This window comes from Pagrus major, chromosome 23 (assembly GCF_040436345.1).
Source record: "Pagrus major chromosome 23, Pma_NU_1.0".
Taxonomy (NCBI): domain Eukaryota; kingdom Metazoa; phylum Chordata; class Actinopteri; order Spariformes; family Sparidae; genus Pagrus; species Pagrus major.
The window spans coordinates 17,283,609-17,528,327 of NC_133237.1; the positions used below are offsets into that span (position 1 = coordinate 17,283,609).

Below are 244,719 nucleotides of genomic sequence, written 5' to 3' on the forward strand. Positions count from 1 at the left end.
AGAGTCATCCCATCTGTGACAGTAATAGACTGCAGAGTCTCCCTCCTCCATATTGTTGATGATCAAATGATAACCTGTTGTTGATTGAAAATTGCATCTGAATTTTGGAGAGGAGAAACCAGAACCATATGTTGGAGAGCTCCAGCTCTTATCAAACACCAGGACAAACTGAGGAACTCCTCCAGGAATCTGTTTATACCAGCGAGCTCCATCTAAAGTAGCAGCAGGCCCACAGTCCATGGTGGCTGTCTCTCCTCTCCTCAGCGTCACAACAGGAGGCTTCTGTGTCACCACCGTCGCACCACTCACACCTGGAAACAACAAGATGACATGGAGTCAAGAGAAACACACAGACTGATGAATCCAACATGAGGTCAAAGCTGCAGTCAGTCAGCCTCCTTACATGTTAGAGCAGTGATGAGAGTGCAGAGGGTCCCCAGCATGTTGTCAGTGTGTGCTGTAAACGTCCCTTACTGTCCAGCTGAGAGGTGAGCAGGTTGGAGTGTGAGGAGAAGAGAGACTGAAGCTTATAAAGACACTGAGGAGAGGAGAAGAGGAGGAGGAGGAGCTTCAACACTCAACACTGACTTCAGTCATTAATAAATGACATCATTTGATAATCCTTAATATAATTTTATCTCTTTGAAGGTTCATGTTTTCTTCCATGTGTATATCACAGCATTATAATAGTAAACAGTGTTATATATAATAAGCAGGGTGTTGAGATTATGTAACTGTTTATCTCCAACTCAGTTTCATCAGCTGTCCAATAATTTATTCTCACTGCTGTAGATCCTTATTAATACAGACTCCACTGTTTGATTTATTGTTATTATTATATTATATTATATTATATTATATTATATTATATTATATTATATCATATTATATTATATTATATTATATTATATTATATTATATTATATTATATTATATTATTATTATTATATTATACTATATATCACATCATGACTCACTCAATTTATTCGATATGTTTTCAGTTGGATAAAATATGTTCATCGGGTTGTGTTTTATCTGCAGATGACATAACTTTTCATTTTGTAACTTCTGGTTGTCAGATGATCTTTGAACTTGTTCATGAAGAAGGAAAAATGCAACTTACAACTTAATGCAGGAGTTTGTTCAACAATCATCACTATATGTGCAGGGTAAAGGTTTGCATTTACATTTTCCAGATAATTTGAATTTAGATCAGCAAATTAGAATCTGCTGCAAATACGATCACCTGATTCTTCAGTGATGAGTGAAGATAAACATCAGTATTTACAGTAAACAATCATTTTTACAACACTGTAATAGATCATAACTTGTGTTTGAATGGTTTACATCAACTGGTGAGCATGTTGTCTGTTTTTGTGTTAAAACATGACTACCAACAAGATCTGAGGATTTATTTAAGAATCCAGTTAATGGGTTAATAAGTTCGAATATATATTTTGAATATGTCAGTGCAGGGAAGTTGCAGACTAGATTGGCCGTCAAAATGTATCAGCAGGTCAAAAAGCAGAAGTATTCAGTGAGGAGGTTTTTGTCACAGTGTAAATCACTGTGATACGTACTCATTAACAGAGCTGTCCCATGTTTTACAGTAATAGACTGCTGAGTCTCCCTCCTCCACATTGTTGATGATCAAACGATAATCTGATTGTGACTGATGAGTAGATGTGAACTTTGGAGAGGAAAATCCAGAACCGTAGTTTGGCGAGCTACTGCTGTGAATAAAATACAACACAAACTGAGGAACTGCTGCTGGAATCTGTTTATACCAGCGAACACCACTATTAGTGACAGTCCCCAGGTTACAGTCCATGGTGGCTGTCTCTCCTCTCCTCAGCGTCACAACAGGAGGCTTCTGTGTCACCACCGTCGCACCACTCACACCTGGAAACAACAAGATGACATGGAGTCAAGAGAAACACACAGACTGATGAATCCAACATGAGGTCAAAGCTGCAGTCAGTCAGCCTCCTTACATGTTAGAGCAGTGATGAGAGTGCAGAGGGTCCCCAGCATGTTGTCAGTGTGTGCTGAGAATGGCCTTGTAACTTGGAAAGTGAGCTTACTGCTGACAGATTAGAGGCTTTGGAGGATGAGGAGAGGAGGTGCTGGAGGAGCAATTTAATACAACACTGAAACTGAGAGTGACTGACAGGAGGAGGAGCTCTGCTTCAGTCTGCATGCTTTGTCACATGTGTTGCTCTCTTATCTTCTGTAAAGGGAAAAGTCTTTTCTGTCTCCATTATTGTCTATGTAGGAAACGTCTCCCCCCTGAACCCAAAATATTACAACATCATGATGTGAAAAAGACGTCCTGCAGTTTTATTGTCATACATTTGTTTCTCTGCTCACTTCCTAATACATGTGATTTAATTCAGTTGCCTCTGATCTCACAGAGAGCTGACACTTGACCTCTTCATTTACATGGAGCTATTAATAAGGAGAGGAGGCCTGCAGGTGCATCCTGGGAAGGAAGAGAGGGAGGAGTAGAGAGGTGACGCTTCACTGACGGAGGATGAAAACTCAGTTTCATTTGCTCATTTTATCTGGTTTTTCTAACGTCTTCATTGTTGCAGGCAACTAAAACCAGACAAAGTAATATTAGTCTCTATGTTGTGATTTTATTTCAAATTAATATCTAATAACAAGGAAGTTTTCTGAATTTAAAGACACATATTCAAATGATAATTAATCAGAAATATGTCTGTTATCTAAGTGTCCTGAATTAATCTACTGTGGAATATTATAGTGTTTTAAATGATGTTTTCAATAATACAAATAAATACAAAGAGATTTCTGTTCACAGTTTTTTGTGTTTTTATTGAATGAGTCTTGAAAAGCAGTAAATAAATGAAAAGCAGCAGTGTCAATGCTGAAACAACACCTCCACCTAACTGTCACAACATTTATTACAAGCATGCAGACACATCTTTTCTAACATGTGAACCTTGTCATGAGCAAACAGCACAAACAGTAAAGAAGCAGATGTGAAATGGTCGTTCTGCTCCTCTACTCACATTACATTTGCCTGAAATGCAGTCGTGACATGACAGTCGGCTCATATTCATGTGATCTGAACATCGCGTAGAAATCTTGATGTGTTTTAAACAAATTTAACATATCCGTGGTTAATGCCAAGATTATATTCGGGCGACTGGGCTGCCCCCTGTTGGTCACAAATACCTTGGGTGTGTTTGATTTGTGTCACTTTGTGTGCTCGCTGGGTGGTGCATTAAAGAAGTGATAATGGAGTTAGATTAATTCTGCTACAAGTGTTTTTCCAATATTCAGGTCCGACTGCAGGGAGGGAGGGACAGCAAGTTATGGGCATTTTTATCTATATCAACAATGATATTTCATATTTCATTTCAGTTACAGAGTTGACTTTGGGCAGAAGAAATATTTGTTTTCATCACATTATTATTACCTTCTCAAATAACATATTCAGATGTGGGCACTTCTCTACTGTCCAGGAAGGTGAAGGGGAACCTTAAAGGTCAGATGTGTCTGTTACGTATGAAAGTATCTATAAATAATAAATGTAGAATGTTGGAAAACATAAAAACATTATTTACTTTTTCATTTAATTGTGCGAGAAAAAAGTGCAAGTTGAATCATAGCAATCAATAAAGCAGATCATACTGATTATACAGCATTCATTTTTCATATTTTTTTGCTCTGGACTACTTTTACATGAGAGTAATAGCAATACTTAGCATAGCATTTTTATTAACTTCATTATCAGGTTAAGTATGTAGGCTATCACTAAATTACACCTATAATACATTATGTTTTGAAACAGGCTTCACAAAATGATAAGTAAAAAAGTGACATCATAACTTGGTTTATATCATGAGAATTACAGTTAATTAAGAAATCCTCAAAGGTGCATTTTAATGAACCGCGATGCAGAAGAGTGTGCTTTAAGCAGAGTTGAATTTTCACACATTCGACCTCATACAGTATCTTATTGTAGTGTCATAGTTGGCATCCCGTAGCCTCTGCTCACTGAGCTCTACTGTATCACACAAGACTTTTTTTCTTCCACTTCATCAGATGGAACTTCTGTTTCCGTCCAACTTTGTTCCTTCTTCTTCATCATCTCCTTCTCTGGATAATACGGAGACTCCCTCTCTGGATAGTACGGAGTCTCCACGAGAGCTTGGTTTTTCTCCGATGTCAGCAGCCCTTCGCACAGGGAGTCATGAATCTTCTGCCACGAGTCTATCTCTGAGCGCCAAAGTGCAGCTCTGGCTCTGATGAACTGTGAGACTTCAGTCTCGCTGCCTTTGGCCAGACTGATGCTGTCTTTACAGATGAAGAAGATGTCCATGCCGACGAAAAGAGCATTGACTGCGATGAGACCGACCCTGGCTGACTTGGAGAGGGCAAGAGGCCCTTTGACGGCCGCCTGACCGATATCTGGGATATCTGCTGCCACCCTCGGCACGTTACGCATGGCTTTACCTTCCTGCACTGCCACTCTGCCAGCGCTTGCAATCAGCTCCTCACTTTTTAACATCTTAACAGCAGAAGCAGCATCAACAAGTGAATCAATACCTTTTCCAATAGCACCAGCTTTACAAAGCAACTTGCCTACTCCCAGAGCCACATCTATCTGGCTTGTTTCCCTTTTAGAGACCTCTTCCAGACAATCCTGGAGACTCTGCACATCCTCCATGAAGCTCTGGAAGACCTCGCTGGCTTTCTTTTGTTGTGTACGGTTTACTCCGATCTCTGTGGCGGTGGTGACGACACTGTTGACTCCGCTGGTTATTCCCAGGCCTACCCCCGTCATCGTCAGACCTAGAGACACTCCCGCTGTGAAAGGAATTAATGCCAAGCCAACAATGGAAAGCACACCTCCTATCGCCCCCACTGAGCTGCCTGCAACACTGGAGATCCTTGCCCCCTTATTCATCCTGTCTAGCTGAACAGCAATCTCCTCCATGTCCTGTAGAAACTGCAGCATCCTGGGCTGACGGCCGCTGAACTCCCTGATGAAGCCAGGACACGAGTCTTCTTGGAACAAGAACACCATACGGAAGTGCTGGTTCATCCTGATAAAGAGAAACGAGGAAATTAAGAAGGAATGAATATGATGACTCAGCTCAAAAAGTTTGCATCTTACTTCAAATTTGTTTTAAGTTGCAGATCAGTGTAACCCAGTTCCACTCATTCCTGTCCACTCAGGTGCAGCTGGTATTGTTGTCTATCTGTCTGTCTGTCTGAATGAAGGAATGAATGAAGGAATGGGTGTGGAGCCATGTAATTGTATAGTAATCAGTACTGAGTAGTCATGGGTCAGCTGGTGTGATCCCATCGCAATTTGGTCTCTGGTCGGTCTATGTCTCCATATTTTACAGTCTGAATTAAGCAGTCTTTTGAAGATCTGTCATGCTGATTACATCACTGTAACTAATAACATCATGCACAACTGTGCTGACATGATGTTTAGGGCCAGAAACAGGTGTAATGCTTACCTGATATCATCAAGCTGATTAATGTGGTAAAGCATCCTTTGTACATCATCTTCGGACAAATCCACGTCCAGGTCCACCACAGTTTTCACAGTCATCTTTGGGCCAAAGTCACTGAAAGAGCTGTAAAAGACACAGTTATATTAACATCCTAAAATAAATGTTATTGTGAAAAATGTGTATATTATTTTGAAGCAGAGTGATGTTACCTTTTCTCCATCTTGTCACAGATATTCTGGGTGGTCTGAATGTATCTGTCCAGCTGATTTGACAGCGCTTCCACATTCTGCAGTCTTGGAAGGAAGAAGACGCTTGCATCTCTCTTAAACTCGAGGAGGAGAGGGCAGATTAGCCGTGCAGCTGTGATGACGACCTGAACATATTCAAAGCTGATCCCTTCTGGTAGAAGTAACACCTGGTTCCCCTCCATGAACACATGAAGTGAGGTGACCGCCAGCTTCTCCACTGCATCCAGGAAGCAGTCGAGCTTCTCCAGGCCCTCCTGGGTGTCCTTCAACACAGCAGCCAGCTCCTTCTCCAGCTCTGCACGCCTGGTGTCTGCAGTCACCTGGGTCACCTTGCTCTTCATATATTCCAGAAAGGCTTTACCTTTGTTCTCTGACTGGGTAAAATGGCTCATGTTTAGATCGATGCTGTCAGCCCTGTCCTTGATGTCCATCATCATGTGCAACTCTGACTCCCTCCTGAGGATCCATTTAGAGATCCTCTCACAGAAGTCCCTCACTGTGTCAATGTAGGTGAGGGTATCTGCGGTGTAGCAGCACAAGGCCTCCTGTAGTTCCTTTCTGTAAGACCAAACAGAAGACAACATCATTTCTTTTAGGTTTCAGAACAATTGAAACAACAATCAATATGGAGTTGTCTGCAAGAAGAACAGAACAGCTCCACTTTAAGAAGATATAACCTGCATGTCAGGCTCTCTTTGATGATTTCCTGTTATATTTTGACAGTATGCTCGAGTATTTAGTATAATGTCTGTGCAGAGGAGTGTCAGTGGGGAGCTGCTGTGCCTGGAGTCAGACAGCCTGTCTTCATTAAGTAAGCTGCAGCTTTTAAACAGACAGCAACACCTGAAAGTTCTGCTTTACCTGCAAAATGTTACTGAAAGAAAAAAAACAACTACAAAGAGACACAAAACGACAACAAAGAAACGCAAAAAGTGACGCATAATGACAACAAAGATACAACAAGGCAGAAAAAAAGATCACAAAGAGACACAAAACTAGCACAAAGAGACACAAAAAGACACAAACTCGCTAAAAATGAGACACAAAATAGCTACAAAGAGACTGAAAATGACCTCAAGGATACACAAAAATACACAGACTGACTACAATGATACAAACTTGCTGCAAAGACACACAAAATGACCACAAAAAGACACACAATGGCTACAAAGAGAGCAGTGCATTTGAATTAATTAAAAATATTCCTCTTCTTCTATATTTTACAGGTGTTGCTCTAATCTTAGCTCTCTTATAGCTAAATTCTAGCTGGTATTTTGAACCAGTGACGTTGCTCCGAAATAATTCAGCATTTATCAGGTTTTGTTTTTTGTTGCGTTGCCAGAATTTGACCAGCAGATGTCGCCAGAGCACAAAAGGAGTGAAAGCACTTTACTGAGTTCAATGTTTCTGAAAACTTCATTTCCTGCCATGATTCGTCAATAATCTACACTTTCTTTGGCCATAACAGTTTGCAGTATACTACAAAAGGTGTTTACTTCTCTATTTGTTGCATTTGCTTTTAAGATACAACATCGATTTCTACTTTTATTTATTTAAAACACAAACTCACTCACAAACTGGCTTCCGGACATAACATCTGTCTCCTAATCGTTACATATTTTACCTTGTTTGACACTTTGCTGTTAATACACACTTTTCTCTCATATCCTTTGCTTTAGTAACTCAGGGATTACATTCCCTTACCTCGACGCAGACATGTTTCTCCTCTCAGTTTGCAGTTTTCACATCTTTATCCGGACCGCGTCGTATTACCTGCGTGGTAAAACAGGCTAGAAATAGATCAAGGCTGGAAATCAGGTGTGTTTTGTTCCCAGGGATCACCAACTAACTTGTTTTGCATGCTAAACTTCCTCAGGCGACGTTCAAAGTATGTTTGGTTTCGTTTCTCCACATCACCAGAGCTGCAACACGCCCATTTCTGCTCTTGACTTCCTCAATGCTCGGCAGTTACGCACGTTTTGTTTATCTAGCCTCCTAGGTAAATAAAACTGTGTGTGGTATCGATAATAAATTGATTAAAACGTCAGCAGCAGTAAACCTTTATCACCTTTACATGTTTAAAGCTCATTTCCTGAAGCTGCCTTCAAATGCTGTCGGAATGGCGCCACTTCTGTGAGACGTCCGTAAAATGCGTGTGGTGTTAAAGGTAAACTGTAAAAGAAAGTCTCACCCTAATACTTCAATTCCTCCTCTTTTTGTTTCGACTTTCCTCAAAGTTGTGCTGCATTGCTAAACTTCTGCCGTCCATGTTTAGGGCCAAAAACACGCGATAGTTGGCGTACTCGCGCGATTTGTGCTAGAACAAGTCTTCCATTGTGTAGCTGTTGTTGTTGTTTTGGTGAAGGCTTAGTTCATCCTCCCTTCTCGCCAGCACAGCGCCTGTAGCCACACCACACCACGCTTCACTGACACAACACTCACAAAGCTCACACACTGGAGCTGATAGCAACATGCTGACTGGACTCATGAGCTCAGCTGATAACCATGTGGACAACCAACATTCCTAAAAGTCACAATATGTGACTGTGGTAAGAAGAAATGAGCCATTCTCTGTCTTTAAAATGAAATGTTTAGTTCATAAAAGTTGGCTTGCATAGAAGGAAAAAAAAGGCATTTTTTCTACATTTTTGGTAATATTTTGTTGCACTTTGAGAGAAAAACTTCCATCACTATGTCTACGCTTATGTTTACTTTATGAGAGGGTCAAGGTAGAGCCCAGTGACATGGGCGAAGGACAGTGTGTGTGTGTGTGTGTGTGTGTGTGTGTGTGTGTCAAAACGCTCACTCAGCTGCACTCAGCTCAGTGCAGACACTCAGGGATCAGGGTGGAAACACTGCTGACATGGCAGTGTCCTCGCACACGCAAGACAGCAGAGAAACATCGGCAGAACACACAGTAACAGTGGATCACACAGCAGAACACACACAGGAACACACACAGTAACAGTAGATCACACAGCAGAACACACACAGTAACAGTGGATCACACAGCAGAACACACACAGTAACACACACACTAACAGTAGATCACACAGCAGAACACACAGTAATTGTTGATCACACAGCAGAACACATACAGTAACACACACAGTAACAGTGGATCACACAGCAGAACACACAGCAACAGTGGATCACACAGCAGAACACACAGCAACAGTGGATCACACAGCAGAACACACACAGTAACAGTAGATCACACAGCAGAACACACACAGGAACAGTGGATCACAGTAACAGTAGATCACACAGCAGAACACACAGTAACAGTGGAACACACAGCAGAACACACACAGTAACACACATGGGTCGAACACACAGTGATACAGCAGAACACACAAACACACCCCGCGGAGTCATATAGTAACACCCATTGACCACACAAGAACACACACTGCAGAGCACACATTAACTCACACAGGTAGAACACAGAAACGCAACAGAAAACACACAGTAACACACATATAGACCACACAGAAATACAGCAGAACACACAGTAGCACCAGAGGTGGCAAAAGTACACACATTCTTTACTGAAGTAGAAGTTAGAAAGTACAAGCTCTGAAATATTCTCAAAGTATAAAAGTATCCCTCTGAAGGACATTTCTGTGTTAAACTGGACCTCACGTCATATTCATATGATTCACAGACTATTAAACTTAAAGGTAGAATGAGTAGGATTTCTCCGAGCTGTTCGTAAACACTCCACAAAGATAGTTGATTGTTCAGTCTCATTTCCAGGATGTTAAATACCGACATTTTGGGTTCGTAAAGCGTCCCGAGCACAGCAACAAATTGAGAGAATCAGAAATTCCAAGCAGAGGGCTGCAGGGTCTCTTGACTCGGCTCCACTCAAAGACAGAGAAGGATTGACTAACTAATAACTCTTTCAACGTACATGCTGGCATGTGAGTAATGTTTGGTGATAGACATGAAACAATGTGAGCCTGTCCTGACATCCAGATATCAGAGCGACATCCACTGTGACTCTAATGTTCGATAGTAAGTTTGAAATATCATAACCAAAGACTTTTGGCTAAAAGATTAATTAGTTTTTTGTTAATTTTGTTTTGTCTTGTTTTGTTTTATCGGTATCTGCCTCATAAATTCCCACATCAGTTGGGCTGTTGTCCTTGTTTCATTGCCCTTCTACCATACTGAAACTGTGGAGAAATACAAAATCTGCTCGGTTTTCAGCTTAAGAATTGAAAACATTAATATTATGTACGTCCATCAAATCCAGCCCCTTCTAAATCCTCACTGTGCAATCCAATTTAAATGTTTTGTAACCCTGTGGACCAGAGGGCCCATGGGTGCATCCTCACCCAGAGACTCCCTCTGATCAGGTTCAATTACTGAGGATAGAAATCTTCAAAGTACGGCCACCTTTTAGAGAGCCAATTTTTCCCCCCTCCCTCTCTCTTCTTTTACTCCAGAGGAAAATTTACTGGAAGCGCTCCCCGAGCCAATGCCCGAGGGGCAGTCTAACAAGGCCCCGATTAGGGCTGGATTTGCAGCTTGCTGAGTTAATGTCAGATTGGCATAAAGAGTCCACGGGGGACCAGTATGGGTGCGAGCCTGGGACCTGATTTGCGCACCCTCCTCGCCTGTCAGGGCTAATTGTTCAATGAAAGCGAAGAGTGTCCCAAATCCTGGCAGAGAGGGAGAATCAGAGAGGTCTTTAGTCAGAGCTCAAGGTCTCAAGTGTTGGTGTCTGCGAGAGGGGTTCTGCTTCAAGGAGAGTTTACTGTAGGTTTCATGGAGTTGTTTAGGAGCTGACTTCATAAAAAGGAGCAAACCCAGATCTGGAAACCTCAGAAACACACTATACGGATCTTTGTCGATGACTAAAGTGCGGTGATCGACTCATTTTTCTCTTGTCAGAACGCTGTGCTTATGCTGTGTTTAGGTACACAAAAACCACTTGGTTAGGGTTAGAAAAAATGAAATATCCCTCTGTGTCTTACAAATATCCACTTTCTTGTCACCTGTAATAACGCCACCACCGTCCCCTCAACCTCATGACGTGAAAAGTCAGCTAATATGCATAAAATCTAAACATGATATGCCACGTTTGCAAAAAATGTCAACCTTGGACATATCTGTGGTTTGCAGAAACGTTAACTGCTAAACGTATCCTGGCGACTGGGCTGTCCTTTAACGGCATCCTCCTCAGCTGAGCTGCTGCAATTAGCTAGCTGAGATAGCTTAGTTAGCTGTCCTCTCGATTATTAGTAGATGCCTGCTTCCTTCTGCGCAGTGGGTGTAGTTTGATAGAAAGAAAATAAATCCGACACAAAACTGCTCACAGCAAGGTATTTTTTTGCCGTTTAAAGCACAAGTCGAGTGCCATCATCCATTATCTAATATCTCCGAAAACTCACAACCCACACCAAAACAATCTAGGTGGATAAATAACACTACAGGTAAGAGGAAAAATATGTATTTTTACTATTGAGTTGAACTGCCCCTTTAAGTGTCCCCTTCAAACACACTTACGACATGTATTCCCTGCTGTGCACTCGCATGAGGAATCTACCTGTTCACTTATTCTGTTGTAGGTTTTTCAGTTTAGTTTTTTAATTTACACTCTGTGCATCAAACATTTCCGTCCCATACGTGCTTCAACGTGCAGCTTCTCAGCGGCTCAGAGATGATAAGTGCTGAACTAAGAGCAGCAGAAATCAGCCTGTCCGAACGCGTCTCCGACCGGATCATCGGAGTATCTGACATGTGGCCCTGAGGCCTGAGAGAAACATGATGATGACTTTTTTCACAAGGAGACATCCAACCTGCACATGCACACACTCTCTCTCTTTCTCTCTCTCTCTCTCTCTCTCTCTCTGACGTTGTTGGTTACATGAGCAGCTGAACGGCATTTTGACCCAAAAAACAAAGTCGAGCTGACACAGGCGTAAATGTGGACGAAGGCAAACAAACAGATGTGAGGGCCTGTATGCATCTGAACATGGGAGCAGCCATTTGAGGTACATGAGGTATTTCTGTTTTAAGGTGCACTTGAACTTATACTACAGTCCATTCGAGGGAAGTATTGTAGGCTACTTTTTACCCCACTACATTGATGATCACAGAGAGACTTCTCTCAGCAGATGTCTTAAACTCTGCACAAACACTTTTTAATCAAATGGCATTAGGTATAAACACATGTAACTACTTGGTGCTGCTGTTTAAATGACAAAACCATATAGACTCCAAGTGCTGTTAGTAACTGCTCTGAGCAGAAACACCACAACCTGGCTGGTTCCTCCACTTTAATGGTGGAAAAAAATGGCAGAAACCTCAGGAAGTGCAACAGCGGAGGGATCCCTCTCCCAGGACAAACAGAAAAGCAATTGTTGTTGTGTATAAAGAATAGACCAGCATAGTAAATTTTCAATGTATATGAAGAATATGGATCAGGAGGCTGTCGAGCAACATCAAGGTGTCGTCACACAGACCTGAGATACACAACCTCTTCTCCACCGTGCGGACCTGAAAGAGGACAGACAACACAAACACAACAAACAATTGTTTTTGATCAATCCTCTGATTCATTTCACAATTAATCAATGCATTTGTTTAGTCTGTAAGATGTCAAAAAATCATCACCATTTTCTGAGCTTAAAAAACTTCATAATGCTTCTTCTGTCCAACCAAAAGTCCAAAACCCAGACTCTTCATTTACTCTCATACATAACCCAATAAAAAAGCATGAAATCCTTACATTTAAGAAACTGCCAGCAAGTGTTTGATATTTTTGCTTTCGATACGATACGATACGATATGATATGATACGATACGATACGATACGATACGATACGATACGATACGATACGATACGGTACGGTACGGTACAGTATGGTACGGTCGGCACAGTACGATGCATTGTGGTGGCATATGATACTATAAGCAAGTGCTACCAGCAAGAGTTTGATATTTTTGCTTTCGATACGATGCGGTACGATACGATACGATACGATATGGTACAATACGGTATGATATGGTACGGTACAGTATGTACGGTCGGTACGGTACGCTGCATTGTGGAGCAATATGATACTATACACCTAGTATGATACGAAATAATGCGATATAATGCAATGCAATGTGATATGATATGTTGCAATAAACACAATGCGCTGTGACACTGTGATAAATTTATATTGGACTCAAATGCTGTGCACATACAGCTGCCTCCACAATATAAAAGCAAAAAAAGTAATCAATTGATACACTAATCGTTGGAGCTTTGATCTCAAGCATACAGCACAGACAGATTGGAGGAAAGAAAGAAACACACAAGAGAAGAAGCTAAAGATCCAGATGAGGCTCCAACAGCCAGGGGAGAGAGTTCACAGCACAGCTGATGCTTACAGGACACAAACAAACAAACAAAGAGTTAGAGAGAATGATACAGTTAGGTGAATAAAACATCGCCAAGAGATCAAAGTCCCACTGAAAAGAGGTTGAAATATACTTACTGTGTATTTTCAATAGTTGTGATAAAGCAGTTTGAACAGCAGGGGGCGACAAACTCCGCAGAGGTGAAGCAGAGCTGGAGGGAGCTGTTCTTTCAGCACCACAGCTTCACACACACACATCATCATCATCATCATCATCACCATCTCTGAGCTAATGCTGCACACTAATTACACAGGAGTCGGTCATTTTTTAACCAAAGAAATGTGATGAATTAAAAAGGGTTGAGTTCATGAATTCAAACCCCTTCAGCACGACCGGCGCCAGACTCCGGGCTCATCCTCATCCTCGCTGCTGATTGTCATTCATGGAGAATCATAATCAGAGGATGACACGGTGTCTGCCTTTTTGCAAAGCAAAAAAAATAAACAAATACATCGCTGTTATTCATGACAAGAAATAAGTGGAGGACATGGGAGTGGGGATGACTTCGTGAGGGAGCGCTGCAACAATTGGATCGGACAATAATAAACGGCTGAATCTCAGCCTGTGCGCACAATTCAGCGATCCTCCATCTACCTTTGCAAAGAGAGAGAGAGAGAGAGAGAGAGTCCACCATCGCAACACCCCCTCCTTCCGCCCCCTCCACTCACAGAAACGGAATTAAAAAAAAAAAAAAAAAAAAAATCTTTAATATCTTTCCAGCAACGAGCCTCCATTGCTGCAGCGCTGAGCACACACACACACGCACGCACGCACGCACACACACACACATACACATGCATATATATACACGGTGGGCCTTTTAAAGCGTCACCGGAGAGAAAGACAAAAAGAAAGAAAGAAAGAAAGAAAGAAAGAAAGAAAGAAAGAAAGAAAGAAAGAAGAGGAAGCAGAATCGAGAGCAGCTTCTTTCACACTCATCATCCTGAGAGAAGAAGAAGAAGGAGGAGGAGGAGGAAGAGGAGGAGGAGGAGGAGGAGGAGGAGGAGGGAGAGCCTGAATGTACTGAATGTATACTGCCGCTGACACTGACATCGTGACAACACCAGCAGCTCTGTCTGTGGATCTGTGCGGGTCCCTGATTGTGTAATATATATATATTTTTTATCTTCCTCCTGCAAGCGGCCGAACCTGCATCCGAGCGCGCAAAGCAGAGACAGGAGAAGAAGAAGAAGAAGAAGAAGAGGAAGAAGAAGAAGAAGAAGAAGAAGAGGAGGAGGAGGAGGAGGGTGATTGCAACATTCATCAGAATTTATTTTCCTTCCTATTACATGGCGCAAGGGCTATACAAACGGGACCGTCCTGGGTGTGATACTGCCACGGTGAATTTGGATATTCAAGCAGCAGCAGCAGCAGCAGAGGCAGCGGCAGCATCCTCCTCCATCCCCGGGACAACACGCATCATCCTCGGCTGCGGCGGCGCCCACACCGACTCCTCGTCCTCCTCCTGCCGGCTCTATGTCGAGTGATGGTCGGCTTGCCTTGCTGGATGCTCCCCGCTCTCTCCGGATCGTCGACGACCGAACCTCCTCTGACCGCAGACCCCCATTTTCGGCGGAAACCTTCCCAGAGCTATAGGGCTACATATGGAAACTGGGGATCAGAATTTTAGGAAAAAGGAAAATCTACGCGGTTAATTTCATTTCGTTTTTTTTCCTTTCTTTTCTTTTTTTCTTTTTTTTTTTTAGGTTTTTATCGGTTTCTATCTGTTTGCGTGTGTTTTTTAAAAAGCCTGCGCGATTAATTAATTTATTTGTTGAGCCTTGATTTCCTCACCCCGCCGTGTAAAGGGTTGGTTTGTGGTATTTTTTTCTTTTAACCCGTTATATAATTGCTTTCAGGACTTGAATCCGTCTCTTTTGTTTCCACTAATATGATAGATTCCCCTGCTGTCCTTCGTTTTCCTCCCCACTTTATTATCTCCTTGCTTTTTTCCCAAAACACACTAGAACAATAATATTAATAGCCTAATAGTCTTTAGGGTATAGATATACTTCTGAATTCTTACTAGTAAACGCAATGTTATAACCTCTGACTAAAGTAACTGTAACTCACTGTAACAGACATATTGAACTGTTGTACTGTAAGCCTGCCATTACTCCAACCCCGCGCCCCCCCACACCACCACCACCACCACCTCCAACCATCTCTGTGCTCCATTTGAGCTCACGTTAATTCAGCTCTGTGCTCAGCTGTAACCTTTACAAATCAAGGAACAGGCTCTTTTTCGTTTCTTTTCGCAGGCCTGTAGAGAACAGTCCACGCCAGGCTCGTACTCTGCCGCTGTAGGCTTTAGGACATAAATACTCAGTGTTGTTACTCACTTTTGCTGCTATATCTGCAGCTGAAGGCCTTCTGAAGGGCTGTCGTCCTCTGCACACCTGATTTTTCAACAAAAAAAATCTTTCTGGGTGTTCAGAAAGTAAGAACAAACAGAGAGGAGAGACATCACTGCCTCTTCCTCTCTTCCCCCCCCTCTCTCCAAAAAGCCATCCTCAGTTTTTCTCTTGTTTTGGTCCTCACCCAAACGCAACCATAAGGTTCCTACCGCATCCTCCTCCTCCTTCTTCCCTCTCCTTCCGCTCGAGTATATCCCGTTTTTTCGGTTTGATTTGGTCCCGCAAATTTTCAAATATTTACTTCCTGTACATCAAGAGGAAAGGGGGTCCCCCTTTCATGGAATGCGGAAACATGGGTCTGTTCGACCGCGGAGTCCAGATGCTGCTGACCACGGTGGGAGCCTTCGCGGCCTTCAGCCTCATGACCATCGCGGTCGGCACGGACTACTGGCTGTACTCCCGCGGCGTCTGCAGGAGCAAGTCCATGAGCGAGAACGAGACCAGCAAGAAGAACGAGGAGGTGATGACCCACTCGGGCCTGTGGAGGACATGCTGCTTGGAAGGTAAGAGCAAACTCTCTGTGCTGCTCAACAAGCTCCCCAAACATGCTTTCATTTGTGGGCTTTACAGCTGCCAGTGTCCGGGTGTCAAGTTCTTCTTGGCTTTTTCCTTCCATGACACTTGGCAGTGTAAGGACGCATCTGTTTCTGTTGAAATCTCACTGCATTCATACACCTGAAATCCAAGAATGACAAGGTTTCTGTTTTGGGGCCCCCCTCAAGGGGTTGCAAGATAAATGTGAGGGGTTGCGAGGTTATTAAAAGGACACAAAAGAGGAAAAATCCTCTACCTCTTCGCGTTCCAACATTTCTCTAATGTCGAAACATACTGGATGGTTTTACTTCATCCTGACTCCAATTAAACAACAAAGAAAGTCTCCACTTAAGTCCATACATTTATCTCCTGCATGCAGAGTGACCCCCCAAGGGGTTGGGAGATAAATCTTGAGGGTTGCAAGGTTATTTAAAGGACAGACAAGAGGAAACATCCTAATTCTGACACTTCTACTCCTCACATTTCTGTAATTGCGGACAGTTTTACTTCTCCGTGTCTCTATTGAAATATTACTCTTTGGCTGAAGACGCATGCAGCCTGTGACTCCTTTTTAAAAGGTTGCGTGGTGAGATAAACTGAGACCATCAAGACTAAAACCCTCCACTTAAGTCCATACTAATACAATTCTTTCACCTCCCGCAGGCAGAGCGCGGCAGGTTTCCATTTTAAGACCCCCCTCAAGGGGTTTGCGAGATAAACATGAGGGGTCACGAGTTTATTTAACTAATATGAGAGGAGGAAAATCCTGTCTGTCCTTTAATTTTACTCTAATTTTATTTTTATTTGACAGTTTCACTTCAATCTCACCAAGAAAAATCATCTCTCTGTTGAAGAGATGCATTTCGGTCGACATCACTACTTTTTAAGGGGTCACAAGGCCTTAAAGGAACGTGGATATACACTTTAATCCAGACTGATATGCTGTAGTTCTTTAGGGTGTTCAGCTCCTGCAGGCAGGGTAAAGCAGTTTCTGGTTGCAGCCTGAAGCTGTTGCATAAAAGCCTCCCACACCACTCTGTAACTCTAGTCAGACATTAGAGTTTAAATAATGAAATAATAACATATTCAGGAGCTGTAGTTAGGAAGGAACCGTCATCATACATCAGCCTGATTTATTGGCAAACCAATACAATGGTCTAACCCTAATTAAGGGACACTGCATTGGTTCTGTCCAGGTGAAGAGGATGTGACACAGGGCCGGCACTTCAGACAGGGTGTTTATTTTTAAAAGTAAAGTCACGGCAGAAGAGATGAACCTCTGTCAACAACCTTGATGATGGCGGGGCTCGTCGTCTAACCTTTAACCTCGCCGCGTTCGGTGCTTTCCGAGATGTCAAGCAGCCTCTCGTCCTGAGCGCGCGCAGGTTTTCGAGACAACCTCCCGCGTCTGCCCTGTCAGACGGAGGCGGCGTGCTTCCTGTCATGTTCCAGTGGAGGCACCGACTCCGACACTGTGACCTTGTGAGGGCGCAGAGCATTACAAATCTGCTCATCGTCTTAGCTGTGAGACCCTGAAAGGCCGCGGTGTCTGACTTCATGCTCCTCTGTCTCCTGTGATAAGCAGCTAGACTCTGAGCACCTTCTGTTCAAAGATTAATGGCTGGTTTGAAGTAAGAAGTCCAATTTAAAGACACTAGCGATGTATAAAATGATTTGACTCTGTGAAAGGGTCACTCGTACTGATACAAGCTCACCTCAGCTTTCCAGAGCTGCAAAGTGAGTTTAAAGTCATTGTTCAAACTTCACTGTTTTGGTTCAATATCATTGCTCTCATAGCGTCATTTTTAGCCAGAACGGGCAGCTGTTTTAACTGAATAAGCTCCAATAAAACAACTGTAGCTGCTCAGCACTAGACGGAAACAGAAAGGCCCAGATCGAGCTGCGTGGTGCACATGTGGAGCCAGGCTGCATGCGCAACCGGCCGTCATATGTAATTAATGGATAGAGCAGTGTGACTTCCTGCACCATGCACTGAAAAGTTGAGATTATTTCAATCTAAATAGACAAATATTTCCCTCAATAGCTGATAGAGACCAAAAAAGAGCTAAAAGAGAGTGAGACTGAGATCAGTTGGACACAAAATCAACTCCAATAAGGTCATCAAATGAACCTAAAAGGTGATGATATGTCAGTTTTGTGTTCACGACATGCTTCAACTTCCCCCAAGTGCTAAAAAAAATACTGCAGGTGTAAGGTTTGATTAGGTTTAGGCACAAAAACAACGCGGTTAGAATGCAACAATGAAACGGGAAACCAAACAGTGGCCTCTTGTGTCAAAGTCTGACGTTTTCTTGGAAGGACAGTCTCTCCCTTTTGAGGAGGACTTCAAACCTCAATACTTCTTGATTATTGCACTGTGCCCTTGCCAATATCTGCCTGGCCAGCACCAAGAAGTTGGCTCTGACTGCTTGGTCAGATTCTGAGTCTTGTTTACAGATTTGTTTGATCAATTCTTCGATTTGTTCAGGGAAAGTTCTTGAACGGCTCTTTGTGTCTGGACGCAGAGTCAGCCGGTGGAGCGGGTCGCCCAGGTGTCGAAGTTACCTTGAGCAAGACTGAAGCCCCTGATTGTAATGTGCTCGAGAGGAAAAGTGTTCCTACCAAGCAGAGAAAGATATGGAAAGAAGTTATACCGAAATTAGAATATCCCACTGGTACAAATGTCGAAAAAGTTTTTGATCACAGCGTTTACACCTCAGCTGCTCAAGTGTAAGAAACAGAAAACTGTGGTTTCACTTTTACGACTCCCGATGTGAGTTTGTGAAGGTGTCACAAAGAGTTTCAGAGAAACTATCCGGGTAGATACAAGAGATCACACTGAATGCTGATACAGTGCTCCGGTGTATTAACTCTTCCTACAAGTATAACATTAATGTACATAGGATTAATCACAGCTGGGGTGTAATTGTGACAGTGACTGGCCTTTATCCCTGCCAGGCCATTATTTAATTGGCAAACAAAACGGCACCGAGTCAAGACGAGATCAGGACATCACACTCTTGGCCCGGCGTGTGTGTGTATGTTGCTTTTGTACGGGCACAATGAGAACGTCTCCCTCTGAATCCGAGATCAAAATGGCAGGAAATAAACCCAGATTTGTCATTTGTGATTCATGAATGATCCCCGGCCCAGAAGAGGCAAGGGAGTGAAAGAAAAGGGGGCCAGTGCATTTACTTACCGGGGTCAGATTCATTTAAATTCTAATTCAAATGACTTCCTGCTCAGGAAATTGGGTCTTAAAAAGCGAGTACATTTAATTATAGGTAGTTTGCACGTTTTAAACCAAAAATCGGGGGGAGTATTAAAAAATAGAAAAGTACAGAGCGGATGCAGCTGGAGAGAGGCAGAGATAAGCACGCTGCGAACCCAGCCTTGTTTCAGCACAGATAATCAGGAGGAGTGATATCAATTTTAACATTTCAGATGTTAATTAGGCTTCAGTTTGCAGCACAGCGCAATTAATTCAAAGTGCCAAGATGACTAGCATTCATCTTTCCCCCAGCTCCTCTTAAACGAAGTCTTACTGGTGATCAGGCAGCGACTGAGGCTGCAAATGGTTGAAGTAGTCGCTCCGTCCTTATCGCAGCAGAGAACACAGACTGTGTGTTTGGCAGCGCGGGCCCACACATCCTGCTCGCAGAGTGGACACAGGTGGGCGACGGTTTGTGTTTGTATAACCAGCTACAGGAGAGGAGAACCTGTGAAAAGGCAAAATGGGAATACCCACACTGGGTTGTTCAACACCCTGACCTCTGCTTCACTCACCGCTTGTCAGAGAAACACCAACAGAGAAAAATAATCTCACTCCCGGAAGAAGAAAGGGCTGTGTATCTGGCAGAGGAGCGTACGTAGGTTTGGTTTCAGACAAAATGAAGTCAAATACATACAGTACCTTGCATAATGTATCACAGATTTCCAAGCCAACTGGACGTATTTTAACGCATGTTCATCGGCTCTTCAGTGCAGCATTTTGCATCTATGAACATTTTATGTGTAAATCTGAAAAATTAGGTCGGCAAAATGTAAGCTACAATGCTAATTAACAAAGAGCAGAGTGCAAAACATTCAAGTTAACTGGTTTGGGGTCAGGTTAAAGGTGCACTATGTAGTTTTGGAAAAGAAATGCAAACGCAGGAAGGTAATATTCATAATAATGTAATGATAGAAACTTATTTGATCAATGTCCTTCCATAGCTGAATAAAAAAGCTGTCCTCAAAAATAAATTAGGACCCCGTAACTCCTTTGTGGCTCCTGCGATGTCACTCAGTGTTAAGTTGCATTCTGGGTAATGTAGGCCTCAGATTTAAAAAAGAAGTCCACTTGGTTTAGCATCGCACTCTGACAACACTGTTGGAGTCATGATGGACAGTTTATATTCCAGGCTTTCTTCTTCCTTTTCAAAACCTGGTGCCTACATTACCCACAATGCCGCTGAGTGACATCACTTATCAGATAACATGCAGCTTCCTCTGGAGCCACAAAAGGCTTTATACTACTATTTTCTTTCATAAAGTAGTACTCCCATAAGACCCATTAACACACTTTAATCTTTGAGCCAGGGCCCTCATATTTGGGTCTAGTAGCTCGTGATAACAAGGTATGTCAGATTAAGAATTCAGCCGCTGTTCAACAAATGATTCAGACACATATTTAATCAACAATTAGCCTGAGTAAATATGAGCATCGGATCAGACTCTGTATTGGCACATAGATATATTAAAGGACTCGGGCGAAAACATCTTCGTCGTAATATGCCTGATATATACATTGTGTCTCAGTATTATTGCTTTAATGATCACCAGCCAAGTGCAATAGTTATGAAGATGCATTAAAGGTCAAACGGTGCAGTTTGGGATGTATTACTCTCCGGGGGAGGGATCACTTGTCCTGAGATCTGATTGGTTTCAATACCTTCAGATGATTATTATTGGAGCTCACGCGGAGACCATTCGAACAGGAAGAATTTCATAACTATTCAACACATTAGGGTCCAGTTATGTCATTTCGACAATCACATTAGAGCTGCAACGATTGGTTAAATAATTGATGAGTCGATCAGCAGAACATTAGATAAGAACTATTTTTCTGGTTCCAGCTTCTCCAGTAGGAGGATTTTCAGCTTTCTTCTGTTTGATATCTTCGTAACATTTTTAGTTTTTTGGACTGTTGGTCAGAGAAAACAAGACACTTGAAGATGTCACCTTGGGCTCTGTAAAGTTGTGACATACAGTTTGTACTATTTTCTAATAAGACTATTAATTGAATAAGTGGCAGTTTTAGATTACTTGTTGCTGTTTTCATAGTCCTGAAGCTCGATCCCCATATAAATATCTGAAAATATAACATTAATATGTCTCAACATGTCAATTGGATTTCATTTTTTATTTGTTCTGCATTAGTATTGCTTCTTGGATCAGTTTTGTAAACTGGTTCAAGTGAAGACAGGATTTTGATCAAGATATCTGACAAAAGCCAGAAGGCAACTCAGGCTGTTTCAATCTTCAGAGGTAGAACCTGCACCTATGCTCCTCCATTGCAGATGTTAAGTATTTTGGATGTGTGCAATTCAGACTTGCACTCTTGAGGCGGTATTAAACTTCCAGTGATTGTGTTTCCACAAACACAGATGTGGCTGCAAACAGTGTGGGTGCAGAGAGAGATTCAGCTGCTGAGGCATGAGCCGTGCACACAGTAAACATGTGTGTTGCTGATGAATCGGGCCCCGGAGGCCGCCGCTCCTCCGTCCTATCTGGGACGACTTTAAGAGCAGTCGCTGTGCCCCCCTGTGCTCCCAGCCAGGTGTAGCGCTCTGCGTTTGCTGCTAATCTGAGGCATTCATCTTCATTACAGCGCCGCCCTCAGGCTCCACAGTGGCAAGGAGGAGAGAGAGAGAGAGAGAGAGAGAGTCAGGGAGGAGGCGTGGGAGAGAAATGGTGGACCCCGTGATGAAGGAGGGCGACCATGGTGTCTGATGTTTTGTCTTTTATTACCTGAAGACGTGTCTGTTAAGGCTCATAATTCAATGTGTTTGCTCTTTTCTCTTGAAAATCACAAACTGCAGGGAGTGCCATGTAATTTCCTTCATGTCCACTCCACAGAGCTTCATCCAGGACTGCAAGTTATATCTACTTTCGGCAATTAAGCTTAAACAAGTGTACAGCCATGCTAGCAGCTCTGCGAAGCTGTTCTGCACAGCGACGCGGTGCTAACATTAGCATGCTGACATGCTCACAGTGCTAATATGCGGATGTTTTGGAAGCAAGTTTACCATGTTCGTCATCTTATTTTAGCAGGTTAGGATGCTAACATATTTGCTAATTAGCGCAAAGCTGAGTTTGATGGGAATGTCATTAGTTTTGGTCATTAACCAAACTAAGATTTTTAACTCAACTTTAACTGATATTCTGGCAATAAGAAGACACATATGGGACATATTTTAGTGACACAGTATACCAAAGTCCAGTAGAAGTAATGACCCCGCAAATGTTTTCTTATTCTATGTCAGCAAGGTTTTGGCCTCTTTCTCCTTGTGATTGTAGATTTAAAGTTGAACATTTATAAGAATTTTAGTTGAAAACATTAAAAAATGAACAAAAATTATCCAGTAAATGTGAAAAAATACAAGTTTTGACATTATGACAAGAATGAATTATGTTGAAGAGATCTACTGAAGTTGGCATGCTATCAGGCTAGCCCAGCCGTCCTGGTCTTAAGCTCCTGTGCTAGCAATGGGAACACTCCCTCAGTGCTCCAAGCCCTCAGACCAGGCCGCTTACTCCGTGGCTAACTTGGCTAGCCAGCTAACGGCAGCTACAGTTAGTAGCAATTAGCAGTTTTCTGGTGATAGGCTAGCTGGTGCCCAATTCTTACATATTGCACCTTTAACTTTTGAGTTGTAGCCATGGAAATGTGTTCTTTTCACCTGCACCATCATGCACTTCAGTTTTCTTCACATGACAGATTATTTACCAAAAAGCTTTCCCTTTTTTTTTTCTTTTTTTAGCTGAAATGGCTTCAGTAAGGCATCCCACGGCTCCCACCGATCACTACAGATCACAGTTCACACACACTGCCTCATGATTTTATGTATGAGCATGTGGGAGTATCAATGAAGTGTACATACATGCATTTAAAACACATGTGGGAGTATGTTGTGTGTGCGCTTTAGTGTACTTAAACATGTTTGAATGACGATGTTTGTATGTGTGCGTGTGTACAGCAGAGAGGCAGGATGAGAGGCAGGCCTGAGATAAAAGCAGATAGCAGAGCGGAGCGGCAAAGAAGAGCGGGATTAGTCTCATAGTCCAATCAGATAAGGATTACCCAGCTGGAGTATGCCCACCCAGGCTAATGTCCTGGCCCTAAAGTGGCATTACACTGTATTATGACACCGATCCACTGTACACCCAGCTGCATGGGCCGGATTACAGTTAGTCACAAGTTGAGAGCAGCGTGGATGAAAAAAAATGTATTCAGGGCCTCGCAGCCACTTGTTGAAGCAGAAACCGAGTCTTGCCTCCTCCGTCTCCCCTCAGCTGCTGGTGTAAAGTGACTGAGCTCTACTGCACTGCACTGTCACTCTGCCCTGCAGCCGGCGATGGATGGGATTCATTTTGCCCTCGCCTGCCTTCCATTGAAGCTCCGCTGAGACTGCAGACAGTCGCTGCCGAACACGACTGTTTTATTGGTCTCCACCTTGCCCTCTCTATTGCCCACTAAGGCCAAATTACAGGCCAGACATTACCGGATTAGGCTGAGGCCGGAGACAGTCTTAAGAGCAGTGCAGGACTGTGTTGTGTTTTGCTGTCGAGGTCTCCGTTTGTTATAATTCTTCAGTTACAGCGATGTGCATCAACAGACTCTGGTACCCGGGTATCAGTGTAGAGTTCATTGATTGTGTTTGAGTGCAGCCTCAGGTCTGTTTAGGTTTGACACCAGTGCTGTTACGATGCAGCACAAAATAGTATAAACAATACAGTATTTGCGACATGAACTGTTTTTTTTTATTCTCCAACTGACCTCAGGGGCAGCCATTTTAAATCATCATAAAACTTCTGCCTAGAAGATGATAGACACTGGCAGAAAAATGGCACCAACTTGTAGAGCTTCAAACGGGCCTTGGGGGTCTCGGGGGTCAGACTGCGGCACTGACTGGCTTACTTACAGGTTGAGGGAGGTCACATTCACTGGGTTCATCTCAGCTGCCTGTCCTAGGAGCTCCAGGTTGGACTCCAGTAGGTTCAAACATTAAAGTTACAAATAACACTAACCGATCGAGGCAGCAGTAGACCAGCAACTGCCATGTTCTGCAAGGTAAAATACTGTTTTATCGAAGTAGTCTGGTGGATTTGAAGAGAGCGCAGATGTACATAAGAGCTTTGGTTCCCCATTCAACAGGTCCGCCATCGTCATGAGTTGTGGTATGATGTTCGTTTCGCACAACGTGATTGGTTGATGCTGTCCTTCGCGCTGCTAATGCTGTCCAGTAATGTTAAATACGCCATGAACCCAACTTGCAGTAGCCATCAGTGTTATTGACAGAACCCAACGCGACAAATGTCACATCGTCATGATCTGTTTGTCATTTTACTCTTCTGGAGCGCAGGGAAAAGGTTTGGCGAGCAGGCACATGGAGAACAGAGGTACGGGTCGTCAGATCCACGGAAAAGAGCCGGCAAACCGGTTTGTAATTAAGGATTTAAAATTCACTTGTCACTCATGGTGATTAACGGGGCACAGCGGGCGGGCATGCTGCTCCACCAGGAACATCTATAAATGGACAAAAGGGCGCAGATTCAAGAGGTTATTTTTATAACATTTTACTTCTGATAGTACTTCTGTTTAAACCATCGAAGGAAGAAACAACTCTGTTTATATTACATTACAATGTACAAAGGAAAATGGAGATTTAAAGAGAACACTTGTGTAAAGAAAGACTCCATTATGATTCCCCCTCTTGTCTATTAATAGTCACGTCTCGGTCGCTTCGTGTGGCAGCGTTCGTCCGTCCTGACCGAGTCTGTGAGATGAGATGGACAGTAGACGGGTGTGATGGTGTGGTAATTGGTTTAGTGTATGATTAATGGCTCAGATGGGTATGGTCGATGGGAGAGAGGTTGTAAACTTCAGTGGCACTCTCCCATAAATGTTGTCACCCGCTCAGCGCAAGGACCCCTCCACCCCCAGCCCCCCCACTCCCTCAGCATCGGCTATAAATTAAAAAATAAATAAATAAAAGCATTAAAGACGGGGCATGCGTCAAAGGAGGAGCAGCGTTTCAGTTACTACATAATAATTATCCCCTCTGACCCCCGACACAGCAGTATCACTGTGCGTCTGTGTGAGTGTGTGGCTCTAGCTTTGATTTACACGTGTTATTTTTAGCTGCAGTTGGTCCTGTTGGGTGGGGTCTATCTTTATCCCACATGACCAGAGAACAAATCAATACCAAACATACCCTGGGCCAGTCTCTGTGTAAGCACACTGTGTGGCACCAGACCATGATAGGTGAGCACTGCTGACTGCCTGGTAGCAGCACGAGCATTTCCATGTCAGCTTACAACTGTAACTCAACATGTTTCCATTTAAAACAGGATTTTGGGACCAAACCAAACCAAAAATCTGTCAAAATCAAAATGATGAAGCTGGACAGAGGAGACGAGAATATTGCAGCAGAGTGGTTTGAAAAGTTTCTCTGAATATTTAAGTAGCAAACTACAAATGTCCAAAACTGTTTTCTGTGCTAAAATGAAGCTAAAGCCAGCAGTTGGTTATCTTAGCCTATCTTAGCCTAAGAATGGCTAAGAAACAGCTAGCTTTTTTAGAAATCCACCAACCAGCATCTCCAAAACTCACTAGTAAACACACAAAATCATATTTATTAATTCTTTTCAAAAACTACAGTGTAAAAACAACAGGTGGTGGTTTTAAGAATGGTGATATACATGACTGCTCCCCAGCTGGGACCTGATGGCAACAACCTTAACCCTCAGACAGAGCCAAGCTAGGTGCTTCCCCCGGTTTCCAGTCTTTGTGCTAAGTTAACTTGCTTCTCAGCTACATGTGCACAGCATTTGAGTCCAAGAAAAATTTCCCAACGACGACAAAGTGTCTCATAATGTACCTCATCGTTTAGTATCGCATCGTTTAGTATCGCATCGCATCGTATCGTACCTCATCGTATCGTATCGTATCGTACCTCATCGTATCGTATCGTACCGTATCGTATAAACAAGATTAATTTATTTGTTATATACAGTACATATACATGCACATAAAATGGCAATATATAGAGAGCAGAAACAGTTAGTTGATTGTTAGATTAGAATATTAATTAGCAGCTTTTTGATTCTGATAATTTATGAAGTTATTTATCACACAAAAATGCCAAATGTTCTCTGATTTCAGCCTCTCAGATTTGAAGATTTGTTGCTTTTCGGCGTCATATATGATCATTAACTAATCAAGTTTAAGTTTAGTAAAAGTAAAACTCAGACAAAACATGGAATATGAAGACACCACCTTGCTTTCTTGGAATCATAGATTTCCATGATTTTTCACTGTTTTCTGAGATTTTATCGACAAAAATATCGATTGCTTTATCAAGTGAGGAAAATAATCTTGAGGATCAATCAATAAATAACGCACTACATTGGTTGATCACGCCTCTCAAACCACTGCAGCTTTCAAAGGTCAGAGGTCAAGAGCAGAAGTGTAATCCAGTGTTATCAGCCTCCACAAACATTGTCTTCTGTTTGCTCCCAGCCACTGTTTATTAAACAAATGTTGTTCCCTTGAAAATGTAAAGTTTCCACGTTAAAGTGGTTTGAATACCCACTCGATTTTCACTGAGATTGCACTCTGATTACATAGAATTGATCCTCTTACAATGAAAGTGTAATTACCAGCAGGCCAATCTCTGATTCCATCGCAGCAGAGCTCCTTTCTGTTCCACTTCAGCGGCCGTATCCTTAAGCTGTGGAAACATCCCAAAGAGACCCTGTAGTAAATGATAATTAACTGCAGATACAATCCATTCATTTTAAGGAGGTGCGATTCACTCGTTTTTTTTTCCTGCAATGGCACAGAGAAAGTACGACAATCTGCCTTTTGATTAATTGGTGGTGTCTGCGGTGCAGTTCATTTGCAATCTATTATGCCGTATTTGCTTTGTGTCAGAACGCAGCCCAAACACACTGCATCATCTCAGAGAGGGGGGGAGGAACGGGCGCAAAGTTAGGGTCTGTTTGGTGGCTTTACACCAACTGGATGTACGACTGCCAGCTGATAATGATGATAATAATAATAATGTCTGTGTGTCTTTTTAAAGGGTCACAAAAATATCATTTCACACATTCTGGTGCAGTTTTGTTTGGGAATAATTCTTCTCTAGAGGGACTTTAAATAAACTGTTGACGGTGAAGAACAGTATTTCTGTTAAGACATGCTGCTGTTGAGTTTATTAGTTTTTTGATGTGTGTAATATTATTATTAGATCACTTTCTGTGGAATCATAACAGAACTTCATTACAGCTTTGTTACAGCAAAGCTTGTCAAACATGGAGATCTGCTGCCGTTCTCTGATTTATATTTCTGTAAATTTAATATCTGAGGGTCTGTACCCGGCGACACTTTTCACTATTTTGTGACACTTTATGGACAAAAAAATGAATGAACTACTCATCAAAATAATCATTAGTTGCGGCCCTAAATAAAATGATTACATCTTGTCACTGTTTTACAAAATTCGGGGTGTTTCCAGGCGAACCAACTCATTTTTTGCCTTACAGATCTGAAGTTTATCTTTTGATTTAATTCACAATGGGACATAGTTCATAGGGTTTAGCATACTTGAGCTAAAATTGAAGCAGATTTATTGATTTTCTGAACAACATCAAATTTATCTGCAACTTTTTCTCTTTCAATGAATCGTTTAAACATTTTTTGTGCCAAAACTGCAACATTTCACTCTTTCCAGCTTCTGAAATATGAATATTTTCTTGTTTTCTTTGTCTTCCATGATACAACACTGAATATTTTGGGGTTTTAGACTTCTGGTAAGACAAAAGATGTCACCTTGAGCTATGAGATGGGCATTTTTTGCAATTAGACATCGTAGAGCTCAAAGCAGTAATCAATAGTGAAACTAAACATAAACTACAATGGCCAGAGAAATAGATAAAGATAGATAAAAAGTGATTTGGGTGAAGTGACCCTTTAACATGTGATTATTAGTATGAACTAAATACGAAGACTTCTTCTAATAAACAAACAAACAGCTGAGAAAAGACGACAGCGATGTTCCCACCTCTGCAAAGCCCTCTTAGCACCTAGTGGGAGAGCGAGAGTCTCAGGTCTGGATCTTGGAAGGGGGGCAGGGGGATGCTGAGGGTTTCTGTAGCTGAGCTGTGGGTCACCGCCCCGGGCCGGGTGGAGGACAGAGGAGGACGGCTGGAGGTAACGCCAGCAGGGCAGAGTCTGAGCATGACAGATGGAGAAGTGAACACAGGGCACATATAGAGGGCAAGGAGGATGGAGGCAGAGAGCATGAAGCACTTCTACAGTAACATTAAACAGCCGGTCTGTGAGGATGAAGGTGATCCGGTCCAGATGGCTCAGGATCAGTGCAGGTGTGTGTCTGTATTTAAAGTGTATATACAGGACAAGGCTTTGCTGTGTATTCAGATATCAGGTGTCTTTGGTATTTGACATCCAATATGATTGATTTGTTTTCTGTGCAACAATGCAAAGACACCAGACAGTGTTGTAAATTCAGACAGACAGTTGAGCTGAGGATTGATTTTTTCTGAACTGCAGACACTTTAACAGGTTGTGTTCTTCTTAACCTCACCTGTGGCCCTTTTATCACTATTGATTATTCTGTTGATTATTTTATCGATTATCCTTTAGTGAGCGAAGAGGCCGTGAACACACAGAGAGCATGATCCTCCTGTTTGCTGCTGTCTGGCGTTTACCGCTGCACGTTCATGGTGACGTAGAGAGGAGGGAGGGGGGATGCTAGCTGCAAAACGGACGGGAAGTTAGCTAAAACGCTTGCACCAGCTTTAATCAATAACCACCTTTTTCAGAAAACCAACAAGACAAAGATTCTGCAGCCATGCTAGCGGCTCTGTGAGGCTGAACATGTCATACAGTGGTGTTTTTTAGCTAAATGCTTACATGTATTCATCATTTGTCTGGACCAAAGTGCTGTACCAACAACGCCGTCCTTAACGATAACACTTTTATACAGTATTATTTTATTTCACTTTCCTCCTAGATTTTTAAATTGATTTCATTTTTCCAGACAGATTTTCATCAAATAAAAAAAAATAAAAAATTGAAGTAGGTTTGGTGTCATCAGAGGCATAGCACGTCCTTTGGCAGCCGTATTGATGGCGAAGCCCTCGAGGCACCGAACTGGCCTTTGTGGCTGCCCTGTCTGTCTCCGAGGACGTCAGATCTGCCTGTCAGTGTGACGCTGCTCAGATGGTCATGTTTACTGCACTCCAGAGTGACTATTTACTGCAGTCGACAGGGCTGGCAGACCCCACTGTCACAGCAAATGGTGCTGTTGGGAAAACAAACAGTTGTAATGAGATTGTATCTGTCAAATGAGACTACCGAAACCGCTTCGATCCAAAACGGTATAAGACGGCGAAGAGTTCACTGGCGGGGTTAATCTTTGGAAGTTTGACAGTTCAAACTGCACCACCGGTATGATTTTTATTTCAGTGACTGTTGAATGTGACCTAACTTTAATTGATTCAGACGCTGTTTGTTCTATCACTCACATGTCTAGCTGGAGCAGCTTGATAGAGTGAGTTGGGCGTTTAACCTGAAGGATGATGATTTAATAGGCCTCCTACAGGAAATGATGTAAACCTGGTGTCTGGGAAAGGCTGACACTCGATTATTCATGTCTGTGGAGGTACGTACTGCGACTCTAACGCTTAGACAAAGCGTCGGCCAAACTGCTGACGACGCTGCTGATTTTCGCCGGGATAAAAAGACAACGCCGCGCTAATCTGCGGATCAGAGCGAATCAGGGAATTTGTCAAAATGAAGTGGCCGCTGTTATCATCGCTACATCCTGATGTAGGCGAGGATAAGGTGTTGCTAAGTCCACTGAGGAGGATGATGTAATTTCCAGGAGAGCATGCTGCCTCTCTCCTCCCCCTCTCTTCTGTCCTGTGTGTGTGTGTGTGCAGGCATGTGTGTGAGCGCTCACCTTCATGTCTGTGTGTTTCTGTGAGCAGTAAGGAACAGGATGAATTTTTAATGAGGAGCAGCGTGGCTTCCCTTTGCTCCCTCAGATCACTTTCCAGGACAGGGAGTCTCTCATGATCATGGCAGCATGCACACAGGCAGCTCTGGGTGAGAAAGAGCCACGCACACACACACACACACACACACACACACACACACACACACACACACACACACACGTATTAAATTTTTTCACCTGGAAATGACTGCAGATGTCACACAGATGTGAAGCGCACGTGTATGTTTTTTTCCTTCCTCTCAGCAGTGAGTGTGTCGTTGCAGTTGTGTGTCTGTAATCGTCCCGTATTGTGTGTGTGTGTTTAATGTGTCATGCAGTGACATCACCACGGTGAGGGCCTACGCTGTGCCGGTCTTTAGGATGACTGCATGAACAAGTTGTGAAAATGAATCTTTTATTTACCCACAGTGTTCCTCATACCACTCGCTCCGGGGCAGCTCAGCCACAAAGTCAGAACACAACTAGTATTCAAGGCCGCGTGTCTGGGAATTGAGGGAAAATAAACTGAATATAAGAGCCTACAGCTCCTCTCTTCCCGATCCACATGTCTGCATTGATCACTGAACAAAATCTAATCGTCTATGCCCTCGCTGGCGCCATGCCAATTAAGTATTAGACAGCAGAAGGGTGAGAATTACCAGAGCAGTCTGATTAGATTATTCTGAAATGAGCTCAGACTGTGATATGCAGGTTATATGTTGTAGGCATGTGGACATTGTGTCCTTCACAATGATTGAGACGTTACTGCAGAAACAGGGATCGAACATACATATGTATAAGGTCGGGCGCTCTTTGAAATCTTTCATAATCTAATATAACGAATGCTAATATAACCCTTTCATTCATTATTCTGCTGACTGTTTTAGAAAACAGTGTTTAACAGTCAGTGTTTATTTAAACAGCCAAGATTATTTCCTGAAAAAAGTTCAGTATACATTTAGTCAAATTAGTAATTAAATCAGAGAATAAGAAAACAGGAATAAGAAACATAATCTGGAAACTGTAAAGCACATCTCATAACATTAATATTTGCTCTGTTCCAGTGACATAGTCCTAATATTGAACATGCTAGCGTACTAGCATATCTTACTTGTTAATGTCAATGTTAAGTTATACCTGTGCTGTGGCTGATGCGACAAGGCAAAGTGTCGAAAGAAGGCCAATTTAGTTTTTTTCTGTTGTTTGTAATGCAAAAAGGTGAGCAAACAATGTGTTGTTCTGAGAAATGTAACTGTCAACTATGCTAATAGAGTTGTCACAGCTAAAGTGTTAGCAAACAGCTGCCGACTTACACATTGAGCCGACACAGAGAAATATGTGAATCTGTCTATAGTCCTTTTTGCTCTGGTTTGGTCTCCACCAGCTGCTGAGAAGATTGCCTGGCCCTTCAGTCGCTTTCTATTGCCAGTCGTCTACTGTTTTAGGGACTACATTCAGTTTCATTTTGTCTTACTTCAACCGCAGTCACATCATATCTTTTCATAATGTAATTACAAGAAGTGGGAAATAACGTTCATGTCAGATTCTTAGTTCCGAGTCAAGGAAAACTGGTAAAAATCTGAAAGGGAGGAATGCTAATCACTTAAAAGGAGCTATATACAGTTTGTGGAGTTGATGAGTATTTATGTAATAATGATAGTGAATATGTGTGAGCTTTAAAAATCAAAACATGGAGCTAAAGCAGCCAAAAGCTACTGATTTGTGTTGATTCTCAGCGGTGTTCTCTGGCAGTACTAGCAACCCATTTGATTCCATGTTAACACCAACAGCTTGTTTTTTTTAACACTGTAGTGGTCATAGCACGAGCAACACAGGTACAACTAATACATTAATGATAAGCTGTTTTCCAGATAAGTGCCCATGTTAGTCATGCCGCCTTGCACAATAATACCAGGGTGGTGGAGGTGGCTCAGCTGAATGAAATGCAGTTTGTATTTGGGATCCAAAAACAAAAAAACTAAGTCATTATCTATTCAACCCTCATGCTGATGGAAAGTCGGGTAAAGTTTTGTTGTCCACTAAACACTGAAGTAGATGGGGACACAAAAACACACAAAAAAAGCTTGTGCACCCGCTCCAGACTGGATCCAAGCTAACACATTTTAGCTCAGCAGCTGAAGTGAAGATTTTGGTTTAAAAATGGGTATAAATGAACTATAAGTGGACTACGAATCTTCACCTGACTGTTCCATTGTCATGAGGATTTCACTTTTGGACAGCACACCTGTGGTTTCCACGCAGGGAGACTGACCTATTGTTCCCAAATCAGAGTATGAGGGGAACTTTTCCACACGCCCAACACATATCCACACTTTACATTCCACAATCCTATTTTCAGTGTCGTCTTTCAGAGCGCACTCTTCTCACACTAATGCATTTTTCTAATTTTAGCCGGAATTGATCAATTTGTGATTCTGCTCGGATAGACGTGCCGAGACGAGCACTCAGACTGTCTGTGCGTTTCGTGGATTTTCCAGCTTTCATCATACAGTGCAGGTTTGATGAAACACTGTAGCTGTCAGAACGCGCCGCTTTATGGATCCTTTCAATAGATTTTTCAGCACACATAGTCCGCGGTTGAAGAAGAACTGGTCATTATCTTGTACTTTTATTGTCGGCTCTAATGTGAGTGTTGGTACTCTGGCTTCGTCAAATTCAGCAAAAGCAAACAGTGACCTTGTTGATCGACGCTCTTCATCTGGAGGATTTTATTCATCTCCACTATATTTCCTCTGTTTACGCCCCTTTGATTCACCCGTCATGTTGCATATTTATTCATTTCACCGACTGCAGCCGCTCCCGCGTGCGTGCCCTTGAAAGGTCACTCGACAAAATGGACATTTGCTGATCGCCGTACACATTTCACTTCGCTCATTAACTATATGGAGTCAGACGAGCTCTCTCCGTGTGTGCGTGTGTGATTCTCAAACGGAAAGATGTAGGTCACACTCTTCTCCGAACGTCATCTCTCAAAAATGTGCTTGTAGTACGCAGAGAGACAGGCTCGTCGCCGCGAAACGCTAACCACATACAGGCTTAATTAAAACGATTACCCAGTAGAATTAAGTGCCGATCACATGGCTTCTCATCTCCTCTAACCAGGCCCCGCTTCCCTTTTCCAGAGGCCATAATATTAAATTTCTCCAGCAGCTACATGGGGATTTAACTGAAGAGAAAGACACAGGGAAGGATGGGAGGAGGAATCAAAAGAGGCAGTGAAGAATTGGCGGGGAGAAAACTGTGTTCAAGAGGACGTTTGTCTTATATCAGAGGAGGGGGAGTGTTGGGGGGGAGTGTGGGGGGGAGGTGTGTTGTGAGCACACGCTCTCTCGCATGGACACATACATCCCCAGCAGCAGCATTTACATAGATGTAATGAAACAGGGAAATGGATGAATACAAGCCTCCATCCATCTAGCCATCTTGCCTGCCCTCCCTTCGCCGCCGTCCCCTTAAACTCCCCCCTTTTTTTTTTCTCCTCCTCCTCCTCCTCCTCCTCCTCCCAGCATGCCGCGCTGCTCGCCGCTGCAGCAGGGCAAGAGATGACATGTGGACACTCAGTGAATTGCCAATCGCCACCGAGAGAGAGAGCGAGAGAGAGAGAGAGAGAGGGAGAGGGGAGGTGGTTTGACGCATCCAGACTGCAACCATTGGCTTTTTTTTTTTTTTTCCTACATTAAAGATTAGAAAAAAAGAACTGCAGAGAAGCACTACACTGAATACTGGATGTATCTCCCCCCCTTTCTCCTCTCTCCAAGTCTCTCCCTCCTCACCCCCTTTTGCTTCTCTGACCCTCTCTCACGCTACCTCACCCTCTCCCTCCCTCTCCCTCTCACATACTTTCAGCTCAGGAAGAGAAATCAATAGCCACAAATTAATCATTCTGCCTTGGGCAGTCCAAAGGAGGAGGAGGTGGTTGGAGGGGGCAGGAGGGGAGTGGGGGCGCCAGAGAGCGGGGCGTTTAGAGAGCTACAGGAAGGTATTAGGAGCGATTTCTGGAGACGTTAAGAATTTAGGGAGTTTGGGACCACACACACACACACACACACACACACACCTCGACTATAAGAGGAGAGTGTGAGCGAAACGCTGCAATAGGTGTGTTGAGGCTGAAGCAACAGAGCTGTGAGCTGGAGTTTGGAGGGCATTCAAGGGACAACTGGAGCTGCGGGAAAGTTGTGAAAGTTTACTCCGGGAAACACATTTAAGGTTGTGTGTTGACCAGCGTGCTCGTCAAGTAATAAAAGTGTGGCACTGCTGATTCGAACACTAAGGAGCAGAGAACACGAACACAGCGGAGCGCAGCATGACTTTCTGTCGGTCGTCAGAGCAGCGTCGCAGCGGTATACTGGTTTCAAGGTGCAACGTGGTAGGATCAGTTACTACGAAAGTAGTGTTAAGGGTAGTGTGAAGGTAATGGGGATGGAAATGTGCAAATAATGACCATCGTAACAGAATAGTTCCATCTAAAATTCATTTTACTGCCTCACATTCACTCTTAAACACCTATGTTTCAAGAGCAGAACGTAGCAGACTGTATTTCCAGCGGGATTAGAATATTTTAGATATAAGATCATAAAATACTCGTCTCATAATCATCTGTGAGGACGTCTCAATCAGGTTGTGGCTGTGGAGATCCATGCCAACGCTCTTGCTGCTCTCCTGTATGCTGACTCAAAGTCAGTCGCCCAAACCGTTACATTTCTTCAATACACTGTATGATACACGTCGCTGTGTGACGGTGTTGCTCTGGCATGTTGGTATGGAGGATGTGTCCGATGAAAGACACGTGAGGTGATTTGAGGAGCGAGGCTCGTCTTTTCTACGACAACCTGTAAAAATAATAAGAGTTTCTCTGGCACGGCGCAGATCCTCAGCAGTCGCTATTCATTTCTGTTTTTCCAAAGCACTTCCATTTTATGACACCGCATTTGGTATATTTTAAAATAAGGGTTGAGACTTCATAAAATAAAAGTGAATAACTCTGCATTTTAGTGTTCAGATATATTACGCTGCCTCAGACAATTCAATTTGTAATCCCGGGCATAAAGCAGCTGTCTCACAATGCCGGAGTTTGTCTCTCCTGCTGATGTGTGATGCCGGGCTGAGCTACTGTATTGCACCTCAGAGAACTTGCTGTAATTGGCAGAGATGGGAAAGGTGACTTTGACAGTGTGAGCACGCATTTTCTGATTCACAACTGTTATCTCTGCTTTTAAAATTGAGCTCGGCTTTGGTGGAAAAGCTCAAATACCCTTCAGATGAGTCCACAAAGTCAGGGCGCCGTTCGCTGTCGACGGAGCACGTTTTGATGACATCAGACTCTTTGGCTTGGAGAGAGAGAGAGAGAGAGAGGTTCACGATCACAAATATTGATCAGCCTGTCCGAAGCCCTAGGAATCATGGGAATTTGTAAACTGAGTAATGTTTGCACTTGAGAGACATCCAATAGTATCCAAGACGGCACAAGATTTGTAATGTGGCCGTGAGATATTGTGTTTACAGTAAAGCAGCATTACTCACTCTCGCAGGGTTATTCCCCCCCCCCCAGCTGCCCAAACCCCCGCCGTCATATTCATCACTACCCGAACATAACGGCGTTTACCTCACCTCACCTTTATTGGAAATTGCTGCTCTGAGTTTGGCTTTTCTGCCTCTGAGTGCGTTTGTCTTTGTGCTAAGACTTTGTTATCTCTCCCCAATAACCTTATCTATGAAGCTGCTCAAGTGTTGCTGAGGTCTGCAGTTTTCAGGAACAAGAGGACGTTGATGGAATTATTTAAATTGAGTGAAACCTCTGTTTAAATCGTTACTGGAGCATGAGCAGATACATGACTCACACACACACCGCTAACATCGTTGTTTGTGGTCAAAATTGCGTCAAGTATAGCATCTGGTTTATTGTCGCAGTGGTCGCTTTGGTGAAATTCTTATCATTTATCGACCCTTATTAGTTTAAAAAAAAGATGAATTATTTTTTAAAAATCATCGTGATGTTTGATGTCCCCAGCAACCTCTGTAGTCTCATTAAGCCACTTGTTAGCAACCACCTTTTTTGACACACGTAATCGCTTCATAATTCGAATGTGGGATGTTTGCTGATACATTACATGTTGTAGAACAAAATATAAAATCTTATGACCTTCTTTCAGGGCATTTAACCAAAAAAAACTTTCAAAAAATCCAACTTTCAGATGAGGGAACAAGAAATGCAAAAATGCTGCGCTAACTTACGTCTGGGTTTCAGACTCATTCCTGTGGTTACTTTTAGCTTACTAAAATAGTAGGCTAAAAGTAAAGTACTATAGAAACAGCTTGAATAGTTAGCTAAAAATATTCTTTAAAATATTTAACTGAAAGCAGCCCAGGCTATAGTGACACAGTTGAAAGGGTTAGCTCAACGAAGCGTCGTCAAAGCAGCTAAAACTAGTCTGAGTGGATAAGAAGTTGGCTAAAAGTAGCCTAGTATATAAACTAGCTAGAATAGAAACAAATACAATATAAACAGTGAAAATAGTTAGCTAAAAGTATTGGATAAATGGTTAAAATAACTAAAAGTAGCCTAGTGTAGGCCTATAAACAGTTAGCTAACTGCTAGCTAGCTAAGTAATGAGTAGGCCTAAACAGTCATTTGCAAGTTGGACAAATGGTTGAAATTGTAGACAGTGCATTTGTATGAGAACATTATCCTAACAACATCCAATTTTAAGGTAACTAAAATTGTTGAGATTTTTAACTTTCAGTGCTGGGACCTACATGCTTTGTTGCGTATTTGTTTGATATTCTGGGGTTATTTCAGTTAAGATGGATGCTGATGGTAATTTTACCAAGAAGAGGATAGGATAGGTATTTCGGTTTCAAATGCAAAAAGGAAAAAGAAAACGCCTCACAAGGTTTCGGTGCACAAAAAGCCGTCTAAAAATTCCCACAACTAGACGAAGAACTATACCTAGGCCTTTGTTAAAAAAGGAAGTATGTTCCCCATCTGCCAGTTCTCACTCCACTCAAAACAACAAGTACTTTGTTTGCCTGAGGAAAGGCCTCTCTCTCACACACACACACACACACACAGTAATACAGGCACAGTGGTGGTGGGAGTGATCTTTTATCAGACGCTTTTCAGGAGAGAAAAAAACAAAAAGAAGATGAGGGCATTGTACAAAAGAGAGGAGAGCGAGGGTGTTCAGATTAATATCATATGCTGGGAGGAGAGGGATGTCAGGGACCAGGCTAAAGCAAAGACGCAAGGAAAACCTTACGAGGCGATCTTTAGTGAGAAGAGCACGAAATTAATGTTCACTTTCTTGTCAAGTTAGCTTAGCTTAGCATAAAGACTGGAAACAGAGGGAAGCAACTAGCCTGGCTTTGTCCGAAGGTAACGCAATATGCTACCCATCACCTCTAAACCTCACTAATTAACATGTTACATCTCAGTCAGGTCAGTCAGTCAACTGAGGACCTTTGACGCTGCAGTAAATACTGATAAGGAAACACTCATTTTCGTTCGGTGTCTTTTTCCAGGCGCTGAAATCCTTCCTGAACTTGTTGTGACAAACAGATTTGTGTACTTCCACCCTTGAGCCCATAAAAGGACAGACAGAGATCTCATTCTTGATCTTTAAAAAATCTTGCATAAGACCGCTGCTCACACCGTCCTCATTGGTCTGTCCATCTCTCGAGGAGTTGGCAGCGAGCGACTGGCCCACACTTCGAGGATGCGGTGCAAGTGAGCCATTTCCGGATGACGATGACTTATCGCTCCATGTGTTATTAGCGAGAGATGGAACACAAAACATCCTGTTTTCAGTGCAAAGAAAGACTGACATATGAACATGGGAGTGAATCATAATCACTGTAAATGTAGCCAACTGTAAAAAGTATCTCTCACTCCCCCTCTGATATGATTCTGGCTCTAATATCCAGGCTGGATGGATGGATTGATGCTCGGATGAGCTCCAGAACATTTCTCTTCTCTTCTAAACACACAAGAGGACCTTCCTTGCTGCTTTTATTCTTTTAAATAGACGGAGAGCTGTGTTATCCAACTCTGACGTCAATGTTGGGACAATATCAACAGCAGCCACAAACCATCATAACTTGGAGTGGTGTATATCAGGTCTTGGCGCTGGATGTTCTGTAGCTATAACCTGATACTCCGCTGGTTCCGCTGTTGGCAGAGGCCGGGCTGAACATTATGTACCGTGGGAATGTTCCTGAGTACTACTCTACCATATCACCGCTGTGTTTGTTTACACTTAAAGTTCCCGTGAAGTCAAAATCGCTGTTGTAAATGTTTTTTTCATATCTCACAATGACACCAGAATCAGACCCAACGATGGCAAAAAAGGCTGTTTTGCAGGGATTTTTATGGTATTTTAGAGTTTTGTTACTCCATTAGAAATGTTGATGACTCATCCTGCACTCGGGGGCGTATGTTCATTTGTCGTTCAATAAACGCTTTCTTTATTTTATGACGTTTGCCATGGATGTGTAAAAAAGAGGAACGTCACCAGAAGAGCGTTTTGTGGATATACCTCACCGAAGTCACTATAGAGGGAGAATACTCACAACGGGTCTCTTGCTTAAATATTTATGTACTGTCTAAACTCTTGACCTACTAGTTGAGATTGTGCCAGAAATCTCCACTCTGCTTCTAAAGTAAGAACTGGAGATATTCTTTGTTACTTTAAGAAGGACAAATCCCCCCAACCAGCTGTCAGTATTACACCACCTGTGTTTTATAAACGTTCTTGTGCATGTAAATGATCTTGAAAGTTAAAAGGTCAAAGTCCACACCAACAGAAGCTCCTTTCTCCCACACAAAAACACTGCTCCAGAAACGCCTCACCAGTTGTCCCGCCTTTAATTCTGTGACTCACACTATGTTACCGAGTCACACATTTGCATAATGTATGCCTAGCGGCTACTTTGGCACATGAGAGTTTATTTAGCACAGCTGCTCTGTTGTTGTTAGCGGTGCCTGCTCAGGCATGTGTGAGCCGGCCAATCGGAGGAGATTTGGTATTGAGGAGGCGGGCCTTAAAGAGACAGGAGCTTCAACAACGTGTTTCAAACAGAGGGGGAATACAGAGCTGCAGCAGAGTGTAGGGCAGTGTTTTCTGGCGGTAAGCATGTTTAACCTTATCACAGTACAGGTCTGCAGTACTTTTGTGATCATGTAAAAACACTACAACACACAGAACAAAGCAGATTTTCTTCATAAATACGCTCCAGCTGAAGAGAAACCTGTGTGCATATGCTGGTTTTCATACCAGTGTGATGTGCCTGTGTGAGATGGTGAAGGGAAGAGTAGGCGGGTGGCTGAACACATCATATTTGGGTAGAGAGGGTGTGTGTGTGTGTGTGTTGCTGAGAGCAGTGCTGAAGTGCATTTAACAGGCTGGGAGGGCGATCAGGACCCCCAACACCCTGCGAAACAGGAGGGTGAGTCAGCCGCTCTGCAGACCTTCACTCAGAACACAGTTAACATAACGTCTTGTTGTCTGTACGGCAGAATATCCCAGATTTCATGAAAAATATCAACACATTTTGCACAGTACAAAAGAAAACAGCAATCAATTTCCTCCCCTCCCAAATCACACGTTTCACACAATCTGATTTCCTGCAGAATAGTTTTGAATCAAACAAAGTCAACAGCCAGAGGAAGAACAGCAGCTCTCACCGGTGAAGCTAAAGATCTGTGGCTCAAACCAGATGATTTAAGAGGATTTCGGTTTGAAATGTGGGTTTTTGACAAGATATTTTCAAACAGTTTTGTCTAGCAGCAATGTCAACATACTGATTGACCTGATTACCCAGCATGCTCTCTGCTCTTTGAGTGTTTTGACTTCTTTGACTCTTTTTCTCCCTCCATTTACATTTACATTAAACTTGAATTGACACCTTATTCAGAGTGATTACGTTGTGCGAACAAGCGGACGGTTCAGTGTCGTGCTCAAGGACACTTCATTTCACTCCTGATATTGTCAAGAACATAAAACGTTAAAACCATTACACTGTAGTACAATAATATCAGCAATAACAGATACATACCTCACAGTAAATAGTTAATCTCCCTCTCTCTCTTTTCTGCTGTATTCTTGTAGCTCTCTCTATCATTCCTGTCTCAGTGTGTGTTTCACTTCTCATACAGTAATCGTTATAATCCAGTGAAACAGCTGCATCGACTATCTTTGATTTGTGATCTTTTATAGTCGCCCCCCCCTCCCCCTCTCAGATCTGTCCTCAAGTGTTCCCACTGTTATTAATGGCGTTCAGGGAGCCAGTTGATTTAAATAAGAGTGCGGCACGTTCATGAGATCAATGTGCAGCTGTTTTAAGAGGGAATTTATGACACCCAGCCGCTGTCCCACTGTGCTCACTGTGCAGATTTTGCGCTGATACCGTGAGCTCGCTTCCAGGCCGTGCGATGTAAATCATAGGAAAAGGTCGGCGGCGGGGTCAAATCATTTAGGGTTTCATCACAGCGAATGAGCGTCAGCTACAACTTCATCATCACCGGCGCGGAGAGGTGAACAATCCTGCGTGCAGATACCTCAGTGCTGCTGCCAGTTTATTGAAGTGAGCTGAATTGAGTGTGATGTTTTCCAGGCTGTGGATATAAACCCGAGGTGAGAAAGTTTAAAGGACGCTGTGTTCTGCACTCAGATGCGAGGCTGTGAGCTGCGCTGCTAACACAGACAGCGGGAGCTGAACACACACAAGGAGCATTACATCACCCTTGTTTCTATGCAACGCTAAGTTTGACAACAAGCTGAAAGCTATCTGATTAGCTTTAGCTAACTCAAAGTGATAAAAGGGAAGAAGCAAACAGACAGATGGAGATATTGATCCGCATTTCATTTGCGAGGGGGATGAAGGGTTTGTTCAGAGGCCTGAACTTAAAACACACTTACAACAACCTTCTGAGGGTTTTTCCTTGCATGCAACTCCCTGAACCGAAGATGCATGTAAACATTTATTTATTTATAACATCTCCTGTAGTCGGTGTCCTCACGCGCTCTCACTGTTCCACCTCACATCTCCAGTTCGGGTTTGTTGGGGCTGAGGCTTTAAAATACAGTTTAAGTTGCCTGCACAACACTCGTGCACCAAGAAAGTGGAGGTTGAGGTTGCGTCCAGGAGCCACAACTCCCATGTTCGTGTCCCGCTGGAGACCTTTGTTGCAGATCGAGTTGAAACATGAGTTATTTAACTTGGATATTTAACTTAACTAACAAATGTAGAAAATTGGCACATTAATCGATATTAAAAATAGTTGCCATCTATCCACTGTCTACTATATAATAAAATACAGATGTTTAACAAATGATTTAAACTGCATAATGTAAAATATGTGCGTTCAACCACCTTCTTATTTAATTTGCTCTGTGTTCCCAGTGTAAACTGTGTTTCCGAGGCTGTTAGCATGTCGCTGTGGACTCCTCTGCTCCATGCCGGTCCATTAATTCAGGTCTGAGGGATTAGGTGGAGGTTTGTTGGAGTGTGGCGCTGTGCTGCAGGCAGGACTCGGCTCCGTCCTGCAGAGAGGACGCTTTAGGTCCAACAGCGGCGATGCGAGTACACCTGACGGTTAGTTCAGTGCGGTTTGCCTCCTGCCCAGTCAAATAGATACTTTACAAAGTTTTACTTCCGCCCTCTAACTCACCTTGGCCATGAGACCCCAAGTTAGGACTGAACTCTCTCACCCTGAAGGCCCCTTTACTGTAAATACATTTGGAAGATGTCCAAGATATCGAAGTATCGACCGATGTGTTGTTCTGGCACTCCTTGATTTGGAAGCATAAGACAAAATGTTGTCAAGACTCAGGTTTTGTGGCAAGTTTAATTTTGAGTTTAACTGGCTGAAAATCTTTTAAGATGAGACAAAAGACCGAGAGAACAGACCGAGCCTTTAAGATCAGCTGTTTTATTTGACATTTTCCTGTGGTCCCATTATAATTTGTGAATATGGTCGACGTCACCCCGCGGATGAGTCAGCGTGGGCTAGTTCAAACGCTGCCTTAGCATCCTAATTTTTATTCTGACGCTGAATTTTCATAATTTGTCACCAGGTTTGGCAGATAGGAAGCAGCGCTGAATATTGTTGATCGGTGTTCATGATAAACAAAGCAACATCTGAGCTCTATGTTTAGCTCTATTTTCCATTTCTCGGTGTTTACTCACCGACCTCTAGTTGATCATCTTCCTCTTGACCGACTCGGGCGACTCTTTCAGTCAACTGGAGACCATCTTGCTGCATTTTCATCTTTCTATTGACTGTGCGTGTGTTCATTCTCTCTATAAAGGTGGCTTCTCAGTGGATTTTGAAGCATGGGATCCAAACTTAGCACTAAGCCAAAGGTTGTTTTACTGGTGAGTTCCTGCTCTGGTTGAAGTTGAACTCTATTGTATAATTCTATTGTTTGTATCCGCTGTTTTTAACTAAAGTACTTAAGTTTCTAAAGTCTTAGAGTGCAGAACCACAAATAGATGCAAACTAGTTTCACCCCGTGGAGCTGATTACATGATTGTGATTGGCGTAGGTGAGGTGTTGCTTTTGCAGTTGCTGTTATTAGCGCGAGGTGTTTACTTGGCTTGCGTTCTGGGAATGCCTCTCTCCTTGGCTGCTGCCGCTGCTCAGGGACTCTTCTGAGAACTGGACAGCTCGCGCTCCGCCTGACCAGAAGGCTGTGACGCACTCCGCTGTGACACCGGTGACTCACTGGTTCCCTGTTCCTGGATCTGTGAAATCTCATCCTACCCTTCATCGCAGTTCTTGCCCCGCTCTGTGACCCCGCCTGTCCCGGCGTGTCCACACGTCTCGACTGAGACGCACAGATGGACCACAGGCAGGAGAAATCCCTCCCACTCCCTCTGACATCTCCTGAGCTGAGGGTGATGCTGCTCATCTTGTCTTTGTGTATAACGCGCTGACACCTCACAGAGAGACAGACAGAGGAGGCCTATTGTGAAGATTTAACTGAGACTGAAAAACTGTGCATATATCTACATACATCTACATACATATTTCTTTTCCACAACTTGTGAAAACCGATAAGGTCTTGGTTTGATGCTCAGACTACATTTCTCCTTTTTTTAGTTCCTTTCATCCATCAATGTAAGTAAGTAAGAGCTCCGTGCGCAGTCAGAGGTCGACTGACCCAAAAAAAAGTCAGTTTTAAGACGTGACAGTGCTCTGGTTAGATTTTGGTTAGGTTTAGGTTCAAATCACCAAGAGCTTCTTTGTCATAGTGACAATAACAAACACATGGTTATGGCTGCGGGACGATCGTGGTCGTGCTTTAAAGAAAAACATTGTCGACTGTTGGTAGATTGAAAAAGTGGTCTCCCGTGTGAAAGACTGATGTTTCGTGAACACGACAACATTGTCGCTTGATAATGACATCACCTAAACCGAGACCGAGTCATAACCCAGACCAGAGAGTATTGAGGCCGAGCGAGACCAAAACTTTGAGGTGAAGTCCGCTGATGCTGCTGTCAGTCTCTTAAATAAATAAAAAGGTAGTAAAACAGGCAGGTCCTTTATCTGGAATCAGAGTAATACCTGTATATTGAAACAAACATTGCAAACAAACTGTCGCATTTCTTTCCTCTGAGAGCACCTGGATCTTGGATTTAGTACCACGTCCTGAGCTACAAGGATATTGAAGTTCAGGAACTTGCCCTAATAGCAGGGCCAGTACACTGGAAACAAAAGCAGACACTGACAATGACTATAAAGTTCCTTAAGCAGAATACAGTATAAGAACATAAGACTATAAATAATGATTTGAGGAGAGGAGTCGAGAAAGCAGTGGGGCAAAGCGAACATGACGGAGAGGGTCTGGCCTCCCTGGAGGAGCTCGCTGCTCCTCTGGTAGCGGATCACAGGCGATCTCTTTCTCCCTTCTTATTCCTTTTCCATCAACACATCATCTCAGGAGTAAACAGACCCACACGATGCTGCCACAGGCCGCTGCAGCAGCTCTCAGCTCGCAGACGGACTGTGGCGAGCTCAGCGCTTCACGTCAGAAACGGCGGACATCCCCGTTCGTTCGGGGCAGAGAGGAGCGCCTTTGTTGGGAAAGCGCTCGGAGCCGAGCCGTGGGAGGTCAAATGACTGTCTAACATCTGTCAGTCATCCTCCAGCGAGCCGAAACCTGACGGCACCTCGCTGCCTCCATTAGTCTGCCTCCCACATCACCTACAGCTACAGCTGCTGCGCTACATACCTGCCAACCTCTCCACAGGCTGCAAGATGCATCTTTATTTGCAGAGCTGCTAATGTTGTATTCTTCTTGCTCCCCAGGTTTCTTTTAGTGAAGACACAGTGAAATAAAAACACTTTAATGTCCTGAAAACATATTTTAACAGCTTCTTACAGCTAGTTTGTTTTTACTTTCTCATTTATTTACCCATTTGCATTAAATGTTATAGAAAAAGGCAAGTTGTTACGTGCTTTAAACCATGTCCCTGCTCTAATTCTCCTGCTCTTATGGTACATGTCAAATGTATATTTTACACAAGCATTTTTGATTATTTATACATCTGAATCTGTCTCCCTTTCCCTTCCTCTGAAACGTTGAGTTATTTCTCGATGACTCATCCTGCACTCGGGGGCGTATACATAAATTATGTCCAATCAAATGTGATTCGGAGAAACCAGCTAATCTCTCTCATCATACGGAGATCTACAACCCAGAATGAAGTGAAAGCAGAACTTTTGGGTTCTGTTCCATAGCCAGGAAAACCTTGAAAGCGCATTCATGTTTGTATCAACGAGAACAAAATAGCTTGTTCATGACCTAATTGACATGACATAATTTGCAGTTTACAAAAATAATGACTACACCTGCTGTCTTTTGCTCTGTCGTACTGGAAGCTGATTTAATAACATGAATTTGAAAAAACAAAACAAAAGGGACCCAAGCACAAGACACAGAGGCAGGAATGTTAAAAAGCTTTATTAACAAAGCTGAAAAAGCCCCAAAAAATACAAAATACAGGCAAAAAAAGAGCAGGAAACAAAAAGGCAGGCAACAAAACCAGGCCAAAGAGAATCCAAGAAAAACTAAAGAATAATACAAAAAAACTAAGAACAAACCAGAAAGTGACGGGGAACATAAGCAGGAACACGGAGATCGTAAGAGGAAGACACAGGCAATGCAGATGAACCGACAAAAAGTCAGAGTAAGAGAGTAACACAGGCTTAAATACACAGGAACTCATTAACAAATACAATACAGGTAAAGAGGAAAAAGGTGGGAAAAAGACAAAGACAGGAAGTGCAAAGCAAAACATGACAAACAAAACAGGAAATGACCAAACCATGACATGTAATATGTGATAGATATTTTATCCTTTAAAAATAATGACCTTGTTACAAATAATATGCCAATGTCATGGAAAACTGGACTATAATACTGTAACTAATGATACTGTCTCATTAGACATCATGATTATTACCAGAAACATGATAAGCTGAACCCAGAGTGAATAATCCCTCACACAAGCACACGAGGCAACACATACCCACTTTCGGATGCAGGCAGGAAGTTAAGAGCAAAAATGACGGAGCACTTCCTTGTTGCTGTAACGTAGACGGTCGCTAAAATCCCAATTGACCTTGTTAGCTCGTGATATCGCGGGCTGGAGGTTTGTTTGGATGGACTTCAGAGGGGAATGGTTAAAGTCTAAATGCCTCCAGCTCCAGCTCCCGGTGTCCATTTTCAAATTCCCAGAACGTTTTGATCAGATGCCTCCTGAAATTATACCCTGTCTGGATATTCTGTTTATAATACGCCACATTACTTGAGCTAAATATGCTCTAACTGTCATTTTACTTTAAGTCTCCACACAACAGTTCTGCTTCGGCCGGGTGCTGACATGAAAACAGCATGTTTTCACAGCCTTGAGATGCCTCGCTACATCTGTGTTGTGTGAGTGTGTGTGTGAGTGTGTGTGTGTGTGTGTGTGATGGGAGAGAGACGGTGCGAATGGGCCTCCCTGCCTTAGCGGGGTCATTACCAAGATGAATATAGTGATTATAAGGATGAATAAGGTGTGATTATGAAGATGAATAAGGCGATTAGGGCTCTTGTCACCGCTGCTCGGGCGGCTGTTCATTAGAAGGCAGAAGGTGTCAGCGTGTAACATGCGTGAACCCATTAACTTTCCATCCACGGGGGATTTGTATGCACATACCTATACATGCATGCACATGAGAATGCTGCAATGCCCTAACACCAGACCAGAGGAGGCCATTTGTGTTCATTTGTGCGGTTAAATGACCCGTGTGTGCAATATATCTCCTTCCATTGGCCGCTCGGTGCTATAATCCAGCTTATGTGTTTGACCCTAAAGGACGCGGACACACCTGACTGCGTCTGCAGGTTGCTGTGTGGAGCTAAAGCTAGCTTGCAGGCTGCCGTGCTGGTACTGTAACAGCAGCTGACTAATGCTGCATGCTGTGTCACTGAAGCCGCTGTGTGTCCAGAGGTTAAAGACACCTCACCGGCTCCGTCCATGTGATTCTGAAGGTGGGAGGAGGAGGAGGAGGAGGAGGAGGAGGGTGTAGCGGAGGGGGGGGGCTTTCTGGATGGTGACGCACTTAATGGCTGCCTGGAAAGTTTTTTGAGAATGCCGCCCACTGACGAACCAGAAGTGGGCTTGAATCTCTCTCTAACTCTTTCTCTTTTAAACGGCACCTCCCACTCAGTCAACAGCCCTGCCGACCCCCTGCAACCCCCCCCCCTCCTCACTCCACCCTCCCCATCCCATCATGCACCTCCTCCGTGTTTGTGTCTCATCAAACCTTTGTCTCTGTCTGCAGCGCTGTGGCAGCTGTGATCATGTTTGATCACTGTTTGAGGTTTTCGTGTGTGTGTGTGGGCAGGATGTCTCTCTCCTCGGGCACGCAGGAAGGATTCGTCCGGTCTTTCTCTTTTCTTACCTGCAGATATGTACGATGTGATGGGAGCCAACGTGAATACAAAGGACTGTGATTCATGTGTCCTGCGTATGATTGTGTGCATGAAGAGCTTCACATGACAGTGGCAGCACCAGTGACCAGCTGCACTTTTCAAATGATCTGGAGGAGAAGCGATACTGTAGGAAAATCTGATCTTCTGTATGTGAAGTATAATGTAAACGAAAGACAAAGATCCGTCTGTGCACAGCAATCATCAGACAATCGCCTGAATAAGTGTTCGCTTAGCACGTTTCTGCAAAACCACAGCTAAGTCAAAACTGAACGTTTCTTTTTTTTGTCTGTTTAGGTTGAATTTTCTATTTCTCTCTCTCTTGTCACAACGTTGCGCTTATGCTCTGGTTAGGTAGGCACAAGGTAACCGCTTGGTTAGGGCAATCCTTCCAATTTTATTTCAAATAATTCGTCAATAATCTTGTGTCTTGTCAGTAATCAAAAATGTGTTACATAGTAAAAGCTGCTTCCTTGAATGATGAATTCCAGTGCAGTCTTGATTTATTTCATATGACTTATATAATATAAAGTTATATCAAGTCCAGTGTGCTTCAGGATGTCGAGGTGAGGTTGGTGGATGACGGATGTGTTCATTAGTCACCGTGTTTACAGTCTTTCATTCACTTGGTGATATAGAAAGGTTTGCCTTGTCTGAACAGGAGGATGTTGCTGTGAAATGTGAGCGTGATAAAGCGTTTTCAATGCAGATATGTGCCTCTGCCAGAAGTGTGTTACTGAGAGGGGAAAGATTAGCAAGCCTTTCTTCAACTTGCGTCATGCAGACCTCACAGTCAACCTTCTCCTGCAGAGAGCAGTTGACCATTCACAGTTCCTGTGGTTGCACATTGTTGCACACAACTATAAAGGCAGGGCTATGCTCATAAAGAACTATATTATGTTAATTGACCACAGAGTCCATTTGGTTATGTCAGAAGGAGACAGACATGTTAATAAATTTAGGTGAAGAAATTAGACAAAATTATTATTTGCAATTCACCTGTGGTTATGTTAAAGCACCATAACCACTTGGTTAAAAGGTCTGGCTTAAAATACCTGTTCTATAGAGATGTCGCTAGATCTCCTTAAATATATCCAGTGGCTTCACACTTGCAAATGTTGAAACACAACTTCTGCTCAAGTTAGTAGCCAGAGAGGAAATGAGGGTCTTCTTCTCCTGTTCCCGTCTAACAACCAGGAGCCAGAGGCCATGCTGTTGGTAGAAAAGCCCTCTCAGCTGCAGCATAGACCTCTCTTAACCAGTCAACACCTAAACCTTGGAACGCTTCCACATTAAGCAGAGCTCGGCTTTAGCTGGAGCCGATCCAAAACCCGGCACCTATATGTGAACCTCAGCCCGGGGAAAGCTCCTTTTTAAAAACATGAATACAGAGCAACACGGCGGCGTCACCGGCCCAAAAATAGCTTCTCCTCCTGGTTATGTGTTTGGGCCTGAATGTGGGCTGACCGGATAAACCTGGGGTCCCTCAGGAGCAGACCCAGAGCCTCGCTGTGGTGGGCGACAATAAATCTACATTCGCCCACCCCCCTCTTCTCTGTGCCACAACAACCCCCTTCTCTCCGCCACACTCCACTCTTGAGTGCTTCTCTGTCTCTCCAGGCTCTGTGGTAATGAAGTGCTTTATGGCTGCAGAGGACAGGAGGGGACGCAGGGGGGCACGGGGTTAGCCCATAGCTCATTCACACGATGGGGGGGCACGGTGGCTAGCGGTGACTGGACTGATTGAGTAACCACGCACCCTCGAACACACACTCATATACGTCACCTGACCCCAGTGGAGGGGTCCAAGGGGGTTTGGTGGTGGGAGATCTCAGATAACCTGCTCGCTCTTTTAATGACGGCACTACAAATTATTACCACTCGATTGATACTATGCGTCAGGCTGAGCGGGCTGAAGTTACAGTCTGGATTTCCGCACAATCCTACACCTTGTTCTCAACGAGGGTTTAAAGTTCGGCGGGTTTCATTGTTCATTTGTAGTGTTAAATTATCTGAAGCCCTTTGAGACTGTAACAGTGATTAAAGGCTGCGCAAATAAGCTTGACTCGCTGCCCTGAAATTCAGGAAAAACAGCGTTTCACCGTGTTGGTTAATTCCTCATGTCATAATGTTTGTCTTTAGAGAATTAAATACCAAAAAAATGCACGAAACCTTTGCCTTCTTTTATTTTAAAATGAAAACCAGACCTAATTTTCTTCCTACTGAGCTGAATTTGATTGTTTCTCTCTCAGTAGATTGCCTTTGAGGATAATCTCATGCACCGGGATACATAGGCAGACAGTAAAATAGGCAGATTTTATAATGTGCATCATGGGATGGTGATGTTTTTTGTCCAGACTAAAATATCTCAGCAACTATCTCATTCAATGCTATGACTCTGAGACATTCCTGGTTCTCAGAGGATGAATCCTACTGACTTTGGTGATCCTAGGAAACATAGGAAGTGTAAGTACGACAACACGTTAAACTAAGATGGCAAACTGCTAAACATCAGCATGTTCACATTGTCGTTGGATGTATCATGCGGCTGGAGTCTCGTGGCTGTAGTTTGATATTTAGCAAAACGTGCAAACTCTTCAAAATTCTTAAAATACATACATCTAAAATATGTAAGACCTCAGCGAATAGGTTATGGTATTCAATAAACTATTAAAAAATGATAAAAGTATTGAAATTGTGTCCTAAATTTTAAAAAATCAGCATTTTAGTTTTACTCATTAAACACCAAAACATCTTAATATATATCTGTTTTCATATGAAAGGCTTTTAAGTGTCCCTCTCCCGCCCCGTTCATCCAGTTTCAGTCAGTTTTCATGTGACTTTAAACTCAGAGTCCTTCAAGCGTAATCCAGCATACAGTGCTGAAAGTGCAAGTGTTGCTCTGTGAATACAGGTGTTCCTCTTTCGGTGCTAAGTGTTTTGACCCCTGCGCACCTGAGCCTCCGGTAACACCTCTCCTCTCAACAGTCGTCCCCCTGCCAAAGCTCTTCGTGGCCAAACGGCTCTCTCCGAGCCTCGGCCCCGCGCTCACACTCACGTGGGGAGGTCTCTGAAATGAAAATGCCATTATAAAACATTTACCAGCCTGCTGAGTTTACATGTCTTACAAGAAAAGGACCGTTTGGAGCGGTTAAGTGTCACATAAATCTTTCAGCACGCTAATTGAAGTGGTTCCCCCAATAGGCCACTCTCCACAGCTGCTATTACAAATCGCACAACTGCGGATGGGGCGGCCAGCTGCAAACCAAATCTTACACCCACTTGATAATGTTGTTAAGACACACACATGGTGCTCTGCGGATTGCTGCTGCTGCTAGTTTGCTCAGACAGCTCCACTGGGAGTGTGCAATGTAGTCGTATGTAAACACAAGTCATCTTTCAGTGAAATATGCTCTGAGAGGCGGCACAAGTGTGTTCTCCCCCTCCTGTCTCCTCTCCTGGAAATGCAACTTATTTAAAGCTTATTTAAGCAGGCAAGTTGAAGAGGAGCATATTGTTATTTCCAGCAGTGGCCTGGGGGAGTAGTTTGCAGGAGGCGGCGGGGTTTCACCTATCAAATGCACCAGCTCACATCTGAAACTGGCGTGCTACAGCTAGCTGCGAAGCTTCAGAGGATGACGTGCTTTTGAGCTCTATGCTAGCGCGAGTTAGCAGAGATCACCTTCCAGCTGATTGGAACGAGCCCAGTCTGCCACCGAAGAAGAAGCTTTGTGTCGTATATCAGAGCAGGAAGTTGGAAACTGTGCAGGTCCGTTAAACTCTGGAGGGCTTTTTCATGGCTCAGCAATTACCCAGGCCTAAACTGTGACACTGAAACTTGATGTATTCCACCTCCCACTCCATCTTCCCTCTCTGTCCTTCAAAACCTCTCTGTTCCCTGCCCTTCCTATATTTATCTCTCCTCCTCCTACCCATTTCATTGTCTTTCCCCCTGCTTTTCTGTTTCCTTATCTCTAATTGCCACAGAACTTGTTGATGAAAATCGATAAGTGTTTTTTGATTATGGGCCAGAGACGAGTGGACACACACATAAATAGTCGGTACATTGGATTGTGTCCACTGAGGATTAGTGGGTTTTTTTATGCAGAGGTTCCCACAGTCATCCAAAATGCTTCCTCCTTTGAAACGCATGCATTTCCGTCAACTTGTTTTTATGCACATTTTCAGTTTACACATAGAAAAACCTAAGTGGAAACACTGTAAATTGGACAAAAAAAGATGAAAAATTGTATAAATGTTTTTACATGTGGCTGAGATGGAAAAGTTGGGGCACCAATGACGGCAAAAAGCGATGGAAACCGACGGGAATCTTGTTTAAACTGGACAAAGAAACACTAACCAACATCTGGCTTTTGTCTTTAAATGAAAAGAGTACAATCGACACTCATTCCTGGGTCGAAAGACTCTGCAGTAGACACAAATATTTATCAGCATTGATGGAAATATGACACTGTGGTGGACGTGACTGAACCTAACCTGGACATCATTTCTAAGCTTCTGTCTGAGTATCCATGCTTTAGTTCATGAAGCCTGTGACTTAAACGTCCACTGAAGAGATAAAGACATGAGATCTACTGTATGTGGAGCGATGAGGAGGCTGCAACCCCCCTCACATCCATCATGTTTTCGACTCCTTTTGGTGTTGGAAACTTGACAAAGCAAACGTTTCCTCCATCTAAATACATCCGTCCTGAGCTGAGTCTCTAAACAGACGGTGGCCATTGCCAGCCTGCAGGTAGCCCCGGCACAAGTACTGTACGCAGGTGGGAGAGCAGATCGAGGACGCTTTGATGGCTCTTTTTTTTTCCAGGTGACACTCTCTCTAATGTCTGAGTGGTCATCACCGGGGGGTCCCTCTCTCTCCGCTGCATGTGGGCCATTCACAAAGTAATAACCGCACCCCGCTGTGCCCATCATGCCTCGCTGCCAAAACCTCCTCTGCAACACCTGGCACAATGGTAGCCAACACCTGTTCACCTAATTAGAGGGACACTGGAGGGAGAGGAGATGAAGAAGTTAATGAAACGCTAATCTGGTCCAATCAAACGCCCGGGCATCTGCCTGCTCGCCGCGGCAGCAGGTCGCCGTAATGGCCGCCTTATGCGCGCCTCCCCCGCCACGCCACCTTGAGTGACCTCATCAATGCCAAACCTCTGCTGAGAGGCGGCGAATATAGGAGAGCAGACAGGAGGAAGTGGGAGGGGGAGGAGAGGGAAGCCGGCGCGCTGCTTCCTGGACGGACAGAGTGGCTGGACGGCGAGCTGTCAGTCAAATGAACGAGCATTAAGAGATGAGGTTCCCTGTGCAGAGAAGTTGGAGCGGCTCCAGGTCGCACCAGCTGCGCTGCTCTTGTTTACAAGCTGGCACCTGCTGCAGGAGAGGCTCGGTGCTCAGGTCTGATTCTGAAGAGCGGGTTCTGGCCTAAGTGAGACCAGAGTACAGGGTCCACTGATGTGAACTGAATGATCGTCTTTGCCTACAACTAAACGACTATTTTGTTGAGCAGCACGTTCAATCTCCTGTCCTCAAAATGGTTTGCAGGTGGCTTGAGGTCTGTTTTTTTTTTTATGCCATATCAGCAGCGACATGTACAAAACATGCCAAATTTAAGAGGCAGTCTGATTGTCTAAGACAACAAGGTGTTGTGTCCGAGATGACACGTCAGAGAGTAAGGTAGAAAGTTGGCACAAACTTGAATACATTACCTCATCTGTGAACGCCACTAGTCGTGGTTACATGGACCATATTTCTTCAATCTGATTGAAATCATTCTGATTAGATTCCAACGTACAGGATGTGTGTAAAAATGACATTAAAAGTCATTAAGAATTGCATTTAAAACACATTAAAAACAAGTAGCAAGACATCAAGAAACAAAACATTAAAACAAGTTAAGAAATAGGAAAGTAAGCTAAAACAGAATAGGTTTAAGAGAGGGAAAGACACAGACCTACACAGGAGGATAGGACTGAACACACAGGAGACTAATCAGGGACAGGTGAAATCAATCAGGACAATCACAAGGGCGGGAAAACAAGAGAGAGACAGGAAGTAACGCAACATGACACATGAGGATAACTCTTACAAAATAAAACAGGAAACTAAGCCAAAAACCCAAACCATGACACCTAGAAATAACGTCACCTAACGTTATCCGGAATGTTATCAGGAGCTAACATTTTCTTGTTGAACAGATCATCACAGGTTAACTCCACCCCTCTCTCTGATGGACAATTCATTCAGATCAGGCTGGATCAGATCAGTCTCTTGTGATTGAGGTTTTTTATTGATTGTAAGTGGAACATTAGGGTCCATGTGAACACAACCACTCCCATGATCCCACACTGCTTCACCACATCATCAAACCGTGTCTTCTGTTTGGACTGAGAGAGCGGCAGATTTGTCAAAGAAGCTGAAGTGTTTCATGAAGTTTGCTGCCCGGCTGTTTGTCTCGTCGGTGCCTTCTCGTGTGAACTCTCCTGAACTCTGTTTTCTCTGTTTTTCCCCCAACAGGAAATTTAAAAGGGATGTGTAAACAGATAGACCACTTTCCCGAGGAAACGGATTACGAAGCGGACCCATCCGAGTACTTCTTACGTGAGTATCTCGTCTCCCTGTCCTCACACAGAGAAATGCTGCGTACACATTAGATTGATGCTCTTTTGCTGCTTGGTCGTTCGTCTTGGAAAAAAAGAAAATCACATCAGGCTTTTCTCTCTCTCTCTCTCCAGACATTTACTGTATTTTTAAAATTTGTCCCACTTTTTGCTCCGTCTCAGACTGGAGCGCCGTGCCAGTAACTGCTCTTGGCCCGCGTGTCACTGCTGTCTCTGCCTGCTTTTAGCACGACGCCGGCCAGGCTGAGTCCTGCCAAGCAGCTCGTCTGTTTTTACTGCTTGGCTGTGTGTAACATAACGTGCAGTGTTACAGTCGGCTGTGTACCCTGTAAACACAGCCCATTGATTTCTGCTCTCTTTTCCTTTGTGCAAGCAAGATGGAGATGCTTGTCGAACTCATTTGCCTGCTAATCCTAAAAATCACAACAATGACCCGGAGCTCATGATGTACTGTTAGTACCGTCAGCTCAATACTCTCTCCTGATTGGCCAATTAATGCGTCTGAGACGTTATTTGTGACTTACAGACCAGTCATGAAGTCACAGAGTTCAAATTTCACAGAGAAACATTGAGAATTTTTCTTCTTTTTTTCTACCACATCTTCAATTTGCTTCTTTTCTACACACCAACTCAGTAAATCTACTTTAGCTTTGGCAGATTTTGATTTAGTTTTCATTTCAGAGGGAGAATAACTTAAATGTCGCAGTTTTGCTGCTCTGGTCCAATGAGGAGGATTTGGATGTCTTCTCGTGAAGCAATCTGTTAAAACAGCTTTGATGAAAGAAACTTTTTGGAGAGCATCACTCCAAAGCTGCTGATAGTCTACAACATATGTGTATTTCATTATATCAGTGCTCTGGAGTAAATTGGTTATTTTGTAGTCCAAGTGATGTAGTCCAGTTTTGGCATCCTTGTTGCAGTGTTTGTGAGAGTTTTAATTGTGTGTTTAGTGAAGAAACTGCCGTCAAACGTGTTTGGGTGCCGCAGGGGCACGTTGTGTGTTCTTAGCTGGTTCGCTCATGTAAGCTGTCACTGGTAACTTACATTAAGGAAATCCTGGTTTTGTTGAGGGTTGGAGGGTTTCTGTGAAAGCTGCTGCGTCCTCGGTCACTGTGGCAAACATTAAGGCAGCTCATTGAGTATCTCTAAAACGTAGGCTGGCTGCTCGTTAAACCCATAATGTCTTGTTTTCTCTTTCTACATTAGTTAAATACACGGTATGTAACATGTGGGTGTGGAGGCTGCAGACTTGTTTAAAGGTTAAGTAATGCAGTTAAAAGACTACGCTACCAATTAACAATCACACAAACTATGATAAGATGAGATTCAGGAAGGAATTCAGGAAAAGCAGAACGAGAGATATCTGTCTAAACCTGCCTGCCAACTGCATTACCCACAATGCAACTCAACCTTGAACCTGGCAGTTCGCTTTATGTTATGTTAGGAGTGGCCAATGTAGCCTCTAGCTGATATCCTCAAGCAGAGATGAGGAGCGGGCGTCTTCCAACTCCACACCATGGATCTGGATACAGACAGTGATGGAATGTAACTGAGTACATTTACTCAAGTACTGTACTTACTGTACTGTTAGTACATTTTTGAGGGACTTTACTTTAGTATTTCCATTTTCTGATACTTCACACTTCCACTCCACTCCACTTCTTTCACAGTGTGAGCTTATGGATACAAGTCTTCTTGGGCCAGTGTGCATCACATGAAATCGATGAGGTTACCCATTAATGTAGCGAGAAATGCGAACACTTTTTACTTTTTTTTATAAAGATCTAAAAATATCATGCTCAACACTGATTATAAAATGTATTTCTATTTGATAAACAAACCGATGTCCCGAGTCCCTGTTGACCCCTGATGTGGTACAACTCATCCCCTCCTCCCCCGCCCTGCTGCAGCCCGCAGTGGTTCATAACTAGAAGTCAGAAAGTGTCCGTCTCCTCGTCTCCATCGGCGGGGGACAGTAATTGAGGCCTCTCGGAGAGCCGAGCCGAGCTGAGCCGTGCGTGCCAGTGCTGGAGATTAAGCCCAGCCAATTAGGCTGTGTTTGACTTAGTGCTCTGAGCGGTTGTTCCCGTCCATATGTGCCAGAGAGAACGGTTACGATAACAGCTCTGGTAATGATTGTAACAATGCTGGAGCAGCGGCGAAGGCAGATCAGTCTTATGAAGAGCCGTCTCCCGGGCTGGGGATGACAGGGTCGCTGGACAGAGGCCGCGCTCTGGCTCTCGGACCACCGCCGCTCTGCACTCACGTGTGTGTGTGTGTGTGTTAACCTCTTCCCAGGCTGTGATTGGAGGAGAAGGCCGCAGTGCTCCCAGTGGCTTGCCAATTAGGACACTCACATCCATAAATATTTCAGCCTCCTTCTTATATAGGTCAGGCCTCTCTCGATCGCTGTCTCCCACACTCTGCCGCTCTTCACCCTCACACCCGTAATATTTCATGTCAGACTCGTACAGCACCTATTGTCATCTCTCCGGCTTGAAAGAGAGCTCAAAGCGTTAAGCTGTTTCCTGGGTGCACGGAGAGGTCACAGAGGACGCAGCATCGCGGTGGGTGTCTCAGACGTATTTTCATATCTGCCCATTTTCCATTTCACGGACACACACCTGGTATTTCCATAATGAGGAGTTTCACGGCGCCTCTGGGTGGCCAAAGACGGGGAAAAGCTGCCTCTGCTCTCACATGCAGGAGAGAGAGAGGAGGGGGAGATAGTTATGCAACAGGAATGATGTCACTTCAGGTGAAGGCCCAGGCGGAAATGACATCACCGGGGAGCTCGCCGGTCCAAAATCGAGGGGACACACCGGTGATGTCATCAAACAGCGTAGCGAGGAGGAGGAGGGAGATGTTCGGTTGCTGAGACAAATCTGACTATATTCTCCTAAACATGCACCCCCGCTTCTTCTTCATCACACAAACACACACTCTGATCTGCTGTCCTTACGCTGACACACACACAAACATATCAGTGGCTTCTCTGTGTGTGTGTGTCTGTTCTGTGAGTCCTCAGCTCTCCCAATAGCAAGTCAGTTTGCACATCCACACGGGGTTATATAAGCCAGCTGAGGCACACTAAAGCGCCAGTGGGTTTTTAGATCATGCCGTGTCGGAGCTCCCATCATCCACTGCTCTACTGGGCGCTAAGCAGCTGAGAGAGAAGAAAGAGGGGAAGAAAACGCCCAGTTATGCAAGCTACTAATACTAAACTGAAAGGCATCAATTCAGTGTAATATAGAGAGGGAGACGTCAAGGGAGGAGGGGCGTGTGCGTCGGAAATTAACTGTTAGTCAGAGGTTTTTGTGTCACGAAATGTTGGATATCACTGTGCTTATAACACATCGACTATTTTGATGTTCTATTAAGCGTTAAAGACATTTCATCAAGTCGAGCAAACTGGTTCCAGCTGCTTTTCTCTGACTTATGTGAGAATAAATGAAATATTTTAAGGTTTTGAACAAAACAAGCAATTTGATAAATTCAAGTTGTTCTTTGGGAGATTGTGACGGGCATTTTTTTGTAAGATTTTGTAGACGATGAATGAAAATAGAAAATAATCCGCAATCCAAACAGACTAATTGATATAAAAAGTGATAGTTGCTATAAAATATAAAGGACTGTTTTTTTTTTTTAGTTAATTGATCAATTGTTAACTGTGTGAAATGTGTCACGGTTTGAGTTTTTGGTTAAGTTATTTCCTATTTTATTTTGTAGTTCTCTCATGTGTCATGTTTTGCTTTTCACTTCCTCCCTTCGTCCTTTTCCCATCTTTCTTCCTGTTCACCTGTGTTTCATTTGTTAATTAGTCTATTTAAGTCTGCGTTTTTCTCGTCTGTTTCCCTGTGTCAGTCCTGTGTTCCTTGTGTTCCTGCCTGTGTTCCTAGCACTTCTTTGGTTTTTTGTTTCTCAGATTTTCGCCTGCCTGCTTCTTCTGTTTTTGTTGCTTGGACTTTGTATTTTGTATTTCAATTTTTTGTTTTTGGACGATCAGCTCATTAAAGCTCGCTTTTTGTTTTCACCTGCCTGCGTTTACGTGTCTTGCGTTTGGCTCCCTTTTTGTTAACCCTGACAAAATCTCAAACAGCAGTGAACAAATGTCCGTCACAACCAAAGTGTCGTCTTCAAATATCCCAAACATATTCACTTTACAATTATATCAAACAGAGAAAGGCAGAAAGACCAGAGAGCATTTGGCTTTTTCCCACTATTATTGCTTGAAACATGACTACTAACGAATTATGAAAATCCTTAACTGTTATTTTTCTGTTGATCAACCAATCCTACTTTTGTTAGAGCTTCAGTTCTAAAACAAACCTGCAGCAGGTCTAACAGAAGATGAAGGAGCCATTATCCATTCTCTTACTCCGTCTGCCATCATTTCACAGCTGATTCATTCAGTGTTTTGTGTTTTTTATCAAGACATTTTCTCTTAGTCCTTGCCACAACATTCTCTCCTGCTCCAGGCTGTGTGTTTGCTTGTTTTTTCACATCAAAAACCCCCTTTGTTTTTCCCAGCAGCCCACTGGAAACAATCCCCAATCATGCAGTGTGTCCCAGTTCCTTAGTGTAGACTAGCGCTTTAAAGTGTGCACTGTGCTCTGATGTTGATACTGCTCTGTTTTGGAAACAATCAAGAGATTGATATTGGGTGTTATTTGAACAGGAAATGATGCAAGATTGCAAATTCGTCATTAATTTAAAGCAGCTCTAATCAATATTTTCATATTAACAAACTATCACATGACTACTCGGTGTGAAAGGGGGCGCTCGTAGTGACAAAACACTGAGAGAGTTATCACTCGACTGTGCAGCTCCCCTCAGTTTTCTTTCAGCTTGTTGTTTTTGTCTTTCTCTGCCACAGCTAGGCTCACTCTCACCGCTGTGACAGGGTTGTTTTCGGCCGCAGCAGGCAGCTGTTTTGAGCGAGAAGCTCTTAAAAGCCGACTGTACACGACCTGCTCAGCACCAAGCAGCAGACAGACACAGTTTAAGGCGAGCTGGTGAACTTTGTTGAGACCTGAGGCAAATCAGATCTTTAAAGGGGCTCTTTGTAACAATTTGAAGCAGTTTAAATGTATTAATCACTTTTTTATTGGCTTTATGTGAGAGGATTGTAAAGTGACGTGAAAAACGAGACCTTTAACATCTCTCCCGGTTGCCTATTTAAGCCTGTAGATGATTCGTTTGAGTTAAATCTTTCAGCCAGACTGTGGATTTCATTGTGAAGAACTCGGGTCGGATTTGTGACTTTGTGCAATGTAAATGGAGTCCGCCGAAACAAACTAGCGACTGGCTTCCAGCACAACACAGACGTTCCACAGAGCCTCTTTTAAGACAAGACATTGTAATTTGCAAGTGATCAGATCAGATTTTTGTGCGCAGACATTACCAATCTATCTGCATGGGTTGCTGTGTTAACCAACGTTGGCGGCAGCGGTGGCGTTCGCTGATGGTGCGGCTTTTCAATGCAGAATCATGAGCATCAGACAATTTATTTCGGCGTCTGTCCACGGACTGATGTTCTCTGCGTTGTTGTACTCCATACTCTGATGCACTTCGGTCACTGGATTTGATGTCATTGTTGTGACGCTTTGAAATCCAGAGTGTCTCGATTGAGAGACCTTCTCAATGTGGTCTGGATCCGATTGATCTGTATTCGATCTGGATATGCATTCTTAAAGAACAAGCGTTTTCCCGGTGATTGTACTGCATACCCAAACACTGTCAGACTAAGTATGTGGTCACCCTAAGGCATGAAGTTCCAGCATGTAAACAAGTCAAAAGTCAATGATAATAGAAAAGGTACAGGACTGTTCTCACACCCTTGATTAACTTCCTTATGAAACTCTCCCGGGTGTTTACGCCCCGAGACAGCGTTGATCTCTGCCTCTGGTGCTCGCATGCATTCGTCTGAGAGTATTCGCTGACATTGATGACAGAAGGGCAGGCCTGTCACAGCCAGTGTCACCCTGGGGCCTCGCAGCAGACTGGACGCTGGCCTGAACTGGCATCGCCCGATAAAATCAATGGGTCTGGGGCAGGACACGCAGGGGCTTGTAGGGCAGCGCAGGGGGTGGCGAACAACACCAGTGCAGAGTCTCTAGTAGCAGTTTGTGTTACAAGAGTGTGCGTGTGTGGCGAGAGGAGGGGGAGGGCCCTACCGGAGGGCTTTAATGTGATCACATGACCTGAGACGGGGTTGTCACAAGGGTAGATAATGTGTTAATACTAGTCGAAGAAGTTATCGTCTGTGCTCGCTTTAGCAGGTGACATTGAGCACCCTGTACTTCTAGCAACAAATAAGGAACCCATCGACTGATACATAAAACACACGGCACACAGACATGAGCCAATAAATTAAAAGCCAATCATTTTTGTCCTGGTTGACCGAGTGAGTGCTAGCGCTCTAACTTTATATCTTATTAACGGGGGAATATGGAGACGGCGCAGCTTGTAAAACACAGAGGTGAGAGAGTGTGTCCTCATATTAAAGCGAGATTAGAAAAGTACAGGACGAGTTGCGGCGTTAGGCTGTCACTGGGGCATCATCAAAAGGCGGCTGCACCTGCATCTCAGAGCAGTTTATTCAACGGCTGCGAGCTGAAACAGCCCCGAAAATTCCCACCGTTGTGACAGAGAACGGCATATTATGTACTTGAGTCCTTTTTATCTCCAGATGCAAAGCAGTGGAGCGTCGGGGTTTGACCACTTTTGGTGCAAAACATATCAAAATGAGAACGGTCTTAGTGTTGCAAGCTGGAGGAGAAGCTGATCCAAATGCAATCAAAAAGCTAAATGCCCTCCAGCTGCTCCAACATGAAGAAAAAACAACTGATGTACACAATATGTGGCTCGGGAAAATTGTAACAGACAGGCTATAATATACATTTTGTTCATATCAAACCTTCTTATATTATATATTTCTCATGTATTCTGATTGCTGCATGCTTTAAGATAACAAATGAGAAAAAAAAACATTTGAATTAATAATTGTAATCAGTTCTACACACTATTGATGTAACCAGAGATAAAAACCTGCGCTGCAGCAGCTCAGTGTGGCGTTTACTTGCCTGCTGATGATGTGTGGTGTTGGACACGCTCAGCTCCGGCGTGGCACTGTCACGCCGACGTTCAGCCGTGATCTGTTGGGACATCAGCGGTGGAGTGGAGGGTAATTACAGTAATTGAAATGTGTTCTGTGGAGGGAACTTTAATTGTCTGAGCGGGCCTGTCATGTGAAGTGATTTCAGTGTGAGCGAGCTCTGTGTTCCACTGACCCGCCTTTGTATGTGTGATGTGATGTTAATATGACAGAGCTATATTCAGCGGGAGCACCGCTGGGCTCTGATTGGTAGCTGTGTGTATGTGCCGGGATCATCCGTGTACAGCTTTACATTCAGACTGATGGAAGTGCTCGCAAAGCGATTAAACTAAACATCTTGATTATGAATGATCGTAAGCATTTAAAGTATTTAAGTCTAGACAAACAGACCTGTTTTATATTGTACAGTTGTGTTTGTGTACTTTTATGGGTTTGTGTCATTTTATCCTTGAAAAGTGGTGCTCAAATGTTGACTTACAATCAAGTGTCATTGTCCCAGCGTCAAATACAGCAGGCTGATCAGCGGCCCTGCACTTCTAAGTTTGACACTTTAGTTAGTTACCTGAATCTAGGATCACTTCCTGAAGCGACACTCGAGTGTATGTGGACCACCAGCAACATTTCCCTGCACGTCAGGAAGACGTCTCCTTGTCACTTGTTTTGTCAGCCCGACCACCAAAACCCAAAGATCCTCGAAGAAAACTTCGAAATGTTCACATTTAAGCTGTCGGACCAAGTTAATTTTTGGCGCGTTTGCCTTAAATCATTAACAAACTACCAAAAATAATTTTCTGTTGAATGACTAATTGATAAATCAACAATTTGTATCAGTTTATATGAAGCTAAATGGCTAAAAGAGTTCAAATCAATTATTCCTGTTTTACAATACTGCACTAAGTTTTACTACGTGGCTCTTGTTCTCTGTGAGTTGGAGTACAGCTGATTTTTATAAACATTTTATATAAATGAGTAGATATCTATTGGAAGTTATGAGAAGAGGAATGAGAAATGGATAAAGAAAACAGAGAAAAGCCAAAAAAATAAAAGAACAGGACGACATAAATGAGTGTAAATACAAACAAATCGACTTATTATTGAATTCCCAGAGGTGTCTTAAATGTCAAACCTGAACATCTCAGCTCTCACTCTTGTTCTGTTTTATAAACGCCAGCGAGAGAGACTCGCATTTATTTTCTAATCAATTTCAAGTCAAATTGCATTCTGCCTGCGAGGTGTGTTGTCAAGACACATAAGCTTTCAGATGCAGCAGGCCGAGAGCTGCGTAAGCATTCTTGCACATTTTGAATTTAGCCACCAAAGCTAATTTCCTTTGTTTATGCACATTTTTTCACACTGTGTATTTTAACGCAGTCGCAAGCCACTCCCACTGTTTTTGAGAGATGCATCGTGGATGTTTTAATGCCGGCGTTGATGGTAACGAGGGGGCTGTGCGGGGTGAGAGTCGGGGCCGTGGGGCAACACGCCTCCCGATCAGGACGAGGACGATGCAAGGGCTCGGTATTGAGGAACAGGAGCAGGAGGAGGTGTGGAGGGGATTAATAAGCGTTTGTAGTATTAAATCAATGTGCCTGGGAGCTGAGGCACCTGATTAGCATGACCCTGTCCTGCACATCAGCACATTCTGGGCTGGGGGAGGCTGATTAAGAGCCAATGCTAATTTCCTCTCAACCCTGTCAATGAAAGAGAGAGAGAAAGAAAGTAAGAAAGGCAGAGAGAAAGAGAGAGGGAAAGGATGGAGGATGCCTTTGTGAAGAGGACAGAGTGCACGTTTATTCACACGTACTGTACATGTGTGCACTGTTGGTGCGTACAGTCGTTATGTTTAATGCATTTCCATAACTTCAGCTAATTATAAAAGGAGAGGCAGAAGTTAAACTTTTCCAGAAATGGGAACAAATGTGACCTTGACTTTTTTGTTTGTATTCTAAAAGAGAGCAAAGATCTACAGAGCAAATGAGAAGATGATTGAATCATTTGTGCTCTTAAAATAATTTGTTCATCAAATTTGGCGGTACCCTTCGCACTCTCATCATGGATTAATTGGATTTAAATCAGTTTTATTTTGGTTTTAGACTGAGAGATGTCTGATTTATGACAGAAGCCCATTTCTGTCAAGTAAAGAAAAAAATAGGATGAAAACTAAGCTTGAATCAAACAATATTACCATGGTTAGTCATAAAGAGAAAAGAAATCGTATCTATGAGATAAAAAGTCAAAATTATTACATTTAATAATACCATATCACTTTTATTTATCACATTTCTTTTTATCTCATAAATTCGACTTTCTATCTCTTTTCTTAGGTCCCTTTGATGTATTTTACTGGACAGCCAACTGTCAAAAACTTTGATGATACTGTGGAAATCATTCACATTCGCTGTTTTAGCTCCTGTCTCTTTAAGCCTCGCTTCCTGAATACCCAATCTGCTCTGATTGGTCAGCTCACACACGTCTGAGCCAGCACCGTTCACCATGTCTTCGCTTGTGTTTTCAGCTTCCAGTTAGCTTCACTTCACTGAATATAGGCATAAATTATGCAAATGTGTGACATGCTGATGTAGTGTGATGTCAAGAAGTCACAGGATTTGAGGTGGGACCACTGACGAGGCGTTTAAGGAGCAGTGTTTTCTGTGGGAGAGAGGAGCTCCCATTAAAAAAAACGAAAAAGCATACAGCAATAGGTCTCCTTTAAACGTCAAAGTGCAAACAGATCCTTCAAAGTGATGTGATATAGGGTTAAAATTAGCATAAATATTCAACCTATTTATAATATTTATATATTTACATTAACATAATCATCACTGGTGCAACCTGTTGGTGTTTAAAGTCACATAATTAGCGCATCTTTAGTGACTTTTCCACAGCTAGAGCAAGCAGCTTTAGAGGTGAACCCTAACTTTGAATATAATATTTAGAGTCTAACTTAAGGTTTCTTAGATTGGCTCCCTTATGTGTTCGTTTCCTGCCGCTCCAGGAAATGAAAGCAACTGCCAGTCAGCGCCTGAATGCCTCTAAATATTCAGATTATTTAGCTTTTGGACTCAGGTTGCATGAGTGAAGCCACAGTGGCACTGAGGAAGACTAGCTGCTGTAGGAAACCCAGCCACGGGCCTGCATGGGTGTTGAGTCTCATTAAGTTGTTTGTCAGCCAGCGCTGAAGAGTGCCAGCGCTCGGACACCAGCCTGAGCTGCAGCCGTGCCAATCAATACAGTACACACAGTATCCGCTCTCACCCTGTGTCTCTGTGAGCAGGTTGGCACGCATGCTGGCAGGAGGACAGAGCAGGGCGGGGCTAAACCAGCATCCATCGCTCATTACTACAGCTCCTGCCCCGGTGCAGCCACCAACAGGCCGGGCAGAGCGAGACACTGCCTGTTTGAACGCTGCTGTACTCTGCAGACATGAAGGATACACTCTGTGAAGTTTGGGAAGTGTGTTTAAACACTTTCTCATGAATCATTAGATGAGCCGATTGAAAACCCTCTCATATAACGTATATCTGTTCAATATGAAGCTGCCACCACCAGCCGGTTGTGTAAACAACAGGTTGTGTTTTTACAGTGGGCTAGTCTAGCCAGCTTTCTCCAGTCTAAGCCAACCAGCTGCTGCCTGTAGCTTCATGTTTACATGACGATTTAAGTTCTCCAGTCATTTTAGCCCGCTGCTGATACCCGACTCTCTCGTGGTGTCATGTCTTTTTGTCTCGGGAGTCATAGTCTTGGTCAGAGCTGCTGCGGATCGCCTCCATACTGTTTCCCTTGTCTTCAAACTGGCATCTGCCGGTCTCAGAGGCTGTGTTCAGTCCCAATTTGGTGTCCAGCCATGTTTACTGGGAGGTTGGTTGACGGAGCCCCGTTTCCTGCTGTAACTCCCAACCTCATACCTTCAGGGGGGGAGCTGCCTTCGAATTCTGGCCATTTCCTAGAAATTACACATTTTAAATAGGCCTATCATTCATCGCCCATTCGTGTTTCGACATCCCTCATAAGTTTTCTCTTTCTGTCTGTCATCCTCATTGCTTTCCAAAAATCTGCGTAACTGAGTCGCCTCTTCCTGCCTGCATATATGTGAAGGATCAGAGAAACCAAATAGTATCGACATTCAGCGCTCTTGCGCAATAAAATCAAAGTAGATGAGATTTCCTCCATCTGTGGAAGTGTAAACTCGTGTGCCAATTCTCATTTCGGCTACTGACAGGAAAACAGCAAAGTGGTAGTGGTGGTAAATAGAAAAGTGCCAATCATCACGAGGCAAACAGTATAACAAGCGGTATAAATAGAAATCAGTTAGTGTTTGAGAAAAAGCTGTGATTTTGTTTTGTTTCTTCCAGATTCTGTCTCGTCTGAGTAGAACTTACAAAAGTTTGATGCAACTTCCTATTATTTATACTGAAAATGTATCTCACTGTATGCAAATGTAGATGAGCCCTCTTCGACAGGTAAAGAGCTGTGCAAATAAAGATGGATCTAACTGATCATAACAGTGGAAGATATATCATCAAATTCACATTCAATTTTGAAAGAATGGACTTAGATTTCTCACAGGTTTTTTTATTTGTAGCCGACAACCGTGAATTAATAACTGTTGCTTCCAGATTTTATAAGCGTTAGGTGGGCTAGCTAGCTTCAGCTAATGCTAACATTTAATCTCCGCAAATTGGCTCTGTCTCTGGCTGACTTTTTAATATTTCCAAATGAGATAAGGGTCTTCAAGTGCATTTGGTGGGTCGGCAGCATACCGAGGCTAAAGCTAGGCTACATCGCCCAGAAAAAACAAAATAGCATCTAGAGATAAAGGTGCATCAGCTATAGCTAGCCAAATTGTTTTAGTAGCTACTGTATCATAAATACTATCACTAATTAATCAAATGTAGGCTAATTATAAATAAAGTGCAGGACACAGAGCTGCTAATGTCTTTAGACTCTAATATAGTAGCCTAGCATCTTTAACTTCCATACAGTCAATGTTTCAGTCCTGAAAAGGTATTTTTCTAACCTGTAAGCCCACAACACAAGGTAGTTTTTTGGCTAATCCCCCTTGCGTTTGGAAGTAATGCCAGGTTACGAGGTGGCAAGATAGTTAGCTTAACATATTAGCATTTGCAACTTAAGTTGGAGCACATAATCACAATGTTTAACCCATTCCTTACACGTTGGCAGTTGTATTTTGAGGTTTTTGGAAAGGCCGTGCTGTCAGGCTATGATCGGGAGAGGTAGTGAATGGTCAGTTATAATAAAAATGATTTGCAAACACAGTGTACTATGTGACCAACCATTATTGCCAAAGACTGCCAAAGAGTCCAGAGCTCAGACTTAACTGGGTGTCACATGAATGTGGGTGTCTTTGGGGAAGAAACTGAAGATGCGCGACTCTCTGTGATCGTGACCTCGACCCAAATCAAAACGGCGACCTCGGTGCTAATCACAGGGCTCCCTAGAGCATCTTTTCATGTGGGCCGAGGCGAGGGCTTCAGAAACACAAGACGCTGCCGCTGTCATTAGCTATTAGCGTGGAGGTCAAAGCTTTCATTTGGACGGGGTCATTGTTTTTCAGCAGCCGGAGACTGACAGTGGTTTTACCACACGGGAGAGTCGCCACAGGACTTATGGTAGCCTTTTAATGTCCATTGTCTTTTGTCTTTTGTCTTTTTTGATTGAGATAATCGTTGGTCATCGAGTATCACAGTTGCTCTTTTTTTGGTAATTCAGTCTTTTACAAAATGTATACAAATTTCTACGTGCCAGTTTTTAAAGACTTTATTTTTTAGCTTTAAATTGCCATTATCTTTCATTTATTTCAGCGTGTATGTCGCCATGAGATGCTGAAATAAGTCAAATGAAATAATAATATTTTTTTGTACATGTCAGCTCAGTAAGAAACATTCAATAAGTCAGAGGTGGCTGACATTATTAGCCAGTAGCGTTGGTTTAATAGAAGGTCAACATCAGCTCAGTGTATCAACAAATCAATATATTCGTCTCACCCTGTGCAGGACTGTTAAACGTGGTGTATCATGGTCCCGTCCTTTTGTTTCTGCACTAACCCATGCACTGCAGAGACTAGTCCCTGTCTATCTGTCAGCCTGTCAGTCTCTCTGCCTGCCTCCCCCCGGGGTGCTGCTGTGCTTAAACATCCCTCCAGGCAGGATACAAAACTCTGACAGGGGCTCAGCCGATCCTTAAAAGATGGAAATGTGAAGATGTGAAATCTCCAGAATGTGGGGAGGAAATGTCTGAAATAGGTGGCAGCCTCACCGCCTTGGGGCATAGTTATTGTCCTGTTTCCTCCAACAATTCCCGTCATCGGCGCTCACTGCAGGCAACAAACTGCTCGGAGACACGGCTATCTGAGCACTGACACACTCAGTATTACGCAGGAGAACAGAGTGCATCCTGACATGAAAAATCTGCAGGGACTTTCAGCCTTTTCTTCCGAGGTAGAGCATGGTCAGCCAAACCCAGAGGCAGCGAACTGGAGCCCGATCCCAGGGAAGGCACAGTGCATGCTGGGAGGTCACTGTGAAGGTCACTGCACTTTTCAGTGTGCAGCTAAACATGGATGTTAATACTGAGAATGAACGGGGCTGGGAGGAGCACTGCAGGCCAGCCGATCCTCGAAGTCATGCAAATGAGCTGGATTTTCTTGCCCTGGAAAGCTCCAGCATCACAAACCCTATCAAGACTTGTCAGAGGCTCTCCAAACCTGAGGCGCTTGTTCTGTAGAGACCAGCTCTCACAGAGTTCTCATATCTGTGGATAAAATGTGGTTTGAAGAAGGCTTTGAATATAGGCTTTTCAAAGCAGATACTGGGATTGTGGGAGGAAAAGTTTAAACAACACATGCAGTAATGATAAGATTTTAATGCAGGTTTGACATTATATTTTTCATCCTGGGAAATAATTGTGGCTATTTTGACTCATTTATCATAATAACTCACAGCCCAGTCGCCAGAATACAAGTTAACGTATGCAAACCACTGATCACATTTGTACGTGCCACACTGACATTTCTACAAAATGTGTAATGTCGCATTCACTTTACATGTTTACGACCTGAATTTCGTATCAGGAGGTGGAGGGGATGGCGGTGGAGTGACAGGCGAGAAGGCTAGCAAGCCAGTGACAGCTGTTCAGGGCTGCGTTTCAGCATTTGTAAGTGTGACACCACCGAACATGTTTAAGATGACCTCTGGACAATTTCCAGCTGTGTTTGTTGGCGACCAAAATAGGTACTTCGGTCGGACTTGAAAGAACGAACATTGCCGAGCTGCAGAAATGCAAAAACATGTTTATCAAGGCGAGCAGCACAAGCATCTAAAGCTTTTCAAATAAACTTAAACATCAAGTCTGACAAAGAGTGAACATAGAAAGTAGCCCCCCAGGATTCGCTATTTTTTGGATCACTTCCTGGACAACCAGCTGGCTAACTAAGCCAACAAGCAAATATCTTCACTAATAACAAACATTCACTACTCATTGTTTTTATTATATCTGTCAACAAAGACAAGCTTTGATTCGTAGGGGTGTTTTTTTGTTTCTTTTTTGTTGTTGCTAACTGCAGGAAGAGACAAGCCTTGCCCCTTTCCTTTCGTTGAATTTGGGAATCGAATCCAGGGTGTCAAACGATGTCTGATTGACACCCCTTAGCCTCGAGTGCTTATCCTTGGTGTCCCAGAGGTTTGAATATATATCTTTTATTTTAGTGTTTTAGTTTGACTGAGATCATTTAAGTAACCGGGCTTGTCGACATGTCTAAATTAAGAAAGACTGACTCGACCTTAATGCATTCATTATATTTTGCAATTAGGCATTCAGTTTAAAGATTACATTAAAATCTTTATGTACGTGTCTTTAATTTGCATCTATATGAAACAGAGTGTCCAGCACAGCAGTGCTGATCAGAGTCACATAGGCGGTGTGAAACTGTAAAGGCTTAGCAACAGCTTTAGAAACTAAAACATACATCTGTTAGTTTGGACCGAAATGGACTATTTAACAAATTCCCAGTGATATTTTTTGGCTAAATGAGATCAGATTTTGTGAATAAAACAATATCCATGAAATGAAAAAAGGCAGAATCAACTTATTAAAGCTTAAAACGCAGAAAGCAGACACGCTTATATCTGTAAAATCCTTGTGATGTTTGACCTGTTTTTACCTTTTTCTCTCTGCAACGGAGCCTCTCTGAGGTTTCTTGAACTTTTCGTGTCACCTTGAGATCTCGCACTATTAAAAAGCCCCACAGTCAACAATCAATAAATTTGGCTGGCCCTCTATCCCTCTTTTGTCTCTGCAAATGAAGCTGATGGATGAAAAAGAGCCCTGGTGGCCTCTCCCAGGTAATGTGCTGTGAACGGCCGTGTCAATATCTTCAGGGTTAACAGGATAGAGGGATGGAGGCATGAGATGGAGGGGGAATTTAGGAAGAGCGATGCATTTAGAGCGGGACAGAGGAGCAGGGTCAACTCTCGGGACAACTTAATATTTAATCAACCCACCTCACCGGTAACCTTAAACCCCACAATCCCCTCTGGTTGCACAAGGAGACAAGTGGGAGAGTAGGGGGAGAAACGGAGAAAGACAGGGGGAGGGCGAGATGACACTTTATCTTTCAAATGGTCTTGTGCTTTGACTGAGTGGGAATTAAGTGAGAGAGAAAATGGAGGGAAAGAAAAGATGAGACGGGGGGACGTTTGCTGGGTGACAAAGACGACGAGATGACGGTGTGCGGCAGACAGAGACAGAAAGAAAAATGGCCGCAGGTGAATAACGGCATTAAAGTCTTCTTCTCCGGGCTCTTTCAGGCAAGGTTAAAGAAAGTGATAAGCACATCATGATGTTGAATGATGACTTGATGGATATAGGTGGGACAGGGAGCAGAGACATTACGGGGTTGGGTCAAAAACACATCCATAAAGGTCCTCGCTAGTGATGCAAAATGTTCTTAAGCTTCGGCTCAAGAGCTGCAGTCATTTCCATCCAATCAGTGCGACACGGAAAGCTACAGTGTTCAAGTTCAAAGGTTTTATACACAAAGAACAACCAAATGTGAAGAAAGCACAATATATTTTAAAAGCTGACTTTACTTCAGTCAGGAAACTGATTAACTCAGAATTACCAAGTAAAGCAGACTATTAAATTTAAGTTGTACAAACTAAAAACTTAAAATGAGTCTACTTTGCTTGGTAATTTTGAGGTTATCGGCTTCCTCACAGTTTTTTAAGTAAAGTCACTTTGTGAGATTTTACTGTGTAGCAATGCTAAAGGAAAAAAACAAAAGTACGGAGGTCATGGTAATTGTTATAAAGCATTCAATTTGATTAATATTTAAATGGGCAATAAAATGTGAATTAATAAAATGTTTTTTTTAATGTATTAATGAATCCATTTAATAATAAATAAACAGGTAAAATTTAAAACAGTTTATATTAAAAAAAAGAACAAAATCAAACCCCTAAGAAAAATCAATAAATACATCATTTAAAACTTGAATAATGATTTCAAAGCAATTCAAAATTAATTCAAAAATACAGGTTTAAAAGAAAAATACATTGCATTTAACTTACACACACCATGGAAGTTATTTAAACAAACCTGCATTTATGAGACCCTAACTCTAACCCCAGTGAAGATTGATTTGAACTGCAGGATGTGTACGTATAAATTATTTTCTCTTCCATACACAAGTGGCCCCTACAGCCTGCTTTAAAGTGTTAGACAGATAGTGTGAACATATTTATTTGTAATGACCCTCACCAGTGCTTTGGGATAAAAAATTAATGTTTGTATCCAATAAAGTGCTCACCAAATATCATGGCAACCTGCCAATTAAAAAAATAAATATCTTGTGTGCAATTCTCTATGAATCATGAAGCACTTGGTAGATTTCCTGCCAATCTGCCTGTAAGATTTTGATACAAGTGTACACGTGAAAGGCTTTGGCCTGATTGTGGCTGAGGCACAAAGGTCAGCGGGTCACTAAAATCATTAGTATTCTGCCTCTGGAGACCACAAATAACCGTATTAAATTTCAGGGCAATCTGGCAGGTATCTGGCAAACCAACAATGTCCTTGAGACTATTTCACATTATCCCCGAAAAGGCAAGATCTGTAATCAGCACATGAACCTTTCACACAGAATATAAAACCTGTGAACATACTGTGTCGCCTCCTGTGCTCTGTAAGTGGGAGGAGGGTTTCTGCAGCCTTCATGTATGTCTTATTTTCCTTCGCTGCTGCCTTAATGCTATAAATGCCTCTGAAACAGCACAGATTATAAGAAAACACTATAACTTCCAAAGGCGATACTTAGTGACTTTCCTTCAAGGACCAATAATCATATAATTTCAGAAAAATCTCATGTTGTCTTCTTATTTTTTACCTGCATCACTGTAAATCCCTCGCTCTTACTGTCGTTCTCATAATTTATATGTCAGCAAGGCGGCAGCGGCTTGTATTTAAAGGGGATATTATAGACTGGCATGAAGCTGCTGCTCTTCAAAGCTTGACCAGGCCACCGAGTTGTTTAACAATTTGTTGATGGCGATGAATGACAAATGCACTGCGCTTGTGTACCGCTTTTCTACCTTAACAGATGAAGCGCTTTACAATTTGCCACTCATTCATCACACACACACATACACACACACACCGGCAGTGGCGGAGCTATGATGCAATGTGTTCGGAAACAATTCAGGGTTCAGTGTCCTACTCAAGGACACTTTGACAAGTGGACAGAAGGATTAAACCACTAACCCTGTGATTAGTGGACGACCCGCTCTAGCTCCCCATGAAATTGCTATATTAAAGTGCTTTTTGGTCAAAACTTGAAAAAAATATAAATTATCAAACTTTTCTAATTTTCCAACAGCTTCGTACATTGCAAGACATTGTGTGTATAAAGAAATATATATATATATTTATATTTTTATATATGGTATGTCAAGGACAGTGGGATCAGCCAATCAGTGCATGCTTACCGGGCCACAACATTTTGAGTAGTTACTAGGGAACAATTGAGGAACGAATGAGGAACTAACTGCAAGTAAACCATTAGTTAATGAGTAGGTAATGATCAGTTAATGATGAGTTAATTAGGAAATAAGTGAATCAAGAACGACTTGATAATTGATAAATCATTAATAAGTAGATAATAGTGAATTACTATAGAACAGACCAGGAGATCCTATATTAATGAATCATTTGGTAATGATTAGATAATGAATATCGATCATACTGACCACTTCCTTCATGAGTGATTTCTGATTAACTCCTGTTTAGTGGTAACACATAATACTGAGTAGTTACTAATTAGTATCTCATTGCTTCAATGTTATCTCACGGCGTATCTGTCTATTAGTTAACAGGTCTCCTTTTCCCTTTCGTTCTTGATTATTTCCTCACTCATTCCTTAATTAACTAGTTATTGCCTACTCCATAAAGTTGGATTTGGAGTTAACTAACTAATATTTAACTGGCAGTTAGTTACTTATTTGTTCCCTAGTAAATAATTTTGTGTCCCTTATTGTAAAGTGTTACCGATTATGACTTGTGCTGTTGTTTACACAGCCTGTTTCAACAGATTTGGGTGTGGTGCTCTGGAGACCTGACAACTTTTGGAGGATTATTTTGTAAATAACCTGTATGTATGGTTGCATGCATAATAACAGCACAGTATCAGCACACACAGCCTGATCAGGCCCTGGTCTTGCTGTAGTTACTGTTGAGAGCCCAGTGGAGGATGAGCGATGAGCGTCCAGCCAGCCGTGGCCACCGCTTGGCACTTTCCTCCACTGCAGCTGTTGACTGCTGCCTATCAGCCTGTGGGTTAAGGTTGGCTTTCCCATCGAGCCCGCCGGGCGCCACAAAGCCTCAGGGTGTTGGGGGGTTAGCGGTTAAATGGATCCCTGGTAGAGAGGAGGGTGTATGGGGGGAGGGAAGCGATGAATGGCAGCAGGTATGCAGGCAGATGGGCCGCCGGGAGCCCCGGCGGGTCCCTGTGGAGGTGCAGGCGGCCGAGTTCAGCACAGAGCCACCCAGCCTGGCGTCAGCACTTTGGGGAGAAGCTGGGAAAGTGCTGAGGCGGCAGCCACGTGGGGAGATGAGGTGAAGTGGTGAAAATTTAAACCAGCCTGATGAAAGTTTAAGTGTGCATGTTAAACAGGAGAGAGAGGGAGGTAAAGTATGAAAGGCGAAAGGATGGCAGGAGGTGACTGGGGGGGGGAAGGACAGGTTTGGGAGCTTTTCTCATTGTTTCCCCTGCATGACTCAAACAACTGGCTGCTTCTCAAACACTAATATGACTCTAATATAACCTGACAAATTAGGGTGTTTTTTGACCCTGGTTCGACCTCAAAAGTAACATCATATCCCTCCTCTAGTTTTCCAGGTTTTGCTTCTTGATAATTAGCTGCAAGGACGCTGTTTCTTTTCAAGGACGCAGGCTACATCCCTCTGCACTGCGGCCTGGCTCATATACATGCCAGAGCCCCGTAGCACTTTTGTTGACTGCCATTCACATGATGCTACATAAAGCAGCCAGTTAGCTCTGTGGTCTGCGGAGAAGAGTGCAGAGAGAGAGAGAGGGAGAGGGAGAGTCAAGCGGTGTGATTACATAAGGTTGGGTAACAGGCTCACTGTGGGGATACACTCTCACTAGACGGTGTTGATGGAGTCTTTCACAGGCCTGATGGGGTGTTGATTAGGATGTGCTCACACACAAGGAGCAGATGCTGAAATGGATTCTAATGTGCTTTCCTCTCTTTGTTTCTCGCTCCCTCTACTTTACATGCTCATCACTTCTTTCATCCCCGCACTCGCCACTGCCATTTCCCCCTCTTTCTTTTGATTCCCCCTTTGGCTGTTCTCCTCTCTGCGTGAACACCAAATCACATCCCGTTCTTCCCATCGCCTCCTTCCCTCTGTCTTTTCTCTTTTCGCCGCTGTCCTCCGCTGATTTCCAGGTGCGGTACGAGCCTCCAGCATCTTCCCCATCCTCAGTGTCATCCTGCTTTTCATGGGAGGCCTGTGTATAGCTGCCAGTGAGTTCTACAAGTCACGCCACAACATCATTCTCAGCGCAGGGATCTTCTTTGTGTCTGCAGGTGAGTTTTTATTGAGCAGTGACACATCACAGTCGCTAAACTCCGTTACTGCTTCCTGCAGCTGCTTCACTGGTTCATGAATAAAAAGCTTACAAAATCACCACCAAAAAAATATATTAAGCTTATATTTTACATATTCATTCCTTGGCTTTTAAAGCTATTTTCCCAAGAGTCAAGGTCATGGATGCCTGTCTGGATGTCTATAGGATCCTAGTAATAACACTTGATATTTCTTTCATACATGTCGGGTACATACTTGCCCCAGTTGTGCCACTAATGTAATATCATCACATTCAAGTTACAGATAAGAATCTCATTTTGCAAAGAAAAAACATGATGTTTAACAACACTCACTGTTTTTTAACCCATTTCTCAAGCTGTAGATCACCTACCTCCTAGAAAATTAATGTGTAAACAATCTAAAGTAACTAAGGTTGAGCTAGTACTCGGCTGAAATGAGTATCCTGTACTTTTTATGAGTACCAGTATCATCCGGGTAATGTATCAATATCCATACTTGTGGTGAGGAAAATTCAGATTTTGGAGAGCTGACCGAAGTTTATAAATATCTTGTTTTTTCTCCTGTGATCAAAAAAGAAATTGTTCCAAAGCTCGACTCCAAGGCTCTTCTGTAAATAGTTTTCTAATAGATAATAAACACAGCAACTTCTGATCAACTTATATAATTTTCAGGCTTAAATGAACACATTCTGACTCCCCACACCCCACTCACTCACGGTCTAAACCGGATACGAATACAGATGATTTAGTAAAAATCAATTTTAACTATTCCTTTTTTCTTTACTTAAAAAGGCCACGTGGTCTGCACTGGTCTGTCCGGGGCTGTTTGTCTTCTCTTGCTCTGCAGCCACAAGTCTCTTCTTTTATTCTTCCGTCTTTTGTCCTCTTTTCTCTTGATCCTGTTGCTGGGCTAAAAGCCACCCATTGGGATTCGTCTCTAAAAATATGGTGTCCCTGACACACTTTCCCTATGATCCATCTTCCACGATACAGCATGTCAAACATTTCTCCGTGTGTGACTAAACTAACAATGTGGAGATATATGATGGGCTCTATCGTGTTATACTCTGTCTCGAATGATCTGCGTCAAGACCTGAAGCCGCCTTGTTTCTTGCTGCAAGGGCAGAGATTGGGAGTGTACGATCAGTCATGTTGGATGGAGAGTTGGCCAGGATTAGTACACTGTGTACAGTGCATGAATCAGCGCTCTAAACATATTGAGTATGATACTGCATGTTAAGTAAAGCATACCAAGAATAACTCGGTCTATGAGCTCATCCTGACTGATACTTTCTGTCTTCTTTTTTTCTTGTCTTCTTGTCTTTGTCCTTTTCCCCATGAACCCCACCCTTCTCCTGATGTGTGGCACCTGTCCTCCAGGCCTGAGCAACATCATCGGGATCATCGTGTACATATCAGCCAACGCGGGGGACCCTTCAAAAAGCGACTCGAAGAAGAACAGCTACTCATACGGCTGGTCCTTCTACTTCGGCGCCCTCTCCTTCATCATGGCTGAGATGGTGGGCGTCTTAGCAGTGCACATGTTCATCGACCGCCATCGACAGCTGCGAATAGGGGCGCGCGCGGCCGACTACCTCCAAGGCTCGGCCATAACGCGGATCCCCAGCTACCGCTACCGCTACAGACGTCGCTCGCGCTCCTCCTCCCGCTCCACAGACCCATCACATTCCCGCGACACCTCGCCGGTGGGCCTCAAGGGCTTCAGCGCGCTGCCATCCACGGAGATCTCCATGTACACGCTGCCCCGGGACACGCTCAAGTCCTCCGGCACGCCCACCGCCACCTACAACTCTGAGAGGGACCACAACTTCCTGCAAGTCCACAACTGCATCCAGAAGGACCTGAAAGACTCGAGCCACACCAACACAGCGAACCGCCGCACCACGCCGGTATGAGGGAGTCGACACAAGCCAGGCCAGCCCGGCGGAGACCAGGAGACACGGGAACCCCTGTGGGTGCAGTACGCCCCGGGAGACGATGGATTTCCATGTTTATAGACATTTGTTCTTTTTGTTCAGCTGCATGACTTTTCCATTACCATTGTTGAGAGAGTTTCAACAAGTCTGCTGTGTTCCTGGATTGAATGGCAGAGCAGCGAGAATGGGTCAGGTTGTACCGAGAAAGCGAGTTCTGTCATTTTTTTGGGCAGGAGTTTGTTTGTGAGGTCCGGGGCACTAAAAGGGAGGGTGGGAGGGCCGGGGCATTTATGAGACAAAGATTTCATGATTTCATAGCCCTTTGGTTTGACAGTTTCGCCCCACATGTTTGGTTGGAGCAACAGGTCAAGCTCCCCCTCAGCCAGCCCGCCGCTCAGACATACACCTCTTTTATTTATTGACTCATTTGTTCATTTTTTGCATTAAAACTGTGAATTGTTACAGTTTGGGATTCAGTAAGAATTAGCCCAATCTGTAATCTCTAACAAAGGTACTATATATATGTATTACTTTTATAAATAAATTATTACGTTAATAATCAAGAGTTACAGACTTTACCGAAGCAAAAAAGAAAAAAAAACAAGTTAACTAAAACCAAGTGCTGTTGGTAAGACGAGAAAAAGACTCTTTTAGTATCTGTTCAATTGAAGGTCGAGAACAAGAGAAGGTCTTTTAGGCAGACGCAGACAGACAACAGTAGAATAATATCTATTCTTTTAACAGAACCTTCTCGTCTTTTTCTCAGTCCCTGTTCGCTTTCTTTTTTTGGGAAGGGTCGTAACGGGAGAGTTTGAACCCCTGACCAGAAAGAGCCAACAACAAGGGGGTCAACAAAGTTCACAAAGCAAAGACTCCAAACACGACTTCTTACAAAATAACAAAGGAAGGAGCAGAGGGGAAGGAAAAGAAGAGGACGCCAAACACAAAAATAAAAAACAAAAAGTTAAATATGAAATAGTACAAGAGAAGCTAAGTGACTCACAATTTCAGGAATTAAATGCATGCTATAAAATTACAGCAAATCTGCTCTTGAGAAACTTAAGTTTTAAAGGTTAATAATTATAAGGGGAAAAAAAGCAAAGACGCTAAAGTTTAAAGTATTAATGTTTTCATGTGTATTTTTCTTATGTTTTTTTCTTTCTTTTTTTTTTATTTAGTTCATTTTATCTTATTGCTTTTGTGAGACAAACCAAACAATCTACATTGAACAAAAACTGCTTTTTTAAAATGGTTTGGTTGATTTCTTTATAAATATATAAATATATGTATGTATGTATTTTATTTTTAAAACTCACACAGCCTTAGTCATTTCTTTGTTTCTTTTTGATTTTTAATGTGTTGTTCGAATTGAAAATGAAATCTTTAAAGGTGCCAAAACCGAATGATCCTATACTTGGATGCATCAAGTCCTGATGAATAAAATACGAACCCTAGGGGGAACAAATCACCATGTTTCACTGCGTGTCTCTAACACACCTTCCCTTATAACACCTTGTTTGTGAGTTTTCAGCACTAACACTTGTCTGTCTGTCGCATCATCGTGTCTGTAGAGCTGTTTCCCTTTTATGGACGGCTGTCGAATAGAGGAGTCGCTCGCAGGCTTTTTGGCTTCTGGTCCTTTGAAATGAAGCATCGCGGGTTATTCAACCAAACTAGTTATTTAGTTTTAGTTTTTTAGTCTCAGGTTGTTTCATTTCAGCTTTCATTCATTTTTGTTTTGTTCTTCAAATGTTTTTTCTTTCAACTGTTTTCACCTCTTATCACATGACCGAAGTTTCTCGCTCTCATGATGACGTCCGCAACAACTCACTCTGTTTACTGATGGAGACCACGAGATGCGGCTAACAGCTCGGGAAAAACTAGTAAGTTGACGTCAACATAACTGTGTCCAATAAAAATGTTCATTCTTACTCTAATCATCTTGTGACCCTGGGAACAAAGGACGTATGGGACTGTATGTATACTTATATTAATCACATTGTGAACAAAAATCAGTTCATTAAGTCTCTCCTGGGCAAATTAATTAAAGGATAAGTTCGCCCAAAAAATAAGAATTCAGTCTTTATCTGCTCTCCACCATGCCGATGGAAAATCGGGTTCAGATAATGAATGAATTTTCATTTCTGGATTAATTTAACCTTTGAGATTGTGGAAATGTTTGCAAATCTCACTTCTTTGAAGGACTATTTGGGGATTAAGTTTGGAATTAGGCTTAAATTAAGGAAGGGTATGTGTTGTGAAGCTTAAGGTGCCACTCTACTCCACAGAGGTGCTCGTCAGATAGTTGAATAATGACTGAAGATCTTCCAGAGGGGTTCCTTTCAGACAGCAGACGCTGGTGGGGCTGTGAGTTATGATTTCTGCAACTTTCCAAAACCAACAATCCAACACTGTCACCCGCTTCACAAAGCGACTGGCTGGTTGTGTGGAGGTATTAAAGTCAGAAGGGTTCGGACGTCTTCCTCAAGCTCCTTTTTCAGCGTTTGCACAAATATTTCTGTCACTTTTTTACGCGTACATGAGTTCAACACTGAATGCCACCCAGGAGAGGTTGAAACTGCACTGGTATCCCCATTATTTAATGATTCAATGCATCTCAACCGTCTGTGTCACAGTTGGCTTTTAATCCCGTCAAAGCAGCTAAAAACAGGTTTTGCCTTTCAGAGTGGTTGGGCAACATGTCATACAAACTTCTTTTTGAGAATACAGGGTATGCATGGAAATAACTAGTGCGTACAAGGTGTGTGGTCATACAAACGTCTTCATATGTGTTACAAAGGTAGAGCCAAACACCAGGCAGGTATGCATGGTGTTGCACTCAGTTGTACACAGATGTAGTTGTGTGAAGAATGAGATACAATGAAGAAATACTTTCAGAAACAGGCTCGACGATGGCCGCTTTTTTCCCGACACTGAATAATATCACCACAAAATATTGGCACCAGCCTTCATACATCAGCCTTTATACAGCCATAAAAAATAAAAGCTGAGTTGTCAGACATAAAACCCTGTGTGCTCTGCTAAAACCACAGCCTCTGCCCGCTGTTGTAAAATGGTGATAACACGCTATAATCGACTACTGGGAATCACAATCCAAAAATATCAGACACTGGCCCTCAAATGTCCGACAAACTCCAATGTCGACATGAGTGTGTGTGTGCATGTGAAAGTGGATTAATGGAGTCAGAAAACACTCGCTGCAACTTCCTGCCAATTATACTAGTGTAAAAAAAAAGCTAACAACATGCCAACAGTCTAACATGCTAACGACAGGCTAACAGGCCTATGAGTGGTCCAACAGAGGAATACATGCTAACAACAGGCTAACATGCTCACATGCTAACAACAGGCTAACAGGCTGAAAGGCTAGCATGCTAACAAGCGATATGGTTGGGTTAACATAAAACCACAGTACTTTGCTGTAACATAACTACGGTAGATTTGTAGATTTAAAATACCTGCAGATTCTTATTACAGGATTATAATGTAATTTTACATCACAATACCATTTTTCGCAGTAAAAGAAACACAATATATTACTGTGCCTTTCATGACTGTAAAACATTTACAGTCATGGCATCTTTCTAGGACATTCCTGAGAAAGAAACACAGGTTCGCAATAACACCACCAGATTTATTCTACCGGCAGTTCCCGTGTAAAGAGAACAACACCTTTCTACACCACCGCCTTAAAAGCATTGCTTCCAGGGCCGAACATGCTGCTGTGAGCGTGTATCTGTGTGAGAAAGAGCTGCTCACATATTCTGTCAAAACAGATATACAAAGTAAATCTATTTGTGAGGCAAAACGGGGTTCGGTTTCAGGACCGTGCTGTGTTTTATGTATGAAAGTGTGCGCAGAGAGAGGGCCTTGCTAGAAAAAGGCTAAATAAATAAAATAAAATACAGTACGTGCATCCCCGAGTTCAGAGGCCAGCAGATTCATTAAATAAGGAAAAAAGTTTCTGTGAGAAAAAGTGCTGAGATCCTGATTTGCCATTATCTGTCAGCTCACTGACACACGCCGCTCTCCATAAATTTGAGGGGAAAATATGTCAACGTAGCAGTCTCAATGAATAGGGCTTTTTTTTATGTATATCCATCTTTATTCAGAATTCATAAGCAGAAGTCATTTTACAAGCCCGGATTACATTAAAGAGAAAGAGTGTGTGTGTGTTGGGGAGGAGGCTTAGAGATACCGGCTCTCTCATAAAGCAGCACCTGGCTTTCGTGTCTGTATGTCACATTTTTAATATGTGTAAGGAATGAATAAGTCAGTTTCTGTCTGTCTCTCCCCATTTGTCTCTGTCTCCTCAGATACCCATACAAGAGATTGAATCGCAGGTTATGGGGAGGCAGGTTTTAAATTCTTCGGCTTTTCCGATGGACGGTTTACAATTAAAACAGTGGCTGACTTTATCATTTTTCCAGTTGATTCATATTAGATACCTGTGAAATGATCTTAGATATGTGAAAGCAGGCTTTTCATTCCTAGACAATGACCCTGGGTTTTTTTTTTCAGCTGAAGTAACGGCTATCACTAGCAGAGTTTATCAGCTAGCTAGCGTAAGCAAAAGCTAACGTTAAAAACCTGTGAGTGGGATGAAATACATGTCCCAGGCTGACTTTATAATGTTTCCAGTTGATTGATTTGACTGTAGACAGGTCTTACAGTGACTACATACACATGCTAAAAGGTTGAAGCTAAAGCTACTGTGCCAATAAAAGGTAAGAGCTGCTAGCTTGACAGGGCTGCTATCGCTAGATTGGACTATAACTCTTGAAGGACGAGGTTAAGCAACCTTAGGTCATGTTAAAAATATTATTTTTGCTGGGTTTCTCCGTTGAAGAGCCACTGGCTGAGAGTGACAACTGTGAAATGGAGGAAAACAACAAAAAATACATCTGATAAGATGGAACGATCGCTCGACTAAAAAGGAACAAGGCGACATTAATCTGTGTTCTCTGCCGTCCAGCTCTCGACAGGTTGATTCACTGTGCAGGTGTGGGATGAAGAAGCCAACCCTCCTCCTCCTCCTCCTCTTCCTCTTCCTCTGGCTCCTCGCTGAGGGAGGTGGAATCCAGAGGAAGCGAGACATGCCCTTGAAGAGTCAAACCTGTTTTTTTGTTGTGTTTTTTTGGCAGGCTAACAGAGTTGGACACTGCACCGTGATGTCAGGGAGGGTCATGGCGAGAGCTCCAGTGCTAATACTAATGATATTAGCGCTGTAGGTCTCTGAACTGATGATAGCGCCACCCACAGCTGCACCACACAGCCAGAGCAGGGCCCCATAATGCTCAGAGGCCAGATTTACATGCTCTGTTTGCTGGAGGGCACAAAGTATCATTTATTGGATATAGGACAAGAGGAAAGACAGAGGACAGGGGGAAGTCTCTCTTCCTGCCTTCTATTGCGTGTTTTTGCATGTGTCCCTCACTGATTGTCCTTCCTTGAATTCCTGGCCTTGAAGATCCTTGGCATTTGAGAATATATATAAATAAGAAATATGTTCCCTTCAGGGATAAATCCATAGGTTTGGCAGGGATTTCTATCTTTTATGATGAAGCTGTACTCACCTACTGTTACATAATTGCTGCTGAGACCTGGGAACACAGTGACAAAGCAAAAAAGGAAAAAAAAAGTGTGATGGGTGTTGAAGATCGAATATGTTTTTAACCTACAATACCTGATTTTTTTGCCGTTTGGGGGCAGCAGAAACAGAGCCCCTTTAAATGTCTGCGCACATGACATTAAAAGTTACTGAGAAGTCATTAAATTTGATTTTCTCAAGAGTGGAGATCTGCAGCCTTCATCGCCAGGTCCTCTTTGGTATTTGCCCCCCTGTTTTCCTCCCCTGACTCAGTCTTTCTCCCCCTCCCTCTCCCCCTCTCTTACTCCTGCTGTGTTGCTCAGAGTGTCTCCGCAGTGCCGTGTGGTCAGAGAAGAGGTGGATGTTGGGGTGGGGTCTAGAGAATAGGCCTGAGGAGCACACAGACTCCTCCTGGCTGGGAGTACTGAGAGCTAACACCCTCTCTGCCCCGAGCCTGGCCTTGTGTCTCTGGCAGCCTGCGAGGTTACATAACCTCACATCAAACCGACTGATGACCTTTCTCTGACTTTACTGGACGACGTTCTGGGACAGAAGCAGGCAAACCCATGGGAGCTGCGTGGGCCTGTCACCTGAAGCCTCCGAGAGCTACCTGCCAACTTTAAGTCACTGAGAAGAAGAGTCTGCAGAGTTCGACAGTCACTCTCTGTGTGTTACTGCTCGGGCAACTCAATGCAACCTGAAATGTGTATGTGGATTTATTTATTTTTTTTGTCTGAGGAATGTTTATCTTTTTCCTGTGCGTGCAAACACGGAAAATGCATGTGCAAGCCTCCGTCTGTGTGTGTGTGTGTGTGTGAGATGCGGCCTGTTGTTTGTGCTGACCAGAGAACAGTTGCTGACTGCGCTCACCCCGGGTTATTTTTGGGTCATGCAGAGTTGAGTGGCAACAGAGAGCTATAAGCACGGTCAACCAAGTGAAAAAGAAAAAAAAACAAGAAAAAATCATTGGAGCAAACGAAATGACACATTCACATCACCCCCCCACTGCTGATACAAACAGTCTGAAGCTTCACCATTTCTGAATAAAAAAAATATATGGACCAAAGAGTCTGAGCTGTGTCACTGCTATTTCACAAATCATCTGAAGCTTTTTTAATCCAGCTCTGAATAGAGGGCAGTTTTTATTTCAAAAAGGGGAGAGAGAGAGATATAAAGAAGAGGAACCAAAGTAGGATCCAGCACACAAAGTGCTCTGGGATGCGTGAAGCAAAGGGGGAGCGCTGCGCTCTGCCCTCTGGTGGTGTGATGGGAGACAGAGTGCAGGGTTGCCTCTGTCGGCTCAGGGAACGCTGTGTCCACGAACGGGCCTGGAATACTGATGCCACAGTGCAGGGGTGCAGGAGCTGCAGTCTGGCAGGCCCAGGAGGAACAGCCAGGCCCTCAGATCCACTGTCCTTTAAACAGGCTACAGAGGACCACTGCTTTCACTGTGATCAAACATGGCTTTAGTCAGCATCACATATGACAGGGCTGGGATTCCTTTGCATTTGAATCTCGCTCAGAAACACACTTGAAGCTTTGGCATTTTTAGTGAGTGTGTGATTTCCACCTGTTTACATCATGATTTGTGACTTTACATCTCAATTAGTTCTGGTATAAAAAGCGTGGCGTGTAATTATGATCAGCAATAAAAGCTGTAAAATGTATCCTTACAAGAAAGGATTTCATCTGTGTGATATAAAAGAACATTTACAGGCCAGATGAAGCATCGTCTCCAGCTCCTCCACCCTGCAGCAACCTGTGGTGCGTTTGATTTCACCTTGTAAAAAGTAAGACTTCCACGTGTCTCCAAATAAGGAGAAATCCGAGGTGACTTCTTGAAATTGCTTGTTTGTGTATTCAGTTTACATTGATACAAGACAAAATAATTTTTTCAACGGTTTGGTATTTTTGCTTGGTAAATTAAAGGATGAGATAAAAACTGAAGAAGAAACAAAAATGGTTCCTTTCAGCTTGTCTGGTGTAATCCAAGTCTCCACATGCCCTGACATCCCAGATTGACTTGGACTGGGTACTGCTAGTTCCCAGTCCAGGCAGAACAACAGACCCTAACAGTAGTCAAGTAGTCAAATAGTCAGTGGCCAAGCCTTCCGCCTCCGTCCTGTGTAATAATGGTCCTGAGTGTGTGGTCGCCCCCTCCGACAGTCTGTCCTCCTGTCAGACGCCGCTCTGCACCAACACCCAGTCACTTCCCTCACTCTGCAGGATGGCCCGCCGCTGACTCCCTGCCAGCCGGCTGAGGCCGATGCCAGGACACACACCGACGCGCAGATGCACACGCCTACTTACATGTACAAGCAACTGCACACACTCTCACACACTCACATAAATCAAACGCTTGGCCCTCCTCTCTGCCGTCCCAGCATGCACTCTGGTTACCTGGCTGCTGTCCCGCTAGCAACAGCTGCTACCTCAGGACTGGACTGGAGGTTCCACTGCAGGATAGCACACACACACACACACACACACACACACAAATTCAGTCACATAAAGTAGAGGCACAATACTGGCTTCATTCATACCTGGCTCTGAGGAGAGCTCATTTGAGATGATGGAGGACTAAACTAATAAGGGCCGGGGCCAGAGGGGATGCCAGGGATGGCACCGCTCCCCCTGGAATCTGATTCACCACCTCCACCAGAGTCAGAGAGTGATAGTTGGCTTGTTAGTATCAAGGATGGATTACTGAGGCGGCCTACTGGGTGCAGGCCCAGTGGACTAAATCTCTGTATGAAGCGACTGTTAACATCTCTTGGTGGAAAGTTAATCAGGCAGCGGCAAAGAGAAGCAAAGCAAACAGAAATTAAGACAAAAGCAAAACAAAGTCAAGCAACATAAACATAAAATGACTCGTAATGACCTCAAAGAGACGCGAGTTGACCAATAAGTGACGCAAAACTAACACAAACTGTCTAAAAAAACCACAAATTGACTCAGGACTACCAAAAAAGTGAGGTGAAATAAACACAAAATGACTCAAAGCGACCATAAAATGATTCAAAACTACCAAATAATGACAACAGACACAAAACAAACACAAAATTAGTAGAAAATGGCTATAAAGTGACAAAATGACCACAAAGTAATGTAAAACAACCACAAACAGACCCAAAACAAACAGAAAATGAACAGTGTCACAAAATGACCACAAAGAGACAATATTACCAAAAACTGAAGCTATGTGACTACTATTTTAACACATTTTGACTCATTTCCCGAGTGTGCCCCTCTTTGAGTCTTCCTAAACTAACCCCTGCTCTCTCCTTCCTCCTTCCTCCTTCCTCCTCGCTCTGAGGAGAGCTCATTTGAGATGATGGAGGACTGAACTAATAGGGTGGAATGGTGCGGACAGGCCTTTATGAAAAGTGCACAGAGATGCTGTTTGAGCAGATGCGCGGGGTCATAAAGGGAGCACAGCTGGGACACGTAACTTCACCTGAGTGGGACGGAGGGAGCAATTAATGGCATCAGTGTGGACTGTTAACTGTCACATTTAGCAGAGAGGGCATTATGTAAAGCAGAGCTGTGTGGGAGCTTTGAACTGCAGCTCTGCTTGTGCTTGCAGCGGGGCAGAGGTCAGAGCCTCTGGAGGTTATTATGTAACAGCAGGGCCATCTCCATGACTGTCCTCTGGCCACAGTGACAGAGGGCTTCACCCCGGCTTCCTCCTCCCGCTGCTTCTACATGGACAGCAGGCTTTCTTTTTTTAGGGCTCAGTTTATCATAAGTGTCCTTTAGAGGATAGTTTCCTCTTCACTGTAGAACTGCTTTGGTAGAGAAAATGTCAGATTTCTTGAAATGCTGCTCAGCTGAGAACAATTGTCCTTCAACTGCCTCGACTGCAGGTTAGTGGGAAGGAGGTGGGACCTTGAAAATCCTTACAGGAAATCCACATTTCTGCTAAGAGTGCTGAATATTATGCAAAGATGTCTCTTGCAGGACATCTAAATGGCCTGTGGAGCCCTCTCAGGGTCTTCCTCATTACCTGCTGAAGTGGAGGTTTTAGTTTTGGCAGTGATGAGTCAGAATGGATGATGTTGGGGCTTAATTACCGTACTGTGACTGCTAGAGCTCTGATGTCAGCCGAATACAAGCCTTACAGCTCAAGGACACATATAGCCAGTTAAAACATGCAATGTTAGCTAAACGCAGAGTCTTGCTGTCCATCAGTTCTGCATAGGTGGCTGCTCTCATCACCGCTGATGCCGACCTTTTCAGCTGCAGTACACGGGAGTGGACTCAGAGGCTGACCGTGTTTAACAAGCTCAGAGAGGAGCGGTGAGATGAAACTAAGTACTTTTACTCAAGTACTGTACTTTTCATTTTATGCTATGTATGGGGAGGGAAATGTTTTTCTTTTTGCTTCACTTCATTTGCCCATCAGTCTACAAATCAAGATTTTATACACAAAGCATATAAAGAGCTTATAAAATAGGAGGCATTTTTATAGTAACTGCTCAACAAATTAAAGCAGAAATGAGTAGTTGATCAGCTGACTGTCAGGTAAAGTATTTTAATAACTGATCGGCTTGATTTGCTGCTTTTCATTTACCCCAGATGGGAAATTCAGGTGTTGCAGCAGCTTAAAGACATACACAAATGCAGATAAAGAGAGAAATGTAGAGAAAATAACTAAAAGTGGGAAAGCTAATTTTAAGCAATTTATTAATTTCATGGTCTGTTGCCTTAGCAATTAATTATCAGTTAATCCTTATAAATGTATGAAATGTTTTTTCATTAGAAAACTGTTTTAACCACTAACATAATCTTCAGTATAAAATCAGAAAAGGCTGTGTTACTAATTAAAAGCACAAAGTAAATAAAGTTACTTTGATTATAAACTAAATTCATTGTAATTGCAGAGCTCATGTCTGTCACTTGTCATTTATAAAAAGACAGCTTTTGATGTTTTTGTGCCCATCTCTGACTGCCGGTTGATCCATTTTTTTTAATAAGTTCAAATCTTAACGGCAATCATTTTCATCCCAAAGAGCAATCACACAAAACATTACAGGAGATAGCAGCACAGAAAGCAATTACTCCGTAGTGACCACCTTTGCTGTTGTACTGTTACCCGACATGGCAGCAGTGAAGTCAAGACAGCTTGACTGACATGGTCCCTTGAAGGGTTAATGACATTAAACTGAATTTAGGTTTCACAAATTTTAAAATATCACTGTGGCTCTTGTAATGGGTGTTCCTCACCATCACGTTTGCAGGCCACAATAAAATTAAGTGCACAATGATTTTTTGCAGCCCTAAATAAAACATTACACGTGGAGCCTTTTTCTTCCCTTTGCACTGGAGTGCTAAGATCAAGCCCCTCTTGCATCTTTTTGCTTGTGTATCAATTTCTAACAGGCCCCCTTTTTCAGCATTGACTGCTACATTCTTTAATATGCAACTTTTACTCAAGTCACCTTATTAGTACTTTTTCCACTGGAAGAAACTTCCATGCTGTTAGTTCTTAAAGCACTGGCACATTATAAGGATAAGAGTGCAGCACTTAACATATTTCTTGTTAACTTCATGTGGGCAAATTTTACTGAGCTTTTTGTGAACTACCAATGCCAAATAGTGACCAAGCTGCCATCTTACTACTAAACAGTCTTGAGCTACCAATTCCTTCCCATCACCACTTTAACAGCCAATATTTCCCTTGACTTCAGACTGACTCATCCAAATGACACCATAGCAGTTATAAAATAGACATGGACACATTCTTTGGGTTTTCTGTTTTATTAAACAACTCTGCAGAACGGTAACGATGGTCAACGCAGAGACATTGGTTCTGGACAGCGACTTTAAGCAGTCTCTTCCTTGGTGATACGGTCCTTCTTGAGTGGTCCCTGTAGAAAGGAAAAAAACAGGATAAGTTGTATGCCAATACTAATTGTCAGCTGTTGTGTCAGAGCAGCCAAGTGTTCCCAGAGAGTGAACAGGGAGCGAGCACAAAAGGGCACTGCTCCCCTGCCTCACTGGAGTTCACTCTGGCACTGGAATGGAACCCAGAGTTCATACTGAAGAGTGAACCAGGTTACGAACAGTGCAGAACAATAACTGAAGACATCTGGTGTGTGTAATTTTTAAAAAACTGTTTCATGATTAGACATTAGCTACAGCCCATTTAATGTACCTTTTCAAAAAAGGAGGGGCATACTTCACAAGTTTGTGACGTCTGACTTAAATCATTGTACATTATGTGACCTTTTGTTTATCCTGAACAATTCTTCATAAAAGACTAATGTTAGCAGATATCAGTAAAAGTGTGATGCAGAAAGGGCTTGAAGCATAAAGTCTTACCATGAACGCCTTCTTTTCCTCCACGGTCTGGAAGCGGCCGTGTCCGAACTTGGAGGTGGTGTCGATAAACTTGAGGTCAATCTTCTCCAATGCACGGCGACTGGTCTGCACCAGCAGAGACTGTAAGAGCAATGAGGAAACAAATAAGTTTGGGAACACACCTGCTTCAGGTTAACATTCCAAAATTAAAACTGATGAAACTGCACTACGAATTGTGCTGCACTTTGTCCTCACCTTGCGCAGAGTCAGCACCCTCTTCTTGACTCCCACAACACAGCCCTTCACCATGACGAAGTCATTGGTCACGTCTCCATAGTGGACGAATCCACCCTTTAATAGAAAAACGGTAAGATCAGTTACATTGTGCTTCCAGGTAGGGTGGTTTTAAAAAAAAAAAAAAAAAAAAAAAAAAAACAACCCACAGGTTTCATGAATGTCACTTACCAGGGGGTTGATGCTCTTGTTGGACAGATCGTACTCAGTGGAAGCGTTGTTCTTCACCAGCTTTCCATCCTTTGTGTGGTAGCCCTGGCCAATCTTGTAGATCTTCTTGTTGATCTCTGTACGGTGGTGGTAACCCTTCTGACCAGCACGGGCCACAGAGAAAGCCACACGGGCAGGATGCCAGGCACCAATACAGGCCACCTTACGCAGACCACGATGGGTTTTGCGGGGGAGCTTCTTTGTGTGCCAACGGCTGGTGACACCTGGAAGGAAGGAGATGTTTAGATTTAAGTTTAACCAAAAGGATAAAGACAGGCTGCCACAGCCAATGAAAACTCTTCAAAACCAGGAAACACATTTTATCAGATTTATACAATTATGATCTTACCCTTGTATCCGTGACCCTTTGTGACACCAATGACGTCGATCATCTCGTCCTGAGTGAAGACTGTGCCGACGGGCACGGCCTGCTCCAGCTTCTCGCGGGCCCAGTCGACCTTGTCGGAGATGGTGCCTCCGTTCAGCTGCACCTCCATCAGGTGAGACTTCTTCTGCCTCACGGGCAGCAGACGCATCTGCACAGATAACACTTAAGTCAGAACAGAATACACCCACAACATACAACTGTTTAGTTAAATTTTTTAGCTGTGTAGTCTCAGAAGGAAGGCAGCATGGAAGGTATCCTCATATGTATCGGGCGCCATGCCTGACGCAAGATCCGTGGTCTCATCACTGACTATCCAGAAACTAAACTTCTTAGAGATCTAAAACATACTAACCTGTGTGTGGGCAATGACGCGGATGACCTGGCAGTACTTCTTCATGGCAGCAAAGTCCTTCTCCAGCTGCTTCTTGCCCTCATCATCCTGCCATTTCTTGCAGTATTTAGTGAAGGCCTTCTTCTTGGACTTGTACCTGAAATCAGGCAGCGTGGCAGAAGACAGGTTGGCACAGGTCCTTCATAACCCCAAAGGGTCAGCGGAAGAACACAGTGCGTAGCTGTTCGCCCTCCCTCCATGTGGACGAGAGGGCTGTATCAGCTAGTCAGGATTTTGGCTCATGGCACAGTTTCTAAGAAGCACTTTCCACTGGCCAGAGGAGCCCGGAGCTCATCAGGGCACATGGCACCTGAGAGGAGCTGCCACACAGGCCACCGTAATGTTAGACTCACTCAGTGAAAAAAAAAGACTTTCAATTTCCACTGGGCAACTAACATCTGCTTCAAGCACTATTACTAGTCATGTAAATTGTACTGATGTAGTGTCTCACCAGTTCTTGTAGAAGCGACGCTTGCATTCATCACTGACGTGCTCGGCAAAGATGGTCTTGAAGGAACGCAGGCCGCGGGGAGTGTTGACGTAACCCACAACTCCGACCACCATCATGGGAGGAGTCTCCACAATGGTCACGGCCTCAACCACTTCTTTCTTGTTCACCTCTGCAGAGGAAGGACAAAATTCACTTAGAAAATGTTGAGATCCTCTTAATTTATTTGCACTTCTAAAATGCTACTTGATGGTATAGACTGCGCTCAGTACTCGACATTCAGCAAGGGGTGTAGACCCATTTATGTCCGCCCGTCGAGAGGCTCATCACAGGCAGAGAACCATACCTAATAATTATCACCACGTCTACTACATAATCTCAATCTTCCTTTGAAATCACAATCGTTAATGATCGGCTATTTCCTTCTACTTACTTGAGCCAGGTCTGTCGACCTCACGGACGATGTGGGTCATGCCGGCCTTGTAGCCCAGGAAGGCAGTCAGGTGCACGGGCTTGCTGGGGTCATCCTTAGGGAAGCTCTTGGCCTTACCACGGTGACGACGACTCCTCTTGCGGGGCAGGAAGCCCAGGGATCCGTGGCGCGGAGCCGAAAACTTACGGTGGGACTGTGGAGAGGAAGCTACTGTTAGCTGGTTGATCCATTAAGCTAACCACGATGTTCAAGGGCTGCCTACAATGTCAGCCAACCTCGTGGGTCAACGACAGCGTGACCATATACATAATTTGCATGTAAAACCTGTATCATTTATAACATTATCTCAATATTTAAGTTATTTATGTATAATTACAAGACGGTCCTGTTAACCATGCTGTTAGCCTTGCTAGCTAAAGTATGCTCAGTTGCCGGCTGTAAAACTGACGCTCCAAAAATCAGACGTCGCTTCATTGTTAAGATTTTCAGTAGCCAGAAAGCACATTAATATAATTAGTTAATAGACAATTGTTTTAACAATACAATTACTTTGTGAATTAAAAGTAGCGGCCTAGCTCAAGCTGCCATTTTGGACCTTCAGTCACCGGTATGAAGGAAGGTGTAGTGCGAAAGTTGACATATCACACTAAAATCTTACAAAATTCAGTGCAAGGCTGTGGTTAAATTATCTATTAAGGCTATCTGAGTGTGTGAAACAAGCAAAATTCAGAGGATGTCAAAGATAACCGACAGATGAATGTCGGCAGCAGGGAGAGAACACTCACCATCTTGTCTCCAACCCGATTCAAAGAGGCCTTCCGAAGGCCAGTGCTGGTGTTATATACAAACTAAATCTCGCGAGATTTAGCGCGACTGTCGTCAGAGAATATACTGGCGGATGCATTCAACAGCCACTAGATGCCGCTGTTTGACTTTACAACAAATTTCAACGCATTACTCAATTTATATATGATAACTTTTAGTTACACGACTAAATATTAACATTTTATTGTGTCATTATTGACTTAGACAATACAAAGGTATGTTTTGGAATATTTCTGTTCTCATTCAAGTACTGTTTATCTTAACCAAATGTAACTAAGTCTTAAAACTGTGGATTACATAATTTAGTTATATTTGGGACACAATGAAAGAATATACATTATAGTTGTTATATGGTGAAACAAATTGAATCAGTAATTAACTGACCTTTATTTATCTGAGGTGCAAAACTGTCTTTGAATCTAGAAAAAGTAGAATTTTCTCTTCTTATGTTGAGTTCATGTCCTATATTTAAAACCCTTCTCACTGACAATGATGGTCACTTGGAAACAAACACACAAATTAAGCCATCTTTACATTTATTACCATTTCATTATTAAAAAAAACAAATCACACACATATAAACCTCTCAGGTCAAGGCAACAATATTTTTGTTTTATGATCCAGTGATGTAACAAGTTTTGATGTCATGTTCATTGTAGGCAAGATATTCAATCCATTTTATTACCAGAAAACCACCAGGGGAAAGTTTGGAAAGCCTTTTGTTTTCTTTTATCCATGACCTAAAAAGTCTTGGCAGAATTTCAGAAAATCTGTGACTTTTGGGAAGCTGGCTGCATTGGTTTTTACAGGAAGTTTTGCTCATGTTCATGAGTTCACGTAGTACAATTTGGGCACAAAATGTTCACCAATGAACACTTGTCTTCCAGAAGGCTTGCTCTAATGTTTCCATAAAGTCTTGTGTTTTGCATGCTGTGACCTTCCTCCAGTTATGAGACCAGAAAAGAGGCATACATTCAACGAACATAAAAACCTGTACTCATGTCTTATGATTTCATTTCACAGCGCTTGTCTTGCAAATTTAAAGAGCTACAAATGATCAAATGTATCCAGCATAAAAAACAGATTTGTCATTCATCTATTCAGATGTCATGCTCTACTGCTACAGGAGAGCAGGGTAATGCAGTAAAGCGAATGCAGGATGGACCAGCTTTTTGAATAAAACTGTACACACCATGCAGTTGGTCTCAAGCTATGAAAACTGTTGAAATGAGAACATTTTCCGCTGAGTCATGCAATAAAACTGATGCAGATTCAGTCCATCACTACCCAAGAAAATGAGTACGGAGTTGTGATCCATGTCAGTGTCATTTGGTACAAGTCGCTTCCACTTAAGCATTGAAAAGAAAAAAAAAAACAGTCTCTTCTTAAGATACCTGGAAAAGGTTTAGTCAAATAATCAACACACATAAAGTCAGTGGCAAAGAGTGTCTCGCAGTATCCAGGCTTGTTGTTCAAGCTCATTATTAAGTTCAAGGATGTAAGTGTGTCTTATCACAGTCTGTGTTTATTTTTAAATAGAGTTGAAGGAAGAGGTATTCCTGACATGTAGGCGAATCCTCTTTTGTGTTCACAAATCAAATCCTGGACCAGTGTGAGGAGACTTTGTCCGAGCTGTCTGGATAACAAGGTACTTCTGCCAAGAACCACCTCGAAGACAGCCTTCAGGATTGTTGGTCACTCTCGATCAAGGTTCGCCTTTTGGAAAAAGGCCTTTCCAAACTCATATGTGCTTATCATAATAGCGCAGGCTGGGGCCACTTTGATCACCCTTGGCATGAAACCTGAGAAAAACACAAATACTTTCACTTCTGGACAAAGCAAACATTGTATTTTTACTGAACACAAGACAGAATGAGTGCGCACCTGCAAAAAGGCCCCTGTAGCCCAACTCAGCCCATATCTCCTTCATTATGTGCAATGTGGACCTTGTTCTTTTTGAGGAAACTAAAAGGAATGGGAATAAGTTACTCTTAAGAATATTCTACACTCGTGCGTAAATACATTTCACACATCACCATGTATAAGTACAGACCTCCCAGAGTATCCATCTCTCCCAGCTGGATCTGTCTGCGTGTCTTCACCACGTCAAAAGGCAGCGTCAAGATTGCAGCAATCTAGACACGATAGCGGAGGATACAAAGGTGCAATCTGTTAGATATTAACAGTGCATGAAAGAGAATCATTCATATCAGGAGGGCATTTGCTTAATTCTTGCACCAGAAACACAACAATGAATGTGCTGAGAGGGCACAAAGATGACAGCAAACTTTTTCTATTTGCTTCAAACTTGACACTTCAGAAGTACAATTACAATACAGTACAACTTACAGCTCCAGAGACGGCTCCTGCAGTAAAGCTGATGGAGAAGTTGGCCTGAGTCAATCTGGACTGTTCACATAACTGGGCCTTCACCAGTTCATAGTTAAACCAGTACAAAGCTGCAAATACACACAAACAGGGAATTGTTCATTTGTTGCTTTGCTTCACATTACAGTCATCTTACATTTTTCCAAATAACGAGTACTGTGAATAGTGACTGCTCATTTTTAGTTTATCATCTCAAGTTCTGTTTCAGTTGTTTCTACCATTTCGACCCCGTTAAACAGTTTTTTCTGGGAGATTTTCTGAATCACGGGTTTAGGGATAGAGGCTGTTCAGATTAGGTTAAATCAAAAATCAGAACATCCCCATAAACTTTAACAACCAAAAAAACTGTAACAACCAAAAGAATTAGATTTCAGATTTGTTCTTAGATACAGTGTTATAATATTATATTCTGTGGTGCTGCTCTCACCAGAGAAGGGTACATCCCTTAGGACGGTGGGTCCCCAGCCCCTCCACAGTGACAGCAGTCCGTCCTGGGCAACAGCAGAGCGGATACACACCCGCAGCTCGCTGTACGACAGCCGACGGGACTGCATCTTAGTCCTGACCAGCTCCAGAGGGCTAATCACTGTCACAGCCCCCACTACAACACACACGCACACACAGGAAGTCAAAAACCTATTAACTTGTTACAGTTAGGATATCTATGTGTGATTGTGTTTTAATGGACTTACATCTGGCCAGACCCCCAGCAACAAGAGGGATGTGGCTGCCCTGGAAACCCAGACCGTATCTCAAGAAGTCTCGCAGCTGGTCGTAGCAGGTGAAGTAAATGATGGTGGCAGGTACAGCCATAACCCTGCGCGCACCCACACAACATTGTAAATGACCTCAATAATCTGTTTTTTTACGTTTATTCGTTCATGGGTGTTTTTAAAGGGTCAATGAAGACTCAAGTGACCATTTTAAGCATTTTCTTATTGAGAGTTCAGACACTCACAGTGTTGGTGGTAGTCCGCTCCATAAAGACCTGAGTCCTTCGTGTCGAGAAATTTTCACAAAAGCATCCTACGCACAAAACAAACATTTTTGACACATTCTTGATTAATTTTGTGTCAAAAGCAAAGCTGCTCCTGCACTCATACTCACCAGTGTCCCACTGAAATGTGTTGGTGTTTTGTACCAGCTGGTGCAACTTGTTCCATTCTGACACACATAGATGTGATCCATCAGTCCGTTACAATAAAGGAAACATTTCCCTGTGAGAGACAGAACAGGCAGTGGTCACACAACAGATCATTTAATCTAAATCCAACATTTGAGTTAAACATGTATCTGAATATTGGTACGATTCATTCTGTAAAGTTTTCAGGAGTCATACAATCCCCGACAGAAGAGAGAAAGATGATTAATAATACATGTGATGGCAATGACCACAGAGTCACCCAGAAGATAACATCAGGGCTGTCCTTGTCATTGCTTACTTTGTCTGTTTATTCAGGGCTGGTTAAAGATAGACTACTAAGAAAAATGTCAAGGAAACTCTAAAAAAAGAATCATTTTAAACCCGTTCCTTTTACAGATTTTACCCCGTGGACAAACAAAAAGAAACAAAAACATTGACTACAAAATATTCTAGGAGAGGATGAATTTGAAATATTGAGATGTAGCTTGGCAACATTTTCAGTGTTGTTTTGTGTTTCTTCAAGCTTGAAGAATTTCTTCTTCTCCAACAGGAAATGGTAGTTTAAAGCCATCCTTTACATTAATGAACAAACAAGACTGAAGGTCAAACGTGAACATGCACATCTAAGCAGATAGAAAACACGTGACTGTATTTGCCCAAGAGTTTTATTTTGTGTCCATCTGAAAGAGCTGTTTGTTAGTAGAGCACGTGCCCAGACAGAGAAAGTTGTGCTGGATTTTTATTTGTTTGAGCATGCAGCGACAGTGGGTCAGGTACTCACACTTGGAAGGGCGGATGACGCCACCCCACGGAGCTGATTCACAGGCTAAAGCTGTGAAACAAAGCAAAAGGCAGGACAGATTGAGAGGACAGAAAAACAGAGCGTGAAGAAAATGCGACAGGCACAGATGTAGTGGGGTTAGAAAAGCATCATGATAACATGGCATCCATAAGCAGCTGTTAAAAACAGTGTTTCATTACCCAAGTGTGAGCTAAAACCACAGAGGAAGACCTTGTCCTACCTTGGTGGAATGGTGTTTGCTGAGCCTGCAGCCTGATCTTGACAACGTCCAGCGGTGTGACTGTAAATGAATAAAGTGGATGATTTGATTTTATTATCATGGCACACGCAATCTAGTACAACGATCCTGCAATAAATGCGGCCTCCATTAAGGTTACATTTAGTTTTTCTTGAAACTGTTCTAAAGACGTGTTAATGACTATATAGTTGTTTTGGAGGCTGCTGTTGCACTTTACTGCATAATACTGGCAGGTGTTTCTATCATTTAGTCCACCCAATTCACATCAATGAACTTTAATACACTACATGTCAACAGTACCACAAACTACATCTTCCAATACCATTCGGTTGAATCAATGCTTCCCTAAAACATTGTATTTCAAAAATACAATGTACATTTCATGCAGGACGATCAGAGTTTGGTGACAATAAATCAAGTCTGAGCACAAGACAGAACACTGTGGAAAACTCCATTGGGGGAAAAAAGCAATTATATTCATAAATGTACAGGAATTAGTTGCTTTTTCTAGTCTTTGTTTCCGTGATCTCACCAAAAATAGATGTGAGGAGGGCTCCAGTGCCAGAAGCCAGCATCTGCTGCACTGGAGAGATCGCAGCCATGGGGCTGTTGAGTGCCCGCTCCCCCATCCTGACCACCTGTCAGACCAGGAAGAAAAAAAACCAACATGTTACACCATGTCACACTGAGAACACAATGTACTGTAACTGAACTTGAGGTGTTTGCTGACCCTGTCTAACCCTTGTAGTCAGATGTCTTCTTGTTATGTAAAACAACTAAAGGACTGTTGGTGACCTGCAGGATCAGCTACCCAATACCTAGTTTGTGGTTAGGGTTGTGTCCTGTTACGTCACAGAGCTGTGCACCTGGGATGCTGTAAGTTAGTGTCATGGCAACAAACGAAATGTAAAAAAAATATAACTGCAATTTATATTGTTGACCTTCAGGGGGGAAAAAAGGCAAACTCATCACTGAAATGCACAGACCGATTGTTCTTGTGTAATAAAGTCAGAACAGACATCCTTTATTGACGTGAACTAGGCGGGGTTGTTAAAATAGGGTGGTTGAAACATTATGATAGCTTATCTACGATGTGCATGTCACTAGGCAGCCAGTGAGGGCCCACTCCTAACAGAGAGAGCGTGGGGAGATAATGCACAGTGAAATGGAACAAAAACAAGAAGAAAGAAGAAATTCTCAACAAATGTATCACTAGCAGCCAAGATGTTTCGCTAAGTATTCTACAGGAAAGGGTGCATTGTTGAGGATTTTCAAACTTTCCTGTTTCCATCCTATGTGGTTGCCTCATGCCTCTCCTGGCCTTGTCCTATTTCTGGACTTAATTAATTGAGTGTGACAGTTATAGTCACTTGTTCCTTAGGGTTTGTCTGACCAATAAGCTGCTTGGCCAAATAAGCGTTCTTCTACTGCATGAGTGCCCAAAACAGGGGTGAGAGGATGTAAGATTTTATCGCTGATTGGGATAAAAACACTCAGGATGAGCTGATCTTGTTGAATTTCTATTATCAGGATAATTGTGAATATCCTCAGATCAGTGGCTTGAAAAACTGACTAGCTTGTCATGTTGAGTCAACACGGCTGAAGGCTCAACTTGCCCATAATGAAAAAAAGGGTTAAATCATATGTGTAGAAGTATTATGGATCCAAAGCAAAGAACGACAAAGAGATGAGGTGCCCACCATTTATTTATCTTTCATGTATAAAAGAGGACGGTATGGTTTATGATTATCTTAATTAAGATTGTTTGTCAGAATGTTTTTCACTAAAACATTTGATTACCAAATTAGGAAGTGTGTCCTGTCTGTGATGCACCATGTTTGTTTCTTGACAAAATGTAAGGTCAAGTAATCCCAGTATGTTTAGGTGCCATTTTATAAACACATCGTGAAGACATGCATCATGTCTCATTATGAACACATGACACTTATGTTGATAGGACGAAAGTCCAAAGAAAGACACATTAACTACCTTCAGATTACATTAGATTAACGTTTCATTGAATTCTGCAATGATCTATGAAATTGGGCACACTCTGTACTTTTCCCTGCACCGTTAGCTAGCTAACTTAGGCTAACACACACACACAAAACATCACTTGAAAAGTGAAGAAGAAAGGCTCGTTCAAAGTCTGCAAATTAGTTTAACAGGCGTACTGAATAAAACGTGTCTGACACATGTTATAATGAAACTGTCAGCATTTATTTGACCTACATTTTGATGGGGAGCTAACGTTAGCTAACTTATCTTGTTTATTGAGATGACAAGCTTAACGGTTACTCACCTCTACTTTAGCTGCCAGCTTCGTTGTGAAATACGGGCGTCTTCGCCCATTTCAGTCAATTGACAGTCACGTTGCCACATTTAAGAGCTAACGTTAAGCCGCAGTTTATTCTCCTCTGCGGGTATCCTGTAAACATGTTTCAGGAGTCGAGCTAGCAACAGCACTGCGGTATATAAGCGGACGACGCCACGCCCCTTCCGGTTTGCTCCAAGGGGCCTTATTTTGGAAAAACTTTGTATGGCGGTGAATGGAGAGAGACGAATAATTTTTTGATCCCGCTTGAATTGTGACATGAATCACACGTATGACGTTTATCAATTTAAAAAATAATTTTTCACCTTGAGGAAGTCGCAGTTTGTCATAAAACTAATGAAATATAAGACCGTGAAAATACGTAATTATAAAGACTACACAGCCAACAGTCGCGTTAGTGACGTGGTCTCGTTGAACGGTCACCAAAACCCGTAATTTAAACATTGCAGAGCTGCTCCTGTACGTTAGCTTGCTCGCACAACTAACGAACTACCCTTTTACACAACTGTAGTTGTCAATATGAGCAGATTTATTATGATTTTCACCTTTTTAAATACCTTATCTGTGGCGAGGCGGCGGCCATGTTGTTGTGGTGACGTATATTGAGCGCGACGGTGTAGTTCACCGAGCGGTTTGACACAAAACTAGATTATAGTTTACTTACGACAAAACTGCGACTTTATTGACTTGAAAAACGATCGTTTATATAGACAAACATCATATGAGTGATTCATGGCACAACCCAAGCGGGATTTTAAAAAAATTATTTATCTCTCTCCATCCGAAATTAAGGTCCACCTGCCGCTGCTGCTGCTGCTGCTGCTGTGGCTCTGGCGCCGCCTGGTGGACACGACTCTGCGGTGCGCTGCAGCTGTCGCATGTATTGTAAACAGGTTTCAGTCGCCTGCGACCTGTTCAACACAGACTGAACAGGAGGAACTTCAGTGAACATTGTTAATCAAATGTTATCCAAACAATCGGATTTCATGGGAGAGACCGGAAGAGGCGCTGCAGGGTAGTCAGAGAAATTATATTAGGAGCCTCTCTCTCTCTCTCTCCCTGTGTGTGTGTGTCTCTCTCTCCTGGGGGCGTGTTCATTAAAGTGAAGGTCTATCATTTGTCTTACTCTGAGGAGACGCACTTGTCAAACACCTGACTGCTCACAACAGCCCTTCAAATCTTTCGCCAAGGTAAGAGCAAACTCATCTTTTAGCCTCGAGAATCTCCTCAGCAAATAAGTCCTGTGAGTGAAACGTGAAGACGCTTCACACTGATCTGATTTACACACATTTAGGCTACATCAGACGGACACTTTCAGTTTTTGATTGCTTAGATTATTTGTGTTGCAGGCTACATGATGCAAATATAAGCCTCCCGTGTTTAATTTACACACTTTATTTGGAAAAATCGAGATTTTTAGACAGCGCGTTTCCCATTTTTCATGTGCAAGCTGTAACGAAACTGAAAGTGACATGATTTATTTCATACAAACTCCCATCATGTTGGATTTGCTTATTCATTGCTAAATATATAATAAAAAAGAAAAACAGTAAACAGGAAATGATGCTGAAACTGATGCAAGAGCCGAGTCTCAAACAGTATTAAAATGTCAGTGTTTGACTTGTGTGACTTCCTAAAAATGTTTTCTGTTGAGAGTAGAGGGGGATCCCTCATGCATACCTTTCACTTTCCTTCCCATGATGATCTGTGTGTCCCCCTGGGTGCAGATGCAGAGGTGGGTTGTGATCGGTTGGGCTCTCCTGGCCCTGGTTGGTGCAGATCAGTGTCCAGATGGAGGGATATGTGAAGACGGTCAAACCTGCTGCAACGACCCGGCCAATGGCTATGAATGCTGCCCATTTGATCAGGTACATATGGTTGTACTGCAGCTGTAAACTCTGTATCATAATTTGCCCTCTATGAAATTAAAGGAAACTAAACACAGTTACTCCACAGCACTGTTAATGTTCTGTTCTGAGATATTTAAAAAAAAGACGCCTTTTAGTACATTTGCATTATATACACACTCTTAGTTTAGGTTATTTTTGGCATTTCTGATTTTCTTCTTTTATTATTGGTCTGATATTAAAGAAAACATAGACATTAAAGGATAAATATACACCAAAAAAAAAACAAAAAAAACTGTGACAATGAGATGTTTTTATGGTTTTCAAACAATACTTCAATGCACATTATGCATTTATAATGATAGACTTAGACACTGCCCTGCAATGTCAATGTTCAGTAACCATATATTTAGTTAAAATTAAGTTAGGGCTAGAGTCCAAAAGACATGTAACTAAAATGAAAAGAAACTTAGGCCTATCCAAACTTAGCCCTGACTAAAGCTAAATGAACTTAGGCTACATCTTTCCCCATTAACTGTTTCTTTTAATTGAAATGTATAATATCCATTTCAAGGTCATTGTTATTAATGGAAAGAACACTGAAAGAACACATTTTGTTTGATGATATCGTGTTTTAGTAGACTTTTTTTTTAATGCTCTCTGAATACTTAAGCAGAATACTTTGTCCTTTGTTCATCACTTAGTTAAATGTACATATGAGATAACCATTCTCTCCTACTCTACAGTAAAAATGAATTAAGGCTGCACAGTTGTACTATTCATGCTCAGTGGTGTTTTACTACTTTATGGGCCTGATAAAAGCTCAGGCGTCATTTAGCCAGTGTGATAGCAGCTTCAAGACTTTGGTAGTCAAAGTGTTTCTACTATCCTGGCAGGCTGAGTGCTGTGAGGACCACACGCATTGCTGTCCTGCGGAAACAATCTGCGATACGGCCACGTCGAGCTGTGTGAACGCTACTGGGTCCATCCCCTGGGCTGAAAGAACTTCTGCTGATCAGCCCAGTGTCTCCAAAGTAAGAGTAACAGACATCTGTTGCTTTTATGATAAAACACTGAGTAAGAATTTTAGGTATTAAAGGCGATTGCCTGTTGTAATATCTCCCCCTTTCCCATCCTGTCTCTGCAGTCCTTCAGGATGATCAAGAGCTACCAGGGGGAGGATGACGACAACATCTGTCCTGATCAGTCTCGGTGTCCTGCTGAGTTTTCCTGTCTGAAGGCCTCGACAAGGTTTGGCTGCTGTCCTCTAGCTCAGGTAATCAAACCTTTTCCAGCACAGAGGCATTTTTAAACATTAATATGTAATGTCTGACAAAAATAATGATAATAGTGCAATTATCAGGAAAGAATATAGGTAATACCTACACAGATTTTATTGATAGATGGATTTTTAGAGTTTCTTTCCAAAGAACTGGAGAAACACAAGGGAACAATAAGTAAACATAAAAGTATAGTTATAACAAAAACAGGAAATGAAGACTAAAACAATGGAACAAAGTTCATAGTGTTTATTGGTAAACCACTCATACATTTACACAATAATACTGGTGGTATTATACAGTAAGTGCAAAGATGCAAACTTAGAGTTTTTTTTCTTTTAGAAACTCAGATACTTCCTGTCACAAAGAGGATCTTTGCTTGTCTGGTTGCCAAACTGAGTTGTTTCAGTTCAGTTATGGCAGCAAACATGTTCAAAGTCTTCTACTGTGGGAAATTAAATACAGAAGCTGCAGCTCTGATCAGGCAACAACTTCCTGTGTTTGCTGCTATCTGCTGCATTGCTTGACAGCAACGATATACAGTGCAGTACAGAGACTGTGAAGCACCTCTATACTGTATGTCTAACTACTACACCTCTTTGGACTAATACAGTTAAGATTAAACCCTTGTTCTTTATAAAACAATATTAAGTATAGAGTAAAATTGATTACAAGAGGAAAAGCATTTATAAAGTTATTTCTTGATCCCTAACAGGGAGTGGCCTGCTCTGATGGGAAACACTGCTGTCCCGAGGGCCATGAGTGCAGCGCAGACTGCCGCTCCTGCGTGAAAAAAGGTGAAACTCTTTTACTAGCACAGCACTCCTAACACTAACCCCAGTACTAGACAGTCTGGAAAACTGTCTGTGACTTTGTGGCACTGCCTTAAACTGGTGTGAATGCAGGATAGGGACTATACATTGTGTCAGTATGTTATTAGATGTTACAGTAAATGAAAATAAAGTGTGGCGTTCCTCAAGGGTCCATTCTCGATCATCTCCTGTTTGACCTCCTTTTGCGCCTACTAGTTCAGATTATGGATTCATTTAGGGTAACTTTAACTTTTAGCTAGTGGTATAAACACCAACACTCCCCCAGTGCTTCAAGCTCCCAATCTGAATAGCTAACTGCTGGGCTAACTGGGCTAACCAGCTAACAACAGCTACAGATAGCAGCAGTTTGGGGTTACTCTCGTGATATGCTGCCCCCTATTTGTTTGGAGTATGAATAACAGGTGGCTGATTCTAACACATTGCACCTTTAAACGAAGCGAAAAATGAAGTAATTGTCTTTGGACCCGAACAAGAACAATTAGAAGTCAGTGTGTAGTTTCAGTCTATTGAGTTAAATATCAATTACAAATCAGTCTACTGTCACCGTAACAATATTTTAAGAATTTAAGGTCTTGTCCGTGCGTTATTCTCCAGTAGTGATGCTAACAGGTCTCTCTGAAAAGTCAAACAGACAGCTACAGCTGATTGAAAGAATTGACTTCATAGCTATAGTTATAGTTGAAGCCAAGATACATTTCTGTATCTCTATCAGCTGACTGTCCTGAGAGTCAAAATGAAACGAGCATGCAGTTTCTATGCACCACGTATGTGGAACAAACTCCCAGAAAAATTGCAGTCCGCTTCAACTCTCACTTCTTTTAAATCTGGGGTTAAAGTCTTTCTGGCTGCCACTGACCTTTATTGAATCAGTTTCAATCAACTGAGTTTTGTTTTTTTTTAAATTTATGTTATTGTTGTGTTGTTGCAGAGCTTGTGACCACAATTCTGTGCAAGGACGGAGTGTCAGAGTGTCCAGATGAAACCACGTGCTGTGAAAACCCAGATGGCACGTGGGGATGCTGTCCCATGCCAAAGGTACATGATGGCTGATCTTTTCTTTATAGACACACACAAGGTGACAGCTTTGAAACGCTAATGCTACTCCATACCTAAAGTGAGATTATGAATGAAGAAAAAGTCAAATGATGGATTTGCATCTCTTGCCTCGATGTCCAGTTATCGTGGCTTTATGGTATGTAATCGAGTGGCTCTACGGTGACACTCCATCCGTTTTTATTGTCTAAACAGGCCGTGTGCTGCGATGATAAGATACACTGCTGCCCTGAAGGCACCACATGTGATGTCGAACATGACAAATGTGCTTCCTTGTTGACCAAAAAAGAGACACCAATGTGGTCTAAACTCCCTGCTAGGATACGGGCTGACTGGGAGAACCAGAAAGGTCAGATTTTATTTTTGTTTCGCTGTACTTCCTCGTTCTGATTAATTATTGACTAAATCTGTTTGAACATGCGCCTGATCTGGTCTATTTGCATCTTTCAGATGGTGAAAAAGTGACTGCAGAGCAAGTTGATGATGGCGGCTCAGAAAAATCCCCTAAAGTCACCACAGTGAAAACAGTTCCTCTTTCAGAAAAGGCTGTATCGGTGTCATCTGGCACGAAGGCAGCTGCAGGTAAAATGCCTATCACGAATCAAATTATGTAGAACAAGCATACACCTAAAAATGGAGCAGAAGAGCAGAACAGATGTAGATGGTTTGATTCACCACAAAGGTTTAAAGAAAAAATCTTTCTTTTAGCAAACATTTTGATTGAATAGCATTAAAATGGCAGCATTCCATTAAATGTGGGTGTGTCAGTGAGTGTGACCAACTGGCATCTGCCAATGTGATAAGTTGCAACATTTCCTGCTCTGACAAGACACAATGTATGAAAGGCCCATCAAGGCTCAAATAAAGCACCACAGTATTCCTCCTGCATGCATCAGTAGTATGGCAGTAGTAGGTTACTATTAGCAATGACTGTCAGCATTAATAGTAACAGTCATGTATCATATTTTGGTAATCTGATGCCAGAAGTTGAAAAGGTTTTTTTCAAAAGCACCAGTATGGCTGGTGTGTATTAACTGAAAAAATGTTACATTGCTGGTCAGTTTAACAGTTAACACAAGTTAAAGATGATCTGTAAGCAGGGTTGGGAGGGTTACTTTAAAAATGTATTCCAAAATAGTTGGTAATTACCTGTTAAGATAGTCAGCAACGTTATCCAAGTTTCACAGTATTAAAGTAATGTAACTTGATTACTTTCTGTTACTTTTGGATTACCTCAATACCAAACATAAACAAATTTAAAAAAAACAAAAAAATATCAATAAAATGACTGTAATCCTGTAAGTAATCCCCTTTTTCGCTAAATGTATCTGTAATCTAATTACAACTTTTTTATTGTAACTGTACTTGAATCCAAATTCCCTCAGTAAAAACCTTTGAGTCTACTAAATCCTTAATATGAAACAATTTTTTTTCAGGCGATGTCCCATGCGATGATACAGTAGGCTGTCCAGATAACACCACATGCTGTAAAACAGAAGAGGGCACCTGGTCTTGTTGTCCTCTTCCAGAGGTAAAATATTGCCTGCCATTTTTTTTAACAGTCCTAACTTTGATGTTAAAGATATTGCCAATGCATTCATGGTTTCTTTTGTCATTTGCAGGCTGTTTGTTGCTCAGATTTCATTCACTGCTGCCCACACGGTAAGAAATGCAATCTGGCCGCCCAGACCTGCGATGACGACACCTGCTCTGTGCCGCTGGTTAAGAAGATACCCACAATCCCCAGGCAGGGCGCACAGGCGGGGGATGTTCCATGCGACTCCACTTTCAGTTGTCCTGATGAAACGACCTGTTGCAAGAACAAAACAGGAGGCTGGGCCTGCTGTCCTCTCCCTCAGGTAAACAAACAACCTTAAAACCAGTTTTTAGACTGCCCTTCCCAAAAGCACTTGCCAATCCCCATGCGATGGTAGTCAACATCGTTCATGCTGCCAGTCATGTAAAACTCACCATTTCTGGAGGATTTTCTCCTAGATAAGACCTTTTACACTGTCTAGTGAGTAAAATATGCTGCATCACATGCAAATAGTTTGAACAATTACATTCATGTTGAAATAGTGGGTATTACAGTGTCTTAAAATGAGAACTTATTCACTTGACAGTATCACTCATTTGTGGAAATAACCTCATTAACTTGTGTATTTCCCAAAATGTCAAACTACTCGATCCGTAACCATACCGCTAGATACCTTAACAACGTTTGTGACCGAGCGTGTTCCTGTCGTTTGCTTTAAAAGGCGGTCTGTTGTGACGACCATGAACACTGCTGCCCCTCTGGCTCCACCTGTGACCTGGCCACCCTTACCTGTGACACCAGCTCAGGCTCAGCGCCCATGCAGAAGAAGATCCCTGCAACAGAGGCACCGACTACAGCGGCGACTACAATCAAAAGTACAGTAGCAACGAGCCCAGAGGAGGAGAAGGATCCTGAGGAGGGCGTGGAGGAGAATGAGGAAGACGACGAGGAAGATGATGAGGAAGATGACGAGGAAGACAATGAGGAGGAGAATAAAGATGAAGAGGCCAGGGTCCCATGTGATGATCACACCAGCTGCCCTCACTCATCCACCTGCTGCTACATGAAATCGTATGAAAAGTGGGGCTGTTGCCCGCTGCCAAAGGTGAGCGCTACTTCTTCACCGCATCACTGACCTCCAGTTACATCCATCCTTAAATGACCATCATACTGTGTATGTGACTACAACTGGAAGTTGTTTTTATTATGAATTATATTGATTATGGTAACACTTCCCTTGTCGAAAGAAGAACAAGGATCATTTTGCTGAGTTTGATGTATTTATGACCGAACATTAGTGTTTCTGCAAATAGACTCTGGAGGTTTTGGCAAGAGCAATAGTGGCTGTTTCTTGATAAACAAAAAGGATCTTATTCTTTGACAGAAAGGTCTATCTCTGAAGGGATCCTTTCCATAATGATGTCAAACAGATACTAACAATCTGACACTGGCAAAAAAAACGTACAGCTACATTACAGTGTGCGATCAAATATTTAATCAAGTTTATATACTGCCCTTTATGCTTAATTGTTAATTAATCATTTTTTGGCTGAAACTAGTTTCCAGATTTTGCTCTTTTATGGGTAAAAAACCCCACCTACACACTCTCTAGGACAGTTCTGCAAACCACAAATTTGCATCACATACCCCAACAGAGAAATGACAGTACTATCATTAGGTTTCATGGTGATATACTTCCTCTTCTGCATTGACATCTCTACTCTTTCATGTGTTAACTCCTGACTTTAATATTTCAATCAGCTACAATTAAGCCACAATCACCAGTGAATTCCTTCATGCTGTCACTCTCCACTTATATAATTTGCAGATTGATTAATGTACTTATACGTGTAGAGGATCACTGCACCACTCGTGTTTTTCACGTTACAAAGTTTGATTTTGAAAGGAGAACTTGAAAACAGGATCGATGAAGTGAAAGCTGCACTTCCTCTCTCACTTCTCCCCAGGCCGTGTGCTGCGAGGATGGGAACCACTGCTGCCCCACCGAGTACAAGTGCCAGAACGATCAGACGTGCGTAAAAGGAGAAGTGGTGATCCCGTGGTACACCAAGCTTCCAGCCAGCAGCAGCTTCCAGGATGATCCCAGCTCCGTGCAGTGCGGCGGTTCGACTCAATGCCCCGATCACACCACCTGCTGTCAGCTAGCCACGGGCGAGTGGGGCTGCTGCCCGATGGAAAATGTAAGCACTATGTGTGTGTGTGGAGAGAGATCGCTGTGAGGAGTGCAGCTACTTTGACATGAAAAAACACTATCAGCAATTGTTAGCTTTGTCAGGGTTTGCTTATGTAAAATGCATGCTGTGTCTGCAGGCTGTGTGCTGCCCAGATAAGGAGCACTGCTGCCCACAAGGCTACACCTGTAACGTCGCCTCGAACTCCTGTCAGAAGCTCCTCACTCTGCAGCTGGACTCTATCCCAATGACGCCGGTGTATCTGCTTGAGCATCGACCTCAGCTCAGAGACGTCAAGTGTGATGACACAACCAGCTGCCCAGATGGACAGACCTGCTGCAAGATGTCCGCCACTACATGGGGCTGCTGTCCATATCCTAATGTATGATTTACAGTAATGACTTCAACCATTAATTACTTGTAATAGAGTATGTTTATACTGTAGTATTGCCATTTTAACTTAACTAAAGCCCTTGATTGTTTCTTCCACCACCAGTTAATAATGTTACATATCTTCCTCCCTCCGTCCTCTCCGCAGGCGGTGTGCTGCAGCGACATGCAACACTGCTGTCCCGCCGGCTACACCTGTACCGAAGCTGGAGACTGCACCCAGAACACCAGGCTTCAATGGTTCAAGTGGCAAATGTTCCTCAACAACAACAAGAGAGCTCTACTAGTGTGAAAACATCTCTGCTGCACTGTCATTTGTTTCTGCAAGCAATGCACTAAAGGGATTTTTAATTGTTAAATGCTTCTTGGGATGCTGTGAAATTGGATTACACTTGTTGGGGGTTTGATGTTCTGTGATGTTTGAGTCGTAACAACTACATGCTACAAGTTCAGTTCTGACATTCTGTCATCGTAATGTTGACGGCTCATTTTAAAAGTCAGATAGATATTTTTTAGCACAGTTTTCTACTTGAAACTCAACTCCATCTTTAAAAGAGTCAACTGAAACACTCCACACTTTTTCTCTGTGTTCTGCTTCAGCTAGCTTTTGATACAAATTGCACTTTTCTATCAATAAACAGTCATAATTTTTGGTCATAATTTTACATGCTGACTTTAATCATATTGAATGTGATAAACACGTACTGCTGCCTAATTACACTTCATGATGAATGATTCTGTTGTGTTACAGTTTACTTGGTTTATCCGAGTGGTTTGATATATTCGTAGCATCATCTGTAACAAGTTATTAATTTGTCATCTTCCTGGAATTATGATTTAAAATCAAAACTGTTTTAATTTTGTGCATTTTTTATCGTCACTTGTGGTCATTTAACAAACAACATAAGGCAAACGTGGATGAGATACATGCATGGTGCAGCTTAATGTCCTGAGGAGACATGAAACTAATAAACACGACTCGCTATTACAACATTAAAACTTGTCGTATCATTCTGTTCTAGGAGAACTATTGTAGAGTATAAAAGAAGGCAAAACAAAGATTTAATTAAACCATTTAATTTAAATTTTGTGTGTGTGTGTGTGTAAAGAAAACACCTGTTACATAGAGCAAGTGCACCAAAACTCTATGTTAATCCTAACAAAATGATGTCTGCCTGTGTGGTGTTTCCTTATCCTCACTTCCGGGATGGAATTCCAGTTTTTAGGCTGACGTCGAACTACTTGAGCCTTTATGACGTCAGGCCTTTTTTAGTGACTTTGGATTAATTTGGCTTTATCGGGCCTCCCCTTTGTGTAAAGCTGTAGACGTAGAAATATAAACGTCCGGTTATGCAATTCAAAATAAAAGCCTGATTAGGGAGCAGATTTATAATATTTATAATTACACACAGTACAACAAATCATCAGTGAAATGTATGTAGCTTCATAAAGTTTTTATAAACTTTGAACATTCGTTGAAATATATTACTTCATGTAGTAAAAATGTTACACAGGGGAGTTCATTTATGACTAATTAAAAATTCCCTAAAATCATTTCCCCTAGTTATGATGTCATTATACAAACATTCTGGTGGTTTCACCGCCATAATTTAAATGCAAATCTAAACATAACAACATAACAACATAACAACGTAACATTTTTAATGCAGGATTTTCACTTGTAATTTAGTAGTTTTTAATTGGGGATATTGACACTTTTACTCAAGTAAGAATTTCACAAATCTCACAAAGGAAATTTCAAATAAATAAATGGCTAAATAAATGAATTTATAAGCCATTGAATGCACCAACGATAATAATTATATAAATGTAGGCATTTGAGAACATAAATCAATTTTATTTTTGCTTTAATTTCCCTCTGTATTCCCTAGCATTAGTTCAGCTAATATATCAATACCCATTCGATTTATGAATTTATGCTTTTTTAAATGTATTTATTTGTTTATGTTTTTATTTCTTTATTGTGTTTCCCCTTGCATCTGTATTTTCTTTTTACATTGCTTCATGCATTTCTGCTTCATTATGCTTTTCTTTTTATTGAGCCATTGATTTTTTTCTTATTTATTTCAGATTTTGGCAGTTTCAGCCCTCCTACAATAGGCTGCTGAAGAGTTTAAATTACTAGTTTGAAGTTTGACTTTTTTTTGTAGCAGAGACGCTTTTATTCTGAAGCACCAACGTGCCACACTTCCGGTATGCTTCTCGTTGCTTTGACGTATGAATCATCCTTCCCAAGATGGCGATACACCTGTGTCTTCGGTGGTGATCCCTGTTGTTGTCTGCGCAACAGACGAAATCAAAGCTGACAGAAACAGACTCTTAAAAAAAACTGGCGACGTAGAAAAACATCTGGAGTGAACTCCTTCATCTAAAATGTCGACAGAGGAGCTGTCAGCCTCGGACAGCGAGGCCGTCGTCGCCGGCGCAGGGGAGCGATGGGCACCGGTCGGCGCTGTGGCCAGTCCCGAGGATGAGAGCGGCAGCGGGAGCGCTCGCCAGCCGACGCAGAGACGCTCTTCCTCGGCTACAGAGGAGGAAATGGCCGTCAGGCTGGAGAAGCTGCAAGAGGAGCAGGCCTTGCTGAACTCCTCTCTCCTCGCCCTCACCTCACACTTTGCTCAGGTCCAGTTTCGACTGAAGCAGATAGTTCACGCCCAGACCGAGGAGAAGGAGAGGATGCTGGCGGAGCTGGAGGAGTTCGCCTTCAGGGGCTGCCCGCATGTGGTGGGCTGCAGGGCGCAGGATGCTAAACAGCTGGAGAACTCGGTGAGGTTAACGCAAAAATACTACCGCCATGATAACACACACTCCCGGTGCATGACAGGAAAACACACCAGGTGTCACCGATCGTTTCCTTGTGTTGTAGACACCTGTCATCAAGTAATGGAAGGTCCTTTATTTATACGTATTTAAAGGGGCACTCTGTGGTTTTGGAGAAGAAACTCAAACTCAGGATTTTGATATTTACAATATCATTGAGTGATATAATACAAACAAAGTATTTACTTTTGTCCATAACTGAATAAACAAGCTGTTCTCAGAGGACAATAAGGTCCCCAGAACACTGTTTGAAGCTAGAAAGGTGGCAGGGTCCGCCACTTATAAACAAAGTGAAACAGTATGAAACTGTGTTGTCCTTTTAAGGTCAGTTTGTTTATTCAGTTTATTCAGTCATGAAAACAAAGAGAGTTTGTCTCGGCACAAAAAGTCAATGAAGATCTTTCTCTTTCGATTAAAATGTCTTCCCCTAAACTGCATAGTGCAGCTTTAATGATCTCTATTACACCACGGAGTAGAGTTGGACTTAATTTACACTGGTTTTGTATTTCAAACCATGGGCACAGGTGTGAGATTAACAGCCTTGTTTGTTTTTGTGTTTGTGTGTCGGTATAAGAGCTTAAAAAAATGTTGTTTTAGATTATTTTTTAGGCAAAACTGAATAATAAATCCTGCAGACAGCCTCTTAACTGATAGGATTTGATCATTTTCTTTGTCTTATGTGATAGTTCACTCCATGTCTCTTTGAGTATTGAGTATCTGAGTATTATTTGGACAAAACAGGCAATTTGCAAATGTAATTTAAAGATTTATAAAAAATACTATTGATATTTTTCACTATTTTCTGTTATTTTTTACTACTAGTCAATGATTTGAAGTAATAGTTGCCAGATTAACATTAAATGAAAGCTGGCGTTAGTTGCATGACTTGTGTAGATCCACACAGACATACTTAACACTCATATGCACACTTATCTGCAGTTGGACACATAGATGGACACTCTGCTCACTAAATTATGCAGATATAAATGCATAGACGTGAATAGTGAGTGTGTGTGTGGTGATAAACCCTCGCCTCAGTGGCTGTGAGATTTCTTATTAAAGCTGATTGTAGTGTGTGCTTATTGTGTCACGCTCGAGGCTGCTGCGCCCACCTCCGTTTTGTTCCCAGAGATCTCTTATCTCCATTGGAAAATGTTGCTTTCTGTTATAAGTGTGTGACTCACGGGGCTGCAGGTCTAATGAAAATGCCTCCAGCGGATCACTATCTGTTTAATAAAGGCCTGTGTGTGCACAACGCTGTTGAAGCAACCTGCTTTGTCCCTGACATTGTTTACTCTCTGCCTCTTTACATTTTGTCTTTACTGAAGCGAAGCCCCGGCCTCACTTAGTAACTGTTTGCATTAATGCTCATAATATACTCCACACTAAAAGGTCTTTTTTGTGTTATGTCTCCCTTGTTGCATCCTTTACTTGCAGGAGGATCTGGTGAGTATGATAGCTGATGTCTCGTTGACGTATTGGTTTATGTATTTTGGTGTAGATACTGTGACGCAACAAACTTGGTCATTCAGCACTCTGTGTATAGAAATTAAAATAATTGTGTGTGTTTGTTCTGTCAGAGTGAGAGAGAGAAGAGGGAGCGCCTGGAGGCTCAGAGGGAAAAACAGAAAGATCTAATTTTCCAACTGAAGACACAGCTGGATGATCTGGAGCGCTTCGCCTATCAGGAGGGCAGTTACGACTCGCTGCCGCAGTCTGTTGTCATGGAGAGGCAGAAGGTGGGAATGTGGAAATGTAATTTCAGTCCTGTCACATGTTGATGTGTCGTACCGGGTTTTCTGATAATATTATTGCTTGTTATTCTTTAGAGAAAGTGATAATCACAACATGCCACATGAGAAGCCCAACAGATCTACATGTGTGTGTTGAATCCAAATTTTCACCACTGTGTTACGTTGAGCACATATGTGGTGTTGACCTATCTCAGATCAGGTGTAACAGGTCAAATGTTTGTTTCAAAATGCCTCAGGCTTTAGTCTTAGTACATTGTTGTGTTCTTGTCAGGGCTGCTAGATTGGTTTGATGTTTTCCAGCTCAAGACATTTACATTTACATTACATTTCCTTTTAGGGCATTAAGCAGACGCTTTTGTCCAAAGCGGAATAAGTACATATTCAAGAACTGCTCAAAATCAGCACAAGAAAAGCGGCCAAATATTACCCATGATAAACATCTATAACCTGTGATAAACAATACAAATTGATTGATAAACAATACCAACATTATTGTGGCTCATCGTCATCACAAGTTTTTTCAGTATGACATAATAATAAAACACTTCTAACAGTTGTAAGTTCATAGGAAGCTACACCGTACAATGCAACAATAAAACACATGTTTTGGTTTCTGCTCTCTGCCTTGAGAATAAAGAAAAAAAGGACAGCTCAAATAATTAAAAAATGGGTTTTATCCAACTTCATGAACTGCAACAAGTCTTGATAGTATGCCAAGGTAAAATTTACTCCCTCACATTCACACACAAAGAGGAATCGAAAGAGAGGTACAGGCAATCCCATGCTATCAAAAAGTCAATTAAATAATGATGCTGTGAACAATATACAAGCATACATGTTACTTTGCAAAACCTTCAATCTGTCCTTCATTCTTCAGGTCATCATTGACGAGTTGATCAAAAAGTTGGACGTGAACCTGAATGAGGACATCGGGAACTTGACGCCGGAGGAGCTCAGGCAGAGAGTGGATGCTGCCATTGCTCAGATAGTGAACCCAGCTAGGGTCAAAGAGCAGCTGGTGGATCAGCTCAAAACCCAGATCAGAGACCTGGAGATGTTTATCAACTTCATTCAGGGTACACAGTCTCATATACAGTAAAAACTGACATTGAAGTGTCCTCTTGTTTGTTTTCATGTCACAATTGTCATTTTTTATAGCTTTGATGAATGACTTTGCTTTTCCTTCCAAAAGATGAGGTGGGGAACCCGTTATTATCAGATGGTGGACACAGCCAGCAGCCACAAGCAGCAGGGACCAACAGCAGAACTCCAGGAGTGAAGAAGAAAGGTCAGTCAGATCATATCAAACTCTAACTGCAAGTAATGTTTGCAGTCATTAAAACCAGTACTGTAGATGCCTGACTAAATGCACTTTCTGCTTACAGCTCTATGTTTGGAAATATCAATATTTCTGTCCAATATAAATATTCTTTCTCCACCTCTTGCTGCAGTGGACCCGGAGCAGGCCCAGAAGATGCGAGAAACCGGCCTGCAGCTGATCCAGAAAGCAATCGCTGTGCTTCAGATCTTCGCTGCGAGCCAGTTCGGCTGTGCACCTGGCCATGTTCCCCAGAGCATGTGGTCTCAGGAGCCGTCAGGTCAGGACTACGGGCCCCTGTTGCAGCGCCTTGAGGCAGCTGTTGATAAGGTGCGAGTGCTGGGTTCGTGTAGACAGCCGTCCCTCGAACATGTCGTCAACTACACCAGCAACACAGCCCTGGGACCTCGCGACGAGCTGACGACGTCCGTGAGGAAGGAGTTAGCGTTTGCTCTGAAAGACTTGTTGGCTCATGGCCTCTTCTCACCTTCCCAGACCATGAGTCTGGTGCTGGCACCCATCTCCTGCCTGCTGCCTTACAGGCCAGCCCCACAGACCATGCACCCATGGGAACTCTTTGTTAAATACTACCAAGCCAAAAACGGACAAGCCTTCGTGGAGTCACCAGCCCGCCAGCTTTCACAGTCCTTCAGTCTGCCTGTAGGGGGCGGCCCTGTGACCATCACCCCTAAACAGTCTCTGCTGTGGGCCATTCACACTGTGCTGAAGGAGCATGGACGCTACAAACGAGGACCAGACACAGAGTTCAAAGCGCTGGTGTGCATGGCTCTGAACGAGCAGCGCCTTGTGTCATGGCTCAACCTGCTGTGTAAGTCTGGGACCCTTATTCACCCGCACTACCAGTCCTGGAGCTACATGGCCCAGACCGGCTTCGAAGGAGCTCTGCGAATTCTTGGCCGCATCAGCCACCTCAAATTCAACCTCCCAGTGGACCTGGCTGTCCGGCAGCTGAAGAACATAAAGGATGCTTTCTGAAGAGGGAAAAAAGGCATCAAAAAAGTAGAGAAACACCAGTCTCAGAAATTAAGTATTTTACCAGCTTAACTACACTGCTTATACCTGGCATTCAGGACCACAAGCATGACTTTGTGCTTGAAGTATGTAACCTTATTAAAGGTTATTTAAGTAGCCACCCATCTAAAGTAAAGTGCAAGTGTGTGTCGTCTACAGTACATGCATGGATGATTATGTTGTGTGAGCTTTTGCTGTAAACAACCATAATCTGCATATCCTACTATGTTTAAGATGCCAAAATGTCTACTTGTACTGTAAACATGCCTTAGAGTGGAGACTGAGATTACCTCATCCTTAGTGAAGCCTTCCTGACCTGTGCGACCTGTGCTCATCACACAGTATCATTCCCCTGTGTACATGATAGTGCCCTAACCTATGCAGCAAAAAGAGAGGCTGGATTTGTACAGTAATCAGTACTGTAATCTTGTTGACACGTGGACAATCCAGGATGAAAAATGTGGCTTTTACACAGTAACCAAAATTTTGTGATGTTTTGGTCCTTGTTCAACCCAATCGTTAGAATAAATGCTGGCAATGTAAGTTTCTGCAAACCACGGATATGTTGAAATTCCTTTAGGTTCAGTATCAATTCCTGTTGTGACAGCGCTGTGCTTACAGTCTGGTTAGGTTTAGGCACAAAGAACACTTGGTTGGGGCGAAGAACATGTGTTTTGGCTTAAAATACTTGTTTTTTTGGCCACAAACACAACATGAAAATGTCGGGACATCTTGGCAAAAATATCCAGTTATGTTGCAACAAACATAGCTGGAAAATGTCCTGATGCCTAGTGAAAAATTTAAATGAACGAAGCTATAAAATGTCCCAACGTCTCATCAAATAATTTCCAATTTTGTTGCCTATAAATGTGTCTGAAAAATGTCCCAATGTCTCGTTGAAAATATGCGGGGGTTTCATGCCTACAAATGCTGAAACACTGTCTGTAACAGTGGTCTCTGCCTTGGCAACCATGTCACTTAGCTGTCACGCCACAGCTATGCCTTCCTCGCTTGACATGAAAGTCAACTCATACATACAGTATGTAATGTGAATGTTGTCTAACGGGTTTTGCAGAATATATGATATGATACGTACAAATCTGAACGTATATATGGTTTGCAGAAACGTACAATGCTAACATTTTTATTCTGGCGTCTGGGTTGTTTTCTTGGTGTTTGAACTGGTCTATTGTTCACTTCTGTTATGGAGTTGATTATTTAGGTGGTAAATCATGTGTAGCAGACTGGTTGATCATAAAGCTAAACAGTAGCACTCAGGTCAACTTGAACAGAAAAATAACAGTTTCCATCCTGTTGCACGGTGCAATCGTGACGTTAAAGTGTTGTGTAACATTATGCAGTAGTTATGCGCTCTTGACTCCATTTTAAACCTCCAAGGCTGTTATCACTTGTTGCACATTTTTATCAGGTGTGTGAACAAGAATTAGACCCTGTATGAACTGCTGCTTTTCTCCTGTTCCAGGTGTAGTAACAATTAAATGACAGTGATATTGTATGATAGGGATTTATATAATGGTGTAACAGCTTAAATCTCATATGTTACATGATTGTAGGCTATAAAATGTTTAGGTTTTTTTCCCTGTTTTTCAGAGAAATGTGTGAGACAGCTGAGTTGCACGTATGATATCCTTAAATGCTGAATGTACAAACCGTAGATGCTTTTAAACTGAAGATAGTTTATATCTGCTGTATGTTTCTCTGCTGTTTATGGGATTGAAACGTCAGTGTACCTGATCTCACCTGTATGTATTAAACCTCTGAGAGTAGGCATGCTGATAACAGACCACTGCGTTTATGTTTTAAAGTTTTTTGCACTTTGTGACTTGAGTGCACCTAAAGACACATTTTATCATTTATTTTATGTTACTGTGTAAGTAGAAAATGTGTGTTCTGTTTGGGCGATGTGTAGTCAACATAATGCTATATTTTGCTTCCTATTTCCCCATTCACATTATTTTAATGTTGTGTTTTATGAAGCTGTTATGTTGTGATGTATGTAAAGAGACATTTATTTATTTGATAGCATGTTTTAACTCAACACTGAAGTAGGAGAACCATATCAGAACACTTAAAGTAGCTGCTGAACTGTAGCTGTTCAGCCTGGGAGCAGTAGACACACTGAATCATTTAAATTGTGCTATTTATGTTATTTCATTTCATTGCTTTAATCACAAATAATATATTGGGATATATAAATTGTGTTTATTTTATGTTTTTATCATGTTTAATGCGTTCCTACAGCTGTAAATGAATTAAACAGAGTAAATGAACCGCTGCGCTGCTTATGAGTCTTTATCCTTTCAGAAAAGAAACCTTACACATTATAGATTTTTTTTTTTTAATGAGTAGCCCTTTATTGCAGAACAAGGGTGAAAATATCCTGAAGAAGGCATCAATTGCATTTGTTAGACAAAAAATACTTTTTAATTTCAACACATAAAGTGATTTCAATAAATAAAAGAGCAAAAGACATAGTGATCCATCCGTGAAATGGAGGAAAATAAACACAATGAATAAATATCTCCTAACAAAAGCCATAAACATAAAATCTTAAAAAAGGAATTATCTTTCACAGCAAAAGGAAAACTGCTTCATGTGTAAAATTTGTGTGGAATTGATAGTTACTAATTACTTTGAAAATCAAGATTTTACATTCAAAATATATGGTCAGTTTATAAAATATGATTCATTGTTATGGATAGAAACTACCCAAAAGTAGGCCTATATTGTGTAATAATATAATAATACCACACTGCCAGAGGGTCATTTTGCATTAAAAGTACTTTTGTATTTTAAGCATATTTTCTACTCATACTTGCGTACTTTTTCTTACAATTTTGAACGCTGCACTTTTTGTGGTGGAGTAATTTTATGTCGACGTATTTCCACTTATACTAACTATTTTTCTTAGTAAAATATGGGATTCTTCCAACACAATATCAATACTTACAGCTGCAATACAACATATACTATATACAAAACAACATAACAGATGAGCTGTCCAACTTATGAGAAGTATAAAATAATGTAATAAGATTTTTTTTTTTAACTTTAAAGAACATTGAGGAGCCAAGCAATGTGTGAAGCATTTTTCTATTGCAAAACAAATAAATAAATGCGATAAACTAAACGATTACAAACAGAAAACTATACCCGGAAGTGACGTATGTTGCTCGGTGGGGTCAAAGTTGAAAAAAACCTTCCCAACTTCCTTTCCTGTTAGCGGTGGCCGTAGAACAGCATCAGTGAGTGAATTTTCGCTTGAAACAATCTTCATCCATCGCCCCAAATCTGTCCAATTTAATAGTTTTTATCATTTCACACCTATGACAGTCACTCCTTTAGCCCGGATGTGTGTGCTATTTTCGTGTTTGTATGTGTGACAAAGGAAGAAAGTAAGAAGTTAATGCAACGTTCTCGCCTCCGTAGGGGCTCAATTCAACATGGCAGCTTCCTTGATGTAGACACACAGGCTCTCTTTCAGTCTGTGCAAGAGGCCCTTTTTTATATGTGCAGGCTGCATAGTGAGCTTTTTAGTTTAACTCTAAGGTGAAGGTATCATCGGCGTGTGTTTCAGCCCAGTAGACGTTTCTAGGCGTTGAAAGTGTCTGAAATTCGTCCCCTAGCTGGAAGCTAATGCTAACTTAGCCGACCGGTGAGGCAGTAACAACGAGCTGTACACTCTGAAGAAGTTTAGCTCTAATTTCATTGTTTGACCTGGGCGGGTTCACGTTGATAATGTTGCGTGTGGTGTATTGAATTTGCTGTGTTGACGTAGGTAATAACTGTACTTTCTTTGTGGCAGACATGGGCAAGTTTATGAAGCCTGGGAAGGTGGTGATGGTCCTAGCTGGACGCTACGCCGGACGCAAAGCTGTCATCGTGAAGGTAAAACATGGCTCTGTGTGGATGTTATCTGCTGCTTGTCGAGACAAATTGATGATTGGTCTACAAAGGACACATCTCCCTTAATATATACATGCTAAGAGCAGACATACGCCAGTTTATCCACTTCAATGTTCATCTGTAACTAAGTCAAACTATGAAAAGTTGTAAAAAATGATGTAAATGCAGCACATCTGTGTTTTCGTATCAACGTGACATCACAGTCCAGTATGAATGTCTCTTTGCAGAACATTGATGATGGCACAGCCGACCGTCCTTATAGCCACGCTCTGGTCGCAGGCATCGACCGCTATCCCCGCAAGGTGACCACCACCATGGGCAAGAAGAAGATCGCCAAGCGGTCCAAGATCAAGGCCTTCGTCAAGGTGTTCAACTACAACCACCTCATGCCCACCAGGTCAGTGTCTTGTGTTGGTACCTACTTCCTGTGATAGGATTTTCCTCTCGCGGTGGCAATGTTTGACATTCTTACTGATGCTGGTGGTCACATACTAAAAGCACCTATTCTTTAGGAGTTGACTGATATGGCTTTCTCAGGGCCGATACCGTTTATTAGAAATTATGGAGACAGATACTTGCAGTAAAAATTAATGTCAAAATTTACAAAGTACAATTGTACTCAAGTACTGTTCTTAAGTACAATTTTGTCGACTTGGGTATTTTCTTTTTCTGATAATTTACACTTCCTGTCCACTACATTTATTTGATAAATTTAGTTACTTTGCAGATTATGATTTATTCAGTGTTTTGTAGGCCATTTATTATGACGTGTTGTGTATCAGATAGTGTTGTGGGTGGAACATTGTGTTTGCATCAGAGCAAAAGTAGTGCATTTTTACATTTATTTTATCAGCAATCTGACAGAAAAATCAGATACCGATAATTGGAAAATGCTGAATATCCACCCATCCAGGGCTCCCTACTACTCTCCAATAAAACTAATGTGGTAGTACAACGATAAAACAAAATGCCTTGTGGAATAGGTCATTGACAGTCTGAAGCACTTCAGAGGTAGAATGCACATGAAACTCTGAAATCATCAGTGTAAAAGATGAGCGTAGCGTCAGAATATATAATGTTAAAGGTGGTGCGCATAAATCCATAAGGAGAGAAGTCAGTCCAACTCCAAGTGTGTATCTTTTACGTGCACTACTAATGAAGAACCAAAGCTTAAGACACTTTATAGAAACCTGAACAACATTCATCACTTTTGAATTTTCCATATGACTATGAAAGTGTTTTTCTCCTGCAATGACAAAGCCTTCTGAAATGCCCGCACTTATGATGGTCATCAATTCTCACCTTACAAACCAGTTTTCATTTACATGGTCATTTTAAACATCTGAGACACTGTAGCATGTATAAGCAATTTCCTACGAGATGTCAAGTTGAGACAATAAGTGTTACATTTAAGATTTTACCTGCAGCTGTTAAATAATTAATGGTTTCAAATTAAGTGTTTTTCCTCTAAAAAGTATTGCATACTCATGTAGAAAAGTCATCTTATTCACCTTTGGAAGCGGTTTTGTTGTAGCCCGAGTTCAGGAATCAGTTCAGTTTTATTGTCCTAGTGGATAGATGTTAGGCTGGTAGTATGCAAGGTAAATGAGATGTGATTTCAAGTAAATTGGTTGACGCTTTTTAAATGAAATGTAAATCTGTATTAAGTCAGCTGCTGTAAGTTATCCACAAGCAATGTTGAACATAAATGATTTTTTGTAAACACAATAAATTAGAGGTTTGAAACATGTTTACATGAGTGAGACATTTAAGACTGGCAGTTGACTTAAATATGTTGCCTGTTAAAGTGTTTCCTTAATAATTAAAATGTCTTCACTTCAGATTTATAAATATAGGGCCTTAAAAGTCATTAGTCTTATTTATCCACTTTATAATTTATTATAGTGAAAATGAATCGAGCTCTTCCACATTTCTGATATAACATATCTTCAAAGTTACTACAGAACCGAATTGTCTTTTTTTAAACTTGTATTTGCATTACTTGTTGGCAAAATGTAAATAAACCTAATTTACTCTAATAACCATATTCCTACATAAAACTTCTGCGTGTTCACTTCCTCTGAATGTACTAGATATGGTCTGAAATGCACAGATTTGCTGTGCAGGCATATGGTGGGTTTTGTGGTGGGGCACCCAATGACAATCTGAGCAGTGCTAAAGTAATGTTCATGTTCAGGTACCTTCAAGCTGCTCGTGTGTGACACTTTCTCATGTAAAACGGGATAAAGAAAGGAATTCCTCTCAGTAAACCTTTTCATTGTGTGCTCCCTTCAGATACTCTGTGGATATTCCTCTGGACAAAACTGTTGTCAACAAGGACGTCTTCAGGGACCCTGCTCTCAAGCGCAAAGCCAGGCGGGAGGCCAAGGTTAAGTTCGAGGAGAGGTGAGTCCCCTGTTGTATAGTTCATATAGTTTTGTTGGGTTCCTTTTCTTTAACATCACGACTTCAGTGTTTTGTCCACATTTTAATAAGGATGAGTCAGAGACAACTGAAATGATTGGTATATCAAATCCATGTGTTGTGATTGGAGCTTTAGAGGTCCTACTTCAGTTCAGTCCCTCAACCAGAAAATTTGGCCCTCACCAAACACTGTTGATGTGATGAACCTTAAATCCTGTTGGTGACAGATAAAAACCTCGCTTGTAGAATCATGTCTTCAGTGAATGCAGCATTTGTTTCTCAGAAACAATTAGTAAAGCCAATTAGTAAATTTCCGCAGTGTGATATAGATGGTGAGATACTAATTTAGATAAGTTGATGTTAAGCATGGTCACGTTATCAGAACAAATGTGCTAAATGTTTGTTTTTTCTGGTTCCAGGTACAAGACGGGCAAGAACAAGTGGTTCTTCCAGAAGCTCAGATTCTAACTTCACCCAGTTTCACAAATAAATGTTTAAAAATGGATTTTGACTGTTGACTCTTTATTGACATTTTTCTATATTTTTGAATAGTGTTGGAGGAAAAGGTGCCACATAAATAAAACCAAATAAATTTTATGGCAGCCAACAAATGGGGTTGTGTGTGTGTGTGGAAAGTATTGTAAAGATCGCTGCCAAGTTCTCCAGCCTGGTACAAAAAATGGGTTGTGGTGAACTGTATTTGAGTCTCATGAAAAGCGCTAAACAAACAAAATGTATTATTTATCTGGTTTCTACTTGTTGATATTCAAAACCAGAAGTTGACGAGACGAAGATGGAACTGCTCAATTTAAAATGATCTTTCTTGGAGGATATATTATCACATAAAGTCGAACTGTTAAATCACACCTGGTAGACAGGTTTTCTCTTTCTGTGAAGTCTTTAATAAAATGTATTGACATGAAATTGATTTTGTTTAATGGGACAAACACCTTTTTAGAAAAACATGAACAGTTATTTTTTTAGTAAACAAGCTCTCTTTTAACCAAACGGTCTCCCAGACAAATAACGTGGACATTTCAGTAAGCTTTCTGTACTATATTACGTAAAACATTTAAAGGACCGGCCAGAATTGACTCCACAACCCCTGCTGGGAGTTTTGCTGAAATCTCGCGAGAGTTGTAGGTTCAGCGCCCTCTGTTGGGGAGGACTGATACGTTCAGGTTGGCTGGGAAAAAGAAACTGAAAGAATAAATGTGATTACAGTGCAGATCATCGAGAGGAGGTGAGTGCTAACCCATCTGTCTTTTGACAAAAAAGAGGAAATGCGAAATTCAGTTAAACACGCTACTTAATCGTTCGTGTGGGTGTCACATGAGAGCTTTCAGCTGCCATAACTCTTACTGAATATGGCTTATTTAAAGTTTTTGAGACGTCATTAAAGATTTGAAGAGTTGCTGAGACGACGGGCCTGTTGTGTATCTATCGATATATAAGTTAATAGTTTAATAATCTTTGTTAGCCACATCTTAATGAGCACATGTAATACACTGACGTTGGTTGACATCGTGCTAAAGCTTTAATATCTTGTGAACTATTTCAGATTGCTTTCACTATGTCTTCAGAAGAGGTGAGACGTCATTTTACTTCTTCCTGTTGTCATGTTGTTTTTCATTATGTTGTTAAAAATATCACATGTATTTACATTATAAACTGTATCTGTTCAATTGCTGTTTGCACATTTTCTCTGTGGGTTAAAACATTGTTGGATCATTTTTAAAAAAAAATTCAAATATATATATATATAACTGAAGTACTACTTTCACTTTTAACTTGACTAACATGTAGGCCTGTCCCAATAACTACTGATGTTGGACGATATATTGTCCCACAAATAATTGAGATAAATATTATTGTCATTTTAAGACCATTTATGCCTCTAGTATAATGATAATATAATAGCATAATAATGCAAGTACACCCTCTCAAAGAGCAATTAGCATTTACTTCTTCACAATATTTAGACATTGCGATTGGCTTGTGAACTAAATATTGAAATATCCTAAATAAGTAGTGCATTAATAAGATAAAACAACACAACCAAAATAAGTCAAGTGATCAAGGTCATGTACGTCTATTGATAAGTCAGTAAGTCATGTACAATAAGCCTACAATAAGTCGATAAAGTAATTATTGTGACAGGCTAACTAACATCATCATAAAAATGATAATTTAACTCAAAGCTTTCTCTGCATTATATAGCCTGGATCTCCATGGTTCATAAACATTCACAAAAAGAATATGTGTTGAGGTGTTTATTTATCCTCCACCAGCCTCAGAGACATTTCTGTGTGTTTGTGTTTTAGGATTTCTCTCTGGTGGTGACGCCAGCCGAGAACAACTTGGAGGGAGTCTTGGCTTCGATCGCTCTCTACAAGGTGCTGTGAAAGTCATGACTTATAAGAGACTGGTGTACTGTGGCTTACAGTATATTATAGTACTAAAAAGAACTAATTAAAGGTCGACTATGTAGTTTTAGATCTCCATTGACTGATTTCTTATGTCTTAACAAATGAAACAAACACTCTTTGCTGTCATGACTGAATAAACAAACTGATCTTAAAGGACAACACTATTTCATACTGTTTTACTTTGTTTATATGTGGCGGACCCTGCCAACTTTATAGCTTCAAACAGTGTTCTGGGGACTTTATTTTCCTCTGAGAACAGCTTTTTTATTCAGTTATGGAAAAAGTAAATATTTCTAAGTTTATATTATTATATTAATATTGTAAATATTAAAATTCTGAGTTTGAATTTCCTCTCTAAAACTACATAGTGCCACTTTAACAAAAGATCTACACAGCCATTATCATATGTTTATAAACACAATATCAAGATTACATTTTTTTAATATCGCAGTTATCTTCAATATTAGTATACCGTGAAACCCCTATACAGTATAATATTAAAAAATATGAAATGTACGTAAATATAAGATGGCCCGTTATTACAAAATGTAGACATTTATGTATAAAGATGTAATGTGGAAGACATCAGTAGTAAAATGGTTTTAAGAAAACTATGAAAATTCTTGAATATGAACGGTTTACCTTCTTTAACCCTGTCAGATTGGCTGCTCAGTCCAGCGTTGTAAACTCATATTGGGGGACAAACCAAAAAGAGCTTGCTGAATTTTATTTAAGTTTACATAGTTAGTTTAGGAAAGATGCCAAAATTGTCATCTTGAATTACAGAGAAACTTCGGATTATTTCCATTTGATGTATTGCGTCAGTCTTAACAAATGTAGCATCTTGGCTGTGTATATTCAGGCTGGATTTGAGGAAATGTGAAAAGAAAATTTAGTAAACACTACTTGCGTGTGTCGACAGAAAAAGTATGACCAGCTGCTCCAGGAGCAGAATGACCTGACTGCCAGCAGAGACGACCGGCAGAAGCTGGCAAAGGATTTCAGGCAGCGCACCAAGAAACTGACCAAGAATCTGGAAAAGGACAAGTGCCACTACGAAGAACAGCTTGAAAGGCAAAAGGTGTCTACGAGTGTTTTTTTTTTTAATATTGTTTCCTCACTTTGATGTTAGAGCTTCAGTGTGCAGCAGTGGTGGAATGTAACTGAGTACATTTACTCAAGTACTGTTGATAATAAGTGGTTAACGATTAAAATGATTGGTGTTAAAACCAAAAGACAGACATATTCAATAAAAATGCAGTAAAGTACAATAAAAAGGCTGTGATGACACCTAAAGTTTTTCTGTCTTGTAGGCGAAGCTGAACGCGCTCATGCAGGATGAGGCCGACCTGGTCAAGAAGATCGAGGAAGTGAAGGAAGCCGTGATGGAGGAAGACCACGAGATTGACAATTTGAGACAGCAGACTGACGTATGTTTATCTCATTCAGCTCACTGCCGTCTACTCATTCACAACTCGTTCAGTAAACCTGTACCTCCTTTTGATTTAAGGTGTTCGCCTCTGTACCAGAGAGGACCGTTGTCTTTAAAGGGGCGACAGGTGGGCGAGCCAACTCACCAGTATTTGACATGGAACCACAGATAGTTTATCCGATGATTGGTGGGACAGCTCTGATTACATTTGAGGAAGAATTAGGTGAGTTTATCAGCAAGCTGGCACCACTACCTAATCATCAGAATAAATGACGGCAATGTACGTTTCTGCAAACCGCGGATAAGTTATCACGTACGTTTCTCTGTTTCTTTCGGTTCAGTTTTGTACTTCATGTTGTGACAACACAAAGTGTTTATGATTTGGTTAGATTTAAAGTTAGGAAAATAATGTGTTTAGGCTTAAAATACGCATTAACTCGCCACAAACATAAAAAGTTTTCTGTCTGCATTTGTTCGAGGTAGAATCTGTGTTTTTGGTATGAGGAGAAGAATTTCCAAAATGAGATCCATGGTGTGATCATTTTGACATGTTTTGGCCTTGTTTGTGTAGTGTTTCTATCAAGCTACGCGTCCAAATTTATAGCTGCAACATGTATTAGTAAATTTATCCATAATACAGTATATTGGAGCACTTTTATATATTTAAAAAAAAGGGTTAGGTAAAAATACTGCTTGCACAAGTCTGTTTTTTATATTCTCCCAGCACTGATTCTGATACCAAACCTCGAGGAGCTTGCAGATACTGAGCACCAATCCAAAACCTGCCATAAAGTGATAATGAGACAATATTATGGATCAGGATCAGTACTGAATTATTGTAACTAAAAATGAAATTCCTGAATTTTCTAATGACATTGATGATGAAACTGTATGTGATGGTGACCCTCAGTAAGGTCAGTATTGGTGACATTGCACCAACGTGTACAGTAATTTTTCAGAAGACACATGATCACAAAATCACAAGGGAGTAGATAAGAAAATATAATAATGAAAACTAAGAAATAACTAAAATCTCAACTAGAAGCTGAGTAGGGACAACACTAACAGCGTAACTAATGGTCTAATGGAGTAACTATACAGTTAATCTACATGTACCCACAGTTATGTACAAATAAAATAGCTGATAAATAAAAAAATCAGCTATGGTTACATGTCATAATGTTATTTAGGTTATAATTTGAAAGCGTAAGTGGACAGGTAATATTACTGCAATAGAGAGATGAACATATATCCTGATAAGCAGAAACAGATAATACATGTGTGAATGTAGTGCTGCCTGCATGGCCAGATTAAGCCATTAGGGGGCAGCATTAATGAACTTTGGGCCTCTATCAATCATATTTGTGGTTGTTGTTGATGTGCATGTTGGTTAAAAATTGTAGTTTGGCAATTGCCTTTATGTTAATACCAGTTTGCTTGTATAAAATGGTCCCTGAAAGCTACTTGAACAAGAAAATAACTCTCAAACAAACAAACAAACAAACAAATAAAGACATGGGTTTTATGGATGCAAGGCCGTAGTAAAAATTCTGAATTGGAAATGTTTTTCCTCTGTTATCAGTGGCCAAGAAGATCCTGGACATGACGAAGCACCAGGTAGATCTGGGATCAGAGTGCAGAATCAATGTGGAGGCCAGGCCAGTTCAGTTGATGATGCCCAGGGGCGTGGAGGTACAACAACAAGACAGACTGAGCCAAAGTTTTCTCCCCTCATTGAGTCTGATTAGAATCAGTATTAGTTTCCTGCGAATGATCTGTTCCCATCTGTGCTGCAGATATCCTCTGAGGTTTGTCCTCGGCGCATATTGATCTCCAACCTGCCCAAGATGGATTCTGAGCGCCTGACGGACCAGCTGGAGATCCACTTCTCCAAGAAGAAAAACGGAGGCGGAGAAGTGGATAAATGTGAAATTATGCCTGACTCTTGGACGGTGGTCCTCACCTTTGTGGAGAAAAACAGTGAGCAAGCTCTGTTCTTAATATTTAATACTGAGATTATTATGGAATATCATTACACTGATTGTTATTCATTAAAGAGAGACAGCATTGGAGACAGCTGATCGAGAAGATAAAATATAAATGGCAATTATTTTAAAAGGAAATTCAGCACATATTTTCCCCAACAAAATGTATCGTCTGGGCTCTGTTTTGATCTGAATCCCAGCTGATGAAACTGTTTCTACCACCAGTTGCCAAAGGTTTGACGGATACAGAGTACCATGAAGTGAAACTGCAAAAGACCAAGCACAAAGTGAGAGTGACTCCTTTTATCAACGGGAATATCACAAACCTAGAGGTAAGCATTTGTCACGAGGCCGTGGTACACGAGGCAGGAGAAAAGAAGATTCTCTGTTATGTTTTGTTGATGTCACCTGTTTGTCCTTCCCAGACTCGTATGTCGGTGTGTCCTCGGACTGTGCTGCTGACGGGAATCCCTGACGTCATGGAGCAAGACAACCTGCAGGACCTGCTGGAAATCCACTTCCAGAAAAGCACCAATGGTGGCGGAGAAATCGAAGTCATCCTCTATAACCCGCTGGGTCAGGAGATCTCTGCCCTGTTTAAGGCCATTTCCCCAGAGGAGGAGGAGGAGGATGAGGAAGAAGAGGAGGACGACGATGACGACGACGAAGAAGAGGAGGAGGAGTAGGCCATATATTTATCCCTCAACCAAAAAACCTCTCATGTCCGGGTTGAGATCGTGTGCAAGTTGTTAAAACAGGATCCACCTGGCCACAATCTGTTTTAGTCTCATATTCATCACTTTCTAAAATAAATCTTTGGTGGCTGTCACGATTGTTAGTACTTCTGAGAATTATAAAACTTACAACCGCTTTAATCACGGATGAATGAAGTATTAGCCGGGTGTTTTCTGTTGAGTGACTTAAAAGTATAAATGACATTAAAATACAGTGTCATAAAAATGATGCGGTTATCCCATTATTCTGTACTTTCATCATGTTAGTCCTTGGCAATCCAGTTTTATTGTATTAAAATGTAAATGACCTTAACTGTCCATTTTCACTCAGTACAATAAAATTGGTGAAACGATACAAACAAGTTTTTCTTTTTTAAAGAATGGTAAAAAGATATATTCTTTGGAATAGTTAAGCATTTTGGGAAATAGCTTGTTTACTTCTGGTGAACAGTTAGCTACATGAGATCTTTTTCACTCACCTGAACTAACATCTGTCTGTTCAATACACTATAAAGCTACCAGCTAGTAGCGTACTCTACTTGTTATCCTAACAAAGGCAACAAGAAGTAGCCAATCTGAGGCAGAGGAGCGCAGGTCATGACTCTGGCACCCTGGGGGAAAAAAAACTGTCCATCGGCACAAAACCCTGTAAAATACATTAAAGAATCATCTACTCAAGATAATGATTGAATTTCCATTTTTGGGTGAACCTTTTCCATTAAACTTACCACATATATATACAGTATATATATTGTGTGAGTTTTAGAGGTGCTGGTAGGTGGATTTTAACTTTTGAACAAAGCCAGGTTGGCAGTTTCCCTTTGTTTCCAGTCTTTGTGCTAAGCTAACTGGCTGATGGCTGTAGCTTCATATTTTAGAGAGTGGTTTTAGAGTAACTGCTAACATAACTAGCAAAAAAGCAAATAATAAATATTCATTTGAGGTAAAATTCCTACATTCAACTGCAAAAGTCTAAGTGCATTTTGTGGTAAGTGTTCGCTATAAATAAACAGACAGAAAATCCAACTGATTTAAATCAAAAGAGCATCAAAAGCAAAACACGAGGTACAAAACGAGGCTGAACTCAAATCAGGTTTATTGTAAAAACATAAACAGAGTAACAGTAAAAGTAACAGCACATTAAAAAAACTATACCGACATTACTAAAACAATCCAGCTATGTATCCCCTAGTGCACAATCTGGAAGAACAAAACAGCAGCTGAAGATCCACAGAAGAACAAGCTAACAGACTGAGGTCAGGCACTTAGACAGAGAGAGGGACAGGTGTATAGTATGTGTGTAAAAATACAGTACATTCAAAGGAAAACACTGGTGACACAGTCAAGAACTTTGGAAGACAGTTGGCCTAAATCGAAACAAGGGGAAAAAGTCATTTAAAAACTTCTAAAGTGACAGCACAATCTATTTGTTACTATACGCTGGTTTCATAATGATAACACACAAGCTAGTGCAGGAGTAACTGCCGGCATCAACAGTACATCTCTTAGGCCTGCTGTCGACCTTCCATGTGTGCGTGCTGAAATTCACTTCAAACTCGCCTTTTTTAAAAAAAATCTCAATCTCTAGTTTTGTTTTGTGCATTCAAACAAACAAACAAAAACCAACAGAACATAAAACCAACTCTTCGTCTCCTCTCTTAAAAGCTGAGTCACACTCAGACACGAACCTGACATTAAAACAAGGTCAGTGCAAACTCTGGTGTGTCAAAGTGACGTGGCCCCATTAAAGACTACGGCAGTACTCTCTCGGATCATTATGTACACGACAGTAACAAAACGTCTCCTACGACGCGTTTACGGGTCACATGTAACAGTTAAAAAGGTTTCAGGGAAAACAACACAGGTTTTGCAAGTAGTACAGGTTATTGTTAATATAGTTTTTTTTTCCTGTTGTGTAAACCCATATTAATGCATTACTGATTAGAAACAGCACTTACAGAAGGCGTGGTGCCAAGAGGCTGAATGTCTACTGTTAAGTCCTAGAGGTGATATGTAGCTGCTTTACTATTGTACTTTACCTCCTATGTCTGAAATATGTCAGTTTGTGCCTTCTTTGTTAGTGCGACAATGCAGAGTTAATGAAAATTAATGTTTGTGCTATTAACTGGGTATAAGCACTGTCCTCACAAGGAAGTGAATCGAAAGACAAACACTTGATAGAGTGCAGCCTTTAAGCAAATTCACCCAGGCAGATCTCATCTTTATGTTTTGATTATCTTGCTTGTTTTGTTTTTTTTTACCTTCCAATGACAGCTGACTGGAGATTGAGGGTCATCTCGAGACAAAACATTGCATATTGTTGTTAATATTGCTTTCCAAAGCGAGCTGTTACATTCCAACCACCATCCGTATTCCTATGAGAGTCCACACAGTCAGGAACATCTGTAAAAGGTGCCTGAGAAGACCGACAGAGAGAGGCGTCCGTCTCCTCGGTTGGTTAAGTAAGCAGGAGTGCATTAGTGAGTTTGAGAGAGAGCAAGGGGGGGAGGGGGGAGCTGCTGGTCGTCCAAAGTGGAATAATGTGACTAACTGTTGATGCGACTGGCGTGTGCAATATGGCCGTTTAAACGACCAGAGGTGCCCAGTCACTTGGTTTGCGTCCGTACTGGGTGAGGCAAGGAAAGAAGAGCGAGAAGGAAAAAGATTAACAAGCAGAAAATGTTATAATTGTTGCTTTTTTGTGAATGCAAAAGTTAAAGCTGCATTATGTGTAGTTTAAAAAAAAAATAAAAAAATCAACTGCAGTTCACCCAAAAACTGTATTGTGGCTGTATATTCATTTTTGGGTGAACTTATCCTTTAAATTTGGACCTAGAGCAGCAACAAATGATAGTACATTGTTGCATTAGGTCTATATTGTGCATTTTGTTGCATTTGCAGGATTTTTGAACATTTCCAGTCATCTAGCGAGCAAAAATAGTGAAAAGGCCAAATATTCTAAAGTTACAAGTTCTTTAATGTGAGGATTTGCTGTATTTCTCTGTTTTGTATAAGTTGTAAACTGATTAGAAACTAGAAATTTAAATATGTTTAAAAAAATGCACTGAACGAAGAAATGCATTGTAATTTGTTAATAAACTTCAGAGCAAAGCTTAAGTCTTCAGCTCTTAAATGGTTTTTATTTCAAGTTTCTATCTGGTCCAGCGGTTGAGAAATAAAGGTTTTAGTGAACGTTGACAATTCTGCTTTTAAAGAAAACAAACAATGCCACAGGTTTAAGAATGCTTTTTTAAAAAAACAGTTTAGTGACGATTTCTGGATATAAAAGTTCCCCTTTGTTGCCTCTCTGACCTTTAGTGCACTTACCTGAATATCAGTAAGCTCTTTGTGGAACCTCTTTGCCAGGTCTGGACCATTCTGCATAGTCGGGATCTGGTGCGTCTGTGAGAGACATTTTAGTCAACGACCCACAATAATTTACAATCAGTGTGTTTACATACACACTTAATTAACCAGAAATCATTGAGAAAAACAGGTGAGAAAAAGGTGAGATCGTACCTCTCCTTTGTAGAGCAGACTGCCGACAGGACAGACGACACAGGCAGTCCCTGCTCCAAACACCTCCAGGATCCTGCCAGCATCGAGAGCCTTCAACAGCTCCGGCATGACGACTGAGCGCTCCGTCACCTTAAACTCACCCTGACAGAGACACAGGAAGCAATGAATTAATCATCTCCTGCGGTGGCTGCCAACCTTTCTGGCTCGTGACCCACTCACTGGTATATTCAACTAATCAATGAGCTGTGAGCAGTTAAACCTGAGAGAGATTTTTACTGTTTGATGAGGATGATTTTTAGAGGTGTTTGGTGTTTTAGGAGGTTTAGTGAAACAATCAAATAAGACCAGATAAAAGTAATATAATTGCATGAACTGTGTGTGGTCTCCTCTCTGGTTGTCTTACCCAGTCTCTGGCCAGGTCCAGCAGAGACTGTCTGGTGACTCCTGGGAGAATAATGCCATCCAGAGGAGGGGTCACCAACTCTTTTTCTGCAGACAGACACATCACATAACCGTTAAATATTTTCAATTCATTTTAATATTTCAGCCTTTTACAAAGAACCTATAAAGGGAAACTCTGAGCCTGACCTCCTTTCTCATTGGTCCAGTAGATGAAGAGGTTCATGGTGCCGACCTCGGTGATCTCCTCCTTCTCTCCGTACAGCCACAGGACCTGCTGACAGCCACGCTTCACCGCCTCGTTCTGCACCGCTATCGTAGGACCGTAGTTACTGGAGGGATTTAAAATAAACCACAGACAGGCAGAGATATGAGTGTTAAGAGAGCGGCTGCAAGGGCAAAGGGACAAACGGGAGAGGAACAGATGTCAGGTTCATTCAGTCATTTTAATACAGAAGTCTTAAACACCTGCCAAGAAATTCAAGAACATCCTGAGAAATATGCAGCACTACCGTGAAATGTGAAAACATGATATCCTTGTGAGCTTAAAAAAACAATGTCGTTGACAGTTAAGACTCAAGTGATAAGTCATACTTAACTGTGCAAATTTGTTCAGCTCTTTTTTGTGTGTCACAATGTATAAGCTGGACTAATCGATCTTTAGCCACTAGGGTGGCAGAGAAAAACGACCCACACTTAGTGCTTATCGTCTTTAAAATACATTTAGAGGATTCCTTATACAGGATGATAGAGAGTGACACAGGAAAGAGTCCTAAAACCCGGAAGTAAGTTTGCATTTTTGCACTACTGGTTCCCTTGTATGGAAGTCAAAGGGTATTTTGAATGGGTTTTGATACCTAAAATAAGTTCTGTGGTTAGATTTTCCATTTTTGTTCTACATCAAACAAAACGTCAGTAGCCTAACGTTAGCTTTTTACTTCTGGTGATTGCATTAAAGTTTTAAAAATCACAAAAGTAGCTTACGTCTCAAATATTGATTTAAGAGGCTGATATAGCAATTGATTTTTTTTTTGCAGATAACAGATGCACGATAATTTAAGTATCATTTGATAAAGGCTTTAAAATGGCTGGCTGATGAGGCTTACATTATGCGCATGTGACGCAAACTGTTGACAAAGTAGTTTTTACTTTTGCCCAGTGAATGTGTATCATGATAAGACGAGGTAAAATTATTATTATTAACACAAGGAGAGAGTCGATGTTCTTTGCAATAAGGTGGGGGGAAAAAAGCGCATATATCGGTAATTGGCCAAACTGAGTTGGAAAATATCGGGATATCAGAATTTTGCCCTTCATCAAATATCGTCCGATCCTTTCAGATGTATCTGTGTATCTATATATGTCGGCCGATGACCACAAGACGGTGCAGAATAGAAATGCAAAACCTGGTCTGAGGTCATTTAGAAACAGCGTCACCATTACATCATTTGCCCACCAGGGAGCGCTGTTAAGTAGATTTTTCAACTGTAAAATGTCTCATTGAGTATGTCTCTTGCGCACAATAAATAAATAAACAAAACAAAAGCTAATCTAAGGGATCCCTATACTGTAGGATTGTTATGTGTTTATGCTGACACTGAGTCAAAAAAGTGTGGGCTCAGACAAACTAGAAGCTCCTTTAATAGAACTAGTGTTTGGGGATGAAAAAAAGGAAAAGAGACTTTATATTCAGACAGTTTTGTGTGAGTCTTTCACACACACACACCCAAACACACATTAAATAAAAATGATTACACAGCAGTTACACACAGAGCGACTCCCCCGAATGATCCATCGTCAGTCCCGCAACTGCTGCTGCTGCCTAATCTGGCTTGATAGTTGAAGTGTATCCGCGCGGTTTGATGGGAGGGCCGCGGATTGTGTTGGCTTAGTGAGTTGACTGGGTTGTTCAGTGGCGTTATGTAACCGCTCTGGAGCTGAGCAGGTGTCGCTTTAGAGAAGCAGGCCTGTGATTAGAGGCTGTGTGGAGACTACAGGAGCACTGACGGTATCACACAACTGGAGTCAGTGTGTTCTGCAGTCGTCTTACCTCATTCCTTCTCTTATTTTGGCCTGTAGCACAGGGTGAAACACAGCTCAATGAGTCTTTGGCACAGCAGATACTTTGACTCGTCATAGCAGGAAAAGCACTTTAAATGACCATAATGTTGGCTCTTTTCCATGAATCCACCTGTGTTTGATGAGCAGAACCAGTCTGTCAGTGAACACCAATGGACTTTGCAAGCTCTCAGTAATCTAATAGTCGGTTTACATGACATTCTGTATTGTTAAAGTCGTGAATGACTACATTAATAATCTGTACGTTTCTTGCTATGACGAGACAAAATGTCTGTCTCTTTTTTTGACACTGATTTGACGCCGACACCGGCCGGCTCTCTGGCTGCCTTTCCAAGCTTCATCAGCAAAGTGGAAATCCAAATAGTTGCTCTTTGTCCAGATCCACTGCTGAATAAAAACAGCTGCAGTGTAAAGCGCTTTAGGAACTGAACTCAGCCGGGACAGTGTTATAAACGGCACACTACTGCTACAGAATTTTACTGATGTGTTCATGGTGCCGTAACATTACTTTTGTATGTTTTCTTATTTTTCTCAAATTTTGAACTGCTGTTCCAGTTTTGTCACCCATGATTCATTTGTAACAGGGCAACCAGCTCCTAAATATCAAACGTTGCATTTATCAGGATGGCCCGGTTCAGTCTGCGAACAGTTCAGGAGGATTGAAATTAGATCTGTAAACTACTCACATTATCAGATAACCTGGGCGAGTCAGAGGTACCATCCAAGGTCCCAGAACAGATTTCTCCTCTAATTGTCAGAAGGGGTGAATCAGGGCTAAACTGTGCCTGAAATGTACTTAAATAGATAACAGAGGAAAGATAGCAAACTCACCCTCCCATCTTATAGGCCCCAACTCCTCCTTGCCAAGCCCTGACGAATGAAGGGTCGGCCAGCAGAGAAACAGGGTTGAAGGACCCCGTGGCAAAGTAAGGTCCCACTGGGCCGACGATGACAAAGATCATAGCTTTTCCTGGTCGAGACACGCCGAGAGACGGCTTGAGGAGGGTGACGAAGAGGAGAAGACTCGGTTAGTGCAACAGTAATTAGAGTATGCAGGATTGTATCCAACTACATTTAACACCAGCTGACTTTAATCACTTAACTCAGGTGTTAAACTACAGTATGAATGGAATCTGTTTCAGCAGCGTGTGTGTTGATGCCAAAGCTCACCTCAATTCCTATGAAGGTGGGTCTGAGGTAGAGGCTGGCGTCCAGGGAGTAGGGAACCCACTCCTGATCAACCTCCACCAGCTTCCTGATGCACTCCAGCAGTTCACCTTTATCAAACAACTACAAGGGGAAAAGACGAGGACATTAGCTGTTGACTTGTCGCTCTTCAGTGCTCTGCTTTCTTCACTCTCTTTACTACTGAAGAAATACTGTTGGATATAGTTTTTATTAAAACGAAACAGATATGAAGTTACCGGTGTTTTTTTAAAATTATTTATGTTTGTGATTTTTGGGTGTCTTGTGTCTTGTCTCTGTAATATTCATGACACACCGAAGACTCTGATCTAAAACAATTGATATAATTAAATATTTAGTGACTCAAGGAAGACTTAAAGCCAACTCTAAAGAGGATTGTTTGCCTGTGTATGTTTTGAGAGAAGAAAGTTTTTTTATTGGAAGGTTTATCTCTGACATGCTAAAATGTAGCACAAGCAAAAAATAATAATAAGCCAGTAAATATTCAATAATACACACACAGCAGAAAATGGGTTAAGACCAGATGGCAGAGGTCCATCATGTGACGTACGCTCCTCATAGTTTCCATTGTGCCCTGAACGCCTGACGAAGAATTAACTCTTGCATGAGAACGGTGTTGTCTGGGTGGTAAGCCAAAACTGGGCACGTTGCCAAGCAGTTACCTAACATCGCGCAGGGTCAACAGCTTCAGAGCGGCAGTCTGCAACCTAAACTGTCTCGCCCTGAATACCTCAGCGCTCACATTCAGACCAACTGTGGCACTATGTCATGACAACGAGGGGCTGTGCTGGTCTGGACATGATGCTACAGGGTACAGAAGACAAAATATAAACCAGGAAGTCCAGTTTGAAGGCTTATTTTAGACATGAAACTGTGGATGGAGCCTGGATCCTACAACTTTGAGAAGTTCATTACAGCTGCTCCAAGTGATGTGCACCTGCATGAATATGATTGGCCAGTGCCATGCCTTTTGCCCAGTTACGTTGCACTGCAGGACAGCAGAGCCAGGCCCAAATCAGCAGGTTTCTGCCAGGGTGATTTTGTTGGCAATGCATCAATACAATCCTATTAGTCTGGCTTTTCTGAGTTTAAGAGAGCGTTCAGACCAAAAACCATCCTCCGTTGATGCAATGTGACACAATGACATATGATCCAGGACGTGCAGTTAATCTTTTATTTCTACAAGTATCCTATGAGGAATGTTGGCTTGCACGCATTCGATTAACAGATAGCGTTTCATTGCTCTGCAGCAAAAGTTGAGCTAAGTTCACCTTCTTTTTGCCACAGCCCTCTCCGCAGACTCCCTGTTTGATCATGTCCGTAGTGTCTGATTGCTGATACAATTAGGCTTTTTCCCCAAATGTAGCATTTTCTGATTAAGCTGATATTATTCAGGTTTCAGGAGCATTCTTTGGACATTCAGCCCATTCAGAACAAGCGTCTTGTTTGGCGTTTTTTAACTGCAGTTTGCCTGTTTACAATCAGCTCTGTGCGTTGCCTTACCAACAGTTTACATGGCTGTGGTTGAGATACATGCACAAAAGAAAAGCTCGCATTACCGGTTGGATGGAGAAACACACCGAAGGTTTATTAAGTTACCTGGAGAAATGGGGTGTTTCCTTCTGCGCCAAACTCCATTTAAAAACCAGACAATTAAAGTAAAACCTACTTATAGCATCGCTTACAAGCTGCATAGAAACAAAGTAATGACCGTGCAAAAACCAGAATGACATACTTTACAATTCGGTACACTAATTAACCACCAATCATCGGAGTGACTTGCCTTCTAACATGTGTTAAGATGTTTAACATTAGGCTACTTTAAAAAAAGGAATTTCTATAAAATTAGGTCCAACTTGTTGACTGGATATCTGCCGAACTGGTTATGAAACCTTTAGTTAGATTTAGTGAAGGCCTTGAGTCGCATCACAATGTTAAAAATTATGAACTTAGAGGCTGTGTTCGTAAACCTAGTATGGACGGCTGCATCTACACTGTATCATTTTCATTTGCCATGTAAACAGCTCAATAGGGATATTGTTTTTTTTTTTCATAATAGGGGCAAAAACCGGAATATTTTGTTTGTCTACACATTGCCAGTGAGGCTTTCTGGAGGCCGACAGACTCACAGGAAGGCTGCTTCTGTCGGCGCTTCGATGCATCCTCTCCATGTTCAGCATGGGTCTGAACAGACGGATGTGGTTGTCGACTCCGCGGAACGCCTTCATGCCTTCAAACAGCTGGAGGGAAGACAGAACCACACAATGCGTTATCTCTAATCAGAAAGACCCTGTAAGGTTTCCACACCTATTCAGTTGCACAATGCTTCAGAGATGCCTCCACCTTGTTAAGTACATAATTATGAAGATAGGCAGATACACTTTTAGTAGTAATGCATCTGCAAGAATTATCAGCCATTTGCAGTTTTGTGTGAAATTCTTGATTCTTATTGCTATTGTTGGAGGTGCTGCACAAAACATCAGAAATGACGCTGTGTGTCGGCAGAGCTCTCTCCTCACCTCTATGGAGTAGTGCAGGGCCGAGCTGGCAGGATGCAGCGACAGGTTCTGGAAAGGTTTGATCTGAGGAGCCTCCCAGCCTTCCTTCTCCGACCAGGTGATGGTCAACATGTGGTCGGAGAACTGCTTTCCGAACACCAAGGTGGAGGGGTCGGGCTTGGGCTTGCATGCTGTGTTGCGTTCGATGACGAGATCTGCTGCCTGAGATAGAGATGGACAAGCAAGCCGGAGCAGGAGCAGAGCAGTTGACGGATACAGTGATTGTTTTTAAATCATCGTTATTGGCGTGGCATGCTTTAAAGGGACAATTAGTTGCGTTACACAGAGCCATTCGAGCTGCTGTCACATGTGGTCAATTAGGCACAAGTAAGTGCAATTAATCTGAATTAAACAATTACAATAGGCAGACAATGAGCGAGAGACAGAGGGGGAAAGAAAACTTTAAATTCTAGACAACAAGTGGGAATTGGAGAGACAAATGTCGCTTTTTTCTTCCTGTAATGATCTATAAACACACTCCTCTCTGAGACAGACAACCAGACATGTACATGCAGGCCAGACTGCAGATCAGGCAGGATGGAGATGATGCTGCAGGCCTCACCTGGGGAGAAAGAACAGGTTCATATTTTCCTCATTACCTTAAAGGAGCTGGCGAACCGCAGTGAGCCAAAGGAAAAGGGGAGTGTCTGAAGAAGTCGTCCATGGAGTGCCTGCAAATGAAACATGACAAATACTGCATAAGATATATCCTCTTTCCAGGTGAAAACAATTCATCCAGCCTTGGGAATACACAGGGACACATGTCTGTGTGTTTGTGGGTGTGTGACTCAGCATCAATCACTTTGCCTGCAGTTCACAGTATGAAGCTAGTAACACATGCCTGGAGGAGACAGCCTGTGCCGAGTGCTGTGCTGTAAAATTAGAATGAGACACGTGTGCAGGCTGCTCTGCAATATGAGGAATGCAAGGTGAGAAACTTCTGTGCTAGGATCCTCTGAGGGTGACAAGAGGCTGCAAAATTACAGCCAGACAGTGAAACTTTGTCGAATTGTCCTGGCAGTTAAAAGCTTGTGAATCAGGCTGTGCTTCTGGTGACCCAATAACAATCTTTTAATCTGCAATGGTGGTTCTTTTGCAATCAGTTTACAATTCCCAATGCGGTGCTGAATTTGACTGGATTTTATTCAGCCTCTCGTATGTTTTGTGGCATAAAAGCAGCCACATGTCAAGCATAATTGATGCTTTAGTGAAACCTTTAAAAAGCTGCATCATTATTCTGCTGCAGGATCCCACGTGTGCACTTTCTTGAATGGATGATGCAAGTTTGGCCTTTATTGCAATCATGATTATGTATGTGTCTGTGTGTACATATAGAATATAATATTGCAACTCTGCTGCATGAAATTTGATATGTTCTGGTTCATTTGGACCCAAAGTTTGGAATTAAAGTCAAATTCAGTGAGAAAAAGCTAGTTAGTATTAAACTGAGCTGGCAGCAACCTAAATAACTTGATTAATTACAAATGCTAATCTCCATGTAAGGTCATAACGAGGTAATAACATACATGCACACTTGAGTTTGGCATATTTAGCATTTTCAGCCACCTGAAGATATGGGTGCTTCCCTCTACGCCAAACTCCATTGAAAAACCATGCAATTCAAAGACAACTTACTTACAGCGGCGCTTACACGCTACATAGAAACACACGAATGTCTTCTCAAGCATCAGTATGATATACTTCTCAATTCGGCACCCTAATAATCTACCAATCAACTAACTGGCTGGCCTTTGTACATACACAAAAACATCGGAATGCGTTGACACGTTATAACATTAGGTAACATTAATGAGAGGAAGGTGATGGAATAAGGACTATATTGGTGATTGGATGTCAGCCGAAATGGTTATCGAGCCTTAAAGACCTGCAGAAGATCTTGAGTCGTGTTTTACGAGGTGTTATTTTCAGCTGATAAGCAAGACAATTTTAGTTTACAGATTCCAGCACGGAGTTTGGTTTAATGACCTTCCCATGCTGTATTGTTTTGCCACCCTCGGTGCTGGCGGGACAGACACATCGGTGTAAAACAGCTTGTGATAAGCTCTTCTTATCTTTCTCTGTCATTACAAACCGACTTATCGCTTATTTGAGTGAATCATTTACCCAGACAGTCAATATAAACAGATAACAAACAGCACACAGACGACTCAATGAACTCACCGTTCGGAGGGCTGCCATCTCCGCTACGTAACGCTGACAAACGCGATTATCTGTTCGTGTGGAAACACACTCCGCTCAAAGTCAACTTGAGTTCCGCTTTGAAATACGAGACGCTGCTCAGCTGAGGTGAAGCCAGAAACCACCCACAAATAAAAAACCCCGGAGGATAATAGTCCTTAACCCAAAAAAAAATACTTGACTTAGCTAGTTTATAGTTTATATACCTTCTTAAAAAGTTAATTATTTTTTCTCGTTTTTTTTTCTGGGTTAATTATTTATTGTCACCATTTTTTTATAACAAGACACGAGGTATATTAGTGGAATGAACAGCCACGAAATCACTTTAATGCTCCGGTTACAGTGATCGGTCACATTTACCATTACAATCAGGAAGTCGTTGGAGGCGTGTAAATAGCGTAACATCTGATTGGCGGACAGCAGCAGACTCAGAGAGTAGGTTACTTAAGGTCAGAGAGGTTAATGCTGATTGGTCGAGCAGTGGGGAGGGGTGCAGGTCTGGTTACACAGGGTGGCAAAAAACTATGAGCTGACTTATCCCAGCCAATCAGTTTAATGACATCTACTAAATGAACACAAACTTTATTTTATGAGTTGAACATCTTCCCTGTATTTATAACCATTCAGTAGTCATCTCAGTAATGTAAACATGACGCTTGAACATATGCACCGTCTGCATTAAACAAATGAATCTGTTAAACCAGCTGTTCCACATCCACCAGGACACTGTGCAGACTGGGACAGTCAGGATGGGATCTGACTCTTGAAGCCGTAGTTGAGTTCAGCTCCTCCGCTGAACAGCAGGTCGACCCCGGTGCAGAAAGTAGCATCAGCGGCCAGATATAAGGTGGTCAGTCCGCACTCAGTCTCAGTCCCCATACGACCCAGCAGCTGTTAAGAGAAGAAAACCTCAAAGTAATTTATATATTCTTGGTCAGCTATTTCATATCCATCGTCTTCCACTCCTTCACTATAAATAATGAAAAGCAAGCTGAAACTCTTCAGGACTACAGTGTACTTTTTCCTCTTTGTTGTGTCACACTGCTCTTCTGACTGGGATGAGAAGAAAGCTGTCATTAGCATTGCAAAAAAACAGCCTGTTCCTGCTTTGATCCAGGATTGAGGGAGTTAACATTTACAACCCAATAGACAGAATGCAGTGCGAGGCAGTTTGGTAATTAACACAACAATGGTGCAGAAACTGTCTTGAGACTTGAGTATCATCCGTGCTATGTGTGTTAGGGGAACTTTCTTTTATTTGCTCACAACTTATCTGTTAATGCTGCTGAGAAAGAAGCGTTCCCAGGTTTATTGTCACATAACAGCAGGTACACAACAGCCGCACAACTAATCAACTATCTCTCACTTTTTCCTAAGACCTCTATAGGATCACCTCCACTTTGAACATCTGTGTGGGAACCCTCGGTTCCACTGTGAGAACTTGCCTGATAGTTTTCTCCAGCTTTAATGGCAGCAGCAGCATCTGGTGTCTGTCCTGCTAAATCTTCCCACAGAGGTGTCCTCACGTTACCTATAGAAAGGCTGCAACACACGGCAGAGCATTATTAGACATAAGCCAATATGGCTGCAATTAATGTTTCTGATTTAATCTACTGATCATTTTCATGATCGATTGATGAATTGCTTCTTTTCTCCAACCAAATCACTACATTTAAGAAGCTGGAACGAGTGAATATTTTGGCTTGGAAAATAACTGAAACAATCGATTATGAAAACATAAGATATATTGGTTGGCTGTTATTATCTACAGATTGTGGCCCGTCACAGATATATCATAGTGGCATATATGTTGTACGATACAAAAACTTTTTAGAGATTATAATGCTGAAAACGATGCTTTGGGTAAATTATAATTACTAAATTTTCAGTAAAGTGTTTTGTTTCAGTGAACTGATGTCATTTTCGACAATAAACTTTATTGTTAAACTGTAAAACATTCTGCCTCTGTTACATATTTGTAACACAAGTGTTTGATAACCCCATTTAGGGGATCACTGCAAAACACATTGCTAATCCTTGCAGCTCTATTGGACAAGAAAAATGTTAGATTTGTCAGAGACACTGATAATTCTGATAACAGTTAAAATCTAAACAATATGTGTTCTAATGTGTAACTTCTCAGCCTCTTAATGCAAAGATAAAGCTGGTTTTTCTCTGTTTTATATCATTTCAAAAAGACTTTTTGGACTTTAACTTTTAGACATAATGCATGTCTTTGTCTGATGAAGATTAAACCAGTTGTAGTGGCGAGTTGAGGCTGCTTGTCATTAATACTTTAAAAACACTTTTCTTTAACTTGAGGTAGAAGCTGAGTATTTATTGTCCCATCCCCACTCTTAGTAAGTGATTTACTAAACACACAAACCAGTGTGCCTCACCTGTTCACTCGAACATTGTAGCGACTCTCATCCACAGCCATCGCCTTTGTCATGGAAATGATCGCCCCCTTGTGGAGAAAAGATCACATTACAGAACTCCTCTCTCTCAGGCAGAGATATGAGGAATAAAATGAAGTGGGAAGAGACGCTCGTTTCCCGGAGGAGTAACTCACCTTGGTGGCGACGTACGGTGCAGCATCTTTCTGGCCGATGGTGGCCACCAGACTGGCGACGTTGATGATGTTTCCCTGACGCTGTCTGAGGTGCGGCAACGCATACTGAAGAGAGAGTGAGACCTCTAATAATTTCAAAGATCCTTTATACAGTCATTTTTTTCAATGAGTTTGTGAGGGAGATCACTGGAGGCAAAGAAAGGTTGTAATAAATTACTTGGATTGTCTGACTGAAATAACTTCACCTGATGTGAATTAATGTGTGAAGTAATTATATCATATGTCAATAATGCGCACATGATAATATCGTCTGAATAATCCAGCAAAGATGTTCGGCCCTGTGCATCTTTTGTTTATGAAGTCATCTGCTTGCCTTTACACTAGAAATTGAGTAGTTGATCATTTTTGTTATTTTTGTACAATTATTTTTACAATTATATTTACAGACTCTCTCTCTCCAACTCCCTACACTATTTTAAGGGTTATTTATTTGCCAAAAAAGAGAAAAAAAAAAACAGACTGTAATCAACATTAAAGATAGATCTGATAGATGGATAGATATCGCAATTGTATCATTATTGTGAATTCCTTAGGCCACGACACAACAGTACAGTGACAATCTAATATTGTGACAGGCTTAACTTAATCTGAACAATACAAATATATTTTTATCCTATTTTGGACATGTATAATAAAGGGACACTGGCTATTATTAAGTGTTACCAGGTCATACTGTGGCTTCTGGACTACATTGGTGACTGTTTCATGGTGTCTCTCTGCTGTCCTTGTCTAATAAAAGGCATAAAACTAATAATAATTGATTCAAGTATTCTGTAAGGGTTCAACTTCACAATTAGATGTTCACTGGTTTATAATCTTTATGGCCTTTCTTTGTTTCCATAGAAAGATGGAAAGTTAAGACCAAAAAGACATTTCACAGATGCACAAACAAGTGAGAAACATTACTTTAGAAGCCAAGAAGTAGCTGATGAGGTTCAAATTCAGCAGGTCCCTGAACTCCTCTGCTGTGGTGTCATCAGTGGATTTATGAGGCGGATCTGAAGAGGGTGAAAAAAACAAAAAAACAATGTATGTGCCACTAGAAGCATCCTCATTATCATATCTGGTGGAGGGAATAAGAAGTGTGAAACTCACGCCACCCTGCGTTGTTGACCAGGCAGTCGATTTGTCCATAATGCTCCACTGTGATAACAATCAGTCTCTGTGGAAAAACGAGTTACGTTATTTACATTGGAATGAAGAGCTACCCAGCGAAACCAGTTGTAAGGTAAACTGCTGAAAATGTAAAGAGAAGACAGAACTGGCTGGAGTTATTATACCAGCTCAGACTGCAAATACTGATTTCAGCTTGATGTATGGATCTCTGGGTTTAAATCATATAACAAACGGGGCACAGCGTTCACCGCAGGTCTTGTGATCATGACCTTAAGAGAAGTGTGAATGTCTGTCCAGTATAAACACACCAGTAACACTACAGCTGCACTTTTACCTTGATGTCTTCCTCTTTGGAGACGTCACATGGGACAAATTTACATGAGCCTGGTCCTGCTTTGTTTAGCTCTGCTTCTACAGCCTCACCTGCTGCACCTGTAATACATGTAAGATTATAGTTAAATATGTATGAAAGTGTGAATATATACAATTTATATTCACGCTTTAGGGTTAAAAATCTGTCAGTGTAATTCTTCTACCAACAGATGTGTTGGTAGAAGTGTGTGCACCTTTCCCAATAAATGTTAAAGCAATGCAATGACATTTTCTCGATTTATGCAGAATTCAATGTAAAAAGAAGAATAAAAAACAACATTACTAACCTCCTCTTGCACAAAACACCACTTTGGCACCATTCTCCACTAAAAAAAAAAAGATCCAAAATGTTAACTTCCTGCTCTGACACAAACACAAACCATACATGAATTAATAAATAAATAATTAGTCTACCATACCAAACACTCTGACAATCCCTCTGCCAATTCCTTTGGATCCTCCAGTGACAATCACGACTTTGTTGTGGTAGCGGTATGACATGTTGGCGACCACCGCTTGTTTTGTGCCTTCTTTGCTCGGGTTTTCCACCGCACGTCCTGAACGCTGCTCTTAGTTGATCCACTTCCCCACATTGTTACCGCTTATGAAGGCAGTTTGTTTGGGAGGCGGGTTCAAAGTTCAACACAATCATGTGGTTTACTCTGCTGCCTTCGGGTGCTTCTGGAAGCATCGGAAATCACAACGTTAACTCAAAAACTGTCAAAGTGAGGAATTTTAAAATGTAAATTCATCCATTAAATACTAAACTTTGTCAAGTAATGAACATTAACATCACCTGTTAAATTACAAGAAAACTGTTATGTTAGCCTATATAGAGTGGTGCAGTTTGTTGTCCTAAAACCTGGAAATCAGTTCCCTCGTCTCAAAATGTATGAAGTTTTTGGTTTTCGGTTAAATGCCTGAAATAAGGTTAACACAGGATAAGATATTTACAAGTTTTATTCTAAGACATAAAATACACCATTAAATGTCCCACAATTTAATCATAATGCACCTACGTGTCATAAAAATGGCGGTTGCTAACAAGTGGCTAAATGAGACTACAGAACATTAGCTTTCAGTCAATCCAGTCAAAAAATCTCCCAGGCTTTTAGTCGAGGGAATCGGGGTAATGCAATCTTCCAGGTTAGCCTACAAAAATAAATCATTGTACAATGACAGGACTGGTAAGAGTCATGCTAGCAGCTCTGTGTGGCTGTACAAAGTGGTGGTTTCAGCTAAATGCTAATGTCAGAATGCTAACACTCTCACAATGACAGTGACAAAACATGCTAAAGTTCAAAAGTTGTTTTTTCAAGTTAATTGTCATATAAATGCAAAAACATCATCACCAGTAATAAAATTCTTAGTATCAGAGCCAGCCCGACTTTACAATATAGTTGTCTATAGTGATGGCATAGTAAGTAATTAATCTTCTAATTATGACTTTTTATTTAATATGTATGACTTATTATCTCAATTTCTCCTGTACTGCCTTCCAGAGAGCATCTGCTGGGGTCATCTAATGAATTAAAACAAGACTGGGATCCTTCAGCAATGTGAGCCTGTGCTTTGAAATAAATTCTAATGACAGCAAGCTAACAAACTAACAAGCTAACAAGTTAACGCTCACAATGACATTGCAGACACGCAGATGTTTATCAGGCATAATTTTGACCATGTTCACCATTTTAGTTTAGCATATTAGCATGTTAACACTTGCTGGTTAGTAATGAACACAAAGTACAACTGGGAGTGAAGGAAATGTGACTAGTTTTGCACATATGTTGGTAATTCCTAAGGCAATTTTGATGCACAACTAAAAAAAATGTTAAAATCCTCCAGCAGAAAACATAAATAAATGTCTTTCCACACATGTGTTTTCAAAGTAAAACCCAATTAACCAGCCACAGCTCATCAGTCAGGATTTTATTTCACTTCAATCTGTAAAATCAAACAATAGCTTCCAGAAAATGAGTTGAGTGTGTACAATTTCTTGTTTATTTCTTGTTTGTACCAAACAGCTGCATTTATGATTCTGAAAATTCAGAACCTGGAATTTACTCAGAGTATTTGAAGGCATCATTTGGCATCAAGCGCCACTGTCATGAAATCCTGCCATGGGAGTTGTTCCTGCAAGAAGAAAAAGTGGCAGAGACACTTCACTGTAGGCTTGTTGACGCGCAGATTTATGTCTCATGTAAAATTAGGTCAGGTTTAATTAACCATGTTTTATGTGCTCTGTTTTGAACGTGTAAACAATTTTGCACAAGCCACAGTCAAATAGGCAAATGTGCTTCAAAACAGATGATTACAGCAAAGCTGTGAAAGTATTTAGAGGCGAAACCAAAGGAAAACACTAACCACATGTTTGTGGTCTCATCACAGAGCGTAAATCATCATAATGAACACCACAACTTTTCCTTTTTGAAAATTCTCCCTTTTTTTTTAACATAATAGTTTTGCCCTCTGCGATGTGAAAGTTCATGGGCACCAGCATGCAAACATGTACAGTATGTTTAAGAAAGAGTGAGGGGTTAAGAAGTTGACCTTTCTGGGCAGCGGAGGTTGTTGGGGGCAGAGGAAGGGGTAGAAGAGGCTGCAGCGGTGCTCTTGGAGAAGGATAGGGTCGAAGATTGAATTTCTGCCCGACAGCATTCCCTGGAGGTGCGCTGAGCGTGAGAGAGAGCACAAGTGAAGACAGTGAGTGACCTAGCTTAACCACCTTAACTTCACCCGCGCTGCAGATTAACACCGCTGCAGCCCCTGAAGGAGCCACGCTGCTCCTGCTGTCGCCTCCCTTCCCAAACACGACACATGAAGGTGGGATGATATGGAGGAGCGGGAGGAGGAGGGGTTGTTTTAATATCATGATGAGGGAATTGATACACAAACTGTCTCAGAAGGAGGGAAGGGTCAGCCCTAAAGGCACCCTGAGGGTGAGGTACAGTAGGAGAGTCATGGTCACACTGTGGAGGTGTGATTAATTTAAATCAGAAGGTCTGGCAGGCAGACGGTCGACAGGGGAAGACCAGTCTGCGGTTGGTTTCTACTGGGTGCACTGGACATGGTGATAAACTGGTGATGAGCATGAATTTGACTGCATGTGAGCAGCTTTTTGCATGGAGGATTTACACATTGTGATTTACAGTAAAATGATGCAGAATATGGTGCAGAAAGGGTAAAAAATTACATCAGGAGTTTAATGTAAAATCTACTATTTTTGACATTTGTTTGATCTGCTTTCTTTGTAATGGAATGGTCAGCATTTTCAGCATGTTTTACCCACTCTCACCACCACACAATTCACGCTAATTTATATATTATGTATTGTAATGTAATATCAATAACACCACAAACCATTTTTCTTGATGTCCAGAGAGTTGCTCGGCTGGATTTACAAGGAAACTGAGGTGAGATTTTGATTTTATTTGAATATTTTATTGATCAGTTCCAAATGTGTATTTTTGGTGATGCTGTGCTACTTATTGGTGGAATTTTAATACAAAGTTAATATTAGCATTTGACTAAAAAAATTGTTTACGCACAAATATTGTGACTATAAAGTAGTACAAAGTCTACCCTGCATTGTCTTAACTTTCTTTTGGCTTTTATCTACACATGTTTCCCTGTTCTGCATTGCCAAGTGAACCTTGATGTGTTTCCTGCAGAGCGAAGAGACAAAAACAGTAACTGAGATTGAGAGATGGATAATCAAGACAAAGGAGGAGGTAAAGGAGGTGAAGAAGGAGGAGGGCAACCAAAAGAAAAACAGAAAGTTGAGGAGGCTGGTGATGAAGATAAGCGGACCAAAGACAAGCACAACAAGCTGGAGAAGGAGAAGGAGCCAAGTGGAGAGTCCAAGAAGGAGAACCGTCGCGGTCCGTTGAGGAGCGGTTGGGCTCTGACTGAACGCCTGGCCATCAATGTGTCAGGGATGCGTTATGAGACCCAGCTCCGAACCCTCGCCCAGTTCCCCGACTCCCTTCTGGGTGACCCCCGGCGTCGTCTTCGCTACTTCGACCCCATGCGGAACGAACTCTTCCTAGACAGGAGCCGCGTCTGCTTCGACGCCATCTTGTACTTCTACCAGTCGGGCGGGAGGCTGCGGAGGCCTGCAAACGTCCCTCTGGACATGTTCCTGGAGGAGCTGCACTTCTACCAGCTCGGAGAGGAGATCATTGACCGCTACAAAGAGGATGAAGGCTTCCCCAAGGAGGAGGAAAGGCCCTTACCCAGCAATGAGTTGCAGCGTCGCCTTTGGATGCTATTTGAGTGTCCGGAGTCCTCTGGAGGAGCTCGGATCATCGCCATCATCAGCGTCATGGTCATTGTTATCTCCATTCTTATCTTCTGCTTGGAGACTCTACCTGAGTTCAGGAATGAGAAGGAGCAGAGGGAGGTGAGGATGTTTTGCATGGTGCTGACACTGACAAGAGCCATTTGTGAGTGATTGGGAGGAATGGGCTAGGCGCTGACGGAGTGCAAATAGGACAGAGGTTAACACTGAGAGAAAGTGATGAGGTGAACATAGAGGGACAACAGGTGTTGACAGGTGTCAGCTTGCCAAACATAAACCAGCAGCACAAGTTGAAAACGTCTATATCTCTTCTCTCAACACAGGAAAAAACAGGTCGTAAAACAATACACCCATCAAAGTTAAGAATCAAGCTTGGGGGGAAAGGAAAGCAAAGGCAGCAGATAGAAAAGAGTAGGCAAGGGTGACTTTTTCCTGAGATTATTTTGGACTTGTCATTAAATCTGATCCACTCAGATTTAGGGAAAGGAATGAAGGAGATGCAGAGGGCACTTAAACTGCTGGTGGTAAAGAAAAGAGGGCAGACAGACCAGGCCGGATGGAGGTTTGCTGTTAGAGGAGGGATAGGATGTGGAGTTGATATGCCTTGACGGCCACTCAGGGACGACTGCCAGAGCCAACAAGTGCATTCAGGTGGAGTGGATATTTCAAAAGTACTGAGAAGAGAGAGAGTGGAAGGAGTTAGAGGTAAAGAGACAAGTGTGAAGGAAAGGAGAGGAGATGAGCTTGTCTCACGTTACCCCCTGGAGATCTAAAGGGCTATATATAGAGGAAGGACAACCCTTAGAGCACATCAACACATAAACAAATGTCTGTATTAATAAACGCTGTGAGTCATTGGCTACACACTGAAAACGGCATGGAAAAGAACCAAGCTCAAGATCAACTTTTCTGATGACCGGCACAAAATGAAATTAGCCTCGCGCACACTCCAGTAGCCTGGAGACTAGACGGATTGTGGAGGTTCAGGCAGGCAGCAGAAGCGACACATGGCAGCGCTCACTGGATTTATGTTCCCCGTCAGCACCGACACCGCTCTCTCTCACTCCCAAACATAGATATATACACTCATGTGATCATGTGATCAGAGCATTTGACACTTTTGAACACTACAATAACAATCCCAAACAGACATGCACAGCTGTCCCCACGCAATCAGTCACTCTGCTCCAGACTGTGGTGAAAATCTAACCTACAAAATTTGTTTTGCTAGAATCTGTCGCATGCATGTTGGTGGTTCAGCATATTACAAGTTACACGTCCCTGAAATGGCTAAAGGATCGTGTAAGATCACCTACCTAGAATGGTGTCTAGCCATGCAAGTATTTGATTTCCATGGTCTTATATTTCATATTTGGCATGCTACCAAACCAACTCAATAAATGTGAAAGATACATGCCCAAAGTATCAAAACTAGGGACCATCTTGTGACGATCACATCAGCCGAAACACCTGTCAACATGTTCGAATTCCACGAGTACTCCGTAGTCATTACTACATTTTTACATGGGCACTCAGTACTCATCGGTAGGGTGACAAAAATCTGTCCACAGACAGAAGTAGAGACTATCTTCCGAAGGGATCACATTAGCCGTAATGCCCGTCAACATCTTCATGTTCTGTCCGTGACTACTCAGTCGTCACTACTACATTATTACATTACACTCGCTGAGTACTGATGGGTCAGTAAACACCCATCTTCCAACTCTGCCTTCATTTTGATCTCGGTTACATACATGTAAAGTTTTGTGACTGTATCTTGCACGGTTGTGACACAGACAGACATTCAGACAGTCATAAACACTTGGCAGAGTACTCACACAGACTCACATGGTGAAAACATTCATGCTGAGGCACTTTGGTGCTTTGGTGCGTTAAAAGCAAACTTCAAAGTGTTAACATGCTGATGTTTAGCAAGTATAAAGTTTACCACATTCATCGACCTAGTTTAGCGTGTTAACATGCTGACATTTGCCAATCAGCAGTGAACACAAAGTAAAGCTGAGGCTGATCGGGCTGTCTTTAGTAAACATTTCACACACACAAAAAAGAAAATGTCCTCATCGTCGCAAAATGGAAAACCATCGGGAATCATCCTCTGGGAAATATAAATTTCTCTACAAAATTCCATGACAGTCCATTTAACAGTTGTTGAATTATTTCAGTCTCTATCAAAGTGGTGAACCAATCAACAGACAGCCATTGACAGCCATCAATAGCAGTACTGCTAAAGCATGGCTAAAACTAGACAGTGTCTTCTCAGTGATAATGTCCAGGTTACTCTGAACGTAGAACATATTAATTAGAGCTTCTGTAATTTATTTAAGCTAAAGCACTCAAAACCTCTACAAAGAAAAAACAAATGATCTTAATGGCTGGAGCGCAATTATCATAAATGTTTTTTGTGAACTGACCATTTAAAATGCAAGGTCAAACAATTTGGATGGTATAGGAGACACGGACATGAGGACATAAAGCTGATGGTCAGGGAAACATATAAAAACATATAAATAGCCTACTTAGGGTTGGGGACAATATGTGCTGCATGGCCACCAGAAGCTTAAGAGTAACTCTATCTAACTTGTTAAAAGACACTAATGCCTAGTCATGTCAGACCCGCACCTACTTCCCAGAAAAAAAGAAGCGGCCGGGTTAAATGAGGTGTCAAATGCCTTGGCAGTGGCAGTGTCTGAGGTGTAACGCAACCCAGAGTCACATGAACGTAATGCTTTTTTGTGTGTGTTTAAATATAGAGAAACTGATTTATATAAAAGTCTGTGAGGAAAAATAAAGCCGGCAGAGTGAAAATGGAGAGGAGAGAAAAGTTAGCACAGTATCACAGATCTCACAGGCTCGATCAGATGTCATAACTCAGATGTGCTGAGGACAAACTTTCAGAATAATCGCTTCTCTCTCAGTTTACTCTGCCCTTGGTTTCTGTTTGTTTACTCTCCTGTAAACATCGTCTCCATGGAGCTATTTATCGAGCCCTACCTTTCCCCTTTAATCTCTTATTTCTCTTTCCAACTCATGCCGAGGATAAAATATAAGTGGCATCTGTCCAAATAGTAGCTCATATACTTCATTTTTTTCATCTTTGGATGCAACTGTAACCACCTTTCCTTCACACTTTGTTTTGCAGCAATTCACCATCGTACCTCACCCCACCATAGCGAACGAAACCATCATGATCCCCCCTGGCTTCACCCCCTTCCAGGACCCCTTCTTCATCACAGAGACGATCTGCATCTGCTGGTTCTCCTTTGAACTCATAGTGCGCTTCGCCTGCGCCCCGAGCAAGATGCACTTCTTCAAAGACGTCATGAACACCATCGACTTCTTCGCCATCATTCCCTATTTTGTCACACTGGGCACGGAGCTGGCCAAGGACAAAGGCGCGCAGCCATCTGTGTCCCTTGCCCTCATCAGGGTAATCAGGCTGGTGAGGGTCTTCAGGATCTTCAAACTCTCTCGGCACTCTAAGGGCCTCCAGATCCTGGGCCAGACGCTGAAGGCCAGCCTTAGAGAGCTTGCCCTGCTCATCTTCTTCCTCTTCATCGGAGTCATACTCTTTTCTAGTGCGGCCTACTTCGCCGAGGTGGACAGTCCTGACACAGCGTTCACCAGCATCCCTGAGGCATTCTGGTGGGCTGTGGTATCTATGACAACAGTCGGCTATGGGGACATGTACCCCGAGACGGTTGGGGGAAAGCTGGTGGGCTCCATGTGCGCCATTGCCGGCGTGCTCACCATCTCTTTGCCAGTGCCCGTCATTGTGTCCAATTTCAGCTACTTCTACCACCGCGAGATGGAGTGTGAGGACACTACCCAGTACCACCACGTCTCCACATCGCTCTGGGAAAATGACGAGGAGGAGGACGAGGAAGGAGCGGATGAGTTGCCTGATCACATGGGAGAGTATGCACCCCTGTACGGGCAGAACAGTACGGGTATCTGCCCTCCGCTCAATGGGACTCTCCTGGCAGGGCTTTGTCCCGGACAGGTCGCTGGTGATCAGAGAGGGATGAACTTCTACCTCAAAGAACCACTGGTCACTCAGGTTTGAGAGAGAGCACGATGGACTGTTGAGTGTTTTCAGATTAACACTCAAACACTGTCTGCCTCACATCAAGATAAGGAGAGCAGATGGAAAGATACTGTTTAACTAGATGGCGTGGTGGTGATACGGGACAATATGTACACAAAGACTTGCACTGACATAAGCTTTAATTTGTGCCTCTCATGTGAACATTTTTTTAGATTGGCGGCTTGTACATGATTATATTTGAGTCACAGATAAAAAGAAACCATGTGCATCCATTCATCCATTGTCTAATGCTTATCCAGGGTCGGGTTGCGGAGTCAGTAGGCTACAGTAGGTACGGTATCCCAGACATCCGTCTCTCCAGCAATGCTTTCCAGCTCCTCCTGGGGGGTCCCGAGGTGTTCCCGGGCCAGATGAGATATATAATCCCTCCAGCAGCTTCTGGGTCTGCCACAGAGTCTCCAAGAGGCATCCTAATCAGATGCCCTGATCTCAGCTGGCTCCTTTTGAAGCAACGGAGCAGCCGCTCTACTCCGAGCTCCCCGGAGATATCAGAGCTCCTCACCCTATCTCTAAGGCTGAACCTAGCCACCTTATGGAGGAAACTCATTTTGGGGAACAGTGTTTGCATTAGCAAATGTAGCAGTGTCCTTTTCCTGAGCTTGCAGGGTGACAGTGTTCATTAGCAGGGTTACAGCACTACTTTTGGTGGCCCCCTCAAAGAATTGCTTTTTAGACAGTTTTTTCCCCCCAAAGTTGATTGGCTCGAATATAAAATTATTCCATCCAGCTACTGCACAATAAAGTTGTCTTGAACTACTTTATCAAGTTGCAACTGTTTTTTAAACCAAATGTCACTGTTGCTGTAACATGCCATTGAACACGACTCATGTGCTGCATGCTGCTAAAGCTAAATGTACGGTGAATGTTGCAGGTGTTCCTTCACTGTACTTGTCAGAGTCATGGCAAAAATGCGGTGCTGTAATCTCGTGCTGATGTGGATACAAAGAGATTACTCGTCGGCATCTGCAGACAGAATTCATGTAGTCGCCGCAAAGCTAGTTTGTATGTTACATAGTGAAATAGAGGTGTGAATGTATGGAGAAAGCTGATATCATGTCAGAGACGGTAAAGCTCAGGGTCAGCTGACATTTCACAGAGCCTTGTACTCTGATGGGCTGAGGCATCACCAGTCACTACTGTAAACTAAAGTTGCCGACAGTGGAGGTAGCGTTTACAAACCTCAACCTCACGTCGATGAGACCTTTGCCTCGATCAACTTCCTGTCTTACAGTTGTGGTATTAAAGTGATCGAACCCCGAATCTGCAGATGTACAGTGCAGCCTTGATAACACTTCTTACACCTCTACGCCCCCTAATGAGATACGTTTTTCTGATTTCACTAAAAATTCTTGTTCATGTGGTGTTAAATGGGGGTGGGGGTTACTTCTACCATACAGCAAGTGACCTTGTTGCTGCTCTGATTCTTTGAAAGCTCCCCGTGGATTCAGAGTCTTTTTTGACAAATTTATCTGGGAAACTATTTGTTATAAATTGTCAATTCCTTGATGTATGTGTCTCTGACTGAAATGTTGTTTATGGTGTATTCCAGTTGTGGCAAAAAATGTCTTTGCTTCATTCTGTCACTATGAGAAATTCCAGTTTACCTTAAAAAAGTTTCTCAATAGAAAAATTAAAGGTGCTATTTGTAAGAAAAGTAGATTTTTGAGTCACATTCCCAACTCGTCAAATTCCCCTCGAGTTGGGAATAAGTCTCAAAAATCAACTTTTCTTACAAAGTTGACCTTTAAAATATAATAACATACTGTAATCAAAATCAGTTCAGTAGCATGACATGGAAGATCATACATCAGATTCAACCATTTTTGTCAAAATTATGAAAACCTGGAAGAAACTGAGAATGTGGATAAGCAGCACGAGTTTTTAAAAAATACTTTTTTAGTAAATTCTTGTCACTATTGGAATTAATTTAAAAAAACGTGTTAAAATGTAGTATTGGAATATAATCTACTTTTATAAGTTGTGTGAATGTAGTATGAGCTGTGTATATTCCAAAGACAAATGAAGCTATGTATAGGTATATTTATTTATGTCTCACTTAATTTAATAAAGATCATACTTAATCACTCATGTCATGGATTTCTGAATACCTTAGAATGTGATGATGTGATCTAAACATTTTAATATCATGAGGCGTGTGGTGCACACTGCATACTCTGGTCAGGTATTATGGTCAGAAAAGCCCTGAAAACATCACAGAGAAGAGATTTTTATTGCCCTCTGCTTCATGTGATGAGTGATCCTGCCTCTAGATGTCACACTATGTTTAAAACAGAAACCAAGACATCTGTCTCACTCCTGCTCCCAGTGGATTTGATTTACAGTGCTTCAGAGTAACCGAACGCTACAGATTTCTTCTTGAAACGATCATGTTCATTTGTGCCATATGATCCATATGAATTACGTTATGTTATTTGCATTCCTCTTATCCAAAAAAAGACGTGGTTTAGTTTCTGGGGCAGGAAGGAAATCATGATATGAATTATGTCTGACTGGGTTAAAGTTACCACAAGTCCTTTTAATGAAATGAGTTATTTTAGACTTATTATACAAAGCTGGTAGCAGTTAAACTTGCCATACGGTTGCATCAGGCCGATACCACATATGTTAAAATAATACTATTCAAATTTCAGAACTCCTTGAATAATTTCCCAGGTGATATAATGTGATCTACGGTGATTTCAGCAGTCAGTCAATTAATATTTCACTTCCGTTTAAAGCTTTTAACTTAATCACAATCAACAGTCATGTGGTCATATCTTCAGATATAGTCATTTAAGATGTATTTCAATTGACGCAACTAAAATGTATACCACTAAACACATATTGTTTTTAAAGTTTATCAAAAGAAAAAAATCATTAGTTACTGTTGCTGTCATTTGGATTAGAAATTAAACCATTAAATTAAAGTAAATTGAGTCTCTCCCTGCTGATTTTGTCTTTACCGGCAACTTATTTAGGTTGTGATCCAGAAAAATGAATCCTCGTTGAGTTAGTTACTCTTCAGGTATCTTAATGTCTGACAACAACAAATAAGTTTTAGAGTCAAACATTTATTGTTTGGCAACGACAATATGTACCAAAGCCTCAAGACTATGTTTGAGTTTGAGCTGAAGTAAAGAGAATCGGCCGAGTTTTGGAGCAGATGATGCTCCTCGTGCACGCACACGCACACGCACACACACACACACACACACACACACACACTCTCTCTCTCTCTCTCTCCTCTCGATGACGATGGTTGTAATGATTAAATTCCTGACCCCCCCGTCGCCTCAGATGGTGTGATATCCTCATGTCATGTGTCGGAGGGGCAGCTCTCTCTCATGCTACAGGACAGATTAGTGTTTCATTCCACTGACACCAACAGCCACAACGTCGACTCAATCATTTGAATTTCACACAGTTTCAAACAAAGCCCAACACAATGTGAGATTTCCAGATTTCCAGATTTCCACGAAGCACCGATCTGCAGATTTTCACCTTTTACCTAACTCGACTCGCCCCTCTGACGTGCAGGGACCCAAAGCTAACGTCAGTCCTACTTGCAATTACCCACAGTGCCCTTATGCTGTCTGGGAAGAATGAAAAGGATTGACGTCTTTCTGGCCATCTGCCGCCCTCCGATTCGTCTCCCATCCCTCACTCTCTCCTGCCCATCTCTAACTCTTCTTTGAGAGGATTAAGTGTGTTGGTATCTCTGTGTGTCTTTGTCTCATCAATGTGTAAGCGCTGCCTCGTGTGTAATGTGTAGCATTTCATCTGTGTGTCTGTTGCAACTTTTCCATCCAGTAATATCTTTGTCTGCAGGATTTCTCCCGAGTCTTTAGTCACCGACAAAACACTGACGCATGTCCCCTTTCGACTGCAAATCCCTCCACAGATTGTCCAAGTTACTTCAGAGAACACACAAAGTAATTGCAGGTATTTTAAATAAATCTCTAAGATTTTATTACATACAATATACACACGACCTGGACCTGTGAATCTGAGTCAAGACTTAAGGACGTAGGGAGGCAGTTGATGAAATTATATTTAAAACGAAAGGCAATTCAGTTGGGAAGAAGAGACCGATGACGTTATTTTACAGCAATCAAGAACTCAAAATGATGAGAGTAAAAGTGAAATAACTAGTAAATTTAAACGTACAACAAAATCAAAACATTTTTACCTATTGCTCATCATTTCAGACACCAGACCACAACATGAAAATACAAACCATTGATAATATAGACAATATTAACATCAAGAGTTACCGCTGTGGGGGGAAAATAAGGTGATGTGCAAGAAAAGCACAGAGGATGGAAATGTGAAGAGACGCAAGATGAAGGTGGAGAATTATAAAAAATGATGTGTGCTGGTTGTATTTTTAACATGAACTTGTTGGTATTCTTGAGTTCATTTTAAAGGAATAGTTCAACACTACTGGAAAATACACTTAACTGCTTTCTTGCCCAGAGTTAATTGAGAAGAATGGCTCAGCATCAGCAAGACAGTCAGCATCTGGTTCAGTTAGCTTAGCTTCAAGACTTGAAACAGGGGCAAACAGCTAGCACTAATGCATACAAAAACTGTAAAGCGACAAGCTATCCCACTGAGCAGGCAACGTCTGTGGATGTCCAAAACACGTTGACATCATGTCCGTCGGGCCAGGCCATGATCTGGACGTCCATTGACAGCCAGAATTAGTCGATAAATAACGTTGAGAAAAGACGTCCAGTCAGGCCATAATCTAGACATCGACTGACATCCAGAATTAGTTGAGAATAGATGTTCATAGTGGCTATGATCTGGACGTCCACGGACAGCCAGAATTAGTCGACAAACGACATATAAACGTCTATACAACGTCCAGAAAAGACGTATAGAAAACTTTCATTCTGACGTCTTTTAGATGTCTTGGATGTCCATAAATGACGTCTAAAAAGACGTGATCTAGACCACTTTTTGACGTCTTGGATGTCCATAAATGACGTGATCTAGACCACTTTTTGCTCCCTGGGACAGCTTTAACGACATTTATGTGCTGAACTATTTCTCTGTTGAGACCAGTTGGCAATTAACCAGTGGACACTTCGAGCCAAGAAGTAGTTGAACGGCATATAATATATATAAAATGGCGATTTGTCTTTTTAACACTTCAGTTTTGGTATGGATTAAACAAACTAGATATAATATGTTAATGAGCATCTTTGCAAGAAACAGAATAAGCAACTCCTAAAAATGTGAAACTACTCCTTTAAATTGAAAATTCTTTGACTTCCTGCCAGAATAAAATAAAAGTAGAAGAGAGAGTGTTGAGGTAAAGGATCAACTAATAACTCATGGTTGTGCGTTAAAAGGCTGCTCTAAAGGTGGCCTCCACACCAACATACTTTCCGCGTCAAGCGCAGACTTGAGGTTTCTCTCCGATCAGTCGAAAGTAAGGAAGTTTAGACATACAGGCGCATTTCCAGTCATGAAATGACAAATCAAAGACAGTGATGGAGTTATAAAAAGGAAATGACATGAGTAAACTAGGGATACAAATTAATTATCTAAAAGGAACAGTTCACGCTAAAATCAAAATTACATACTTGTCCTCTTACTTGTAGATATCAACAATCTCCCGAACTAGTACTCAAAGCACAGGAAAAATAAATTTGAAAAACTAAACAGCAATGTCTCTCTCCAGATATCATGACTTGGTCACTCAAGATAATCCACAGACCTTGTTGCGAAGAGTTTGATGCAGGAACTATTTTCTTTTTTCCGAACTATCATCTCGCAGAAGGACCGTGCGTTGACGAGAGATAAATGCATGCTTCCGTCTGATACGGTTCGTGGGTGTAGTTTGGTCCCAGATAGCAAAAATTGTACCCTACACATTCATCCAGCCCAAACAATCACGTGGAATGATGGATCATTGGTGGTTTACGCTGTTTGCTCTTGGCTGACATGTGGACATCTTATGGCCCTCTGGTGGCTCAGATCTGGCAAACAGGAGTGGACCTCCCAAGTCCCATCATTCCACGCGGTATGTGGGCCAGATGAACGTCTGGGCCACAACAATTTTGCTATCTGGGGTAGAAAGAAAGTAGCTCCTACATGAAACTGTTCACAACAAGGTCTGTTGATTATCTTGAGTAACTGGGTCATGGTTTCTGGAAAGAGACATCGCTGTTGAGTTTTTCAAATGTACCTTTTGCTGCCATCTAGTTCCATTATAGTGAAAAGAAGGTGGTCGTCTCTGCGGCAGATCTGTCCAAAACTGGACCACCCACATCAAAACAATCTAGATGGATAAACAGCACTACAGGTAAGAGAAAAAATATGTGTTGTTAATTTTGAATTGAACTGTCCATTTCAGCTCTTTTCTTTTCTGGAAAATAAAGAGTGAAAGTCTCAGGCCTGGTTTTAAAGTCCCTTCTAAGGAATGTTACAGGGTGTTGCCACTGCAACATTTTAATATCTATGCATATTAAGCTCAAAGTAAGCTTGTTGATCACTTATCCAACACTTCTGTTAACCAATAGCAGTGAACTCAGAATACATCAAAGAAGTAGCAATGAAACCAGCCAGAAATCCACTGTGAACCTCCACATGAATCTTGTGGGGCTGTCGGGAAATCTGTCCTAAAACAGAAACTAATCGATGGGGAAGCTTTTTGGTGGTCCGATCACGGCAGGTCGGCCGGTGGGAGGGTGTGCCTCCGATCGTAGGCAGTGTCATCACTCTCCTCGCCGTCGCTCACTTCACCCAGAACCCTCTCTCTCTCCTCCTCCTCCTCTGTTTCACTCTCTCGCCGCAGCCTCTCCCGTTCCCTGTCTCTCTCTCTCTCTCTGTAGGCGCGAGGCAGCGTGGGAATCTGAGGGGGCAAAGAGACATTAAGAAACATGTCTACTATGTGGCTAATAGTGACTGAAAATGTGAATTTTACACATGTAAATGTTGAAAGAATACAAGTAGAAGAACTAGTTAAATCAAGCCTGTATCCTTGGTAGATCATTGACTCTAAAATCGAAAAACTAAAACCTAGCATATCATGTTAGCATCCCATTACTTAACTGATATGTTGAGCCTCAATATCCTAAAAACATGGTGCATCTCTTTAAATCAAGTCTCATCATATGAAAGAGGAACATGTAGTCTGTAACATTAAAACCAGAAGCAGCAGTAGTGGGTCGTTACCTGGTTATCATGGCTGGGCAGGGCGCAGTAGCCCGGCTCCGTCCTGCGGAGGAGGCGTGGTGAATGAGTACGGAAAGGCCGAGGGGAATGGGAGCAGACGGAGCGCGGAGAGGGAGAGCGGATGGAGCGTGGTGATGGAGATCGGACAGAACGGGCAGGTGAGTAAGTGATGGAGGCGGATTGGGAGAGAACGTGGCCGTGGTGGTTTTGTTTGGGCGGGCGAGGGGAGCGAGGTGGAAGCTCGGGGGGTTTGAAAGGGTCGACAAGGTCCATCTCTGTGAGGATGGGAGGCGGTGGGATGAAATCGAGCTCCTCCTCCGTCGGGAGAATTTGCATTTCTGCGGCGTCAAGTTCGGCAAGTTCAGCCTTCGACAAGTGGTCCACGATGCCGGCACCGAATGAGTCGCCCACCACATTGATGGAGGTACGCATTCTGTCACTGGTGGACAAACAGTATCAGGGTCAGCAAGTGAAATACCCACTAAGAGCTAAATAACACCAACACCTTGATAACCCCTCTCACACAAAGCTTTTGAGACGAAGCTAAGAGCGTCAGAGCTTCCTTATTCTTTGCTATTCACCACTCATACACTCTCCAGACACCTGACTCACAGCAGCCAGTCGACGGCGATGAGCAGACTGATGTCCTGAGTAGGCAGGCCCACAGCCGTCAGGATCAGCAGCATGGTAACCAGTCCAGCACTGGGAATACTGGCAGCTCCGACACTGGCCAGGGTGGCAGTCATACTGGGGAGGAAAAAGACGACAACACACCCATTTTCAGGAAATACCAGGAAACATTTGATTGAGGTTCTAAGGACACATTAACTCCACTGACAAAGGTGTACACAAATCTTTACACTGCCTCACAAATTTTGTTTCATGTTGCAGTCGAACACACTACAGGGATGTAGAAAGCAGACATGTTGTGTGAGCACTAGTTAGATAACCACAGACAAATCTGCCAGTTGATTTATGTGCTGTGATCTCTAGTGATGCCACCAAGCTTGCAGTCACTGACATGCACAGACATATACAACAACCTCGAAACATGAATCTTAAATTTGTTTTGGTAGGAAAAAAGTTTTTTTGTCCAACCTCTACTGGATCTGACAGTTCTGTGTAGTAATGAAACCCTGCTACATTATGATTATAAATCAATAAACTGAAATATATGAATTCATACATTCACATGAAATTGTAAAAGTGGAATTTTGATCAGGAAGCATTTTGCAGAGACTACACATCCCAGCTAGCAAGAGATCAGAGGGACGCTGCATGCAGACACTTCCTTTGTCGGCATGCTGCTTGGAATTTAAATGTGAGGTTTTAGGTATGGGATGAATTAAATCATTAATTTAATGTATCACAGACTTGTAAACTTTGCTTTAAGTGATAACAGCACTTCCCGGGAAATGTGGCGTTGATGATTTGCAGGTGAAAACTGGTCCACATGAGGTGAAAACAAAGTGTTTTATGAGCTTTATCTCAATGTTATTTCCATTATCATATTTTCAACATGAAGAAGATCCTGCATGGTCTCTGAGTCATATTTCTTGGGAAAACCACTGAAAAGTATAATCCTTATGACAGCTTGTTTTACTTTGGCTCGTATTCATCTAAAGACCATAATTTCATGACTGCCATTTTCCTCAGAAATCACACTCAGGATGCTTGAATGCTGGGATAAGGTTATACTGCTGTGTTCTAGGTTTCAAGTCATTTAAACGAAGGAAATCTGACAAGTCGTTTTCATTTCACTACTTCCTGATTGAACAGCAAATGAAAAGACAGTGGAGAATGAAAATCTGGCCATCTTTCAAGATAAAACAACATATTTGATAACCTATTAGCTAACTTTAGCATTTAGCCACTTCTTTGCTAACATTACCATTTCATTATATCCAGTGTGTTTCACCTGCAAGCTTTAATAAATGTGAAGTTATCTGTTGATATTTATCGTATTGTGTAACACCTTCAAACAGTAATGTTAGCTAGGAAGTGGTTGAATGCTGACGTCAGCTGTTGTCCCTCCAGATTTTTGCTACCCATTAAGTTGCTAATCAATCAGGAAGAGTTGAAATGTTAAAAATTTGACATATTCCCAATGTTTATGGGACAGCAGTATGACTTCGAGCTTCCCAAACCGAGCGTTACATTAGAGGAAAATGGCCGCTGTGTGAGTATATGTTTTATTGGGGATTAAAGGACTGATGTGGATTTACAACATTGTTACTTCAAAATTGTAGGGCACTTTCTCCATTACAAATATACACGCAGATAATTGCAAAATTATGTATTACACTCAAAAAACTAAAACTCTAGACCTAGACGGCTCCAGATTGGTGGAATACACAGATGTGGTTTAACTCTATTGTTTACAGTTGCAGGAGCCAGGTCATACAGCAGCAGCCAAGTATTTACATGTGTTCATCTGACCACAACATACATCAAACATTTGTATTACAGTGGCATCTGATGAAGAAAGAGGGCGAGGGGAAGTGTTTATGGCCGTCCTTCTGTCCAGGAAAAAAACTACATCTCGTAACGTTTCCTGACTTAAATCTTGAAGCCTCAGAATAATGTTGCTTGTCATGATGCATTTAGACGAATTATCAGGTCATTTTGGTCCCAGATGTGACTGCAGGCCAGTTTGGACCCTGCTCTAAACTGTAATGTTTGGTGCTGTTGAGCTGAGCGCAGAGCTCTGCTTTTACATCTCAATCGCTTTTTGACAAACTGCAGAGCTGATCAGCACCCAACAGTGAGATTTACACACCCCATATGGATCTTATTTTAGAACAATTTGACCGCACATGATACAATAAAGAACTTTTGAAAATTAGATTTGGGGATTTGGTGGAAACCGGCCGCTGATGAAAGACGCACAATAAACAACTTCAAAGTGCTGAGCGTCATTTCTAACCCTCGGCCACAACAGGCTGTCTGATCCAAGTAGACTGTTTCCAATCAGACATAAATGTTTTGCTAAAACCTCAGAATTGAAAAACAAATATCTTATTACTTTCTTTCTGCATACATGTGGATAATAAGACTGTCTTTAGAGGAAAATTACTTTGAAAATTCATTTGAACTTCTTTTTTTTTGGCTTTTATTACATATTTAAATTAGGGATGGCAGTATAACTTTAAAATCAACTGAATTTCAGCTGCATTAAGTTAAAACTAATTGAACCGTTAAAACGGTTGGTTTAAAATATTTTTGATATTGCTCATCCACACTGTAAAGTCTGAGAAAGTGACTTTACTTTAAAATGCCGAGGAGACCGATCGGAGTGATTTCAGCGACCGTCAGAACATTTTGCAACTGGCTTCGTGGCAACAGAACCAGGTACGCCAAAACATGACCTTACCCTAACCCTAACCAGACCTTAAGCACAGCGTCATCACAACATTAAACTGAAATGTAAAGAAACTTTTCAATGTGGTTTTCACTGGGAAGCAATAGATGCGCTTTTAAGAATGAAAAAAAGTAATTTAACTTTTTGTGGAAAAACAGTATGAGACACAAATTCTGTGGTTTTCACTGTCTCAAAACATGTCAGAAAGAAATCTGTAAGTAATTTCAGACCAGAGCACTGCGGGAAATGTTTATTCTGACATTGTTGTTATGGGATGACAAACAAAGAGATGGGATTGTGGTGGACATAATGTCTGAAATAATGGTTAAGTATTTGGGTGCTATAACACACGTTTCAGGCCTCTTTATCTGTCTTAACTCCCCTGTGGAAACTCTTGTCGGCCGCGCAGGGGATAGGAATCACTGATTTAAAGATACTACACGCAACTTGTACTTATTGATTCTGGCGGCCTCTGTGGACAAAAGCGGTAGTGTTTCCACCACCTTGTGTTTAAAACATCTTGCTCTGGCTATCTTGTGCATTTGTCTTGGAAGCGAGTGGGTGAAAGAGGAAACACATTATTTTCCTTTTTTAAACACAGCTGTTTTGAAGATGCATGATGATGAGGTACTGTGTCTATTTGTGGCTGTATGAGATGTAATAAAAGTAAACTTGTTAAACTGTTTTTAATCGTCGAGCCGGCTCACTTTATTTCAAACTTCTGAGGCTGCACACAGCTGAGTTACAGACATCATGTGGAGACGAAGATGAAGACCCCTTCAAACCTGGCACAGGGATGTATGTTTGTATGTTGGCGGTGACGGGAGATAGTTGTACTTGAAATGTTTCCAGTAACAATAAAGTTGAACAATCCTCATTCTCAACAATCCAACCACTTCAACAGCAATCACAGAGAGGCCATCCGCCACGTGCCTTACCTGACGGTGATGATCTGTCCGCCATCCAGCGTGATGTCATTCATCTGGGCAATAAAGATGGCTGCCACGGCCTCATACAGCGCAGTGCCGTCCATATTAATGGTGGCACCTATGGGCAGCACGAAGCGAGTCACACGCTTGTCAATCTTCAGATTTTCCTCGAGGCAGCGGAAGGTGACAGGTAATGTCCCTGCACTGAGACAAAAAGGCCCCACAAGATGACCAGTTAGAAAAAAATGGGTGCAGATGTACGAGGAGCAGGAGCAAAGTGTCTGCTGACGGACATAAAATAGGTAGACAGGTGGTGAAAGACAAAAGTGCAGAGGTGATGAGGGAGGTGAGGGGGTAAAGAAAAAAAAAAGCAGCAGAAATTTGAGTCGGCTGACAGCCTCGTCCTAACAGCTGGTGTAGGCCACTGTTGCAATCCTCCGACATGTGAATTAAAGGAATTTGATTCCCGGCCCTGCTAAGCTCGGGTCATAATATAATTAGAGAAAACGTTGATAGGATTACCCATATTCACTAAAGCCTCAGTAATGTGCCAAAATGACAGTTGGTTTCAGCAGCAATGCAGAATCCCAGGCAGGCCGCGCCAAGCCGAGCTAGGCAGAATACAGCCGGGCCAGTTTGGCTGGTGAGGACTAATCCGAAGGCTTAGACGTTTATAACACAGGATCTGTCTGACATGGACTTGTCTATGATAGCCTGTGCTTACACACATTTGGCTCTGCTGTCCTGAATTTGTCAGTGCATCGTGTAAATACAGAATTGTGCCTTCAGCGCTCTCAGATTTAACCAAAATAGCTGAAAGCTAGAAGCAGGCCACGCCGATCAATCATGCCAACTACAGCAGCTGCTCAAAGAATAGATGTTGTAAAGGAAACATGTGACACACATGTGTTAACACATGCCCTAACAGAGAACTGCCACAGACACATACACACACTTCCTGCAGGCTGACCTACCTGCTAGCGGTGCCCAGAGCTGTAATCCAAGCCTGGAAGATCCCAGAGTAGAAAGTGAAAGGGCTTTTTCTGGTGGTACCGAAGAATATAGCAGGTAGGATCAAGCCGCCGTGGATCGCCAGGCCCACGATAACGGTCACCATGTACATACCCAGCTGCCTGGCCACCACCTCCAGGTCTCCGATGGCAGCAATCTTCCCCGCAATCAGAGAGGCAATGCCGAAAGGAGAGTACCTGAACAGAGTCAGGAATGATTGAAATGGAGTTGACTTTGCTTTACTTTCTATAATCAATTTTACAATTTACAATTTTACATCTTCTGTGCGACTTAAACTATTTAAATATTTGTGAGAGATGATCAGAAAATTTCACATTGTGAAAAACTTTCAATACAATGAGTACTGTTTGTATTTTGACGAGTGGTCTGAGACTTTTTTGACACAACTGGAACTACGCAACTTCTGATTATTTTTATTATTGATTGATGTGCAGTTCATTTTCTTGATTAATTGATTGATCGTTAAGTCTAGAACACATTCCAAAATGATCAAAAATGACCATTCTTCATAAAGATATTCAACACACTACACTTTGAGAGAAGGAAAAGCAGCAAATCTTCACATTTAGGTAGCTGGAACCATTAAATATTTATTATTTTTTCTTTTCTTACTTTAATGATGTATCGATCATCAAAAATAGTTGGGGGAAACATTTTCTGTTGATAAATTAATTATCTTTAACTGGCATTCGCGCTTCAAACCTGAAAATGAAAGTTCAGTGCACATCAACGATGACTTCATGATTTCATTTCAGCTGCCGTCACTGTCATAATTTCCCCCCTGCTGCTTCATTTGATGCAAAATTCTCATATATAATGCTAAAAAGCTCACATCATCATTTATATCTGTAAAAAGGTGAAAGGATTAGCGCTGCAATTGATGAGTCAATAAGCAAAAATGCTGAATATTCTGAAATGTGAGGATTTTCCTGTTTTTCAAGTTGAGAAAATGATAAAGTGAATACGTTTCAGTTCTGGACTGTTGGTCAAATTAAACAAGATATTCGAAGATGTCATCTGCTCCTCAAAAGCAATTTCACAGAGAATGTTCATCACTTTTTATAGAACAAAATTGGCAGATGAATCGATGACAAAAATAATCGTAAATCACAGCTCTAGAAGCATATTATTTGGCATATGGACGCAGTTACCAGGATGAGAAAATTCTATAATTCAGTTTTGTCTGTGAAATGTCAAGCAAACACCTAATCAATCTTCATTCACTGTCAAAGGAGCGGTTTTCACTATGAGAGGACAAGACACATTCTTGGATCTCTGGTTTCCAGCTTTGGAGTGCAGTTGTTCCTGTTGGTGAATACAGACCGCTGTGGGACATATGAATTAAAGCTGTGTTCCCCTTTAAGCTGTTCTCGGGTCGAGTCGAAGCAGGTCTCATCCCGACAGCGGCCTGCTCTCCCAGGTCAGCTGTGTGCTGAACCCCGAGCCTGGCATTCAGTGACAGTTGTTTGGTGGAATATGCCGTGTATATGATTTGATGGATGTATGATACGTGTCTCTGTATACACTGGACTCTGTGTTTGGCTGGCTCCATAGGCCCATGAGTAATCTGTTTATACTGTGTGAGTGATTCGAACAAGGACACAATTCCTTTGGTGTCCAGCTGCACATGTAGATGGCCTAGGAGAGCAGCAAGACAAGCATCCTGCTGTTTGTCTTCCAACCGCCTACCCTGCTCCCCCTCTTCCCTTCCCTTCCCTTCCCGTCCCTGCTCTGAGTGCCACTATACTCCTTTTCTCTGTGCGACTAAACGGGGTCCTGCGAAGCCTCAAGGCGTGCACTGCACTCCGAAGACATGCTCTCACATGCATCTTTCCACGATCCCTCCCTCCCACCCGCATCTGCTTTCTGCTCTGCTGCCAAGTGGCTCCTCTGCCGTCGGTGGATCCATTACATTTTGGAGATATTCCACCCCGGCTCCCCTGGGAGCCCACAACATTGTTCTGGGCCTGGGCTCCTGCTACTCCTCAGCATACCACAGACTCCAGCATGTGCCAGGGAAACCCTCTTACTCTATCTCCCTCTCTTTCCATCTGTCCGTGTCCTTCACTAACACACTTTCCTCTCCCTTTCCCTCCTACTCAGTCGCCGACGTCCTACGCCAATGCTTGTTTTCCCACAATTTGTCTCGCATACACCGTCATGGCCTTATCCATCATTGTCATGACCTCTGTGTGTGGTATCTCCAGAATGTCAGAGCAATGCAGTGGTTGGCTCACATGAGCAAAAACAGAGACACATGTTGTGCAAGCTTGCGCACTAACAAAAACACACAAGACACTGACCACATGATCATGGAAACCATCGTCATGATAATCTCGTTGAGGATGTTGAAGAAGTCGCACATGACCTTCCCCCGCTCGCCCATCCTCCCCATGCAGATCCCGAAGGTGATGAAGAAGCCGATCAAGCCTGGAGGAAGACACAAAAAAACACGAGTAAAGCACCATAGTCCTCGATGCAAAGCAGCAAATATCAGCTCTGTCATCAACTCACCGAGGACGTTCATGCCCCATTTGTATTCTAGTTTCTTCTTGCTCACTATGATGGGCTCAGTTTGGTTCACTACTGCAGCCGGCACCTTTTTCAGCACTGTCTGAACCTAGAGGGAGGACAGAACAAGATTTAGATTGATCAGGGAGTGAAGACTGAGCGGACATGATTCCAGTTCACAGATTTCGTAACTCGTACTCATGTGTGAGCAAACATAAGCTTGGCAGCGGCACAATAAACTTAAGATTTGTGTTTAAAGAAACGGCAAAACAGAGAACAAGAGATTCTCACATGAGAACTACAAGAGACAAGAAGGTTAAAAGGCGAAGGACAAATCCTTCCTGTAAAAGCAATTATGCCTTTTATGACTTCAATGAATCCCTGATGAGAGCAAACAAAAGAAGCAATAAAACAGAGATGTGAACAGGAAAGAGAAGAAAGGGAAGAAACAGAGAATACCGCAGGGAGGAGAAGAGAGTCGGGAGTCTGTAAGCTGGTGCTCAGCAGTACTCCCTGTTCACCAGCAGATGCCTGACTGTGGCAAATGAGGATGTAGTGTTACAGATGTAAAGAGATTAGTAGTAGCAGAAGGGCTGACCCTTACCCAGTCCAACACAGATAACTACTTCTAATCATTCAGACACTCACGCATGACAAGGAGAAGAGTGGGGAAAAAACAGGATTTGTACAGAAGAAGGCAACTGTTGCATCATGATTGAGACTTGGATTATCGTTTAAAAATGACCAGCTTGTTTAAACAGCAGCGGTCCACTGACTCATCCTGGTCCTTACTGTAATGGAGCATAAGACGGAAAATTACGATGCTGATAATTTGTGACATCTCACCTTTTGCAGTTCTATTTCTTTAGTTTTCTTTCCATTAAAGACTTTTGTAAATGTTGCTGCTATCTATATTGATGGGCCTTGGCGGAGGTATGCGCTCTATTGTGTGCCATTCTAGTTAGTAAATTAAAAGTTTTGAATATACAATGGTCCCAAAAATGCGCGCGCAAAGTAATATTTAATCTCGCAAACACATTCAAATTGCAATGGTATGAGATACAGAATGAGAAAAGAGCAAGAATTTATCCCGACCAATCTCATTGATTTATTCTCTGTAAATCTACTGATTGCGTCATTGTTTCAGCAGTACACTAAATATCCAAAAAGAAACTCAAGTGCTTCCTTAATTTTTTTAATCTTTTGTCTTTCATCTTTAACTGGACAGTCACACTTCAAAAGTTACACTTCTAGGACTACACATGAACAGAAGGCAGCCTTGGCCTTTTGGTCCTTTTGTAGCTAAAAATGCTTTGAGTTTGACACATGTAGAAAACATTGTGTGTGGAATTTGGAGGACAACCAGCATCTCTCGAGACTTTCAGTCGTTTACAACTCTGTGTAGTTCATTCAAACGGTCAGGCTGCTCACTTAATACCTTCTGCAGACTAATGACTTCAACTTTGGCCTTTTTAGGTTCATACAAAGAAGCTACGAACATTTTTTTTCTTTTGCTTTTGAACCATTGAACCAACATGTGCTTGCGATCCTTCATCACCAGGCACTTAACCTTATTAAAGTGTTCATTTGACAACATTGTTGAGGGCTGAAGAGATGAAACACTACACCCTTTAATTTGTCATGTGACCTTCTTTGGATGTCCACTATACCATATGGTCGTGGAATTGTAGGTGCTCATATTTCCATTTTTCTGGGAATGCAGCTTAAAAACTGAGCTCTCGACTTCATCTTTGCCTTGGAAACATACTATTCATCAGCTGACGATCATGTGATATGATCAAAAGCAACAAAACAACTACAAAAAGTACCTTGTGGTGAGATTGTTTTGCCAACTGCTGAATAAAGATACATTTCAGATGTTGACGCTACCTGTTGTATGCAGGCCTGGACCAGATTCTCAGGGAAGAGGTTTCTGATCAGGTCGAGGAAGGCGTCCAGACTGTTGACCTCCTGGTTCCTTGGGGCTGATGAGGTCGACGAGCCTCCCCTCAGTTTGGGGTTCCCCGGGTGGATCGACAACACCAGGATGACCCCGAGGATGGCAGCAATTACAGTGGTGGACATGTAGTACACCATAGCTCTGCTACCCATCCTGCCACTGGATTTGGCATCTAGACCAGCCAGCCCTGAAAGACAGATGGCCATCAGTGTTTGCACGTACCATGTAAACACCATGTACTGTGACAAATACATATTAAGCATATCGGTATGATATACTCATTATTTTTTAGTATGCAATGTTAGAATTACCCCTCAAAGAACAGGTCTTCAGTCATTAGCTCTACAGTTATCTCATCATGAACAAAGATGGACAGACTAGTGTTGCTTTGAAATATTATTAGGATTCATCCACTGTGGGCCATGAATGCTCAATATCTGTGGACAAGTTACACTCAGACCAAACCGACAAACATTACTTACAGTGTAAATAAAATATTTTATGTGTCAGCTTAAATCCAAACAGAACAACACCTGTGCACACTGGCCAGTGTTTACTGTACATTGCTTGTCTGTCTGTGCTTGCATGTGTGTGTGTGTGTGTGTGTGTGTATAGTGGCACACCTGTGATAAGGCTGGAGATGATTAGAGGCAGGATGAGCATCTTCAGCATCCTCATGAGGATTTCTCCAGGAAAGGAAACCATAGTAAGGGCGGAGCTGTCCGTCACCTTCATGTATCGCAGCAGCATCCCAAACACCGTTCCCATAACAACACCTGAGGACAGGAGACAAGTATGTGTTTAATATTCTGTAATTTTTGGAAAGAAACTAATGTTTTTTTGATGTTGTTTTTCTGAGTAGAGATAGATTGATTTATTTGGACCACAATAACTAAATTATCAAATTGTCAAGTTTTGTTTTTGAAGACAATAATTTATCACATTGGGTCCAAATGAGTTTCCAAACCATTTATAAAGTTAATTAGTTTGGATTTCAGCAGAGCGTTTTAGATGTGATGATATGAAAAATTGTTATAGATTCTTAGAAGCTCCTAAATATAGGACTCTGTTTATAGGATTTTCCTGAACTCACTGGCCTTATCCTCCCCCCCAAAAAAGTGTCACGTAATAGACCTCTGACTAATGAGAACCGTCTACTGTAACGTAAACGAGTTTAAATCTGGGTTTAAATCTGTGATAGGCAAACATAACACACTTCTTAACTTTGCTGGAGCATTTTTTTGACAAAGAACACAGCCATGCAGAGACATACCAAAGTGTTTACAGAGTCAGACTAAAGACAACAAGCCTAAAATGTCTCATGGGAAAATGATCACGCAGTCTGTACATCTATGATTCTGTGTGATGATACTTGCTGCAGCTCAGATAGCTATTTTTAAACAACAAAACTGACCTCAAATTGAATTATATTCAATCAGTGAACAATGTGGGGGTTTTACGATGTTCAATTATGTTAACCAAAAACTGAAATTAGATTTTTTTCCTTGGAGTCATTGTTTCTTAACTTTTATTCCATTGTTAACAACTTAAATCCAGCTCTTACAAGCAGGGAATATTATCAGGATACAGCCTGAGTTTCCCAGTCCATGCATACCCATAACAGTGAGTCCCAGGAGCAAGTTGTGGGTGTTGCGGCTGCAGTGGCCGGCATCTTTATAAGCAACTTCTGTGTTGTCATCTCGCTGGCTTTCTTCTTTCTCCTTCACCTTGTTTGTGTTGGACTGGTTGGCTGTCGACTGGTTTGTCATCCTGCCTGTGGAGACAGTTGAAGAGACAGGTTTACTTCTGGGAGAAAACATGCTTCATCATTATTCAGCATGTGCTGGCCTGATGCAACCTTAGCTCTGTAACTGATTTGTCGAATGTGAAGACACTGGACTGTTTACAGATTATCTTAACAAAGCATTCTTGTCCTGTGGCTACTGAGGACTCACATTGGTGTCATTGTGGGTTGCTGCCTCTGTTCTTAAAAGAGGATTAGGGACAAACATGGCTACCTACAAGTCACTCAATCACACAACAGAAATGTCCTATTTGGTTTGGGTTCTGAAGGGAAGTAAAGAAGCATCCTGGCAACCCAAACACAGCAGGCGATGGCTAAACAGGACATGAAGAAACATCTTAAGAGGTGTAATCTGTAATCATCCTTGAAATGGAAATCTAAATACAACTCTAATGTAGTTGCTGATAAAGGAAAAGATCTAGCTGATGTGATAGATGTGTTAAAGAATGAGTCAGCGAGGAGCCATGAGATGTGGCCTCTGGCTGGCCATCTGGACAAGTGGGCTATAGGTATGGGCCTAGACAAGGCCTTGAGTGGAAGTTACTTAACGGCTAAATCCCTACTGGATGAAGAGTGGAAAGAACAAGACAGTCTACAGCAGTGCTAGAGGCTGGGTGAAGCTACAACAGTCGGTCTAAATTCTAATGTCAGTAGGGTTGGGTGCCGAACTTGGTACTCATAAGGGTACCGACTGAATTACATTGGTACTACCGAGCGACTAGCTAGCCAAAGGCAGTCACAAGTGTGTTTACATTTTTCAAACTTTACACAGACAAGACTATCAATATATGTGTGAATTGTGTGCAAAATGCAGGCTGGAGCCACATGTCTAACCTGAGGAAACACCCGGTCAAAAAATAAAAAAATATATATATCTAAGAGCTGAAGAGTGTGCCATGTTTGATAGCCTGAAAGCGGGTGCAGCTAACATTAGCGCACCTGCACCCAGCTCCTCACAGAAAAAATTTCAACCTGCTGGTGGCGCTAGACAAGTAGTCAGGGGATCACAGAAATAATTTGGATAATAATAATAATTTGGAAGCTTGGTATACCCAATTTAATTTATTTTTTATATTTCATTAAAAAGCAAAAAATTCAAACCTCGAAGTGGCAATAAAATAAAAGTAAGGGGATCAACAAAGTTGTTAAGATTCATCCTCTGAGGATCATAAATGTTTTTACAAAATGTCATGTCTATCTATCCGGTAGGAGTTGAGATATTTCAGTCTAGTCCATAGCGGTGGACCGACCAATGGACATCGCCATGCCTTGAGCAATAGCGGTAGCAACGCTAAAAAGGATAAGCTGGTGAGGATGAAATTCAACTATGATGTCATACAAATGTTATTTAGTAGCATGAATAATCAGAAAGGATGCAATTAAATGTGGAAAAAATGAGTCCACATCCATCATGGTGAATTTAACAATTTCTCTATCACTCGGAACAGTCACCCTAAAGAAATATCACTTCTTTCAGCGGGCAAGCAGCTCTCCAATAAACACCTGTCAACTACTAATAATCATCACTCAAAGTCTATTTAAGCTTCTGTCCGTCAACACAGGATTGTTATTGAAGCAATCAGATTTTCCTCCAAAGCGAAGTCATCACCTTCAACACGCGGAAAGAGTCAACGAGTAAGAATGTGTCCATTTTCCAATAACACTACACATTTATCCTCACAGAAAGAAATTCAAAGACCCCATCGCCACCATCTAAGCATTAATCATATATAAACACATCTGGGGAGCAGTGCAGCCATGCCGAGTCCTTCTCAGAAGTATGACTGTCACATTTACAAACAGTCTGACTCAGTGAGACAATTGCAATCAGACATGATTATAATCTATCAGCTGAGTATATGGCATTTCCTGAAGCTGTAGGGATGAAGTTGCACACACTCACCAAAGAACAATGGACTAAAATGTTACCTAGTAGTCGGTGTGCTCTCACGCTTTCACCTCCTCTCTCTCATCTCCTGCTGGCCATATCTCTGCCCCTTCCTAGTCACTGCAACGATCGCCAGTCCAGGCACAAATTCGGATTGCCAGTGTGATCTGAAATTGTATATTTTGGGGGCGGAGAATGTCCTACAACGTTTCAATTGCAAAGATATAATCCTCAGTGAACCGAGTTACCGAGGAGGCGAGGGGGAGGGTGCTCCACCGCTGGAGTCTTCACAAATCCTCTTTTCAATCCTTATGTCATTCTTAGCATGAACATTGTTTGGTAATGTCAGTCGAGCACGTACACACACATTAATAATCTAACACGGGGTGAGATTCCTCCCAACTCATGAGCAAGTTGGGAAGAGGTTAATTTATCACCATATAACGTTGACGTCAGGTTTGGGGATTACCAAATCACCAAGAGGTCATCAAGCTCGAATTAAGGCTGGTTTGCTTAGTCTAGGACAAACCTTTTGGCTATGCAGGTTATTATAGTTCCCACTATTCAAGTATAAGGCTATTCAAAGCCAGGTTACATGGGTAAGAGTAAAAATACGGATGATTGTCATCCTCTCTGGCAGTGAAAACTGGATATTAAACCTTTGTTTCCTGAGCAGGTCAGATGTAGGCCCTGAAATAATGAAGCAACAGCATGTGTCCTCCAAGGAGGGCGGCGCTGAGGAGTATAAGCTGCAAGGACATACTCAAGGACCTGAGGCTACCCTGCAAATCTGTCTTCCTTCCCCAACAGACAGATTATTTTCCTGCTCCAGGAAATGTCAGAGCTGCCTTGAGACGAAATGTAGCTGGCCTCTAGGAACCAGCTCTTACTGGGCCGTCCTGGTGGCCCCGTTCAACCGGGGAAAACAGAAGCTTTTAACAGCCTTGTGGAGTTAAATTTGACTCCAAAGTTTATAATGCCTTGCCTGAAACGTACTTGGCAAAGTACAGTTTAAAGTGGTACGGAAAACAGACGTTGATCAGAGTATCAGAGCGACCGCCAAGAGCAGAACGACTGGCCTGTTACATCATATTACAGCTTAGCATCCCTAATAAAACACAGCAATTCAAGTCAGCGGGTTCAGACTGTTTGGTCAGGCAGCTTACAGTAAATCCTGGATTTCGTAGCGACATGACACAGGTACCACTACTCTGCCAGGTAGGCTGCGGACCAGGAGGTTTTCCCCTTTGAAGAGAATCCCTGTCTTTGAGAGAAAGCTCTGAAAACACATGTTAGTGATGAGAGCTGAAGCCCAAGGGTGAAGATAGAGGGACTTCAAAGTGGGTCAAGCTTGAAGCACAGGAACGAGGAAGAAACTCCTGCTGGTATGGGTGTGATGGCGTAGCTGTTTACATGCCCTCATCGAGACAGTCTCCCTCAGTGACTTTCAAAGTAATGGCGACTGAATAAACATCAGGGTCCTCAATGTAAATACTGTTGTAGTCCATCAGATATGTGATGGTGACCTATACATTGCGTGATAACCATCACAATCAGTCTCCGCATGCAGTCATGTACTTACGACACATCTTCTTAATCGTCATGGTTTCCAGGAAGACGGGCCACGATGACAGAATACGTTAATCTCCCAGAAGAGCAGGCTTTGATTACTGTAAATGAGCCCAAGCTGCTGCATGTAAAGGTGCACATACCATCAGAGCAGGACACGACAAAATACCTCAGTACTGGATTCAGTCCGGCTGTCACAGGCTTGTCAGCGTTAACCCCCCTTCCTTGTATGCACTTATAGTCTTCCACATTAATGATCCAAGCAGGTCTCCAACCAATCGCTGATGTTGGTTCAAGAGATCAAACAGATGAACGTCGGCTATACATACAGTGACAACTCCCCCCTCCCTCCCAATCTATTGGCTTGCCTCTGATCTTTACTAAATCTGCTACAAATGAAGAGTGTAGATAAGAATATGAATGTGGTTTGACTGACTGTATGGATTATTAATGTATTTATAAAGCCTTCAAATCCAATAGAAACAGAGACTAAGGTGTTTAATTTACATTTTTGTGGTCTGTTGTTGCCTTTTACATTTGAACTAGCTTGAACTGTGTTGTATGCACTTATTTTAATCAATAAATCGTCGTTTATCAAGCAAAAATAGTGGAATAAATACAAACATTCTCTGTTTCCAGCTTTTCACTTGAAATTATCTAGTACTTGTCTTTCTGATATACATAATATATATATATATAACTTTCGGTTTTGGACTTTTGGTTGAACAAGAGATTGGAAGGCAGTATTTGTAATTGACATTTAATCGATTAACCAAAAAATAAGTAGATAAATCAATCAAAAGAGCTGTTCATTGTAGTCCTAGATGGAATGTTTTTATCATTTCAGACATGGAGTGAGTTGAATCTTTACATCCAACTGGAATCATTTCATGACAGCTTCTACACCCTTAGGAGTGGTTTACATTGTATTGCGTCAGTGGAACATCAAGATTACCAAAATGAAAAAAAAAAACTTCACTGATTTCATCTTGAGGATTTTATAGATCTATAGTAGGCCCTGCATTATTTAAACGGCGTCCGTGTGTGTGTGTGTGTGTGTGTGTGTGTGTAACTGTGCGCGGGTGTCTGTGTGTCTCAGAGGATTACTTCAAATGGTTGATTGTTTGGTGTGAGCTTTGCAAAGGGATCGAGATATAATCCCCACCCCACCCCTCCATCCTCTTCTCGTTCAACAGAGGGAGATGAGGATGGTCACTGCGGCACTACAGCACACATACGGCTTGGCATGGACCCATACCAGAATTTTAAGTGTGTGGTTTTCTATATCTGTGTGCAATATCATGAAATCAATGTACTGCAGCATTCTGCAATAAGAACAAATGAGGCGAACATTTCTTCTAATTCTATTTTGATAAAATGACAAATAATTTCAAACACTAGATTCTTTTGTTTTTCAGAGGACGCTGTATGTAATCTGATAAAATGTTTCCATCAATGTCACTCAGCTACAATGTGGCATTGTGGGTAATGTTGGCGCAATATCTCTGGTTCTGTTGTATCAATTTTGATGATTTGTTTTGAACCTGCTAAAATGAGTCCAACACTCAATCCCATTTCCAACTTCACCATTTACCCCGATCCCTTGTTTATAAGTGCCCTTTTGCACCTCAAAACAGTTTCAAGGACTGGTGATTAAGCTCTTCCCCTATTAAAAGGGACAACCCTTCAAGACCCTCATACGTCATCAGTTGTCATCAATAGAGTTTTATTTACAGATGCGACCGGACATTTCCAATATGCCAATTTGAACTTCACTTTATCAATCAAGCTATCAAATAAAAAAGAACACTACTTCATTACCTGGCCATTAGCAGTGCTTTATAGGCTAACATTAGCAACCCCTGCCCCTACCCTAACTAGTAGCAAGTAGCATTGTTTTATGCTTGTTATAAATAAAAGGACCACAATACATTGAAACAACATCACAACTAAATGCCTCACCCTGAGCATAACCCTAACCTAAACCTAACCCTTAAAACCAAGCCCTCCACACACAATCATAAACACACACCCACACACACATTTGAGTGTCCATGCTGCTCAAAGCAGAGCGGTGCCTGATTCCTTCAACATATGCACAACTGCCATCAAACACGTGTCTGGTGCATGGCTTTAGCTGATCGCTCCAGCAGGAGGGTTAAACTGTGTGTATTAACCCTCTGAGTGGAGGTCACAGTCGATCAGATGTGGACTTCACTCAGTCCGTCAGGGGTTGGATGTGACCACACACGGGTTAATACGCGTCCTCACTTGGCATGTTGTAATGCCTTAGGAGGTATTTGCTGCCAGACTTTTGACTTTAACCAGGAAAACAGATCACATGACAATACACTGGTTGCTTTCTTGTTTTAGGATTGAGGTAACAATTTTATTGGTTTGTTCTGAAGCATCAAGGCTACTTGAGTTTTGTTCTTCCATATTAAATTCACCTTTGGGTACGGAAAGATCTCTGGCTTGTGTTTGCCTGTTTGTTTAAGGATTGCTTTTACAGTTTTATTGCTTACATTTATAACATAATGGCCCGGCTCTGGATTATGTTTCAGAGGTTTCCTACGCAGTGTTTAATACTTATTTTACTTTTTCACTGCAAGATTCAATTGATATGAGGCTTCAACTCATTGTCATTATTGAATAAATTGTTTATTATGAAAAAAATGCATAATTTAGTCAATAAAATGTCTTCAATTACCATCTCAATGTTCAGGAGTTCGATATGGCATCTATAAATTTTCTATTTTGTCTGTTAAAAATTCTAATTTCCAACAATATTTATTTTTACAATAATATAAAACTGAAAAAAGAAAACTCTGACTTTGAGAAACTGGAACCATTAAATGTTCAACATTTAGGCGTGATAAATTACTGAAATGATTAATAAATAATCAATATATTTTATGCAGGCCAACAAATAGAGAGATTGTGTGTGTGATTATCAGTATTTGAGATAGTCGTATACTCTTGTTGTTAAAACACATTACAAAACGCCTACTTAACGTCTTCATCTTCAGATTTCTTGTTTTGCCCGAACAGAAGGCCAAAAGATATTTAATATTTACAATGACACAAAATGGAGATTAGCAGCAAAATCTGACATTTGGGAAGCTGGACCCATTAACTCCTGTCATTTCCTCTTGATAAATGACTGATATCATTAATAAATTATCAATTTATTTACTTAACTTTATTTTGATAAACTAATTGATTAATTGACTAAAACATTTTAGCACTAAACAGATGTCTGGCACGAAAAAAAGGGGAAGATGCAGCCAGAAACCCTTCAGGGAAGAGATGTGTGTCTGTCTATGTGTGTGGTTGTCTTTGTATTTGAGATTGGGTGGAGTGTGAGTGAGAGAAAACATTTGAGCTTGTGTGTGTGTGTGTGATTGAGTCTGCATCTGTGTGTGTTTATGTCCACACATGTCAAGCACACACCCACCCTCCCCTCCTCTCTCTCTCTCTCTCGGGCGATAATCTGAGTGTATTAATCTGTTGTTTGAACTCCTTAAGCACAGACTGTCTATCACATCTGCTCTCTTCACCCTTGTAAAGCTCTGCTATTTATAAACTATCTCTTTCTTTCCTTTCGCTCCTTTCTGATCTGTCGTAGCAGTATCTCTATCACTCCTAACCGCAGCAGGACTGAATTTCACACAGCTCATTCCCTCCGTACAGTAAATCCATCTTCTCATTTGGCCAACAGACGTCTTGGAAACTCCTTGGTCCAGCCTTAAATCGCTCTGATCCGCTTCTCTATGACAGCACACACAGGGCTAAAACAATGCTGATCACTGATAAGATATTACAGGTCCCACGTGTTCAAACAGCTGGTTCTAAAGTGGAAATCACCACTGACAGTAACTTTGCAAAACCAACATCATTAATCCTGAAGTCATCCTCCCCCTTGAGAGGAATAAATACACATCAAGTGTATCATCGTAAATAATGATGAGAGCCATTGTAACAACAAACAAACAAATTACAGGCACCCTGTCACGGCTGAGAAATGGTCCAAACCAGCTACACATGTCAGCAGAGGATGAATGGGAGCGTGTTGAAGGGGGAAAAATGACAACAAGGAGGCGACCAGGCTTACCTGCTGTGTGTCGCTGTCTCCCCTCCGACAAGAGCGAGGCATCGGGAGAGGCGCGGGAGAGAGGAGGGACGTGGAGATGAAGGGGGAGGCAAAGTCACAGTCTTTGCGTCATCTGAGAAAATTTGCAGATTAATACAACAGCTTGGTGCTCTGAGCCCCCCCACCCCATCTCACCCTCATCATCACTCTCCTCCCCTCCCGTCCCTCCCTTCTCTCTCCCTCATTCACTCACTTCCTCTCCATCACAGGTCTCTTTTTATGGCCTTATTTAAACTCTTATCAGGAGAGGAAGAAATGCTGTTGTCAGGGGTAATAAGAGCAGGAAGGATGGTAGGAAGATAAGAAAAGTTAGTCTGAAATTATTGAGGAAATTAAGTTGGATGCAGAAAGTATGCTTTCATCAAAGATGTGAGTCAGCTGACATTTGGGGGGGTGGGGGGGCATGATTACCCTCCCTTCCACAGGAGGGCACTATGACTCTGCACTGGGTGGATAAATCTCTACAGTAGCTTCCCTCTGAGGGATCCTTTGACAGATATCAGTGTCAGTAAATGAGGCCTCAAAGTGCATTGAGGAGGCCCAAGGTAGGAGTGGAGCTGCTACATACTGCACATACAAGGATCTGGCTTCTTCCATGAACCGTGACACTTCATCAATACACAGAAGTCGAAATAAACTTACAAAGAAGTGGCACAGTTTCAGGTTTGTCATTCCAGAGATGTTGTGCCATAGCAGGAGGAATGTAGGTCCTGATTGAGCTTTATGACAGAGTCATGATTGATTTATGAGTGTGGCCTCTCAACTATCAAACACAACATTGTGCAACAACGTGACTGTGCATACATCAGACTGTTTGACTCAAGTCAGGCCTTTAAATCCAAACTTAAAACTCATCTTTTCCCCTCAACTTTCAGTTAGGTAATTATTCTTTGAAGCCTTGTACACCTGTTACTATTAATATTAGTACTCCCGGTGCCTCGTTCCAGATGTTTGGATCTGGATCTTCAGCCTCTCCTCGTGTCTTTCCCGCTCTCTGTTTGTTGTCTCTTTCCTGTCCGTGCGAATGGTGCGCTTGAGGTTTCCCTCTTGTGTGTTTGTGACCAGATGTCCATGGTGGTGCAGAGGTTGTGGACACCTGGATGTGCTTGACGTCCTCCTAGATCCATATTCTTCAAATTTTTTCTTTCTTTCTTTCTATCTATCTATCTATCTATCTATCTATCTATCTATCTATCTATCTATCTATCTATCTATCTATCTATCTATCTATCTATCTATCTATCTATCTATCTATCTATCTATCTATCTATCTATCTATCTATACTTTTGTGATCCTGATTGTCCACACTGTACTTTTCCCTATGTTGATCTATTTTGTACACACAACGTCTATTGCATGTGTAAGTTTGTTGGAAGAGGGATCTGTCCTCTGTGCTCTATTGGAAGTTTCTTTAATTTCTTTTCTTTCTGTTAAAGTCTTTCTTTTTTTTTGTTTTTCCTTTCTAAATCGAGGGTCTAAGGAAAGTAAAATTCCCACATAAAATTAAACCCTTGAATGCCTTTTCATTACTTTAGCATTTCTCATGGTACAAATACTATATATGGCAATAAAAAGGTGAATAAAAGGCATCTTCTTTTGTTTTCTGTGAGTGTTTTTTAAGGGAATGAGGATATTTCAGATCTTTGATCTTTGATTATAAGACTGCCTATGGTTTGCATGTTCCACATTAGCGTAAGTGTGTCATGCAGTGTGGGACTCTTACTGGCCTGGTCTTGACTCGGTCTCGCTCTGCTTTGGTCTTGGTTTTGACCTGTTCTCAACACCTCAAAGTCTTGGTCGTGTCTTGTTCTTGATACACTCTGGTCTTAGTCATGACTTGGTCTCGTTTAGTCCATCTTGAATACAACACTACTGGCATGGCAGATACGATATGACCTAAAATCCATCAACACATAGCCCAAAAAAGTATGTATATATAATACAAAAGTGCATGATATTTGCTTTCTTGTGTCTGAACAGACACAAATTCTGCACTTCTGACCTGGACTTGGACTTGGACCTGGAGCTGATTGGTTGAACTTCTGGTTAGATGTAATTGGTTGCCGAATCCATGCATCCATTATTTAAGTTACGTCAGACACAGACAACGCACACCAAATATTTAGGTCAGACATATGACAGAAGACATCCATAATTACAGTAATTTAGCATATAAGCACTATTATGTGGTTAGAAGCAGATATAAAAGCATTCTAAGTGCTGCACTTGTCAACAATTATAAATTCTCCTATGAAGACACAGTTTGTATAATTGCGACTGTGTTTTACAATGTGGTTATCCATTATCTATATACAGCAGCCTCAACTTATGGGCGCCCACAGGAAGAGTTATAGTTGTTGACAAACACATTAATAAACATTTATATCTGCCTATAACTACATCATCTTGTATCATAAACCATTTTAAAATGTTTACACACTGCTTCTAACTTCTAACTGAAAGCAAAGTGTTACTATTTACTGAATTTGGTTTATATTTACACGTACATGCACACATGCAAGCAAACATACAACAATTTATACACATGTAGAGCCAAACACTGTCACACACACACACACACACACACACACACACACACACACACAAGGTCCCTCAGGAGTGACAGATGGAGAGGGGCAGGACGGGAACAGGGGCTTGTACAACTGGGCCGGTGCCTCCATTGTGCAGTAGGTGCACTGTAAGTCTATCCTCTACTAATTGCCAGAGCAGTTCAAACACAAAGTCTGCCTCTGAAATCCAATCCTGCAGGGTGTTGTACAGTGAGTAAAGTTTACAATGTGTAACATTTTTCCTCTGGCAAGAAAAGGGACAAAACATGGCTTATGGACGAGGGGGAGTGAGAGGGGATGTGGAGGCAGAGAGAGGACAGAGGGGTGGATAAGTGCAAAAAAACACAAAGCAGCAGGAGGTGTGGATCGTGTTGAGCCAGAAGGAAGACGTAACTGTAAATAGATCATTCACTATTTAGGCTGCATGTCTAATCCGGGGGCATCCAGACAGCAACGAGTCTGTGGCGAGTGAATGAAAGTGTAGCCGCTGTAGGTGGACCGAGTCCTGTAATGAGACACTGAGGAGGGACAGATAAGGAGGCGAGGAGGAGTGATTGAGAGGTGATCTGGGGAGAGAGAGAGCGGGGCGCTGTAAGAGGAGAGGGATCGGCGGTGCAGATGATGTAAACAAGACGAGCAGAGCGTGTGCATGCGGCGACGGCTGTATGGCGGCGTCTGAAGCGGTTTCATAAACTGACAACCACCCAGCTTCTGCGCCGACATCACACACAACACAAAATCTAAACAGACAGACTCAAGCGGGGCAGACTGCCAGGTAACACAACACAGCGCCAGTCTGCATTTTGCACCCATTCGAACCTGTTTCTCATTAAGCATTAAACAGAATTACTGAAATAAGTCCTCCGTTCCCCTAATGAGGGCTTTGCAGCTCCGATGCTCTCATATTCCCTCTCCCTCCCAATCCATTTCCCAAAGGTGAACATTCCATGTGCTAATTTCAGTTTCACGCAGGAAAGACTTGTAGGCGCATGTGTTGTTTGTTTGTCAGAGCGGACATGTTTGTGTGTGTGTGTGTGTGTGTGTGCATACTTTCCTCAGTGTGCATGTATGTTGTTCGTGTCTTTACGTGTGGTCTGGCTCCAGACCCTGTCACTCATCCTCTTTGACCTTTAGTAAGCTGTGAAATTTAATTTCAAGCTTGGGTTGCCTTTTCTTTACAATCCTACACCTGTGCCAAATACGTCCGTTGGGAAGTTGGACGGCTGCTGAAGCACCGCAGACTGGGATGTCTTCAGACTGTGAGCCAGACAGAAAGACCGACAGGAGGTGACGCATTAATCAGAGTCTGAACCCCCTGTGACTGACCTAACCTTTGACCCTTTACCTCTTTACCACCATGGATGGCGACTGGGGCATTTCCAGGAGGCTTTGGCTAATTGGCTCAGATTGCAGAGAGAGCAGCATTACGCCTGAAATTGGAAACATATGCAGTTATACTTCAGTGTGTATGTGTGTGTGGTGATGGTGGCGATGGTATCGCGGCTCTCACTGGAGAGAAGTTTGAATTTAGGGTAGCTTGGAGTTTAGTAGGTGAGTTTAATGATGGAAGAGACAATGAAAAGGATTGAAAATGTAAAACAAATCAGAAAGAAGAGATTGGATGGATGATGAAGGACTGACACCAGGTACCTTGGGGAGGTTGACGATCCGTAATTGAGGTCTGACGTCTGACTTGGTGGCTCGTTTGTGGACAGACAGACTGTTAGCTTCGCCCTGACAGCTCAGCTCAGCTATTTGCAATAATTGGCCATAATAGCTACCTTCCAATTACGCGCAGATATGAGTTTCAAACCAAGGAGGATGTCCAACTCGAAGGTTGATGTCTGACGGCGCTCTGTGTGGGAAAAATTTCATCAGAGGAGTCAGAGGTAGTAAGAGTGACATCTGGAAACTTCAAAACGCTCCAGTTTGTTTTGGGTTTTTGTAGTTGAAAAATGAGAATCGGTTGAAGATGTCAGGATTCAAAAAGATGGATAATGAGCAGAGAAAAATGAGCAGAAAATGATTCTAGTGAAACTGATACGAGACACAGTGAGTGATGTTGCAAAGGCTTTGCAAGCTCCTCGTGTACAAGGCAGGACTGCTGTACAAGGGATCAGTTTTGTATTTATGGGACTTTAATAGTGGTCTGAAAATCTGTTTGGGTCATGGAAATGATGTTTGTTGAAAAACACAAATCCCCAAAGGAAAAACCGTAGCAGAGAATTGTGTTTTGACCGTAATATACTGTGACTTAACTTTAAGGGCTTCTGGGGACATGGGGATTTGCGAAAACTGTCAATGTAACAGTATGAATGAAAACTTGTTTGGTGAGTGATCGTCTTAAATAAACCTCTATATCCCCCTCAATTGCAAAATGGTTGTGGTTACATTTGCATGTCTGAATGCATGCATATGTGTGTGTGTGCGAGTGTGTGACGTAGTGAGAGACAGCAATAGGGCAAAAGCCAAAGAAAATGACATTTCCACGTCCCTGCCTTCTCAATCATCATCTTTGTTTGACCGTCCACACTTAGCTAACAACTTTCTCTCTTCCTCTTTCTCTCACTCCAACTCTCACTGATGCACCCCGAGGCGGAAATATCTAAGTGCATGCAGGGCAAGTTCAGACAAAGACGGAGATAGAGAGAATGGTGGGAGGGTTGCGAGGATTTCGGGTGACTGACACTAAATGCCAAGAGGGAGGAACGCCGCGAGGGAGACACCGGGCAATGTGTGTGAGATATTGGTGAAGAAAATCTGGTGGAAGATTTCCCAAAAACCTAATTGTAGTGCTGCTGTGTTGCGGTGAAGAGAGACAGCGAGAGCGGAGAAGGACAAGAATGTGTATGTGCATGTGATCTTGTGTGTTTGCGCAATCAGTCAACGGGTGCAAGTACATCAACGCTCCCTTCCATCTGTGGGTATTGACAGTGTTAAATGTCTCCGTCCCTGAGTGAAGACTGCACTTTAGTCTGTCTCTCTATACAGAAGTGACCCGTTTTAGCGGCTTTGAGTTTGAAAAACCTCTTTTCATGATCCCCCTTCTCTTTCTGTGTCTCCTCTCCGGTCCCTATCTCTCCCATCCCCAAACTCTTTCATGAGCAGTCTCTCAGGGGCAGGGTTGTAACATAACCCTCCCCTCTTTTGTCTCCATTCTTTTCCTTATCCTTTCATCTTTTTAAACATTCAGGGGGAAAGGGGTTTGGTGAGATGGAAACCACTACTTGGTAAAGGAAAGAAAGAGATAGAATGTGAGAGAGCAAGAGAGAGGAGGAGGCGGGGGAGGCAGAGTCTCCCCCACCTCTGCTCATCCGCCAATTTATGGCTCTCCTTTTCAACAAGGCCATTCAAGGTGGGGAGGCTCTGTGGACGCGCTGTTCTCGCGGGTCAATAGCAAGTGAACCCCTCGTCTGGTCTGTGTGGGGACGACTTATCTGCTCCGAGGACCCGTTGAACTGTCTGTCGGCCTGCGTGTCCTCCATAGACCTCCATTGTGTCTCCTCCGGGCCTTCACTGACTTTCCCCCAAAGACCTGTGAGTGGACAGAGCAGCCAGTCACCAGCTCCTGTTTCCATCCTTTCAACTTTACAGGAGTCCCGAAACCGACGGCAGTCACCAGACCAAAATAAGTGCGTGTTTACGCTTTGCAACACATTTAACCGTGAACATTCATGAAGGTTTCCTATCAGAAATATCTGAGACAAGGTTTACTTACATGTACAGTGTGGGACAACATTACTTTCATTTACTGAGCTTGTACAATCATCTAATCCATAAAAAGATAATCAAGGGATACATGTTCCAGACTTTTTTTTCATAAAAGTAATTCAAAGCAAAAACATGCTTAAAAAGTTGTGTTGCGGTATAAAGAGATAATTTAAAAATCTCCGGATATGGAGCGTCTCCAAAAACAAATTACTTGTTTCTTTGCCCACAGCGTCAATAAATATTTTCACTTTTGCAAGCAAGTAATTTTCAGTTTACTTTATGGTACACAGTAAAAAAATAATTGTTGCCGTCTAAGGTGAGACCACACATGAGCCTAGGAGACTGATATTGAAGGGAAGACAAGTGTAAACCTACCTTGACATCACCTGTTGGCTTGTGTGCTTTCTGAAGTTTTAAGTTTGGCATTACGGCCGTTGCCATCTTGGTTTTTTGAAGTAAGAAGTGTTCATATCTAGATGATGGAGATGGATATCCTCATTGAATGTGACTGGGCGCCCGAGGACACGCCGTGGTAGCAGCTCATCAATCACAAGGAAGGCACACCCTTAAGCATACCCCGCTTTATCATCTATGTCACCCATAATTTACAAAATGGACATCATACTGTATTGTAGAAGACTTAGTGAATAGTGACTGAGACCATAAACTCATTCCGAAAATGTTGACCAAAATAATAAATCATCAGAGAACTTGGAACATATTTTCATAAGCTTACATTTGGACTTTTTTTTTTTTGCAAACAGGTTGAAGGCAAATCTGCGTTGTCTTCACTTTTTGGAGCCAGAAGTGACTATATTTGGAGGATCCCGATTGGATCTGACTAAGAACCAGAGGACACGCCGTGGTAGCGACTTGTCAATCACAAAGTAGCCACAACTTAAAGCATGCACTGCTTTATTGTCTATTTTACTCTAAATGGGACGATAATTTACAAAATGAACATCATGCTGTGTTGAAGAAGTCTTGAAACTAGCGACTGAGACTAAAAACTCATTAGGAAACTGTTTACTGAGGTAATAAATCAAGTGTAAACGGGGACATTTTCTCATAAGCTTACATACAATCAGACTTCTTTTTGCAACCAATGGAGTCAGCTCCTGCTGGCCTTAAAAAGAATGCAGGTTTAAGGCTCTTCTGCATTGGCTTCACTCCGTCAATATTTTATAGCAGGGTAACTGTTATCTAATATTTAAGTATTTCAATTTCTGTTTATACTAGAGCCCGGCCAATATATTGATTCAACGATATTATATAATATTAGCCTATCAGAAATATATCAGCATGTGCTCCGATATGTAAACTTTATTTTAGAGATAATAATGTAGACAATTGTTCAGTTCCCAGTTTCAGTGCAGTGATGTCATTTTAGATCATTAAGGTTATTGTTAAACTGTAAAATATTCTGCCTCCATTACAAGTCTTTATCACAAGTGTTTGATAACCACAATTTTTTACTCCTTAATATTGGTATTGAGACTTCTTATCAACTGCATTTTATTGTACAATCTAATTATATAATGACAAATAAAAACCTTGAACCTTTTTTTTTTTTTTACAATAAAAGGAAATGAGAATAGTTGCTAATAAAAATGATTAATTGAAGATATGAATGTTTGTCATGGCTGTAGTTTAAAATAAGAAGTTATTCTAGCGTGCAGTATTGTTAATAACAGCAGGTTGGTGTGAAAGGGGGCCCCACGCTAACCATTGCTTCAGGCCCCCAAATCAGCAAGTCCACCCCTGTGAAAATGTATATAGTGAATTAAACAAACACTGCACAAGTTGAAATAGGTTTGTGTAGTAGTATAGTGTCTTTCAGGAGTTGTTTTTGTCCTGAAGCATGTATTCTCACTGGTGCTATCTTTGTCTTTACTTGGAAAAAACACGTCCGGAAAAAAAAAAAGCCATAAATCTATTAGATCATCTAGCGATTAAATATGAAAAGTACAATTACCACAGAGGCACAGCCAATGAGGCCATCAAGATCCAAATTATTCTGTCAACTGCCCTTGAGCAAGACACCTGCCAAAGTGCCAGGCACATACCAACCCCTCTAAAAAAAGAAAGAAAGAGAAACTGGCACAAGCAAACAGGAAGCAATCTGAAAGAAGACTCGGATTTGGCATTTAAATATAAGATTACATCTTCAAGGAATGATTGTGCCAAATGGGATACTGTTGCACCCTGCACTTGCAGACCTTGGCGAATTAGCTTCATGTTGTTTGTAATCATTTGCACTCGTGTTACCACCCCATGATGAACTCACGTTACATGGACTTGTACCAGCACCACATTGCCAGTAATTCGTCAAATTGTTTTGTTGTTAAGTGCGGGGCGGGGATGAAGAACAAAAAAAGGGGGGGTAGGTAAAGGTACAAACTATCTCAGTCACGCACATGTGGAGTCTAACTTCATCAAACCTAGCTAGCTAATGTGACTTTTAGGCTAATTTTGCGCACTTAACCCTGGATTACTGCTTTATATTATATGCATCTGTCTGGGAAACGACTCCTAGATACATCTGCTCTAACAGATGTTACTCGTTGAATGTTGTAGGTCTTCTTTCAATATACTAACCTCATGAGGGGGGGAAAAAAACTTTGACTTCTCTCTGCACTTCCCAAGAGAAACCGGAGTCGCTAGCTGTGCAAAGCTAGCAGCGGGAATCAAGAAAGTGTACCGGAACTAGCTGTTTTCCTCTTCGGAATAAAAGCACCGCAGCTGGTCGAACGTTCCATAGCAATGCATCTTTCGCTAAGGAGGTTTTACTTTGAAAGTCCCGACCGGAAGCGGCAATTCAAGCTAGCGCTAGCTTGATTGTTAGTCCGACTTTACGCGTTTCAGGCGGAGTTCAGATCTTAAAACATTTGGCCAACTTCTTCACCTCTCCACTTCTTCGTTCACATATTTGAACTGAGATACCTTTTCCCCCTCGCCTTCCCTGGAGGAGTTACAACTCATGGAATATCTCAAATTTGTGGCAAGTGTATATTTTTGATACTTTTTTTCTGGAAGCGCTCCCAGGACCAGGAGAGTTTTCTGCTTTCCAACGACTTTCCTTATTATTATTTTGTTTTTCCTCGTCGGGATTTTTTTTGGGGGGCCACATGCGATGTCACGGACAATTAAAAGAAGAAAGAAATGTTTGTGCTTAGTGTTGTGGTTACCGTACGAAGGTGTTTTTTGAGTTTATTTTCTTAAACCAGTTGAGCGACTGGCGACAGGACTCTATAATCAATGTGGTGTCAGCTGGAAGGACGCGGGGTCCGGATCTCACCTAAACGGTATGGCTGTAAAACATACATGCAGGCCTCCAAATGTCCACTTTAAAGAAGTGTTTTACTATCTTACAGTGTGTATTAATTAAAATATGCACACATTTATCAATTTATTCATGTATTTAATCAGTTAGATGGGCTACTGGTTACATAATGTAATCAGCAGCCCTTAAGTTATTTAAATAGGTCAGTTTAACAACATTTTTTGGATTCACACAATTCACATTTTTATTATTTTCTATGTATTTGTCAATAAGCTCACCTATCTGCATACATTCATGCATGCAAACACGACTGTTTTTTAAATGCATTTTTTTTCATTTTATTTTCAATGCCCAACTCTCGCTTACTCATTCACCCTAACCCTGCACAGGATCAAAGCATTTTGAACGAACTAATCCTACTTCACATTATATTTTCCTTGGCAGTGCTGCAGTTGTTAGCCCATTTCACATTTTGTTTTCATTGGCAGTCAGTCAGGTGAGGTGAGAACTACCGAGACACAATCCAAACCTGCAGGTAGATCACACACAAGTTGTGATATAAAACATACCAGCAGATGATGTCTCAGTCCGATAGTGTCAGACAAGATCAGGGATCAGGGGCTGACAAAGCTCAGTGGGTGGTAAATGCACTAAGAATCTGAATTTATTTGGGAGAAAGGCTTTTACATATGTCATGAAACCGCTTACAAAACACTGTATGATGTCAGTCGAGCCGTTAAAGATGTGTCATGCTACTTTATTGCACTACAGCATGTACAGCAGCTCATCAGAGGTGTGTGAGAAAGAAGGATCTGATGTCACCGTTCATATGGAGGCTGGATTTTGCAGGCTGAGCGTGGTATGAAACAATCACAGACCTGGAATTAATGGGCTGTTTGCACAGTAGGAAAGCCAGGCTCTGTAAATGAGCACATGTGAGGCCAACGCTTTTATTTCTCCCTCACACACAGAGAGAGAGAGGCAGAAAGGGAGGACAAACACTTACCTGCTGCATGTGTTTTCCATGTCACAGCCGCTCCTGTTGTCGCTGTCTTTAGGGTCACATGCTCGCATGCATTTCAGACCGCTTAGTCAGCCCAAACGTGTCATAAAATCTGCTGAAAGATGTGATGCGAGGTGGAAACCGTCCTGCAATCAGACGCCCTCCAGACATCTTCCACCCCTGATGCTGTTTGGGTTACACGACATCAAAGAGGCAGGATTAGGACAGGACGAGGCCTGGTCCAAACACTAACACAAATTGCATTATCTCTCTGTCAGATGGATGTGTCTGACATTAGCCACACATGAGGGGGGGGATCACTATGTTAACAAGCTAATAGCACAGTAGCCACTGCCAGGTGTGGAGCTACTTTATGGCATCTGGTTCCTGGGGTGGGTCTCGCAGCGAGGGGCCCTCTGGACCATAATTCCCCCTGATTCCTCTTTCTCTCATGCTGTCTCGTCTGGATTAAACCCCTGCGGTTCACACTGGCAGCACTAAAACAGAAGTCAGACCAATTTGCCTGGTGCCAGATTTCCTAAAGAAACACTTTCCAGTGCTAGTTTTCCTTGCGGTCATGTGTATTAGAGCAAAACCGCTGAAATAGCTGCAGGTCAAAAAGGTGGTTTGATTCCTGAGTTTAATGCTTTTAAAAGAATCATAGAGATAATATTTCTCATGTCTGAAAGTACTCACTCGCAACTATTTTGATAACCGATTAATCGTAAATACCTTTTTAAAGCAAAAATGTCAAACTTCTTCTGATTTAAGATTCTCAAAGGTGAGTGTTTGTTTTGCTTGTTTAACATGATAGTAAATGTAATATCTTTGGAACTGTGGGTCATATATAAAAGAAATTTGTGGTCATTGTTAAGGGTATTTTTTTCATAGTTTTCTGATGTTTTAGACCAAACAATTAATATGTTGATTAAGAAAAGTATTGATTAGATAGTAGATTAAACAACTAAAAGAAAATGAAAATAACACACATTAGCACCTTTTTAACACTAAACAATAATAACAATAAATGCAAGAATTACACCAGTTAACAGGAATAAAATAAAATGCTAACTAGTGTTTCAGAGGGAGGAAAACTTTGCATGTTAAAAGACTAGTTGAAAGGAAAGTGAAATAGATCGGTTTCAAGCTGTCACTTAAAAATGTTCTCTGAGGTCGGCTTCCTGATATCTTCTGGGAATGTTACACTATTGCAGTTTGTAAGCGGTGTTAAACATGTCTGGGTTTATTATGACTTTCTGAACCTAATCTAACAAATGCACACTGGAGGATCTGTGCGAACATAAAGACTCCACGTAGGCTGGTTCTTCATAATTAATGCTAAATATGGAGGCCTTGGAGTTAATGTCATAGTTTAGTCTGTTTAGTCTGTTTATTCATGCAGTTTTGCTTGGTGACGTGGTTGATTTCTGTCTGTTTGTTTAGGCCCTGTCCTGTGGTTTCACGGTATTCCTCCTGTGCTCATTTGGAAGAATTTCAGGCTACGGGGATTAGGATTAACATAAGTGTGTAGTGTTGAGTGGGGTTTATGATTTAGAGAGACTGGGATTTCTTTTGCGTGTGTGTTCTTCTTGGGGGGATTCAGAGTGCCTGGGTCTGGTCCAGAGGGTGGAAGAACGTCGTGGTCCTCGTCTAGCCTTGCAGGGAGCGCAAATGATGCGTGTCATTGCAGCAAATGGAGCATGGTGATGAAGTGCTGCTGCTGCTGCTGCTGTTTTACAAAGAAACCACTTAGAGAGTCAGCCCTGCCTGCCTGCCTGCCTTCTGTGTGGTGTCTGAGTGCTCCCAGAAAGCCCTTAGGAGGCATAAAGCTCTCCTACAACAGAGGACATACTCACATAATACAAATCCTCAAGATTTTTCCTGGATATTCTCCCTGCTCCGCCTCCTCGCCAAAGTTGACTGACTTGAAATTATCCTCTCATCTGATAAGAGTCACCAGACCGTGTTCAACATTGATGCAAACACTTTGTTTTCAGCTTTTATTGCCGTTGAGGGGTGTGTTCAGCCTGATTTACCACGTATATTGCCTTGATTGGGTTTATTTTGGAAGGCCCAGACTGTCGATCAGAAGCTAGAGAAAACAGGAACTTACTTTGATGTGTTTTACCGTCAGCACGTCATGCAGGCACTTTGAGCGCCTGGGGCGACAGCATGAGTGATGCGTCAACCAAACCTTGTTGCTCCATGGCTGACGGCTGCATTGTGTCCAGGGTGCGGCCCTGCTGAGTACATGTCCTGTCACTGAAAGGGTTTTGTCACTCATTCACATGCTCACACACACACACACACACACACACACGCTGATGGTCACGATGATGCATCCATTCAGCCACCCTCACACACAAGCCAACAGCCATGACATCAAGTCCTTCACACTTACTGTATTTTCTGCTGCCCAGTGTGTGTGTTTTTCTCCTTCCTCGCTGCCTGAGGAAGCAGCGAAGGAGCCTCGCCAGTAAAGCTGCATCTCTGACATTCTGATCATTCCACCTATTTTAACTCTTTCCAAGTGACCTCCTCGCCGCTTGTCAAACAAGTAACTAAAGTGATGTTCACCTCCGCCAAGTAGGCTTCAGTGTACTGTATGAATGCCATCCCCCCTGTGCATGCCACATGGATGGGTGACTGGAATATTTTTCCAGTTAGTCACAGGTGAGCCTTCGTTTTGAAACACGAATGACTCATTGGCTCAAGTCGTGCTTTTTGTTCAACACAGATGATGTCAGACATGACAAACTCGTGTTGCTGAAAGTGTCGTCAGAAAGTGTTTACATTAGGCTTAGAAGAGGGAGTGTTTTATTTGAGGTTTGTTCAGATCATTGTAATCATAATGACTTTTCAATTTGTTACCATTTAACACGGGATCAGACTAATTAAGAGAACATTATATACCTCCGTGTTATAAACAGGAAAATTATATACATCATTATTCATACCAAGAGAAAATGTGTAACTTTTTTGCTTTTGAATAACTTAGTTGAATTGTTAAATGCACATTACACCAGGCCTGCAACTAACAATTGCTTTCGTTATCGATTCATCTGCTTATTATTTTCTTGATAAATGAATTGGTAAGTCTATAAAACATAATAAAAACAATAAATGTGATGTTTTCAAATTATGTGTTTTATACAAAAAACACTACAAAACCCCAAAATATTTATTTTATTATAATATAAACCAAGAAAATGCTCAGATGCTGGAGTTGTCGCTGCCTAAAAATTTACTTAATTATCTGATTATCAAAATAGTTGCGAGGAATTTTCTTTTTTTTCGCAGATCTTAAATAAACTTTTAATAAGATTTTACTGCTTTTTTTCATAGAAAATCATTTAACCTATTGCTATTGCTGCATTACCAGAGCCCAAAGAGGGTTTATATGAAAAACTCTGCTGTATTTGATTTGTATTTTTGCTGCACAAAATCAACTACTAATCCTTTTGTTATCACAAGCACAAAGTTTAAATAAAGCAGGTTATGGCAGGCAGAACGTTTACAATAGTGATGATCACCCTATAAGTGAACTCTTTCAATCCAAGACAGCAGATGTATTGTATCATGTTCAGACATCCCCTTTTCAAAAGAAAACAAATTCAACCACAGACCAGGTGTGATCAAGGAGAATACCTGAGGTTTACTTTAGCAATGCTGCGATATCTTCGTCTAATTTGTGTGTCTTTGGAAGTAGACCAGAGGTTAGCCGTGTTTGTTGCCATGTTGGTTTGCAGATTTAAACAGATTCTAAGAATCTTGGATCAGAGAAGAACCTGTACCAACAGAACAAAAAAGAGAAAAAAAAATCCTGTCCTTAAAAAGTTGAAAGGGAAGGCTTGTTTTCCTCGGGTCACAGATACCTTTTAATCCACTTCCTTTGGCTGTAAAGTGTCTGACTTGCATACATACCAGGTTGTCAGCGTCTCCGTTTGAAGGTCAGACGGCAGAATCTACGGTGTTTGTAGCTAAACGCCATCTTCTTTCATGAAAAAGAAGAAGGCGACCTTGCAGTACTATTTTTCCACGAGTTCTGCCAAGATTTTAAAGCCATACCTCAGTGGTTAAAGCACCACAGTCATAAAGCTGCGGGCCTCCAGTAAAACCTCTTATTTTACCTTTTAATTGAGGTACTTAGGTTAACTGTAGAAGCCACAATGTGCATTGCATAAAATAACATTGTCTCTGTCTTTCTCTCTGTTTCAACCCTCAGCTGATACGTCTTGGGAGTGATGCACTGGCTTCCCCTGGTTGCCATGGTGATTGCCTCGGCCCTGCCCTTCCCTCACAACCCTGTGTCCAGGATTGCTGCCGCGACAACAGAGCCTGGCTTTGACAAGCGCAGAGAGCACCGTCATGAGCAGGCTGCTCGCCTCGCAGCTCCCCCTCTGGACTACAACTTCCATGGAAATGCCTCACAAACCGACTACAACATGGCTGCTGATCTTAGCCAACACACCGACAGACAAAACCTCCAGAACAGTAAGGATTATGTGCAATCCTCCGTAGATGAAGAGACTCGCATGTTCAAAGTGGAGAACCCAGAAACCCACCAATCAAAAAGCGACTCAGGCAGTGATGACAAAGGCAGTGTCAATTTGGATGTTCCCAAAGAAGGAGGAACGCTCAGGACCGAGGATATTTCCAAGGATAATTCTTTACCAAAGGACTACAAAGCTGACAGCAGCAGCAGGCAAGAATACTTCAGTGTTGTGGACTTTTCCAAGAAGGACATTCTTGAGGACTCTAAAGAAAAACTGTTGCAGGTTTCTACGGCAGAAACCAATAAAGCTGTCAGTCCTGCTGCTAATCTAAAGGTTCAAAGAGGACCAGAACCAACTGTTCCCTCGGACAAGCTGAGAAATGCACCTACAACCGGGACAGGTAGTCAGTGGACACCTGGGGCTGAAAGAGTTCTGGCTGAAGAGAACTTGAACCTGGAGGCAGGTCTGGGTCTGGGGACCGGGCTGGACAGTATGTTCGAAGGAGACGAGATGTTTCTGGACGCACATCCCCGAGTCCTATTCTCACCCTCCCTGTCGCCTCCAGAACAGCCCCCTCTCCTGCTCATGTTGGAGACTGGCCTGCTGGAGGAGGACAGGGACAGAGAGGAGCAGGAGGACATGGACGGACACATCGAGGGTCATGGGGATCGGGCGATCGACAGGGGCACGACTCTGAGTTGGGCAGACTCGTCCAGAGTTACCAAGGAGGCTGTCCGTGCTGTTAAAAGGGTTAAACGCTCACACTTGATTGACAGGCGGAGAGGGGAAAAGTCGGTGTGCGAGTCGGAAAGCGTTTGGGTTACTGACAAGACGTCCGCCATCGACTCGCACGGTCAGAAGGTCACCATCTTGCAGGAAATCCAGACCCAGACAGGACCACTCAAACAGTACTTCTATGAGACTCGCTGCCGCCAGGCCGAGCAGCAGAGCAACACTAGCAGGTCGAGGGTTGCCGGCGCAGCACCGAGATCTGTGGGGACGGGCGTAGCTGGGGCTGGCTGCTTGGGCGTGGATAAAAAACAGTGGGTGAGCGAGTGCAAAGCCAAGCAGTCGTACGTGCGAGCGCTCACCAAAGACGCAAACAACCGAATCGGATGGAGGTGGATCCGAATCGACGCATCCTGCGTCTGTGTGCTGCTGTCCAGAGCGAATCAGGCAGTGGGGAGGGAGGTCTTGTCGAGGAAGGGGAGAGGCTGAGACAGAGAGAGGAGGGGGGGAGACAGAGAGAGATGGCAAGAAGTAGAAAGTGACACAGAGCAGAGCAGCTGTGACATCCGTCTGTGTGCACTTTCTCTTGCTGGTGGTGTTTCCTTTGGATATTTCTGCCTTAATCCAGTTTTTCAGATATCTCTCTCTCGTTTCCGTCCCTCCCTCCACCACGACTTCAACTGACTTTTGAAAAAAACAAGAAGACCTCATTACTAGATCTTAGGGAAAATTGTCATATATAGAGATTTTACTTTAAAAGTACTGTTTTTGTATGATTTATCTTTCATAATCTAAGTTATTTTTGATTAGTATGTAAGCATGTGTATGTCTTTGATATTAATATATTCCTTTATATATATGTGTACAATATGACACCAGTATACCTTTATGTATGAAGCTATGTATATCTGTGTGTATTTATAGAAGAAGTCTTCATGGAGTGGTAGGTCTCTCCAGTGTCTGATGATAATTCCAGCCTCTGGTCCGCTCGGGTTGTGAGAGGAAGGAGCGCCACCTACTGAGGCTCCATTTTACCACTCCACACTGTTCCCATATGGATTACCAAGAATACTGTAACAGTGCTTTGATGGGGGAAAATGTATTGGAGACAGAATCTACAGCATGGGCACACTTAAGCAAAGATTTCACTCAGGCTGATGATTTGACAGTTTTGTGGAAGGATGCATCTCCGTCCGTGGATCTTATTAAATGTGGCTCGTGAATGTAAAACCATGTGGTTTGTGAATTATATGACACACAGACAAGCACATTTTACCATCTGCTGGTTTGTTCAGTTTGCCTGCCAAATGTGGTAATAAAGGATCTTTGTACTCTGCAAATTATTGTTACACAACTTAACTGCGGAATTGAATTCCCAAAGCACCCTGGGGTTAATTTGGAAAAACAATCGTTAATACAAGTAGAAAGGCTGCAACTAATGATCATTTTCATTACAGTTGTTGATTCATCTGTTGATTATTTGCTTGATTACTCGATTAGTTGTTTGGTCTATAAAATGGTGTCAAGAGTTTCCCAAAGCCCAAGATAACGTCATCAAAGGTCTTGTTTTGTCCACAACCCAAAGATATTTAGTTTACTGTCACAGATAAGTTGAGAATCAGAGACTTTTGACCTTCCTTTGATTAGCTGGCGATTAATTTAATAGTTAACTAATTGATTAATCGTTGCAGCTCTTAGAGGTAGTAAATAGCGGGTATTTTACTGCATTAATTTGCTGGTAAGAAGTAGTTTCCACAGTATTCAGATCTGTTATGTAAAAGTAGCAATAGCACAATTTAAAAATACTCGTGCAAGTAAATGTCCTGCACATTTTGTGCTTGAAATGTTAGTCTGCAAAGTAATTAGTGGCTATAGCTGTTGAAAAAAGCTCAATATTTGCCTAAAAAATGTGATGGAGCAAAGTATAAAGAAGCCTAAATTGGACATGTTCAATTTAATTACAATAGAAGTATTTGTAAATTCTAATTAAGAAGAAATATTTGAGTAAATGTACTTAGTTACATCCATTGCACCCACCTGCAGGAAGGAAAAGAATGAAACAAATCAATCAGGAAAAGAAAAAATGGAGAAAGTTTGCGATGATCAGCTGATCCACCTGGATCGCTTTATTATTTTTTTTCTATTACATCACCATTTTCATTATCATCATCGTCGTCATTATTGTTTATTTTCCGGATGATATTTTTCCATTTGTATTACTATCACTTTAATCATGGAAATCTGTTAAATCATTGCACAATTTGTTCTCAAAATGTACACATACAATAGCGTATTTGAATGACCATTTTCAATGTTTCATATTTACTTTTAAAACTAGTTCAAATGAAGCCAAGAAGGAACGGAACATGTACATACATTTATCCAATACATACCTAAAGAAAATAAATAGATATCGTAAAAAATAAGAAATACAACTGAAAAAAATACACACATTTTACAAATTGATCCCCAGGCTCCCACCCCCTGTAGGTTTATCATACAGATATATATTTTTTTTAAAGACACCTCATATCATCTTCACCACCAAAAAAATGTTTTTAGGTCATTGTCGTTTGTTTGACATGCATCGTAAACACAGAGGCTAAAGGTTTTGTTTCCTGGGCTTCCTCGGGCTCGCCCTCTCTTCCTGCCTCTCTCTGATCTCACCCCCCAGAGAGCTCTTGGTTTCTGTTATGGCTTGTGTGTGCAGTAAAATGACCGGCTTCTGTCCACCCTTTTACTTTTTTCTTTCCTCCCTGTGAGTCGCTGTTTTGTCTCCATGCCGCCTCTCCCATCATCAGGATTACCCAAGACCCTGAGCTGATGATTAAGTCATAAACTGCATTGTGGAGGGCTAGTGAGGATGTCAAGCCTTCCTAAATATATTCAAACACTATGGTATCACTTTCTAAAAAGACATACTTTACAAAGGGTTTGTAATTAATGGCATTGTCATTTTAATTATGACATAAAAATGCAGAAAATAACTTTTCGTTTGCAAGGTTGTGAAAAATCCATTTGGATGTTGCCTTGTCTTCTTAGCTAGCTCTTTAATTCATATGAAAGAATCCATTTATTAACAACATTGTACTTAGCTACCAAATCAGCAGTTATAGATGTTAATCAGATGTTTGATAAGTGGTCAATAATAACTTTTAAAGCAGCAAGGATAATCGATTAAAGTAATCTCTAACTATTTTGTAAATCGATTAATCAGTTCAAGTATTTTTTGAATTTCTCTGATTCCAGCTTCTCAAATGTTAATATTTTCTGGAATCGCTGCCCTTTTATGACAGTAAACTGAATATTTTTGGGTTGTGGATGAAACAAGACATTTGCGGACGTCATCGTGAGTTTGGAAACGAAATTGTTCACAATTTTCAGACGTTTGATGGACCGCAGTATTATCGATTCATCGAGAAAATAATCGTCAGATTAATTGATAATGAAAATAATCATTAATTGCAGCCCTAAGACGATATTTCCAGAAAGTAATGTCTGTGTTTGCATCCTCCCAAAGATTCAAAGAGCTACATTTTGTCATTTAAACAGTTTTTTTCACAACTTGGCAACCCAAAACTCTTTTTTAGCAGCTGTTTTACTGACCTATACACCATTAACAAATGCTTTATTTAATGTGTACTGTCGTGCTTTATTAATGCATTTCAAAAAAGTTGGAGGACTCACTGGAGGCAGAAAAAAAGCTGAGACATCCAGACTTTTTAGCCCAAAGTATGGGTGAAGCTTAAAAAATGCCGGATCATACACGTCACATAATGCAACTCATTGACCCCCTTTCTCCACACTCACTCGGAAGATTTCCCTGATGACATCACCATGCTATCATGAGTGTAAAGCTCCTTCAGCACCACAGAAGACGCCTCTTGATGAGTAATCTGCAGAGCGCTCCTTTAACATTGATAAAGCCAAAAGTTAAAACTCCTTGTGCAGTATGCCTTATCGGACAGTGGCACCAACACTAACTGTATGGATTTCCAGCCATCGACATCATGAACTCAGTGAACACAATGCCTCTGTGGCCTCGCTCCACCCTCTCCCATCCACCTCTGTGCCTTTGATCTCCATAATGGGGTCCCATCAAAAGAAATTACTCTGCCTATCGGCTTTCAAGGTGCCAGTAGACAAAGCATGAGGAGGGTCCCTCTGATGTGGTCGGAGCTGAACAGTGGTCTGAATTCGGACGTGTTTTACTACACCACTCCGACCAATTGGGGACACTTAGACACCCCTGACGGGCCCATAGAAGCCAACAATGGAGCCACAATGGCTGACACTGGACACCAGCCGACTCATGAGCAGAAAAGGAGAACACCGGTGTTGTTTAAGAGTTATAACCAGCCATTTCCCCCCAAGTCATTGCGACATCCTTCCAGTCACTCCTTTTGTTTTTAAAACTTTACGGTGAGGTTAACTTCTGCCCTGCTTCTCCTGAAAAACACCTGTCGTTGAGCAGAAGTTATAAGGCGACACGTTTAGCTGTTTTCAAACTGTAAGAGAATAAATGGCAGCAAGTGGTTTCTGAAGGTAGGAAAATGAGCCCTGATATTGCCAACTCTGCTGACTCCGACGAGGAATGAGAAGAGGGGAAACCTGCACGACCGGCAATAACCTAACCGACACCTGGCGTTGTCCTTTATTAACCCCACAGCACAGTCACGTCGAGAGAAAGAGCAAAGACAGAATGACAGGAAGAGAGAGACGGAGAGAGAGAGAGAAAACAGCTGATCCCATTCAACCTTTCAAGTCGGAAAATACATTCATACATTCTTCATGTCATTTTCCCCTTCATTCCTTTGCTTCTGTTATTGCAGAATGGTCAGACCGATAGATTTCTTTTTTAAGTTAAATGGTTATATTCATTGCTTCTTTCTCCGTGGATGAGCGAGAGGGTCCTCTAGTCCCCAATCCAGTCAGCGCCCTGAGGAGAGAAACAGCATTATTAACACGTCATCGCTTCCGTGGCCTTAATTCAACTCCGCCTAAATCCCCCACCAACCAAAACCCACCATTTTAAGACCTTAGGGGAACTGCTTAAAATCCAAGGCTCAAACCAATCCACGACAACAAACAAATACATAAAACAACGAGGTTCAAACGAATGTGCTCGGCACATGTGCAAGCCATCTCGAAAGCTTTGGAGAAACTGTTCTGTCTCACCACACAGATAAAAGCCCCACATGGATGAATCGCTACTAGACAGTTTAATTAATGTGTCGGACGGTTCTCACCTCAGCCCCTCAACAGGAGTATGTCCTCACTGAGGCAGATTCACCCCGGGCACCAGAGCTGGCTGTGTAAGAGACAGACACAGACGGGGTCATTATCGCAACTGCAATGACTTAAAACAGCACTGACCTTCCACAGGCATTCCTATTAAGAAGTGGAATGAGGGATAATAGTCTTCCTCTGTACTTTGAAGCGTCTGTTCCTTGTTATTGCCAGTTCCTCTGCAGAAGGAAACAAAAAATTCCACCGCCGAACTAATGGCAGAGTAGCATGACTACAACCAACTGCTCTGTGTGTGTGACTCTGTTTTTTCATTCGCAGCAGCTTATATAAGGTGCACTTTACAGTACGCAGGCTGGAAAAACTAAATGCTGCTGTTCAAGGCTCATTTCCAATAGATCAAGATGTAAACGCACGGCTCATTTACTTTCAGATGATTGGGGTGTGCTATCAAGCTGGTTCGACATGGTCAGGTTGTTATTTGTAGGAACCCATAAAAAGGGTTGTGTTATTATAAAGTTATTACAGCAAAAAACAACACTGTTGCTGTAAATAAGGCGAGAGACCATCCGGAAATCCAGAAAAATGCATGCAAAAGTGTAAGTATAAATATTATTTTACCACTCAGTGCTTTCTGAATGCTTATGGTTTATTTCCAACGTGACAACTGCACATTGCAGAGCTCTTAGACTTGATGCAGCAGATTTAAACATTACACCCAAGAATTGCATTTAGGTCTGACAATGTCGCGCTATGGAGGATACTCAGAAATAGGGGTGGGCGGAAACAATATTACAATATATTTTTAGGCTGTATCGATATTTTGAAATCTCCTCAAAACACTTTAGAAATGCTAGGACTAAGCGACAAAATCAAATATCCCAATATTCTTTTACCTAATACCTCGATATTGATATTGTGATAATATTTTATGGATGATTATTGGTGCTTTCAAAAATATCAACACAATGAGCTTTTTAATAAATAATGATCAGTAATGTGGATATAATGACTAACTGGGTAAAGACAAGTATTAGAACAAGTAGAACAGTCTGATAAGTTCAGAAAATGACATCACTTCACTGTAATGCAGCTATAGGGTCAACACCTATGCCTTATCACAATTTAATGATATCCGAAATCTAAGATGGTGTAAAGTCTCATATCCAGATAATGATATAATAAAATGTATTGCCCAGCCCTTTGTGGAAATCGCTTAAGTTTTTGTCAACATCAAAGTTAAATGAGCTTCTTTCATTGAGTGTTATCTGTGATCATTACTAATAGACTAATCAACAGTGTTAAAGCCAATATAACATAATCCAAAGTGGTCTGTAGTTGCTGTGCCTTCATCATTACTTTAGTGTGTGGAGGACATGCTGTGCAAGAGTCAAAGTGTTAAAATTACCTGAAGCAAACGGGGAAAAAATAGATTTTCTGCATCACCAACTGAATGCACGTAGGCTCCCATGGCAAAAAAAACACAACAATGATGCAAACAGTTTCTGCTGCTGTAATAGAGCGCTGCAGGGATGACATATTTTTGTAGGCTAACATAAGTTAGCAACACCCTGGTTCCCTTAACAAAAAGCCCATGGGATTTTAGTTTATTGTAGAAAGTAAGCTCTGTGGCAAACACAAGTTTATGATACACGTTTTGTTCAGCAAGATAATCTTCACAGATGAACAGATGACTTTTATGATATTTGAAGGGTAATTGTTAAGAAGTAAAGCTGGACGCATTACTTCAACGTCACCACAACTAAGCATTGATACATCTACAAGTTGTAAAGTCAGAGTTAGAAAAGTTTGCAACTAAAGTCCACCTGTCAAGGCGAACTAGTGAGTCGATGAGAGTCTGTGTTCGGCGTGATGGCGTTTAATGAGCCACTTGTTATCAACCACTTTTTTAGGACACGTAGATGCTTTTGTATTCAAACCTGGGACATATTTTCTTTTGTAGTACAAAATGTGAAAATCTCTTAAGCTTGTGTTAACCACAGACCTTATATCGGGCATTTAACCGAAAACCCATTCAAAAAAACCCACTGATTTCGAGACGAGGGGATCGGAAGTGCAAAAAGGCTTACTGATTTCCAGGTTTTAGGACTCTATCACACAGCTTTGTTTAGCAGATCACTAACATATGGCTCTGAAAGCTTGCATATGTAATGTATTCCCTCAGCTGAGAACTGATGTCGTGAAGGGAATATCGTCAGGAAAATAATTGGAAAGAGAAGGGCTAGAACTAAAAACTCTGAACATAACCTCCTCTGGACCAGGTTAGGTGCAACATAAGTTACCATGGTGCTGAAGCCATGTTAAAAGAGAGCCACCTTTGTGACATTGAAAACCCTGGCTTCAGGCTCAACATACCTCGCTATCCCATTCATCTCGCTTGGTGGTACACCCCTCTGCAGAATAGTTGCACCTGATCAGAGCTAGCAGGCCTTTCGCCCTGATTCCTGTCGTGCTCTTCATGTGAGTAATGCCATATAGAGTGACAGGTTTTCGCACATCTTCTAAATTGAGAAGCGCCTCAAGGGCTCACATGAGCTGAACAAACGTGAATATGAGAGCGAGGGTGTCAGAGGTCACGGGTCAGACTCACCATCACTCTGAACCTTTCTCAGGGTAACGGAGGGCGTGGAGATGGCTGAGGCACGGAAGTTAGCAGGCAGGGTCTCGGCGGAGTCGGAGGTCACGCCCCGGAGGTCCTTCTCCCTAAACATCTTCCTCCAGGAGGGCGAGCGGGTGAACGTCTTAGTTCCATCCTGCCAAACAAAAAGATGGCTGCTCAGACAATCCATCGCTTACTCAAATGTGTATTTTTTCTTCTTCAAGCCAATGAGCATGCTGACCTCATCAGGTCGTCTCTCGGTTCCCATGGAGATGAGGGAGTTGTACTCTTGCTCCAGGAGCTGTCTGGCCTGCAGGAGAGAGGTGATGTAGAGCTTTGAGACTGGTTTGGACGAAGTTTCAGGACAGGTCTGTTATGCAGGCCATTATGAGCTCATGTTTGAATGTCATGCCTATTTTAACTCAGCACAGTCGTAACTCTCCACGATCAGATGAGACTAAAATGTATCTAAAGCCTTTATTAAAGACAGCTGAACAATTACAGGAAATGATGGGGAGAGAAATGAAACCAGGAAAATGATTTTGAGACACACTGTATATCATGCTTGTTCCTAATTGAGGCTTGGAGGATCAAAAGAAATTTGACTTATGTGTTGGTTTAGGACAAAAACTACGGCTATAAATCATTTGTTACCGCCCTTGCCTGAGAAAAGGCTTCTGATGTTGCTTGCTGATGTAAATAAGAGCTCCGATCATGATTTTAAATTGCACAAAAACAAGAAATGCAATTAAAGACGCTCTTTCAAAACCGAAAAGAATAAATGACAGGGGGTGTAAAGCCCTTGTTCTGCAAGGGAAATGGCAATTGCATGATAGTGATTAGTGGAGAAAAGAAAATTTTGTATGCATGTGTGTGTAACTACCACTTGAAATGGCAAATGGCAAACTGAACCCAGTACGTAGACAGAGCACATCTTCTAATACTGTAACTTTGGTTACTACTGTAAACATACATCAAAATATGGCGTGTTAAAATCTGAAACAACCTAGTAAACACAGTAAAATAGGAAGGTGGTTGCACTTTAGTTTTTCCCTGATAATGCTGAATAATGAAGAACAAATCTGTGTTAAAATCAGCAGGAGGAAAGCTAATTCTCTGTGTGTCCTGCGGTGTGTTTGGCTAATGGAGCTAACAGCTAACGGAGCTAAAAGAGGTAAAAGTTAGGAAGTGAGGAAGAGTGTAAATGCTAATTCTTTTTAATACATTTTCACTTTAGGACAGTTAAAATGATTTGGTCTAAAGCCCCAAAAAATAAAAATCAAAAAACATGTTTGGGGGATATTTAAGTATTCTGTATACAGATATGAAACGCAGTTTCTTCAGGGACCTTTGACGACCTGTCCTTTACCTGTGTGTTCTGATTGGGGATCTGCAGCAGCAGGGCCAGGTCAGTGTAGTCGAAGGTGTCGTCTAAAGCCAGCAGAGCTCCGTGGACGCCACTCTCGCGGAGGTTGTCGGCATACTCCTTCAGACCGAGAGTCTGTATCCAGCACATCACACGCTCATTGGACCACACCATCACATCTGGGAGGAGGGAAGAAGGAGACGGTGAAGGGAGGGAGAGAAGGGGAGGCATCCATCTGCAAAAAGCAAGCTACCTGCTTGCTGCTTTTATAAGCAAGATCAGGTTTCTTCATATTCCGGTCACTCCAGGCTGGAGGAAACACGCAGGTCTGTTCGGGTTTATTTAGGGTCGTCTGAAGCGGTTAAAGTAACTCAGGAGTATTGATGAGTGATTGATAGAAAAAGAAAAATGTATTCTCTTACATGAACTCCACAGATCAAGCGCAACACCAGACAAACATAAAAAAAACTTGGGAAATCACTTGGGACATTTTTCTGTTAGGAAATCAGCCAAGATGAACCAACTTTAAATGTACAACATGTGTATCCCAAGGCGCAGCGGTGGGAGAGCGAGAGATTTAGGTTTGTTTAATGACTGAGCGCGTTGACATTTATGTAATCGTTATCCTGCCAAATCGCACTAGAAAGCTGTGGCTCATAATCTCTTCTAAGTATGAAGGGGAAAGCAATAACAAAGGGGGTGGTCCAAACCTCTTCCAGCAATGTGGGAGATAGCGGAAATCAAAGGAAACGTTTGTTTTACTTCCCATTATTAAGTTTGTGAGGTGTTTTTTTTTTTGTATCTCAGCAAGAGTTTAACTTTATTTTAAATGCCAATTTTACGATTTGAACGGTTAACTGACTTTGCTGAGTTTCAATTTCCTTTATGCCGACTTTTAAGAGATCTTGTTTAAATGTAAAAGGAGAAAACCAAATACAACAGCCACTAATAATAACGTTATAAAATAAGAATTTGTTTTAAGGCAAGGAGTGATGCAGTGTCGGTTTTAGTGCCTTTTCCACACACGACACGTTCAATATTAATGAACTTAGACTAAACAGCAAACACCGCTCTGTGCAGCAGCAGGAGTGTGGCTTCAGCGCTCTGGCTTTGTGACTCTGCAGACTGAAGCTGGGCTCACATGTGATTCTGCTCTCGTGATCTCATGGGGAAGCAGATGTAGACAAAATGGAGATTGGCGTGGTGCAACAACTCGCCATGGAAAAAACAAAAACGCGTTGCAGTGAGAAAAAAGTCTGGATGAGAGGGGATACGCGGTCAACACAGGTTGTTGATTCTTCAGCGAGAACTAGAGGGGAGATTTTAAGTTTCTGTCGACAGTAGTATGCTAGCTAAGGTTAGCCTCAAGGGCTAGGATGTTTACCGTTGCTGGGCTGGTCCAAGATGCCTCTGATTGGTTGTTTTGGTCCTGACGTAATGGTTCAGATTTTAAAATGTGAAAACATGTTTTGATATTATCGGGCGGCCCGGATGACTCTGTGAGCAGTTGAGAAGGCTTACGACTGGATGTGTAAACCCTCACATTACCAGATAATGTGTGCCGAACAACATTTTTTGAATGGCACTGCACTGGACTTGGAGGATCAATTGGCTGGATCTAAAGTAGAAGATTTGATTGTTTGATATACCATTTTATGCAGATGATGTAATCTTACTTACAGGAGCTTCACAGCAAACCAGCGTTGCAGCATTCTCCTAAACAACTAAAGTAGATGGCTATTTGGTTTAAAACCTAAAAAAAGGGAAGAAGGAGAATATAAAATGGCTCTTTGCAGGTCGTCAGGCGTAATCCTAGTCTCTCCACAAACCCAGAGATCCCAAATTGATTTGAAAAGACATTATTCACACCCTTTATTCCTGGTCGATCTCTTGCACCCACTTCAGATGGGGTGTGTGCTATCGCTTTCAGCTGAACAGCTACAGTGAAGCCTTCAACATAAGAAGGATGTACATTTTTTTTTGGGGTTGTTTTTTCATGTCTTAAAACAAGTCCCCATCTACTTCGGTTGAATGAATGCTGCAACACTGTTTTGCTGTGAAGCTCCAGGAATGTTTTGTGGACATGAAACTTTACCGAACTTTCCATCAGCGTGGCATTGATAATTGATCAATTATAGTAATAATCATGTAAATGATTACCCTGTATATAGATGCAAGGGATTTATAGTAATCACAAAGGTATGCTTTGAACAGGACAATAGCACAGCTTTAGAGGAATTAGTTGGGTGGACAGGGTCATCCCACATCTGTGGCATGAATGGTGAGATAATGGCAGAGAGAAAAAGAGCTCACCTTTGTTCTGGTGGACGCTCTCCTCTCTCCTCCTTTCCAGCTCCTTGCGATCGTAATTCAGACGCTTCAGGCACATGATGCCGTAATGCATACTGACCCTGGGAGAGTTCAGAGAACCAGAGGGTGAGCGGCTGAAGCAGGTTAACTGAGGGCGTGTTTCCACTCTCACCTGTACTCAGAAAGCATTAACACAATCCGACGCCTTTGACCCCTCTTTAAAGAGGGCCTGGAGACACACACCTGAGCAGCGAGAGTGTCACAACAAGAGGAGCACTCCCTGCATGTCTTTTAACACCTTCATATTTCCCATGCCACACAGACGCCCAGATGCACAGAGACACAGCGTCAACAGAAAAGAATGAGAGTGAAAACAGGAGAAGTGACAAAAGAGCATGAGTTATATACGACCGTGAAAGAGGCGAGAGCAGGCACGCAGGAGCCGAGCCCTACCTGTGAAAGCTGTCCACCATTTTGAGCTGTCCTCTCAGCTCCTTCTTGGTCAGGTGGTCCAACATGCGGGCATCCACCAGGGACTCCATGAAGTAGCTGCGATACTGTGGCAGGCCCAGGCTGGGCAGCCAGTCGTTGCCCACCCACTCATGATTCATATCGCCGTAAGCCAGTATCTGGAGGGGGACAACCACAGATGATCAACGCTGATTCACGCTCCACTTGATGTCTGATGGTAGTGCAAGTCAGCAGCTCATGACTCACTGTGGTTTATTCTCACTCGAGATAAAATTACTGACAAATACACATCATGTTGTGTCAAAAATGGTGCAGTTGATCCTCACCTGATCCCAGCTGAACTCTTTCAGCTCCTGGAACGCCGAGAGGAGAGAAGAGGCAGACAGAGAGAGACGGAGCCAGAGAGAGAGAGAGAGATGTGGAGGTGGCGAGAGGAAAGGGGGAGCAGGGGTCAAGAGCAGGATGGACGGATGGAGAGATGATGGAGGAGAAGCAGAGGAGGAAGGAGCAGCGACAGCAGCAGCAGCAGCAGCAGAAGGAAAAGAGGACAAAAAGGGAGGAATAGTGTGTTAGTGAACGGGTAATTAGTTGGAAGCAGTTCACACTGAAACAGCAACCAGAGGGAGAGAAGAAGATGCTCAACACTATGGCCTGGGCCCACAAAGAAAGAGATTCGAAAAGAGAGAGAGGAGGAGGAGGAAGGGGAGAAACTCATCAACATGATTCAGACCAGACGAGACAATCAAAATAATTCAAAACTGAGTAAAATAATCATGAAAAAACATAAAAGAGACAGAGACAGGGCAGCAGGGGCACTAACCGGAGGCTTGGTGGCAGCGTTCAGAGACTCCATCTCTGCGTGGGTCATCCACACGTTACTGGTCGACTGAAGAGAAAAGTGAAACCGTAAGATTAAAAAAAAGGCCCCCACATATTACCTAAAGTCCTGACACACACGTTGCACATTTTTGGCAGCGCTGACGAAAAGCAACCTCACAAGATGTCAGCTAACAACAACAGCAGACTGCTTTTTCGCTGCCATGGTGATCACAATGAAAAAGAGGTTCAGCCGGTTTATGAACTGATAGGATAAACGTGTTAAATCTGCGCCGCAGAATTGTGCAACTGATCATTTTCATTGTTATGATTCCAGCTGTAAATAGATGAGAAGCCACGCAAGGAAGTGGGAAAGCCCGGCCAAACCAATTCAAATATTGACGGTCAGAAGATTCGGTTATTCGTGACTTTATCTTCCTTGGAACAAGGGAAGTTGAAAATAGAAAGCAGGGGCACAAGTTTGCGTGCAACAGTTTTACTACACTTTTCAACATCTGGTTTGTCTTTGCGGTTGTGTGAGAGGCCAAATCTGTTGCCAAGTTTCATTTCCAGGCAAAATAGGTGGAACTTTATCACCACATGTGCCGTTTATCAATCACATTATATTATTTGTGACATTTATCACATGAAGGATACGTTTCATGTTCTTTTGTGTTTAACATTTTCCTACATCTGTTTTTTTTTTCGTCACCCCTGCAGCTTCACACATTTCCCACAGTTTTCTTTCCAACATTCCACTTCACAAAATCTGCTTTTTATTGCACATTAACCCTATTTAATATCATATACTCTCGATTATATGTTATTTCTATTTGTGTATCATATTACCGGTGCCTGCCACAAATTTCCCCCACGGGGATCATTAACATTTTGACTAATCTCCAAACTACGAACACCTGGTTCAACTTTTACCTCACACTGCTAATATGAATGCAGCATTTGTGTATTATCAGCAAAAAGTCTGAGAATAAGTTATTAAAAAGGTATCAACAGCCTGATGAATGCATACATCGACATATGAATGCGTTTAAGGTCTTAGTGTCCTCCAATTAAAGGCGTCTATACCTTTAATCCTATAGGGAGGCTGTCTAGACAGGGATTTTTTAATGACACGAGAACATATTTGTGGTCATAATCTCTCTTTGTTTCTTTTCATGATCGTGTTGGATGTGTGTGCGGTCAGTGAGTCTCACAGAGCGAGTGCTGGCCGGGGCAGAAGGGCTGGTGAGGGACACCATCTCCTGGATGGCCAGCCGCAGTTTGAGGCGGTGAAGCGGGTTACTGATGCCGATCTCCCTCTGGATCTCCGTGTCCGACAGGTTGGCCATGATGGCGCCGCTCTTCACGTTGGAGCGACAAGCTGCGACGTACCAGGCTGGCATTCCCACCCACAGCTGGAAGGAGGCAAACAACAGATTAAATAAATGAGAAAAAACATGATATATATCTATATATTATATATTTCCAAATCCCTTAAGGTTTCTGTGATAGTACAGTACCTCCAACCAAGATACAACAGTGGGTCCGTCCCAAGACGCAAAAGGAAGTCCTTGGCGACATGCTTCTTCCAGTAGCTCATGCCTAGAAGAAGACCAAGAGTTACACAAAGTCTTATTCCATCTTGTGAAGGGCTCATTGCATGGGTGAAATATAGGCTCGTTGAAAAATACAAGTCTCTTTCAAAAACAATCCAGATAAGTCTTATTTGACGTATAAATATTAATCTGAGAACTATATATGCCCCGATCATGGTTTTTTTTGCCACCAGTGCCGATTGGACGATTCTACGAGGCATATCGGCCGATACTGATCGTTTCCGTCTAAAATACAGACGCTCTTAAAATGGTTAAATCCTTATTTTATTTACAGCTGCGCACAATGATTCGCTCAGCCTCGCTCTGTCTCTCTCTCGAAAAACCCATTGGAAAATCTGTAAATAACGCCTCCTCGTGATTATGCCCACAATATTGTCAACTTGGCGACTTTCTTGCTAGATTTAGTGACTTTTCAGACCCTCTTGGCAACTTTATTTCTAAAAAGCGACAGCGCTGTGGCAGAGCACAGAGCACCTACAGAGTTTCTAGAAACTTAATAAAACACAGTTGGGAAAGCAGAGCAGTCACTTATTCACCAGTTGCTGATAATCTCCCTCCCCTTCCCCCCAGTCGCTGACTAGAAAGCATAAATCTCAATCTTCCGATTTGTTTTTACTGAAAATCAGCTCTGAAAACCAAACTGAAACAAAACAAGGGAGTTAATCCACAAACTTCTTCTTGCTGCGGCGGTCTTTATCTGCTGGACCCAGCGTCCCAGTCTTGTTCATGCCCATCGGGTCTCCAGAGGCCAGGTCTTCAGAGGGTGTCGATGCTGGAAGAGACAAGGTGAAAGGTCACAAGAATGAAAGATAACATTGATATGAATACGTCGAATCACTGAGCCAGAGCAGCTTAAACACGTTTAAATGAAAATACTGATATACAGTCAGCGTTATCCCACCCTCATCCGCCATCTGTTTACCGAGAGAAGCAGATCCATCCCGCCCAGGTTGGCCCATCCTTCCTTTCTCCTTCTTTCCAAAAAGCCGACCGATGGAAGACTTGATGCTTTTCTTCTTACTGGACTTGTGGAGAGAATCTTGGCTGCTGTTGGAGCTGCTGCCATCTGCTGAGAGACTGGAAGGTACAAAGGAATTTACTAAGGGTAAAAAGCCGGAAAAAGTTTTAACCATTGCGTTCGATAGATTTAATGTACCAGCTGCCATACCTGCGAAACTCCCGGGGGTCGTCTAGCATCGCACCTGGATGGGTGAGGGTCATCCTGTCCAATCGCAGCGCACGTGGGGTGGAGGGAGGCGTGGAGTCGAGAAGAGCGAGGGACCGATCGTCTTCTTTGTTGTTCTGAAACATGAAATGTAAAGGGAGTCATGAAAGCTTCTAATATTGTGCAGCTTGGAGCCATTTTTCCTCCAAAAGAGCTTCACTGGACTGCTTGACATTATCCTTTATTACTGCTAAGTAAGCAGACAAATTCAGGCCAGAAACATCACATTCCACCTTATAAAATGTCTCTCTTGGGTTGAGATCTGATGTCTTAACTCCGTCATGTTCCTACACATGTCCCTGCACATTATCCTGATGGACATTTTATTATTATTTCAATTAAGAGACGTGAGAAAATTACTGCAACTGTCAAACATTCTCATTTGATGGATAAGTGTATAGTCTCTTCAACCTGACAGAAAAACTAGATCCCATCTCTTTCTGATTTTTCCTGATTCTTTATGTGTTGATTCATCTTTCTCCTCTCACTTTAGCTAGACATGTGTGCTAACTAAGCTACTTGCTGTCCTCATCAGTTTTTTCGTCTATGTATATTCTGCCAATTTGAACCATGACTTGAATCATTTCTTTCCACAGATTCTTCCACTACCCAGAACTCCCACATTATCACGTTTACCATTATTGCACCATCTTTTGTAATCCACCCGCCCATTTCAGAATTACGGGAACCAGTGAGTCTGGCACCAGCCGCCATACCAACCTACAAGTTACTTGGATTGATCTTGCCCAATCTAACGTTACGATGAATAATAATACTTTAACTTCTCCCAACCTGTCTGTGTGATTTACTTATGCTTTATTTACATGACTCACTGTCTGGAGGAGCTGTTTGCATAAACAGAGAGGCTGATACAGAGGCGAGATAAAAAAGGTTAGCACGCATGGGAATGGAAGTTTGTTCCTGCATTCCAGCGGTACCTGTCTATCAGTCTCGCGAGCTGGGGAGTGAGGCAGGCGAGGGGTGGAGTGTCCAGAGCTGGGGGGAGAGGGGGAGGCCAGGGTGGAGGATGTGATGGACGAGGGGATGAAGCCCCGTCCTGTGCTGTCTCGCCCCAGGGAGGTCGGTGGGATGGGCGGACTGTCCAAAGCCACGCTGACCCGGCTCTCGATCTCTTCGGCCCGCAACTCCGTGTTCTCCTTCTCCTCCTGGATCAGTCTGGTTTAGTTAAATACAATATCGTAAAGTTAAAACACTGTTGTGGTGCGCAGTTCATCCAACAAATCAGACCAGACATTTTGGAAACAAATCGTATTCTTTTTGCCCAGAGTGAGGCAAGGCTCTTAAGCCTGCGCGATAAATCTGAAGCTACAAAGAGGTGTTTCTCCAGCTGTAGTTGAGCACCTACGCCCGTCCTTACTTGATCTCCTTATTGATGGCCTCCAGCTGTTCCTGCAGCATGATGGCCAGGGTCTGCACGTCCGTCTGTCCGCTGGGGGACAGCAGCTCAGAGCCAAACCGAGCCTCCCCGTCGTCCTCATCATCTGAGCAGCCCACATCCAAGCCTGGCTCGAACCCGGTCCCCAGCAGAGCCCCGCTCTCCCAGTCTGGGTACTGCACACACAGAGGACTTTAAACAACTGATTTCATTCACAAATACAGATCAGATGTGAGCCAGAACTGTTCACAGAAGAGGTAATGTTTCACAGGTGTTGTAACATTTGCTCATGTTCATCGACTTCCTTCCTCACTCTCTAACATATCATCTGATGTTTTTTTCCAATGAAACGCACATTACCGTAGTGTAAAGTTACAGATTTTTCTGGGTTTGAACACTGTTGAACAACATTTGGGATAATGTAAAGTGCACAACTCAACAAAATATATAACAAATGTGTAGTCGTTTTTGGGCATTTTGTTACATAATATACCTCCATAAATAAATAGCTCCATAAAAAATGCATTAGCAGTTTACTACTGTGGAAGTAGTGGAAACATAAACCCAAAACTAAATTTTACAGCTGGGAAGACTGACAGGAACACTGGGACTTTTCAGTGGGAAACACGTTATTTTTCCCACTTCATGATGTGGGGTTTAGATATTGCGGCACATTTGTTTGTTTAACAGAAAACTAACACATGCTGATGAACTGAAGCATCAAAGAGGTATTAAGTGTGATCAATAATAACATTACCTGAGGGAATTAGTCTTTGTGCAGAGTGAAAAAAAAAAAAGCCAATGGATTAAAATAAATAAATCTGGGTTTTTTTGGTGGCTTGAAGGATTATAGTATCCTCACCTTGGTAGAGTCCTCTCGGGCCGAGCTCCAACGGGCCCGGTGACTCCGCCTGACCACGCCCCCGGTGGGTGCACTGCCAAAGGGATCCAGGTGAGTGGTGGAACCTGTTGGAAGGGATCCGCCCCCGTGGGAATACCTCAACTCCAGAGCGCTTCCTGGCAGAGAGCGACTGGAGAGATCGACGGAAAGATAAGATGATACGAGATAAGATGAGCAGGTAATTATCTCTGCGGGGTGAATAAGACTGTGGCGGCAACTACAGTAAGACGGTACAACACAGAAAAACAAATAACATGCAAGGAGAGGGATTTAAACATAGCCCAAACCTAATATTTATCCAAAATATGGAAGTATGAAGTAATATGTCAAAAAATCAATGAGAATTTTAAAAAAAATCTGGATACACTACATCCAGTGTGGTGATTTGACTAACCCATACAATGTCTAAAAGTGTATCGTATTCCAATTAACAGGTTCACAGAAGGCTATAAGAAAAAGGTGTCGAGACGTGCAGATGAGAAAGTGAGAATTAGAAGTGTTTGATGTGTGTGTGTTGGTGCACCCAGTCAATGTATGTGTGTATACGCGTCATCGATGTTATAGCCCCGTGAGTGTTGACGGAGTTAAACGCCTCCTATGTGGATTTATCTACGATGTCTGACGAGATACGAGACACAACACTTGCATCTTTAGAGTCAGGCAAGTCACCACTGGAGCCTCAGAATAATGGTTAGTTTCAGTCTTTATGAGATAGGGATGTCTAAAATGGCACCGACCTGGAATAAGAGCCCCCGGGCCTCGCTCTCAGCTGATCTAATTCCAGCTGAAGCCTTTCCAGCTCCGCTATCAGCTGGTCCTGGGAGTGGATAAGAGACAGAGTTGGTGAAAAAAGGAACATATGTCCACTAGCTTCAACTAAGAATGAAGCCTGGAGGCGCAGGTACCTTGTTTGCCAGCAGATCATCCTGCAGTTTCTTCATGTTGGACAGTTCTTCAGAGAGGGCGTTCTGGAGATGGAAGAAGGAGAAGCTTTATAACCGCGAAATAACAACAGCTTAAGCACATCTGTAAACTACACCAAGCACAGTCATGTTTACTAATCCAGCCAGTTTTCTGTTTGTGGTTTACGCTTACTTTCGCTCATTTTCCTGCTGCAAAAGGACATTAATCACTGCAGTTTACAGTAAACATACATCTGCTCCGATGCTGACTGCACAGAAAACACTTCTAGTGATTAAAAATAGAGATAAATAGGTAGAAAGTGCTAATAAAGTGCTGTTAAAGCACTAAAGTAAGTAGGTTAAAAAATAAAGTTTGTGCTCCAATTCCAGCCCAATTCTTGGAGGTCTACTCCAAAATCTGCACTGAAAGTACTGAAAAACTGTATTCAAGTATGAGTCCAATGACATGACAGAAATATTACTCAATTACAAGAAAAACTGTGGTATTAAAATAATAATTCAGTATTAGTAGTCGACTATTAGTTACTTTTTATTCATTGATGTTTAATGCATTATCAATAGCAGGCGTTCAATCAGAGGGGTTTTTATTTCTCCAAATCTTCAGTCTAAATTGCTCAAAACTCCTGAGATGTCCCGCTCAAGGGTCAGGTTCTCCTCCCCAAACCTGTGCCTGCTGTTTTATTGTCCATATGTCAGAGTTTTCATTGGCCCTTTAGTGATCAGATCCCCTTATTGGCTATAAAAATGCAGATGAAAGGGTTTAAATGTTAATTCAATTTGTACCTAGCACTCAATTATGCTTTTAAACGTAACTGAGCAGATTACATGGTGCAATACTTATATACTTTTCTTTTCCACCGCTGTTTTGGATGTAAGATTCGCTGCTGTTTGGGAAACACTTTTGGAATTTACTCATGTTTTAACTGGTCACCTCCTGGAGGGCAGAGAAGTCAGTGAACATACCTGACAGCAGGGGTTTATTTGGGGAAAAGGGACACATATTCAAGGTCTTGACTGGGGGAGTGAGACAGATCAGAAAGAAGAGACGTTGTGAATTGAGGCTTCAGTCTGAGCAGGTCACCTTTTCTTCCAGGGCGGCCATTCTCTCCTTCAGATGGAGCTGCAGCCTCTCGTTGGACTCAGACAGAAGCTTGTCCACCGTGTCGGAGAGACGCTTGTTGTGTTCATCGTTCATCCTCTCCCTCTGCCTCGCCTGAGGGGGAGAGAGAGTAAGGGAGACGGGGTGAGTGCGAAAGAGAGGAAAAAATGAGCTAGAGGAGGGAGGGTGGGAGGAGAGTTAATAACAAGCATTCTGCTTGACTGAGAGCGGGAGACAAAGATTTCAATCTGAATGTGCGCGGTCAAATAGAGGGTTTAGAAAATTAGTGCGCCTTTGTGCTGCGTAAAGCCCGACAAAAGAAACGGCATGAAAGAGGGGGAGGATGAAAACAGAGAAAGAGAGATGGAAAAGCAAGCATGACTCACCCTCTGTAGCTCCTGGTTCTTCTCCTCCAGTTGCGCCTCCATCTGTCGCAGTCGCTCCTCAAAGTTACCATGACGCTCCTCCGCCTGGATGATTGGAGAGGAAGGAAGCGGGGTTACAGGCGTGAACCATGTTGCGACACTAATACAAATTAACACAAAGGAAACAGCTTGTTGGCCAAGTCTATAAATTAGTAACATGCCTGTACAGATCACGGCGTAACAGGAAAGTTTGTTTGCCTGTGTCTTACAGGTCATTAATCTGATCTTATCCTTCCATGGAAGCAGACACCTTGCCCGAACATGCACGAAATAAGTGTTGCCATTAAAGAGGGCTGACTACTGGGAGGAGAGAGAATGTACGTTTTCTTGGCACGAAGTGGAAATTGTGTTTACAGGAATGCTAGAGGTTAACACATGAGCAATTAGATCAGTCAGTTATAAAGAATTTGTGCGGCGTTCAGTTCTTGACGTGTCGAGCGCCCAAGGATCAAATAACGGCGCTGACTTGGAACCCCCGAGTTGGCTCTCATCTTGAGATTGTTTGCTTATGATTGCTGGCACCGCTCGCTTAAAATATTTGGTATTCATCTGCCATTTGTCATCTCATCTCAGTTTCACTCATGCCTGAATTTACACACACACACACACACACTCACACATGAATATATATAGATATTCATGCCTGCATCAGTCTACATGCCCACGCATGCCCACACACACACACACTCGTGTAATTGTGTCTGTGCATGGGAGAATATCCCGACACAGATTTGTGCACACATGCATGGACACATTGCTGCTGTCTGCTATTTCAATTTCAAACTCTGCACACACACACACCTTGTTGAGCGCCGCCACTCTCTGTGCGAGCTGCGCCTCTATCTCAGGGAGCGTCTCGGCCCTCTGCAGAGTCTGCTGAAGCTTCTGTTTGGCATCATCCAGGCGCTCCTGAAGCTGCCGGTTCTTCTCCTCGCTCTGCAAGAAAACAGGATGAGAGGGAGTGGAGGTGAAACTCGAGGCGGGAGTGAAGACTGCCGGGGGCAGCGGATGTTATTAAAGCCACTAGGGGAAAAAGCAAATGCATTGATGGCACGCTCTGTGTGCCAACGTGAAAACGTGGCCCAGCTGCCAGTCAGAAGCCGAAACACAGACACACAGGGATGAAAGAGACTCTTCCCACCTGTCTGTAGAGAGAGTCTTTGCTGGCCAACTCGTTCTCCAGTTTATCTTTTATGTCGTGGAGGGACGTCGCCTCCCTCTGGGCACTCAGGTACCTGCAAACAGAACAAACCGGCAGACAGGCGGAGCAGTGAGCGGAGCATGTTTTCGGAGGAGGGTACCCAGAGTTCATGAACACGTAGGAGAAGCACAAACCTGCGTTCTAATGTGGTGATTCTCTCCTCCATGTCTTCTCTTTGACAGAGCGCCTACGAGCATTAAAGAAGAAGAGAAATACATTCTTCTGATGCGGATATAGAGAGGAGAGCAGACCAGACAGAGAAAGCGGAACAGGGCAAATGTCAAGTTTACAAGTAGGTGTTGATCAAAGGGAACTCGCTGGGCTTGAAGAGCTATTAGCTGAAGAATGATAATGACTGGTTAATAGTAGTTGTTGACAGATTTCAGAAGCACCCACTTATGCTGTTGCACAAGTCGGGGGAGACAGTGGGGAGATCAAAGAGCAGCAGGTGAGAAGAAGCAATCAGGCGGGGAGGAGACGTTCAGGGGAGAAGGTTTATTACGTAAACTGACTCGACTACCTCTCGTCCGAATTTCCTCCACATGCCTCTCAATCAGCTTCCAGCACACTGACTGATTAACGCGGCTGCATCCATGTGAAAACGCCTGCAGCTCTACCGATGGCATTGTCACCATGGCTACAGGGTAGAGACTCCTGTGTGTACAGTAACAGCCGCTGCTGCCAAGTAGGCAAATGGCTTTGTAACCATAGCAAACTGTTAGATATGTCTGCAAGTCTGATCAAAATAGACTCTTTGTGCCAGTGAGACAGACACATGTAGTGGTGGTTTGTTGTCTGTCAACAGCCTGGCGAGTCTCACCTCTTTCACATCCCTCTGTAGTTTCTGGTTGGCCTCCTCCGACCGGGCCAGCTCCCTCCTGGCAGACGTCAGCTGCTCCTCGATTTCGCCGACCTGAGCGAGCACACACGGTTTTCTGTCCGTTAGCATCTCTGGCGTGTGATATTTTGTTTATTTTGGTGAAAGCACCGGAACATAAGAGCGTCTCTGAATAGAGTACCTGTCTGCACATGAGCGCCAGCCTCTCTTTCAGCTGACCCAGCTCTGACCTTTGTCGCTCTATCTCGCCCTCTCTCTGCCTGTCGACGTCTGCGTCATCCAAGATGGAGGAAGGTCCGTTGGGAAGCCGCTGAATGGAAAGAAATGGTGCAGTGGTGAACAGTATGAACTATTTCTTATGGGTTACACATCATGTGCGGACTTTTTGGGATTTCAAAATACATATTTTTTGGAAGTTAAACTCCCGAAGCATGTTAATTTCTCAATATCAAAACTCTGCTTGCATTTTTATCTCAATTATTATGGAGGACAGTGACATCACAAGCTATAAAGGCAGTAATTAAACAACATCATTGTCCTTTTTCTCTGTGAACTCACTCGTTTCAGGCATTCGAAAGTTGAAAATATGGACTAACTGGAGGATCTTCTCAGCGACCAGTCGGTAAAAAATACATTCAAGTTTGAAAACACGCTCTTACTCTGATGCATTACGACACAGTTCCATTAAAGTCATTACAATCCGTAGAAATCCAAGATGGTGCCTAACTTCTTCCTCGCTAACTGTCTGGAGTGCTGCTCAATAGGAGTGAGCTGAGTGCTGATGGCTGACAGCCAACTTACAACAATACTGATCCATGAATAAAGTGGAGACTGTAGCATTAGCTTTTAGCAGTCAGTGGCACCTGGTCAGCACTCCAGTTAGTCACTGAGGAAGAGGCAGCATTTTGGATTTTTCATGTAACGTACTGACTTGAATGGAAAGCAGTGACATCAGTCACATCAATTTCTAGTTGTTTTTCCTGTCAGTCCGTATTTATATATTTATGGCTTCATCAGGATGACTTGTAATCACTTTGGAGATCCCTTCTCTTTCCACACAGCTCCATCATCTGGTTAGAAATGCGTCCAGTACTTTGGTTATTGACCAAATACTTGCAAAAGTACAAGTCTCAAGTACAGGTCACAAATCACAACCCCCCACCCCCCCACCCCAAAAACCCCTTTGTGTTTAGTGCTAGCTGGCACAGTTAGCATACTAACGCATAGTAAACAATCAGTATGTTAGCAGCCTGCATTAGCATTAATCTCGAAGCACCTCTGTCTGTGCCACCGCCTCACAGACCATGGCTGCAGAGCTTTGCTGTACTTTGTCATCTGCCCAACATTTCTCATATATGTTTTGTTTTTCATCTTTTCCACAATTCTCCTGCATTTTTCCAGATTTATGACAAATTTACACACTCCTTCATCCCCTTTTAGTTATTACAACATGTTTCTGGCACTGTACAGCGTGCAGTCTACTGTACTGTTGCGCCTCGTCCTCCTCAGTGAGTGAGAGACGGACTGAGAAAATGAGAAAAGACAGAAATACTCGAGCAAATTTCAGAAATATTGGAAAGAAGAATTCCTGAGCATGCATTTAGTTAAATCTGCCATGTCAATTTTCCTGCTGATCACTGGAGAAGAAACTCAAGCAGATTTCAGACTAATAAAAAGGCTGTGCACAGACTCTAATCTCAAAAATGAATGAATAAAGGAAAACTGATAAATATTAGTTCAGGCCGGTGATTCATGCAAGTGAATTTCTTTCCTGAAAATTAAAAGTAGAAATAAAAGTATTTCAAGTAAATACCCAGTTAAGGAAATATATTAGCTTGAACACATAAAATACGTTGGCCACTCTGATAGCACCACAGGACCACGGCGACACATCTAATAGATCGCTGCTCGCAGTAGCTAGCTCCCTCATCTCTACTGGAGGAATGTGATTTGTTTGCGTGAACCTTCAGCTGACTTTGACGTTTCAAGATCTTTATGAAGAATCTACACTTCTGAAAGTTACCTCTTTGCCGTTGTCTAGTCCCTGCTGCCGTCGCTTGATTTGTTCCCTTAAAGACACGACCTAAAACAACACGGAGAAGACTCGTCAGGACAGACTCAACTCCATCCGTAATTCACTGAAACCTTCAAAAAAACAAAACTCACCTCTTGAGAGGAGGTCTGCAGCTCTTCCTCCAGGGACGCCACTCGCTCCAGCGCCACCCGTAGCCTCTCCCTCACCTTCTCATCCAGAGCTTTGTGGTGCTCGAACAGGGACTTGAGGGCTTTCAGGACCTCCACCTCGCTGGAGACCCCTGCTGGGGACTGGGCCTGCCTCTTCACTACGGTCATCCTCAGGCTGCGCTCGTGGCGGGACACCAGGCACTCCAGATGTTCTAGCAGCAGCTGGAAACACATGTGTCTCACATATAATAAAACCTCTCCGCAGTGTGTCTCTTATCTGTCATAAACGGTCTCAGGTGATTACTGCTTGACAAACGCATGCCAAGAAAATCAGAGCAGAACTTTAATGAACGAGCACATAAATACGAGAACATAATGTTGAATAGACATTCAGTGTGGACGTATGAGAGTACTGACTCGTGTGTTGTTCCTCTCTGCCTTCAGCTCGGCTATCTCCTCCTCTCTCTCCAGCAGCTGTTCCCGGCAGAGGTTCAGCTCTTTGGTCAGCACTGCAAATTCCTGCAGGGTCACAAGAGGGTGCTGTTATTGACTCTGCTGCTGCTGCATGAGGTCATGATCAGACACACACACACACACACTCATCAAACTATGAGGTTCACCGCAACAACAAATTATTAAATAATGAAGCGCTGTATTTTACTACTTTCTCTAAACATGCCCGTTGTGCTTCACCTCGATTTGGCGACTTTCTTCATCTCCCAGAATGCCGTGAGGCTGGTTTGACAGGTGGAGGGATTAGTAACGAGCTAGCAGGGAGTGAAGGTTAACACGTCTTTTGTCTTATGGATGCATTGCATCATAACTACGCAAACATTTTTGTTTTTTTAAACAAGAAGTGATGTCATGATCAGTGAAAATCAGAGATGTGGACTCATGTTTTCAGGTGTTGTTATGTTTTTTGATTGAGATGAAATTAAGATTTGTAATTTTTTTTTTGATTATCTTTATTTCACTGAATCTCCATCAGAGGTGAGAAGCAATGAAGCACAAATACTTTGTTACTCTACTAATTTTTCTGACAACCTTTAACTTTTACTCCCGGCATTTGAACACAAATATCTGTACTTTCTACTCCTTTCAAAAAAGGCTCGTTACTTTTTTTTCATAGCATTTGCGGGGAATTACTGACCTTTCTTATTTTGCATCATTACACGCAACATCACTGATTTCAACCTATCAGTGCATATCACGCACGGCAGACGTAGCGAGACGAAACAACGTAAAAGACGTAACAAGACGTTAACAGACAGAGAGGGAGACTTGGATGGGGAGGAGAGGCGTGTTAGTGACAAAAGCAGCGACATGGATGACGTGAGCTTCAGTTAGCTTTGCAGAGAAATGGCTGGTAGAAATGTCCTTCAGAGGAATACTTTTTACTTTTATACTTTAAGTACATTCCTAATTTCTTTGGATAAATTGGTCATTATCATTATTTGACAGGTACTAATACCTCATCTTTTCTTTTAATAAAGACCAGATACAGCAGGTAAGACTGAAGTTACCTGGGTTGGGAAAAAGTGACTTGACTTGCCCAAGAAAAAATGACTTGAGACTTGAACTTCCAGCTCTTTATTGGGAGCCAGGGAGTCATTTGGCTCAGCTCAGCATACAGAAGCGACTCTTTCGGCTCCCAAACGACTCCTCATTCAGTGCACCTTCTGGCTTTTACAATTCAGCCAAATTTAGCAAAATTCTGACCTGTGATTGGTATGTGTACTCATATATCAATTAAAATAATCGATGTAATGAGACTAAACCATGTCATTTCCAGAATACCATAATTCTACATTATGTTTAGCATAAATCACTTTTAAAAATGTAAAAACTTTAAACACTGTGATGTGTACTGAATGTTTTATTTATACTGAGCTATCTTTTGTATAATGACAACCAGCGCAACATAGAGAAGTTTCCCCGTGCCTGGGTCAGACGTTTCTGGAACTTATTTAACAAATATGTTCATCATCCTGTTATTCTGTTTTCTATTCATTTTTTTTTTTCTTCTAAAAATGGCTCTAATCCCCCAATCGTTTACTTAAAAGAGCTGGCTCCTTCCCGACTGACACATCACTAACTTGGACTGAATGACTTGAGGCACAGGCCTGGTAAAAAAAAAAAAACACTCCACAGTGCCTGGACTGTAAATATCTCAGCATGAGGTTACCTCTTCTAACTGTAGCCAACAGAATAAGAAACCGCTAAACATTAAAAAACAAACAGAAAGCCTTCGGACTGTAACATTTACTGCAAAAACTTTCCATCAGCCCACACAGTGCAATAAACTACAGTGAACAATCTGAGGAATCTTGATTTCATTAGCAAACTCAGACACTCGGCCTCGCAGAACGTCACTGCATTGAGCAAACACGCTCAGACATGCATACACGACTCAGTGAAAACCATCCACACAGCACATACAGTGTAATCTTTGCCATATCTACCACAGCGCTCATGGTTAATGACCAGGAGTCTTAAACCAAACCTCGATATAAAATCTAACAACCAGGTTTATTGCACGTGTTGCACCTGAAATTGGTTTAATTGCGCACTAACCACGACTCGCTGTGCGTTTGCCCGTCATTAAAACAAATGCCTGGAGGTTAAACAAGCATGGAAGTAACTGGAATCAGGCCAGAGTGCGGTGCAACGTCTTCTATTTCCATTTGACAGCGGTCCAGTTGAATAGTTGTGATTTTGTGTAATTTAACCCAATTATGTATAATGTGAGGTTAGCTACGTGATAGTTATGATTAAAATCTGTTGCCTTTGGTCAAACTAAACGGTATCCATGGCAACGAGTCAACAAAGGGAGGATGAGTGGCCTTCTCGAGTCACGTGGGCCGAGTCTAACTTTCAGCTGTGATCATCTGCCGCGCTGAGTCTTTGTTTCTGGAAATCACAAACCCCTCCACTGAACAGGAAGTAAAACATCACCACACACTATGTACACATACTGTACCACGGCCGCTCGTCCGTGCGCTGATTGTCCTCCCGTTTCCACTCTGCTCATGTGTGATGGTGGCGTGACACAACGCATGACACACGGCGCGCGGCCCACGTGTGCGCCGAATCGTGTGTGTTTTCAAAAACGCTTATGCAAACGAGCCATTAAAGGGCACTGATGCGTGCGCGGTGCTGCTGTTATCTTTGCTCTGTGTTAACAGTGATCAGTTTACCCACACGGCGGCAAATAGGCGCCTTACCTCACACCCTCCTCCAGCCAAAATGCATTTAAAAAGTACAGCGTGTACAGCCTATAACAAGGCCTCTGTGCTCGCTGGGCTGAAATAGGGGAAGATGGAGAGAAAGGAGTGAAAGGAAGAGGCTTATTTGAAAAGATGGAAGAGGAAGGATCATGGAGGAAATTGCTGTGTACAGATGGCATGTTCTGAGCCCGGAGGATATCATAATTCTGGGATTAATTCATGTAAAAGATGGAGTGAGATGGACCAAGACACGTTTCTACATTCCTCTCTCTGTCTCTGTCGGCCGCCATCATTTCGGTCAGAAACGCGATGCACTGGAATTCACCTCTTACACTTTTTCATTTTTTTCGACTCTCTCTTTCCCCTTCATCCGTCTCAGCCTCCCCCTGTCATGATACACGACATCTAAAACAGACTCTTGAAGCCACCTTATTAGTATGCAGCAATATGCAAATGGGCTTGATTTGTTAGTCTCTGTGTGTTTCATATCACCAGGTTTTTCCTCTCTCTCTGTGCCATGCTGTCGCTTTCTCCATCCCTCTCTCCCATTTTTCTCTCTTGGCAACGTCTACACACACAGACGAACTCGGTGAACTCATCTACTGTAGAATGTATCGCCGCGCTCCATGTGTTCCTCTATCTGCGCGCGTGTTTTCCTGCAGATGTGTGCACCATATTGATCTCCTCTCAGTGAGGTAATATGGCCCCTTTTAATGTCCAGTCGCTCTCTGTTAGAATGTGGAGCACTGCTACATCTGTTATTTGATTTTTCAGGCGTAGCAACAGAGAAAAATAGGTACTAACAATGAGGGAGGCATCATCGCTGCCTGAGGCATCCAACAATGACTCCTGCCTGAAAATAGAGATGGAGCCCTTGTACGTTGAGTGGAATTACAAAATGATTAGCTCTCGAGCGCTGGGATGTGGGATAATGTAATAATTGGTCTCTGTACCACAGGGGCAAATGCAACATTTTGCCATCATCTCCAGGTTTCAGGTAGCCCAGTTTGTGCCGAGCATGTATTGCCATTACATTTGAATCAGAAAGCCAAGCATTGCAATTTTCCAAACAATGTACGACGGTCTTTGAAGAACCCAGAAGGTCGTTAACAACACTTTTTCTGCCGCTCCGAAAGTTTTTCGCGGCATCCTCAAGGACTCTTTGAACCATCTGGATGAAAAAAAATTCAGCAGCTGCACGACGGAAACAGTTTTTTAACTTCTCGGACTGAATTTCCCAATCCAAACAAAAATGGCAGCCTGAATTTTTACTTTTTTTTTTGCTCAGTTTGAACAACACGAACCAAAATGTCAAATTCCATTATCAAGTATAGTAGTGCAATGATGTCACTTTTAACATTTTCAGACAAAATAATGCAATATTTTGCTCGACAAAATATGTTTTTCATCCGGATGGTTAGAAGATATTGTGGGTTTTTCAAGGATCACATCATATATAGTCTATAGTAGGCGATTTGAGAGGGGATAAGGGGGGGTGCCATCCCCCTTGTTAGCAAAATTACGAAAATGCATCCCACTTGTTCGGGAAATGGACAAAATGCATCCCTCCATGCTAGAAAAAATATCCAAAAAATGCATCCCTGTTGTAAGTAGAATGACCACAACACATCCCCCTCAAGACCAAAATGCATCCCCCTTGTTAACCTTCATTTATGGCAGAGCTGCCGTACTAGATCATATTTGATCGCACAAACTGGGCATATTTTGTTGAAATTGTTCAAAACTACCATCACAACTTAAGAAAACATACCATAATGCATTATCGAGTAAAGAATGTCACTAAAGTCCAGTTTTGAGGTCTCACTTTGAGAGACATTGGTATTTATTATTTTACTTTACTATTAAATCTTAAGCACGTAATGAGCTCATTAAACACCACTGATTTAACTTACCGCCTATATAACACAACCTTAATTGAGCTTCAGGGTGTCACATCTGTAGCGTTATCCAAAGGGTTTAAATGACGGAAAGGAACGCTGCTGACGACGACGTTGGAAATATGAGGTATTCTTCTGTGTTTCTGAACTTTAACACAGCACAATAAAAAGAGTTGGACTCAGTGTCACCTGGACCAGCTACAACATTAAATTCCTGCTTACAAGTTAACACATCAATAATTCAACACTGTGAAAGGAACCACTTTCACTGTCGGTATTGTTGATACAGTGCAAGAGTGCAACATTTACTGATTATACTTGTTTACTTTTACCGTGGTCAGGATCCATTTTAGTTCTGAAGTGAAGAAACACTGAGAAACTGTTGGAAAAGTCAACCTTGTATTCTTATACTTTACGTGTTTATTTAGATGTTAATTTTTGTTTATATATAATATAATAACTTGTGCTCTTACTGGACCTCGTTCTGCTGCTGTAAGGCGTATAGACCATGAGGATGCTGGTCTATGTTTTTCTTAGTTTACACCTAAAACGGTTCAGATTATGAGCTGAGCAGATTTACGATAAAATAAATAAATTCATATTTAATGTTTTCAACTCTCTCTCTGCTGTTCGCTGCTACTAGCCAAGAAAAGTTGCATCTGATATGTTAATGTTATAAACCTTGTTATATTTATCTTTTAATAACGATCTCAAACTTCATGCCATCAATGATGCGTCAAATTTGCCCCACGGTATCAAAAATGTTCTCAATTTAAGTATCGTATCGAAGTAATTTCAGTATCATGGTAACAAGTGTTGTAGCGCTCAAGATTGGTCTTCGGTTTCAAGACTTTTTTAAGTTCTTGTCTCGGTCTCAGACAAAGACGACTCTGGAATTTACGATTTCCCACACATAAAATTCAAGACTTATCTCAAGGTACGGTGCATTTGGTTTGCAGAGTCTACTTTTACTGTAAGTGTTGTTTTGGTCTCGTCTAGGTCTCCAAACTGGTGACAACACTACCTACGTGTCAGTCGACACTCCTTTGAAGTCTGCATTTCCCGTCTGAAATTGGTTCCCTGTGAGCCTAAAGTAGGCTCCACCTGCTTTCACGTCTCCATTACAGACTAGATGAATGAATGAAGTCACGTTTTGTCCTGCACTTTTGGGAAAACACCACCAACAATAATGCCACCTTGGACGCGTTTCCGCTTCTTGCAAACGTTTTGTGAGTAGACAATAGAAATACGGGTCCAGATATCCAATATTTGCAGTATAACCGCCTCTGATAATGCTTCAGTCGTGCATGCAGTGAAGTGTATCTGTTCCTGGATGTCCACAGCATTGTGAGGAACAAACACAAACGAGAGAGAATGTCGTAGATATTGCACTTCTGAATCCTTTCAGAAACAAAACCTGCACTAAGAAATTGACATTTTTTTGAAAAAAAAATAAAAAAATCTACATTTTACTGCAAGTGTTGTTTTGGTCTCGTCTAGGTCTCCAAACTGGTGACAACACTACCCACGTGTCAGTCGACACTCCTTTGAAGTCTGCATTTCCCGTCTGAAATTGGTTCCCTGTGAGCCTAAAGTAGGCTCCACCTGCTTTCACGTCTCCATTACAGACTAAATGAATGAATGAAGTCACGTTCTGTCCTGCACTTTTGGGAAAACACCGCCAACAATAATGCCACTTTGAATGCGTTTCCGCTTCTTGCAAACGTTTTGTGAGTAGACGATTGAAATACGGGTCCATATTTGGATATCAAATATTTGCAGTATAACCGCCTCTGATAATGCTTCAGTCGTGCGTGCAGTGAAGTGTATCTGTTCCTGGATGTCCACAGCATTGTGAGGAACAAACACAAAAGAGAGAGAATGCCGTAGATATTGCACTTCTGAATCCTTTCAGATACAAAACCTGCACTAAGAAATTGACATTTTTTGGATGCTATCAGCTGATGAGTGAGTCTTCACTTTGGGGGGAACTGCTCCTTTAGTCAAACAGGCGGTAAAAGCTCAAATGTGGGACGCACACACGCTCGAAAAATGCAGTTCCATCAATAATGATGCGATTGAACTTTGATGTTCCTTCGTTCACACCTTCAGTCTGACCTTGCCGAGGCAAAACTAAAACAATGCCTCATTTCACCTGAAGTGTAACGGGATGAAGAGGATTATAAACAGCGTCATGTGTGTAATGCTGAAACATTTAGACCTTCATGTGATATTCAGATTCTTTCAGGTGCGTCAGCGGCACCTCCCCTTAATGGTCGTACCTGTGGCAGGGCGATGGACAGCTGCCTCTGGAGCGACTCCTTCTCGTGGCCCAGCTCTCGCAGGCGTAGGTGCGCCGTCCCCAGACTGTCCTGCGTCTCCCTCAGGCTCTCCAGCAGCCTCTCCCTCTCCGTCAGCATGTTCACCATCAGCGACTCCAGGTTGCCCGTGCTGCCCCCCTCGTCGCTGCTGCCTCCGCTGCGGGCCTCCCGGCCTCCGTAGCCCCCTACGCCTCCCATCCCTCCTCCCATCCCTCCTCCGCCCCCCGCCGGGGAAGACGAGCCGCCTCCTCCTCCGCCGCGCCCGTCCTCGGAGATGGTGGGCATCACCTCGCACATCATCTTGAGGCCTGGGTGCGAGAGGTGTTATCTGAGAGGACGTCTAGGACACTTGAGAGCAGTGTCTGGTGAACGACTGACTCGTCATGAAACAGTTACTTCGTTGGGTTTGGGGAGAGGGGGTCTTTCCTCTCAAGCTGATTGGGTGAGGCTGGCAGGCACGAGACAGGAGGTGCTGTGGGGGGGAGGAGGCGGACAGGGCGGTTGTGTGAGTATGTGAGTGAGGGGAGAGGATGAAAGTTCCAGTGGTCGAGGTGGGGGGAGAGTGTAGGGTGAGGGTTCGGTGGAGGGGTGAGGTGCAGGGGTGAGAGGGAGAAGTGCGGGTTCGGTGGACGACCTCTGGCCCCCGGCCCAGGCTTCACTGGGATGAGAGACGAACCTGGAGAGAGAAGAAGAAGAGGAGAGGACGGTGTTAGAGCACATAACGCCTGTGTTTCCCAGCATCATCACTCATATGATCCATCCTGACACACACACACACACACACACACACACACACACACACACACACACACACACCTTTCTCAGGCGTCTCACCAAACCTCAAAGACAGACTAAGCATTTCTATGGCAGCAGCAGTGCCGCCTCTTCCACTGACTGGCATCGCGATGCTGAACGTCTGGAGAGCAAATTCACCCATCAGTGCATGTCTCGGCTTTATGTATCCGAGCGTCCATACTCATGATGGGGAAGATGAATGCGCATGATGCACGGAAATGAGTCGTGAAGGGTTAGCTTCACCTCAGCAGCCAAACACACAACAATTATCATCTACCAAGCAGGCCTGTAGGTAGAAGGAGAAAGATGCGGCGCTGTTTCATACATTCATGTGAAGAAGAAGAAGAAGAAGAAGGAGAAGAAGAAGAAGAAAAAAGGGTGTCATCATGAATTGTAATTACGGGCTGTATCCAGGAGGAAATAGGCTTCTTTCTACGGCACCGGAACCCATCTGTAAAAGTGCTCAGTCTGAATCAGGAGGCTTATTATCATCACGGGGGGAATGGATCGCTGTCTCGGTGAAATAAATGGCCTAAATGGGGGAAAAGCAGCCTCTTTTTCTCACGTATTATATTTCGGGCTGTACAGGATAGCCTCACACATCATGGTGGGAGGTGCCAATCATCCTGTAAATGATGTAGGCCCTAATTAACAGATGAAATCGGGAGATGTTACGCAATTGGATTGTATTTCTGTGAGATGATTAACCTAAATGTCGGAAAGCGGTGCGCCGCTTTGGCTTTATTCCGACTGCAAGGCGTCTATTTCCTATCAACACCACCCCCCCTCCCTCCCTCCCCACACACCACCCTGCCTCCCTCCATCCCTCCTCTCTCTCTCCCCCCCCCACCACCCATAAAAACAGCTGGATGGTCTAACGCACGGCTACATCCGTGCGCCGCGCATCGCCGTGGATTTGAGCCGCCACCGAGCGATCTGTGTGTCTTACCCTCTCCATGATCGACAGAGAAAGGACAGAAACGCGCATCGTCGGCCGGTTCACTCCATCAGAGCATCTGAGAGTCGGGAGGCTGCAGCTTATCCCCGTTACAGCCCGGTTACCAGCCTGCCCCATCCCCTCCCTCCCTCTGCTGTGGGAGCGACGGCTCGGGCTCAACCGCTGCGTCAAACTGCACGCAGGAAGCACGGGCGACATCCGGGAGGGACTTTCAGAATAAAACGTGAAAGTCCGAAACAGCTGGTCTGGCGATAAACCCAGAAGATTGAAGATCAACTACTTATAATAATAATAATAATAATAATAATAATAATAATAATAATAATAATAATAATGATAATAATAATAGTGACAATAATAATAATAGTGACAATAATAATAATAGTAATAATAGTAATAATAATAATAATAATAATAAACTTTACTGTATCTTAATCTCATTTGTATTGCATTCTCATTATTATTTAGTATATACTTTACAATTACATCATTAAAGGGACAATATGTAAGAATTTGAGTTGAAAACATTAAAAAATTATCGATGTTATGGTGTCTTTGTATTGTCTTGCAGATATATCTACTCAAGTTAGCATGCTAACCAGCTAGCTCCGGACCGGTGGTTCTCATATATTTCACCTTTAATATCCTAAATGATAAATTTATAGTTAAATTAATTTTAGATAATAATTACTTTGCAGTTAACAAACACTGAAATGCTTTATAAACCATTTATTAAGCAATTTAAAAGCATTTTAAACATCAGCAATCTTTGCTTAATAAATGGGTTGTGAAGCATTTAATTGTTAATAGTGAAATAACTATGTAACAAACGTTTAACTAACTATAAATGTCACATTTATTAATCATGGCTTCTATAAAATCTTACCCATGTGACAGCTAAACCTCCTATATCTTGATAAAATCGCTAATGAATATCAGATTGGATATATTTATCAGAATTTCTTGATGTGCTCTCAAAACATCAGCTCTTGTTTATTTTTGTATTTAATCTTTGAATTTTAACAGAGCGATAAGCCTCCTTGAGAGTTTTGCCTCTTCAGTTGTCTAAAACTATTTAAACTGAAGCGGGGACATGGCTGATTTACATGCAACTACACATATTGAACCCCTTTGTGAGTAGATATAGCTTTGCTTGAAAGACACAAGTGATTTCCCCGACTAATCAGACCTATATTGACTCCTCATTAACATATGTATTTATCTTCTGTATATGTATTTTGTATTTATTCTGTTAAAAAAAGGAGTAATGGTAGTAATAACTGACCTAAAACATGAAGACAAAGCACTTTATTCTGAAGACAAATAAAAGTGCCTCTGTCCCTCTTCCGGATGTTTCTGTGTCACTTGACGAACCTCCCATCATTTATCTTCCCTCATCTCTCCTCCTCGGTGAGATGCTGGGTCTTAAAGAAACAAGCTTTCACCGCTGTCACCATATACACCTGTCACGTCCCCACACTCACTTCTAACTGCACTTTGTTGCAGTTTTCCACATTTAAACACGAAACAGATGCACATCATCAGAGCAGATTTACACGAGATCTGATTCCTTAATTTATTGCTGCTGTGAGAAACTTGACAAATTAATTAAACAATTGCACCCTCTGGTGGTTCAAGCAGGGAACTGCAATGAACTACTATCACAAGGTTTTAGGCCAAATGTCTTGATTTTAGGCAACCATCGTGGATAGATATGATTTTTCTGTGAAACTGGAGACTGTGAGGAAGATCACATTCAACTATTAATAACTTAAAAATGACCAGAATCTTGGCTTTTGTTAAGTTGAGATAAAGATGAGTAATCTGGTGGGTCTATGAGGTTTATTACGGGGTTCAATTATTTCATTCAAACATGAAAATAATTTTAAAAAATGACAAATTTCTTCCTCATGATTAAATGACCCGGTACTCATGCCGGTAAAAGTTTACCAGTCACCATCACTGGTCATTAAAGGCTTCTTCTGTCAGCCAATCAGAATTTGGGGGAGGCGGGTCTTAAACCCCGAGGTAGCAGGGGAGGAGGAGGTGTGCTAGAGGTGACGTAATGTCCTCCCCACAGAGGTTGATGTGCAGAAGAATGAAAGTGCATCAAAATTAGATCTGTTCAAAAAGTAGTTCAGGAAGACAGACAGACAGAAAGAAAGAAAGAAAGAAAGAAAGAAAGAAAGAAAGAAAGAAAGAAAGAAAGAAGTGTATACAATAACAAGTTCTCCAGTTTTTTTCTGAGTAACAGGCTCTAATGCTCTGCCAATTATGTAAATAATAAACATTACCGGCTGCCAGCACCTTAAGACGAGGTAACCTCAAATGACAGTTTAATGTGTAAACTCTCGCTCCATCTGCTTTGATCTCTTTAATATGATGAAGTTTCGAGCGTCGGGGCCTCTTGAAGATCAACAAGATCAGGTTGTTGATCCAAAAGAAGGCCTGAGGGTCGAAACGTCATTTTAGAGGTTAAGAGTACTTCAGCAAGTTCTATGAGGAGGAAACATTTACTGAATTACAGTGTTTGTTTGTGTCATATTGTCTCAAAATGTCCCATTTGTCTCACTGTCATGCAATGCTGCTTTCTAGGTAACTGTGTCTTTTATTAACTGTCAGCAGAACATTAAATTGTGTGTGTTTTGCACAATGAAAGTCTTCCTGCAAGATAATTACTGCAACTGCAACTTAAAGTGAAGTGTGGGAGAGAAAAAGTCAGTCTCACAACAGGGAAGTCATCGAGTAAGAAGGATTTCTAAGTATCCGAGTGAAGGTATGACAGCCCTGAGCAGCACTTTATACACAGAAGATCACACTGCATCACGCCCTCCTGCCATGATGTCTTAACAGACCTGCTGACAGCTTGTTGACAGCCTCAGTGCCACCTCTGGTCACAAACAGTTGGATGAAAAGCCAGAGCTGTTGTGGATGATGGCCTCTGCAGACCAACAGACGGGACACAACACAGACCTGTTAAAGTTCCCACAGGGAGAACAACCTGACTCAAAGTTTCCCAGAAAATCACATCTTTATCTGAATCACATCAGATAAGCTCTAATGGAGGAACAACTGTACTCACGATGCTTAACATTTCAAAATAAAAGTGCTCTCGTAATAAACACTGACATCATGATCCAGGCAGCTTCCTCGAGACATCTTTATTTGGCTGATGTGACAGCAGTGAGTGACAGGAGGCAGCTGCATGGACACCAGGAGAGGAGGGTGCGCGGGGGTCACGAGAGGTCAGCGGGTTAGAGGAATGCTGATAGGAATGTCCTGAGCGGCGGCCAGGGAGGCATCTCGTCAGCGGGACAACAAGGATCAGCAGCTCCCCGGGGAGCCATGACAGTGGACAACAGGCCCAGTGTGTGCAGAGACACAGTGACCTGGAGGAGGAGGAGGAGGCCACAGGATGATATACGCACATCCACCCTCCATACTCAGGACAGTCAGCCACTTTGTGTCATATTATGTTAACACATTTATATTCTCTTCTGCTGTACTCTGTCTTACATATGACATACACAGACACAGCACTGTAAAAAGTATCCAAATGTCTTACTTGAGTAAAAAATAAGATGTTAAAATATGACATATGAGCCACCCATACAAATAAAACGTGAGTGAAAGTCTTCAAGTGTCTAGTAATAGATGTACTTGAGTATCAAATGTACAACTAAAAGTAAAATTATACATACATATGTTTACATGTCGGTATATACTGATGGATTATCAGATCCAATATTCAGATTTTTTAATGTTTGGCTATGATGCAGCATGTAATCTGCAAAGTATAATATAAAATAATATAATATATTAAACAGTAACCGAGCAGGTCAACTCAGGGGCCACATTAGGCCTGCATAACAATATAACAAAGCCCCCCCAACATGTTCATAATTGTTACAACTCACACATTTTTTTCAACATTTTGACTCTGCAGTCTTTTAATTCTTCTACTTCTAATCTCTGCAGCGTTATTTAAAGAAATACCCTAAAGGTTTCTTTTCCCCCCTGCTGTGTGACACCCCAAGTAATCTGAGTCCAAGAAGTCTGGTTTTGAGGTTTTAAATTAAAACTTTATTTGATGATGTTGATGATTTGACACTGAAATAAAACCCTGAATTAATAAAAACTTCACTGAAACTGAAGATTTCTGAAAATACATATAGAGCTATCTGTTGTTTTCAGATCTTTAATCTAATGTAGACCACAGAAATGAACACACAGTACAATATGTCATGATTCACAAGCCACGTCTGTCTCAGTTTATACATACAGTTCACATAGTTGAGTTCGGAGAACCCATCTGGATATCTGTGTCAGTGCAAATCGGAGTGTGTGTGTGTGTGTGTGTGTGTGTGTGTGCGTGTGTGTGTGTGTGTGTGTGGTAAGGCTGTCAGAGCATGCTGCATTAAGTGTGTAAAGGCAGATTCTGTGGAGGCTCTGCAGGCAGATTATTCGGAGCTTCGGCTACGTGTTCAACTGCGACTTTTTCTTCTGTGAGAGAGAGAGAAGAGAAAGATTGACTCAGTAAAAACAAGACCAGATCCATACACACATATATCACATATATCTCAGAGTGTTTACCTTTTGCTTCTGCTTTTTGTGCCTCTGGTTGGAACTGTAGTTCTCCATTAGGACCCGCAGGAGGCTGCCCGTCTGCTGCCTGCGGTTCCTTCTGTCTCTGGGACATCTCTAATACTGCCTGAATTTGACAAATTGCAATCAAATTTATCATCATGTACATGCTATAGTGTTGAAAATGAGTCGCTGAGTCCAGTTTCAGATGATATAAACATGGCGGGACAGTTACCTGCTGGTACTCTCTCCTCTGGGCCTCCAGGGCTTTGCCTCTCTCTTTCAGCAGCTCCTGCTCCTGACGCAGATTCTCCGCCTTCCTCTTCAGCTCCTCCTCTTTGTCCCTGAGTTCGGTCTCAAACCGCAGGAGCTCTTCCTCTGTGTACAACGGCTTGGTGTCCAGAGTCTGAGGAGACGTGCAGGAGAACGAATGAAATACAGGAAATTCACACCGTTCTTAAAATGTTAGTGGCAGTGTTTGGAGTGTAAGCAGTTAAGATAGAGCTGTCAGACAACCAGTATAGTGTGATACGTTATTTGACATTGTTAGCATGAAGACTGATTTTGCTGAATTGGAAACAGCAAAACCCACTGGCGCACTTAGCCTTGCTGAAAGAAGTGATGAGGCACTTACTGGGCTTTTCCACTGGCACGTTTGCCCGCACGGTGTCAAACTGTGCTGCGCTGATTTGCTTTTCAATTACAGGTCTGAATGGTGTATCTACGGTGATATCTGTTGTTTCCCTTTCTGTTTGTTTGGTGTATCTGTTTGTTTCTCCCCTTTACACTAATAAATGTACAAAACATATGTATATACGACTCTAATTGAGTGAAAAAAAATCAAAAATGGGCTCCATACCTCCCACTCTTTGGGATTATTGAACTCCCTCTTCTCGGTGGATTTGAGGAACTCCTCCAGGCTGACCAGACGATCTTTATTTGTATCCACCTTTTAACACAGAGACGAAAAACAGAGAAAAAGGTGTGAGACTGACTTGTGGCATATGATGAAACCAAGAGCAGAAGGATAAAAAGTATTTAGTCAAGACTCACATTCTGCATGACATGCTCCCTCATCCTCAGCCTTTCTTCCTCCATCTCCATCATATCATCTTCCTCATTCTTTGGGTCGTAGACCTTCTCCAGCTGGAGGAGGGAAGTGAACAGATGTTAGGTTATCACAGCTGTCAGGTTTAAAACTTTTACTTTTAAAAAGTCTGCAGCAGCTCAGACAAAACAGCTGTGTTTTCAAATAGATGAGCACCAATTTTTGAAACTCTGTCATGGCATTTTAAGGGGGTTTCATCAGGGTTTTTCACTACCAATACAGAGTGTGTTCAGTGCGTACCAAATACTGATCTGATACCAGGGTGTTAAAAAGAAGAATTCATGTGTTTTATATACATATATATGTATTTTGCTTTTCTTACCTCTTTAGTGAAAAGAGCCTCCAACTCCTGCTCATCTAAAACATCATCTTCATTTGTATCTAAACAGAGAAGAAATGACAACTTTATTTATCAGACTTGTAAGTGTGATATTTATAGCACAGGAATTAAAAGAAGAGGAGTCACTCACCATGCAGTTTAAAAAATGTTTTAGGGTTGAACTCCTGAGGATCCAGTCCGTCTGTCTCCTCCCAAACTTCCCGTAGCTGAGCAACGCTACCCTGGGAAGTGTGAAGAGAAATGCAGCAGAAAGAGGAGAAAAATGTAAGAGAACTTGACTTGCTTCTACTTGTTTCCACCCAAAACCCAACATGGTTGCATTTGTGCCTACCGGAACATTGACTTTGGGGTGCTGGCGGTGTTTCTCCTTAAGCTCCTGCAGCCTCTTCTCCTCCCTCTCCCTCTTCTCCTGGTCCAGGCCTTTCAGGTACTCCCGTCTCTCGTGCTCCTTCAGCATCTCGTAGCGTTTAAACTCCTCGTGTCGCTCAGCGTCGTAGTTCTCCAGGTCCTTGGTCGCCTGGAAAAGAGTCATAAAAAGGCTATGAACTTTAAATTCTTTTCATTTAGAAGTTGGGTCAGTTACAATACAAAGCAAACATTCACAGTGTCTAGAACAATCACTAACGGGTTGTTCTGACCTGTAATTTTAGCACCCATGAGTCTAATCAGTGTAATTATGATTCTGCTGGAATGTGGTGGGATTTATCACTTCCCCACATTCCTTTCAAATCTGAACAGATTAGCCATTGAACAGCTGGAATGAAAGATTTTTCATTCTCTGCACAAACAAAAACGCAGTTTTTCATTTAGCACTGGATGATCTTACGGTGGAGATGAGCAGCTCAAGGTCTTTGGCCTCAAAGGTGTTTTGATTGTGGGGATCCAGATGTTCAAACTGCTTCAGCAGGGAGGCGTGGTCCATCTGCAGGGCTTCACGGCACATACACAAATTACTGAACACATGCCAGGCGTCTGACACACGTGACTTCCATTATGTTCTGTACATACTGAACACATTTCTGCCCTTATGGAGGCTACATTCCTTCCTCAATGCTATCTTGACTAATTTGCATCTGTGTGTATATTTTTAAAGTAGTGGCTAAAGTTCTATACGTCAGCATTTTGTACAGGTGCCGCTTCCACCAGGATCTGCTTCCATGCACATAAACTAATACTGAAAATGTCCCACTGCACACTTGTATGTTTTCACTCATCAAGGATATTAAGTGATAACAATGAATAATTGCATGAATTAGACGTATTTTGCACATACGCCACCTCAATTGTCATGTCCATTGAAAATGTTAATAGCTTACAGTATATATTTGCATGTTTTTGCAAGTGTTTGCATTTTTTTTATTAACCTAACAATTTTCTCTTGTGCAAGTACATCAATTTAAAACTGTACATCTGTCCATGAAGACTGTGGTCATCTCTTGCTTATAGGGCTGCACAATATAGCGCTTCAGCACTGACATCGCAATGTTAAGACAAACATGGCAATAGTTCAAATTGCAGGATGGGCTGGTCAAATAAGCAAATTAACTTCTACACATCATGCTGCAACTTTTTAACTGCTGATACAAAAAGAAGAATTGCATGATTCTCATCTTTCATGATGACTGATCTACTAGATCTACTTTCATTAAATCTAATGCAATCTAGTCCACTTACTCTGTATGTTGGTGCTGTCCAGTTTGGCTTTGAGCAGCATCCTGAGGCGAGAAACCTCCTGACGCTTCAGCTCATCCAGACGAGTCCTGACGTGGTGACTGACCAGGTCCAGCTCTTTACTGAGACGACCATTCTGATGGAGAACACGAGACACAACAGGTGAGAAGAACATGTTAAATATAAGATCCTCTTGTTGCCAGTTGAGAGTAAACAAATTAATAAAGAGAGAATCAGAAAGAAACTGATGCTAACCTTGATGTCCTCTGTGTTTGCTGTCTGCAGTTTCTCTCTGAAGTGAGGGTCTGTCTCCAAAACCTCGATCACCTCTCTGAGATACCTGTCGTAGTACAGACCAGTGTCCTGCAAGGGCGGGTTGTAAAGGACAGGTCATTCACAAGGAACTGAGCTAAATGTGATATAAATAAACCACAACAAACAGTGGACTGAGAGCAGTGCGACTATTACCCCATTCTCCTCTGGCACTTCCTCTTTAACTTCCTGGTTGCCTGCATTGCGATCAATAGGCACTGACCAGACCCCAGCAGAGATGGATAGAAGCAGCAGCCACCCAGGTTTCAAGTTCATCCTCCTTAAAAATAAACAACAATGAATATATTGCTATCATATTATATGTAAAACTTTGACTGAAAAGCTACAATCTTAGCACAGAATAGAGGCGCACAATTGGGAGAAATAAAAACTAGAGTGTCATTTCTCCTATATATAATATTACTATCTGGTGCCATGTGTTGTATGCCAAACTTTATTCAAACATAACCCATATTAACCTTTTATTTGCCACAGTCCACCTTTATGTGCAAATTTGGACATTTCACAAGTATAGTTTATCACTAGGTTTAGTTTATAGATGCCTGAACACAGCCGCATTTAACTGTCTGCTGGATTTGATTTCTACATCTTTTAAATGGAAGACCAGGGTAACAAGAGACACTGAACTTTATCCCCCTCATGATCTGCGTCAGACTTTCATTTATAGATGCAGACAGTGTTTAAACATACGTTGTTACTATTTGATTAACTAAAACATAACTCAAGTCCAGGGGGGATATTAACCATAGTAACCTTGGTCCTAACCTGGAGAAACATTGGATAAAAAGTTGAGAACACTAACTTAGCTGACAGCCACTAATATTTGGATTTCAGTACAATTGGTTGCTGGCTGGTGTGTATATTGTATGCCGAATTTACCAGGAGATTTAAGATATTTGTTAAAGGTCTAAAGTTTCTACTTTTAATACACCTGTGTCCTCGCTGAGGTGAGGCAACAGTAATATCAGGTTTCGCAAGTGGAGTTTGGCGTCAAAATCTGAGCAAGAAAACCTGTTTACAGCTGATTTAACAGGATAAATTACGCTGAAGACGACGAAAGTGTTGCTTAATGGCACATATAACACGATTTAAATTGAAAATTCGTACAACATTGTCTTGTTCGTGCTGTAGCTTGTTAGCTAACTAGCTTAACGTAAACAAGGATAAAACGGATGTGGATGGTCAGGGCTCAGCAAAGAAACGGACCTCTCCGTAGTTGTTATTACCTGTGACCTTAAACCTACGGTATAAGTGAGTTAAGGTTTGGTTTAGCATTTTAAACGTTGTTCATTCTTTATAGGTAATTTTACAGGTGATTTAACATGGTCTGGCTGTCCATTACCGTAGGCTATGGAAACGTCTAGCACAGCTCTTCCTGCGTTGTTCCTCTTTTCGATATATCACCTGATTTTCTTTGAATTCTTCTTTTAAACTCCTCCGATATTAAAAAAAAGTAAAGTATAATTTACCCGAACACAGAATCTCTTAAAATAGCTCCCCTCTTACCGCACCTAGGCGTTTAATATCTGATCCAATGCTCAGAGCACGATCTGTATTTTGAGTCGGATAAAATTGACGTCATGAGAATGCAGCGGTGGTCCAACATGCTGCCTTCAGGTACTGTCGGAAATAGTTGAAGTGTTCTTTCTATATCACAATAAGCGGTGAGGTTATCAAAGAATTGTTGAGTCGTGATAGTGAGAGTAATATCGACTCGTGATGGTTATTTAGGCTCATTGTTGATAACTTAAAATCAGCCACCGACACCCTTTCTCTTCCCCAACACAAGCTCAGAAGTCGAAAGTACCAGCCTGTGAATAGTAAGTGAAGGTAGCATTGCCTCAATGGCAAATAATACATGGACACAAAAGTATGTACAAACGTTTAAAACGTTTAATTGCTTTGAAAAATAGATTTGTTTGTATATTTAATTCAGTACAAAAACACAAACTCAAGTAAATTGAAATAAATTAACATCAAAAGAGCCAATAATTGCACGCGATAATAAATAAAAGGTATAAATATGCATCACAATCACATCTAAGCCTACAATAAAATTAATAGAATATGGCACATGGAAAACACATAGCAAAATAGTTCATAAATAAATAAAGTCAAAAATAAATTAACAGTCACTCAATAAAATCATTTCAAAAATATAAAAACATGTCAGAGCATTTTGAGGTCATAATCAATTTATATCAGTTTGACTGATGAACTTGAGAGGTTTTGATTGATTCACACGTTCAATGCAACAGTTGATTCCGTGTTTAGAAATCAATCTCCCTCATGTCAGTGGGTGTGCCGGGTCTTTCGTTCTCCACCTCCTCATCCTTCTCCATGGGGCCTTGCTGGAGCCCACTCCTCAGCCGCTGTCGGAGGGCATATTCGATCATCTCACTGTAGCACTGCAGCACTGCCTGGGATGCAAGAAAAAGAGAAAATCAATGAGTATTGTAATAGATGCTAGACTCTTACTGTGTTTGGTGTGAATATAAAACAAGCAGGTCCCTCAAAACAGAAATATTCTTAGTCTAGTTGCTTTAAACTGCTTTTTCTTGCAACTTTCATCTACTGCAAAGAACAAAAACCCTAAACCTGATCAAATCTGCAGCTTCAGACTTGGGTTTACTCACCAGGTCTGTCTGGCAGAGCTCTGCCAGTGCTTCACCCATGACAGCCAGCTGTGTGGGGCCCTTGTTGCCCAGACCTCGCAGGGCACAGTTCAGTGATGCTGCAGCAACAAGTGATGGTGGTGCTCCAAGAAAGCGGGAGTCGCAGGCACACATGGCAGCCAGCGTGTCGCTGTGCCGCCGCAGGGTGGAGAGCGGCTCCCTCTCAGAGTCACTTCTGTCTCCATCTCCTCTCTCCTCCACACAGGCAAGAAAATGTGGGAGGAAGTCCTGCGGAGTCACTGCTGCTGTGTCCCACCGGAGGGTGGCGAGGATGACACGCTCCATTTCCTGATGGAGGGAAGAAAGATGCATTTAGGTGACAGAAAGGATAACAGTGTTATAATAATTGAATGTGATGTGAGAATAGATGTCATTAGGAATTTATTTCTTGTTATATAATGATAGATCTGTAAAGTCTGTATTAGAGTTTAGTGGCACAACTTTTTGAGCAGACATGATGAGTCGATTGTTGGCATCTATTTTATTGAACGTATTAATTGTTTCAGTCATTTATCAAGCAGAAAAAGTAAAATTTGGTTGATTATCAAAAAAACAGCGCTAAAAAGTCAGTTGTAGCCCTTTAAAAATTAAAGTTGTAAGTGCGTTGACTGATGTGCTAAGGCATCAAAATCCTCAAAAGAGACAAATCAGCGATATTTTCTTTACATTAGTGTGATACATTATATTGGATGCTGCTACGACTCCTTAGAACAGCTATTTAAAGGGTGTAAAACTAGATATTCTATACGAGAAAATGAAGGTTTAACCAAGTTTATGGGCTGATGTTTAATGCCCCTGCAAGATGATGATGATATGAGGGGCCGACAGCCTGAAAAGACCCTCAAAAAACTAGTAGGAGAGGGTAAGGAACAATATCCTTGCTGTGTGACTGACTCACTCGCAGGTTGGATGGCTGAAAGCTGTATTCCGCTGCAGCACTGAGAGTATCAGCGGTCACGTTGTCACACTCTGTGAGTTTGGAGGCGATGAGGATGCAGCCAGCAGCTAGACAGTACGGTGAGACAGGTATGGACAGAGAGGCAGACAGGAACCTATCCATCAGAGAGACAGACAGGGGGAACACTGCCTCATCGCAGCCGCACTCACAGCACACCTGGAGAGAGAAAGAGAGGGGGGAAAAGATGTGAGACATCAGCATCACAGCTGCCATGATGACATAACTCATCCAGCACTGTGCGGGGAGACGGAGAAACTGGAGCATGAGAGAGTTTCATACCTCAAGGGCCCATTTGGCGAGCTCCTCCCTGCGCTCTGGGTCCCGCTGGATGAGGGTGATGTAGAGCATGGAGGGCATGTACCTCTCCTCCACGTGAAGCAGCCTCTGGATCACACGGTGCCCGGACACTGTGGGGTCCCAGGCGGCTCGCAGCTGGGACGAGACTGTGACGTGACTCTGGGCCTGTGGCTCAGACCGGCTCTGGTTCTGACTCTGCTCGTCCTCCACCTCCTCACACCACAGAGACACTGACATATCCATCTGCACAGACTGCTGGGTCAAAAATGAGCTTTTTTTTAACGTCCAATTTGGAAAAAAACGTGGCAGCTAGTGTCCCCCTGTCACCTGAGGAAGCTGGAACCTGAAGAATCCCTGCAGATCCTCCTTGTTGAAACAATTTTGACTTCCTGTGGTGCTCGCTGAATATCTCCCCTCAACTCCTGTCTCTTGAGTTTTATACCCAGCAGGGGAGAGGGAAAGAGGGGAGTGGCACATGCAGGGGGAAGGAAAAAGGCCGTAGAAAGGGGCGTGGACCCTCGTGACTGACATAAAATAATCAGATGACAACAATATGCTCTGTGCAACAATTGCTCCAACAGGTGGGGAGAGAGGGAGAAAGACAGAGAGCAGGGGAGAGAGGGAGGCAGGGGAGGAGGAAAGAGGAGCAGACAAGTGAGGGAGTGGCCCGCAGGGACCGAGCAACAGCTTGTCTTCGGCAGTGAAAGAGAGAAGGGAGGAAAAGAAAAGGCTGCGAGGGGTGAGAGGCAGAGAGAGGACAGAAAAGGTCACATCCACACTCTGACAATGGGAATGGATGACAAAAGGATGATGGTGTTTGTTTACAACGTGAGCACGAGAGCAAAGATGTCAGAGTCTGGATGGATGTTAAATCCTGCTGCTGCTGAATAAAAATCCTTGGGCACCTAAATTTATTAAGTTGACTTAGTTAAATTTAATATTGAGATATTTTTTTGAAGAGAGAATTTTTTTGCTTCTTATTATTTATGTACTTAATTCTTTAATATACATAACTACAGTAGGCCTAATTATGTGATTATAGGGATTTTTAGTGTCATTAACATATTTCTGCATAATTGTTTTTTGTTTTCTTTTAGACATTTACTCAATCTTTACTTGAATCTTGAGAAATACTGGATAGTTTAACCTCTTCAGGCCAAATTATTCAAATTAAACAATCTGTTAAGGAAAATAGACCTGAAGCAATTAGTAATGGAATCAATTAAATAAGTTTAATTAAGAATTTATAGTTTAAATATTGCCCAAAAGTTGCTGGTTCCAACTTCTGACTTTTCAGTTTTACTTTGTTTTAAATGATAATAAATTGACAATATTTGTTTTTTGTGTGTGTGTGTGTGTGTGTTAAATGTATTACAAAAAACATTAAAAACAAAGGGCTGGGCGAGGTATCCCAACTATTTGAGGAATTATGTTGGGTGTTTATTTTTAATTCTTTTCTGACTTTTCAGAAACTAAAAAAGAGCAAAAATGTTCCAAACATTTCTTCAAACACGAAGGTACTGGATGCCAAAAACTGTGAATATAGATCAAATAGTGAATCAGTTAATGAAGAAATCAATTGGCAGGTTAATCCGTAATGAAAATGATTGTAGTTGTAGCGTTTCTCTGTAGTTTAACACAAAATAATTCATGATAAGGGGATGCTAACAGATTTCTTTTTTTGTTTCAAGGAATTACGAGCCTTGAAGTCTATTTCAAATGGTTTTTACATCCTGGCAAGATCAAAATTTAGGTAGAAACATCTTCTGATAGCGTATTTATCTTATATTTCTCATCATAGGGTTAGGATAGAAAAGTAAAGATAGCAATAATAAAAATAAACTTTAGTTATACAGCACTTTCAGGTATTTCAGGGCTGCAGTCAGGCAAATACACTTCAGAAAATACCCGACTGGAATGTCAAATAAAAACAATAATCATTAAATTAAAGCTTTTTAAAGAGGATACGTTTTTAGAAGTGATTTAAAAGTTGTCACTCATTCTGCATCCTCACAATCCTGGTGAAATTAAGGTTTCTAGATGACTTTAAATGTGTTCATCAAAGTTTTGTCTCTCCCCCCTCTCTCCCTCTCTCCTCTGAGGTTTCTCATTGTCAAAGCAACCTGTGTCCCGTCGGCCTCCCCTCCCTGCGCCTGTGGCAATCTGCTGCTCGTGTTTAAAGAGCAGCGAAGCCACTGGGGAGGGCTGGGCGAGGTATGTGCAACAGACAGTGGAGCCGGGCAGGTCAATGAGCCGTATTGTCTCCCTTTACAAATCAGTGTCAGACAACAGCCCCTGGCCTTCTGCCTGCTGCTGGCTCCTCTCACACACACACACTTCACACATTCATGGGGTAGACACACTTTTCACACACTCCCCGGGGACTCCTCTGATGGTCACAAAGGGGTCGCACTCACCAGTGGAGGATACAGATTGTATTTGACAGTCATTACAGGTGGCTTTTCACACATTAAGGCTTCAATGGCAGCTCATGTTTCAAATAGGAGTTAAATGGACGGCCACACGGACAGCACGACTTGATTTCAGCTCAGCATCAATAATTCATTCGAGCTGAGCGCCATCTTTACTAACTATGACTACTTCAGGTTCATGTAGTAAAAAGGTAAAAGGTAAAGAAAATGCCTCTTTGAGTGTTATACTATTTCATATTATGTTCTGGATTATTATTGCTGAGACATTCATCTGTAACATTTTACTCTGAAGTGAAGCTCACTTGACCTCTTTCACATTCTGTTGGGTAGTTTAAAATAACAGCCCATCATTTATTCGTCAGTTGAATAGTTTAATAAAAAAAAAAAGCAATAAATAAAATGTAAAACTGTAATACTGTCAGAAAAAAACAAATTAAATCATGGAAAACCAGTAAATAAACAAGTTAAAAGATAAAGGCTGAACTTTTGCCCAGACGGAAGCAGCTCAAACTCTTTATCTAAGTGGTGTCAGATATAAGTGGTAATAATGTTTGCCCTTTGCCAGACTGACAGTGATGATCCTGCTCCATCAACACAACAACACAATGATTCTCCTTTAAAAATACACTTGTAAGTAAGTTGTAAGTCAGTCTGAAGAGGTGGCTAACTCTCTCTGATAGATAAAAAAACCCCCATAGAAACAGAGTAATTCATACTTGTCTACATAAGTCTAAATAATAATGAAACTGGTAAAATCAAAATGTAAAGTGCTGTACAGTGGTGGAATTTTAACAGTGGTGTGCATTCACTTAACTACTACCAAATTTTAGGTACTTGTACTTAACTCCATTTCATTCAATTTTATACCTCCTCTCCACTTTAGCTTTAGTTACTAGTTACTTCTCAGATTACAAATGTCTCTTTTTGTCCAACGAAAACCTCTTATCTCCAAATTTGAGATTATGATTTTGAATGTTTGTGATAAACTCAAGGATGAACTTTTCCTTTCTGCGTTGAGAAAAGTCTCCTACTTCTTAAACTAAATAAACTTTTTAATATCCTCTTGGATTATCCGGAAAATGAGTCGTCGGGAGGATGAAAACAGGCTGTTTTCCTGATGATGTCATGGAATACGATGCATTGCTGTAGATTAAATGAGCTCAACCTTACAGCAGAAAAATACAACATACACATAAATGCAGCAGGAGTTACAATCCCAAAAACATCAGATATTATATTAAAACACTGACAGGGACCATTTTACTACAGAATAAGTATTTAAATGACATTTTGCTGATAATATTTAAATACCTTTACTTGAAGTGGAATGTTTTACCAGTCTGTTATAAGTACTCTTAATTAAGTAAAAGATCTGAATACTGTTTTTTTAAATCAAACACTGGGCTCAAATCTCAGGCAGCTTCAGGCACATCATCTACTGCTGATAACAACTTCTCTAAGTCACTCAGCATAATGACAACATGAAGAGACGGTAATCCTCCAACACTTGGTCGATTGTAGCATTAGTGAGAGAATATGGGTTTTAAAGCTGTCGACAAGGCCTTCGTCTATAAAACAGGCTTTGAGAGGGGCTGAAAGCAGATTGAGTTTGAATGAGGGACTGAGTGAGTTTGGCTCTGCCAGTCAAGTGAGGTCAGGTTGGGGGGGGGAAACAGAGTGACAGATCGTCGGCCTGTTTAAGCACCCTGCTAAATTCATACGTCGCAGCTGTATTCAAACAACATGGATCGAAGGGAGAGGAGACAGCGACCGGCCAAAAGAGGAGTGCAGCGGGTCCTGAGAAGGGGGCGTGGTTCTCCGCCCCTCATTTTCCAGCTCATTTGCCGGGACAGTGGAGAACAGAGGTCCTATTTTCCTCTCAGCCTTTCACCTCACACAGACACCTGCTGGCCAGAGGGGGAGGAGAGGGGAGAGGCCAAAGTTTAACCAGTTCACAAGTTAAGACACAAACATAAACAATTACTGGTTACTGTTACACTGGAGTAATTACTGTTTCTCAGAGTTTGATCTCATGTGTTTTGTTTTTATGACGCAAAAATCGTGTGTTACTTAGACTTTTGCTTCTCATCATATCCAACTGGGTAACTTTATTGTTATTGTTTATTGTCTATAAGCAGTCTGTTAATAAAAAAAACATTGTTTAAGGCACATTATAATGTAGTCATGCTAAATTTATCATTAATAAATGCTACTTTACAACTTTACAATAAACAATTGCTTAATGAATGGTTTGTGAAACATTTTATTGTTTGCAAACAGTGAAATAACTTTCAACTAAAGCTTAATTAAATATAAAATAACCATCTACTAATGATGTTTACTATAAAGTGGGTTATATCGTCATTCGTTATCTGATTATCCAGTTCTGATGCTTTACTGGAGTTGAAGTCGTTAATAAACACATTTTTTATTTTTGCAACCTGTGAGTGCTTCTTATTTCGGCTGCTGGTCCCAGTTAAAGTTTCTACCATTTTCTGCCTAAACAGAAAACATAAAACAAAACACATCCCCGTGATGACAGCCCTCCCTTTTTTTCTGTGGGTCACCTGGTCACCCTAATAGTTGTTTGTGTTCTGTCTTTATTGTCTTGTTGAGTCTAATGTATTTGTTTGAGGACTTAAGGGACGTGTAGCTAACTTTCGCTTCAGTTGCCGGGTTATCAGGCAACAAAGGGAATTTAATTTAGTGTTCAGAATTTATTAAA

The 244,719-nt window shown here is 42.1% G+C and overlaps 16 protein-coding genes and 2 non-coding genes across 21 annotated transcripts; 7 read left to right on the forward strand and 11 right to left on the reverse strand.

Moving 5' to 3' along the window:
* Positions 1-2,811: 2,811 nt before the first annotated feature.
* apol (apolipoprotein L) lies at positions 2,812-8,077 on the reverse strand. 2 transcript variants are annotated; one of them, XM_073494566.1, is made up of 5 exons: positions 7,938-8,077; positions 7,451-7,519; positions 5,708-6,304; positions 5,502-5,621; positions 2,812-5,078 (listed from the first exon to the last, which is right to left on the reverse strand). In XM_073494566.1, the coding sequence occupies exons 2-5, from the start codon at positions 7,462-7,464 to the stop codon at positions 4,034-4,036; spliced, it is 1,776 nt and encodes a 591-aa protein (XP_073350667.1). In that variant the 5' UTR covers positions 7,465-7,519; positions 7,938-8,077; the 3' UTR covers positions 2,812-4,033. The 2 variants fall into 2 exon arrangements, with proteins under 2 accessions (XP_073350667.1, XP_073350666.1); XM_073494565.1 differs by lacking the exon at positions 7,938-8,077 and having other exon boundaries at positions 7,451-7,929.
* A 7,785-nt stretch (positions 8,078-15,862) lies between these two features.
* Positions 15,863-76,226, forward strand: cacng2a (calcium channel, voltage-dependent, gamma subunit 2a). Its single transcript, XM_073494879.1, has 4 exons — positions 15,863-16,088; positions 53,945-54,028; positions 74,149-74,289; positions 75,691-76,226. The coding sequence occupies exons 1-4, from the start codon at positions 15,863-15,865 to the stop codon at positions 76,224-76,226; spliced, it is 987 nt and encodes a 328-aa protein (XP_073350980.1).
* Positions 76,227-87,599: 11,373 nt separating this feature from the next.
* rpl3 (ribosomal protein L3) lies at positions 87,600-91,132 on the reverse strand. Its single transcript, XM_073493766.1, has 9 exons — positions 91,111-91,132; positions 90,326-90,518; positions 89,896-90,064; positions 89,406-89,541; positions 89,015-89,201; positions 88,627-88,889; positions 88,417-88,512; positions 88,183-88,302; positions 87,600-87,728 (listed from the first exon to the last, which is right to left on the reverse strand). The coding sequence occupies exons 1-9, from the start codon at positions 91,111-91,113 to the stop codon at positions 87,684-87,686; spliced, it is 1,212 nt and encodes a 403-aa protein (XP_073349867.1). The 5' UTR covers positions 91,114-91,132; the 3' UTR covers positions 87,600-87,683.
* LOC141020284 (small nucleolar RNA SNORA54) lies at positions 87,799-87,931 on the reverse strand. Its single transcript, XR_012180812.1, has one exon. It is a non-coding gene; the product is annotated as a small nucleolar RNA SNORA54 (small nucleolar RNA).
* Positions 89,275-89,367, reverse strand: LOC141020287 (small nucleolar RNA U83B). Its single transcript, XR_012180815.1, has one exon. It is a non-coding gene; the product is annotated as a small nucleolar RNA U83B (small nucleolar RNA).
* A 537-nt stretch (positions 91,133-91,669) lies between the features above and the next one.
* Positions 91,670-99,122, reverse strand: slc25a39 (solute carrier family 25 member 39). 2 transcript variants are annotated; one of them, XM_073493731.1, is made up of 12 exons: positions 98,025-98,189; positions 96,255-96,360; positions 95,705-95,764; positions 95,464-95,514; positions 94,646-94,755; positions 94,497-94,564; positions 94,231-94,355; positions 93,966-94,139; positions 93,500-93,609; positions 93,204-93,285; positions 93,035-93,115; positions 91,670-92,952 (listed from the first exon to the last, which is right to left on the reverse strand). In XM_073493731.1, the coding sequence occupies exons 2-12, from the start codon at positions 96,349-96,351 to the stop codon at positions 92,846-92,848; spliced, it is 1,065 nt and encodes a 354-aa protein (XP_073349832.1). In that variant the 5' UTR covers positions 96,352-96,360; positions 98,025-98,189; the 3' UTR covers positions 91,670-92,845. The 2 variants fall into 2 exon arrangements, with proteins under 2 accessions (XP_073349832.1, XP_073349833.1); XM_073493732.1 differs by lacking the exon at positions 95,464-95,514 and having other exon boundaries at positions 98,025-99,122.
* grna (granulin a) lies at positions 98,900-108,188 on the forward strand. The gene is made up of 14 exons (XM_073493730.1): positions 98,900-99,247; positions 99,785-99,925; positions 100,801-100,938; positions 101,052-101,180; positions 101,900-101,981; positions 102,946-103,052; positions 103,266-103,419; positions 103,521-103,652; positions 104,507-104,601; positions 104,693-104,929; positions 105,329-105,712; positions 106,575-106,808; positions 106,939-107,181; positions 107,338-108,188. Exons 2-14 carry the CDS (start codon positions 99,785-99,787, stop codon positions 107,479-107,481), a joined length of 2,220 nt encoding a protein of 739 aa, XP_073349831.1. The 5' UTR covers positions 98,900-99,247; the 3' UTR covers positions 107,482-108,188.
* A 1,253-nt stretch (positions 108,189-109,441) lies between these two features.
* Positions 109,442-116,430, forward strand: rundc1 (RUN domain containing 1). The gene is made up of 5 exons (XM_073493641.1): positions 109,442-109,976; positions 111,611-111,769; positions 112,662-112,860; positions 112,977-113,072; positions 113,236-116,430. The coding sequence occupies exons 1-5, from the start codon at positions 109,584-109,586 to the stop codon at positions 114,096-114,098; spliced, it is 1,710 nt and encodes a 569-aa protein (XP_073349742.1). The 5' UTR covers positions 109,442-109,583; the 3' UTR covers positions 114,099-116,430.
* A 936-nt stretch (positions 116,431-117,366) lies between these two features.
* rpl27 (ribosomal protein L27) lies at positions 117,367-120,990 on the forward strand. The gene is made up of 5 exons (XM_073494038.1): positions 117,367-117,400; positions 117,961-118,043; positions 118,289-118,458; positions 120,357-120,467; positions 120,905-120,990. The coding sequence occupies exons 2-5, from the start codon at positions 117,963-117,965 to the stop codon at positions 120,951-120,953; spliced, it is 411 nt and encodes a 136-aa protein (XP_073350139.1). The 5' UTR covers positions 117,367-117,400; positions 117,961-117,962; the 3' UTR covers positions 120,954-120,990.
* Positions 120,991-121,694: 704 nt separating this feature from the next.
* Positions 121,695-127,294, forward strand: ifi35 (interferon-induced protein 35). The gene is made up of 10 exons (XM_073495141.1): positions 121,695-121,728; positions 122,047-122,073; positions 122,810-122,881; positions 123,837-123,995; positions 124,228-124,344; positions 124,425-124,569; positions 125,929-126,038; positions 126,143-126,326; positions 126,557-126,663; positions 126,757-127,294. The coding sequence occupies exons 2-10, from the start codon at positions 122,059-122,061 to the stop codon at positions 127,015-127,017; spliced, it is 1,170 nt and encodes a 389-aa protein (XP_073351242.1). The 5' UTR covers positions 121,695-121,728; positions 122,047-122,058; the 3' UTR covers positions 127,018-127,294.
* Positions 127,295-129,567: 2,273 nt separating this feature from the next.
* On the reverse strand, positions 129,568-139,092 carry bcat2 (branched chain amino-acid transaminase 2, mitochondrial). Its single transcript, XM_073493931.1, has 11 exons — positions 139,008-139,092; positions 137,426-137,497; positions 136,788-136,988; positions 136,398-136,508; positions 134,233-134,352; positions 133,894-134,057; positions 131,173-131,315; positions 130,988-131,073; positions 130,585-130,725; positions 130,393-130,467; positions 129,568-129,691 (listed from the first exon to the last, which is right to left on the reverse strand). The coding sequence occupies exons 1-11, from the start codon at positions 139,023-139,025 to the stop codon at positions 129,650-129,652; spliced, it is 1,173 nt and encodes a 390-aa protein (XP_073350032.1). The 5' UTR covers positions 139,026-139,092; the 3' UTR covers positions 129,568-129,649.
* A 225-nt stretch (positions 139,093-139,317) lies between these two features.
* hsd17b14 (hydroxysteroid (17-beta) dehydrogenase 14) lies at positions 139,318-143,719 on the reverse strand. The gene is made up of 9 exons (XM_073493932.1): positions 143,565-143,719; positions 143,433-143,471; positions 143,108-143,205; positions 142,753-142,819; positions 142,564-142,655; positions 141,598-141,702; positions 141,425-141,492; positions 140,471-140,567; positions 139,318-139,916 (listed from the first exon to the last, which is right to left on the reverse strand). The coding sequence occupies exons 1-9, from the start codon at positions 143,644-143,646 to the stop codon at positions 139,770-139,772; spliced, it is 795 nt and encodes a 264-aa protein (XP_073350033.1). The 5' UTR covers positions 143,647-143,719; the 3' UTR covers positions 139,318-139,769.
* Positions 143,720-146,851: 3,132 nt separating this feature from the next.
* Positions 146,852-151,529, forward strand: kcna7 (potassium voltage-gated channel, shaker-related subfamily, member 7). The gene is made up of 2 exons (XM_073494243.1): positions 146,852-147,547; positions 150,606-151,529. Exons 1-2 carry the CDS (start codon positions 146,852-146,854, stop codon positions 151,527-151,529), a joined length of 1,620 nt encoding a protein of 539 aa, XP_073350344.1.
* Positions 151,530-158,247: 6,718 nt separating this feature from the next.
* slc1a9 (solute carrier family 1 member 9) lies at positions 158,248-170,321 on the reverse strand. Its single transcript, XM_073494242.1, has 10 exons — positions 170,168-170,321; positions 169,176-169,328; positions 168,483-168,739; positions 166,596-166,701; positions 166,385-166,511; positions 164,024-164,257; positions 163,059-163,253; positions 159,372-159,506; positions 158,760-159,198; positions 158,248-158,436 (listed from the first exon to the last, which is right to left on the reverse strand). The coding sequence occupies exons 1-10, from the start codon at positions 170,319-170,321 to the stop codon at positions 158,248-158,250; spliced, it is 1,989 nt and encodes a 662-aa protein (XP_073350343.1).
* A 16,766-nt stretch (positions 170,322-187,087) lies between these two features.
* On the forward strand, positions 187,088-195,077 carry ntf4 (neurotrophin 4). The gene is made up of 2 exons (XM_073494854.1): positions 187,088-187,553; positions 192,760-195,077. Exon 2 carries the CDS (start codon positions 192,779-192,781, stop codon positions 194,246-194,248), a length of 1,470 nt encoding a protein of 489 aa, XP_073350955.1. The 5' UTR covers positions 187,088-187,553; positions 192,760-192,778; the 3' UTR covers positions 194,249-195,077.
* A 3,538-nt stretch (positions 195,078-198,615) lies between these two features.
* ppfia3 (PTPRF interacting protein alpha 3) lies at positions 198,616-226,143 on the reverse strand. Its single transcript, XM_073494487.1, has 30 exons — positions 225,805-226,143; positions 218,815-218,916; positions 218,380-218,619; positions 218,237-218,296; positions 216,395-216,523; positions 216,196-216,288; positions 215,510-215,562; positions 215,316-215,409; positions 214,976-215,110; positions 214,136-214,219; positions 213,732-213,863; positions 212,633-212,695; positions 212,465-212,544; positions 211,689-211,857; positions 210,809-211,002; positions 210,369-210,606; positions 209,374-209,507; positions 209,128-209,282; positions 208,878-208,977; positions 208,110-208,191; positions 207,804-208,004; positions 206,594-206,659; positions 206,100-206,126; positions 205,756-205,931; positions 205,306-205,403; positions 202,996-203,171; positions 201,868-201,936; positions 201,618-201,780; positions 199,009-199,070; positions 198,616-198,698 (listed from the first exon to the last, which is right to left on the reverse strand). The coding sequence occupies exons 1-29, from the start codon at positions 226,141-226,143 to the stop codon at positions 199,018-199,020; spliced, it is 3,705 nt and encodes a 1,234-aa protein (XP_073350588.1). The 3' UTR covers positions 198,616-198,698; positions 199,009-199,017.
* A 5,513-nt stretch (positions 226,144-231,656) lies between these two features.
* Positions 231,657-237,208, reverse strand: nucb1 (nucleobindin 1). 2 transcript variants are annotated; one of them, XM_073494849.1, is made up of 13 exons: positions 236,975-237,191; positions 235,768-235,891; positions 235,555-235,662; positions 235,303-235,435; positions 234,455-234,558; positions 233,960-234,145; positions 233,759-233,849; positions 233,611-233,669; positions 233,234-233,326; positions 233,040-233,129; positions 232,416-232,586; positions 232,190-232,307; positions 231,657-232,099 (listed from the first exon to the last, which is right to left on the reverse strand). In XM_073494849.1, exons 2-13 carry the CDS (start codon positions 235,885-235,887, stop codon positions 232,014-232,016), a joined length of 1,359 nt encoding a protein of 452 aa, XP_073350950.1. In that variant the 5' UTR covers positions 235,888-235,891; positions 236,975-237,191; the 3' UTR covers positions 231,657-232,013. The 2 variants fall into 2 exon arrangements, with proteins under 2 accessions (XP_073350950.1, XP_073350952.1); XM_073494851.1 differs by having other exon boundaries at positions 231,839-232,099; positions 237,144-237,208.
* A 509-nt stretch (positions 237,209-237,717) lies between these two features.
* Positions 237,718-240,808, reverse strand: ccndx (cyclin Dx). The gene is made up of 4 exons (XM_073494925.1): positions 239,545-240,808; positions 239,206-239,421; positions 238,269-238,595; positions 237,718-238,052 (listed from the first exon to the last, which is right to left on the reverse strand). Exons 1-4 carry the CDS (start codon positions 239,803-239,805, stop codon positions 237,903-237,905), a joined length of 954 nt encoding a protein of 317 aa, XP_073351026.1. The 5' UTR covers positions 239,806-240,808; the 3' UTR covers positions 237,718-237,902.
* Between the last annotated feature and the right edge of the window lie 3,911 nt (positions 240,809-244,719).

Coding starts and splice junctions, on each gene's coding strand:
- rpl3 (XM_073493766.1), bottom strand. Junction 89,542..89,895: donor CGTCGCTTCTACAAGAACTG/GTGAGACACTAC, acceptor GCCTGATTTCAG/GTACAAGTCCAAGAAGAAGG. Junction 88,303..88,416: donor GGGTGCTGACTCTGCGCAAG/GTGAGGACAAAG, acceptor TTGCTCTTACAG/TCTCTGCTGGTGCAGACCAG.
- ppfia3 (XM_073494487.1), bottom strand. CDS start 226,143: ATGATGTGCGAGGTGATGCCCACCATCTCCGAGGACGGGCGCGGCGGA. Junction 218,917..225,804: donor TGTCCATCGCCCTGCCACAG/GTACGACCATTA, acceptor GTGACCCTGCAG/GAATTTGCAGTGCTGACCAA. Junction 199,071..201,617: donor GAGAAAGGTTCAGAGTGATG/GTGAGTCTGACC, acceptor TCTCTTACACAG/CCAGCTCTGGTGCCCGGGGT.
- apol (XM_073494566.1), bottom strand. Junction 5,622..5,707: donor TGTGACAAGATGGAGAAAAG/GTAACATCACTC, acceptor TGTCTTTTACAG/CTCTTTCAGTGACTTTGGCC. Junction 5,079..5,501: donor AATCAGCTTGATGATATCAG/GTAAGCATTACA, acceptor TCTCTTTATCAG/GATGAACCAGCACTTCCGTA.
- cacng2a (XM_073494879.1), top strand. CDS start 15,863: ATGGAATGCGGAAACATGGGTCTGTTCGACCGCGGAGTCCAGATGCTG. Junction 16,089..53,944: donor GAGGACATGCTGCTTGGAAG/GTAAGAGCAAAC, acceptor TTCCCCCAACAG/GAAATTTAAAAGGGATGTGT. Junction 54,029..74,148: donor CCCATCCGAGTACTTCTTAC/GTGAGTATCTCG, acceptor GCTGATTTCCAG/GTGCGGTACGAGCCTCCAGC.
- rundc1 (XM_073493641.1), top strand. CDS start 109,584: ATGTCGACAGAGGAGCTGTCAGCCTCGGACAGCGAGGCCGTCGTCGCC. Junction 111,770..112,661: donor TTGTCATGGAGAGGCAGAAG/GTGGGAATGTGG, acceptor TTCATTCTTCAG/GTCATCATTGACGAGTTGAT. Junction 113,073..113,235: donor TCCAGGAGTGAAGAAGAAAG/GTCAGTCAGATC, acceptor CTCTTGCTGCAG/TGGACCCGGAGCAGGCCCAG.
- slc25a39 (XM_073493731.1), bottom strand. CDS start 96,351: ATGGGGGAGCGGGCACTCAACAGCCCCATGGCTGCGATCTCTCCAGTG. Junction 94,756..95,463: donor CGTCATCCGCCCTTCCAAGT/GTGAGTACCTGA, acceptor TGTCTCTCACAG/GGAAATGTTTCCTTTATTGT. Junction 94,356..94,496: donor AGCGGACTACCACCAACACT/GTGAGTGTCTGA, acceptor GGGTGCGCGCAG/GGTTATGGCTGTACCTGCCA.
- slc1a9 (XM_073494242.1), bottom strand. CDS start 170,321: ATGACAAACCAGTCGACAGCCAACCAGTCCAACACAAACAAGGTGAAG. Junction 163,254..164,023: donor GCTCTGGGCACCGCTAGCAG/GTAGGTCAGCCT, acceptor TTTTTGTCTCAG/TGCAGGGACATTACCTGTCA. Junction 158,437..158,759: donor TGCCCAGCCATGATAACCAG/GTAACGACCCAC, acceptor TTGCCCCCTCAG/ATTCCCACGCTGCCTCGCGC.
- grna (XM_073493730.1), top strand. CDS start 99,785: ATGCAGAGGTGGGTTGTGATCGGTTGGGCTCTCCTGGCCCTGGTTGGT. Junction 99,926..100,800: donor AATGCTGCCCATTTGATCAG/GTACATATGGTT, acceptor CTATCCTGGCAG/GCTGAGTGCTGTGAGGACCA. Junction 103,420..103,520: donor TGACTGGGAGAACCAGAAAG/GTCAGATTTTAT, acceptor TGCATCTTTCAG/ATGGTGAAAAAGTGACTGCA.
- nucb1 (XM_073494849.1), bottom strand. CDS start 235,887: ATGAACTTGAAACCTGGGTGGCTGCTGCTTCTATCCATCTCTGCTGGG. Junction 233,670..233,758: donor AACATTTTTTAAACTGCATG/GTGAGTGACTCC, acceptor TTCTCTGTTTAG/ATACAAATGAAGATGATGTT. Junction 233,130..233,233: donor GGGAGCATGTCATGCAGAAT/GTGAGTCTTGAC, acceptor CTGTGTTAAAAG/GTGGATACAAATAAAGATCG.
- rpl27 (XM_073494038.1), top strand. CDS start 117,963: ATGGGCAAGTTTATGAAGCCTGGGAAGGTGGTGATGGTCCTAGCTGGA. Junction 118,044..118,288: donor GCAAAGCTGTCATCGTGAAG/GTAAAACATGGC, acceptor GTCTCTTTGCAG/AACATTGATGATGGCACAGC. Junction 120,468..120,904: donor AAGGTTAAGTTCGAGGAGAG/GTGAGTCCCCTG, acceptor TTCTGGTTCCAG/GTACAAGACGGGCAAGAACA.
- ntf4 (XM_073494854.1), top strand. CDS start 192,779: ATGCACTGGCTTCCCCTGGTTGCCATGGTGATTGCCTCGGCCCTGCCC.
- ifi35 (XM_073495141.1), top strand. Junction 123,996..124,227: donor AACAGCTTGAAAGGCAAAAG/GTGTCTACGAGT, acceptor TCTGTCTTGTAG/GCGAAGCTGAACGCGCTCAT. Junction 124,570..125,928: donor TACATTTGAGGAAGAATTAG/GTGAGTTTATCA, acceptor CTCTGTTATCAG/TGGCCAAGAAGATCCTGGAC.
- kcna7 (XM_073494243.1), top strand. CDS start 146,852: ATGGATAATCAAGACAAAGGAGGAGGTAAAGGAGGTGAAGAAGGAGGA. Junction 147,548..150,605: donor ATGAGAAGGAGCAGAGGGAG/GTGAGGATGTTT, acceptor TTTGTTTTGCAG/CAATTCACCATCGTACCTCA.
- hsd17b14 (XM_073493932.1), bottom strand. CDS start 143,646: ATGTCATACCGCTACCACAACAAAGTCGTGATTGTCACTGGAGGATCC. Junction 143,472..143,564: donor AGGGATTGTCAGAGTGTTTG/GTATGGTAGACT, acceptor TTTTTTTTTTAG/TGGAGAATGGTGCCAAAGTG. Junction 141,703..142,563: donor GCTACTTCTTGGCTTCTAAA/GTAATGTTTCTC, acceptor CTCTCTCTTCAG/TATGCGTTGCCGCACCTCAG.
- ccndx (XM_073494925.1), bottom strand. CDS start 239,805: ATGGATATGTCAGTGTCTCTGTGGTGTGAGGAGGTGGAGGACGAGCAG. Junction 239,422..239,544: donor TCGCCAAATGGGCCCTTGAG/GTATGAAACTCT, acceptor TTCTCTCTCCAG/GTGTGCTGTGAGTGCGGCTG. Junction 238,596..239,205: donor TTCAGCCATCCAACCTGCGA/GTGAGTCAGTCA, acceptor TCCCTCCATCAG/GAAATGGAGCGTGTCATCCT.
- bcat2 (XM_073493931.1), bottom strand. Junction 136,509..136,787: donor CCCTGCACTACTCCATAGAG/GTGAGGAGAGAG, acceptor TCTTCCCTCCAG/CTGTTTGAAGGCATGAAGGC. Junction 134,353..136,397: donor CCGACAGAAGCAGCCTTCCT/GTGAGTCTGTCG, acceptor TTCCCCTTGTAG/TTGTTTGATAAAGGTGAACT.